The sequence below is a fragment of the Nesoenas mayeri genome (assembly GCF_963082525.1).
Source record: "Nesoenas mayeri genome assembly, chromosome: 5".
NCBI lineage: Eukaryota > Metazoa > Chordata > Aves > Columbiformes > Columbidae > Nesoenas > Nesoenas mayeri.
Genome location: NC_137548.1, coordinates 38,939,707 through 39,167,026, shown reverse-complemented (window position 1 = coordinate 39,167,026; position 227,320 = coordinate 38,939,707). Strand labels below are relative to the sequence as shown.

At 42.8% G+C, this 227,320-nt stretch overlaps 1 protein-coding gene across 4 annotated transcripts; it reads left to right on the top strand.

Annotated features, from left to right (window-relative positions):
- Positions 1-24,026: 24,026 nt before the first annotated feature.
- Positions 24,027-187,500, top strand: DPF3 (double PHD fingers 3; the record flags this gene model as incomplete). 4 transcript variants are annotated; one of them, XM_080345514.1, is made up of 12 exons in its annotated part: positions 24,027-24,075; positions 95,202-95,362; positions 100,480-100,587; positions 123,914-124,041; positions 127,911-128,006; positions 129,047-129,085; positions 132,707-132,785; positions 144,177-144,314; positions 157,406-157,534; positions 184,853-184,965; positions 186,297-186,378; positions 187,430-187,500. In XM_080345514.1, the coding sequence occupies 12 exons, from the start codon at positions 24,044-24,046 to the stop codon at positions 187,498-187,500; spliced, it is 1,176 nt and encodes a 391-aa protein (XP_080201640.1). The 4 variants fall into 4 exon arrangements, 2 of the variants coding, with proteins under 2 accessions (XP_080201640.1, XP_080201641.1); XR_013922195.1 differs by lacking the exons at positions 184,853-184,965; positions 186,297-186,378; positions 187,430-187,500 and adding exons at positions 160,330-161,757; positions 167,392-167,586 and having other exon boundaries at positions 24,028-24,075; XM_080345515.1 differs by lacking the exon at positions 129,047-129,085 and having other exon boundaries at positions 24,044-24,075.
- Between the last annotated feature and the right edge of the window lie 39,820 nt (positions 187,501-227,320).

Here is a 227,320-nt window from a genome sequence, read left to right as displayed (position 1 = left end):
AGACTTAAAAATAGCCCAGGAAAGTATGCCTTTAGGGATATGAACAGCTGGATAATTCACCTGCAGTTTGTATAGTTTGTGAGCTTTATTTCTGTTTCTTTACGAGGCAGACAACAAGCACAATCTTATTCTAAGCCATTTTTCATTGATTAGGTCTGTTTCTCTCTGTGATTTAGTGATACAGATCTTTAGCTTCCACAAGATAATTTTGAATTTTAATATGGTAACAGAAGAACAGTAGAACAGCCTATAGTAAACTGCATCAGCAGCCCTTTCTGTGAACTGTTTAAATTGTTGATACCGTCACTGTTGTAGACTGGATTCAAAATGATGAGATATATGATACTGGTACTTGATAATCTATGTAAATTTGATGCGGATGTATATATGGACAGGATTCTAGGCAATGTTTTTTTCCTGTTGTTTGCTGGCTCATGGTTAGTAATTCAGAATGTCTAATATTTTACAAGTAATATTATACTCTGATTCTTTCATTGGCTTTGCTTCATCATTTTAATTTCTGATGCCAGTGAGCAATATTTCAGGTTCGGTGACCAATATGCTGTTTGTAAGCGGTGGATTTGACTCCACAGAAATAGAATTACCATTGGGGAAGTAGTGTGTTAAATGGTTTGTTTTCTCAGTTGTATTGCATATACTCATTACGGAAATTCATAGACTAGAATAGACTGGAAGATATTTCAGAATTTGATGTTTTTCCATGTATATATGCATGTATTTAAATAAAATATACAAATGTGTACATAAAATACACACTCCACCCCTACTGTGTTCCATAGCAATTGTTTGTCTAAACTCTTCTTAAAGCCTTTTGGTTTGGTTTATTCTGAATATTTTATTCTATCTCTCGCTGAAAGATTTTCTGATGTGTTACCTGAAAGCATATTGCTGCAATTTAAAACCATTACTGCTATTGCTTCTGCCTTCTGTGGATACAGAAAACAATTGATTATTGTTTACCTTACTTTTACTTATCTACCTTACCTTATTTATTATTGTATTGCCTTACTTTCTACAATCATATTACATATTTGAAAATTGTTAATGCTGTCCCACTTCAGTCTTTTTCTCTAGATTAAAGAGTGGCTAAAGAATGCCAATTTACTCAAATACTGCAGATGACAACTTCCAGCTTTAGTCATTCTTGCTTCCTTTGTGAACGCTTTCCATGGGGAATGCACGTAGGTCTTTTCCAACCTAAACAATTCTATGATTCCATGAGCAATGTTAACTTCTATTAAGCTTGCGGTTGGTTGGGATGGGGGAGTTTCAGTTTGAGGACTGCGATGCCATCAGTTGTTTTCAGTCTGGTTCGTGGAGCTGGCTGTGTGCCTGGGCTGGTCACAATTGAATGCTGCTCTTTTCAGGCCGGTTCTTGGACTGGTGAAGGCCATGCTGACCTGCAGAATGCACTCTGCTATCAAGTCATGTCCTTTATTTGCTCTGTTTTTCTACTTATTTAACTTTAGGGACTGGATTTATACCTGTGTAGTCCATTAAATGCATATGTTCAGGCTATATTTACTTTGTTAGTTCAATTTAAAATATAACTGTAAATTTCATTAAAACATTCTGTAAAGACCAGACTTAGTGAATAACATTAGAGTTTATTATTTGTACATAGGCTTAGGATTGTTGCAGTTTAGTGAGTTGCTTTTCAGCTGAATTGCAGTACCTGAACCTGTGTTCATTCTTAGCGGTCACATCCAAAACCTAAAATTAGTTTGCTTAAACTCTTTTTGTGCTGAGGCTTAATCTGTGTATTTTACCTCATGCTTGTTGAGGACTAAAATTCTGCATTCTGCCAGCTGAAGTGTAGCTGACACAAGGCAACTCATTAAGCTTGGGTAAATGGAAAGTGTACCCGGGCCTGTGAATTACCCTGGGCTTGTCCAGGGTGGTCAGACTCAGGATTTTCATAGGAGGATTTTTCACAGTAAAATTTGTCCTTGTTCTAATGCCACTGAAATCAAAGCAATTGCATTAAAAGCCTATTTAACTTTGCATGCTTACTCCTTGCATGATGAGCTGCAGTTGTCCTGCAATAATAGTGTCAAAGCTTTTAGGTGGTTTTGAATGTGAAAGTTGCTCTTTGACTTTCTGTCTTAGTTCTCAGAATATTCTGCTGTCCCAAAGGCCAGCTCTGCTGTTGATGCCAAAAATTGCTTCTGGGTTCGCCTGCACCAGGTTACAGAGGAAGGAATAAGCTGCTGCAGCATTTAAGGAGTTAGAGTGATGAGTTATTGCAGTTCGTATAATGATCAGTAACTTGATGCGTTTATTCTGTATGTGTGTGGGTTTGCTTTTTCTGGGTTGGTTTGTTTGTTTGTTGGGGTTTTTTTTGTTTGTTTTAAATCTCGAGCTTCCAAAGCAGTTATGGTGGTCTTGGAGATGCAGCTGCCTTTGGGATCTGCTGGGTGGCGTAAATAGGGGAACAGACCTGATCCGCCCCAGGAGAGGGCAGTACTGCACTGGCACAAACCTGCCGTCTCTTGGCTCTGTAGGGTATTTCTTTTGGATCTCTTTTGTTCCAAGTATCGAATTCCTATAAAAATCAATTTAAAAAGCAGAAGTACATCAACGAATCCCTTTGCAACACTACTTGAAGTGTATTTATTTGTATTTATAGCTCTAAGGTCCAGGGGCACTGATGTTAAACTTCTCCAAATAAGAAATTGAAGCCTTTTTCTCCTGATGTATCAGCTTTGTCTGCGCTGCAGGTTGGATGTCATGAAAAAGCCTGAAAAGTCTGCAAATGAAACTGAAATTTCATAATTTATATCATTGCATTGGTTAAGAGCTTTTTAAAAATCTAGTACTTCTGACTGTTGATATGGCAAGGAATGCTTGTATGCTAATAAGCAACTCCTGGAAATTTTGTATTAGGTTCTGCATAAATCAGGTCTTAGTATTTTAGTGTAAGGTTTTTTTTGTTTGTTTGTTGTTTAAGTTATCAGTTGATATAAATCCAAATTGTGCTCTGAGACTATGTCTCTGAGACTCTTCCTTTCAAGTATCCTTAGCAATAAGAAGTATTCTGGTCAAAACTTGTCTTCTCTTCAGTACTGCTGTTCTTAATGGAAGTGTTCAGATATAATTTACTGAATAGTCTGCTGATTAATGAATTGCTCTTTTTTTTTTTTTCTATGGGATCAAAAGGAATAAAATGTCTCAACAATTTGCATGTAAAACTTATCAGAATTAAGTCCCATTTTAAAATTATTGTGGTGCTTAGGACGTTTTCACTAACAGGCAATAATGAAGATGTTTAGGTTACACTTTTGGTGGCATTGGTGGAGGGACTCTGTGGCTCCCGATTATAGTCAGAGAACTGAGGGCAGAATATGCAGGTGTAAGTGGATGCCAACAATTTACCTGGTTTGTGTATTGGTAGAAATGGAGCTGTGGTGTTATGAGTGTGTCCTAGTTTCATCTGGGATAGAGTTACTTTTCTTTCTAGTAGTTCTGTTTTGGATTTTGTAGGAGAAGAATGTTGATAATACACTGATGTCTTAGTTGTTACTGGGTTGTCAAGGACTTTTTTGGTTTCCTGTGCTCTACCAGGTGCACAAGAAGCTGGGAGGGGGCACAGCCAGGACAGCTGACCCAAGCTGATCAAAGGGGTGTTCCATACCGTGTGACATCACGCTCTATATAAACTGGAGTTGGCTGGGGGGCAAATACCCTTTCTCAGGAACAAACAGGTTATTTGTGCCATGGGTGGTGAGGAATTGCATGTGTATCACTTGTTTTGTATATTCTATTCTATTATTTTATCTTCCTTTGCTGTCCTATTCAACTGTCTTTTTCTCAGCCCACAAATTTTACTTATTTTTATTCTCTCCATCCCACTTTGGGCATGGCTGGTATGGCTGATGGTGAGCAAATGTTTGCATGGTCCTAGTTGCTAGCTGAGGTTAAACCATGGCAAGGCCTCATTAGGTAGGCTGGTGCATTCCAGGAGATAGTCTGTTAAAAATCCATCTCTGAGACCTTCCACTTGTCATCGTCTGCTCTCCCCCATGGGAGGCACAGATGAGTGGGCTGCATTTGCTGCCTTAATGTCTGCACACCACTGCATTGCTGCTGACCACTTGGAACTGACTGGAGGAAACAAAACAAACAACATCACAGAATATTAGGGATTGGAAGGGACCTCAAAAGATCATCTAGTCCAATCCCCCTGCCAGAGCAGGAACACCTAGATGAGGTTACACAGGAAGGCGTCCAGGCAAGTTTTGAATGTCTTCAGAGAAGGAGACTCCACAACCTCCCTAGGCAGCCTGTTCCAATGTTCTGTCACCCTCACTGTGAAGAAGTTTCTTCTCATATTTAAGTGGAACCTCTTGAGTTCCAGTTTATACCCATTACCCCTTGTCCTATCATTGGTTGTCACCAAGAAGAGCCTGGCTCCATCCTTGTGACACTCACCCTTTACATATTTATAAACATTAATGAGGTCACCCCCCAGTCTACTCTTCTCCAAGCTAAAGAGCCCCAGCTCCCTCAGCCTTTCCTCATAAGGGAGATGCTCCACTCCCTTCAGCATCTTTGTTGCCCTGCGCTGGACTCTCTCCAGCAGTTCCCTGTCCTTCTGGAACTGAGGGGCCCAGAACTGGATGCAATATTCCAGATGTGGTCTCACCGGGGCAGAGTAGAGGGGAAGGAGAACCTCTCTCGACCTACTAACCACCCCCCTTCTAATACACCCCAGGACGCCATTGGCCTTCCTGACCACAAGGGCACAGCGCTGGCTCACGGTCATCCTGCTGTCCACCAGGACCCCCAGGTCCCTTTCCCCTACACTGCTCTCTAATAGGTCATTCCCCAACCTATACTGGAACCTGGGGTTGTTCCTGCCCAGATGCAAGACTCTACACTTGCCCTTGTTATATTTCATTAAATTTTTCCCCACCCAACTCTCCAGCCTGTCCAGGTCTCGCTGAATGGCAGGACAGCCTTCTGGCCTGTCAGCCACTCCTCCCAGCTTGGTGTCATCAGCAAACTTACTGCCAGTACACTCTAGTTCCTCATCCAAGTAGCTGATGAATATATTGAATAGTACTGGTTCCAATACTGACGCTTGAGGCACTCCACTAGATACAGGCCTCCAACTAGACTCTGCCCCATTGACCACAACTCTCTGGGTTCTTTCCTTCAGCCAGTTCACAGTCAACCTCACTATGTGATCATCCAGTCCACACTTCCTCAGTTTAGCAGCAAAACAAAAAAAACCCAAATCCTATTAGACTTCAATGGAGCAGTTGCAGGGAGACTCCTGATCCATGTTGCAGCAGCCCCTTTGTTGATAATTTTAGTACTTTTGTGAAATCCTTTTTGCTAAAAAATCGTGTCTACAGATGGTAAAATGATCTGTCGGACAGGTAGGGATGGTAACGAGACTTTACACTGCCAGAACATGGAACTGGACCTTATATTCCTTGCAGAGCTGTTGTAGAGTAGAATATCCTGGTGGTGTGGTCTTTGAAGAAGCCTGTGTTGAATAATGCTGCCCTGCCTCTTCACAGGGGGAAATCTTAGGATCTGCATTGGAAGGTTAACTTCACGATATAGATAATGTTGTCTTTAGAGCAGTGACAGTTGGCAGCTTTTTCATTTTTCCTTCACGCTCATTTGTTTGGCTTATGGGTCTCTAATACAGAAAGTGCTTGCTGTTACAAGACTGATTTCTAGGTTCATATTTTTAAATTGCCAGTGAAAGGAACTGTTCAGTGTCTCCAAGGAAGTATTTTCTTTGGGGATCTAAATCTCATGTGCTACTTCATATTGTCTCTTGTCTGCTTTGAGTGCAAGGTTGTACTTTTATACAGAGAGAGGTGAGCTGTTTTGCTTTTACGCATCAATTGCAGATGTCAAGGCTCTGACAGTTGATTTCCCAGTGGAAGAAAAATTGGTGACATAGACCACAGGAATCATGTTTTTAGGAGATTTTTTTTAAAATATACATTAAATACACAAGGCTTTGAATGGATGTAGAGACCAATGATAATGCAGGAAAAAACACTTCTCCAGAAATGTCAATCTGGAAATCAGTGTTTTGCTTTCAGAAAGCAACACTTTATCTTTGAAGTTTATAGGAACTTAGCTAAAGACAGTGTCACAGGGCTACTAACACCTCATTTATCAAAGTCTATAACCTGCTCACATCCAAAGGAAAGTAATCAGTGAGTCTTCTGTGCAGGAAGCATTATAATGGTGTGAGTGTGGTTCTCAGAAATGCACAATGAATGAATACAGTCCTGTCTTGAAGCATGAGCTTCCTCGATGATCTTGTATGCATTTTGTGCTGTAGATGTACCCTTTGTGAAAGTACTGTTTGAATGATGCAAGAGTGACTTGCTTAGTTTCCCTTCCCCCACTCCATCAGCTTTGAAGATGTGTGGTAGAATTTCTTGTTTCAAGTGTTGAGACTTTTTTTTGGTTGTTGTTGTTTTTTTAAGAAAAGGGACAGAAAGTTTTATGAGATAAGAATTCTTCCTTCTAAATCCTCTCTCGGGAGAATGTGGCAGGAGGAGGAGGTAGCTCAGCCCAGTGTATGCAAACCTCCCTCTCAAGTGGGAGGTTTCCTATTATTGAGGTGTGAAGTGTAAGATTCTTTTGAGGTCTTTCAGGAGCACATCCTGAAGGGAGAAGAGTGGGAGGAGGGAAGGTTACCATGGGAAAGCAGTTTCCACATATCAGTAACATATCAGTACATTTTGTAGAGGGTATGTGTGGGTTCTTTAGTGGCGGGGGGAAGGGTTTGAAGGGAAGCTAAGGATATCAATCTACAGATACCTAGTCTCATAATGATACTTTGTATTGTCTACTCATGTCTTGATTACTATTTATATGCTGGATGCTTCCAGATGCCTCATTGTGGCCTCAGTCTTAAATTTTGTTCCTAGGCTGCTGACCCTTTGGTCATTCTAATTGCATGTGTATACTGATATTTATGATTGACCTTGATATTGCCTTCAATTCACTGGAATGCCTGTTCACATTGCACAGACAGCTCCGTAGATGCTCTGCTTCATGGAGCCCTTCTAGGAGCTGGTTTTCATACTGTTTCTGTTCTGGGCACTGAATAGAAGTCACGAACAATGAACTCTGATCAGTCGTAATTGTCAGGATAGACATCAGCCTGAAGACTTCAGTACATGTGCCTAGTGCAGAAGTCTGCCCATGGGAATAACACTGCAGCACCTGTCCCCTATCTACAAACTAATAAAACTAACCTTCTACACAGTTTATGATCTGTCATTTCTGTATACCTGTGGAAAAAAAAGAAATTAAAAGGTAGTTTAGACCAAGACATACAACACTTACATGGAAACAATGAGCTGTTTCTGAAAAGACATGTTAGATAAATCACTAAAATAAAACTGCAGATAGGGCAGTGTTAGCAGTGTTTTGTAAGAAGATCTTCAAGAGTCTTAAGACAACTGAAACTGCATGTGTGCTTTGTGGAATTGGAACAGTAATTGTTTCACATAGAAGATGTAATATATCAGTTTGCAGTTAAAAAAAAAAAACAAACCCAACCAACAAAACTCTGGCTCTCAGCTTAATTGGATGGAAATCAAAAGAGGAAGAAGGATACAGAAGGTGGTTTATGGGCTTGGTTGAGCTATCGTTTTCCTGAGCAAAGCACTTTCTAATTGGGAGTTGGAAAGCTCTGCAGGTCCCAAAGAAAGAAGAATAGCTAAAGTAACTGGCTGTAGGATAATACAAATTCTGTACTATAACCTTGTGGGAAATCAGGAAGGGTGGCAGAACTCTGTATGAAATGGTTAAGAGCTTCCAGAGGCTTTAAGAGGCTAGCAGACCATGGGGTTTAAGCTGTATTAATTACCCAGCAAGGTGTAATTGTGTGTGGTGTGAAATGTTTGGTTTGTGTTTTTTCTCTTTTCCCTACCTTGGTGACAGTTCAGTGTAAGTTGCCTAATAGCATTTACTTGTTTCCTTTATAAAACATGCCTGCTTTCCTAAAGCTAACAGACAGTGCAATTGTGTCAGCTGGTAGCACATCCTCACCTTGAATACTGAACATAGTTTCTCACCTCTGTTCAGAATGCCAAGTCTGAAAGAAAAGGAAAATACAGATGATCACCAAGTGTGCGTAAGGTCAAGGCCTAGGAGAACATCTGTAAGAGAAGTAACATAAAGAGTGAGAGTTGTATGGTGATAAGTAAGTGAAGTAAAATTGTTCCCACAGGTTCTGGATAAAATTAAAATCGCAGATGAATGTCTTTATACTGTGTAGCTCTGCATTTATACTGTGTCCAAAAGAGAAGTGCTTCTGACTTCAGAAGATTGTCCTCTAAAAATTTCTTCTAGGAGGAATACAAGTATTCAGTCAACTTTCCCACAGGCAGTTGCATCCATTCATGCAGTTGTCAGTCACAGCCCTGTGGAAAGAAGGAGGATCCTACCTTTTTGGTAGAAATTTTATGAAGAACTGTTTTGACAAGTTTCTTTCTCAAAACCAAACCAAAACAACAGCAACAAAGAGGTGAAAGAAATAGGGAAAAACATTTTAAGGGTCATCTATATTTTGTTTTGGAATTCTTTTTGACCTACATAGAAATCAAACCAAAGAGATTGTGCTGTGGGGCAGACTCACCAAGGTATGGAAGAATCTGCTTATTGACAGTTGTATGTGGGAAATGCCTGCCGTGCAGGGGTATACCATGACAGAAGGCTAAAAAAGCTTATATTGGGTAAATAACTGAAAGCAGGACTTAAGAGATAAAATAAACATTACAATCACGTGTAGATCTGTTACTGATTCTGTTGGTTTTTTTTTTTTTTCTTGGGGGAAGCATATGTACTGTATGTGCTTGGAAATCCATAGGTATAGACTGAGTAATGTAAACAGTGACTATACTGAAGGGTAGTGCCGATGTCATTTAAGAAAATCAGAGGGCCTTAGAAACTTTACCAAATAATCAAATCCCCAGTTGCCTGGCCACAGAGAAAAACAAAACAAACAAAACCACCCCAAGCCACAAACAAAAACCCAACAAACAAACAACAAAAGCCCCCACATATCAATCCAAACACCAAACTCCTCAAACCTGTGTCTATGGACCTTTCAATTTGAAATAGCAGGAGCTGACTAAATCAGTAGGTGGTAGGTTGCAAAGTAGACATTTGTCTCTGAAAAACAGTTAGATTCCAGAAATGAAATTAAAATTTTAAATTAATCAAAATTATGTCCCTTGCCTTCACAGCATAGGATATAATGGTTCTTAAGTGCACAGCTGTATCTAGACCAGTATGTTTTTTCCACCCGTTACCGGTAACAGGAAAGACAGTGATGTTCTTGCATGTAAACTGGTAGCTTCTGTCTTATGCATCTAGTGGCCCAGGGTCTCATATGGAAAGATTTAAATTTTTTTCATCCAGGAAGACTTAAAGAGTCATTGATGTATTTTTACTGTGTGAAACTATTTTTTTTTTTAGCACATGCACATTTTTTGCAGACACAGCACCTTTTGACAAGGAATTCCAGAACTTAAATGTAAACTATATGGATAAGTACTGCCTGTGTTAATTTTGAAGCTGCCTTTTAGTAATTTAAGCACAAAAAAATCCATGTTTTAGGACAGATTGCAAATGCTTTTCCCCTCTGGCAGTCATGGCAGTATAGACTTCTAATATAACTCACCTCAGCTATCTCTTCCAGCCTGAGGAGTCAATATCTTCTTCATTTTTTAACTTTTGTTTATACAAATTGACTGTACAGAAATTGTTCTATATTTTTGACAATCCTTGTCATCCTTCTCCATGCCTTTTCTGGCTGTAACACTTTATATAGTATTGAGGAATTAGGCTCACCAGAGATTCTGATGTTGTGGCACAGAGCTCAGAGTGTGCTGTCTTTGACTTGTGGCTCAACAGTGAGCTGTTCTCAAGTGATTCTTGGTTATAGCCCATGATCTTGTTTTTGACTGATAATAAGTGGTTCAGAGACTGAATCTGTACATGCAAAGGTGGGATTTTTTAACATATTTCACTTTCTCACACATTCTCCCTGCCACTTAATGTGTTATGACTTTCCCTCTTGTCCCCCCAACCTCTCTTCCCCTCACCTTTCGAAGGCCTTGAAAACCAAAGATGCTACAATTTATTCCTACTGAGTTCAGTTGTGTGGGAAGAATAAAGTTCAGTTCCCAGGCTTCTCTGCAAGTCAGTTGGAAATTGTCACTGGCACCTTCTTGAAAATTCACCACCTCACAATGCCCTTTCAGTAGGTAGACTAGGGGGAGGTTGCTTCAGGGCAGACCTTGGGAAAAATCTGTTACTTCCAGATTCCCAATTCTAGTACTGATGAAATGACTTGGAATGCACCAGAAATGTAATGCGACTGATAGTAAATGGTTACAGGCTTTCTGAATTAGTGCAAAATATTTTGATGGAAAGAAAAAGTTTCACAGGGAGGAGGTTACTAAGTGGTCCTGACTTCTTTCTGACTGTTGCTGGTAGTGGCAAGCAAAGCTACAAGAACTGGAAAATACGTTATTAAAAGTTTTGTATGCAGCACATCCACAAAGAATGTGCCTGTCCCTAAAGAGGATAAGAGTCTGGTACCTGCAGTTAAAAATAATGTATTCAGGCTTAGCTAATGCTGCAGAATCTGGTGATCTGTTGTGCTGCTGGCCTGTGGTGAGCTGCAGAACGCAAGGTGTGGTGTAGCAGAAATGTGTAGCTTTCCGATTGCTTGCTGAATGTGTGCCATGAATACATGCTATCAGTTGTGTTATAGTAGATATAATCTAAAGATATAAGCAATGCCATAAAGGTATTGTTTTAGCTGAACTCTGCTAGTCTTAACATGTTAGGTGTATACTACACCTGAGGAGGAGCAAACTCATAAATGTTACCATTTAAAGTCACCTCTGTAGTATTTCTTAAAACATGATTAACAGGTGATGCTGGCTTGTGAAACCATTTTTCATTTTCTAGGTTCAGAGGTATGAATAGCATTTATTTATGTTGTCTTTACATGAAAGCTTTGTGATAATGGCACCAGTGGAAGGGTAGCTACATCAGCCTCTGGCTTCGTAACTAGCACTGCTATACCTGCATGGAACAGTGCCTGAGACAATAAATCCTATTTGATGGCCCAGCAGCTCCTTTCTTGTGCCAAGGTATGTGCAGCTTTGTTCACCTGTAAAGCTTAGAGTAGGCATGACACCTGGCTGGTATAGTTTGTTGTGCTGACTTGGCCCAGCTTGCTCAGCTGGCCAACCAAACAAGGTGCAGACAGCGCCAGATTTGCTGCATGTCACGGTGTAGCCAGCAAGTAGGCAAGACTGGCCATGGAATAGGAAGACACGCCCTGGTAGATGCAAAGCCTATTTTAATTCTCTAGAATTATTTCAATGGAATGTGGATTAGGTGCTAAATCTTGGAATGGCATTTAAAGGTTTCTTATCTAGGAACATTCAGATCCCCTGAGAGACACAAAACGCACCTCTTCAGCTCATTTTGCTGAGCCAAAACAAACCCGTTGACTTAAAGTATCAAAATAATATGCATGTTACAAATTTTGATAATTTATAAGTATTCTGGGTCAGACCTGTGGTGTGACTGCCTAAATTAATCTGAGGCATGAATCAGGCACTGTCTTGTTATTTTTTGGGCATTGTAACTTGACTGTATCCTTTAATATTCCTGATATTAGTGGACGAAGATTAATTTATTTGGCTTTTCCATTGCATTTTGTTTCAACCTGCCACACACATGCTTTCCTGTAGGACACTCTTTGCATGCACCTCCCTTTCCATGGACAGTGGCCTGGGTTGGTTACTGCCACTGGCTTGTTGTCAGGCTGGATGACAGGTCAGATGTTATCCTAGGCTGCCACCCATCTGTGGCTGGCTGTGGTGAGAAGGGCTGGGAGGGTTGAGTGGAAAAGCAGGAATTTGCTCTGTGTTAATGTGGCAGCAGGAGTGTCCTGCTCAGCTTCCAGAATGCTCCAGAGTAGTGCCAGGTATGTTAATGCCAAGGCCAGTGACAAACTGTTTCACCATGATATCCTTCTCACAGGGCTGTCCTTCAAGCCATGCCCAATTCAGTAGCAGCTGGAGTAAGCAGGAGTAGTTGAGATGTTTATAGTGCTTAAGGTTCCGCCTTATGTGTCGTTTGTGTGTGTTTGTTTGTTTTCCTCTTTAAGAAAGATCTGTCCATAAGAAGCTTGAAACTACTTGGATGGCTGGCCATAATGTACGGACTCTTAAAATAAGAAATATCTGATTTTGAAATCATAACTTTGCATTTGTCAAGGGTTTCCACTGAGACTTTTGGCTTTTGCTTTTAGGGGAGTGTTATAAACTGAGTGGTACTTTCTCATATTTATGAAGGAAATCAGTAAATGGCTTCTTCATGATAAAAGACTTCAACTAAATAAATGTCTTGTACGCTTCTTTGGCTCTATAGCCTGTGACTAACAAGTCCCATGTTATTTGAGAGACATACATAGTAAATCCTTAGTGATCCTGACTGCAGGTTGTTAATCTTTCTTTAAAAATCATTGTATGGTGAAAAAAAATTTAAACTTTATAGAGACATGTCTTTTATGTTTTTCATTCTTCTCTTACCTGATCTTTTCTGACTAAAAGTTTTGGCATGAAAATGCTGCTTTCTGTGTAGGTGTTTCTCTGATCCTTCTGTTTTGTTCTTCACCTGAAGCATCATCATCATCCCTATAAAATCAGAGTTGGCTGTTGTATGAATAATTAAAGCATTACAAACAGAACTGTGATTTCAAGTGAACAGAGCAAAAGCAGATAAAACACTTCAAAAATTGGCTTTCAAGGAATATCTCTATACTAGCGAAGCAAAGTGAAAAGAAAAACAAATAATGCTGTGTATATGACTGATTAATTTTTTTTAAATTGTTTTCAGATGTAGTTTTGAGGTTGTCCCAAGGCTTCCAGCCTGACTTCAAAGGTTAAATGAGACTCTGTAAGGCTGTGTTCATGCTTGCATGTGCATGCCCAAGTGCTACAGAGGGACTCTGTGTGTACGTACAAAGAATGGTCAAAATAGAAATCCTGAGGCGTAACCTCTTTGTCCTAGTGCTAGTCCATGTATTCAGCATTCTGGGGAAAAGCAGAATGGTACACAATAGTCCATCACAGCTGTATATAGGTATAATACCACATGTATGATATATTAAAAAAGAGAAGTAGCATTAAGGTTGCAAAATCAAGACCTCAAAAAATTTAGGAGGTGCCAGAACAAAGGTTTTCTTGAAGAGTTTTAATTCAGCTCCTTTATGTGGATGCCATTATAATACAGTTTTGGTTGCAGGGCTGAGTCCTTTCTCCCACTCTGCTCTACTGCCCTCATACATTAGCAAAGAAGCTTCAGTGAGGAGAGGTGCTGCTCTTCCCTCCCTGCCGCCTGACTGACTTCTGGGTGAGCAACCAATACTGCAAAAATACAGATGGAATCCTTGGGAATTTAGTTGCCACATCCTAACAGGTTTCTGATGGTATTTTTTCATGGGTTAGGCAGTTGTGGGTGTTTTTATTCCATGGCAGATTTGTAAAGCCTACATACCTGACACCAAATTCACTGAGTCATCTGAATTTCAAAGCCAGGAAGACGTACAGTCACTCAACTTTATTAGTGTTGAATTTAAGGTACCTTGTTTACCCTTGCTGTTGGAAATGCTTAAAATTGATCAAATGACAAAACTTTAAAAAACTTATTTTACCTAGTTTCTTCTCCTCATCCCTATTAAAAACAAACAAACAAACAAACAAACAACACAAGCAGAAAAACCACAACAGTCAAACAATTTACTGATTTCCTTGGCTCCGATAAGGAGCGCGCTGCCGCGGTTCGCCGCCAGGGGGCGCTGCAGGCGGGACGGGAGCGCTGAGGCGGGAGTTGCGGGGGAGGGGGGAGGAATTTGCCGTGGAGGATTTCCCGTGACCTTAAAGGATTCACGCCCATAGGTACTCACTGTACGCAGTATACATCGAGTTTTATTTCTGCCACACCCACTCGTGTCATCTATTTGGGGAGTCAGCAGATAAATTAAGTAATTGCTGTGTAGTTGGACAGAAGAGCTACATGCATGTTGCTGTTAGCAGATTTTCTTCAGAGTATTTTTTTTTTTCAGCAAGACCATGCTTTCATAATGAAATACCACGTATAGGCCAAATTCTGCACTTACAGGTATAAATAAATGCTAATTCTTTGCAAGTCGGGACTTTTAACACTTAGTCCTGACTTTAGGCAGTACCAATTTCTCAGCTGGGTTGCCTTTATGAAAACAGTATATGAAAATTTGCACAGAAGATTTCAATGGCAGCATGCATATGTTTTAAAACTTCTGTATAAACATAGATGATGATCTGCTTTAGTTTACACCAGTATAAAAGCAGAATAAATCTTACTGGCAGTATAAACTGGATTTGATTGTGACAGTATTGGACAACTCTTCTTCCTGTTGAAGCCAGCTTTGGCAGAACCAAGCCTTTAGGTTAGAATTGCATGTTACAAATGGGAACAGAATCTGACTGGCAGGGATTTTTCTGTTTGTTTGTTTGTTTTTAACGTCTGTAGCCAACATTCAGCCTTAAGGAGACTAAAGCTCAGCCCCTGAATCCAATAACTCCCAGAGTTACTGAATAGGAAACACTAGGCATAGAGACCCATATGGAATATAGGCTGCCTGAATCTTGGCTTACACATCTGTATTGCAGCACTCAAAAATACTTGTCTGATTTTTCAAGGTGTCCTATAGTTGTTGGCCCTTAGCCCTTAGTGACTCTGCATTAGCTATATAATCATGCTCTGATTCTGGATCCTTTCTTTAAGATATCCAGGTCTCATCAGCCATTGCTTCCTAAATTATTTTCTCGTCCTGTTCAATACCTGTGTTATTTCTCTTCTCGGTCTTATTTCCACAGGGTATTTAATAGTACAGCTCACCTTTAGCAAATGAATGGTATCAATGATTATGCATGGACAACTGTTTTAGTGTCTTGCCGAACTAGGGCCTAATTTTCTTGATAAGACTTTTGAAAACAGCACAGAGCTTCCATAAGCCTTTCAGTAGGGGTATAAGGATATTTGCCTAAGAATATGGCCTGGGAATAAAGTATTGCTGGTGGGTTAGAGTACATATTTTGGGGAAAAATAATTAAATACACAGTAACCACAAAATGAATGGCTATTGTCCCGGCATTCTTGATGCTATGCTAACAAGTAGGCCAGACTTGGATGTCCCCAGAACTCCAGCTTGGAATAGCGCCCAGCTTTGGAATATAACATGCTTACGTTTGTATCTGGAATACAAGTGGGATTCTCATGTTCGATAATCAGGAGGGAGTGTGAGTGAGGGAAACAGCTGCACGTCTCTGGCACTGGGCTTTGCATACTGACCCTTGTTGTATAACCTCCGCGCTCCAAAAGTTTGAATCCATTTCAGGAGATGGGCATTTATTTAGCTGGGAAGAAGTGTTAGCTAGTGAATTATTCTACATATTTGAATCGAGTAAGGGAGTCCATCACTTCTCTGATATGAGAGTGATCTTAAGCAATAAGTACCTCTCACCCACAGCAAATGCAAGTACATTTCAGACTGTTCTGTGCTGTCTTTTCCCTTCCCCCTCAGTGGATTGGGCCAATGTCTGTGTCTACAAGAACTATGAGAGTAGGTGGTTGTGACTGCTGGGAGAAATTATTACTATGTGGAGAGAGAAAAGGTTTTCCTAAAAAAAAAAAAAGTTGGAGAAGAACTAGCCAATGGCTAGGAAAGAGTAAGAATATGTTGCAGGGCCAAAGGGGAGCGGAAGGGAACACGGGTCTGTTGTGCTTGCTAATACCATTTCTGAAGAGTTGTAAACTGGGTAAGGATCAATTCTGAGGCTTTATTTTCTGGCCATTGGTTGCACAGGGTTCCTGAAAGCTGGATTCCCACGGCTTGCATTGTCTAGTGAGCTACTGATGCTTGCAGGAGCCAGGCTGGGAGAATCTCTCCTAAGAAAATAATTTGGTAAGCTATTCTACTTTGTGCAAGCTGGAGCATTGCAGTAGCAGTTGCAATATTGCTCTTTGTAGATGTTTTTATTCTATCAAAGCTGTTCTAATGCCTTTCAATCATATTTCATAAGGGCACCAGATGTGAGAGAACATTCTTCTGTGTGTGAGATGGGCAAACCTTTTGGGTTTTGCAAGTGAGTGCAGAATTCAGTGTGTATAAGACACTGTCCTCAGAAAATGACTGTTCTTCCACCTAGTTTTACAAAGTTTTGCTCAGTTTAAAAACTGTAGTGCTTGATCACTCCTGAGCATGACAGGTACCAAAATATCCTATTAATAAATGTTATGATGTTTCCTTGCATATGTTTGGTGGGAATTTTTCTGATGTTGCAGATGCCTATGCTTTCTTTCAAATATACAGGCTGGCATGCTTTCAGCTGGCTGCTGACCTTTAAAACAAACAAACCTCACAAGCAAGCACTGGAAAGAATAGTGAAGTGAGGAACTTGGTTTTTCTGCATGTGGCACAGTTGGCATGATGGAGAGAGCATAAGCTTTATGAGACAATGTTGTATTTAGACTTGTATTCTGCTCTCAGTTCTTCGGTACCAATTCTTTCTGTGCTGCTGGCCTGAGATCTGAAGATGGGTAAAATATGTAGTATATATGAGTGCTACTTGTAGCAATGTCGGGGAAAGAGTGTGTGGTTCATGGGCACATGGGTTAGGAAGCTTGAGCCTACTTGAGCTCCCCAGTAACAGCTGTTAACTGTGGCTTTTGGAACAATGCCTATCTAAACCTACTCTTGTGGATATTGGGGAAAATAGCAGCAGTGGTGCTGCTCAAGTCAGTAGGCCCATATTAGTAATGCATCTGAAAGATGAGAATCTGGCAAATATATACCTGAGTATATGCCTGGTAAATTCTGCACTAGGCAATCTGTCTTGGAGTGGCACAAGGGCTCTACAGGATAGTCCTAGAAATAACCTAATAAGCAGCATTAGTGGTAGCACAAATGTGGGCCTTGCATCAAGCAGTATCCCATCAGCTTTTTTCTTTGCTTGTACTTTAAACTTTGACAAGTTCTTCTCAGCTGCTTTCTGTGAGGCTGCACAGAGCAACAGTGTCAGCAAAGGCCTGTCAGCTCAAGCAAAAGCCTGAGCTTTTGTAGAAGACTTGACACAAGGGCTTTAGATGTGTGAGAAGAATGGCTGGAGCAAGAGTTGCATGGCAGAGCTGCCTGCTAGAGAGGTGGCCCCTGCAATGGAAAGAGGTGTCCTGACAGCAAAGCTGCTCCACCCTTGCTTAAAAACAAGCAAAAACCCCCAGACAAACAAACAAACCCAACAAATAACTCACCACCCTTGGCAATGCTGTTTCTCTGCAAGGGATTTTACCAATGTGGTTATCTATGATAAAAAACTATTAGATAAATTATTCTGAAGGGGAGAATTCTGGCCTGAGAGCCTGTTTGGGCTGGGGAAATATATATCAGATTAGCTACACAAGTGTAAGTTGTTGGGGAGATTTGGGGGAAAGAAGAGTGGGACTGGCTCCACTGTGACATTGACTGCAATAACATATTCTAATAGATTCCCAGGAACAATTTTGTGTTATACCAATATTGCATGTGTCCACTCAAGTCTGCAGTCATCAACTTCTAAAGTTAGGCTTGACCTAAACTGGTATTTTAGGTAGGTCAGTCTGTACCTTTCTGTTGTTTCCCTTCTCTACCAAAGTAAGGTTGGATGGAAAATGGAAAAACAATTTCGTGAAGCTTTTAAAGCTGGTTCTATTTAGCAGGATTTAAAGCACAGCTGAACAAAAGGAGTCTTATTTCCCCCTTACTTGCATTTTCCTCTGTTGTTTGGCCAATCAATGCCATCAAATGAGCTAGTGTCTTCTTGTCCCCTCACTAATTCCAAACTGCTGTTTATGGGGATGTTTTCCTGCCCACCTTCAACCACCCCATCACGTTTTATTTTTCTAACTCTGAACTTTTTACAAAGTAGAAGATATTTAAGTTATAGATTGTTTTGAAAATAATGGAACAAAACAGAAAGAAAGAAAAAAAAGCTGCAATACTGAAATTATTTTGTATTTATATAGAAGAGGGGGTGAAACCATTGAAGATATTATTTAAATAGTTTAAAAATACTGAAAATAAAACCTATTTCACAAATAATATTTAAAAACTAAAGAGAGTTGGCAAGTGAGACATTTTCTGGCTAAATGTAATTTTCAGTGTAGTTAAAAAAAAAGACTGATTTTGTTGTGAGCTGTATAACTCCCGTATGTGGTTCAAAAGTAGCCTACTTATTATAGTGTTTGTTCCTTTGGCCTTATAAAGACCAAAATGCACTTTATAAACAAGGAAGCTTGAATACTGAAAGAAGACAAGTTGTTATTCTCAAGCTGTGTCTGGACAGTTCACTTCTGTCCCATCTTGAAAAAAAAAATCTCCATAGTGGAGTCAGCAAATAGTCACAGTGAAATATTAATTCCTTTCTTTGAGGTGTTCTCATCAGTAATGAAAGAAAGGAGACGCTATTCAAATCAACAGCAAAATTCAGAGTTAACACTCTCTTTGGATGAACATGGCAGTTTATGTTTTTCTCAGAGTTGTTAATTTTCTCAGGTAGAATGCTATTTGTTATGTTCAATGCAAATGTTAAACCTGTCTTAGAATCATAATTGCAGTATGTTCTATGTGCTTATTAGAGGTAAAATTGATTAGCAAGGTATTACACTCTGGTTTCTACTGATGGGCAAAAAGGAGTCACGTTGCAGCACTCTTTGACCACATTTGGAATCTGTTTTTAAAGGTGGTTAAAACCGTAGGTAGTCAATCCCCTGACTCCACCCACAGTGGTGATGAGGAGCTTTTTGGAGGGTCAAATCTGTCCATATAATTATGCCCTAATCTATACAGTCTGCTCCTTCTGAGACTCAAGGCACCTTTGGAACTCCCTTTCAGCCCCACACTAGGAACAGATGGCGACAGGAGACACACCATTATCTTGCATGAATCAAGGAACCGCCTCTCTATCCCATCGTTGGGTATGGATGTAGAAATACTTTTCCCTACCTTTAATGCAGCATAGAGTGAAAATGAGACTTAAAACATTCACTTTTTTTTTTTCTTTTTCCCCAGCTAGTTACTCACTTAAGAAGTAAGGCAGGCAGACCTGTGACTCTGGATGTGTAAATCTTGTGCTTCATGATGGGAACTTGGTTTTGTTCCATCTAAATTGTGACAATGACTCCCCTCATGGAGAGGACAAACCATAGTTACTGTATGCATGTTCTCCAGAGCATGCATGTGTCTGTCTGTATTACTAGATTCTTTTTCCTGCTGTTACCACGGTACTGCAGTGGCTACCATGCAGATTTGTATTATCCTTTTAAGGCAGATTGTTCATAATGTTATTTTTTGGTTTGGGGAAAAATTAAGGACAGTCTATGATAACATAAAGAATTTTCTGGCAACCACACTGAATAGATTTTCAGCAGTTTGGTAAATTTGAAATCAAGATGGCCTAAAGGCATCCAGAAATTGTTGCCATAACTATAGAGGGGAAATTTGCTTGGAAATAAAAAATTTTTAAAATCAAAAATTGGGGTTACCTTTTAAGAATGCAATTTCCAAATTTGCAATGAATGAATCATTGGTGCCAATTTTTACGCTGTGTAGCTCCATAGTTATCTTTGTTATGCTGACTGCATAACATTTTTAGTGATGTGTCTGCAGAGGGCTGGTGTTGAGTCTGTAACGTTGATATTCTGATACCTTTCCCTCCTCTTTCGGCTAACCAACTATTGGAAAAGATTAAAGAAAGTGAGGAGGAGGGCTGACAAGAAACAGTGTATAAGAGATGCCTGCATAGCTTTAAATAAATAAAAAGGGGTTAAGACTTGAATTCCGTTGCAGAATATCCGTGCATGTGGGGCCCTGTTTTGCCGTAACAAGGTACGTTAACAGCACACAGAGCATGCTGTCATATTTAGACCTATATGAATCTGGTCCTTTGAGTATTAATGTATTTGAAGAAAATAAAGTTGTATATCGCTGGAAATATCTGGGAATATTAAAGCTGAAAAAAAACCACGTGGCTTCTGGTAGACTAACAACTCTTTGTCTTTTATGTTTCCCTTTATAGCAAAATTAGATTTGTGGCTTTCAATGTCAGCGTCTAGTTTGTTTCACTTTCCAATTCACAAGAGTTGAGGAATGTGTAAGTAAGAACCTAACTTTCCCTCCCTCCCTCCAGAAAAGAACAACCCTGCATTTAAACTTAACAATATGAAAAGGAAAGCAGGAGACAATAAATATAGAGTAACAACTGCTCCACAGTGAAGGATCATCAGTCAAAATAAGGCTTTGCAGGCTGAATATTTTTGACACCTCACAGAAAGTATCAATGCACTTGCGTTATGTTAATAGTAAAAATGTTTGAAATAGAGGTGGATCCGGAGGGTAGTGATAGGATCTATGAGACATGACACTTGAAAATAAATTACACCGGTTTTCTTCTCACTGGGCAGAGACCAGCTGCAGTTTTGTAGAGGGGACCAGACATGAGACCATGGATTCTGCCTTTTAAAGCCCTGCTCACTCTATCCTTATAAAGGCAGTATGCTTAGGCCTTGTATTAACGCTATAAATTTTATGCCAATAGTTTTATGTCAAAACTTACCTTCCTTTTTTAAATTTAAGTTTTGGCTGTCCAAACACTTGGCAACCTCTTATTAAAAATATGCCCACATAGAGTTTTTATGCAAAATATTTTATGCAACCTCCTTGTTATGTTTCAGGTGAGTCTGAATAAAGTTAACAGAAGCTAAATAGGAATGTAAAAATCCTGAAGCTGGAACAGTGTATGTGTAACTGAGTGTGTCTCAGATATGTTGGTCTTGTGTTGAAGCATAAAACAACAGTAATACTATTGATAAGTGACTTATGGTAGCCTAAAACCAGAAGAAAAACTAATCTAAAAATTTAGTTCATAAATGGTCAATTGATGATGGACTGGTGTGTCTTTGAAAATGGAAGTAACTATGGTGTGGCATAAAAGTTTTATTAACATAGGTTTGTGATGGTCCCCTTGCAAATAGTTAATACATGAATAAGTTATGTACCTCGTTACAAGTTAAATGCCCCTCAATGCTCCCTGCCTTTTTTCCAGCTAAAATGGTAATTTAACTGTTGTGGGTTTCTACATGAAACACAGTGTAGGAAAGCTGTATGGACATATGAGCAAAGCCTGATGTCTTTGTTACCACGGGTGAGACTTTCCACTGTTCTGATAAGGGAGCTCTGTCCTTGGGCAGATTCCTCCGAGCGAGGCATTGCTGTTGACTGGTTCTCCTGGCCAGTATCATGGGCTCTGACTGGGAAAAGCGCTATCAACCATCCAAGGTCATCTGTGGTTGTTCTCACTGTTTGCTGCTGTTGCTGGTAGCTGATAAAGGTCCAACGTCTGAATAACAAGAGCAGCAAGGGAAGCACATGTGCAGCTTAATCCCATTTTTGCAGTATGTACCCTGCCAGGCCGTGCCAAGAGCTCTTTGCCTGCAGAGCAGGAATGGGCCTATGTATCCAACCCAACAGGACCAGAGAGATTCATTGAACTCCTAAAAATGACCTCAAACAGTTTGGGTTTTTTTTTTTTTTTTAAATTCTCTGAGAATGTCAACAGTTTGCATTAGAATATCTCAGGGCTTTCTAGAGCTTGGCTGAATTTTGGTGCCTTTTTGCAATAGCACAAATCTGCCTCCAGTCCTGCAGTGTGATACAGTCCTAGGCTATTTTTCCCTTCATGTGAAGCGAAGTTTTTGTTACCCCACAAGTGGATATTGGCCATCCTAGGGTAAATGCTAAAATTTGGTTGATGTTTGCCATTAAGTGAATATCATGGCAATAAGAAAAGTCAAACCAGAAATCCTGATAGTAGCAAGATGTGATGTATGTCGCTAGTTCAGGGTCACCAGTTCAGGTGCATGCAAAGCTGTTTATTTCTTTGCAGCGTGTACATCAACTGTGTGCTCATGAAAACTCGGCAGTTTGTGGTTAGCTTTTCCTGTGAACAGTGAGAGTACTGCACAGGGGGTCTGAAGTCACACTCAGTGTCACCTGGGCTACCACTATATTAAATAATATAATGTGATACGATAATGGAAACATTCTTAAAGATGGCTTCCCAGAACTGTTTGGGGATAGATCTCAGCATCTTGGCAACTCTCCAGCTGACAGAAAGCTTATTTCTCCTAAGCTGTGCCTGTAACCAAATGGCTTAGATTGCTTTGATGGAAGAGATGATTCCCCCCAGAGAAGGATGCCTGGCACAGCACCTAGGTTGACCTAGTGGCTGGAGTAGGCAATGTTTTGGAAAGAAGGACCCTAGACAGATCTCAGAAGGTTTAATTTTTTGCAAACTTCTGATGAATCCTTAATGAACAGGAAACTGCTGCACTGCTCTCTTCTCCCCTCTTCTCTGTATGTAATCATTTCTCTGTCTTTCTGTTCTCCATCCCCTTTTCTGCCTCGGTGTTAGAAAGTTTTAAGTTCTCAAACAGTTAAAAGAGAGATATTGGTTGTCTTACGCTTTTGAAGTTCAGCTAATTAACTCAGAAAGTTTGTTATTTCTGCTTCTGTTAACACCTGAATATCTCACAAACATCATTACTTCCATTGTTTTATTCGTGAAGTTGTGAGTCAAGTTGGTTCTGTAGTCTCCTCTCTTTAACTGTTTTTACAGCAGCGTATTTTAGCTGTCTTTAGTTGAGTTTCTTCTGGTTATATAAATGCAAACACTGGAGAAGCAGGCTTGTTTTTGGTGGAGTTTTTTTTGTTGTTGTTTGTTTTGTTTGTTTGTTTGATTGTTTTAAAGGGATGGAGGATGCCTGAAGGGAAGCAAGACCTTAGAGAGGCAGAGAGAAGTATTAGGTGACGAATATCAGACAAGAAGAAAACTTCTTGTTTGGATTCTGCTCTTGGTAACACCTAATTTACACTGGTGTAATTTCGTGAACTTCGGTGGACTTACTTCTGGGAGTGACATCAGGATTGGCACCTCTTAAATCACTTAGGTCATGCTCCATAATTCATTTGCAAGCTCCTTTAATTAGTTGCAGGTAAGCCCAGACTTCTGGAGTTTGCTGCCTCCTCAAAAACGGGCTCAGCCCGCACCCCGCCGCGCTCGGGGGTCCCGCCTCCCGCCCGCTTTCGCACCGCAGGGCTACATGTGCGGAGAAACGCGGGTCGGGTCCCCCTGCTCCCCTTGTGCCGAAAGCGGGGCCCGGCTCCCGGCAGGGCAGAAGTTGCTCTGTGGGAGACCCGGGCCGGACGGGCTGTCGGTCGGTCCGGCGGTCGGTCCGGCCGCCGCGCGTTATGTAAGGGCGCAGGGGCTGCGGGCCGGGGTGACTGACGGGGAGGGGGAAATTCCTGGGGGAGGGGGAGCGAGAGCGGCGCTGCCCTGGAGCCACTGCCAGCGCCGGCGGCTCCCGGAGACCCGGCGGGGAGAGCGGCTTTGGAGAAAGGGAAACAGCCCGGGAAGTACGGTGCCGGGGAGCGGGAGGAGCGAGCGGAGCGGCGCGGGCTCCTGTCCCCGGTGGGGCACGCCGCCTGGGAAACAGGCGGCAGCGACGGCGGTGCGAAGGGACAAGGGGCCAGCCCGGCTTTCCCTCTCCCGGCGCCGGTGCGTTCGAGCGGGAGCCGGACAGCTGCGGGAAAGCCTCTCCCTGCCCGCCCTCGCCCCCTCCATCCCCCCCTGGTGCGGCGGCGGCCCCGCCGACGGGCGCTGCCCCTTTAAGACCTGCTCGCCGCCTGTTCCAGGGAGAGGGAGTGACCTCTGGGCTTTGACAGCTCCCCTAATAACTAGCAGAGCCCCGGCTCCGCCCGCGCCGCCCGATTGGCCGGCGGGCCGGTATGCCGCGCTCTGATTGGCTGGTCGCTTCCCCTGAGCGAACCTTTAGAACTCCGAGACACAATATTCTGTTACATTGTAGCAAAATGGCGACTGTCATTCACAACCCCCTGAAAGCGTAAGTAGGAATCAAAAATGTACATATTCCGCGTGGTTTAAATATGAAAAAAGGCGCCTTTCCGGCGCCGGCTGCCAGCCTGAGCCGGGCGCCGGCAGCCTCCCGGCGGGTCCCTCCTCCCGCCCTCCTTTCTGCCCCAGCGCCTCGCTCGTTTTTTGTGCAACACATCCCCGCGGCTCGCGCCGAAATTAACGAGGAAAAATTGTTCGGCTCGCGCGCCGGTTAATTGGCGGCCGGGCGCGGAGGGGGCGGCGGGGCGGGAGGCGGCGGCGGGCCGTGCCGTGCCGTGCCGTGCCGTGCCGTGCCGTGCCGTGCCCGCTCGCTGTGCCCGCTCGCTGCTCCCGGAGCGCAGCGCGGGGACGGCAGCGGCGACGTCCCGCGGGGCTGCGCGCACTTGACAGCCGGCGGCCGCCGCTGTCCGGGCGGGCTCGCCCCGCCGCGGCTCCGGGGTCCGGCGGCGGCAAGGACCGGCCCAGGGCAGCGGCGGGGGGGCGCGGTGCGCGCTCCTTCCGCGCTCCGGCCGCAGCTCCGAGTTACCTCCGCCGGTCTTGGCGGAGTTGGGATGACTTGGCGAGGGGGAGCGAAGCGGCCCCCGGGCTGCTCGGCTGAGTGGCGGGGGGCGGCACGGGCGGTCGGAAAGCGGGGCAGCAGGGGCACTGCCGGCGCACCCCGGCGCCTGTGCGGGAGGGAGGGCAGCAGACTTGCGTGAAATGAATGACTCGGGACTGCCGGTCGTTGATTTGGGGCAGGAAGTCCGGAGATCTGTTTTGCATATGACAGGCTTTCGCTTTTCAAAGTGGCAAAGAGAGTTGATTGTGTTTCCATCTTAAGAGTGGGCACAGGCAGCCAAGGGCTGCTCGAACGGGATCTGACCCACTGCTGGCGGGGGAAACGGGGAGGGAGAGAGCGAGTGCGCCGAGGAGGCAGGTGCTTCTGCTGCAGGGATATTCCGGGGTTCCCGATCTGGAAATGGGGCCGGTTTCAGAGGGGGACCGCGAGAGCCGGTCGTCGTCTTGTGGATCGCGTCCTTTATTTTCCCTGTGGTCTGCAGCGCACGCCGTTAATCCCTGAAGGCATTAGCGAGAGTGGGATTTGGCACCGTGTGTAGGGAGAGGAGCTGTCTTAACCTTTTTGAAACGACTTCTTTGCTAACGGGGGCAGCGCTCTGGCTAATAAAGCAAGGAAGGAGAGTACCTGGCGGTGACGCTTCGTTTGCACTTTCTGGCGGCGCTGAGTGGGTGTTTTTATACGTTTGAGTTTTCAGAGATGAAATTAGGGCTGCGAGAGTTTTTTGTTGTTGTTGTGTTTGGGTTTTTTTTTTCTTCTTTTTTTCTTTTCTTTTCTTTCCCTCCGACTCAAGTCTCTCCAGCTGGAGTTGGAAAAACACTTGAAGGTTTTTCCAGGGACTCCTGCCGCTGTCTCTCGGCTATCGGGAGGGAAAGGAAAGCTTCGAGCAGGGACGGGGTGCTGACATGCTTATCAGCTTTCCTGCGCCGTCCTGGCAGGAAGCCTTTGCTTTCATTTACCGGTCCTCTCGGTAGCACCTTACGAAAATCCGCGGGGAGAGGGGAGCGCAGTTGTCAGAGGGTTAATCAAAGAAGTCCGAATATCCCCAAGGGGGGTGGTGGGCTTGAACATGCTCTGAAAACCGTGGAGAGGAGACGCCGTGCCCCTCGTTTGGCGGCAGGTCTAATACTCGTGCAGGCGAGAGCAACTTCTCCCTGTGCCTCTCCCGGCCGCCGGGCGTTGCTCAGGCGCAGGCAGCGCACCTCGGGGACCGAGAAGAGCAGCAAAGGGGGGGCCGCACCGCCCGGCTCCTCACCTGGGCTGGGAACAGTCGCGGTCGTGTGTTGCCATTCCCGAGTATTGCCGGTAGAGAGGAAGCCCGGGCCGGGTGGCCTCGGGAGAGCGGCGGGGAGCGCCCCGGGACCGGCGAGGGGCCCCGGGAGCGCGCCGGGGGACGGGACCTCGCCCCCTCGCCTCGCACTTCGCGACACTGTGGGGCTCCCAAGAGTCGCGGCAGGTCCCTGGAGAGCGGGGGAGGTCCTGCCGAAGGGCCCCTTGTGCCGAAATGAATCGAGGGCCTGATCCCGCTGCTGCTAAAGTCGGGGAGGGCAGGATTAGGCTCTCTTATAATTAGCTCCCTTCTCCTCCCCTCGCCCCTGGGGGGTGTGAGAGGAAACAATAGACATCAAGTGCTGGGTTCGCTTTTCTCCGTGTGCCTTTTAAAGTACTAATGTTATGTGGAGGAAACAGAATTGTTACTGGCTGTCTGACACCATCTGCATTTTTTATTAACAACTTGTTTAATAAAACATTTTATAATTTTCACTTATTCTTTAAAGTTGCTGATCGGGAAACAATACACATATAAGTAAATTATGCATGGGAAAAATTAGGACAAAAGCAGTAGGACACATAATAGGGGAAGGGATGCAGTGCACAGTATTTTATCCTCATGTGTCCTTCCTGACAATGAAAGGGAGCTGAATGACATTTGCATTTCCTCTGTCTGCGTTTTGATTGTATCTCAAAACCCACAAACGCCCCCTACAGAAACTGGCCACACAAAGGTTTTGCTCTGAGATGGGGGACAATGTAGAGTCTGAGAAATCCTGGCTCAGGTATCAAGCAGCTCCCTGAGTGTGCTTGTGCATTTAAGTGTGTCCAAAATTCAGTTTATCTCTGGCACTTGGACATGTATGTGGCCTTGGTCATACTAGACTAATCTCTCAGGATAATGTATTCCAGTGTACCTTACATTACACAGAATAGCTCAGTGTATGGAGTCCCTTATTAATGATTGGCACCTCCTTACACTCAACCTGCCTCTTTCTCCATCTAGAACTCTTTTCTCACTTTCTGGTTCTTTTTTTGGTGCTTTCATCTCTTTGCTCTTCTCTGCTTCCTCTGGTGATCAAATCAACCTGACACAACTGCCTGTTATTTTTACCATTTAATACCTTGTTGTTTACCAGCGTGGTGCTACAGGCAAAAATATCAGAAATCCAAGTTTAACAGATCTGCAAGGGAAAGGCAGCAGGTGTCTGGATAAATACATTCTTCTTCATCTGTAAAAGAGGCAACATTCAGATAGTTTTGATGAGACAGTAGTGGACTTGAAGTGTTGGATTTGTTGGGTTGTTTTTGTGTTGTTTGTTTTTTTTTTTATCTCCACTAGCCTGTGTACGTATCTCCAAAGTTTTTCATTCCATCTTCTTCTCTTTTGGCTATCTTAATAAGAAGACATTTGAGCGGTGCAGTAGAAGAAACAAATGCAGTTTAAAAGTATCCTGAATTATTTCAAATGTCAGTCAGAAATGTCAACCAACTTCGTAAACATTAATTAATTAAACCTTTCAACACCCTCGTGAAGAAAGGATTACTGCCTTTGTTTTATGGATGGCTAAACTAGGACAAAGTGGTTCAAAAACTTTCTAATTCAAAGATCAAGTCTAGAATGCAGCTGTTCAACTTCCACTCTTAGCATCTAGTCCCATTTCCTGTGTCTCTGCCTTATTAGCAATGTGCATATGGTACCATAATGCATTTAATGTAATTAAGACCTTGTAATTTACCAAGTCTTATCTAGGAGCAGAGCTGGTTCCCCCTCTACCCCTTCTCTGTCATTATTCCCACAGCTGACTTTTATTTCAGGTTGTCAATTAAACATTCTCACTGGAGCACAGATTAGGCTACTGCCTTTTTGGCATATGAGATTCCCGCACACCATGTAGCTCTGCCTTGGTGCTCACCAGAGGAGCTGTTGCCTTCCAGTAGTGTGGCTGGTGCTGGTGCTCTCCCTTTCTTCTGCTCAAGACTCTGGTACAAAAGAGGCTAACTCAGGCACAAATGCTAGGCTAGGTCACTTGCATGCTGACTATCGCTGAATAACTTTGATGTGCTTGGGGACATTTATTCCCTGCCAGGTGTTTGCGGACTGGATCATTGCAGACTTGTGTGCACAGTGCTAGAGCTGACCTTATAAACCCTACCAGGCCTGGTCTGTCCCTGTGTTCCCACTGCAATCACATAGCAATGGTCAGTTGTCCAATTCCTGTACCTTCTCAGATAAAATTGCCTTGACAGCCAGCTCCAACCCCTGAGCTGCCAGTTGGCCATTCTTGTGATGATGAATACTGTAGCATTAGACACCTCTGAAGAAATGGTCTGTTCATGTCGGCAACAGGCCAACACGGGTCTTGAGATCTTGTACGGCAAGAGTATTTCAATAGTGATAACTCTGGCTTGAATTCAAGCTGGGAACTCTTAACTGGAAGGTCCCATATGCCATTACCCATCTCCAAAACAGCCTTACGTCCTGATTAAGTGCTGATGAAGACTGATTTTTTTTTTTTTTAATTTATTTATTTATTTTAGGAGGGGGTATCCTGTTGCATAAGCATCTTATTGCTGATTTTTAATATTAAATTGAAATTATAGTGTGCAGCGCTGCTTTCAGCTGGTGGAAGCAATAAAATAGACAGACAGTTAGGTTGCCAGTTCGGTGTTTACAAGTGATGTGGAGGTGATTTTAATGTGGCTTTGCAGAAGGGAATTTTCTTCTGCTTGACAGAACAGTGTTGTTGGGCACATTAAATCACATACCAAAATCTCTACAGCATTTCCAGTGTGAGTCTGAAGTCACTTAAAAACATAAATGAGCCCTAGTGTGACACATTTCAAACCCAAACTGTTGTCCTCATGAAAATGGTATCTTCTGTATCAGCACCAGCTTCCAGAGAAAATGAGGGACAAATGTTATTGTATTTATGCAGAGAAACATGAGCATAAAACTACAGTCACCAGAGGCAGAGAAGCCAAGTTAAGAAGACATGTTGATACACTGGTTTGTATATGAGAGTCTGATAAATGGTACGTTACTAGAATTACAGTGTTATGTCTGGTTCCATGAGTTGCTTGTGCATGATTGTGCAGTGCTTTTGTAATTTTGTTTTGTTGGTGTTGTAGCCTTTTGTAGTCTGTCCAGTTGTGTGGCTGGATGGAGGTCGCATCATAAAACTGTTGCTAAAGAAAAAGTTTTAAAAACATATGATTTGTGACATGTGGAAGCAATATTGACCTGTGTGGGTTGGGCTACAGAAGCCTAAAGGTATTATTTTTTTAAGAGTGCAATAATTTCAAGGTAAGCATATGCCAGTGGGCTGGGTGCATAATGCCTGTGAGATTGGATCCACAGTGTCTGACTGGAAACAGTTCATTTAGACCACTCAGAAGTCTGGTACAGAAATCAAAATGGGACTCTGTCTTCAGTCTGAGTCGCAGTGAAGGTAATGTGGCTCATCCTTTGTGTAGCCTAATGAAAATTGATTTCTTCCTCTGCCTTCCTAAAACTGCAAGTGTGGTGTTTGGAGTTTGCTCTCAAGAGAAGACATTGTCCATCTTGTGTATCTGTCTTCTGCAATTTATGACCATTGGCTGTACCTCTGGTGTCCCGAAATGAGGCATTCCAACACCCCCATTGGCTGCGAATAAACCATCTTTTAGGATTGTCATTTGCCTAGTCTGGTGTTTTCTCACTCTGGTTTGTCTTTCATATCAGAGCTGAATTTCTTTGCTTGGTAGATCAATTTTACAATCTTGGTATTTATTCTGGGCTCATCACTGTGTTGTCTGTATGTGATGTTGCCTTGAGCAAGAACCATCCCTGTGTTGTTTATCCCCGAGGACTTGTACAAGTGGAATGAATCTGTTTCGGGAGCTGACGTTTTTCTCCCTTGGACAGACCGACCTCTGATCTGAGGCTCCCCTGGCTGGGGTGACATACTCCCATGTGCAGAGAGGCAGCACCAAGGCAGCGTTGCTGAAGGCCTGTTCTGAGGGCTTCGTTAGGACTGTGCTGCTCTGCCGGCTTTCCAGACAGCTCAGCCCAGGATGCAGAGGCTGAGGTGTGTTCATTGCCTCTTTAGTGCAGGTCCCAGCTGTAGCACTGGTGTGTTTCTCTTAAGGAAGGTTGTCTCATCAACACAATCTAAAATAAAGCATAGTTTTAAAATACCCCCTTTTAAAAAAACAAAAACAAACAAACAAAACATGAACCAAATTTTTTCAGATGGAAGTGTTTCTTTCTTATCTTTAAAAACTTCTCTACAGCTTATGGAAAAACCCAAATACACTTGACTAGTGTGTGAGCAGCAGAAAGTGGTTTTAATTTCTACTTTCTTATTTCAAAAGAAAGAGCGGAACTGCCCAGTGTATTTTCACTGTCTAAACTGAGTGACACATGACACAAATATCACGCGTGCTTGAATACTGAATGTTTAAAATTCTTATTTATCTTTAATAGCCTAAATTATCAGAAGTATGACACCTTTTTTTTTTTTTTTAAATTGTTATATATGGTTTATTTCCCAGCAGAGCGTATTTTGACCACAGATTCCCAGCAGATGTCTCAGAGAAGAATAATGCAGTGTCTCTCCGGCTGCTGGCAAATATCCTTCTCACACCTCCAACCCCTCCAGTATGGCACTAGCAGGAGTATGTCAGCGTGTGTCTCAGTTTTCAGGTTACCTGCCTGAGCCAGGTGCGATCAGAGAGCTGCAATTCCAGCGGCATGGAAGGCTGTACTGGCATCCAGCTCCATCTGAGGGAGGCTTTACTGGGAGGCAGTGGAGCAGAGAGAGCTGGGCAGGGACAGGCACTGGTGCACGAGGTGGCTGTGACCGGCAGCCTGTGCTCGCCAAATCCCGAGGCATTAATTTCACGTTCTGCTGAGCTGTAGCTGGGAAAGAGTCCCCTGCCCAGGTGTTGGTGGGGACACTGACTGCATCAATGTTATTCTTCTGGTGAGAAAGGCTGGAAGTGATGTTTAATATTGCAGTCCCTTGTGACAGAACTGATCCAACCTAAATGAGGATCATCTCTCCATTCATACAACTCCATGATTTGTGTCAGTCTTTGATAATGCTGTCCTTACTTGCTGAAAATTTTTGTAAATTAATACAAAAAGCCAGCTGTAACGTGTATGAAATCTTAGTATGCAAAAGAAAGGAACCCCACACAACTTATGGTTTCTTCCCATTGTTTCTTCTCAGATTCCCCCTTGTGATACAAGGTGCAAGGCCTTGGTTAAGAAGTTGAGCTAAATTCTCTACAAACACATGGCTCACTTCTGGCATTTTAGGTCTTGAAAATCTGAATAGGTTGGATAGTGCAAAGAGAATGAGGTGCAGCACAGTGAAATAAGGCTGTGCCCCGAGCTGGTTAATTCCAGTCTGCCCTACCGCATCAGCTGGCAGGGCTGATGTGATCTGATCAGATGCGGGCATGCTACTCCTGCCAAAACGCAAAGTACAGTGCTTATGCTGCTTTTATGCTTTGAGTTGGCTTTGTGCTAGCCACAGGAAGACAGATTATGCCTGTTGGAACAAAATTTCCTCTTGAAAATGTTTTGGGTGCTTTTCACGTTTTGGAAGAGTAAGTGAACACCAGTTCAGTGCTTTGTGTGGCATGGCTGTGAAATTTTTGGTCTGGCTGTAGGAACTTTGCAGTTTCTAGTGTTCCTCTGGATCCACAGCCTGACGTGGTTAGTCACAGAGTTGGGAGAAAAGTTGAAATGGCTGGAGTTATAGCCCAGACAGTTCACTATCCAGTGAACAGTGATATAGGGAAACTTATAATGGGGGCACAAAGTTACTATTATTTCTTCAAGGGAAAGTAATGTCCATTTCCTTCAAGAACAGTTCTGAAGAAAGTCATCCATGGATTTGTGACTGTTCAAGTATTTTGGTCCAAATATTGTTTCCTGAGAAGACTGTGTTTAGTCAATGTTGGGGACAAATATATTTTATGTTTATGATTACTTTAAAACCAATGCAATCTGAATAAGGAATAATGGAATAGCTCCAGAAAGCTGTTTTACTGCTGAACTCCGTTAGTCTTGACCATGAATAAAAACTGCATCATGTTTGAGGTTGCTATCCTACTGATTGTTCAGAGAAATCACTCACCGATATCCAACACCAGAAATTTTAACATCAACCCACGCTACAAACTCACCCTGATTGCCTTTTAAAACAAACAAACAAAACACACACACAAAAACCAAACAAAAACCCCGAAACTACTAAAGGCTATTTTGAAGACTGTAGGTTTTTGTGTTTTCTATGGATTCTTTATACTTTAAAGTTTCAGTTCAGTAGCATATACCTGTTGATGTGGAATAACGAATAAATCAGGAGCACAATTTTAATTCAGAGATTAGTACCTTTTATAGTTGGGGCAGTGCAGGGTAAGAGGCCTGTGAGATGTGGTGGGTGAGGGTTGATGGTGGGAAGACTCTGCAGTGAGCTCTTTCTCCACAAGTGTGGAGAAACCCTCTTAATTGCAGCATGAAGATACCTCTCCTACTGCATCATTGTATCTGACTGACCCTTTAATATTTAGGAGCTGCTTCTCCAAAAGAATGTGTCCCTCTGTTAATTTTGGTGATGTTAGTCCTCCCTGATCAAATGGCTTAGGAATGGAGGTGATGTTAGTACCTTCCCAAGTAGAATGGGGCCCTGAAGACTTCTCGCTTCTCTCCTCCTGTGCTGATACAAATGAATGAGAACTTGGTTGGGTTAGTTGTTGGTATGTTGATGTCAAACAAGCATTCCTGAGGTTGAAATCTAACAAAAAAAATGTTGATGGGGAGAATATGTGGAAAATCCTTCTCAATTTCTGGTTACCAGATCTGATTTTTGATTTTTATTTATTTATTTATTTTGGTGGGTAGTCTCAGTGAAATATTTTATGTTCTCTGAGCTTTCCTCTCCCCTGCCTCCCAACCTCTTTCCCCCATTGACCTCTACAAGCTCAGTCCTAGCTGCTGATTTATCAGGGCAGGCTAGCTCAGCACTGTGTGGAGATTGCTTTTAATTAACTCTCTTCATTTTTTCCAACCTTCAGGGAGCAGCAACCCTTTAATGATTTTAATATTTTATCTGGATTTACATCCACCTTATGTATTGTTTGTTGTTCTGCTTCCTTACCTGTTCTTCTTGAGTCATTTCCCAAAATGGAATGTTTGTTTCAGGCCTCTCATTCAGCTTGAGGAGGAGGTTTTTAATGACTTCTGGACTGGGAGGATGGACTCTCTACGGTCTATCCTGGTGTTTTGGAGGAGGATGGAGAGTATGAGGCGATGCATTTTGGTGTTGTCTTGGAACAACATTGGCATCAGTGTTCTGCCTCCATGCACAGGGAGAGGCAGCTTTTTTTCCTGGTTGCAGCATGGCAGGTCAGAGCCCACTGAATTAAATCTCACCCCTGACTTTTTGTATGGCATAGGCAAGTCATGAGTTTATTTTTACAGTCAGATCTGACTCTCATGCTAGTCAGGCTGAGCAGAGGAGCAGTAATGTAAATTACCCGTCGCTCATATGTAGTTGACTTCTTGTGCGTGAATACAGGTCTAAAGGAGAGTTCCTCTTTACCTGCAAAAGACTACCTCTGCCTACTGTGAGTAACTCTACCACATGAGATTTCTTCAGACTGAGCACAAACCAGCTCTACAAAATTTCTCCCACCTGGAGTTTTCTCACTATGTATCCTACAATGAGGATTTCAGAAGGTACCGGCATGAAAAAATTAGGAAAAATATACGTTATTTGTAATGTAAAGTATGTGGCACTTACATGCCAGAGCAGGAAAATGCTTTATAATCCTGCTTAAAATAAGCATCACAGTTCCTTTTGTGGGATTATTTTCTCCATTCTTCTGATGGGAGGAATGGCGTGCACTGACTTGGTGATGGCCACACTAGTCACACCGTCAACCATTGACAAAATTGGAGGTTAAGAATCCATGTTGCTTTGCTTTTGGTGTTGAGTGTCAGCATAAGAGTGGTATGTTGAAAGTGAATCCTTTCTTGGTAGCACTTCCATGGCTGAGATGAAATTAGAGGCATGGAAAAATGGTGGGAAAGTGAGTTAAGACTGTCTGTCCAGTTCTGATGGAAGAAGTTCACCAATAGATATTGCTAAATCATCCTTAGTGGCAGTGGATTATGCCTAGAGCTGATAAAGGCACTGTTGGGGTGCAAAGATTTTACCACGGAAATAAACCAAGTGGCAAGTAGTTTTGCATTTCAAAATATACATCCTGCACACCAGACAGTCTGTTAAGTACAGTTCATGCATTGTATTCAAAGTCATCAGTGTGAGAACGGTTTGACTCAATTTATTTTACAAGGCTACTTGTAAGCATCTGTAAGTGTATTAAAAGCCCCCGTGTTAAAATGGCAGAAGAAATAAAGAAGTTCCCAGATCTCTAGTCCTCCCTGACTGAGGAAAGTGACTCTCAGACACCAGCTGAAAGGAACACAGTCATGGGTGCTACTTACCAAAATATTGGCAGTGCATGACCATGTAAGATCACCTGTGTCATCTGGTCTGTGGTTTGTGTTTTTGTCTTTCCTATCTTCCTCTGCAGTCTACCTTACTTTAAAGAAATAATTGTTTGGGTGTATTTTTTCCATGTTGTTGCTGCAATTCCACAGTAACTAACTCCTGGCATTCTCATCTGACCAGATTGCAAATATATCTGGTTCAGGTATTCATTCTGCTGAGTAGATCTGAAAGTAAATTCCCTCCTCCCCTATTATTAACTTTCTAGTTTTGTTTCCACAACTAACTTAGCCGCAAAGTCCTAGGATTAGGGGAGGCTGTCTCTCCTGACACGTCTTCCGAATTCCTCACTGCTAAACACACGCCATGCACAGTCGAAACCTGTGGCCCTCAGAAGGCAGTCTATTTCCCAGGCTGCTGTTTCCAGCTACCTTCTCCTCCATGCACCCCTTGGAGGGGAAGAGGAGGAACAGGTGAGCGCTGAGCACTCTGCCTTTGGGAAAGGCTCTGACCTGAAAATGGATTGCAATTCCAGCCAAATGGTTCCTCCCCTTGGTAACAGAATTGCACGCCTGGGCTCTGAGCTCTTTGCATTAATTCCAACTCTGCTAAACTTTCCCAGTCAATTAACCATGTCCATCTCCTGCTTTAGCAGCCACATGTGCATTTTCTGCCGCAGCAGGGTTTTGGAACAGTAAGTCCCTGCAGCCCTTGCTGCAGCAGTTTTCCTCCAGCAGCTTCTCTCAAGCATGGTTATCAATCAGGACCTGCCAGGTTTTTCCCTCCGACACATTTGTTTTCAGGGCTATGGGACTCTGACCCTTTGCTTTTGTCTTTTAAGTACTATTTTTTCCTATAGGGGCCAACTCAAATGCTGAGTGTTAGGTCTTTATACTGGTACAAAAGCTGCATGAAAATGTCAGGCTTAGAGTGAGGAGATTCTGCTGAAGCTGGGTATTTTGGTTTCTGTCATTTTGCCTTCCCTCAGTTTTAATTTTACTTGTCAAAAAGCCTCATTAAGCTTCTTGTGTGGTGCTCCAGGCAGCACCTGCAGTGCAGAGGTGTCCTCAGAGTAGGTGGCTAACAGGACTGGATGAAAGATGAGGGAGTTCTTGGAGTCTGAAGAGTCTGGGAGATGCTCACCCATGGGGTTTGATATTGACTGCCTTTGAAGGAAATTCTGCACACGCTTTTGGGAGAACAGTTTGGATGCTGGCATTAGTGGTCTCTTGGCAAAGCACTTAAGGGGTCATGACAGTGGCTTGAACATTATTTTCTTGCATGTTGAACTACCATCAAGGGTCTGGTTGGATTAGAGTGCTTATTAAAGCAAGAGGCTGTGCTTAATATCTTGTCTTGATCATGTGGGTGAGCCTGGTCCTGTTTCTAGTGGGTAAGTACCTGTATCGTAAAGGCTGCCATCCCAGTTGGAACTAATTGGTTCCTGTGTGGGTACTTTCAGCTGAGAAGACAAAGACTGAATTGGCCACAGAGGCTCAATTAATAGAAGTGTAGATTTAAAAGAGGTTCCTAGGTCTTATGTCCAGTGCCCTGGTACCATGTCAGATAATCCCTTTCATAAACTGAAAAGTCCTTGTCTTAAATCCCCACTTGGACTGTTTGTTCCCATTACTCCTCTTGGGAGGGTTCCAGAACCCACTGCTCTGGTGGCTGGAAATAGCATTTTAATCCCTAGCTTGGCCCTACTTGTGACCAGTTTATACCCATTTGTTCTGGTTCCAGCATGGAGTTGTTAGTTTAAATACTATTGCCCCCTCCATGTCTTCTTCTCCACTGTCATGCATTTGTACAACACTATTATAAGCCCTCTCAGCCTTTGTTTTGATATACTAAACTGCCTGTGCTATCTTTTCCTTTCCTTTGATCGCTGGAGTATTTATTGTCTTGGCCTTCTCTACTCCAGCTTGGATTACTCACATTCAACTTTCCTGAGTGGGAGTAGACAGAATTGTGCTCTACTCCAGGTGAGGTTTTGCCCTCTACAATAACGTTATTTTTTTACCTCTTCTGGGACCCCCTTGCTTCTCCATTTGTTTGTGGTCGTGTTGTGCTGGTGGTTTGTACTCATCCTGTGGTAGACAGATACTGTTACGTTTCTTCTTTTGTCCTTTCAGCTGTTGTTGTTGAGATGGTGATCTCCAGGGTACTAAGTGAATGTTACACTGAATTAATCTAATTCTTCTTGCCTGATATTCTTAATTTCCTTTATGTCCTTCAACTTGTCTAAGTGGCTAACTTTTATCAGCGCACATACTTTTTTGTACCAAGGCCATTAGTGGAAATACTGAATAAGATCAGTCCCCAGACCAATCCTTTCTAGAACTCCAGAAGTAACCTCTTGCCAGCCAATTACTGTATCTGGTAGGACTTTACCTGTGTCCAACCCACTTTCAGTATTCTTTCAGTCCTATCACCATTCTTGTACTAATCCTCATCATCTCCATTTACAGTAACTTTTCATGTAGCACTGTGTGAAACATTTTCTGAAAGTTCAAATAGCTAAGAAGAAGATGTCTAGAATATCAGTATCTTGTGAAAGCAAGAAACCAAGTTATTCTGGTACAAGGTATGGATCTTGCATCTTAGTTGTATCCTTGTTCAAGAGTGTCCTTTATCATTTTGCACTTAAAAAACTGCATGTGAGTAAACTCTGGCTCAGCCTTACTGCAATAATTTGCAAGGTTTGTGATCTAAAAGAATTAACAAAGAGTATTTTAATTTGCTTGCTATACTTCAGTAATATAGTAGTAACCATGCTTTGCAGTATCTGTTTAAAGAACTTGCTAGTAGATGTATGGTTCCATGTTGCAGTTCTTGGGCAGAGATTATTCAGAATTTATGCCTTGACTGCACAAATGCCTTTGTGGCTTCCACCTCAGTCATCTCACTGAAGCACAGCATTCCTTTAGTTCTTGGCCTGTACCTACATTATATTTAATCTATATACCATTCTAACTGCAAAACAGCTGAACTTTCTTCAACTGCTTTTATTTTGATGTCTGAAGAATAGTACTATTTTTTAATAGCTTTTGTAAGTTCTAACTCTTGATTTTGGCAATTCTCTCTATGCTTCCTGACCTTTAAGATGCAGGTTTTTATTCTATTACTACTGTTTTCTGCTCCTGAAGGGTGTCTGTTTAATTTTGGTAGCCTTTTCAAGGTAATTATTCAGCCAATAACTTCTCCAGTCTTTCCATATGAGCTTCAAACAAAAGAAATTCCCCAAGTTCTGCTGTATTCCACTCCTCCCCTGATTAAGAAGCAGGTTTAAAGCACTCAGGAACAGGTTTAAAGCACTTGGTGATGGGAATTATACGATTTTATACGTATTCTTGCACTGCGGAAGACTTAGGCCATGTTGATCTAGGGCAAGCAGGGGCAGTTCTGCTTAATATTAAGTTGTTTTACTTAATTAGATCATGCCTTAATGTGGCTTTTAAAAAGCTCATCAATGTAAAACAATGTTGCGTCTTTCACTGGAGTTGCAACCATTAAGTAAAAATCCAGATGAGCAACATAAAGTTGATACTTTTTTAAATGGCCTTGTTCAATTTTTATGTGATGTTATCAGTCTTACTTAGAAAAAAAAAAAGTGTGTATGCATAATATATATATTTGTGTGCATCTATACTTTAGGAAAGAAAGAACATGTTTACAGATGGTGTTTAGAAAAACATAGTGTTGTTCCTTAATCAATGTCTTTGCATTTAAATATTTCCATATACTTCTTACTGATTTACAGCAGTATGTGGTTCAACTCCTTCCTACCAGTCAGTTTCAAAAAAATCATATAAATAGGAAAAAATGATACATGTATACTCTTTTTTTTTTTTTTTAACCTTACTAGGAGAAACTTCAAAAAATATTACAGCACTCTTTGGATCAATGCATATCCCAGCAATCCCTTGCATAAGTGACCTAAAATTGTGTGATCAAACCTCTTCTCCCCTCCCCATCCCTAGAGAGATATTTGTAATTAGATAAAATGAGGACAGAATATGCATAAGTATCTGTTATGCTGGGATTCCTGCCCAGAAAGGAAACTAATGGCCTGAGCTGGCCATAATCTTTTGCACCCTGTGTACTATTGACAAGCCTACAGCTTGAGACTTCGAGAGTTCAGGAGCAGATTTTTGCTCCTGTCTTGTGGTAACCTTTCTAAATTGACTGTTTTCCAAAACAAGTGGAATTACATAGCCTACATTTTACTCGTCATTCATTGTTGGGGATATTTGCTTGTAAGAGAGGGCCTGATTCTTTAGTCTCATGCCTAGTGCAGTGAAAGCGAGTTTAGATTACTGCTTCTGTGGTCTGGAAGCGTTTCACGTTCACTTTGCCTAGATGTGAGTGACCACATGAGGTGCAAGACAGTGGAGAGCTGTGACTGGAGTTGCTGGTTATGTTTTTTCCATCTCCTCTAGCAATTACTGCTTGTGTCTGCTTCTTCAGAGGAAAGGACAGTGGGGTTCTGTGGGCAAATTCAGCTCTCTCTGCTCAAAATAAGTCGTCTCATTGAAGTCTGTGTGACAGGTTTTCTGATGTTGTGGTGCTACACGATGCAAGAGGATCAGGTAGGTGGCATTTCAGAAATCCGGAGACTGCTTTATGTACTATTAGAGTACGCATACTCCCAGAATTCTAGCTTTTTAGTCCTCTGCTATATTTGTGTTTTTTGTCTTGTGACTTGGCAATGGTGGATCTGTCAGTCTTCCTTAGATATCCCAGTTGTCAGTAAGTCGACTGATGAAAAGCTTTTCTTGGAGCAGGCGGGCAGTCTGTGTGCTAGTCTTCCTCTCTTGCTTTGCTTCGATGTCCTTGGGGTAAATGTCAGTGAAAGTAAGAGAAGTATTTTGATAAAAGGAGGAGCAAGGTCACGTAAAAAGCATGCCCTCCTGCACATTCCCAAGGAATGGATGCAAAGGAATTGATACAAAGGTGTCAATCCAGCATTTCCACTGCTCTGCCTGGTGTAGCTGAATCAGAAAGTAAGAGGACTGAGGCCATGCTGAAATGTGATTTGTTTTTCTAAATTATGTCCAGTTTGGCATCTTTTTGAGCTAAGGAAGTTTGGCTTACTCTCTGTCTCCATACATAATAATTTGCAGAGTGGGAGATTTGGGGTGAATCTCTGTTTTCTGTGCTTACGAGGCGGCAGGAGCCTCTATGGCTGGGCTGGAATGTGTTGTTTCAACACACTGAATGTGAAAAAAAAGCCCCTCTAGCTTCATACAGGCTGTGTTTTTTGTTTGTAGTCAGTCAGTGTGATTTCACTGGAGTCCAAAAAGTTATGCCAGTGTGAGAGACAGACCAAGTCTATGTTATTTCAGGACAACTGTACTACCAGAGAAAATTCCTTTTAGTCCCCCTCCTTTGATTTGCAGAATCTCCTCCCACCTCAGATATTCAGAAGTGCCCAATGCTTAATTGGACAGCAAACATTGACATCAGCAGCCACCTATGAGATCCTGAGCAGAAGTCTATAGCTGGACGTGCAGGACAGGCAGCAGATGACTTCTTAGTAAGAGGGATGGTCAGAACAAAATTCTGGATCTCAGCACTTCTTGCGAGCTTTGAAGATTGAACCTGGATCTGAAGTTAAATGTCTTTAATGGAAAGGATCCAAACACCCACATGCTTTGGCAAAGCTCAGATCCAAATTTTGTCTACCTAAAGAATCAAAGTTCTGTTTCCATGTAGATTCTTTTACTAGTGAGAAGCAAGGGAAGGGATAAGACAGAAAATATGACACATTGGCAAAATTGTTTTTCAATACTATGTTTTTCAAAGTTTTTTCCATGAGGCGTCAGCAGCTCTTAAAAATCACAGGGAGAGCGTGCTGTTGTCAATGAGCCAGAACAGTTAAATGCTTTTAAATATTTGAGTTGGGTTATTCCTTCACCTTTCTTTCTCACAAACATGTCTGGTAATACTCCAGTAATGAAAACACTTGCTTGGGGGGGGGAGGGGGGTGTGGAAATAAAATCCTTTTCAGCAAGTAATGATGGTGACATTTTAATCACATCATAATAACACTGTTAGCAACGGTTTAGGTTTGGCATTGAACATATACACAACATTTGTGCTTTTATATAGTATTGGTAATACATAGTAAAAATAGCACAATTGCAAAACTCATTTGTTACACTTGTGCCAACTTTGTTCAGCTGACAGTTGCTGTTGGAACTTTTAAAGGATTGTTTCATCCATATGTTAATACCAACTGCACAATTAATTCTCTCTGCTTTCAAATGATCCTCTCGTACCCTACATCCCTACACGGTAGCCACTTCCCAGTTTGAGATACCTGCAAAACCATTTCTGTTAGATAAGCTATGCTCACCCTGGGTGGTTCCGTACTTTGAGACAGTATAGAGAAGCCTCAAGATAGTAGCTGAAGAAAGATACCCAGAGCTTTTAAATTTCCTGGTACATTCCTACCCAGAAGTTTGTTTTAGGCACTTGACTGAGCCATTTCAGGATCGTGCTATTCAGAAATTTTCATCTTTCTAGTAAGAAATGTTTTGGATGCCATATATTCTTTCTGATTATTTGCTGTCTGTGAAGGATGCTTGTTATGTAATTTCTCAGTTTAGTTTAATAGTAGGCTTTTGATTTTGGAAAAGAAAGAAACAAAACCAAGTGGGGGAAAAAACAAGATAAAGAGCATCCATAAATGAACTCTGCAGGTGGTGTTACATAGTAACAGGTGCTATGCAGCTGGCATGGAAGTCTCCGCTGGATCACACTAAACTAATTTCAGATTAACAAAGTGAAATAAAAAACCAAAAAACCCCCCAAACGAACAAATGGGAACTGAGAAGAGCTCTCTCCAGTTGAAATGGTGCTCCCTTGGGTAGATACTAGCTGGGAACAGGCTGACATGCAGATAGACCTGCTGCTGCATCCTCCTGGAAGGTTAGAATTTATTTGGAGAAGGCACAAATAGATTTTAATTTAAAACCTTTTGAATTCTTCCTTTTCCCTACTGTTACAATTAAATGACACTTTATTTTAGAAAGGTTGTTATTGTTTTCTGTTTTTACTTCTTAAGAGATTCTTGGGTGGAGAACTTAAAATGGTATGAAAGAATCAATATACAAGAGTTTGTGTGTAGACTAGAACCTGATCCCAGGGCGGGAATCAATGGGTTTTCACATTGGGGAGGGCATCAGAGGGGATATACTTGGAGAGACCAGAGAGGAGCCAAAAGTGCCATCGATTCCTAAGAAATCCCACTTACCTAGGAGTTATATGGAGTGATTTTGTTTTCTGACAGGCCTGCTCAGAGTTTCACTCAATGTTTGCTTTTATATATATGGCAGTGAACTTGGTTGTTGTGACTGATATTAGACCCAACCCTTATTTGTTCCAAGGTACCACTAAAAAGAGTCGTGGGGTTGGTAGACCTTTTCTTAGCTGGAGAGTGTTTGAAGGGTAATGAAAGTTACTTCATAGTAAAATTGTAGCTACACAGTAGGGGACAGTGCTTCTGCGAGACATTTGTTTTCCTGATTTAAGTTGCCAGCACACTTCTATAGCAATAATTCTTACCAAATAATTCCTCAGCTTATGCAGGGTATCACCTGCTCTAGTCATACCGGTGCTCCGTGGGCTGCAGATGCCTTTTCTCCAAAGAGACTTGGGGCTTCCTGGCAGTTTGCCTCTCCAAGGATGAGGTGCCAAGGCTAGTGCTATTCCAGCTATGAAGAAGGGAGAAATAGGAAGAGCTGGAATGGAGAAGTGGGGGAGGACAAGGCCTGCTTCCCCTTTTCCTGCTGGGAGGGCAGGAGGGATGGGGGTGGCACCCGTGGCTGGGGAGCGGAGCTTTCCTCCAGTGGCAGCCACCCCCATGCAGCAGCCAGCATGACACTCAGCCTGGCTGCCAAATGGCTTTGGTAATGTTCTTCTCTAGAAGCTTTTAAAGAAACCAAGCTGCCTTGGGAAGTCCTCTGGAGGCACAGTTAGTTAAAACCTGAAAAGACAGGAACAACTGGTCAGGTCACCCGTGGAGACCCATCTGGATCAGTAACTGAGCCTGTGCTGCCTGATATTTGCAAATGATCTGGAAAAGAAAGTGAAGAGGAAGGTGACAAACTTAGCTGGTAATACTAAGTATATTCCAGGTGAGAAAAACACAAGGTTGCTGCAAAGTGTTGAAGAAGGACCTCATGAAACTGAATGATTTGGCTGATTAAAATGTCTGATTATGTTCAGGTTAGATAAATGTAAATTAATGCATGTGGGGGGAAACAATCCCAAATTAATATATACAGCAATGAGGGCAGGACTAGTTACTGCCACTGAAGAGAAGGGTTTCGGAGTTATAATAGCTAGTTCTACCAAAATATGAGCTTTGTGCTTAGTAACTGGGGAGGGTAATAATAAGGCAATAACACAAAGAAGGAAAGCGAGAAAGAGGGGGAGGCAGGCTGAATATTAGAAGTTACAGGGAAAGGAAAGGAAAGGAAAGGAAAGGAAAGGAAAGGAAAGGAAAGGAAAGGAAAGGAAAGGAAAGGAAAGGAAACATATGTAATTACTATGACACTATGTAAATCCAAAGTTTGCTGTATGTTGAATACCTCGAGAAGTTCGGTCTTCTTGTCTTGAAAAGGATAAAATAAGCTCAAAGATGTACTGAGAAGGAAAGAAGGATGATCAAAAGGAACAAATTCCATATGAGGAATTACTAAATTGATTTGGGTTTTCCAGCCTGTAGAAAAATTTCTGAGGGATACATGGGCGAGGTCCATGAGATTATCACAGAAGGGGCAAATAGGGGATGGATATTCATTCTCTTTCTTGAAGCCAGAAGTTAGGACATCAAATGAGATTATCAATAGACTGGTTCAAACTGGACAAAAGAGGATACTTTTTCACAAACTGGTAAATAAAGTTGTGGAACTCTCTACAATGGGATGTACAGGGTATTAAAGTTTACCCGAGTTCAAAAAGTGTCAGCTTCACAGAATGAAAATCCTTCAACAGTTGTTGAATGCCAAGATACCTGAATCACAGTTTGCCAGAGGTTGAGAGACTATACCAGTATATTTCCTGCAGAATATCACTATATGATTCTGTGAAATCCTGTCCATATTTTGTGCGCCTCCTTAGGGATTCCTTATTGGCTGAAGTTTGAGACAGAGCCCTGGGTTAGATGGACCTTTGGTCTGACCTGGTATGGCCGTTTTTATGTTTCAAGGGCTCTGGCAGTCACATAGTACTTAGCAGTGTTGCAAGAAAGGCTTTGAGAAGTTTCAAAATAAGAGACCCAGAAATGCAAGATGGAATTATGATTACTGGCTAAATAAGCAGAGCTTTATTTTGTTCTTTGCAACGTTTGCTCCTTTATGTCAACCCTAGGGGGAAATCTGTGTGCCAGTTCACCCAGGTCTTGCAACAACCTGAGACAACCTGTTTATTAAACATATGCTTTGGCTGCTACACAGAGGAAATGGCATGATCCAGACTGGTGATGCAGAGACTTGCATTCAGTTTCTGCCTACACCGTCGACTTTCTGTATATTTCCAGCCAAGCCCTGTACCTTATTGTCCCCCTGTTTCCCTATGCAAAGAATACATAAAATCCTTTAAATCTCTCCTTGAAGAGGAGTTTGACATTAATTGTTGTAAAATGCTGAAAAAGTGCTAGAAGTTGTGAGTGTTGTTTGATGCTGATTTCTTTAATGGGCATTACAGTTAAGAAATTTGCTGTCTTCAATGTCTGTTCATAGGCCTCTCATTCAGACTGGATAAGAAGGAAAACCTATATTCAGATTCATTCTAGAGGGAAAAAAATCTGAATTAGTTGTTTCTATACTTATTAGTCATTCATTGGTTTGGGGTGTGTATGTCAGAACTGGCAGGGTGAACCCCTGGGAAATCAGCAGTGGTCTGATCTGACTAGAGGAAGCATTATTTTTTGTCCTTTCTGTCTTATTGCACAGTTTCTTTTTGTTTTTTGTGCTCTCACTAGGTCACTGTTTATGGGATGAATTTTCTAGTCATGTCTCAGATTCACGATCACAGGTGACCTTTGCTCTTCCATGTGGCTCTCTTTCTGCTCCTGTGGCCGTTTGCAGACGTGTCTTATAAGTTATTATTTATAATGAAAGGCAGCTGATGGCACTTGCGCATAAGGTGGTTGTCCTCTCCTCATGCTGTGCAGTAGCATATCTGAATCCTGATGAGAAGACAAAGAGATGCTTTTGTTCAAAATTAAATGTATCAGAGGCGCCAGAACTTGCCTTAGCATTTGCTGCTGAGCTAGGTAGTATCAGATTTCAGGGAGATGTGGAAAAAGTCCTCATATCCAGCTGTTGTGTCCCAGGTAGCTGCTGCTTGCTTAAATCAAGTTTCAGTAAGGAAGTATTTAGCCATGAACATAACAAATTCTGTTCCTAACCTTCTCTACACATATTGTAGAAAACAGAGTGGATTATTTAAGGCTTTCCCTCCTTTGGACTGACTAAAATCTGGTAGGAGAGGTGACAATGTGCTTGATTTCTGGATTTCTGGGAAGTGGTTTGATTCCTGGCTCTCACTGCTATTATATCTGATTGCTGTGGTCCTTAGGCTGCTTTGGTATAGTTGAGGTACATGAGTATTTCAACTCCACCTTCTGTCTTTCCCCGCTCTCAAGCCCCGTTTCACTCCATTTTCTATGGGAGGAGGCTGCTGATTTGCTGCATTCCCACACAGGAGCTCCTCCATGGGAGACCTGTCTTTACACAGGAGTAGCTGCTGCCGTGGGTCGGCGGAATGATTAACAGTTGCATATTAGGTGCTTGATCAGGCATCTGTAGATGCTTCCAGGATAATGCACACATTGGGTAAACAACATTAAAAAGTCCATCTTTTTCAGTGCACTAGATAAGTATTAACACGCCTTTCTACCATCAGGAGGAAGCTCTGAGGTGCTGCATTTATATATCAGCATTTCAGTTCTTGATATCTATATCATGTTTTTGAGAAATCTTTGAAGATGAAGTACAAGCTTTGGAAGCATGACCAAGAAGACCTACATGATTGCCTTTACACTGGAGTTTAAGTGCTGGGATTGCATCAGTCCTCTGCCTCAAAGCTGTCATGGGTCAGGAAGTGTGGGAGAGGACCCAGGTGGTTGTGCAAACCTCTTCTAAGTTTCACTAATAAACTTCCAGACACTTTTCAAATGAAACATCTGGGACTGTGAGGTTCCTATAGAGAACCTTGCTGCAACAAAAGAAATTAGCAGCTCCTGTTAATGTGTCTGCTTGGTGCTCATACATGGAGTAGTCCTATTGGGTGTGGAGGCAGTCACAATGTGAGTGCTCCATTGCAAATGTGAAGGCAAAAGATGTGCAATTGCTTCTTTATATCATGGCATGTTTCCAACACTTGCTGATGGGTTCACAGGGCCACTACAAGTGGCTGCTAGGAAGATGTCTGTGGATTGTCAAAGAGAGGCTTACAGTAAAAGAAGAAATGGCGTCTACCTGTTAGAATCACAGAATGTTTCAAGTCGGAAGTGACCCACCAGGATGGAGTCCAGCTCCTCTCCCTGCATATGACAACCCCACAGGTCACACCATGTGTCTGAGGGCTTTGTCCAGTCTCTTCTTGAACACTGTCAGGCTTGGGGCCGTGACACCTCCCTGGGGAGCCTGTTCCAGCGCTCCACCACCCTCTGGGTGAAGAACCTTTTCCTAATGTCCAATCTAAACCTCCCCTGGCACATCTTCCCGCCAGTCCCTTGGGTTCTGTCATTGATCACTAAAGAGAAGAGTTTGGTGCCTGCCCCTCCTCCTCCCTTTGTGAGGAAGCTACAGACCACCATGAGGTCTCTCCTCAGTCTTCTTTTCCCCAGGCTAAACAAACCCAGTGACTTTGGATGCTCTTTATATGGGTTCCCCTCCAAACCCTTCACCAACTTTGTACCTCTCCTCTGGACACTCTCCAATAGCTTAATATCTTTTTTATCCTGTGTTGCCCAGAACTGCACACAGTGCTCCAGGTGAGGCTGCACCAGTGCAGAGCAGAGCAGGACAATCACCACCCTCGCCCAGCTGGCCATGCTGTGCTTGATGCACCCCAGGACCCGGTTGGCCCTCTTGGCTGACAGGACACACTGTTGCTCATGTTCAACTTGCCATTGACCAGAACCCCCAGATCCTTCTCCATGGAGCTGCTCTCCAGCATCTCATCCCCCAGTCTATATGTACAGCCAGGGTTGCCATGTCCCATGTGGAAAATCCTGCACTTGTTCTTGTTGAACTTCATGCGGTTGGCAATTGCCCAGTTCTCCAGTTTGTCCAGATTCCCCTGCAGGGCCTCTCTGCCCTTGAGAACGTTGGCAGCTCCACCCAGTTTTGTGTCATCAGCAAACTTCCTTAGTATTCCATAAAGTCCTGCATCTGAGTTATTTATAAAGACATTGAAGAGCACTGGCCCTAACTTGGATCCCTGCGGAACCCCGCTAGTAACTGGTCACCAGCCCGACATAACCCCGTTTACTAGAACCCTTCGAGCACAGCCCGTCAGCCAATTGCTCACCCACTGCATCATGTGTTAATCGAGCTGTATGCTGGACATCTTGTCCAGGAGAATACTGTGAGAGATAGTATCAAAGGCTTTACTGAAATTCAAAAAGATCACATCCACTGGCTTCCTTTGGTCAGCTACTTGGATAACCTTATGATAGAACAAAATTAAGTTTGTTAAGCAGGACTTTCCCCTCATGAACCTGTGCTGTCTGGGACAAATGACTGCATTGTCTTTAAGATGTTTTTCAATAATTTCCCGAATAATATTCTCCACTTTTTTTGCCAGGCACAAAAGTGAGACTGACAGGCCTGTAGTTACTTGAGTCATCCCTGTTGCCCTTGAAGATCGTTAGGACAGGACTGTCTGCAGGCATGGCCTGTGGAGCCATCCTGAGTCATGGGAAGGAGCACAGACACCACGCCGAGTGCAGCCCCTAAATACCATTCTTTTCCCCCAGTAAACTCTGCCCATCTCAATGGAATGCTTAAATGAATTCTGCCACTGCCCTGCACTAAAGATTGCAATAGTAAGCTGCCTGGATTTCATACAACACCTACCCCCGTATGTTTTATTTAATTCATGCGATTCACCCTGGAATTTGTTTTCACTTATACTCTAAGCCACTTGTGTGTCAGTTACAGCTACCTTTTGACTTGGAAAAAAACGTTTATTTTAAGGACAACTGCCTCTCTCTCAATTTGATATAGTTTTTCCCTCCCCACACATAAATTCTGCATGAAGGCCATCATGTCCTCTTGCTCTTTGCATAAGTGTAGAGAGATACCTAAAACTAACTTGGTAAACAGTTATCCTATGCAATGCAAACAATAACTGTGCAAAGGGCATTCACTCCAGCCTATGCTGCCAGTGACGATGCTGAGAGAGTGGTCCTGTCTCAGGTGTCTCTTGTTAACTTTGTCTGGGTACATTGTACTGCTTTACTGTCTGCCCAGTGACCAAAGACATCCAGGTATTTAGCAGAATAACTGACAGAAAAAAACCAAAAACCACACACACAAGAAAACACCCAGTCTGTTTTTAGGTATACCATCTTTTGAGCCAAGACTGAGGCATGTATCCAACACCTGAAGTGCCCGTGAAAGTGGAGCAAAAGGTGTTAAACTAAAAGATAAAAATGAATGCTAAGTCAGTATTAATGTTTCAGTTTATGGGAGTATTGTACCTTAATTTCACTTTCTACCTTTTTCTGTGTGTAATCCCTTTCTGGTTATAGTTAAAGATTTTTCTCTACCTTCTGCACATCCAAAAACTTTTTCTGGCAGTTTTAAGGTAGTTGATAACACTATGAAAGTGTTAAAGAGTCCCATCCTACAGTTTAACTCTTCTTTTTAAGGGGCCCAGGGACACTCTACCAGAGTGACTTGCCAGTCTTCCAGGCTCAGTCCCAGTTTTGCTCACCTGGTGTTATTTTCAGTGGAAGAAAACAGAAATATTTCTAGTTGTTAGGATATTCTATTCCTAGAAAGGCCAAAGTGAGATGGGGGAAGCTAAATAAACCCCCCAAAAACGGCAGTGATGAGTTACCATTGTTGAAGCAGGGCAAGAGGTCAGGACTGAGAGAAGGATTGGAAAGAAAATGTGTGTGTGTGGGTATGTGCATACCTGTGTGTGCTGCTTTGCTTTGAGAACAAGTCAGGAAAGGACTGCAGCTATGGAGGCACCCAGTCCTTTAAAAGGTTTGCAGCATCTTCATTCAAAGAAACTGATATTCCCATGGGACAGGGGACCTGTATTCAGGTTTTTTTCCTCACTAAACTCTTTGGTAATTGTAATAGATACTCTTCCAAAATGTAAGCTCATGTGTCAGGGCTCTCCTCATACACTAACGATGAGTAAGGTAGTGGTGGTGGGGGCAGTTTTTCAGGTCCTGAGGATGGCGTGAAAGCAGATATAAAGACTGGCTACAAGGTCTGGTGACACAAGGAGGCTCAGAAAAGACCACTGCCTGGATTCTAAGGCAGGTGTGTTATTGGAGAGGAAGGGCTGAGAGGGAAGGCTCTGCATGGGGAAGTGTCTGGCAAAAGGACATTGGAGAATGAATAGGAAGCACAGTAGAGACATGGTAAGGTAAGAAAAGAGGTTTTGTAGGCCAGAATGGAAACGAAGACACAAAAAGATAGATTGTAATATGAATTAAAGACATTTCCTTTAATTAATTCCTTTAAAAAATTACTATTAACTAGAAATCAGTATTTTAAGTAGCTCCCACTAGGCTGTGATTTCATTGCACTAATTGAGCCATTTCTGACCCACAGAACTTACAGCTGGCAGTTGCCACTGGTCCTGGGCCCCGCTCATAACAGAATGGGCATGTGTTAGCAAATGAAGAACATGAGTGCAATTAGATATCCATAGTGTTCCTTGGGGCCTGGTGTGATACCCTTGGCTGTGAAGTCAGGATTTTGTGTGAGAAGACTCACATCTGGAAGAGCTGCAGCAAGACCTCTTTTCCAGGCCCGATGTGAAAAAGTGGCAAGGAAGAGTTTGGGAAGGGTTGTGGTGGGAGCAGTGGGAGGGCACTCATGGCAAGGAGGGGTGAAACACAGATTTGGCAGTGGGTGCCAAAGCTGGTGATAATTGTGTTGCTGTTCCTGAGGGGGAGTGTGAGGTAGAGACCCCTCTGTGGATTTGGGTATTTAGAGAATAAATGGGTACCTGAGCTCAGGGGATCTGATAACTTTTCTTCTCACTGGTAGTGGAAGGAAATCCCTTTTCCTCGTGCTCCTCCCACTGAAGAGCGGTGGCAGGAAATGTGGTGGCAGCCTCGCTGGACAGGGCAAGAGACAGTGTCAGGAACACCTCTGCACCCGAGGCAGTGTCAGGGATACCTCTGCACCACTGCATTGCAACATGGAAAAAAATTGCACAGCTCTCATGTTGAAGCTTGTGGGTTGCTGCTCTGCAAGGAAGCAGAAGCAAAGATCCTTTTGCTCCGGCTCATAGACTTAACCCTTGGGTTGCTAAGGAGGATTTGCCATGCCAGATCAGACCTGTAATCTGCCTCATCCAGAATCCTCTTCTGGCAACAGTTTTTGAGGCTGTGTTTTTAGTGTCTTCTCGGGGTCTTCAGTGAAAGCTTTATCACGAGAGCCCAACTGCTTAGACTAAACAGACAGTGTATGCTGTCCTCAGAGGTGGTTTGCTTCAACAGATTCCCACTCCAGTGCCATTCCCATTCTCATCCCCGCTTACTTCTCTTGGGAATCTGTAGGGACCAAGAAATGTAATCCCATTATTTATTAATATTTTGCTCATTGGTACAGAATGGATTCTGTGTTCACTGAATTTGGCAAGAAGGTCCCAAGGGGAAGCCTGTGATGGTCGTTCCCTCTGGGCCTGCCTGCATGCGAGCAGTTAAACTGCTCCGACCACCTGTTCTCCCTCGCTGCTCCTCATGGACAGACTATCTAAAACTTCTTGCAGCTTTTGCATGACCTGAAAGCATTTAGTCATAACTGTCCAACTACAGATCTCAATGTCCAGCATCACCCAATATAAGAAAGGCAGTTTCCCACCCTTACTGTCAATCTATCTGTGCTAGAGTAATTTGAGTAGGTTTTTTTGTTTGTTTGTTTGTTTTTGGGTTTTTAATTTTTTTTAAAAAATTCTATTTTTCTGAAGTGATCAGTAGAAATGAGGACTTGGTAAGTGATCTTCAGCCTTTGTTGTTTTCCTGATATGATGGTTTGCTCACCAAGAGAGCATGTAAAATACTTCAGTTTGGAATTTGTCACATTTTAGCCAGGTGTTAACGACAGCACAAGGTGTGCCAGGAGAGGTAAGATGGGCCTTGAGCTCTGTTGGTATATAAAATATTGGCTTAAGAATTAACACCTTCGTTTTGTCCTAAATGACTATTTCACCCTTTTGTTCTCATTTTTGTGGCAGTGAGTAGCATATACAAGGCAAACATAGTATTTTCTTTCACACCATAGATACAAGACAAAAGGATACAAAAGCCCAGCCCCATTACTCACAAGTGCATAAAAACGGAATGTAGACATCATACTATTCATCTTCAGGGGGAAAGAATAAAAGCTCTTCAGGGTCAGGAAAGGTTTTCTAGAAGGTCAGCATTTGCAATTAGCGTTGCAGTGGTCCTAAGGACACTCCCTTCCCGTTATGGAGTGCTGCTCATCTATCGTGTGCAACAAACCATATAAGAAGATGCTATATGGTTTCTTGTAGGAATTTGGTGGGTGACTTTACTGCCCTGCTTCGTTCTGTCCCCTGTCCAGGTCAGGGCCTCAACACTGGCACAGGGCATTGTGCTGAAGGCCAGGGCAGTTCTGCAGCAGGAGACCTCTGTGTCCTGCCAATGTGCCTCAGAGGGTCCTTCCTGTGCTGCCACTATCCTCATCTACCTCCTTAAGAAAGGAGCCACAGCCTGCCCTATATTTGCTTCTGATTATTACAGACTTGGTGGTGAAGAAACACACCTCCTTACAGTCACTGCGTAAATACTGCCCAGAGTTTCACTACGTGCACTGGAACTATGGGTGGGAGAGTAGTTTCATGGAAGCAGTTTTATTTCCAAGAACTGCGCTGAGGAATTTTGTGCAGCCAGTGAAGAGACTTACCACGCTTTGTACTGAATCCAGTGCGTGTTGAACAGGATTTTGCATGTTTAATCACTGCTGTGTGGCTGTGTGTGTAGTGCAGAAACAGTCAATAAAGTGTGTAATTATGATACACCTCGTTGTCCACTCTTCATGCCTCGAATTAAGGTGCTCAGAGTAGCAGTTCACATCTTCAAAGCACTGCACCAGTTCTAATACTGGAAATTCCTGTGATCGGACCAAGGGAAGTTATTCCAATTTTTAAAATTAGGGAAATGAAAGAGAGGAGACAGAAGGACAGAGAGAGACATGAAGTCACAGACCTGGGACTTTAGAAAGATTTAAGTAATATTTAGGAGTTGCTGGCCCCTGTTCTTGTGTTAAGCACAACAAAACATGTTTCTGTCTGATATTATTTATGTGCTCTTATATGTAAGATTATTGAGTCCAACCATAAACCTAACACTGCCAAGGCCGCCATGCTAAACCATGTCCTCAAATGCCACATCTACACATCTTTTAAACAACTCCAGGGATGGTGACTCAACCACTTCCCTGGGCAGCCTGTTCCAATGCCTGACAATCCTTTCAGTGAAGAAATTTTTCCTAATATCCAATCTAAACCTCCCCGGTGCAACTTAAAGCCGTTTCCTCTCATCCTATTGCTTTTACCTGGGAAAAGAGACCAACACCCTCCATGCTACAACCTCCTTTCAGGTAGTTTGAGCCATAAGGTCTCCCCTGAGCCTCCTTTTCTCCAGGCTAAACAGCCCCAGTTGTTTAGCCAAAAGATTATGCAATATTTTGCCTCATGTGCTGCAAAACAGTGTTCATATTGAATTTCCAGAAGGCTATGTATGCTGTGGAAAGGAGGCGGAATGGAATGAACGTGACAGCAGGGATGGTAGAGTAAAATGTTCCCCATTTCTGAAAAGTTTCTGGGTCTTTTCTGTTGTATTGGAGGTACACACTTAAAAACCTCAAGAACTTGATGGAAAGGCTTGGTGGCAGTCTTGTGCTCTGGAATTAGCAGTATGAAGAGCTCCTTTCAGCTTTCCACAACTGTAAAAAAGTAATCTCTTTCAGATGACACACATAATTCCTGCTAACATTAAAGGGATGTAGCTCATTCTTTTCCCCTTCTCTCTCCTTCCCACCAGAAGCATTGCCTTGGGGTGACTCTCTTTTACAGTTTATGGATGTGAGAAGAGGTGGAGGAAGGTCCCCACAGCTCCTTTCTCTAGGTGGGGCATGACAGTGTTTACTTACAACCCATGCTACCTCCAGTGACCATTGTTTGTGGTGTATGACATACACATTTTCAAGAAGTAATTTATTTCCTAGACTCTGTTTTTGACTAGGGTAAATGAAGACTGTCTAGGCCACAAGTGTTTGGTTTGGGGAATTTATAATACACTCTGGAGAGAGATTTAATGGGAAAAATAATGGAGCTTTTGCAAATCTTACATTTTGGGAACAGACTAATATTAATCACTGAATACCCTTTCTGTAGAATGAAGAACACATGCAGCATGTCTATCTTTGTTAGATTTTCTTTGCTTAAAACTGTAGGCTCCACTTTTGTTGATGTATTGGCAGTATACTGTGTCAATAGAGCTATTTTAAGTGAGTGCTGGAAGCAGTAGGTTTTGTGTGGGATAGGATGCTGTATTTTTCATTTTTGATCATGTATTCTGAAGTACCAAGACTTGAGTTTGAAACAGTTGTCCTTGGAAAAACTGCCTTGTATGGAGAAATAAAAGATCATAATCTAAGAAAAACATAATGCCAGAAAAAAAGGGGTACAGCTACAGAGTAATAATAGTTGAGCTGGGTACACTGTAGGTAGCAATGCAATGATAATGGTTTCTGCCTGGAGCTCCTCATTGGAAAATAACTTTATGAAGTCCTTACCACACTTCTCTTCACCCTTCTCCACCCTGCTTGGTGTCACTTTTTGAACATGTTGCCTAACTGTTCTCATTTTCTGTGAAAGCAAAGCTTTTAAACTGAAACAGAACCTCTGACCCTCTCACCTGACACCTGGTAAGGGTAGATAGCATGAGACTCTCACTGCTCATCGAACACCTGAAGCTGTAAGAGGACACCTCGCCTTTGCTAGGCTGAGGCTCCAAAAAGCTTAGCAACCTGTCTCCTTTTCCTTGAACTCAGAGAATACCATTAGAACAGGAAAACTGAGGCAGAGATATACGGATAAAAAAGATAAGAGCGTCTTTCCTCTTCTCTGTCTAGTCAAGTTGGGCAGGAAAATCCTTTTGACAATTCAGATTATGTGTTTCCTGAAAATGGTAACGAACTCTGCAAACTGCCTGGAGAAACCAGCATGGGAAGCATGCCTAGCAGTTAGATTTCAGGCATAATGAGTCAGAACCCCGAACTTGTGTTTGTTGCATCCTTAGTGTCCTTGGACAGGTTGTTTAACTACTCAGCAACTCAGTTTCATTTCCTGTATAAGGAGAACAATAAGCCTCACGTGCACTAAAGGAGTATTTAAGGGTTAGTTGGTGCATACCTGTAAAAGGCCTTAAAAGGGCCGGTTGGGAGACAAGATGTAATTATGATGTGCATTGTGATTATCTGAGATTGCTTCTACGTGTGTACATGAACCTCTGCACACAACTGGTTCAGGTCTGCTGAGGGCTCCTGACCAGCAGTGGATTCAGAAAGAAGTTTGTAGATTTGGAAGGTGGAAGGGAAGTCTTCTGCTAACGTTAAACGACTTGCTTCGGTGGGAGCTGACATTTACTGAGGTATTAAATTGAGGCAAGGAGGGGGTGATGAAGGAGGAAAATAAGTACTCCTCATATTTTGCTGGTTGCAGGTTCTTTCCTATCTACAGCATGCTTACAGATAAAATCTTACAAGACTCCCTCATCTTCCCTTAAAAAGATCAAGGGATCCTTCTTTCAAAGGAATGAGAATATATTTTATGCTTCACAAGCCTTTTAAGCCTATGGCTTCTCTCCAAGGGAGATAATTCTAATGGTGTTTCTAATGATGCATCTGCTTGTCCACAGGAAACTAAATTGAAACACCTCTTTACCCCCTCCATTCACAGATGCCATGTGCACCTAACATGTAAGAGTAAAAGTCACTGTCATGGAGAGCTGTGTGGAAAAGGCGAAGACAAATTTGGTGACTGCAGTTTTATAATAGATGTTTAATAGTCAAGTGTGGGCTTTGCTTCATTTCAGTGGTGTTATGGATCTTGGATGGGAAGACAAGAAGTACAAAGCAATGAAGGGTGTGGTTAAAGGTGGAGTCTTTTAGTAGGGCAGCTTCTTCCTTCTCTGGATTTCCCAAGTATTTTCAGTTTTCTTACTTCTGAGACCTTGAAAAGAAATGCAAGCCCTCAAAGAAATACTGCTTTATTTTTAAACTGAAATTTTTAGATATTCACATGTCTATAATTAGAGAATGTTTAAGAGCCATAAAAATGCAGGGCTGAGCCTTCTAATCGAAGAGTTATCTGAACTCTCTTGAAGTTGTTGTTCAAGAGCACAATACTGTGTGCTCAACTTGTGAGGCGGGTAGAGGGAGCAGGGAGTTCCTGGGGCAATTATTTGAAAACCAGAGAAGACTGAGCATTTTTTCACTGACTATTTTGGAGTAAAGTATGCTGATTTACCAAAACCAATCCCGTTCACAGAACACAGTTGATTTTTTGATTAATTTCCTAAATCAAATAATTAAAATTGTTTTTTGGAAAAGTTTTAGAACATGTAGGAACATTCCATTTTGATATATTTTCTGATTTATTCCTTTTAAATGGAAATTACTTAGTAATTTGAAAGGCCCCAAAGGGTTTTGAGCCTTTAGAGTACAAGTCCAAGGCGTTCTCTGCAAATCCAAGAGTTAGAAACACTTTTATACCTTGGAAAGCTGTAACTGTGTAATTCAAATGGCTCTGGAGCTGAACTTTGAGGGAGAGCACCACGTTGCACAAAATGTGAAATCGAACCATGGGAAATGGTAAGAGCTGCCTTACATTTTTTGCGGTATTGCAAGTGAGCTGAGAACTAGTGGCACCATTTCTGATTCCTGTTTATGGACTGACTGACTACACAGCAGGCATGTGAAAATGAATATAAACCTCCCTGAATTATAAAGCTCCCTGAAGTTGCAAAGAGAATGTGATTTGTACAGATTTTATTAGCTGGCCCCTTTTTTCCTGTGATGACAGCCTATCTCAAACTGGAACAAAATGAGGCTCTTTCTTGTTTGCCAGAATATATTTAACTTTCCATAACTTATTCACCTGGTGTGGAAGCTAGCTTGTTTATTTTTTTCAGGAAAGGTGCCTGCTTTTGCCCCACTTTATGATTGGTAAACGAAATTGCAAGGAAGATGAGTGGCTGATAAAAGGTCACCCACTGAATTATCTGCTTAGCTGAATTTAGCACAATGACCCATGGTCAGGTGAGTGAGGACCAGCAATATTTGTTCTCTTCTTCCTCCCTTTCCCCATTCCTCACAGGTGAATCAGTCCTCTCCATAGTCAGAAATGTATTGCCTAGATTCTGATGTTTTGTTCAAAAGGCACCAGAATGGAGACATTAATGCATGGTGTGTTTCCTGACACTTGTAGCAGGCCTGCTTCCAAACCCAAAAGTGTGAATGAACAAAAACTAGGTTGAAGACTGTATGAGGGACAGTCAGTTGTAGGGAGATCATGACTGGGCAGAGAATGACTGTCTTCAGCTGAATCATTCATGAACCAACAAATGAGTTACATCTTCATCACAGGGGCTGGGCTTATTGAAGCTTTTCAATAGTCATGGAAGTAAAGCCTTTAGATATGCTTGGCAGGACAGAGCCTGTGGGTGCTCTGAAGACAGTCCTTTCTCTTCTTTACAGTTGTATCTAAATGCAAATGATTAACATCCTTTTCCTGCTGACAAGGTTCTCTTAAAACTTATATACTCTGTTGTGTGCAACTTAGTTTACAGAGTGGTTGTTAATGATTAGGTTCCCTGTGGAGACTGCTGTGGGGAACTGCTATTGATGTGGAGTGAATAATGCCCCTGGGCCCTTTGGAGGGGCAATTTGGGCTTCCTCACATGGTGCTTTTGCAGTGTGTTGTTGGAATGGCACCTGCCAGGCTGCTGTTCTCCTGGCCTGGTCCCTGCTCCTTCAGCTGGGTCACCATTTCAGCTGGTGTTTTCTGTTGGGCAGATCAAACAGTATCCTGTTGTGTCTGCTGTGCTTTATCTCCTGTCATGAAAATCAATTCTCCCCTCCCTGTCTGAGGATAGACTATTCCCTTGTGAAATGTCTCATGCCTTTCTCTCTCATACTCTGACTTTAACTTGTTTATGGTTCGACCAGGTAGTTTGTTTTATTACCACATGTGGTTTATACAGCTAAGCCTCTGAGCGGGAAAGAACCCCCCCTAAGCCTGCAGTTTATGTACCTTTTTCACCACCTCATCTTCCTTCTCTCCTCCCTGCCCCCGACACCGGAAGAAAAATTCAACTAATCAACCGTTGCATCTATTAAAATATTAGTCTGTGGGATACTACATGCAAGAGCAAATCCTACAGAAGCTTCTTGCACCTGCAGGGGAAATGTTCCATATACGGTATGGAGGCTGGCAGAATCTTGATTCAGAATAAAATTTAAATGATTCTGGTCGTTTTGCCACATCCTGTTTCTCTCATTTATGCATGCACTATTTTGATAGCCAGCAAATAGTTCTCAGTTTGTGGAGCTAAAGATAGCCTTGAATCGCAGCACTAGTAGCCGGGTCCTTTAGTAGTGCTTGGCTTCTCTCCCCTGCACAGATTGGGGACAGCCTTGAAAATTGGGGACAGCCTTAAGTTTCTTTCTGGTGTTTCTTTCTTTATTTATTTCTTTATTCATTTTATTTATTTATTTATTTATTCTTTCTTTCTTTCTTTATTTCATAGCTGCTTTTGAAGTCTTTCAGAGTAACCCAAACACGACAAGCTGCAAAGTTTCATTCTCTGGTTAGTCAAATGACCAGCATAATCTCTCTCTCTCTTTTTTTTTTTTTTCCTTAAGTTACAATCCTTTGTTTCGTGTGATATATGAAGTCGCAGGAGAAAAGCAGTTGGTATACTTCAATTTCCTGACTCTGCCCCAGGGCCTTCCCTTGTTAACTCTGGTTCTAGCATTAGGGCTTTTTTGGCACATGAACCATTCTGCAGATTGGCTGATTTTGGCACATCTTGTGTTTACATTCTGTTTCAACCCCCTCAGAGCATGGGTATTTTGATACCAGAGAGAAAACTTCATCTGAAGAACCCTGTCAGTGGCCACGGGGGCAATCCCCATGTGGACACCTGGACTATCATGGCAGCTACACCACGTCCAGCAGTCCTCCTGCTGCTGCCCCTGGCTGGCTACTGTGGCTCGCTCAGTAGCAACCCATGGTGGTTCAGGGTGTTCTTTTAACCTTTGGCCATGTTTGAATGGCCATGTTGTCTCCTCCACCTCTTCTGCAGCCTCCAGTGGTGGTTGGATTTAGAATTCAAAAAGCCAAGCCACGTATGTAGGATTGGATAGATCCACCTACATCTCTCAAATTTGTAATGAAGAAGAGACATGTAGAGGAGACACATCAAAGCCCATTACTTGTATGTACTTTTATTTATTTGACTTCCAAAACTGTTTGGGCTAAGTATATTTTGTAATGAAAGACAGCACGCAGTCTGCTTTTGAAAAGCAGTGGTACTATCTGCATTGGAAAGAGTGATGCAGTTTTACCTTCAGGTACTAAACCCATGCAGAGCTCAAATATGAGTAAAAATGTTCATGAAAACTTGTGGTTTTCTAGCCCATTAGCTGTTCAAGTGAAGTGGTGAGTGGAACTTCGAGTTTACCTTGATCTGACAACGTGTTAATACTGCAAAGGCTTTGTATAGAGCTTTGCCTTGGAATAGTGTTTTCTTAATGAAGAAAAGAGGTAGAAGGTTACAAATCCAGTTGAATAGCTGGCAGGGATGAAAGTGGGAAACTGGTGACTTAATGGAGCTCCCCTGCTGGAAAATCCCAGTCGTTGCTCCATGGGCCATGCAGTTGGCTCCTCATGCTCAGGAGCTCACGTGGGCCATCAGATCCAGCCTTTGTGGAACTGGCCTTCTCTTGAAACTGAGATCTGCTTAAAGTTAATGCTTGATTGCTCTCAAATTTAAAGAATGACCAGGCTGATATTTTGTGCAGTTCCATCAAGCTTTTGAAAACAAAGTTCTTCCTAACATTTGACATCTTCTGGGCCTCTCACATGACATATGTTAAGCTGAATCAGACTTTGGTCTATGCAGGCTGGTGTGCTTCCCGAGACAGATGGAAAAGATGTATGTTCTAACAAGATACTTACAGAAAGAGTTTTAGAGGATGAAAGTGATAAGCAGCTCCTTCTACAGACTTATAACTTCTTCATGCTTCTTTTCCTTGGTCTAGCTGGAGATGCTAACCATCCACTGGTTAGCACTGCAGCCATTTGAATGGCATTGCAGCCATTTAAAATTGCACACAGAAATACTTGGCTGTCCAATGCCTGACAGAGTAGAATGTCCCAGCTCCCAGGGGTGGCTGGGAGCCCAGCACCAGGCACACTAGCCCTTATCATCACTTTTTTGTGATTTGTAGATAAGTAGCATCCGGAATAAGGATGAACTTGGTGAGACTGCTCAGGTGAACAAGACTGGTATTTTGGGGTGCCTCCCTCTCATCAGCAATCCTGGAACTCTTCAGCTACGCGAGGCTAATAACATTTGGCTGTGTGTGCAGAGAGTTATGTTCTTTCCATTAAACAAAAAGTGACCTCTACAGGTTCTCCTTTTCTGGTGTAAACATGATGTCTTCACCGACCAGGGAACCTCTGTACTAGTGCTGCTGATTCCAAATAAAGTAATGGTGACAGGACCCTTCCTGGGAACTTACTCTGCCAAATTCATAATGCAGTAATGCAAGAAAACGAACTCATTGGACCAGATCCTCACAAGTGTCGTAAATCTTGGTCACCTTATGGACGTTGCTGGAAGTGTGCCAGTGTACACCAAGAAACAAATGGAAGTGTTTGCCTTCTTTACTCCTTACCATTACCATGTGTATTTTCTTTCACTTTTAGTATTTTTATGCAACTGATGCTCTTTCTTGAAGGAAATCCTTTGCTTGCCTGTTTTTTTTTTTTCCCTCAGTGGTGCTGCTGACCTTGTGTGAGCCGTTCTGCTGCGTAGAGATGTGGTTCGTTACCGAGTTTCGGCATGCGTTGCCTGTCCCTTCCCCTTCCCCCTCCTTCTCCGCTTTGTGGAGCAGATGGTGTGAATTCCCATGGTGGCTCTTGATGCAGCTGAGGTCTCTTCCCTGATGCCTCAACTGTATCATGCAAACTCCCTGTGGTCTTTTTGGAGAAGAGAACACACAGTTGATTATTGTTCTTTGTTTATGACTTTTGAGATCCTATTAGGATTGTATTTCTTTTTGCTGTTCTCTTCCACTTCCCTTCCCAACCTGTCCCAAAGATCTTTGGCTTTTTTCATTACTGTTGTTAGTTATATTTTTTTGCATTCCTACAGACATTTGTCCCCCATATGTTTATCTTCGTAAACGTTCTCCCATTTTGATTGTATTTACTTTTTTTTTTTCTCAAGCAGAAATACCGATTCTTTATATATAACAAAGGTTATTCTGTTGTTTTATGTTTCAATGTAGAGGCTGAAGCACCACTAATTGCCATTTTTAATTAGCCCCTTCTTTAGTGTCCCTTTTCTCATCCTTTGGGCCTCCCTCTGTCTTATATTATACAACAGGATGATCACTAAAACAATTCCCTCTCCGGTGGCCACCAATGTATCCTGCCCACACCCTGTGATGGTTTTTTGGTCTCCTTATCTGTTTGTAGCACCACATCGCTGTCTTAAATGCATTGCATTGCCCTCTTCAGACCTTTTTGATTCTTTTTGACCATATTCTTTCCTCTTTACAATTAAGTCAGTGTTTGTACATTGGTGAGATCAGGAACAGAATTTCAATGCATGTATCCCGTTGCTTATTTCTTGTGCCAGCTTCTGTCCTAGTTCAGCTTCCTGTGTTGCTCCAGCATTCTCCTGCCATAGGTGTCTCTGTGCATTTTCGTGTATCATGTAATGATGCCTCCCTGACCAGGTGGATTGTGCTGCTCAGCTTTCCTCCAAACCACTCACAAAATCCACTCCTTTTAGGCTAGCCTTCCTTTGCTGTTCTCCACCCTTGCCTTTTATGCCAGATTTGAAGCCAAATCCTGACGCTACTGATGTCATTTGAAATGTTGCCATTTGGTTCACTGAGATGAAGACTGAGTTCACTGTCTACAGATTTAAATATTATGAATGGGGGGGAAGTGGGGAATGAAGTGACACAAGAAAAAGAATCATTAAGTTAATTTCACCCACTGAACAGATCCTGTGAGCTCTCACTGTTGTGGTATGTGTCCTCCTGTGCCGCTGTTTTTTGTCACCCTTGCTGTGCTATACATAATTTAGATTGTAAATTCCTCACATTAGACTCTTCCTGTTTCATTGTTCCTTAATGTGGCATGTCCACCTATGGCATTGTGTGAATGTAGTAACTCAAGGAGATGTAGTCTTCTGAAAATTTTACCCAATTAAAAAAAACCAAACAAACAAACAAACCACCTTTTCATAGTACCAAACAGGAAATCTGTGAGCAGGGGTCAGGATCTCAGTGGAAAGTCTGGCTTCACTGTGTGACGGGACATGCAGTGACCGCAGTACAAGGCAGGACAGAAGCCTGTGGAGGAACATTTTGTTCATCAGTTTTGTATCTGTGCCATGCTGAGAGGTATAAATCCTTAAAATTCTTTGTATGGGAAGATGTAGTTTTCTTTTGAAAATATGCACAAAGAAAAAACCTCCGTAGGGTCTTCAGCAAGTGCTTGCCCTGGTTCTGTATTATGAGGCAGGCAGTGATCCTGTGTTTTTTCGTACATTCTCCTACATCCCATCAGCCTCTCAGGTGAATCCTTAAAGGCCTGAGCTGTCTCAGTGACATAATGTTTTAGAGTAGCTTTTGTTTTGTAGAGAGCATTGGGTTTGGTCCAAGCAGTCCTAATGATGTGCTGAGTGGTGGTTGTGTCCAAGCCCAGGCAGCCAGGAGCGCTCTGCACAGCTGGAGCTGGGGCTGGAGCTGGGGCAGTGGAGCAGGGGAGGACCTGTGCGACTCCGCTCTTCACCCTCCTGCTCAGTAGAAAGTGGTACAGAGCAATGTATTCCAGTTACATAAGCTCTGATGCTGCCTGATAGCAATGGCACAATGGATTCAACTTCATTTTGCAGATATCACAAGTTAATTTCATTCTTACTGAAGTCACTGGCTAAACAAAGCCAACATTCCTCTCTGAAACATGTGAGATTACTGCCCCCCGCTTTTTCTTTCTCTGCTTAGAATTAATTTTAAACCACCGAATACCTGACTCTCCTCTTGCTCCTTGATTTCTTTGGTTTAATTCCTACAACTTGCACAGTTCTCTCCGTTTAGAGAGGTGATAAAAGAAAAAGAGAGTCTCTTTCATGTCATGTGACAAGCCAGTGGTGGCCCCGTGCAGAGGGAAAGAGCTGCTTGCTCTGAGCATCAGCTAGCAGTGAAGGTCTGTCTGTCTTGCTGCATTTGTTCCTTTGATATTTGAAGAGGGCTCTTCTGAGGCAGTCTCTGTCACTCCTTAATTAGCCTGTCACTCCAGGGAGTGAAAAAGAAAAAAATCAACAAAAAACCCCTGGGATGGGAATCTAATCTGGCTTTCCTGGATGACACGGCACAACACAAGGTTGGCCAAGAAATATGTATTTAAACAAAATGTTTCATGTTTATACATTAACCCTTGAGAGCGTGTCTTCCATTCCTTAAATAATGTGCTTTGTAATTGACTAATTTCCCATCTTTTGCTAAGACCAATGAAGGAGCATATCAGGGAGAGTCCAATCAATCATCTGTTTCTACAGCTATTCCTCTTATCACAGTATCACAGTATCACAGTATCACAGTATATTTGGGATTGGAAGGGACCTCAAAAGATCATCTAGTCCAATCCCCCTGCTGGAGCAGGAATGCCTCTTATCCTGTCTTTCTGATGCTAGAAAATCCTCCTCTATCCCACTCCCAGACAAGACTCTCAGAGTAGAAACCTTCTCTTAATCAATTCTTAGACCATTCTTAGTGTCCCGTACTCCAAGAACTGATGATGGTGGGAAGTGGTTTCAGACAGGAGTCTCCAAACAACTCTCGTAGGTGTAAAGATGCTCATGAGAATAGTGGGGAAGGGAGACAGCGATCGGGGATCTGCAGCAGGAAAACCCTGTGCCACATGCTGTCCTCTGAGGATACCAGTGAAAGCATTGCGGGGCTGATGTGGAATTTGTGCCTCTCCACATGATAGGCTCACGTGTATCTGAGAAGCAGCTTCACTCGCTGTCCTTAGGATCTCCGGTGGAACAAAAGGTATCACAGGAGTAAGCAAAAATATTGAACCAGGCTGGGATGTCCTGCTGTGTGAGAGACAAGAGTTTTAGCAGGAACCACTCACAAGCGCCAGAACACGTTTAAGCCAGGGATAAGAATGGCCATTGTGGGAATTACAGCAAATGCAAAACACAGGTTTGGTTATTGTGTCGCTCACTTCTGAGCAGTCAGTAGTCCATTCATTTAACTCTTATGAACAGGTATCTCTTTGTTTGCAAGAGACCAGAATTCACATTCTCAAGTACATAGGTCTGTAACAGTGCTTTCACCTAGTATTTTTAGCTGATACGACTCTGATACTCTGCAAAACAATTGCTGAAGTCTTAGCATGTACCTTGGTTTTATTCCTAAGCTCACTTGCCACTTTAATTTCTCTACAACCTTGTTTTTCCTGCTAGAAAAGATACCCAACAGTTGCACTGTGAAATCTCTTTGTTTTGTTCCTATAACATCGTGTTTTCTCCAAACAATTTTTAATTAAAGAGTTAATCTCTGGTATAACTCCATCTTCACCGGAGTTACAGCAGAAAAAAATCTTTGTCTCTAGTAATGGATCAAAGATTTATAACTAGAATCTCTTGTACCCTGTGGTCCTGTAAACATTTTCCACATCAGAGGCAAGGTTTTCATTAGGATAAATGAGATAACACACTTCACTTCAGGCTTGTAGTAGCCGTGTAGGCTTTTCTTCTCTCCCCTTTTAAACAGATTTAGCTGAAGTTAGTTCTTATTGCTGGATTTCCAGATCCGTTGACTTTAAATCACCTTCCTGATGAGCCTGTCCAATATTGTCAGCAGGAATGGAAACTGTCCTGCCCATCTACACCAATACTAGGCCTTGACTAAGTGAGATAACTGGATCTTTCTTATTCTTTCAGCTAGAAAAGAAATTGGTAAGCAGTTAATTTAAGGTAAATCAATATATTACTTATCTAAAGCAAAATAAAGACACTGAGTTAAACATATACATGTTTTAAGCAATGTAGTTGGTCCAGAAATAGACATCTTTTGATGAGAAATGTTGCAATTATAAGCTGCTTGTGACTTCCTTGCTTCCAGAAATTACTGTTGCCCCAGTCTCCTAGCAGAGCAGTTTGTCTGCAACTGCTTTAATTTCAGGTGAAATCAGTTGGCTTAGTTCTGATCACCAATTTAAACTATTTAAGCTAGCCCAGTTTGTTTTGCTTGCTGCAAATTAGGAATCTTCTTCAATGACACTGGGGCAATAACCTCTAATATAGTGGTGCTGTAACCATTCCAGCTGAAGCCAGTTGAGGATGTCTGTGCGCAGCAGAAATTGGTACAATTTCCTTAGGTAACTTGCTCTTCAGGAAAGTTCTGGGCACACATGGTTCTAAAGAAACATGCTCACTGTGGTACAGGTGCTCATGTTATCATCATCTGTCCACTATTGACTGAATTTTGTCTTCCAAGACACTATGTGAGGATGCAAGTTCCAATTTTGTCAAAGTTTTTCCCTCAGTCCCCTTTATTTCAAGGTGCAGCTGAAAACTACAAATTTTGTTGGTCTTCACTGCAGGTCTAAATGCCTCAGACCTGGGCCTGTTTGTACTTCACAAAGATGGTGTTCCTTGCCAGTAACTGATCTTATTGATGGATCTTCATACTTATTTACGAACCTTGTAGAGAAAATATGACGGTCAAGGTATAGACTGACCTGCACCATTTGATGGTACTCCAGAATCTAACAGATGAAGTATAACTCCACATTCACTTCTCACTTGTCACATCAGTATACAGAACAAAAATTACATCCAGAGGCAGTTGTAGCAATTATCATTATTCTACATCCGGAGAACCCTTAGTAAGAACAATACAAACCAGCCCAGATTTAATAAGAAGCAACTTGAGCCTTTACTAGAATTTAACTATCTTGGATGACAAATTTCTGAAAAGTAAAGATTTCCTCCTCTATCACTTTCACATTCCAGCTTACAAAAAGGAGTAGAAAAGCCAAAACAGAGTGAAAGTGCTCTTGCCGGATGGTGAGCCTGCCGGGGAGGCAGACGTTTCTGCTGTCCTGGAGGAGGGCTGTGCTCAAATGGAATCTTAGCTCCGTTGTGCCAGACCAGGCAGTTTGTGTCCAAATCACGTATGAGCCAATTTGCTAGTGAGGTTCCAAAGCGGCCGGTGAGAGAGATGTGATGAAACTTCCCAAAACAGGGAACTAGTCCTGAAACAATTAGCCAGCTTTGTGGGCCTGCCCCACATGCAGGTGTTTGAAAGGCTGTTTATTTCAGTTCGCGGAGGTGTCTATAGACTAAAATTTAATTATGGATTTCCTCTATACGGCTTATTTAAGCATGAGTATATGTACATTGTGAAATCTTTGTAAGGATGATTACAACATGGAAACATTGTCTGTTTCTGGCTGTACAAGTTGGAGGAAGAAGATGGAAAAGTACTCTAAATTGGAGGAATTAGAGGGACTACCAGCATGAAACTCAAATTCAGTAGAAGACTCAGATGTTAGCTTTGCCTTATACTAATTTTTAATTATTTTTGTATTTTTCATGTACTATTTTCTCATTTATTCTGTATGAAAGGCATGAAAAACAGCAAGATCCAAATATAAGGAAGGAATAGTCAAAACTGCAGTGCAGGCAAAGAGGAGCATCGGCTTTTCCTTTTTTTCCGTAGTGTCTTCCTTACAATGACCTTCAGTATGACTTATGTTAACAGGAGATTAAAAACCTTCTGATAGGAATGTGACTTTGAAGTTGGTCTTGTTCCTTTTACCGAAAGCTTTGTTGCAAGAGACCCATGGCCTTCCCATCCCGCTGCAGAGAAGCCTGGCACTGCTGTGAGGTTTTTCTTGTGGATGGAACAGAAGGTGAGTGTTTTTCCCAGGAGAGTTACAACCTAACATCAGCATTACAAAACTGCCCCAGAACTCTTCTTCCTTCTCCCCCTAGGAGTAAGTTTCTCTTTTGTTTTCATGAGGTCAAATTCACTGCTGAGTTTTAGTGGATTGTGGTCTGCCTGCAGTGTGCATTGTACTTGTGTGATAGGTTATATAGGATTGCCAGAAATTATGGTGTGTTGAGACCTCCATCTCAGAGCTGATTTGGGCATCTGCAGAATGTTCCATTAACATCAAGTTTGGGCTTTGATTCAACAGTGACTCACTGAGGGCAGCGCGTTGCTTCATGAAGTACCAGCTGTGCACTCCGTACGGCCTGGGGTTTCAAACTAACTCACAGAAACACAGCCCCCGCTTCGAAATAAGTTCCCAAGTAGCTCGTAATGCAGCAGTGTGAGGAGGGCAAATACTGGGGACCAGTAACTACACTGGCGACAAATCTTTTGTAATTGCAGAGCATCCCAGGACAATCTGATTTATTTCTGGAGGCAACAGGGCTTTGGCAGTCAGAGGCTTGTTCTGAAATCCCCTTCCTACCAGTGACATACCTGACATCACCAACAGGACTGGGTGGTTTTGTGGGAGGCAGTGAAGGCTGATCCAGAAGAAGCTAAGGTTCTGTCTGTTTGTTTGTTTTAATGTATCACAGAAGATTGTTGAGGCTACCAAGAGCACTGGAGAAGAATATTTATTTATTTATAGACACGCTGTTTACATATCATAGCTTTATGAAAGGCTGAACTCATTACACTAGAACCGAACATGTGACTGTGTAGTTATCTGCATCACGCTGGATGGCTGTAGGCCAGGGCAATATCCATACGTACTCTGAGCTACAGTTGTGCAGCTAAAGCGGTTGTTGTCTTTCAGCTTGTCTTTGCCTCTCTGCTGAAACTTAATGACCCCTTGATGTGCCAGCTAAGCTCCTCCTTTTAGATATCTCTTTAAAAAATAATTTACATCAGCATAAACAAATAATTTAGATTAGCATATACAAATAGTTGTAGCACTAGGTCCCTTTACTTGAGTTTATCTCAGCTGGTGAAGGTTAGGGAATGCTTGTACAAGCCCCCTGACTAACAGCAAGGGTGGTAACTTCTGGCTGAGGTCTTGAGGATTAAGTGGGAAGTAGCAGACTCTCTGTGTACCATGGTGGCACTTAGAGATCATGTGACAAAGGCATTTCCCTTTATAGTTATTTATTTAAGTCGTGTTTTGCTTAAGTAGTCTCCACTGGCAGCAACATTAATTGAAATGGAATACACTGTTCATAAAGGTTTCTTTCTGAATCACCATTGTGATTTAGTGTAATGGGTTTCTGTAGTATGTGAAGGAGGAGAGAGGGGGTAAAAAGTCAAAGCAGATGCATTTCTGCTTCTAAGCAGAGTTAAGCTCCATCATATTCTGCCATAGTGCATCCAGTGTGAATAATATTGCAAGGGTTATGCCTGCTGCTTATGAACAGTTCTTTTTGAAGGAGTCACTTTTTTGCTGATATGTTATGTTGACAAATGCACAAGAGTAACTGCTCCCTGTTGACAGGGTGGCTTATGAGTAGCATGCAGACTATCCATTTGGAAAGAATTTCTCTGCTGTCTCTCAGGCGGTGCTGTCTCACTGAACACTGCCTCTTTCTTCTTTGGAGGCTTTTCTATTGGTGTGCCTTCGCAATGTCATCTAGGTGAACAGGGAGCCATATTTGAACTTGTGTCAAGGGTAATCTCTTTATGAGAGATCTAGCCATATTTTTAATTATCTTTGAGTTTGAAAGTATGTTAACTGACTTGCTTGCATACCAAGCAGAGAAACTGGACAGAGTGGATAGAAAGATGTATGGTTGGTAGCACAAGATGAGAGAAGAAAGTGGTAGAGTAACAGTGCTGCAAGAGGAAATAGCAGGAAAGCTGGACTTTGTGGTCTTGTAGAAAGCCTGAGGTGGCAAAACTGTTTCATTGCAGCACGGATGGCAGAAACTTTGAAGGTGCCAACAGAGTAAAATGAGACTGAAACAAGTTCATGACTTCTAAAATGAGACTGAAACAAGTTCATGACTTCTAAGGGTGAGGGTGAAGATCCTTCAGAGAAGTTGAAACAACAGAGAGAATTCCTACAACCTCCTTGCTTCCATTTCTTTCAACATATGAAAAAAATTACTGGATCAGTGAGGGATGTGTAGGGCTTGCTGACTGATGGTGCAGGTCCATAATTGGTTTAAGCCAGTGCTGTACTCTTGTCCTCCTGTTGCCCCTGACTATATGTCCCAAACCCAACATTACCCTTTCTTTTACGAGCCATGGGGTAGTTTAGGCCGGAGAACCAACTGCACTTAAACCATTTTGGGTTATTTTACATCATTATTTTACATCTAGTGATTATGTGAGGGAAAAGCAGTATAAGGGTGGGAACTGTAGCAAGAGAAGGGTAGAGGACATTTATTTTAAGGTCAGTGGTAGATATTGCTGGCTTAAATTGATTGTGGGGCTGTGGCACAGTGGCTGTGTATTAGGCAGGAAGGAGATAAAGCATGTCTGCTTGATTAAAATAGTTCAGGTGTTGAAGCCAATGTAGCAGGTCCTGGGCTTGGAGACAGTTCATGTCTTCCCTGTGCCTTTAGCTCCTCTATCAGCAAGAGTGCTGATAACTTCCACAGGGGGCTCCTGTGGGGTTTAATTCAGTAAAGCCCTCAGGAGGGGAGGTTTATAGAGGCAGACAGTGTTTGTAGATTGTAACCAGGTGTCTGTGCTGACCAAGAAAGATTGCGTTATTGACACTTGGCTGGGAGTGTGCAAATTTCTCTGGCCTGATACAGGCCTTCCTTCAGCAGTGGGGTCCTGGCTTTGTAATGCTGGGTTTGTGCTGCACAGTCTGGCCTGCAGCCTTCAGTGATGAAAAACAGGGCTAAGGCAATATCCATTTAGAGGGACAATACTTGCAGAAGTGCCACCTTGTCAGCAGTGGTATTTGCTGGTTGCAAAGTTGTCCCTGTGTAAGCGGTGAAGTGTCAACTTTCACTGAGAACCTACCCTTAAGTAGATTATATCAGGTAGAAGACGCACCTGCATGGTAGGGGAGATGGTACAGAGCAACTGATCGAGCAGCCTCTCAGCTGAGAGAACAAGAGCAAGATGTTGTTTGAAAGGTCTTTAGCAGTGAAATTTTCTACTGGTTGCCTCCTTTTGGTATATACACATAGGACATGTCTAGTCTCCCTGCCCTCCAGAAGGGCAAGAATAAGCCACAATGACAGCAATGAATATTTGTTGATGATGCTGAGGGGTATGAGGGTGGTGTTTAATTTTATTTTGAATGGGGACAACTGTAACATTAATGAAAATGCACTGAAGTCTGGAGAAGGAATCTACTTGCTTCTCACTTGCTTCCTTGTAGCTCTGCTAAACACACCTTTCTGATTACTCTTGACTTTTCCCACAAAAGTTCACACATGCAATAATTTTGTTTAAATCTGTTTCTGCTAAAGAGGGCAAAGAAAGAGAGATCATTAGGTCCCCTAGAATGTGCTAGGTTTAGAGCAAAAGCTGAGCTCTTGGTTTTACAATAACATTGATTCTTCAGTTTGCTTCTGTGTACTTCCAATGCTACTGATCAGTTATGTGTCTTAAGTCGTGTCATTTTGCTATTTTTACATATTCTCAGGTCAAAAACTGCTATTGAATATAGTGTTGACTGCCATAGGTTCATATAATCATTTAGGTTGGAAAAGACCCTCAAAATCAACTGTAAACTTAACACTGCTGAGTCCACCACACTAAACCATGTCCTTAAGCACCACATCTACACGTCTTTTAAACACCTTCAGGGATGGTGACTTCACCACTTCCCTGAGCAGCCTGTTCCAGTGCTTGTCAACCCTTTTAGTGAAGAAACTTTTCCTAATATCCAATCTAAACCTCCCCTAACACAACTTGAGCCTATTTTCTCTTGTTCTGTCACTTTTTACTTGGGAAAAGAGACTGACACCATAAACTAGCTTCCTCATGGAAGATTCCTTTTGTCTCCTTTTATCTACCAGTCATATAACAAATGCACTTTTACCTTCCTTTGGTCAAGTAGACAGGCCTTACCAATATCGTAAGCATGAAATTGTGTTACTTTGCAGAAATGTCCTGCTCAGTAGTGTAACTTGAGTGAGATCTGGCTTTGTGTCTATATCTCTTTTGTTCTGGAGATGTTTCTGTCTTCTGGCACTACAGATATGTGAGTAGAGGGGATGTCAGATACCATAGTATTTGATGTACTTTTATTTCTAGCTGTTCCTTGACTCTACATTCTAGTACTTTTTCTTTAATGCTGTGCTTCTTATAAGAACATCAACTCAAGTCATAGTTCTGTTGCAGAACAGCTTGTTACCACTATTTTAAAATGGTTCCCAAGATGGCCTTACCTCAAATATTTTAGTATTTCCCCCAAACACAACCCCACAGGTTGTTAACCCAACAGCACATGACCGCATTTACTCTAACGGAATTATCTGAGCAAATTTCGAATGTATGCAGGAACAGTGGGTGAGAAGCAAGTGTACAGAAGTTCTTGCAAGAGGAGATGGGATGGACAGTGTGGAGCACACTGCACGTGCCTGGGGCTCTGCTGGGCTCTCTGGGCCACACTGTTCTGCTCAGCCAAACCTGGTCAGGCCCCGGGTCAGTAAGAATGATGAGAAGTTGGTCAACACTTTCAGTTTCAAAGCCTGTGGTGCTTCTGGGTCAGCTTCCTCTGTGGTTTTCATCTGATTTAAATCAAAAAAAGGATATATGGACAGAGTGATTTCTGATTAAAAAAAATAAAAATGGAAAGAATGAGAGTAAACCTACCAGGCATTGCTTCAACCCAAGCCAGAATAGGAGCAAGAGGAAGGGAAACTATTACTTCTTCTCAAAAGACGTTCACCAAAAGGCAGTCCTGCACATCCACCTGGCAAGAACACACAAGTTTATTTTTGTCCTGGGAAACTGTTTTTGGATCTTTGAAATGCAAGCCTTGTTATGGCAAGTTTGAGGAGTTTGCTGAGTATCAGACTGCTGAGGAATTTCCTTTGTTACATTTTTCTCTCCTTCCTTCTGCTCTTCCCCAAGGAAGACATCTTTTAAAAATCCTGCCGCCTCCCAAAATACCATAGTAACCCACCAACTTTGCCAGAAAATGCTTAGCACATTAGCGGGCTTAAGTGTCATAGTTGTAAACCCTCAGAAGGCTGCAGAGCTGCATAGATTTCATTCCAGTATCCTTTCCAGCTGGTGGCTTTTTGACAACCCTCAGTGGGCAGAGTTACAAACTCATGAAGCTCGTGGTACAGATGAAATACACGTTGCTGTAGTGCACAGAGGGAATGGTCATATATGTGTGGATGTGGCAGAGAGAGGAGGGTTATGAGATCAGCTGTGTGTCTGTAGGGAGAGAGGTATGAAATGGTAAGGGTAAGTTTTCCGTTACATAGTGTCCAAATAAAAATGGTTGTTATTATTGAGGTTATCTGTTCTAGAATGAGGAAAAAAAAAAAAAAGAAAAAAGGTCAGCACTGCCCTATCCAGCATCCTCTGTAAATTAGCTGTATTTATGCCCTGTTGTTTTGGCTGTCTTGGATAATTTCTGTCTCCTAACTTACTTCTGTAATTGCTGAGTGACAGATTTTACACACAGCTTCAGGAGCATGACATCAGAAAACATTCTTCCTGAGTTAATGGAATTATGCTGATTTTTTTCTTTTTAACCTGATGCAACTGAGAGCACTTCTTGGTCACTGTCTGGATTAACACCTGTTAGCAAGAACAGGGAGGTCCCTGTGCTGCTGAAGCTGCTTATCTCTCTTGTAGATGTTCCTGTCTTTTTGTCTGCTCAGTGGGAGGAGGCATGAGGAGCACAGGAATGTGTCATAGCCTTTGCCTTCCCCTCCCTGCTGGTTTGGGGCAGCCCAGAATGAGAGAAGACTAGGGACCCAGTAGCAAAGTGAGTGGGGGAATGCTTAGTAACCTCCTATATTCTTGAGTGTGGAATTTGACCTTTTGGCTGTGGCTGCTGGCAGGGCTGTGAATGGGCATATAGGCAGAGAGAATGCATAACTCCACTTTCTTTTCCCAAAATTACCATCCTGCAGGCTTTTGGTGTGCAAAGCTGCTTTCAGACTGCCTGCCTGTTTTAGGCAGAGCCTCGCTGTCACCTTCCCCTCGCAGGACCTTGCAGCAGGCTGCAAGGAGCTGCTCTGTGATTGCGGAGGCTGAATGTTGATGGTCACACAGCTGATGGGCAGCACCTCGCTGCTTCAGAGCCAGTGGCCCTGTCCCAAGTTGCTTCCAGCCTGGGAGCTCCTCCCTCCAACAGGGCCAGTTGAACTTTTGCCTCCATGCAAAACAGTCCCTTCCAGTTCCCTTTGCCTTTTGAGCTCCACAGGAATGTGAATTCCTTCTCTCTCAAAGGTGAGGTGGTGCCCATAATTTCGAGCACTCAGTAGTGCCACATGTTTCCTGGTAAGTTCAGTGATTGCCGCAGCCTGTACCAACCGTTTCTGGGTCTACATGAACTTTGCAACAGCTCTGAGCTCTCCCACAGAGGTCTAGTGCTACAGGCTGAGTGATGAGAGCTATCCTGCTTTGTGTAAAGCAGGGGCTCCTGGATTCCCTTTCCAACTTTGAACACTAGAAGTGGTCTGAATCCCATCAGGGCACAGCGCTCCAAGTGCTGGCCTGCAACATAGCCTATACTGGACTGTAAATACCTTTAATGACTCTTCACACTGGCATTTCCTAGCTACAGAGCACAACCAGCTTGCAGCTCAGAGGATGCATGTCTGACCATGCTGCCAGCAGGGAAGCTTCACTAGGAACACTCGAGCTTGAACACAGCTGTACGCTAGTGATGTGGCAAGATCCTGCAAGGCCTGATCTGTGTTTTGTTAGGAGTTTTGGTTTAGTCTTTGCTTATCATTGGAGATGCAATGTGTTGGAGTGGTTGGACATTCTCTCTGGAGGGAAAAAGGCTCAATCAGTCCTGTCTACAGGGAGGAGCAAAGTCCACCTAGAACGAGAAAAGGAAGAGATGCTGATGTTAGCCTGCTTTTTTCATACTCCTACACGGTCCACTCTGTGGATGAAGTGATATAGTTGCTTATCCTAGGTTGTCATAGTTACCTACTCTATGTGAAAAAAAAAATCAAGGACGGACATTCAGATTTTGCAGAATTGATAGGGTACTCCACTCTTTTTTATTACTTTGGGACAAGACTGAAGTGTCTAATGTAACATACCGTCTTTTAGAAAAAAACAGAAGCAGCAAAAAAACCACAACTCCAAGTCTTTATTCCAGTATTTCCCCAACATTGCATAACACTATGAATGCAAGCGGCGTGTTTTGAACAGGTGTCAAGTTGTGCCTCACTGCTTCCTGTATTTCAGTGCCTGCTATCTGATTGGAACCGGAGTGCAGGTATTGAGTGCCTGTGTGCCCTGTGTCTTGGTAACACTTGATTATGCATGCACCGAATCACCAGCCCTTCGCTTTTCTTTGTCCGGAGCTGAAGCGCTTCTCCTTCCACCTTTCTCGTCTCCCACTGCTTATACACGTTGTGCAGTCACACACTGGGCTGAGCTCCTCTTGCACCAAATCCACCGTGCTGTTGAAGGAGGATGTTACAGTGCTGGAACAAATTGCAGCATGAAGAAGCCAAGAAATGCGTGAAAAAAGGAATTGTGTTTAAATCATCACATCAAATAAAAGAAAAACCCAAATAAATGCAGAGACAACATGAAATCTCCTCTTTGATGTTTTGTGCTGGGAAGGTTTCAATCTCTTTTTAAAGCTCCTCCTCCACCCCCTTGCTTCTTATGGGATTGTATCCAATATTCCAATGTTCATGTAATGCCTTGACTTTGCTATCATTCTTCTTGGGATAATTATGGGTTAGTATAATGTACCTATTGTTCTGTTCCACAAAGCAGCACTGTCATACGGATGGCAGGGGCAGGGTGGGGGGTTCTCTGTGTGTTCTCCTGCATCCACACTGTGCCTTCAATTAGTGTTCTTCCTTGTCATTTCTTTTTTTAATTAAATTTATTTTACTTCCCGTAGTGAATGTTGAGCACTTCCCTTTCTCAGACTGTTGGTCTCGTTTTCCAGTTACACTTGTGCCCTATTCTTCAGTTTTGGCTGAATTCATTCCCATCGGAGCAGCTTTGCCTTTTAGATGAAAATAACATGCAAGCAAGGTAGTGAGCTATTGGTATCTACAGAGAAACAAGATACCTTATCCCAAACCTTATCAGTTGAGTCCCTTATGTTGTCTTGCATTGTTTTTTCCTGAATTCAGAAAGAAGAAAAAACCCTGCCCTGTGCCCACGGGCTCCACTCTGCGTTTGGGCCCTGCTGCACGAGGCACTGCACAGACATGTACTGACACAGTCCCTGACTCTCAGTACTCACACGTTTTTCTGTAACAGCATTTGTCTTTGCCCTCCAGGTGCAGGTGTGGGAGACTGCTCTTTAGAGTTGTAAAGTGTTTTTGGTGCTGAGGCTTCAGTCACGTTTGCTAGACAAGGTGCTGAGTGTGTTATGGGTGCTTGAGAAACATTATGGAGAGCCTGAAGAGCCCAGTTAAATCTCTGTTGTTCTGCACAGGAGATAAATGTTGGTTCATAACTGGTGGAGAAACTGTGTAATCAGTTGCTCACTTTCTATTGTTGCCACCTCCAAGATAAATAATATTCAGGGTTGGTGCTATATTTTAGCCAGTAAGACTGTATAAGCAAATAGGTTCATCTTGATTAGCTGCTGTTTATTTTGCTGTAAACTGCTTTTTGCCTTTGAGTCAAACGAGTGGTCTGGAGAGATGGTTCCTGACTAGCCCATCAAAGGAAAACAGTAGTGCGGTGTTTTTTTATTTTTCAGGACTTCACACAACTTCCTCCTCTTTGAATGTGGGTTTACCAGAATGATGAAGTGAGAACCTCCACACTATTGCATTTTTAAACCCTGTTGCTATAAAGGAGGCAATTACAGATTTTAGAAGAATCTGGATTAAAACCTCTCTGCTAGCAATGAGTGTGCCTCAAATGTATTTACCCTCCCTGCTATGAAAGTGGACAAAAGCTTGCTCAGAGGTCAGAACTCTGTCTCTTCTTCTGCATTCCCTGGGCTTCCTCTTGCTCCTGTTGCACAGAGCTAAACCACACAGTTTTCACTTGAATGTGTCATTCAAGATACCTTACATGAATCTTGGAAAGATAGGAAGGTTCATCCAGGCATAGCAACCATCCATCGCTATGTCATTCCACCACAGGAAGTGACTCCTAGTGTGAAGCCTTTAAAATTGTCAGTGTCTCTGTACATCTTCGCAGATTTGCAAAGGTGAAGAAATGTAATGTCCACCCGTGGGTGTGTGGAGTGGAGGAAAAGGGACTTAGTAGATGGACTTCTTACTGTGCCCTGAGAATGCAATCTTTTTAAAACAAAAAGTAATCTCTTTCATAATGATAATGTGTAGAACTGTGTCTCCAAAACAGAAGAACCAACACAGATGCACAATTTGACAAGACGCAAACATTAAACAGCCAACCTCTTTCTCCCTGGTGTAATTCCATGGACTTCAAGGGAGTTACACCAGTGGCAGTGAATCTGGCCTAAAATGCCTTTGACTGTCATCTGTTGTTTTATATCTGGTGTCCTGAATAATGCTGAATGAGATTTGGTGTTTCAGAAATAGAAGAAATCTTGTGTGTTCGGTGCAGCACGCTGAGGAACACACCCCCGTGTGAGCACACCCGCATCCCCGCGTGTGTGCACGTGCCCCGATCGCTCTCTGGGGACATTCCCAGCACCGAGATGCGCCTGCGAGGTGTGTGCGCAAGCCAGCTCTGGCTGCATGGTGTGTTTTGGAGAAGCACAAGGATGCTCCTCACAACTGCTGCTTGCCTTGTGCTTGCTTTTTGTATTTCTCCTTTGTATCCTGAAGTAGAAACCACAGGTTAATCCCCATCAAAGCCTGTAAACAATTGCCCCTGTTGGACTAGACCCAGAAAAATTCCTCCCGCTGGCTTAAGCATATTTACATACCACAGGTCATTACAAGTTGGCACTCACCTTTGTATTCATTCCCACGTGTCAAAGCAGAGATATTGGTTCATTTTTTTTTTTTCTCTCCAATATTTTTTCTATTTTCCAGGTTACCTTTTTTTTGAAGAAACAAGAAAGCCAAAGGAGTGATCCCCATGGGTCCTGACATCTGCTGCAGTCATTCTTACTGACTCAAAGGAGACCTAGGGAAGGAGAGGGAACAGTCTGGCTGCAGTCTCTTGTTTTTTCTCTTTCGTGGGCTCCCACCCTGCACCCTCCTGGGTCTGCAATCCGCTAACTAGCTCCTCCTGACTCCAGCTGTCATTTTTCCTTTTTAACTACTCCGCTCTCAAAGCACCAAATGTCATCTCTTGTTGTTCCCTTAGCTGGGGTCAAAGACTCCTTTATGTGCCTTGCACTGATCAAGGATTTTTAACTGGGAATGAGAGTGGTAATCAACTGCATGGTCGCGGAAGGGAAGAGATTAAATCCAAGAATTGCCAGTGATTGCCCCACGTGAAGAACAGCAGCTAGGAAAACACATGCTATCATTATGCTCTTATGATTATTTTATTCCCTTAAGGACAGTAAAATGCTATCTGTACCAGAAAGGTAGAACAAAGTCCATCCTTGTCTAGCCCTGTGGTATTCAATGGATTTTCAGTGTGGTAGAATTGGGAAAATTTAGATTTACAGTGAGGAGTGACTCATATTTTCAGACCCCCTCCCTTGGAGATTTCAAGAAATGGAGAAGGCAAATCAAACATATGTTTGTGTTCTAAATTGAGGACCATTTTTATTTCCAATCTTGACTCTATAGCTATGGGGAAGTCATTGGAGGGTGCAGTGGCATGTGACTTCTGCTGTGGCTTGCCACTTCCACTTCATCAGCCATTTTTGGGACATGATGGCTGAATAAAAGGGGAGAAAGGCAGGGTACCTGATGCTATTTCAGTCTCTGCCCATGATTTATTTTTCTGGTTTATTCAAGACAGAAACAAGCTCCAGAGACTGCAGCAGGTTGCAAACTGTTAAGTTTCACAGACAAACCTAGGAAGGCAAAACAGTTAACAAACAGGCTAGATGATGAGAATTACCTTTGGATTGATTAATTACTTTAATTTTAATAGCCTAAACTGTCTCCTTCAATACGCTCTTTTTAAAGACTTGTCAGTCGCTTTAAAGCATCTTCTGTTGTTACAGAGCTATAGGGAGAACGGTACAAATTGTCCTGATTCTCCTTTTGCACTGATGGAAGTCAGGGTACTCTGAAGTATCCAGGAACTGAGTCAGCCCTTTTCCAGAAAAGCATTTTCTTCACAAGAGAAAACTAGACTGTATTTAGAGTTTGTTTAATTAAGGGAGACCTGGCTGGTGGAGGAAGAGTCTTCAATGAACTCAAATTGCCAACTTTTGCTAAGATATGTGTTAGAGAATAACACGCTAGTATCATTCTGTGCCTATTCTCTAGGCATTTGACAGTGTTTTGGTAATGCTTTTGTTACTTTCTTAGCAGCTCCAGGTTCTAGAAGCCAGGGACTGCGTGAAAATTTCAGCTTTATAGCAGAAATTTGTGTCTGTTTGCAGTAGGAATATCTAGTTCTGAAATAATCTACCAATTCAGAAACAGGACCCAACTCATGATTTTTTGAGTGGTTTGATTTGGAAATACTGTAAGTACCAGATGCAGGTGGCATCTGGAATACAGGAAGAAAGATGGGAATATCAAGATAAAAAAAGACTTTTGTACCATATGTCTGGGGTTAAGCTTCTTGAACTTGTGCTTCATCCTCTTTCTGCCTATTTTTCCATTTAAAATAGGAGAAGTGCCTGAATCTCAAGTTTAAATTGGAACCTACTGGGAAAGTTTCATCCAAATATTACCTTGTGAAGCCCCTGAATGTGGGGACATGTGGAGTTGTGCCTGACCTGACTTTTCCTGCTTCCCTCTGCCATGATGTTTCAGCTCTAGCATGGAGCCTTTAGATAGAGTTTTCAGGTCTATCATCCCTTGTATGCATTGTTATATGAAAATAAGGATGGATAGGAGGAGTCCACAGTCCTAGAGATGCTTGTCAACTGTCTTTTTGGTCTCCCACTTTGCCTTTCTCTGTAGCACGGGATACGGGTCACCTCCTGGGACCATCTGAGCACATTCATCCCACTAATCCCTTGGAATTGTGCATGCCCTAGAACACTGGTGATAGCCTTTTTCTGAGGCAGATTAGTACTTGAGAGGCCTGGTCTTTTTTGCTATATAACTTAAGATTTTTTTAGAATACTGGAAATTTGTACCCAGTTTTGTGTGGACGTCTATGTGCTAAATACTCCGTCTTTCAGTTTGTAATTTCCAGTCCTTTGTTCAAAGATACACAGTCTCTGCTGTGTGCTGCTCCATTTACCGCTCCTTTTTCACTCTTTCCTTGCCATCTTTCCTTCCTTATTTAAATTTGTCATTCCCAGTGGTATTGCTGTTTTGTTCAGTGGGACCCACGATTAAGTTTCGCCATTGGACTGATTTGGCTTGACACCTGTCTTTTCAACCCAGTGGTCTTTGAACAAACCCCTCAGTACCACATGCAAATAGCAACACTGAAGGTGTGGCCTCATTCTTCTTCTGTCTTGTGCAGTCTTTTTACTTTAGCAAAGGGGGTGTAAAATACTACGAGAAATCAGAATGGAGTGCTCAGTCTATGCAAGCTTTAATGGCAACCAAGTGTACAATCGCATGGGGAAATGATGTTTTTGAAGTTCAGATTCAGGCCCTAAATCCAGACTGAAGTTAAAATGACATTTGTCATAATTTACCTGCCACTGCAATATTAAATATTTTAGAAAATAAATCGTAATTTTCTGGTTCCACCTTTTTTTCTCTGCTGTTGCTCTACTCAAATACATTGACAGTTGCAATCACATGGAGAGATACTACTACAGCAGCCAGTTTGATCCTTCAGGACATAACATAAACATGTTCCTTAAGTGACTATACAACGTAGAATACTGAATGAAGCAGCTAATTGCGGAAACCAAGTACTATATTTTCAGTGCGATTTTTGGAACACTAACAACTCTCTAAAAAGTAGATGTTGCTAGAACTTGTTTTTCTTTCTGCAGAACCACATGTTCTGGGATTCTTATCCAATATTTTATCAAGATTTTGTCTTTTATGTAGGTAGAATTAGCAGAAAACAGATAAACAAACCAACCTAAGCAAAAGCATGTAACATAAAGATTCTGAAAAGTCTCAGGTTTTAGATATTAAAAACTATCTCAAAACCAGGTCTGCCTATAGTAAATTATAACCATACTTGCTATCACCTCAAATCCTCTTGGAATTTTTGCCACAGATGCTTGCCAGATGCTGCAGCAGTTTCCAGCTGTTTCTCTACTCTTGGATGCACCAGGCAAAACTGAGAAACCTCATCAGCTGATGGACAAACTTGTGAAGGGTAAAAAGGAGTAGGAACTGCTAAGTGGGAACAGAGGGAATTTAGTCTAAGATGATGCTGACTGAAGATGCAAATGTGAGCTGTTTATCAGCTGGCTTCATACTGAAGGCTCATTTTCCTTTGGCATGTTCTGTACTTGTACTCCCTCTCCTTCAGGCTTCCTTCAGTCTTTTGGCTTGCTAGACCAAAAAAAAAAAAGAGTAAGAAAGAGAACCATGAACTTATAATTCATATAAGTGTATAATTTTCTTATAATTGAACTTCTTTTTGGCAAGAAGCCACAGGGAAAGCAAGAGAAGAGATCTCCCCCAGCTCTTAATTGCCTCCACAATCCCCAAGGGATTGTATATAAATGCATAAAATGCCAGATAGACACCAGGCATTCTCTGCATTCAAAAACCAAATGTGAGTTCCTATAGCTCCTCCCAAGTCATTCAGGGCAGCCTTATAAACAATCTCCATGTGGCAGTGATTAATTTGTAAGTATATGCAATTTGTCTATGTATAGACATGACTATAGACCAGTGATGGCCAAACCTGAGAAGTTTGATTCTTGAATAGACTGAGAGGGAGTGACATAATCACCAGGGTGTGGTAACCTGACTCTGTGCTGTGCTGTCTTTGATGCTTTGTCATCATTGTTGTGCACTGGTGGTAAGCTGTGAGCAGATGCCTTAGTGCAGTGTCAGATCCTCACACCACGATTAGCTTGTAGAACTCTGCAATCGTGTTTTCTTCCTGAGTGCTGGTGAAGAGTTGCTTCCCATCTCTCCATCTTTCTGCCTCTCTCTTTGACTACATCAAAGAGTGAACAACAATCTCAAGTGCTTTGAAATATTGGCTAAGCCTTCCTGTTTGTTGAGCAAAGAGAGGCTCTGATTAAGCCTACACATTTCTCCAGAACCCACATGTGATGTTTTAAGGAACTCAGGTTGAGCATCATTGAGCTACGTAATACATAAGATTATTTTCTGACTCTGCGAAAATGTCCTGTGCTGCACTGAGTGACATGGTTCTATCTCCTGGTCTTTCTTTTTATGCTGAGAAGGATTCAGTGTGTAACTGTTCAGTGCATGTTATGCAAAAACACCTAAGAAAGAATCTCTGAAGGATTTTTCTCTCCTAAGTCTCAACAAAGACGATGGGATTTTTTTAGTATACAGTGCATATCGTTTGCAGTTTTCTTTGGGGAAAGACAGGAGAGTGTATGTTTGGAAAGGGGCTAATCATTCTATTGTGCATGTGACAGTGCAAACAAGGTTGCTGTCAAATAGCAGCAGTTCCTAAACTAAACACAATGGAGAACCCCCAGTTGAGGGCAGAGGAGACATTTTACTTGCCTGCTTTGTGCTCAGTAGCAACTACACCAAGATGATTCATCTGTGTGTGATGGTCCTCAGGAGCAGAAGACTTGGTAAACAATGATAGGACAAGGGGTAATGAGATCAAGCTGGAACACAAGAGGTTCCACTGAAATTTGAGAAAAAACTTCTAAGTAAGGGTGACAGAGCACTGGAACAGGCTGCCCAGGGAGGTTGTGGAGTCTCCTTCTCTGGAGACATTCAAAACCTGCCTGGACATGTTCCTGTGCGACCTCACCTAGGTGTTCCTGCTCCAGCAGGGGGATTGGACTAGATGATCTTTTGAGGTCCCTTCCAATCCCAAACATACTGTGATACTGTGATACTTCCATACCCTCCTTATGCTGTGACCATTTTGCAGATCCTTCCATTTTCTTTCCTCCTCAACTCCTGTCCCTTTCATTGCCTTGGAGCTGTTTGGCTTTTCCTGATGAATGTCAAGTGCTTTGGACCTTCAGGCCTAATGGGTGGGGGCTAAGACTTGGATCTACCCCTGAGACAGACTGGAGCCAGAAAGGATGGGTTGTTTTAAATTGTGTGGTGACGAGCCTTTTTTTCCCTCCCTGCTGGGGAAGTCTGTTGTGCCAAATGCCTGGAATGTGGTTTTTCTCCTCTTCCTCCCGCTTCAAAACAGAAAGAGAAAAGTTTACACCATGAATTGTGTTAAATGGAGAACATAAATCCAAGCTGTATTGCAGCATTGCTGGGCCTGGGCTCCTATTGAAGCTGAATGAGGCAAGAGCAGCTTTCTCTTGCCCTGCTCTCTTATGGTCTCCCCACATCAAACTCTTTCTTGTGGTACAGTCCTGTTCAGATGGGAGTGTGGAAATGCCAGGAGAGAGTGTGCGTTGCTCCAAAGTTCTCACAGGTCTGAAAGCAATATGTGACTCCTTTACAATAATTCAGCCAGAATGACGCAGCCTCCCAGGCCAAAATTAGTTGTGTTGCCGGTGCAGGAGAAAGAGAGACAGATTCCTCTGGGTACCTGTCGGAAGTGGCTGCAAGCCCTTCTGAGGCAAATCCACTCTGCAATAGAGATTTGATGGTCCCTGTGCCCTGGCCATGCATGTCTGGACCGATGTCAGGGTCCAGTGCAGCATGTTATATGACTTCTTACTCCTTGCATCAGGCCTGGTACTTTCTCAGAACTTCAGGATGAAGTATTTCCTTATGATTACTGACTGGCTGAAGAGATGTCTTATTACATCCAGAACTGAAAATTAGAGTCCTTCTCCCTGTCCCAGCCATGGAACTGGGAATAAATCGGTGCCTGTCAGCTTTTACAGGAGATAATGGAGTACCTTACACAGAAAGCCAACCTAGGAGGGCCTTGATCAGAGCATGAATGGGAGTATAATAATCCACTGAGTGCGATAACGTAAACTTTAGCAGAGATGGATGAGTTCATCTGAAATGGCTCTGGAGTGAATGCCAAAAGCAAAAGCTTCTCTTTGGCACTGGTATTTCAAGAAGAAAAGCAATTCACACAGTGGAAGAAAGGTAGATTGGGAGGGTAACAAGAAGAGAGCTTAAATAGAGGGCCCTGCTGATCCCAAAATTTATTAAAACCAATACTGACTGGCTCTGAAGTCTGCTGCAATAAAATAATAAAACTTACTCTCAGATAAAAATTCTTCTCACGGTGGTGCAAGACCTGCATTCGTCCTTCAGTTCTAGATAATACAACATGACTACCGGAGGTATTTTAACCTGCTGGTAGTATTTTAGTGCTTTTGCCCGCAAGCTCATCAATGTTTGTGTAGCATTAAAACTCTTATTTTTATCAACTTCACCAGCCCTTGCTGATGCAGCACTGGAAGTCTGGGAAGAACCGTTTGCTTTTGCTGTGAGAGATGGGATGAAAGGTTAGAGGGGGTGGATGGCGATCGCATGAGCAATGCAGGTCAGGTTACTGGTGGATTCCTCTTGCAAGATAAGTGAGAGCCCTCTGAAAGGTAATTATTGGAAAGCATAAATTCCTGAGATAACCTGTCCAAGAAGAAATACTGACAGGAGCAGAGGCCATGTGTTAAAGGCTAGCCATTACTCCGGGGCAATGGGCTAACCTCTTTCTCTGTTTTTTTCTGTAACCTCTCCTTGTTCTGACAGCTTACTCCCTCAGTTCTTTTCCTTCAGTTACCTGTCAATTTTTTCTGGTCCTGTTTATAGACCACTGTGATACTCATCTCCATTCTGTACTAATTGAGGTCCAGACAAGTGGAAACTCAGCATGCAGTTTAGTTCTGTGTCCAAATTCTTGTTTAGTCCTTGTCTTTGCTTGTCATTGTCACTGCAGTGTTCAGGTAGCTTTTACAGCATAGAAAGGTTGCTCTTGTATTTCTTTAACTGTTTTTTTTTATAGAAGAACTTCAGCTAGCTTTCAGGGATGACACTGAGTCAGCTTTGCTTCTGAATTAAGAGAATTGTGGGATTGCAGTTTGGGAAGAATGTCTTGAAGATTGGGAAACATTTCAGAAGAAAGGATGGAGTAAAACTGGGAAATAAGAAAAGGGCCTTCTCTTTCTCTGTGGCTTTGTTATGCAAACTCTGTGTCTCATCTGTGATGTAGAGATAATGATATCTACCCAGCTCCTATTTCCACTGGTTGATTGATTAATGACTCTTTCATGATCCCTAGATTACACTTTTGGGACCTACTTCTTTAACTACTGCAGTGTGTTACATCCCAGAAAGAAAATGGAAGTAATGTGTTAGCTCTGGCTAGTTCCAGCTAGAAAAACATGATAAACTGACCTGAGCAGGCTTGCCCATGTGTACCTGCTTCTAAGACCTCATTCTAAAAGTGCACAGAAGCACGTGCTGTCTGTTTAGCTGCCATTTCTGTCCAGCAAAACATTCAAGTGTCTGCCTAACTTTGAATTGAAGAGGACCTGCACACTCAATGAGGTGCTCTGCTGAACTGGGAACTGATGCTTGGTCACAGGCAGGCTTTCATCGTGAAGACCTCAGTGAACACACAGGACCAAGAAGGATCTGAGGTCTGCCCTAGAATAATTTGGATATGTGTTAAACAACTGGAGTCTTTAAGAATAGTGAAACTTGCCAAAAGAATAAGTTATTTGAGCAGAAGAGAGGATCTTTATTGTGTGGTGATAATTGCAGCCACATACTTCTGCAAGCTTTGCTAATTGGTAGGTGAATTACAAGGCTTTTCTGTTTGCTTTTGCTGTCCTACAGTAATAACAACCTCAATCTGATACTTGAGTTAAGGTGGTGCTGAGAACAGGAGGCAAGCCAGAAGAAAAACACATGCAGGAAAAGTTGGAGTATAGCAGAACCACCATCAGACATATGAGTTTCTGACAGCTAGTTGTGGCAAGTGCTTTTTCGTGACTTTTTCAAACAATTCCTCTTATATGCTGCATAAGTATCTATAGAAACAACAGCACAGGTGTTTGAAACATCACTCCTCAGAGTTAAAGAAATGTGTGTATTTGCAATGATGTTTTTCTCTGCTCCCATGAGATGCGCTCCTGTGTGTAGACCTTTGAGATAGTTCGAGTGTGCTCTCAATACAGGGCACTCTTTATGCTGAGGGAACTGTGAGATGATGTATTGGAAGACACAGTGCATCTGTTTCACCTCTTACTTCTAACTTCTACTGTTCCTTTTTGAGGTGTAATAACAATACTTCAGCAGAGGAATGCCCGTAATCTGCCCTACTTCCATTTGCGGGTAGAACTGGGGGAAGGAGGTGAAGAAAGGAAATCTAATTCATAGTCCTCTTGGGAATTCCCCTATGTAGCATGAGTCAAGTATATCCCTGCTGTATGCCTGCTGAGGTCTGTAGATTTATACAAGTATCAGAATGATTGTTCCTGTGTGTTGAAGAGAAATAATAAGTCAAAGAAACATAACCTTGATTATCCAGGTTTAAGATGCTTTTGTAGAGAACAGAAAATATGATTTCCCATTGTAAGTGTTTTGTGTGGCTAATAATTATTGACTAGGTAGAGTAGATTTTTGTGTTTTCTTACATGTGTATTCTATTCGTCATACATATCGTGACTGGGGAACTGAAAGGGCTACCCATTCAAGATTAGTAACTTTATCTTTAAAGTATTGGCTATAGCTGATATTTTTTTTTTTCCAAGGCTGACCTTGGAGGCAAAGTGAACTCTGATAATTATGTGGTTTTATTCTAGATCTATATAAATCTCTGCTTTGCTACTTGTGTGATTATTTCATCTGAGCAAAATGGATTGTTTCCTGTAGTGGGATTTCCTTTGCAGCAGGAGATACATGGTTCCTACAAAAGAGGAAAGTCAGCAGAAAAATGTGAGCTCACTAACTCTTCCTAGTAAAAGGAAGTACCTAAAATATTAATGTAATTACAATGTGATGGGGAAGCTTGCCTGCCATTTAGGCACATTTCTACTACTCTTCTATTTGCATTTTTATTTCAATCTCTTCTAAATTCTGCCATTTGGATTGAATGGAACTGTCCATTTGTCTACTAAATAACTGCAGGAGGTACAGGGGAAATCCCAGCCTGGGAACTTCCAGGAGGGCTAAGAGAGGTCATTCAGAGCAGGACGGTGCTGTAGGGCTTGGATGGTTTGGACTCTGCAAAACCCACATGCTCTTTCCTGGCATCTCCCTGCCTGTTGAGATCTGATGCAGATACATGACTTCATGAAAGATGACATACATAGAGACACACCAAAAGGAATGCTCTTGTCAGCTTAACTGATGTCATTTGAGCCAACAATTTAACTGTGGTGGTAGGGAAAAACTCCTCCTATTTGTATTTGCTGTGTCTGCCAGGTGGGCTGTGCTGACTGAGTGACAGAGATGTCACCACTGATGGTGTGGACAGGCAAACAAACAAAGAAGCGTGCTGCTTGACTGATGCAGGCTGGCTGTAGTGCTGGAGACTACCTCTGGAGGTAAAAGGGGTGTGTGATCTGCACCTCAGCTCCTCCAGGCAATGACAGACCAAGTGGCCTCGGCTGAGGTGGCTCAGGGAGTGCTCAGGGAGACAAACAGCAAAGAGCAGGAGAGTAGAAAGGGACGGGTGATACTTTTAGCCAGCACAGCTAGAGATGGGAGACAATATCCAGTTATGATCTTAGCATCTCTTAGTATAGACAGTGCCTAAAGTAGTGCACACAATTCATTAGTGAGGTGTGCGGTGTTACTCGTGTCCTGCAGAGGAACTGTGAAAACTACAAAGGAAGTCATGGGAGAGTCATTTGTAGAGCGCTGGTTTGCTGGCTTCCCAGTGCCAGCTCAGGCGGTAGAGTATATTTTTTTACTAACCTACCTTTCTCCTGGTTGTAGGAATGCAAAAGATGAGTCCACTGTGGGAAATCAAGACTGAGGGAGTTGAATGTGCAGATTTTGTCTTTGACTATGTCTGACCCCTAAGGCTATGACTGCACTAAGCTAAACAGACTTCTGGTGACCCCAAGCCCCAGCAGCTTCAGATGCTTTTTAAAAAATATATATTAAAAAATAGATTGGATGTTGTCATGTCCAATCTAATATTGTTGCTGAAGTTTTCATTAGTTCATTTCTTTAGTAATTGGAGAGAATTTTTGACCTTTTGGGGGAGGTTAGGACCAAGCTGAATTCTGGCAGCTGTCCTCAGATACAAAAGAGGTCTAGGTTATTACCTTTTGTACCTGTTGTTCATTTAATTGGCTGATGCTGCATCTCTTTAAAACAGAAACCCTGGCCTGAGAAAGAATAGATGCTCTGAGATATCTCCAAGGAGTCTGCCTCTGAGATTAACCTAATTGGTCACTGTGCTGAGTCTAATAGAGATTGTATGCAATGTCTGTCTATGGAAACACCTTAGGCAGCCTGGTGTGTGGCATGGAAACTACTGCTGTTATCTTTTCATGGATATGGAGAAAAAGAGTAGTGGACAAGTTACCACAATCACCATGGTTGTTAACAGTCCAGGATACTTGAATGGGGATGAGAAATTAATCTTCTGAAATACCTCATCTAAGCAAACATCATCTTCTACCATACACAAATACCTGTTGTATCTAACCAACAACTCTGCATGTTAACTGCTGAGTAAGATGGACATTGTGATCCCAGCTTTTTGGCTTTGAGAGCTGGGAACGTTGCTGCCGGCCTTGTGCGGGGCCATGCACAGCTGCAGGAGGAGGAACTTATCCAGCTCTGGTCCTTCCTGCTCAAAGATGGCAGCAGCTCTTGACCCTGAAAGCCAGATCTGGCCTGTCAGCAGAACACCCTGGTGTACCACTCTCTTCTTGGCAGTATTAACTTGTGCTGCTGTTTCTTTTCTTTAAATGGAAATGTTGGCAGAGCTCTCATACTTCCACAAGACTTGTGAGGATGGGGCTAATCAGATCAGTTTTCCCAAAATTGTAAGCTATGCCTACCTTTTGTCATTTTTCTTCAGAGACAGATTTTTTGCATGAGATGATACCTGTAGTTTCACATAGGATTAAATTACAGTTTAAGACTGTTTCCAGAGTAATGAATTTAGCTCACTCTATGAGGCTGGGTTCTCTGTTATGATTCAGCACCATACCATGATTCAAGCAGTGAGAAGCCTGTCGATTCTGGCCACAAATAGCCAGTAGGGATTTCCAACCCACCAGGGGAATTCTTGCTGATAAATACCTGGCAAAAGGGGATTCCTTTGCCCTTCTGCACACAGGGGATGTGCTTGTGCTAGGTGCTCATGGAAGGAAGCTGGAAAATCTCACATTGCTTTTTCACTGATCTAGGATTCAGCCTGGACTCGTAGCTCAGGACATCTCCTTGACTGCTGTTAATGTCTGGACTGTGCCAGTGCTGACTGAGGAACTTGTCATCAGCTCTCTCATGGTTCCTAATCTCTCAAACCACATACAGTTTATGCACCTGACACAGGGCTTCTGAGCAAGTGCTTGAAATCTTGTCTGTTTTGACCTGGCTGTATAGGGTCTTCCAATGAAAGGCTTTAACTCACTTTGCAAGCCTTTCCTTTCAGTTACCCGTCAATCATTGCTGCTCCAGCAACACTGTCTCTGCTTGCAGCTGTATACTGCTTTGTGGTCTGATCTGGCTAATACTGAAACAGTTCTGCTGGCCATTTTTTTTCTCTGGTTCCCATGCTGGGGAAAGTTATCCAGGCCTCTTTTTGTCCATCAGGTGAAATTATCCAATGTGTGTGGAAATGAAATAGATGTCTCAAGGACTCTGGCTCTTGGAGAGTCTATGACAGACATGTGTTTGTAGTTCTTTACACAGCTGCCAAGCTTATGTTAAAAAACTGAAAGCCCAGAAAGTTTGAGTCATTCTGTAGCCCATCTGGAAATCCTGTTTTGCTCACGTTCACACCCTTTACATCACTGGAAGATGTTGGGCAGGGACAGACGCAACTGACCCTTATAAGAAAACTGATTCTGCACATTCCTGCACTTTCTGGCTTGCCCTTGGAGTTTGTGGCTCGATTTTGAGCAATCTGTTAAGCTTCACCTAATGTCAGGAAAGCCGTTCTGTCTTTCTGTTGAGTCTCAGTATCCTACTTCTCTGCAGTTGCAAAAGGTGCATGATTTAGCATTTAGGAGCTGCCTATAGACTGGAAGTTCCAGAGAGTACAGCCAAAGGAGGGGCCCAGCCAGTCCTTCGTTGTTTAGGGCTTAATAGTGGTCTGATACTCTTGAATATGTCATATTTCCTTTTGCTTCAATCTTTGATGAATGTTGTGTTAGCATCCTGCAATGTAGCCTGAGGAGGAGCAGAGCAGAATACTTTATCCCTTCTGGGAAGATGCTCTGTGGCTGGGGGTCTGCTGTCTGAAGGGGCTGCAGGAGTCTGGTGATGCTGGGCTCTGTTAAGCACAGGCTTCCAGTTGCATCTGCTGTTCTGAGTCTAGAAAGGAGAAGCAGCTGTTCAAGCAGCTTGAACTTAGCCCACTGTGCCCTTTTTGAAAACCAATGGTGCTTCAGAGTACATGAAGAAAAGAGATGAGGACAAGCTGGGGATCACTGATCTCTTTGGCTTGCTTTGTGATAGGGTAGGTACCACACTTTGCAAGTGTCTCTGTCTTGGTTGTTTATCTAGTCTAAGGTAGAGAGTCATAGTAGGCCAGCCCAGATGTTAAAAACACACATGAGCATGGCCAGAGCACTGCGTGAAAAGAGAATTATGCTGACTGGAGGGAGAGGGGCAGGGGAAGGCCCTTTTGATGATTGTCTATTAGATTGCCCACATTAGTGTCTATCCTTGAATCATAAACCATGTTAGCTCGTAGATTGTAATGTTTCCCACTTCCAGCCAGCCTCACTACTATCTCTGCCTTCAGCCTCTGCCAGCCATGCTACCCTTGCTTTCAACACTCAGAGATTTGGGAGAGTGCCATCTGTATGCGGGGGGAAAGATACATAAAGCTGCATATCATCAGCCTAATAGCTGGCATTGCTGCCCATATACTTCATCATATTCCCTGGAGGTTTTGCATAGATATTAAATAGAAGTGGTGGAAGAATTGAGCCCTGTGGCATTCTTCATGTCAAGGCTCATGGAGAGGAGGAGCAGCCGCCTGTCAGGGGCCCCTGGTATTTGCTGGAAAGGAACAAGTGTAGCCAGCTCAGTGCAGTTCTCTCAGCACTTGCCAAGACGCACTGTGGATCAAGCTGTACCTCTTGGTCTGCAGTGGCACAGGCAGCTGATGCTCAGGTACCATCTGCATGATTTTTTAGTCTCTGTCCATCTTTGTGAGAAGGCCTGAGACCCCACTGGTGCTCATTTTCCAGACTCATTCATGAGCGTCTCCAAAAGGAGACTGCGGAATATCTTCTGAAGCCATGTTGCATCATTTATTTCCCACCACTTCTTAGATCTTATCCAGTTTGAAACTGGATGACAGTGCTGCTGAAGAACAATTTCTGATTTTAAATATCTTTTTCAGTCGCCCTCAGTGTTCCTCAGAGTACCAAATCATCTAAAATATAAGACTAGAGGTTAAAAGTGTAGTAAATGAAAACTCCATGGTCTTGAGGAGAGCAAGACCCACATTTTTGATCATGGCTGGGGACCATTGCGAACTTCAGAAGGAAAAGTCTGTTACTTTCTGTTACATGATTAGTAATTTCTTTCTGTGCTATCAGCTTTTTACTTGTCTAGTCATGCAGTGAGCATGGTTTTAGAGGGAAATGACTAGAAAGGGGACTGGCCTCAGGAACTGAAGATAATCTGGATTCATAGTCAGAGGATCTGGTAGAAATTTCAGAGCAGCACTTAAGGAGGACTGGTTCTTCATTATACCAGTTTTCCAGGGGCAATGTGGGCCTGTAATCATGGTTGAGCTTGGCTGGTTATATGTTTTCAGTGAGTGCTCTCCTTCTCTGGATCCTAACCTAAAATGTGGTGGGCACTGCAGGAGGGGTGAGCTAGATTCTGCTCATTTTGTAGCTTTTGTAAAAGGTGTAGTGCACTTGAATCTCTGAGACTTTGCAGGATGGGCTGTAAAGTCGTGATGGAGAGCCGCTCTGCTGCTTTCAGGACCCCTCAGGACCCTTTGTCAGCAGAGAAACAAGCATCCTGAAGCAGCTGGAGTGAAGAACCAGGCTCTTGGTCCTTGTTGCTAACTTACGGGCTTATAAGTCAGGCCAGTTCTTGGTTTTTGTTGTTGTTGTTTGGTTTGGGTTGGGCTTTTGTTTGTTTGTTTTGTTTATTGTTTGTTTATTTGTTTTGTTTAAGGTGTGCCTAGACAGAGGAGTCATGGCACTAGGTACTGTACCCAAAAGTAGTAAGTCAGAGTCTGCTCAGAAATCCTATGGTGTAGCTAGAGCAGGCATGCAAAGGCTGAGAAAAGGGAAGAGTTGTTCTTCACTGACTTTATTGTTTAGCTGACATGATTCCAGGACAGAAAACCTCAGTTTCTTAACACTTAAAAGGACAGTGACCTAATGAAAATCACAGGGCCTGTTCCTCCATTGTGGAGCACACTCCCATGCCTGTGACTCCTTGCAAGGCTGGGCAGGATGACACTGGCCTCACGTCCCTGTCCAAGGACCTGCGGGGCTGGTGGTGCCTGGGGCATCTTTCAGAGTGCTCACTCCTCATTCGTGCTGTCCTTCCGTGGCTCTGAGCCGGCTGCTTAGTGTCAGTCCCCCTCTTTTTCACCAAAAAAGAGCCCCTAACTCCTACTGGACATATACCTCTCCTATGCAGACTTGCAGAAGATTGTAAAAGCATAGGTTGCTCTTTACCAAGCCAGGGAGCTTTTGTTAATCAGAACTTGGTTATTTTAGCATCCTTGCACTGGAATGTAAATGCAAAGCCTGCGTGTGTGCCAGCAGTGTCACCGGTGTGCCTGTCCCGAGCAGATGAGATTTCACCTGTGGCCCTGCACTGAGGGGCTGTGTGCTTTTTGCAGTGTGCTGACCACTTCATTCTGTATTTCCAGTTGTGCTGCTTTCAGTATGATTTGCCTTCCTTGGCCAGCAATTGTTCATGTCTGCCCCTTCATTTTTTTTTTCCACAGAGTCTTTGTAATCTACATATATGCTGATGATTCTGTGTCATTAATATCAATCTAGACAAGTCTGTGCAACCTTTCACTCCCCTCTCCAAAGGGAAGGATTGACCCTTACAGTCAGGCACAGCACAGCACTGACTCATACATACTTCTCACAAAAATAATGCAGAAATTCCCCATAGTTTCTACAGATATTTTTTCAGGAGATAAAGTGTAAGTCTTCCATAGCAACACAGCTTGGGAAAACTATGAAGCATGTAACATCAGATAGTTAATCTTTGTGACACATGATGTACTTTTTACTATTAATGTTGTCTGCCTTTTTTTTTTTTTCCCTCTTCATGTATCTCACTTGCTCAAACTCACCCGATCCATTTGAGTTTCATTTGAGCTCATGTGCTCTCCAGTCTTACTCCAGCTCCATTGTGAAGCTCCTGGGAGAGGGCTGGGCTTTGTCCAGCCTCTGTGACTCCACAGCGATGAGCACAACAGGACCATACTTTCCTTTTTTTTTCTCCCATTACAGTAATACTTTCTGGTTTTCCTGTGTAAGATGCAATATGCTGTGTTTGGATATGTAGCACTGAAAACAAACAAACAAACAAAATCTATGTTTAAAGTTCCTTTATTAAAAACCCCTGAAATGTGGAACAAGTCAGAGACACTCCAGTAAAGACTAATGGTAAAACAAAACAACCAACCATCCAAAAGTAATTGTGGGGAAGCAGTTTTCCACTGAGATATGACCGTCGTAAGGAAATACTGTTTCTTTACTTTCCTATATTTTATTATTTGCCACTTTTAAAAAATTCCATTCCAAATGTAAGTCAGGGAAAGAAACCCTCAAGGTCCCAATATCTCAATACCAGCCTTTCCAGTGAATACTTAGGGGCTGGTGTTTTTGACCGTGTTTACTGTAGTGGAGCCAAGGCAAGCTTTCTTAAACTATGGAGGCAGCTAAGTTCTTCTCCAGAATTATTTTTCTTTAAGGCAAAAGATTTAAAGCCTTTAAAATAAATGTAATGAAAAAACAAGATGAAAAGGTTGTGTCAAGAGTGAATGTGACCCATTAACTTGGTAGCTTCTCTGCCATTAGGATCTCAAAAACCCTTTTCTCTCTCAGAAAAATCTGAAATTTAATCTTGTAACCTACTTAACAGTGTGATTTAAAGCCAAATATTTAGCATTCTAAGATTTAGTTATTTTCAGTCTTAGAAGAAAGGGGAAACAGAGATCATGTCCAGCCAGATCCTATGTCTGGGTTGCTAAGACCCGTTGGTTTTGTTAACACGAATGCTTTGTGGTATGCATATTCTTAATGACTGGAGTAATTTTTAGCACAGAGACAACCTATGCAGTGGTGGCAGTTTGTTGTCACACAGCTGTGCTCTTCCTTCCAGTAAACTCCCTGGAGTTAGCGAGCATCCCTGGCTTAATATAGGGGAAATCTGACATAGCTCTGTGGAAGCTCAAGTGTTTGTGGAAAGAGCTGTTAATCTTTGATCAACTGGAGTCTCCTTGTTACTGACTTTGATTACACAAGTGTACAACTTTAATTACAGCTTTTAATAAGCTTTCATTTCTTCCTAGTCACATTCTTTGTATGGTAGTGCAGATTATCTTTTTCCTTTCTCCTCTGCTCCCCTTCCCTCCCCACCAGCCTATCTCTGGAAAAAGGGGTTTGAGGTCATTGCGGGGGATTCGGTGTCCAGAGGGATCCTGCTGTATGGGCTCTGCCCTCAGCTCTGCCCTCCACTCGCTGGTACAGCCCAGAGAGCTCTCTGCTTCAGCTGCCCTGCAGACACCATCCCTGCAAACAAACATCCCTGCAAACAAACATTCCTGCAAACATCCATTCCTGCAAACATCCCTGCAAACATCCATCCCCACACTGGCTGCTGCCCCAGAGCTGGGGCTCATCAAGTAGGGGACAGGGCTGTGAGATGGGAATGTTCACACAGGTGCTGGCTGCTGCATGAAACCTCTGAACAACCCTTAGAAAGTCTCTGCAGCCAAAGGATGTACTGACTCCTGTGTGCAACTCCTGCTTGTGTAGAACTGTCCCTTTCTCTCTTTCCCTTGGGGACATTCTGAAATGCAGCAGCTGGGTGGCAGAGGGCAGCAGGAAGCTGGTTGGGCTCCAGTATCCAGCCACTGTTCTCGTTCCACATCCAGGGGCTTGTCATGCTGGATACCCTCTGCTCGTTAGAGAAACGACCTAGTGGAAGCTTTGTGAGAGACTTACAGACTTGTAATTGCAACTAATTGATATATGGCTTAAAACAAGTGTAAAGAAATGCTTTTTCACAGGTATCATGTTTCAGCTATGGAACTCATCACACTGCAATGTTTTAGGTATGAAAAAGATAAGTGGGTTGAAGAGTTGGTTGGATAAATTCACGGAAGAAAAATTCATCAAGGTCTGTTAAACCATTGGGTAACCTGAGACTTGGGGAAGTTAAGTTCTGATCATCAGAAATGACAAGGGGGAACTAGAGGCACCTCCCTCTGTATTTGTCCTGCTCTTATGTTCTTCCTTGAGCCTCTGCTGTTGGCCCCTCTCAGTGAGAGGATATTGGGCAAGTACAGCCTGAGGGAATAGAGTATGGATCCCATGGAAGCCCTAAGGTGCAACTGAGGAGTGACTTAAAAGTTGTGAGTCAGAAAAAAGACACAGGTGGTAAAACAGAGCAATTTGCACTCATTTGATATTCAGAGGTGTGCAAAAAAGACTATACATTTAAAACGCCAATTGTGCCTACAAAAAAAGTAGCAGGGAAAACAATTAATAGAACAGGAAAGGGAGCCTCTTTTATCTCTGTGCATGTATCCCTTCGGCTCCCTTGCTGTGCATGCTCTACTCTTTTTGCACACTAATGAATATCCAAGTCAGAGCAAGTTATGCTATGTATCACTCTACTCCTATTTTCTAATGAACTTCCTGCTAATGGGTAGCTTTCCTAGCTATTCATGTCACGACTGAACTTCACCTTGACGATAGATCAAGAATGAGGTTCAGCAGTGTGGCCCACCTAGTTTGCAATGCTCCAGCATGACAGCTGCTTTGTGTCCTCAGGGTTGCTCTACTTTGATGCTTTTAGAAAAATTTGGAGAGAGGATTCTGGTAAGCTCCAGCAGGCAGAGTTTTTAAACCTTTCTCAAGGGAAGCTGAAGATTCTACACAATTTTTCAACAAATATTTATTTATGATATAAGTGACATTGTCTTTAGAACTGTTCCTCTCACTGGGCTCCAGAGGAAAGCAGCATTTGGCATGCTGGATCTTACTGGTTGCTGTTGTAGCCTGTTGCTGTTGGTGCCTCAGGCTTGACTGTGGAATTCTCTGGAAAGGTTATAACAAAATGTCTAGTCTGACCATTGCAGACATGGCCCTAGTTGTTAAAGGATGTGTTTTCATGCTGCAGAAGCACACAATATGAGGACTACATCCTGTGCTCTCATGGGCTCTCTGACACCAGAAATGCTGGAGTGAGGTTGTTCTAAAATTGGCTGGTTTTCTGGTTGCTCAAAATGTGCTGGAGGAGTTGCTGTAACATAGAAGTGAAATGACTAGTTTGCTGAATTGGCTGGACAAACTATAGGGGAAAAGAAACAATAGAATGAGGTTGCTGTGGTGTATATGTTGTCTGACCCAGGATCATGGGCCAGGGTGGTTGCATCATTTGCTCATTCAGTAGCTATGCCACCACTGTAAAGATCTGTGTCCAGTTCCTGAGAGTGGGATCTTTTAGTGGCACTTTCTGCATCATCTGCTTTGGCAGTGTCTCATGTCAGCAAGCTTGGCATAGGTTCAGGGAAAGTTTTTCTGCTTGTCCATTTTTAAACCAACCTTATGTCCCCTTTTTCCTAGTCTTGTTTGAGGGGGCGGTGTGATCTTTCTTACTCTCTGCCCTGTCTCTTTTGGCAGACTCGGGGACCAGTTCTACAAAGAAGCAATTGAGCACTGTCGCAGCTACAACTCTCGTCTGTGCGCTGAGCGAAGCGTCCGCCTTCCCTTCCTGGATTCACAAACTGGAGTAGCTCAGAACAACTGCTACATCTGGATGGAGAAGAGGCACAGGGGACCAGGTCGGTGGTGTTGTGTCTGTGTATGCATGTGCATGTATGGGGGGCTGGCCACTGAGCCCTCATGGGGTTTAATTAATAGGAGCTCAAACCTGCTACAGGCCACACAGAAGAGAAGCTGCCTAAACCTCTGTGCCTGCGGAGGATTTCCTTTGGTAACTGCAGAGAGCTCATCCTAATTATTCTCTCTCTATCCAAAGAGGTGCCTGACATGGTAGTTTCTAAGGCTGCATCACTGTAGCTCTTTAATGCTATTGATCCCAGTCTGTAGCAGAAGACACAATGCCCTAGCCTAAGCAGGACTGGTATTATCTTCAGGGTGGAGAGGTGGAGGTGAGAGTTTCTCAGATGAATGCTGAACATAAGGTATTACATTGGGAAGGATATAAAGCCACAGTAAAGAATAGGAGAGTCCGGTTATTGGAATGCACGTTGTTCTGATGGTTAGAAAAATACCTATAACTCCTGGTTCTGCTTTGGACAAGTTACTTGGATACCAGTTCTGGAGCTGCAAGTTTCCTCAGGTGCAGAAAGAAGTTGGTATATGTCCTTAAAGAGCTTTGGCTGATGCCTATTCCAAAGCTCAGTGAAGCTGAGGGGAAAAGAGCACTGTTACCTTTGTAGACTTTGGTCAGTCTTTCTTTTGTTAGAGAAAATCCATCTGAAATCCTTGTCTGAAAGGCAAAGGACAGATACCAGTCTGAAGACTGGAGATGCCACTCAGATGAAAGTCTTCCTGAACCTCAGGGGGAATTTTGCTAGAGAATGGCTCAGTATCCATCCCACCATAGCTCAGTGAATGGATTTTTTGACAGCACCAAACTGGGTTTCTATCGTTTGTTTTGTTTTGTTTTGTCAGTGTAGACCAGAGAATCCAGGTAGGGAGTGGACTAGGGTGCATGGGCACCAAAAACACGACATGCACACACGCAGTTCCTGTGGACCATACCGAAATAAACTCCAGAACTCTAGATCTGGAATTATGGGAAGCTGCAGCCTGCTCTTACCTACTCCACTGGCCAGTTTGCAAGAGGTGGAGTGGGAGTAACACATAGAATATTTCCCTCCACTCCTGGGGGCAGACTAAGAAAGCAATTGCTGCCTCTGAAGATTTCTTAGCTGAAACTTTCCCTCTCCCTTTCACAGGATCCTTGAGAGAGAAGGATCATGCACAGCTCCTGTTCCTAAAATATCCAAAGTAGATTTAGTATTGTCTTGCAGTACTATCAGAGAAATCTTTCTATAGTAAAATACAGCCACTTCTGGTGCAGGAGGCAACAGGTGTTTTACCAGTGTTAAAAATACCCTGAGAATGTTTCAGCTGCCAGAACTACTGGGGTAATCTGGGACCGCTGAATGTGGTTTACAAGCTGGGAGTTGTCTGAGGTTCTGGGCTAACCCTTCTTTTGTAGGTTGCTTCATGACCACAGCTGGGTTTTTGTTTCAGCTGAAAATTCCCCATTCCTACGAGATTATGCTTAGGCAAAGATAGCATTCCTTTTTTTTTGTTTGTTTGTTAATCCATTTACCCAAGGAATTTATGTTCTTGTAACATCTGGTTATGAATAAGGTGCTGCTATTTTTATCCTTTTGAATGCAGTCATAAGCAGGTATACATCCACTGTATCCACAGGTAATGTTTTGGCAAAAGCATCTGCTATAAAGAGAGACATAGATAGTCTTGTGTGGGTCTCATTGGTGCCTCTGCACTTACAGAAGAAATCATCATAAAACTGTTATGTTATCACACCAGGAACCAAGAGGTCTTAATGCTTTGCCTTTCTCAGCCATGAGCTCTCTGGACTACCCTGAGCAAATTCAGTGTGCAAATCTTTCTTTCCTTACTTCTGATAGTGAACTGTTTGGCAGCTTATCCTGCAAAAGGGGATCAGTGGCATTTCTCCTGCAGGGCTGCAGTGGGGACTAGTGGTGGAACATTCTTCACAGAAAGGCTTAAGTGAAACAAGCTTCCTGCATCTGCATTGGCCACCAAATCTGATGCCTTTGTTAGTTTGAATCAAAATAATCAATACAAAGCAGCCTTCCTCCCTCATTTTTACTCTTCTCTTTCTTCATTTTTATTAGCCCATTTAGTGCTCCCTTGGGTGTCTTTGCGTCATCTATTTCTAGTAGTATTAGGGTGGGTCAAAACATCCCTCTACCCTTCTAGCATGCCTGCTTCAGGCTTCGCACAATGCGTTTATGCCCATACCGAAGGGCTCTGAAAATTCTCTGCCAGCCACCCTGATGTCTGCCTTGTGTTCTGTGTTCACTGCCATTTACTATCCCTAACCTGAAAAACCGTATAAACACAAATTGCAAAGTTCCAGGACCTCTTTTCACATACAAAGGGCTTGAAAAACAGAGAGGAGAGTCAGGATCTCAGCATATTAACCTGTTTTTTTGCTGTCCTCTTTGTTAAAGGAGTCAGAAAACAGCATCTCATGATAAAGAGTTCAGGGTTAATTTCACACAATACTGCACATAACTCCCTCCTTCTTTTTTCCACCCCCCTTCCCTGGCCTTTCACACCAGCTTTGAGTTATGACTCTCCTACACTAATGAGATAAACAACATAACTAACTGCAGGTTCTGCTATTTCCTCTGTAAGCAAATGGCTGGAACCTTCTCTGGTTGCCCTATAAGGCACCAGAGGGAGAGACAACTGAGGCATGACTGAAGGCAGTAAGATCTGTATTTGCATTATTTCCATATGCACTGGAAGATCAACTGTGGAGGGGCTAGAGTCAAAGTCCAGAACTGACCCTCTCCTTGTTGCCCCTCCTTTGTGTAAGCAATCAAAGATCCACACTTAATGTGAGCCAGCAGAGTGACAGATGGGGGTCAGGGTGGAGAACTCATGGTAGCATTTGGTGGGTTTGGATCAAGTGAAGGTCTGGTGTATGTTTTAAGTTCACTGGATAGCTATGTATTAATGAGCCAGGGTATTGTGTATAGGAACAGAGAGCTTCCCTCAAGGAGTGCAGAGATGGATGTTGGATCATCCATCTCTTATTGATCTATCTGACACCTGGAGTGGGCTGTAGGCCCTCTAGGCAAGATACTTTCCCACCTCTTTCTTTTCAAGGATACCTGCTTTGTTTCTTGTCGGGCTTTCAGCATTTTTGGTCAGCTTTTGCTGTCCTGGCTGAATCCAAGACTGCTATTTCATATAAGAGTGCTCCATAATTGAACCCACATTAACAGATACTCCCTCAAAACTGCAGTAGATCATTGTTCCTCTCTGTCTGGGACAAATGCTCAAAGCTGTGGTGCTTATTTCATTCAAATGACTGTTCTGTGGGGGCCTGTGCAATGGGGGGCCGCTTTCTGTCCTATTGCTTTGCTCTAGCAACGGTCATTTCAATGTTGTGAGCTCAGGACCTGCTATGAAAGGGTGAGGCTTCTTGCCTTCACCTCTTTAATGACTCACATCAGAGTCAGGCACAATCCACCTCATCATAACAGCAATTGTTTGCAGTGGTTAATGTTTGCAAAGTGCCATGAAGAAGTGTGTCCAAACACTGCAGAAGCGCTGGTTATTATCATTTTTCTTCCCAAACCAGTCCTGAGCACCCCACTCTGAAATGTATCTTTCTTGGAGTGGGCATAATGCCCAGCAAGCTGTGCAGCAATGAGAGAAGGGTGTGAAAAGCCTCGGTCCAGTAGCACTTTGTGCCCTGGTATAACCAGGACCTCTGTGAATACTCCATCACTTGGCCGTACCCAGGCAGTGTGCTGTATATGCTCTGTTTATGCCCCAAGGCCCTGGAAGTAGGTGAAAAGTGCTGGGATCTGAAACGGCATTCCCAACAGTTGAAATTTTTCAAATCAGGAGCTTAGGCTTTTCTTGTGGAATTTGATGAGCCCACTCCCTTGAGGTTAATAATTTTGTTGTGTCTTTCCCGACCTCCCCACGCGCCCCAGATATCAGAATATTGCTTTTTATCATTATCTCATTTGGTGAGTCAGTTTTGTTCCCAAGCTGGTACACCTTCCTGGCTGCTCCAGAAGGGATGGCTGAGAACTCTTGTGCCACCCTGCTGCCCTTGAGCTGTTCTGCTTTCCTGGCACGGCCTTGACTGTTGTCCAACTGTTGGCACAGTTTCACACATGGTAACACCACTCCTGTCCTCTGTCTTGTGCGGTCTTACCTGTTTTCTAAGGGCAATGAGTCTGGAATTGCAATTGTGCTCTATAGCCCCTTCAAGACTAACAGCAACTGCAGGAGGACAGAAGAGCCAAAGCAGAATTGGTGGATGGAGAGGGCAGGGGAAGCAGGGGAGAGGATGACATTCTTCTAAATTTTCTGTGTCTTGTGGAGTATTTCTGTGTGTCATGAATATCTGGGGCAGCTGGGGATACTTGGAAGTGCTTGGCAGTGTGCTTCTGTGCTGGTACTAGTGATGCACTCATGAAGCCCAGCTGTGTTCTGAATACAGGAGAGCAAAGCATAGGTTGAGTGTTGGCTAAGGGATGTCTGTCAGGAGAACCAGGGCAACTCAGAAGCCAGTAATGCCAAATGTGATTCAGTGAAGCATGCAGTAATATAAACAATACTGCTGTATCTCCTTCATTTGGGATGTTGGCATGAGGAGGTAGTAACAAGAAAGAAGAATCTGTCTTCAAACCAAAGTCCAGAATTTAAATGAAAAATACAGAGTCCAAATAGCCAGACCTCATGGATCTTGGTTTGTTCCTACTTGGAAGACACAAATGTCCTGAGCTGCTTTGTGCATCAGGGCCTTATGATCTGCATGTTGAAGCTTCATATCTTTTCTCCCAAGGGTCTTTCTCTGCCCGTGGAGGAGGCATCACCCCTGTGACTCAGGAGAGTCTGAAATTCTATTTACCCTGAAGAAATCACAATTTATTTATGTGCAGCTCTGGTTTCAGTGAGCTGAGTACATAAGTGAGACCTAGATTCTCTGTAGGCCCGATCCCAAGAGGTGCTGAGGAGTCTCAGGAGCACTCAAGTGCATAGTTCTGCCTCACAATTTGCAGGATTGAACTTTCCAAGAAGGAGACACCAGAAGGGCAAGAACAAAGATGCTACAGACAGTGCTTGTGGTTTACAAACTGAAATGTGATTATATTTATTTTTTGTCTTTAATCTTCAGGCCTGGCCCCAGGTCAGCTGTACACGTACCCAGCACGTTGCTGGCGCAAAAAGAGGCGTTTGCATCCCCCTGAGGATTCCAGGCTGAAGCTGCTGGAAATTAAACCTGGTAAGTATTTGTTTGCCACTCTCTCTCCTGTCTGTGTTGTGGATCAGCTGGCATACCTGCAAACCTGGCAGTTAGTCTTTGGGCTTCATCTTTGCCCCTCTCCAACCATTTCTCTTTCTATCTGTTGCATCTTATTTGATTTGCTGTAACAATAACCACCAAACCCTGTGGACTCAACTCATCCCTTAAATTAATGTGTACAACTTGTATTCAATACAATGGGAGCTGAATTTACCTTCCACAGGGGTGAATGTTAGCCTCTATTATCAAATTTATAAGGATGTAAAGAATCAGTAGGTTACTGATCATTTGCCTTAGTGTGTTATTAACACAAAATCTCACTCTGGCATCTGTTACCTTGTGTTTGTGAAAAAGACCACTGTGAGTGTGGAACAGTATGCTGATAAGATTTTTTTATAATGGGGCTGGAGAGACCAGGGGTGTGACCAGATTATAAACAACAACAAAAAAATTTAGAGCATATGCCATATTTTTGTATGTGTGTTTATGCCTGTATGTGTACTTTAGTCTATTCTTCTTTCATTCTTATTGTCCTTGATACTCTTCTCTCACAATTAAACTAAGTGAAGTGATGAATCTGGATGCCGAATAAGTGACTATAAAGCAGAGCGGAGCACCTACAGCTGTGTCAGGTAGAGCATAGTGTTGTGAATTCTTCCCTGCAGTTAGTAATAAAAGCTTGCTGTCTTTGGGGTCAGCTATTATGCGAAAGGGGGAACACACATACTCACAGCTGTATGTGGTTTTTAAGAGGCAAGACAGTGCCAATATAAAAAGTACAGGAGAAAAAACCAAAATGTAAATTAAAAATATTTTAAAAACCTATTTGACAGAAGAAGGTGTCTGGGAACTGAGCTATGCTCAGCAGTACTGATGACTTTGCTTCTATGCAGTAGTTGCTGAAGACAGAGGAAAGGGTGATAGAGGCAAGTTCCAAGCCCAGTAAAATCAGAGGCAAAATTGTTGATGCTGATCCAAATGTTGATTTTGGTAGAAACAGTTTCTGAAGGCTCCCTACCTTCAATATAGGAGATGTCAGCAGACAGTTGGAAGGGGGAAGAAATGCCTGTAACCACTCAGCTGGGGTTCAAACCAAGGGCAAAATCTCAGCCAGCAAAGACCTCAGCCAGACCTCACAGCAGAGCTGCTCAGAAAGAACTGGTGAGGTCAGTCAGGTACACTGATGGGAATGATACTGAACTTTAGGAAGAGAATGACAGTGACCCATACAAATATCTACCTCAGACTTTGTGATGATGTGAACACTGCTGTGCCTCGGTAATTTAGTCAGGTAAAGCAGTAGTGTGGAGTTTCTGTCTTCTTTGCATTGTGTTTCTTTGCTGTGCTCACTGAATGCCAAATTAGCACATCTTACATGCCGGAGGGCGTGAAAGGCAATTACCACAAAGTTATCAGATAAAGAGACCTCAGCATGTCTGTCTCTGTGTTGTTTTCCCTGCTGTAAACATCTCTTCTACATCTCAAGAGTGCTGCTTTTGTTGCATTGCCAGTGGCAGCCAAGTAAGGCAAGTTATATTGCTCTGCCATTTAAATCTATTTTCCAGCCAATTTCTATCTGGTGATTAACTTTCCTTATCAGTTACACCACAACATAATTTGACTCCATCTGTGCATAACCAGAATGGATTGACTAGCCCAAAATGGGACTTCTCTCTTCTCTGATTTGAAAGTATAATCCAGTGGAAAACATTGGGTTGCCATTTAAAGGTGGCTCTATGTTTTGAAGGGGCACACCTTGGTAAAGCTTGATGCTGAACTAGGAAGCTGCTGTCCTCTTTATTCCTCAGTTAAACATTAGGTGACTGTGAGGCAAATACATGGCAATTTCAAATCCCTTAAAAAGCACATAGATGGCAACTGTAGGACACCTAAAATAAATTTGGAAGAAAACTGATCTAAATGTTCCATAGTTTCACTCTGCCTGGGTCCTGGACATCCTAATCATGGATTAGAGCTGTTCTCAGCAGCCCGAGAGTGCTTCTGCAACGTGCAATCGCATGTGTGATCACCTGATATTTACATGGGAGGCTGTTGAATTGGTTATATGTTACATAACATAGGCAAGCAATGCAATTCTACATCACCGAATTAGGACCTAACCTTAGCTTTAGTATGTTTTACATTTGTTAGCTATTCAGAACTACTTCTTGTAAGACTGCCACTGTAACAAACACAGAAAGGGAGGTATCTTAGCTCCAGGCAGTGTGGATATCTGCTTGGGTTGCATCTGGGCCTTTGGAGTGGCTTATAATAGCCATAAGTTGTATCCAGAAGTTCAAGACTTCCCCATAATTCAGGAGATGCACAAACCTAGGTTTTTTGTTTCAGTATGTTGTAGCTAGTCATCAGCTGGTCAGTAAGCAGAATCAAAATATTTTCATGCTAGCTGTTCAAGGATATCATAAATAATTTAGTAATAATATAGTATTTACAGTCACAAGCTACTTTTGCAGAGTTGGTACCTTGCAGGTTTAGGTAGTGCGTGACACAGCTCAGTGAGTGAGAGTTTCATATTTGGTAATACCAAAACCTAATGAAGAAAATAATCATGCTCCAACGATCTATAACGGTGCACTATAATGTTTTTCTTGAGGTCAGTTGCTGCTTGCTTCTTAAGAGAACATGGTACTTTTTATTGCCCTGGTCTGTTGCTTTTATTTAGTTTCAAGTTGAAACATTTGGTTTTAAGAACAGTTACAGCCAAAGTTGTAGACATCAAAATGCTGGAGTAGGTGTTGCTGATGCATCCTTTAGATGTCTATTTTCCTGTGCCACTGTACTCAGAGTTACGTGTATGGATTACCCTAGTAACGTTGTTTGATCAAGGCTCTAGAAATGTTCATGTTAATACTGTTTCTAAGCATTTTCCATCCCATCCCGTAGGCTATCCAATACATATGCGGTGGAAGTAAAGTGTTGCCAAAACTTACTTACGATAACTGCTTCAGTGACAATACAGTCAATATTATTATCAGACCTTTAGGAATTACACTAAGGATTCCTGAGATTTACTTTTGCATGGGCTGATCTTCATCTTTCAGTGGTACGTTCGTATCATGAGAACCAAGCCTTATGGCTCAAGTATATTGATGTGTTGCTAATGCTGTGATTTTCTAGGTACAGAGTGCTAAAGTTATTAGGTGTTGATACTCTCATAGTACTCATGAAATTAGACTTCTGTTTAGCCAAGTGTGGGCAAACTTCATTCTCTGCAGAACTGGGCAATGGTATTAGCGTGGCACTTCAGTGTGGACCAGCAGGAGGACTGGAAGCAGCTTACACTTCCATACTCAGTCCTCAGCTGGTTGTTCTCCTTGCCAGTAAAAGAGCAAGAGCAGAGCAGAGCTGCTGTGCATGGGAGGTCTGTGGGTCAGGGAGAGGGTGAGGGAGAGGTGGGACTGGGCTGGACAGCCTGTTCTTCCAGAAGAACAGGAGAAGAAGGAGAATTGCCAACTCTCTGATCACCGCCTTGAGCTGCAGGTGTGTGAAGGCAAGCAGTAGGCTTCTGGCCCTCAGTAATTTCAGAGAAGCAGGAAAGATGAGGGTTAGAAATGGAAGAGAGATCACTGATTACACCTGAGGCTCCTGGAAACCTTAATTGCTCCTTATCCTATGTACTTAGTGGTTTTGTGGTATTGGGTGGTATCATGATTTTCTGTTGGGTCAGGTATCAGTATTGTGGAAGTGGTATTACCTACAGTAAACCCTGCTGACAGTCAGGTATTACCCAAGCTTTGCAGCTCTGCAGATGAGAACAAATAGGGTGTGTACGGCTAAAAACTCTGGTGGAGTTTAAATTGGTAGTGTCCTGCTTCAGTTTTGCAAGATAGCTAAATATAGGTACGCACATACAGACACACAGAGCTTTTATTTCACGTGCTGTGTAAGTGTAAAGCATATGACTGGAACACTTTTGTCTCAGTACATGGCTGTCCTCTGGGTTTGAACTGAAAGCCGACAGTGGCGTCTCGCAGCCTTGCCACCCACTTGGAGGGCGTGGAGTAGTTTGTGCGTGCTGTGCTGATACTCTGGTGAGAATGAGCTGGTGTCCTGTGCTGGTGTCTGTCCTGTGCTAGTGTCTGTCCTGTTGCTTACTTCTGGGCAGTCTACTGTTCAGCTGAATTACAGAAGTGGCTTTTCTTTTAAAAACAAAACAAAACAGCTATTGAAGAGGTAAAAGTAAACAAAAGTATTTTTCATTTGCTATGGTGAACTGTGGTAGAATTTTTTGAGGAAACTACTGGAAACAGATTTTTAGATGCCACTTAAACCTGATCTGTTTTTAATCTGACATATGGGATATACTTATGTAAGTGTGCTTGTAGATCAATGGATGGGATCCCTGCAGATAAACTATTACTCCTTGAACCATCTCATTTCACCTTGTACAGACTGCATCTGATTGTACAAGGTACTGTGTTTCTTCTGGGAAGCAATGAGTGCCCCCACCTCTTGTGGAAGATGCTCAGCATGTCTGTGGAGGTCACTGCTCTTTAAGATGGGGCACTTCACCAAGATAAAGTTAAGGTGAAATTAAGAAAGAAGGACAGAATTCACATTAGTATCACTGATATGATAGCAGCTAGAGTCTCAAGCAGCATGTTAGATCATCATCCTGGGGGTCATGGTGAAGGCTTCTTATACTGTAGTCATGCACTATAGCAGATCTTACAGTCCAAATATACAAAATATAGTAAAAAAGTACTTTGATTCCAAAATGGAGAAGATAGTAACAAAGATAATAAACTGCTCCTATGCAAGTTTAACTGGAGGTTTGTGGTAGAGCTGGGAATTGAACCGAAGAATGCAGAAAGAGCTCAGTTCTCCTGAGTTCCATATTATTTTTTCTTTCCCTGGTTGCTATTCCATTGTCACCCAAAGATACTAGAGCCTAAAATAATTCAAACCATTAATTTCATGAGAATTTATTTTATAATTTTTCCCAGACAGGCCAATTAATATTGACTAGTTTCACTTCTGACTTCAGCAATTTCTACACAATCACACGTTCGTTCTTGTTCAGTACTATGAGACAGCAGTGTTGTTTTGCTATGAGCACTGTAAAGAAAGGTATATCTTTTCTTAACAAAAGGTATTACTGCTATACAGTATATGTGGAAACTTCTCTGTGAGTAAAGGTTAGGTTCCTGTATATTATCAAACCTACTAGCTATAGCTCCTCTTTAATATCCAGTAACACTGTCTTAGGATCAAAACTGGGAGAATAATTCTGGTGTGATATAAGCATATTTCTGCAGAATTCAAATTCCTGAAGGGGGCTATAAGATCAAGGTCTTGGTTGTTCAGATTCTGCAGATGTGAATTTGGTACCAAAGATACATTTTTGTAGAGCTGAATTAATTTTACTTAATTGTTCACGGTTTTTATAAACATTTGCTGTCAAGAAACATAAATTTGGGGCAGATGTGACATTACAACCAGCAGACAGGACCAACTTTTGTTCTCTGATGACTTAGTCTAGATTCCTCATGTAAGATAGAGTTTAATAGCTGTTTATCAACTCCTGTGACTTTTGCTGTCTTCCCTCCAAAATCTTGAAATTAAAATGTTGGTTTAAATCTGCTTTTTAGTCAAGTACTTCTGCATTAGGAAGTACTTGGCTTTTAAAATAATGCTCGTCTTTTTAAATATATTCTACAGTACTATAAAATATCACTGATTTTACAATTATTATTTATTTGTTTGTTTGTTTATTTAATCCCACGTGCCTGATTCTCCCTGCCAGGCGTTTAGTTGGCAATGGGCTCCGCACATCTGCTGTGCTCCTCAGGCAGGGGCAGCCAGCAACAGTGGGTTACCAGCCAGGCTGGGACCTGACTCCGGTGCTCCTGAACCATCGTCTGTCAGGAGGTACCTCTCCAGGAATGGTGGGGCTCTGTGGGTGCAAAACGAGGGTAGTAGAGGGTCTGAGCCTGCTCCACAAGTCTACTTTTTAACAGATATTTTTCTGCGGCAGGAAGAGCCTGTTTTTAAATTATTATTTGTTAGAAACAGGATTTGGTTTTAGTAGGTGGTGCCAAAGCAACAGTCCTACACTGTATTTAGGTCAACTGTTAGGCAAATATCAGGTCAAATGTCAAATAACTCAACATCACAAAGTGTGGATAATGATGAGCTTCAAATCTGACCCATGTCAAAGAACTTTACTGAGTGATTCCACATGGGTCCTGTAGTTTCTGGTTGAGCTAGAACAGATCTCATTTTCACCCACTTCCATAATCTTTATTTTTGGCACCTCATGTAGAAGATGACAATAAAGTACTTAACTGTTTGTGACAGGGAGGGTGGATAATTTTCAGTTCTCATTTGATGTGTTACAGTGCACATCTGCACACTGGCCATGCTGAATCCTGGTCTATCATGTACATGTCACATTTCTGTAGCACTTTGCAATGAAATGGAGCTTTACATTGTGAATCCAAATCTGTGAGCAGAGATGCTGCAAGGTTTTTTATTTGTTTGTTTCAATCCAATCCCTAACATTCTGTGATTCTGTGTAAGAAAAAGGTAACATTAATCATGGCTGTAGGAATCCCTAAACACCCCAACTGTTTTTTTCCTATAATTTCTTTAGCAAATTGGGAACTTCTCATGAGAATAGGCGGAAAATTCATTTTTTAACAGCTCTAGCTTTTATTTATGCCAAAATAAATACTGATTTCTGCTGAGTCTTCTCTTTTGGGCTTCTTATCCAGCAAAGTACCTAAATATTGGCCTAAATTTAAGTAGGTGTTTGTTCATCAGCTAAGCCTGCATCTTACAGATGAATCCATCAGTGCTACTGAATCAAAACAGTAGGCTCCAATTCTCCACTTTTCTTGCCTTCAGATTGTTCACAGCAGGACGTGGCACCAGAGGCGAGAGCTGCTGCTCTGTGGCACTTACACATCCAGCTATGATTGGGTTATAAAAAGAGACTTTCTATTCTCAACAGAAAACTCATCAATGTGGGACCTCCTTGTGAATCAGCTTCTTCCTTTTACACACATATCTAACCAGATTCTGTTCCATCTCATCCACTACCTTTACATTCTTCCTACAATGGTGACCTTTGCTGGTCCAAATCTCTGGCCAGATGAAGTTTGCTTCCCTTTTCTTATATGGCACTAAGAATGTCAGAGAACCTGTCCCTTTCTGCATGTATTCACTGACACTGAATCATGGTGTAGAATTCCTGCAATCTTTGTCCCATTTCCAGTCTGCAGTAGAGGTGCCAACCTCCATATTTAATGTCCTGCCCCACTATTGTGTACTTGCATCACCTGTACCCCGTGCAGGTCCACACAGCACCAGGGACAATGCAATACATCTTTTTCTCTCAGCTTCTCAGTATGTAAAATGGAGGTGCTAAAACATTGATATCATTTGTCTGTCTCAGAGAAGTGCCTAAGAGATAGTTGATCAATCTTTCTAGAGAATTTGGGAAGGGTAGAAAACACCTTTTTATTTAAAGGAATGTATGATTAAAGAGTGTCACTTGCCAAACCTTTCAAGTGCCAGTATTAAATACTTTGGCCATCAGCAAGAAGCCTTGCAAAACTGGTATGAAAGTGTAGCAGCTCTGGTGCAAAACCTGGGCTTATGTGTACCGGGATGGTGATGAAAAACAAGTAATTTGTTACACACCCATATATACAAATAAGGAGACTCACCGTAGGTGAATTGCTGGGCTAGTTTCTGCAAGGCTGGCTGTCCAGTGTGTTAGAAAGATATCTCAAGTTTTTCACAGTGTAACTCTTCTTGCTTCATTTTGGCCACTGATGAGCTCGCCTTCTGCACATCATGGCTACCAGGGTTGTGATAACTTCTTCAAATCATGCACTGTTCTTGCTGGGTATTGTTATATGTGATAAGCCCCAAACTTTTAGACTAATTCAGCTCAGAAAGTTCAAAGATGTGAGTGAATATGTATTTTCCCCCAAATGGGATTTCATGATTTTGCAGGTGTGGAAATAAAACACACTCATTTCTAGGAAAGCAAATAATATTCTATAAATAGTCCAGTCAAGAAAACAAAAACATTTTTTCTGCTTCTTAACTCCACAGTCATGCTGCTAGAATTTACAGGATTAACTTTGTGTAAATAGTTTCTCTTTCATTTGTGGGATCTGGAACAGGTCACTACAAGTATTTAATGTGCATAGTTTTAGCAGGAGAACTGTGTTGGTTAGTGAAGATTGCTTGTATGAATCACCTGGGATTACTCCTGGTTCTTGTGTGGCTGAGCCAGTTTGAATAATTAGGAGAAAGCTGCGTGACGAAGCCACTGGGCTTTGGAACCTCTCTGGGTTTTGATCAAAAGCCCATTGAAGCCAGACCACTCTGGCTCTAGTCGTCAGGCTAAGGCAGAAGTAGCAACTGAACAAGATAAGGCAATTTTGGAAGCTGTTAAATCTCTCCCTGAGTTCTCTGTGTCTCATCCCTAAGAGTGGGAATGTAGGCTGCACATGCAGTGACCCACACACATAAGGCTGTTTTGATTTCAGAAGCAATGCAGCCACTTAGAGGTGATTTTTCCATTGGTGTGTAGTCTCAGCTGCATTTAGGATATTTGTGAAAATAGAGTTATGATGACTTTGGAGCCAGGCCATTTTGAAAAATGTTTTGGTCACTAGAGTAGGCCATTAAATGGAAGGAATGAGTTGTGCTGATGAACTCCTCAGAGCCTCTACAGCATGACTGCAGGTCATCTCTTGGGGCTAACCCTGCAAGACATGAGGAAAGCTTGGAGGGCTCAGGTGCCTGGGGTGGCCTTGACTTGAAATACCCGGGCTGTTGAGAGGGAGCTTGCTTGTGGTGCTGCCACCCTTTCTGTGTTATCCAGCCTGTTGTTTTGTTCTTTCACTTTTCTTGGCTACTGTGTGTTTGACCTACATCTGGCTGCTAGGACGCGTCTTTGAGAAGAGGTTTTTCAGCATGTGCCTCTTAAGCTGCCAAGGCCTGGCTGTGAAAGCCATGTCTCTAGGAGACATATTGTTCCTAGTGAAGAGGTAAAATGCTGTGGGATTTATCACCTTACTATGAAGTTAACATCTCTGTTTGTAGGAAACCATCAGGATTACGTATTTCTGAAATAGACAGATTTAACCTTAAAAAGAGAGGAGTGCAGGTGAGCCACAGATGGGAGAACAGGTGGGTTTGAAAGAGTGATTCAGTGCTCCCCAAGTCGGTGTGGGGGGCCCGAGGAGTGGGTTGCTCCAGCAGTTCCCTCAAGGCTTGTCAGGAGGAAGGGGTATGGGAACCCCTGGGGAAGCGCCAGGAGATGGTACATGGGGAAATGATGGAACCCGGCAGACTGGTTTCCCCCAGGGTGCAAATCATCAGCTCCCAGTCAAGGGGAGAGGTGGCTGGGAAGTTGTAGTTGAACTTGAACATATTTGCTAGCAAACCTCCTCACACTTTTCTCCGTATGGCCCGTACTCCCACCTGAAAAAGAATAGGCTGCATCTGCGAAAGGATTTTTGTGAAGCACAAGAATAGTTTAGGTGCAAGTACTGGACACAAGGTCATAGGAAATGAGTATATTTTATCTAATTCACTGCACCTATTTTGTATGTTGATGTGAGCAATCCTGGGAGTTCTGTGGTAATCATGTGAAAAAGGGTTTATAGGATCAAGTCCTCAGGGCTTAGTCTTGTAAGATGCCAAGCTGTCTAACCCGGACAAGGAAAGAACCTGAGCTTGGTCTTTAAGAACATGAGCGATCTTTTTGTCATTAATGGGACTTGTCATATGCTTAAAATTGAATCCACATGTAAAGTACTGGGTTGGACCAGACTTGCAGGTTTGGTACTCAGCATCCTGCAGGATAGAGCCCAATAAAGTCATTGGGCTACTAAATCAACCGTGTAGTAGAACTTGCACACTCTTTTATAGAAGAAAAAGTTAACAAAAAATAGGAGAGATATTATGGAATATCATTATATTCAAAATATGATTTTAAAAAAACTTCTATTCAATTTTATTGTTCTCCTGACACACAGCAAATGAAATTGTTTTGTAGTCTGAAATATTATAAAACTTATACCAGGTGATATTTTTCTGCTGTGTAATATAAATGAATGAGTAATAAATGTTAATATGAAGTCTAGTTTGAAATCTTACAAGCCAAGCTTTACAGATTTACTGAGAGTAGAATGGAGACCATGATGGCTTCTCCTCCCACATCCCCATACCTCCCACCACTGTCCTTGGTGGAAGTCCTCAGTCTGTCATTCCCGTTCTCTGGAGGAAATGTTTTACAGCCTGATAGATGTCTTGTACCTGCGAGATATTATGTAAGTTTTTACTAGATTACAATATATTTAAATATTCCTTGCATTTTGCATTTGATTACCTAATAGTTTATCACAGGTATTTTATGCTTTAGGATTGTGGCACCATTGATGTTTGCCATGGTGTCCATTCCCAATAGTAAACTCTCTGGGGGAAAGAGGGTCAATGTAATGTGCATTTTGAGGGGAACTAAGAATGGAATTTGTGGATGTGGTTTTTCTGTGCAATGGCTTCCCGACTGGAGATCTCACTTAGGATGCACTTAGAGCATGGTTCCCCTCAAACAAACAAGGTAGTTTAGGGTTGGTACCTTAGTTGTGGTAGCTAGGTACAGTTCTGTTAAAGCCTACAGTGAGTAGCAATTTCCATCAGCTAAAACTATGGTTCCTGATGTAGAAGAAAAGATGAGAACTTTACTCCTTTTGATGGAAATGATGCGCTTCTAAATGCATGTTATTGCCTTGGGAAGTGTGGTGTTGATGTCTTAGCAACACATATGTTCATGATTAATATCATATACGTATCACAGAGCTGTAGTGAAAATCCCTTTGTTATTGACCTAAAATAAACAGCACTGCATGATGGGAATAAAAGGAACATTTTCAAAGCTGGCTCAGACAGCGTGCTAAAATTACATTTAAACACTTCCAGCAAGTAACTTATTTCTTTGTGTTTTTGAGAGATGGTGAATGCTTTTATCTTCTCGTGATTTATTTGGTGCAATGTCTATGACACAGTTACAGATATGTGCTACTCTGACAAAGTGAGGTTCATACTTACAGGAATTTCTGGAGTGATGCTGTATTTGTAAATGATGCTGTGGCTACATCTGCCATGTAATGCTCATTGCCTGGGCGACGTAGCAGCACGGCAGGAGAACTGGAAACACAGAGGCTGCATCTGTGAGCAGTGCTGTAGACCAGGACAGTATCTGCAAACAAAGGCACTATTAACTAAATAGAAAGGAGTCAAGATTAAGTGCTTTGTGTCTCTGAAGCTGCTGCACCAGGATTTGCACTATAAATATACTTACAGTATATTCTTCCAGGGAGCTTTCTGTTAATATCTGAACGGGCAAAGTAAAAAAATTAACCTCTGTCTCCTGAAGATGATGCCCTAGATACATCTGAACTCTCAGCAAGTGCTGCAGATGGAACCAGAGTGCATCCAACTTTTTTGTTTTGCCTTTCAATCCTGAATCTTAATTAGTTCCCTACTGCTTTAGTACATGCACAACATCTTAATAGTCATAAGGACTTACTCCAATCCACGTTGCCATTTCCACAATTCACTCTTTCATACCAGTAGCAATTCTCTTCCTCCCCCTAACCCCGATTTAGGAATAGCATAAAGAAAACTAAATAGCCAAGCATGTAGCTGTAGATTGATGAGGTTGTCACACCATTGTCTTCACCATTTTCTTCCGACCTGCACTGTGCTCTAATAGATGGATGATTGCTGGGGAAGGGAGAGAGTTACCAAATCCCACAGCCAGATGTTCAGGGGTGGACAGAACGACCTTCTCAAGGAGTCCAGAGGAGTATAACTGTGTCCTTCTGAGGGAGAAGGACACTCAGGTGCCTCCGGCTGCCCGTGTTTATCTCTCTTTTCAAAATGAGCACAAATGGGCTCAGCATGGCTGCAAGGATGGATGTTTCTCAGTGCATCGGGGGAGATGACCAGTCATCCGTCTCTTCACTGTGGAGTCTGCCTGCAGCCATCAATCTTGTAGCCCAGCACGGCAGCTTCTTTGGCTTAGTTTGGCTCGATGTTAGATGAACAAAGGGAAATGAAAGCTGATCGGGGGAAAGGAGAGAAGAACAACTATTCTCTATTTTACTTTGTTTTCTCCTTGCATGGCTCTCTCTCCCTCTTCCCCGTTATCATCCATCTTCACTGTGTTTTGTAAGGTGTTGAAAGGGCCCAGAATGTACATTTTCAGGATCTAGGATTTTACAATGTTTCTCTGTTAGCAGAGAAGAGAAAACAGGCAGAAATTGAAAAGGCAAAATTCAAGGCCCAGGGCTTCCATTTTTCAGACTTTTCTGTGGCAGTTTTCAGAACAAGCCTGACAGTGCTAGGTTAATGGTTGGACTTGATGAACTTGAAGGTCTTTTCCAACCAAAATGATTCTATGATTCCGTGATTCTATGATAGTTTAGCTGCAGCAGGTGAGGAGAGGGAACATGATGGCTTTCCTCCATCTTGCTGTTTTTCTCCCTTGTTCTTCCTGATTCCTTCCTCAATGCCACTTCAGTGTTTTTAAGTGTCTACTTCATCCCTCTGTTCCTGTTCTATTCAAAAAGCAATCAACAGAGCCACATGATGGGGCTTTCTGGAGAAAGGTATGTACTGATGTCCAGAGCTGTGACGGCAGCTCCGATCAGCAATCGCAAGGTCATTTGAGCCAAGCGTGTGGGACATGGCATCACTGGGGCTGCGCAGGCTTTGCACCAGCTGCCAGAGCTCATCCAGCATCTGTGGGTCCTGCTGCAAAACTGGAGGTCATGCCAGTACCTTTTTTGCAGTTGGTATGCAGCCCATCAGAATAAAAACCATTCAGATATGTCTGCTTGTACGCTTAGCACTGAATTAACTGATTTTAGCACTGAACTCAGATAGGCCAGTTTTGCCTGATGAAATACTCAGGTTTGATGTACTTTGAGCCAGGCTGAAAGGAAAAGAGGTGTGTGAATTTACTACCTGCTGGACTCCCACAGCTAGGGTCTGCTTTCTTCCACGGTGAGTTGTAATGTGGTTGCTTATTCTGTTTTCCCCTGAAATCTTGCCAGTGGATATCACAGCAGAACACGTTTGGTTTATTTTGTAGAAGGCTTATTTAGAGATAGCATTGCTCCCCTTAGCACTGCCTCACTGAAGTGTTTGACTGACATTTAAAACCCATGTGATTGCATTTACTTTTTAATTTTCCTGGTTGACCTCAGTGATCTAAGCGTCAGGTCTGAAAGAGACAGGCTTCCCTGCAGAACTGTGGTAGGAGATTTCTCTCTCCCACTCTACCGTGAACAAAGAACTGAGATCTCGGCATACACGAAGCATATTAGGAGATTCAAGGCCCAAATAAGCACTGAGACAGAGCGAGGGAACTCTGCAAAACCAGATATTGGACAGAGAGATGTGTCTGAGGAATCTTTACCTGCTTTCAACCCAAATGTGCCATCTGGAGTGAACAGACATGCCAAGATGGGGAAAATTTATACCATCATGGTTTAAAGGGCTGCTTTGCAATTTGGGCTGAGGTTTGGTGGTGGTTTTGTCTTTTTTTTTTCCCCACCCCCCCTCCCCCAAACTTAAAGCATAAGGAAAGCATTTCCTCAAGGAAAACATTTGTTTAGTGAAAACCAGTTTTTTCTTCCCCCCACCTCGCATGCTGAGTGGGGATATTCAGGGAATACTTTTGTATTTTCTCTACAAAATAAATAGCATCCTTTTCCAACCTGTGCATTTAATTGTGCCCATTTTTAAAGAAGGGCCGTATTTACTGCTGCTACCCATTTTCCCTCCCTACAAATTTTGAAAAAGACAAATCTTGTCCATGTTGTCATGAGATAGCCTACCCCAGATGGCACATCTGTGTCTCGGGATGCCCTCTGGCCGGCCTGTTGGCAGGCATTCCCGTGGCTTTGAAGGTCACCTTGTTTACACCTTGCCTTTTTCCCCCTCCCTATTCAGAGTCTTGCTGAGCCTGCAGGCTGGGGCTTCACCATCTGCATTTTCTCTGGTGCCATTAATCTTCCTGTTTACCATTCTGTTATTAATTCTAGAGTTCACCTTTTTCTCTAAATGCTTTATAGGCCTCTTGGAATTTCTTGCCTTTTTGTGGCAAGAGATCTGAGCATCTCAATAGATGATTTGCTTTGTTCTTTCCTGTTTCTGAAAGGATACCTACTAGCATCTCATGCCATTTTTCTATTACAAGCCTTCCTTCTTATAACATTTTTCAATGATATAGGTTCATCTGTCAGATGCATCTTACAGTATGAGTAAATATTGTCCTCATCACTTGGAATTTGTGAATTGGCCACTGAAATCTGGTATCTGTGGAAATAGTCTTGCTTTTTCAGTTTTTTCCTTGGTGAAAAAAAATATGTTTAAACCTGTTTTTGTGAGAATGTGTAAGAACATCTTGTGTTTTTGGTGCATTTCATTTGAACGCCTCAATGCCTATGAATATTAAACAAGTCCTACCATACCCCAGAGGATAGATGAAGACTATCTCCATTTGACAGATGATGGAAAAGCAGAGGGTACCTTTGTTAGAGTTTGGCCCAAGATCACATGGTGAGACAGTAGTGATGCCAAGCGCAGCATCTAGGATGTTTTAGGTGTCTCATCCTAAAATCATTGCCACTTTGTTGTGGCCTTCCTGTTCTTCAGTGGTTTATGCAGGTTTGGTATTTACTGAGCCAGGGATGCTGAACCAGCTCTGCGTGGCATGGCTGACTTCGTCAGACATCGTACCACGCGAATGTGGCCATCCTGCTTTTCAGGCCTGCAGAGCACTGTCTTCCTGCACATGAGAGCTTTGCAGACCAGAGATACAGGATCAGAATCGGAACACCTGTTAATCTGGCTGGGCAGTGCTAATAAGTATGCTGCACCCATGCTAATGCCTCCAGAGCTGACTGGGTGTCTCTGATGCTCCCCTGCACTTTGGGTTTTAGAAGAGCATCTTTAGTGGAGTTGCAGCATCATGTGGGTGTGTAGAGCCAGGCAGAGCTGAGCGCTGCACTCAACCAAACAACCCCCCTCAGTCCAGGGCATGAGAAAGTGCAGAGTGGGCTTCCAAGAATCATTGCAGGACTCAGATTGGCTTTGGCAGGTTTATCAGCTCTGGCTTAGTGCCGGCTCTGCTAGGCCTGGACTGAATTAATTGGGATGCTTGCGCACTGCAGTTGAGAGATAACTGCATTACAGAGATTTATCTGTTACTAAAGGTATCCCCTCCACCGTCCTCGATAAGGAAGAGGAGAAGCTATGCAGAATCTCACAGAATTTGCAGCAAGGTTATGGCATGGCTGGTTTTGTGCATGGTTTATCTGAGAGTTTGCATTCAGTATGAGCGGTTTTATTCAGTACTGTCACGTATAGAAGTAGTATGTTTGATTGCAGAGGAGGTCCGCTCCCTGTTACCATTTGCAGAGGGTGCAGTGTGGTGGTGACTGGCACAGCTGTGTGGTATGGGGGTGACTGGTGGCTGATACCTGCCCGCTTACTGGGCAATAATCACATTCTTTTTCTTCTGATGGGTCAAAGGGCCCATCCATCTCTGTGCATGTATCTATATGACCACTTGCAGATAGGTAGGCTAAGTTATTACCTTCCTCCAAATGGGCCAGAAGCTCTGTTAGAGTGATGCAAAGCCCGAAGGAATAGACTTTGTACTCAGAAATTTTCTCCAAATTGTAGCAGTTACCCAGCCTCTGTCCCTTGATACTGCCTACAATGTTGGCTGATGCTGCAAAAGTCTCAATGCAGTGTGAGCTCATCTAGAACTCAAATGCAAGAGTGACCAGAACACAAATGAGTGCTAGAATAATGTTATTGAATTGAGATGTTCCTTTATGATTTGAGCCCTGAGGATAGTTACCTGGCCCAACATTTAGCCTGATATTGTAATTTGGCAGTCTTTGAGAAGCAGGTAGAGTATATTATATGTGACAATGATTTATATCTGTGCTGAGAAATAAATCCGTAAAGAACTTCCAGGAGACAACTGACAGGAGGGCTGTTTTCTTTATTGAGAGATTTTATAGAGACATTTTAGTGTGCCAAAGAAATACAGCTGCTTGTAAAGTCCACATTTTGATGACGGGTTAAACTAAACAATGCTTAACCTTATGTTTGAGGGCCTCTGCTCTTTTCTGCAGCCTTATTTCTCCCTCCTGTTGTGTTGTAGCCTCCAGGGATGTATTTTAGCTAGGGACTTATAAAAGCTTTCCATTGGATCATGGTCTCCAAAGCTGTCCTCTCGTTTTTCTGCTGTTTACACCCAGGCTGAAGAGTGAAACTGTGCAGCCCCCCACCTCATAGCTTCCTCTACCTTCTTCCCTCTCTTCACTTTCCCTGCCCGCCCCGTCTCCAACCCCACCATGAGACTCGCAGCTTTGCAGGGATTTTTTGCTAGGGATTTTTCAGTCTCCCACCGCTCCCTGGAGCAGACCTCACTCGTGCCTAAAATCTGTAACAAGTGTTTACCGTGATTCATTTGGGAGCTTTACAGGATCCCATGGCTGCAGCCTGAAGAGAAGTTTCCACTTAATGGCAGATAGTCCTCTGGACTATGCTTTCCATACAAAACAGTGTGTTTCTGAGGAAACACTCTCCTCTTTTCAAGTACTCTTGCTTCTAAAGCTGGTTTATCATTCGCCTTCACTGGATTCTTGTTCTCACCGCCACCCTGTTTACCCTGAGAGTGCAATAATATACATGAGGTTTGAGGGTGGAATTGGCAGGGGAAACAAAGAGTTATTGGAGTAGTCTTACAATCTCCAGTATAGCCATGACTTTATTGTGTCTGGCTTGGATTAAAAATAAAGTGAATTTGATCTTTACTAGTCCCCAGGGCCATTTGTTTGGCTTTATGGACTCGTTGTGAGAGTCTGTGTTATCAGTAGCCCAGTCCTCAAGGAGGCCCAGGACTGGGCTGACAGGAGCTCCCATGAGTCAGAATTGGAGAGCATGGGAAGTGTAGAACTGGCACTGACAAGTTTGCTGCAGATGGGTGCTGAATTGCAGTAGTGTTGGGAGGACAGGCTGGGATAGCAGAGACCGTGGAAGGTCAAGATTAAAGCATAACAGCAATAACGTGATCATCTGCCCTAGGATAGCAGTAGATGGTGCAGGGAAAGAAGGGTTTTGAAGATCCAGATCTGCAGGAGGAGTGAAGATCCGTGCTGCACTGTGCTGGTGGAGGTGTGCTTGTGAATAAAGCTTGCAGAGCCCTGCCTTTAGTATACCTGATGCTGGTGCTGGTCACTGCTGTGAATGCATATATTCCAAGGATGGTAAGAAATCACTGTACGGGCCATGAACATAACAAGCAAGCAAGTAAACAAGCTAAGGAGAGTGGGTGTATGCGCAAAGAAAGGCTACAAAATCCAGCTATTCACGTAAGGCATTGTCTCCTCTTTCTTTCTTAAGGGATTGCACCCCCCTGCCCCCACCCTTTGCACTCTAACGCTATATTTGTGCCTTGGAGATGGGGAGATGAGCGTATGATGGATGGATGGATGCTGCTTGTCTGGGTTTTTCACCACCATTTCCCCTGGGGCACTCTGTCTGCTGGCAGAGAGCACCATCCCAAAAGATGGTATCTTTTGCAAACTCGACAGCTAACAGACAGCTTCTCTCTCTGCATATTTCCCCAAAGAAGAGCAGGCTTAATCTGGTTTTTATATGGCATATTTCATTATAATCTTTTTGACTTCCCATGTTCCCAATACGCCATAATAAATAAAACGCTGGGGGTGGGAACAGCAGAGATGCTGAGGCTTCACACTCTTGTGACACTGATAGATTCTCATTTTAAACTGTCATGGGATTTAATTGCTTGCTGAGCCACTGCACTGCACTTTCAGACACATCCTGCCACATCCTCTTAATGAGCTTAGTGGCTGCATTTGCTCAGCAGTAGTTCTGTTTGCTGTGAATTAGGTGGCTTTTTTAGACCACCTATATGATTTTAAAGAGGTAGTGGTTATTAAGATAACATCCACGGATTTATCCATCTTAAACAGCACTTCATGGACTCTTAATATATAGTTTCCTCTGGCACTTATTATGTTCCAAGGAACCAGCACCAAGAAACAGAAATGCAAGAATCTGTGTGCAAAGTCAGTGTTTGTCTAAGAGGGTTTTTGGAAGCCGGATTGCTTTGGTTTGCATAGTAGCTGTCTCTGGCGTGATAGATCATGCTGGAACTCACCCAATAAGTATCTCTGTTCCCAATTAGAACTGGAAATGGAGCTGCTTACGAGTGCACAGAGATGATGGCTTGGGTGGCAGCTGCTACTGTGGAGATGGAAATGATCCATTGTAAAACAAATACATTGCACTGTATAGAAAAAGGGATGGTTGTTTTTAATTTATGTCTCAAAGAGACACAGAAACGTTGCTTAGCTCCCAATGCATTGTAAACCAAATGTAGCATGTTTAAGGACAGGAATTTGCAGCTATTTTGGTGAATTGAAATTTGAAAAACCCCACCATTTGGTAGGATTTGTGAAAATGTGCTTCCTTGGAAGGCAGTAGTTCAATAGAAAACAGATACAGGAATGATGCTGGTGTGGTTGCTCGTTCAGATTCTACTACTGTGGTCTTAGGACCTTAAAAAATAGAGAGGTTGCTGCACTGAGCTGGTAAGCGGAAGTAACCACGTTAATGTAATCACTATGAAAGGGACCTTGCCAAGTTAAGAAACATAAATTTTAATTATATGCATACACACATCACGTATTTGAATTATAACACATGCACAATATTTAGCTGTGACACCAATAACACTGTGGTTTATTAAAACCGGAAGAATTCTCAAAAAATATTTTATTTGTCATTGATGATTTTTGTTGATTTGACAAGTCCGTTTTGTCCGGTTCTGACTATTTTGTGTATCTCCTACACTAACCAGGTGCTGTTGCATTTGCAATACTAATCAAAAGGAAATTTATCTTCACACCTTCTTAAAATTTTTATATAAAAGAGTAAGCTTTTAGTTATAGTGCTATTACTTTTAATGAAGATTATGTTCTCTGAAATTGCAATGTCTGAAGAAGAGCTTGTGATACAAACTAGGAGTTACAACAGAAAGAATTTAGAACAATTAGTGGGTAGCACATGTTATTACCTATATTTAAAAAGGATTTGGATGTGATTCAAGGATTTAAAGACTCATAAATTCTACATGAACATTTGAGAAATTGATTGAAACGGTAATTAGGTATAAGCAGTAAAGCATCTGGGAAATGATATAGGAGGTTCTAACTGACTAGTTTGTTGGGTTTTTTTTCCCTACTGAGGAAAAGCACATCTTGCTACTTTCTCAAAATTCTTTGCGTGATGTGTAAAGGACTAATAGATAAGGGGCTGACAATTTACTTAGACTTTCTGAAGACCTTTGGTATGGCATAGGCCTCCAAACAGAACCAAAGCATTGTCTTAGATGAAAACTTTTAGAATGAAAGATGAAACAAAGAAAAAAATGAAAGAAAGAACTTTCGTTACAGGAAAAGGCTAATGGCTGGTTCACCAAAGTTTGCTGTTTGGTCTAGAGTTGTGTAATACAGTAATGAACAAGCTGGAGAGCGGGAGTACCTTGTAAACTACAAAGATCTGCATGTGGTACAAAGTTATTGAGAGCCCTCATGGCCAGGGAGGTCTGTGTGTGCCTCCTCGGGGAAATCTGGATGTGCTTGGTGAACGGGTGGTGGGATGGATGTTTTAATTTGTCACATATGTGTTAGAAGTATTACTTACGGGAAGTTCTTGTTCCTGTTACAAGGTTCCTAATTCTGCTTAGTATGCAGCTTGGACGCTGCAGGACACTGCCTGAGGGGCAATATAAAGAATACTGTAATACTTTTGTTTAAATGGGGGATGTGGCCTCATCTGGAAATATCAGGTGCAGTGTTGGTCTGTTTTGGTAAGCTTATTGAAGAATCAGAGGAAGTTTAGAGCAGTCTGACAGGAAAAAGCCATATGGAAAACTTCCCACAGCAGAGTAACAAAAAATATTGTGACTGTTTATCTTCGAAATGAGAGGAATAAAAAGAAATGACAAAAAAAGTTTGGTCAGGAACTTTTGTTTTCCCTGTCTCATAGCAAGAATGAGTGGGGAAGCAATAAAGCAAAGTGCTCCTTTTCAAACCACAGTTCAACGTTGAACTCACTCAATTGTGAAAACATTGAGGGCAAAAATGTATCAAAATTCAGAAGAGGCTGGGCTATTCTGTGCATTTCCAGAAGAGCCAGATTTAGGATAACTGCAAGTGATACTGCGTGTATCCCTCAGGACTGACCTGTTAGAGATCAGGATGACATGTAGGATTAGGGTAGATGATTTTCCTTGCATTTCTTTCCCGATAGACACTCATACCTTCTTCTGCAGCACCTGATGTGACTGCATAGTATAGCACAACAAATGTCAAAGCAAACAGAAGCAGCTGCGGGGTCACAACTTAATTTCTCAAGCCTAGAAGACTCTCTCTGGCCTTGGAAGCTTCTGACATTGGCTGGTGCCTTCATCAGCAGGACAGTGGGTGGAATGGATCCCGCTTTGCTTCCGTACAGCAGTACCCGTGGTCCGGGGGAGGCCTTGATTTTTCACCAGAAAACTACATTTCGGGCATTGAGTTGGCTTCACATTTTTTTTTAGTGCAGAGGCATAAGAGAAAAAATGTACCTTTCTAGTTTTTGTGGGAAAATCCTGGAGAGTTAAATAGGAAAGAGTGAATTACAGGTTTAGTGAAATGAATGTAATGATCTCTGGTAGCATTTAACTATTTCTCTAGGTTAACTGAACCATTGCTTAGATTTTTGGAGACTTTTTTTCTCTGAGGATTCAAAAAATAGTTTGGAAACTTAATTTCCTGTCTTCTTTACTGTATCTTTTACAGACTAGCCATCTTCCAGGAAGGACTGAATTTGTTACAAAGAATTAATTAATTACTAAGAAGTTGTCTTTGGACCTTTGTAGATTTTTAAATTGTAAATTTTACATTCCAGATAAGATAGCATGTGCCGTTTCTCACTTTCTAGAGCTACTTTGGAACAAAAATGGACTCCTAGAAGCTACTGGTAGAGAAGAAAATGAAGGAGTTGACTAGCAGTAAGCTTAGTGGGCAGATAGGGGACAGCTGCCCTGAGTTTCTTTTTGATGGATTTCCTGCTCACTAACTTAACTTTTTGGTGACTCAACCTCCCCATCGGTAAACTGGGAATAAAAGTATTATCTCACGCCACCTTGTCAGTGGGATGCTAAATTAAAAAATTAAAAAATGCTCTGAGAGTTTTGGCTGAAAAGTCTCTCTGAGTGTTGCTGGTGAGAAGTAGCAGCACCACAAAAAACAAACATGCCTATCAAAGACAGCTGCTAGTTTTTGACCTTAGAGCCTACCTTTCCCTCTGACTTAATGCTCAATATCTCTGAACAAACAGGAAGCAGTTCTACTTTAATATGCATTCTACTTATCCCTCACCCCTTCCTTGCTCATTCTTTTTCTCTAATGCATTCGTTTGCTGAGTGTGCCGGTATCCAGAGACAGGCACAGCTTGTCACAGTGAAGACATGTTTGTTTCCGATGCCCTTGAGCTTCCTTGAAGCATCTTCTCTTGCTGAATGTATGATGACCCCTTGGGTTTTGCAGTCCCACAAGGTTCCAAATACAAAGCAAATGCCCTTTTGCACCTAAGCACAGGACTTTGAAACCAAGCCAAGCCCACAGCCAGAGATGATTATGGAGGTTCCTTAGTGACTTTAGATTCAAGCATCGGGATTTGCACATAAATCAAGTCTAAAATGCCTTATTTCTATTGAAATGTCTAGGTTTAGCATCCAGAGGGAGGAACTAGGAGTTCATACAGGGAAATTAAATCTGTATGATTCTCTTTTGACTTCTCGGTCTTTTCTAAAGGTCAAGTAAGGGAGAAGTTGGGGAAGGCGGCATAAAGTGGTGGGTGTGCAGAGCTTAATGCTGGAAACAGGGGATTGATTCGATAGACCTCCTTGTGGTGGGAAGGAGGATCAATTCACAGTTGACCCCATCCCATTGTGTGGGTTGTCCTGGGGGGTTTTCCTTTGAAAATCCCAGTGGTTTGGGTTTTCTGCATGGTTTGTACTCAGCCTTTCCCTCCATGAATAGAATAGATTTTGCTGGAATCTTTGCTGGATTTTCTGTGGTTATTGGCTGAGCAATGCTCTCTCACTTCAGAAGACTTGAGCAAGCATGTTGTGGAAGCACTGATCAGGGACCCTGAATCATTTGCTGGCTTAGAGTTTTTCATATATGGAACAAACATATTCCTGGGGCGCAATTGCCCCCAAGAAACAGATTATACTTTACTGTCCCAGGTGGAAATGTTCATTCATTATTTGGATTGCAGGAGTGATTTGGGGCTTTATAAACGCATGAATTTCTGTCCTGCAGAGTTTATAACTCTGATAGAAAAGGCCGGGAGCTTCAGGCAGTCTGGGAAACACAACACAGTCCTAAAGGATGAGAAGCGGACAGAGCTATGACATAAGAACACCAGATGCTGATTTGTGAGCGTTGGTCCTGTACATTATTACTTTATAAATCTGTTAGCCTAGAGGAAGGAATTCATTTTAGAAGGGAAGGAGTACTTGAGAAATCCACACCTGGCATTGTCAGGTAAAGAGGTGTTCAGGATGCCTCCTACCGTAGGGCTGCTCTGAATGAACTGCTGCACAAGTGGGGCAGAGGCCAGGATCTACAGGGAAAACAAAATTCTTAGGTGTATTTTAACTTCTTGCTAAAATTAACATGCTGTGTTTGCCTGCATGCTGCACAGCCCTGTAATCTAGTGGCAGCTTTTGGAAAGGGAGTAAGGCTTTGCTTCTTCTGGTGCACGGCAAGTTGCATCGAGCTTCTCTTACCCCCCGCCCCATCTCTGGAGCCCTGTGCCCTAGGCCTGGCGCCCCCCAGCCTTTGGCTCTTCCCACAGTGACTGGAGGTTGTCCTCTTCCGTGGGCTGGGTTCTGTACTCACGGCTGTGCTGGCTGGTGATTCTTCATTGGTGTACGCCATGCACAAAAGTATTGAAAAGATACCAGGTTTTCAGTACGATAGACATGAATCCTAGGTGGAGATCCTTAGCAGTTAAAAGAAGAACTTGAAGAACTCTGAGAGACAAGCTTGAAAGTCTGTCAGTCTTCTGCTTGTTGTCTTTGTCCTTCTGCTTATTAGCTGTCTGGGGGAGACACCTGCAGTCACCTTGTTTTGTTTTTCAGAAGTTGATCTGCCTCTTAAAAAAGATGGGTTCACATCAGAAAGTACAACTCTGGAAGCTTTGCTGCGTGGAGAGGGAATAGAGAAAAAAATGGACACTAAAGAGGAAGACACTATACAAGAAATCCAGGTAAAGGAGAGATCCATGCCCTCACAGCAGGGCTGGATTTTACAACTTGTCTCTAAGCCTAGCAGATTTTGTCCTGTGGTAGAACAGTGCATCTGTTGATAGGTGTGTCATTCTACTGTCAAAATGTTATCAAACCATTGTGCTACACTGTGATGCTCAAAATGAACCTGGGATCTCACACACTTCTCCTGTCACAAGAATCTCAGTCTTTTGGCTGTGTTCTGCATGGCTCCTGTGCTGGAATTTGTTTTGCAGCACTGTGAAATGATTACGCATAAAACTGACAAGCAGACATGGGTTCCAACCATAAACTGAATTTCAGTGTCTCATATTTAAAGTGAATTTGGACATGGATTTGAATTTGGATCCACAGCTTCTGCCTGTAAACAAAAATGTATTGTTGCCTTGCATGCTTTTGTTTGTTTGGCCTTTTTTTTTTTTTTTTTTTTTTTTGGCCAAGAAGGCTTCAGGAAGCAAACAAGCAAAATAAATAATTAAAATTATTCTAATCTTAAGTATCTCAGTTATTATTCGTGATGCATGTAGGAAAAATATTGCCTCCTCAAACTATTTATTGCTTGAAAGTTATTTGTCAAGTTTCCATTTCATCCCTTAACAATTAAAAGTAGAAACATATTTCTGGGTCTGTTATAGAAGGAATTCAGCTAACATAAAAAGTGCTTATACAAGGGCACATCGCTTTATAAAGACATTTCCCATTGCTAGGAAAGTGGGCCTCTCCTGAGGAGCAGCACCAAATCTTTGGTGATGCTAAACCACTATTGTGCTATGAGTCTATTAGTGATTTTTAGTGAAAGCCATTGGCAGTGTGTCAAACTTGGTAATTTTGGCTGAGAAATAACACGTTGTATCTATTCCTAAAATTAGTAAAGATCTGAGTGGGCAGCCCCCTGTCAAATGAAATAAGAGTGTGGGCATCAAGTCTATAGTACTTGGAGCTCAGTCCTACTGGTCTATTTGCTAGAAATTTCATCCTTCTAAGGGCAGCAAAATTAGCTCTCCAGTTCCCACTTACTCAGGTAAAGGAGCACCGACAAAGAGGAAGCTTCCCCTGCTCATGGAGGAAAAGCTTGGCATGAGGTCCCCTCTGTCCCTTCAGTGCTATATCTGGGTCTATTAAGCTGAGAGCCCTAAAGCTCTGTTGATGCCCCCTTCTGACGTCCCAAGCAGTCACGGTGCAGCATCCTTATGAGATCCACAAGTACCTTTGGATGTTGCTGTGTGATCTGATGTCCCAAATTATCCCCAGCAGCAGTTCAAGGAGAGAGACTTCAGAGATGGTGGAACCAACAGAACTCTGGGCATTGCAGAGCAGGGAGGATGTGTAAAAATACACAAAAAGTTTTTGGCTAAACTGCTGGAGCTGTAATTGGTCACCTGGGTGATAGTTTCATCAGAACAGGTGCAAAAAGCATGTCTTGCTGTTGTTTCTCATTCAGTCACAGCTTATCTTGATTCAGTCTATACTACACTTCTTGAAGCCTTTATTAGTAGCCAGCATTCGGTGTGTGCTGCAGCACCCGGCAGCTAGACTGGTCCAGATCAAAATCATGACCGGTGCCTTTTATTCAGATGACAAATGAGACAATGCAAATCTCTCTTTTGTTCCTTTGCATGTTCTTTTCTGCTGTAACTTGAAAAGGTGGGATAGACATAATTGTAATTCCCACCTCAGTCCCAGCCTCTTACCACCCTCTCAAACTCAAAGTATCCATCAGGAGAAGAAGACTCAGTGCTTAGCTGCACTGAAGTACATTGGGCCGAGAAAATCTTTTAGAAAGACAGAATAGGAAAAGAAAAATTACTTCGCTAAAAAGGGTAAGGGTACCTCCTGCTAAATAGATGCAGTCATTGGGACCTGCATTACAGTTGGTATTTAACACGGTTGAGGATTTTGCCCTGCAGTAAATTGATGTTGAATGTGTGTCCCCATTGTTTGCTGGAGAAGGCTTAGAATAGCCTTTCCACTGTGCATTGGAAAGACTATGCCCCTTCTGTCAAGAATTAAAGTCATTATCCTGGCAGCCCCACCAAATTCACACTTGGTTACTTATTATCTCTTTCTTAAATTGATGCTGCAATTTTAAATGAAGAAAGTAGTTTGCAATATTTCTCTTACTTGCTCTTGGGTACTATTATTGTTGTAAACTGGCTCCTTCCCCTCCCATATACGGTATGGTTGCAGCCTTCTCTTTTTTTTGGAGACACTGTAAGATATGAAGCCCTGTGAAAATACAAGCTCATGTCAGTAAGGTTGCATGTTTTCTTACATAACACTAGTCTCCTCATGTAAAACATTTTCTGAGTGCTTCAGTTTTCTAAGGTGAAGTCAATGAATATATGTAATTGCATGAATTTTGAAGAAACATTTTATGTGCATAGGACTGGAACTTGCTTAACTTTTCCACCCTCTAGTAGTTAGTACTCTAGTATTACGTGAAATTATCTCTCATGATGGTGTGACCTCATTAATAGATCTTGAGATTTAAAAATAAAAAGAGCAAAAACCAGATGAAGACTTGATCCTCTACCATGTTCTAAAAGTTGTTTGTACTTTTAAAAAGGGGCACTGTCCAATATTAGTCTTAAAAATTTAGCTGGTAAATTAAGAATGAATTTGCATAGTGAGTCCTCCAAATATAAGTTTTTTTAAAATTTCTGTTGTACTCTTTCCCACAAATTAAGAGTTCAGTGCTTGAGGTATGCAGGAAGGGGAGAAAGCCACTGTGATTTGCTCCTGTTCTCCCTCTGCTGGCTCTCAAATAGCTGTTGAGTAGAAATTATATGGAAGTGACCAATATAGTAAGAGACTGAAACACCTCCCCATCAGTTTAAAATCACTGATTTGAATTTGCACCGTGGCTGCATGTTGCAATTTAGATGAATGGTGGCGTGGCAAAGCTAAGTTAGTGATTCCAGATGAGTCCCTTATGAAATGGCACTGCAGCATGAATGGCAAGAGTGGCTGGGGCCCATTTCTGTATTTCAAGCAGACATGCCAAAGATTGAGGGGATTTCAATTTTCCATATCAGTGTTGTGATGGTTTGTCTTGCCTTTGTCCATGTGATGTCCGAGTTGTGCATGTTTTCAGGGCAGCCAGCCTGTGTTTGATTCTGTTGAGGTTATATTTCAAAAGATTGAGATAAAAGGATCAAAATTTTCTGGCCTGGGCATCTCACAGTTATGCGAGGTGATTAATTTTTGTTCGTATTAAATAATTAATTGAAGGAACTATTGCTGTTGTTCCTATTAACTTCTGCAAGACCTGTACTTCTTCAGCATTCCCACGCAGCAAGACCCCTGTTTCCAGATTACAGGGCTGTACCTGTACTGTAAGCCCTAGATTCACTAAACATGCTGGAATATATGGAGGATTTTTCTCTATTTTTGCTAAACAAAGAAAACTGTGAGCTGCCAAGGAGAAAACCACTGATTTGTGTCTTCTTAGAGTGCGTTCTCAATGTTAGAGGAAAACAAAACAATTTAAGGTACAAAAAACAAAATTAAAAAAATCATGCAAACAATTTCCCAGACAGGGCCTGCAGTTATACATACTAATACTTGGGTTGTCTTGGGATATCAGTGCTCAGTAATACCACTATTATTTCTTAGGAACCTTTTTTTCATAGGTGACTGATATCAGTGGTATTTCTAAATATGAATTCCTCAGAGAACTGAGGGTGGAAGGGAAAGCAAATTTTGCTTTAGTGGAAAGAAGTAAGGGTTCTGGGATCTGATTTGGCATTATATCATTAATCAACTGCAGTCTCTGTGGTAAAGAGCAGCAGTTGGTTGTATGTGTCATCTTCTTTTCTTCTAACCATTCCTGTTTACTGTTCAACCACAGAGGGTTTTAGAAAATGATGAAAATGCAGATGAAGTGAATGAGGAAGAGGATTTGGAAGAAGATATTCCAAAACGAAAGAACAGGCCTAGAGGACGGGTAGGTGGAGAGTTTATTGGAATGGGAAGGAAGGAAGCAAACCTCTGCTTTCTAGTGTATATTTGTCATGTGTACTGTATATAAGAAGTGTATATCCCTGGATATATGATAATCATAACACTGTAGGTAATTTTCGGTCATATGGTCAAAGATTTGTAATATTTTTTCAGTTTGTTTTTGTTAATTACCAGGAAAAAATACTATTTTGAGAGTAAAAAGTTGGGGTAAATTTACTATAGAGTTGTATTTACAATTGTAATATAAACCGTAATAGTTATGATGTCATCCTACTATTACAATGCTCTTATTTTAAAACAACGCTTACTAGTTACAGAAAAGCAACAAATTCAGTTATGACAGCCCCCAAAATATTAACAAAAGTAACTTGAACCGTGTTAATGCATTTTGCAGCTTTCTCCAAGGCAGCACTTTGTGGCTGACACTGGCCCTCTTGAGCCCATGGCAAATCTTCCGTTTGCTTAAAATGGGCAATATTTTATCCTTACGGGAGTGTGTGTCCCTTCTCTTACCTAAGATGTCTTTTCACAATTTCAGCAGGGCACCAGCTGAGTAATGAGGCCAACATTTTAAAACTTGGAATCAACATTTTCAATTGTGGCCCCGTAAGCTAGGCATCTAAATAAACATGAACACAATTCTCAGACGTTTCAAGCATTTTCATCTGTCTTTGGCTCCAGCAGATGCTGCAGGGGCACAGGAGCTCTAGAAGTACCTTTTGATGTGTTTGTAGGAGTCAAGCAAGAAGGGCCACATTTTAGGCCAAATGAGCAGGATATAATAGCTTTTGAATAAGAGACACGAAACCACACTGAATACTTGCAATGTACTTCTTATGCATCAGACCCTCTCTTTTGGTTTCTTCTGTTGTTGTGTTGTTTCAGTTTTCTGCTCCTCTTTATTTTGGAGCTTAAGTCCTTTAATATAAGATCAAAGCACTTTAATAATTGGATAAGTATATATTTCACCTTCCTTATTCTCAAAATCACCTGAACCAGTTTCTTTCTTTCTTTCTTTCTTAGCCAAAGACCCCCACCTGGAAAAAAATTTTCCAGAAAAATGTAAGTTTCAGAAAATTTGTATGAACCAGTAACCAAACCCAGCAGTTAGAATCAATACATGCACACAAGCTTGACTGTAGCAATCAACTAATATTCCAGGCTAATGACTCTTTTCTAATAAGTTGCTCTCACATGAATTGCGCATGCTGGTTAGGGCGAGTGAAAGGGAGTGAATAGCTAAAAGAGATGTACTGCTCAGGAGAAGGGAATTTGCTGTATTCATGTATTCCAGACCTACACAAAGTCCTGAAGTTGCTGTTACATACAAAGTTTTACTCCTCTGTTCAGGAAGCTGTTTCAGAATGGCTCTGGTACTTTTTCTTTGCTATTGTAGGGAAAGGAGTTGGAGGGCACTAGATGTCCTATTCATTTTGAAACATGAATTTATGTCTTATTTTTTGCCCTAGAAGCGGGCCCCTATTAAGTACAGGAGCAGCAGGATCTCTTGCCTTTTTCTTGCAACTAACTCCTGCTCTGCTAGTGCCCTGGCTTCATTCAGTACAAAAAAGAGAAGTCTGAAGAGTGCCAAATACTTTGAGCAATTTTCATTTTTATTTGATGGCATGAATAACCAAAGCAAAATGTGGTCTAAATTAGGATTTTAAAATTAGGTCCAGATTCTCTAGCTGTTGAAAACTGGTAAGCCTGAATTGCATCTGGTTTTGCCACTCTTCAAGCAGCCCTTTTCTGATGTGAGCCTGACCCAGTGTAGGGACTTGAGGCAAAGGATTTGAAATAGGGGACATTAAACCTGGACAGCACTTTGTTTCTGGGAAGGAGGTGGTTAGGGTATTTTTAGAGAGCAGAAGAGGGGAAGGACACACATAGGAAACTAGATCCTGCAGAGTGTGGCCTTTGGGGACTCAGAGAAGGAGTGAGAAGGGCTGACAGCATCATTGCAGGATTAATGCGACAGAATTACTGCTCTGGACTTTCCAAATCGCACATGCCCTTTCCTTTCCCTACAGCATGATTTTATTTTTAATCCTGGACTCTCCATCTGTCCCTCTGGCTACTCTCTCTGGCTGCTTCAGGGCTGCTTCAAGGCTGCCATGCCATGGCTTCTAGGCCTCACACGTTAAGTCTCGTGGCCTTTGCTGCATCCTGTCAGGAGGATGAAGGCAGTCGTGGGTGACTGGATTGGACAGACTGGAGTGCTGACAACAAGCATGGAGCGCTTGGTTTAGTGTCTCTGGGGCAGCTGCTCGGTTTACAATCTCCTCAAGGCCAGGCCTAAAATGGTGGGAGCGTTAGGAAGGACACTGAAGGCTGGAGAGATGGATTCACAGAAGGAGGTTTTTAGTGTCTTTGCTGCACAGGGAGAATGGAGTAGGAGCTGGGAAGAACAGTTTGCAAGGAGACAGGAGAGGAATGCAGCTGCACCTGTACAGATTGTCTGCTCATCAGCTGGATATCCCATGGGACAATTTCAAAGGCACTGAAGACATTTAGGAACCCAAGTCCCATTGAAAGTCATTGACTGGAAAAATCTCCCTGTGTGTTCGGTGCATGGAGAAGTATGTCTGACGTGCAGCCATGACACGAATGCTGTACCCTTGCCTTTCTGTAGAGAGTGGTTTGAAGGGAAACAGCTGGCTGTAAGACTAGCGAAACTCTGAGCAACAGACCTTAAATTACCATCCTATTCTGAAAGGTGTCTATGTAAAAATAGTGCATTCTTACTAAACAGATCCATTCTCAGTGTGTAAACAGAGTCAGATCTACTGACTAGTGACAAAATTAAGACTTTAGAGCTTTTTCACAGCCCTGAAAAGCCAATGCAGCTGGTAGAATAGGGAAATTAGATCCTAATCTGGATACCAGCAGAAATATTTATTGAGGGCCAATCACTTGTTTCTGTGAAGACTTTCTGATGAGCTGAGGGTTGTGTAGGAGCTGCCACAGACTGAAATTCAGCTTGCAGCACATTTGGCAGTACTGAGGGAAGAAAGGAACTAGCCTGGGATTGATTTCATAGCCTAGGGGGGGTTTACAGAGCTGGCAGTTAGAGAGAAAATATTGCAGACTAGTAAGATGATTTTATGTGATATGGTCAGTAAAGTAGCTTGTTTCCACCAAACAGTTGTTGCTGGGGCCTTTTCCAGGGTGAAACTGCTTTTCAGTTCACCCTTACAAATCTCACTCTGCACATGTGTGCTGATCTGCACAGAGGTCTTTGCAGAAGGCAGAGCTATACTTATCGTACCTAACAGTATTTACCCCATCCAGACAGCTGCAAATCCATGTCTTTCCCTCAGGACTTTGTTAAGAGTTAGACCTGAGCCATTCCAGGGAAATAATGTGTGAAGTTTTTATAAATCCCTGTTTTGACAGACTTTGGCAGGCCCATGTAAAACTGTTCCTTGTTCCTTCTCTTTAGATGTCCAACAGAATGCAGCTCAAATAGTGCTAGTTCAGTCCCAAATCCACAGAAGAGGGACAGAGCTCCTATCACCCCTTTGTGTCTGTGGTACTAATATTCTCAGAATTTCTACATCTTCTCCAACTTTACTTGACGAAGCTCTGTCCCTTTCTTATTTTCACATGCAAAACCTTGAAGGATTTGAGTCAGGTGGCTTGTCTAGGGTGAGAATCATCAACAGTTTAATAAAAGGAGCACAAGAAACAATTTTTTTTGCTTTTACTCAGGAACAGAATATCTGGCAGAATTAATAAAGGGCTATCTAACCATCCACCTGCAGATCACTTCCTCAAATAAAGTTCAAGTATAAAATTATTGTCATCTACACACTGTACATTAGTGAACATGAAAGAATTGAAGGCCTCGTCTCAGTTCCCAGTTCCACAGCCTCCACCACTGGACGGATATGTCCCCTTGTTGGCATCCCAGCTGAGAAGGGTCAGGACCCAGTAGCTTTGATGCTGAATTCCACTCTTACCCCTGGAGCTCAGGACAGAGCAGTCTGTGCTGTGGAGAAACAGAGCTTTTCAGTTTCCAAGGCGGCTGGCTTGGTATGTTGTAGGAACACAGAACTGCAGAGAGACCTTTATGGATAATTCCTGTCCTCTGTTATTGCAGGTAGCCATGTTACCTAAACCTTTCAACTAACTGACCCAAGCTCCATTTTATAATTAGCCATGGTATCTTTGTCCCAGAAAGCCATTTCAAAGCATTGCTTTTCAGGTAGAAAATAAAACAAAACAAAACAAAACAAACATCCCCTCCACCCCCCAGAAAATATTAAAGGAAATAACTTTACCTGTCTTTTATTTGATGCCTGTTTTCTGGCTGATTTAATGGTTATATTTATCCTCTAACGCCTGTTCATCTATTCATTCATTCATATTCAGTTAAGCAAGGTATTTGGACATCTTCAGAAATGAATGTGTGAAGATACTCAACTGAATATGTGCTGGCAGTGACCTACTGCTATGGATGAACAGTTTGGGTTATCTGTGGAGGGGATCTCCACTGTGTTACAAGGTCCATTAACATAGTGCATATCTTAGGGGATGAAAGGTCAAGCCCACCCTTGACAAGCCTCTGTGGAAGCTGAGGATTTGTTTAGTTTATGTTGCACATTTTACATAGGTGGGTGAGGGGCATGAGGAGACCTGAGGGATGATGGAATAATGTTAACATTCCTCTTGTCCTTGCAGGCTCGGGGATCTGGAGGTGGCAGGAGACGGAATGATGCTGCCTCCCAGGATGATCACGACAAACCCTATGTTTGTGACAGTAAGTAGCACCCACACAGCTGATTCTGCTTCCAGCCTGGTCTTACCAGCTCAGTGCACTCAGGGCTTCATCTTTTCCCTTCCAGCAAGATATTCTGCTGCTCTCTGACTTGCATGTTTGCCATCTGCTGCTGCTGCTCTTTGTGTCTCTGCATGAAGGAAATAAAATTAAGTCCTCGGCAAGACTCCACTTCTCTTTGCCTTATAATAAATCATTTCTTATATTTTCTTCTTCTCTTTTCCTGGCTTCTCTTCCTTTTGTCCTCCTTTCCCCCATGTAAGATTCACCCTCTATTTCTTTCTCTGTTTCAGATAGTTACAAACAAAAGCATAACTCAAAAATCTCCGACAAAGGTACTTCACCCTCATTGTATCTCTTCATATATTTGGTGATTCTCTTTCCTTCAGTCCTTTTAAAATCTCACTGGGCTAAATTTTGAAGGTCTTATTCTCATCCCTCACTTAAAGAACTCTTGTGGCATCATCAGGAGTAGAGGTCTGCTAAGAAACAAACACAACTGGAATGCTTTTGTTTTGATACATATTCCCTTTGAATAAGGCCATGCTGTTTCACATCTCACAGTGGGACTCCAGGTGAAATAAGGCACTGCCTCAACTGAGAAATGATACCAGAGCCCAATGCCCAAACTGAAGAAGCATACAAGAGTCCTAGCCTGAGGAAGGAGTCCAGTATTTGATACACAATGTGGGTGTTTTTACAGTCTAATCCTTGGTGCTTTCCTTCTTCTTTAGATACTCTTTTTTTGCTTCACTATGTCATTTCTCTGAAGGGCATTTATCTTACACGCTTTTGAGGTCTCTCATCTTAGGACTTACTGTAGAGTGTACATGCAACAAGAATTTGTGCTACCAGGTGCCTTATATCCTATAAGACAATAACCTAGCAGAAGTTAATAGAAGTAGGAGAATAGCAGGAGGTCTTCACTTCTGTGATCCAAAAATGTTGGGTGGTTTTGAGGACAATTAGAATCAAACTTTCTTCACTATTTACCTGTCTTGCAGTGTTCCTGATCTTAAAAGACCAACTGTTATTATGTCAATCTATGGGGGTATTTCCTGCATGTTTTTAAAAACATGACGAAATAAGAAATATGCACAGTAAATAAGAACTACATTCCATGTGATCAAATAATATTATTTTATGGTGAGACCAGGTGACTCTGCACAGCACAGTGATGAAGATGTTGGGTATTTTGCTTCAGCAAGGTGAACATTTTAAGGGCAATGAGTAGACATGGAGAGACTTGCACAAGAATGGGAGTGTCTGAACACATGATCAAGGAGGAAGAGCTCTTTAGGATATGAAGAGTCAGGAGATTTCTACTGTGGTTAAATAGTTGCCCTTGTGTGCTGGAAGAACTAAAATGTGTCTTTTAAGACTTCTCTAGGAGCCCAGTATGGATCTTGCTGAAATCCACAGCTTTCCTCTCCTGGTATTTGCATTACTGTCTTTATCTCTTTTCTGGAACATCCTTCTTAATCCAAGAACACTTGTCAATGGTAGCCATTTGGAACATAGTAATTCTTTATTGTCTGATCTTGCTTTGCTTTTGGATCTTACAGAGAACCCACAATATGCATAGTAGTGATTTGCACAGAGTAGATAAAACTTCTAAGATATCAAAGCAGGCTGCAGAAATCTGGGCTGCAGTCAAGGCTCTGGTGCATTGTTGTACTGATGGAATTTTGCCTTGAATTACGTTTTGGAGCATAAATTTCCTCTTTGGTTTTGGAAATATAAACTTTCCTATTTCGTTTGGCCGATATCCTTCATTTTTAGGAAACTTATAGTTAGAGGTGAGTCATAAGGAGTTTTGGAATCCAGACTTCACACAGTGACTCCTCCTTTCCCATTGTAGATAGCTGAGAAAAGGGTTATGCGGTAGCAGAACTCTTTTACCTGACTGTAGAGCAGAAGGAAAGAACTCTACCAATTGTAGTGCCATCATCCTGAAGTAACACCATACGCTTGTGAACTTTCTGTAGAAATATTAATTGTGAATAATTGGCTTAAATTGAGGCCTCTTTCCTGCTTGGGTGGATTTCTTGAATCAGTAATTTCTTCAACATTAGTTGCTGAGCATCTTTCTATGTAAATCTCAGTCTAGTTGTGGTAGGTTAGAAAGTGGTTTGCAGTACTCCATGTGCAGATGCTTTGGGCAGACAGGGTTTTTTTACATCGAAGTGTGCAGGTCAAAAATAGTGAATGTTTCCTGTTCAGAAAAACATGATTCCTCTAGTCACATTATTGGTATAAATAATTACTTTAACAGGTTGACACTTTTTTCCCCTGTATATTATTTAATTTACCTCCAGGTTGCTTTTTCTGCAAGTGTTCTGATATTTGAGTTTGGAAGGTGAACACAAAGAAGAAAGCATAAGCGTATCTAAACCACATTAAATTTCTTATTTTAACTGCATGGGCACAAAAATGATTTGTGGTGCAAAACTACTGTTCTCTTTTTTCAAAGTTACACATTTGTATTTGTGGGAAACAAGAATATATCATCAGGTTTCGTCAGTAATAAAAAGGTTATGGGAAAAAAACCCCTAGTCTGTGTGTCAGTAAGATGCTGCAAGAGCAGTACCCAGCTGACACTGCCCCTTGTGTTGGAAGATAGCAATGTTATTTCTGAAAAGGGCTGCCTTTTTTGGAAGAGGCATTCAGCTGTACATCGATACTAAACCTGATATCAGTATTAAAAATGATTGGAAATAGGGAATTTGTATATGGAGGAAGGTTCTCGAAACTCAAAAGATTTTGTCATCCTGTGTTTTTACAAAGAAGTGGTTGATTGCTTGTTTTGTGGAATGAAATATTCTGAAATACTTAATTGATTTTATTGAGCAAATACTGTATGAGAAATTCAAAATAAAATGTTTGACTATTTAAAACATCGATAAAATTGCTAACATAATCGTGAAATACCTAATTTCCTCAAATCACCGAGTGGAAAACTAGTTGATCAGATTTTCAACCAGTTGTGCTGGATAGTGTCGTGCCTTGAGCTCCCTTGGGAGAAAGGCTTAGCAGGGCAGCCTGGTGTGAGGTAGGGATAGGCTGGAAATGGTAACGTAGCCAAATGGGTCAGCTGCCATATGAGACCACATCCAAACATCGCCTGAATACCTGGGCAGGAAGTAGAACAGGCGCCTTAAAGTATAGGGAAAAGTAGGGCTTGAGAAGCAAAGCAAAGCCTCTGATGTCAAGCAAGAAAAGTGGAAGATAACCCACCACAGCTGTTGACAATAAACTGGGCATGTGATTTTTAAAGGAGCGACAGAGTGAACAAATGTGTGAATACCTACATGTGTAATAAGAATTGATGTCATATCATTGTCAAATGATCGGCTGGGGAACTGTCAGTTCTACCACAATAGTCTTCTTAAAAATCTTCCTACCATTTTAATATTTTTTATCATATATTAATTACTATAAAAATAATAATAATTTTAAAAAGCTTCTCTGAAGTTTTATCTAGAATCTTCTACTCTGGTTTAACAATGGCAATCAGTTGTAGCACCTGAGTTTCATGACTCTTTCCTTCAGCCAGAGAGGTTTGTTTGAGCTGAATCGCTACTTTCCTGCTGTCCATCCTGATTTGTCTGCTTTCATTCTGCTCATGTTCCCACGGAGACTTAACTATGTACATGCTTCCACCTTTGTTATCTGACCCTCTCTCTATGGAAGATTCCCCTTGCCCATATCTAAAAGGAGTTGTTTCTTTCTTTTCCTTTTACCAATATGTCCTTGTCTCCTTTTAGTTTTGTTCCTGTATAAACTGCTATTTTAGCATAAAAACTTATGTTGGTATCGTATCCTTTATTCATAGTCCCTCTGAGGCTGAGATATGCGTTCAGATCCATTCCTTGTGTGAAATGAGAATCGACAAACCTTTCTATGATCTCTGCTGGATCAGTGACTAATGCAACCTTGTGTGTACCCAGAGATGCTGATCCTGTAGTGTTTTGTAGAAGCTGATTCTTTTGTCAAAAACTTCATTTTCAGGTTTCTCTAGTTATTTAACCTGAATTTTCTCTGCTGCAGTCTAAGACCAGCAGTTCTTGCTCTGTTTTTAGTGGATAACAACATCTTCCTTCTATGTTTGTAAACAGCTACTGCGGCTTCTTTCAGCTGTGTTTTCTTCAGCTCTTTTACTAAGCTTGTTTCTTTTATCCGAAAAGCCTCCAAAAGGTCTTATTTAAGTATAATAGCAGTGACCAGAAGTAAGTAAAATGTGCTGTTCTGAGAACAGAAGAAGTTCAGAAGAGGAATGGTTGATACATTTACATGTAATTTACATTTACTTATAGAACTTGGATTTGTGCAATATGTTCTATAATGTATCTGTGAGAGGTGCAGCCTAATAGGCTGTTTAGTAAACCCCTTTCCATGGAAGATGCTCCTCTCCAGTGCTGTGTCATGTTTCACCGGCAAAGCAGTTTTCATTCTTGTCCAACATGTGAGTTCATATTTAAGATACCGTTTGCTATAGCTTCTTGTTCCTTCCCTCTTCAACCTGTTTTTACTCAGGCAGATCATCTACCATCTTAATTTCCTCATTATTGTCCTGTTTATACTGTATTTCGTCTATTTATACTAGATGTCATTAATATTTACCAATTATGCTACTGTTCAAAAGACTTCTTTGATTAACGAAGCTCATTTTTATATATATAATATAATATAATATAATATAATATAATATAATATAATATAATATAATATAATATAATATAATATAATATAATATAATATAATATAAATATTTATTTATTATTATTCCAATATTTTCGCAATCATTTCTCTGCATGTTTGGTGCTTTCACTCTCTGTTTTACCCTCCAAATTAATGATAAAAGTTGAGGCAACCATTGGGACGAAAATGGACTCTTTCAGGTGCTTGAATGTGGAGAAAGTGCCTTGTGAAGTTTTCAAAAAATTAGGCTCCTCATTCTCACTGATTTCAACTGGAAATAGGCTCCTAAACTGTTTTCCCTGAGTATCCCACTAAGTGCTTACCTGCTTGTATTATGCCAACAGGTCATATAAGGCTGGGCCCTAAGTGGACGCTTCGAACTTGACTTTGAACTACTAATAATTATCCAGAAATATTGTTTTGTTTTAAAAAATGCTTGACTCTACATCCAAACCATTGTAGCTTGAAACATGCTCCTGCTTTTTATGTAAGTTCATCATTCAATAGGGCATTGAAATTTGATTATTTTGAGGTTAATTTTTTTCTTCCCCACTCCCTTTCTCCACTAAATGTATTGTAGGTTCTGCCAACAAAAGGCTGGAGTCTTCAGGTAGTTTAAGTGATTTTAAGTGATTTAAGTGATTTAAGATTAACAGATTCCAGTGAGTTTCAGTGGGTACTGGGGATTTCTGTCTTTTAGTTTCTTTAGAAAATACCACTTAAATATTATATTGTTCTAACCATGACTTGCCAAATGCAGTTCCTTGAGGCCTATTCTTTAGGAACTCTTTTATTGTATATGTTCATAAAGTGATGGCTCTAGTAGCTACCTTGCTAACTTCACCTGCATTCTTTCTCATCTCCTTGAAGTGGATCTGATCCTGTCATACTCATTTTAACAAGCATCTCATTGATTGTCTGGAAGGTTTGATGCAATACAAAAGGCTTACATGATAAATAATGTTTTATCTTTATTTTTACCAGTTGTCTGAGACTTAATCTGTTGCTTAATTGTTACAGATGCTATGAATGAGTCCAACACTACTAACTGCTGCTTCTTAGCACAGACCTTTAGTTAAATATCACAATGACAAACTGATTTGAAAATGCTTTGATTATAGCATTGTGTTTTTACATGCTTCTCATGAACCTCCATCATGACTTCAGCTTGCCTTTAAACTATTAGCAGTTTAAGCCCTAAATCATCTCCCAGTATTATCCTTTCTAGTGAATCCCTAAGTAGTTAATAAGCAGTAAGATCTAGAATAAGATGATTGTGCAGATGAACCCAACAAACAACTCTTCCACCACAGCTGCTGTACCTGGCATTCATTGACTATATCATTGTTAGGAAAGCCAAGATTAGAGAAGCAAGGACACTTTTTTGTTGTTGTTTAAATATTGAATGACACAGGTCTGGAGTAGAGAACATGGTAAGAGGAGAACAGAGTTGACTCTAATAGTTGAATGTCTTCTCATGTAGGCAACCTGTTTTCTCCTTTGCTTCTGCTAGCAATTAATTTATTGAAATGTGGACATATATATTATTGACCTGAGCATGTTTTCTGCTGGAGATCAGTGTTGCTGTGAGCTTAATGCAGCAGGTATATTCTGGGACTTGTCCTTTGGGGGCACTGAATCAAGGACTATTTACTACCTACAGAAAAACCCCTCTGAAATGGGTTGCTAACCAGCTGCTCCAGTACTAGAGGTGTATAGCAGGACAGTACTGATCCAAGAGGGACAAACGTAATGTCTTTCCATCAGTGGAGGTGAAAATACACTGTTAGCATTTGAGATCTCTAGATGTGCCAGTGTGCGGACGTAGCTGAAATAGGGGAGGTTATATTACCAAACCAGTGCAAACCAAGGAATGCCTTTTTTGGAGTGGTACGAATGGTGGGACAGGAAGATAACTTTGAGGAATGACTTGCCTGCCAGCAGTTGACTTACAATTTAGCATTTGGCACAGCCCAGCTGAGAAGAGCGAACAGGAGGCAGAGGAAAAAGTGAAGAAAGACAATGAGGTGGGCAAGATGCAGTGACAAAAAAGTCCCAAACAACATGTACTCCCCCAATTTCCTGTTTCCAGTAAAAACATGGATTATTTCCTTCTGTCTCATACTGGTGACAGATTGTGCAAAATGTATGTGGAGCGCTGGCTGGAACACAGCTCATACAGCCTGCCAAGGACCAAATGTGTAACGATTTCAAAATGACAGCAACACAGCCATTAAATATTTGATGAGGAACTCTTTTAAGTCATAGATTTCAAATCCGCCTTTAAAGCAGAGGAAGAATTTTATATTAATTTTACTCATTGAGAAACGTAAACAGAGTGAAAATTTGCTTATCCAAAGAGTTGCAGGCTGTTACAGGTCAGAATTTAGAACAGACCTCTCTTTTATGAAACAGTCCATGCTTATGATTAAACTGTCTGCAATTTATGTTTTCCCCCCATAACACAGTTGTGTAACGTCTTCATTTCAGTCTTCAAATTGGAAGGAAAGTAAGGTTCATCATAGGAAAGTGAATGGTGGCCTAAGAAAATCTCTCCGTCCTCATTTGCGGTGCTTGATCTGCACCACTGTATTACTGCTTCCTTACCCAGCTCATTCCTAAGTTGGCATTCACATCAGGTTAGAGCAAAAATATATCTTTTGCATGCAGGAAGAACTGGAGTGGGTTACATTCTACAAACTCCCACTGCTTTCATTGGCCTCAGCCACCTAATTAAAGATCAAGCCAACTTCCCAGTGTTGGGATTCAAGATGAAATCTACCACATGCAAGGATGATGAGCCTATCCAGCAAGGAAAATTAAAGATTTAAAAAAGTCAAAGCTGCTGAAAGAAAGGCAAGGCCACCTGGCAAAGTTTATGAAAGGCACACTCTCATTTGTTATGTGTGAGCTGCATAGCGTTACGAACTAATCACCAGCATACATTTTAGACGGGGAGAACCAGTTCTCATTATGCTTTTGTCAGCTTGGAGAATGAGAAAGATGCAGTGTGAGCACTGGTCTGGATGCTGGAACTCATGAATTCTAGTCCTGAAAATAGCAAAGATCACTCTGTGGACAAGTCACTTAACCCCTCTGTGGTTCTTTTTTTTCAGAAGTGAAATGAGAGTAGTATTTTCCACTCAGGAATGTGGAAGAAGATTAATTAATGTTTGAAAAGCCAGTCTTGCAGAAGGAAGAGTTATATAAGTGCTAAGTGTTTATTAATGATCACCATTTTATCCAAACTACTTCTTAGCACAGTGATATGGTAGATTAATAAAATGTGCTCCATCTGGAAAATAAGAGATTAGGGTGAATTCAGGAAGATTCAGTCTGTTGGAGAAACCATGAAGTTCTGACTTAGCTTTTATTCTAGCAGCATCTTACTGAAGCCAGTGGTTCTTTTGCCTGACTGATATCATAATACCCTTTTTTGCCGGCAAAAGTCTAATTTGCTTGGGGAATAGGAAATCTCTGCAGTTTCAACGCGTGGCGTAGCTTTGGGCTTTTTCCATGGCAGAACATGAATTTGAAAGGCAGAGAAGTATAGACACTAGGAAAAAAAGCTACTGGAAACTGCAAATCTTTGGTCCTACAAAGGATCTACTTGGACTATGTCAACAGAACTCCTTTGCCTCAGCTCTGCTTATAAAGTCCTTCAAACTCCTTTTTAGTGAGGCATGTCTCAGCTTGCTGCCACCCTTGAAGGCCCTCTGAAAGAGTTTTGGTAGTGGCAAGGGCTTAGCTGTAGAATTACTACTGCCTTAACTTATATCAATACTTGGTATTTGTTCCTGGTGAGCTGATACATTTTTTTTGGCTGGAGAAGGGCAAGTGGGCTGGCTCATCTGTTTTTCTATGCCATCCTAAACTCCTTAGCTAAAATCTCTGCAGGATCTTGTAGGGAATGGAGACAAGGATGCAGCCTTGGGACTTCCCACAGAGAATGCGAGTTTCCTTTTGTGTATTGAGGGAGAAAGATGCATTAGGCCTCTATTCAAGGACATGATGCTTTTGTAAGGTAACAACAGTAGAGCTAGAATTGTGGATATGTTTTCAGGTAGAGTTGAATGAAATAAAGTCTGGTAGAATTTATTGAAATATTTTGTTTTGAAATTTAAAACTCCCCCTATTTGGTAAATAGGATTGGGTTTTAGAGCTTATTTGATTTTGCAGCTGGGTGAGCATAATTGCAGGATCAAGCTGTATAAGAGCAAGATAGAGTTGGATAGTTTGTATCATGGAGCTGATAAGTCCAAGTACCTCCTCCTGTGTCAGTACAGCACTGATCACCTTATAGTCCTCTGAAAATAATTTAAGTAGACAAAAGTTTTGGGGCAGTATCAGTGATTCATAGCAGAATTATTATTTTTTAACTTCCATCTTCAAACGCACACAAATAAGAATAGAGAAGGATACTTAGTATGACACTCAATCTGCTAGAAATGTAAATCTCTCTCTTCATTCTAAGAAGTGCTGTAATGTTGGTGTAATTAGAGGAAGTTATCTTTCTGAAATAATTTAAACATTGAGCATTTTGTAGCTCTCTCCATTTTGATGATTACTTTTGCGTTACACTTTTTCTGCTGTTCAAAGAGTAGAGACAAAGTCACATGGATATCTTCTTATTTGACTCTGTCAGCATCTTTTCCACTGCTTATCCTTTGCTCTGTAGGACTGCAGAGGAGGAGGCGGAGGAGGAGTTTCCCTCTCCAAAATGCATTAGAAGAATGCATGGCTGGTACTAGAAGATGGGAAATGCAACTGATGTTTAGTGGAGAACAAGCATCTAACAGCAGACTAGTTGTTCAAAATACTGGGTGATAGAATCAGGTTTACATATGAAATGAGGGCAGATATTTCAAAGAATGGATGTGCATATATATCTGGGCATTTCATTTCTCCCCAACTTTCCCCTTCCCTCATGCAGGAGTTCTTATTTCTAAATCAAGGGCATTCAAAGACTTAAAAAATCTGTGTCTAAGGACTTATTACCTTTGGAAAAAGCTTTTGTCCTGTTGTGATGACTGTGTGATCATCACCTTGCAGAATGGAGAAAGCTGGGATAAAAGTATCTAATATTCCAGATCACTCATCTTATTCATATCATGAGTTGGTTTCACACATTTCTAATAAGGCAAAATATTTTCCTTGAGGGGGTTTGCAAATCAGCTACAAGAGATGGAGAATGAAATATGTTATCGTGCTAGGCTTTGATTTACAATTTTCTATCATCTCTTCCAGAATGTGGACCATTAATTGGCTTTTTGTGAGTAGTAGCAGGAAAGTATAATAATGGAAGTTTTACTTATATGTAAATGAGTAATTGGGGTGAGTCTTTTTAATTTATGGAGCAGTATGACATTCCCAGACTCAGGTGTCTGGAGAATGGAAGTAAGTATCTATTAATATATACATTGCAGGATACATTTTCAGTATCAGGCTGAGTGAAGTTTTTAGGAGTGGATGGTCACTTCCCCCTTGGAGGATTTTTCAAGGGGTCTAAAAACAAAACAGAGAACTAGAGACTTCTGGGTTCTTTTCTCTCTTCTGGCACCACTTCCTTTGCTTCCCTAAGCAAACTATGCAGGGCAGACCTCTGGGCATGGCATCTATTCCTGTGTGAAATCTTTGAGGTTAATGAAGCTAATGAAGTGACTGAAAATGGGGCTGGGAGTAAAAATTTGCAGGAAGGTCACTAAGCTTCTTTGCCTTTGTTTCCTAATCTTTTTAAATGACAATAATTGTATTTGGTAGACAAAATAGCTGTATAAAAGAAAATGAACATTCAGAGACTGCTTTGAAGATGAAACAAAATAACTTTTAGAGACAATAACATGAATTAAAAACTTTATTGAAGCTGAATTTGTATGTAATGGATCTTATGATGAAGCTTGCCCTTGTTGTGAGCTCTCTGTGAAAATGTAGACCTTTCATCACCCTGAATTGTTTGTTCCTGTTCTTAATATCTGTTGACTTAGTCCTAAAATAAAGTTTAGAAGGAGGATTCTCTGTCATGTGTCCTATTATTTATTGGGATGCTGAATATGAAATTTACCTGGGCAAATAAGTGTCACTACTACATGTCCTTGTAGCAAGAAACCATGGATGATTTTCACCTCCTTGTCTTGACTAGGAATCTGCAAATAGACTTATTTACTATCCTTTTACAGCAATCCTTTTTAAAGCAAAAAAACCCAAGCCAACCCAATTAGCCAAACACATCCTGCTCTCTTTTCTCAGAGATAAGTAGTGAAGAAAATAATGTCCTTTCTTCTCAGTCCAGTTCCCATTGGTGTGCATTCTGCAGCACAAATATCGTAACTGGCATTTCATTTAATTTTATGTGCAATCTTGTTAGTAATCTTAGTAGAGAGGATTAGGGCTGTATGAGCTGCAGAGACCCAACATGCCTTTGTCCAGACCCATAGGAAGGGCTGCTGGCAGCACAGCGGGAAGGACGCTTGTCTGGGGACCTGTGGCTGTGGGGCTGCCCTTCTGTCACCCTTCACCGATGTCGGCTTGAAGAATTTCGGGCAGACGCATGGAGTGTGTGGTGCTGCTCTAAGGGGAGAAGGGAGAGTTATTTGAGAGGACGCTGCCATTGTTGCGGATCACACTGATGTTTCCATTCTCTCTTCCCCTCCCTCATATCTCCTTTCTTCCCAGTCTGTGGCAAGCGTTACAAGAACAGGCCTGGTCTGAGCTACCACTATGCTCACACCCACCTCGCCAGCGAAGAGGGTGACGAAGCCCGCGAGCAGGAGACCCGCTCTTCCCCTGTCCACAGAAACGAGAACCATAAACGTGAGTAGTATTTTGCTTTTGAGATCCTTTTCAGGGATGTTGCCTCCACCCTGTCTTTGCCTTGCGGAGGCTGGCGTGATTGCCTGGCTCCGTTGTGAGTGATTGGGACCTGGATGCCTGGAGCTAATCAGCCGCAGCTCACACGGGTGCTGGCTCAGCTAGTCAGAAATTCATTTCAAACCCAGCATTATCTCTGCAGCAAGTCACTTTTCCATTACTGCTCCTGTGGGGAGGAGGTGGCAAGGAGAGGGGGGAAAAGAAGAGATGCCCAACCTGTCCATCATCAAGCAGCCTCCCAGTGGCAGTTAGCAGGGATGTCAAGGAAACACACATGCCATATTTTGAGGGGACTGCCTTTATTCTGCCTTTGAATAAGAGACATTTGTCCACGTCTTAGTCTTTTAGGCATGAAATTCACAGCTTCTCTCCCCCTTATCCCTGCATCTCCTCCTCATATGTCTTACCCTCAACTTTACCAAAAGCCACTTTTTAGTTGCAGTTTGGGAAAATCTATGAAAAAGCATCAGTACAGATCTGCAAGGAAGAGAGACGGAACATGAGAGAGGAGTTATGGACCTGGATTCTCATGCTGGTATAGGGCTGCAAGACATCTTAGTGGTCCAGGTGGCCCTGTTTGACTGTCCTTCCTCTGCTTCTTTGGCACAGAACTGGGAGTCAAGGAGACTGTCTTTTATTACTGATTTTTGCAAGTCTTTAAGCCCCTGTTTCTCAGTTTTCCAGCGTGCAATACTATGTGATGTTTGCTTTCACCCTGGGATTTGTGCAGATAGCTTTGTTCACTTTCAAAAAGTCCTTTCAGATCACCATGTGAACTGTGTCATTTTAGTTCAAAGTAATGAACAATGTGGACAAAGCAATAAAATGCTTGTGCGGAAAATATCCAGGCAAACACTTTCTAATACATTAAGAAGAACTGGAAGAAATATGGAAGTAGGAAAACATTTTCTTTCTAAGCAGGATAATTGATAATTGTCCCCAGGGAGGTGTGGGAGGGGGTTTCCTTCCTCCAAAGCATCTGCTACTAGCCACTGTCTGAGCTTGAAGAGCCGTTTAGTGTTATCCCATTTGGCAGTCACTATGTTTCTGTCACTTTTATGCTCTACCTTTTAGTTATTTACATGTTTTGTAGGTTCACAGCAAAAGTAATTTTGACTCCTCCAGCTGTTGATAAACTGGAACTGTCAATGCACCTAAGAGCAACTGCTTGGGCAGGATGGAGAATGGCAGTGTTCAGCCAGTAGCTTTTGTTTACTTAACATTTGTATCATTTTTTCCCCATGCCTGCAGTATTCAGTAATAGTTGCATATATGAGAGGCATATTGCAAATCTGTATTGAATTAATATTTATAATAGCCTTGCAGAGATGCCGAAAAAGAAGGGTAGTGTCACCCACTCTTCATATTGTCAGAGCGGCTAAGGACGATCTCCGTCTTTATGTTTCTGGTGCTTAGGAAATTATAGAAATTAACAAGAAGAAGAGCTAGAAAAGGTGTGGTAAGGTTAGGAGCAGCCAGCCTTGACCCATGGAAAGAAAGGTGGGAAAGGCTAAAGGAGGAGCTGCTTGGGGTTGTGCTTCCCCAGAGCTCCTGTGTGATGCATGTGGCAGGGGGAAGCTATTGATGCACAGATCCCCAAACAGGCAGAAGTGTAGAGCCAGTGGGGTAAACCCCTCTCAGGTCCAGATTCCTGAGCAGAAAGAATTGGCTTAACAACCAGCCAGGAGCTGGTGAGCTACAGGCAACAGCCATATGAATGTGAAGATCACCTCTGGGAAAAGTCCCAGATGCCGGAAGGTACCTCTCCCAAATGGCTTAGCTGCCGCAGTGGCTGTTTGTTCCTTTTTGCCTGTTTGTTTGTTTATTAACAGCCTTGAGCTCAGATCTTGCATCTTTGCTCTTTCACTTGGCGTTATTTAATTTATGCTGCCATTTATCTTCCATGTGAATGCTAATTGTCTACATTGCTAATGTGCAGTCATTAAATGGTCCCTTTGTACAGGGGGATGGTGGGGAGCCAGGGCATCAGATCCTTCGTCTCCCCTAAGAACTGCTAGGCATGTGTTATGAATTAGATTTGACAGGTCTGCAGTGTCGCAGGGCTCAGGCTTCAAGAATCCTCTCTGCATGGGCTTGTGGGGCGGGGGGGAGGGAGAGAAGGCGGGAGGGGGATGTTAATCCAAACAGCTAATCTGCAACCTACTGAACAGCAGGACCAGAGATACAGTATAGAGCAGGGTCTGGTTATTTGCTTAGCAGCGTGTCAGAGAGATACAAGCAGCTTGATTTAGAAAAGGCAAGGCAAATCCAAACCAGCCATTTGGAATTTGCCATGCTGTGGGAGGTGAGCACTGGGTCAGCAAAGTTCAGGTGGGCAGCTGCAGTATGAACTTCCTTCCTTCCTACCCATATCTCCTTTGCAGCCTCCGCTCAGTGCGATGCCTGCAGTAACAGCAGCTGTGCTGATGCAGGAGGGAGCTTTCTGGAGCAGGGCTTCTGCAGCATCCAGCTATTCATGCCCTGGCTGGTGCCAGCTCAAGAACTGATGGCCTCTTATATTCATGCACACTCAGTCTCCTTTTTCTTTACTCTTCTCCTCATGCACAGACCAATTGGGGTGGCTCAGTAAATTATCCAGGGACTGGAAAAGAGATGTAGATAGGAGAAATATATCTGAAACTGAGAACCACTGAATAGATGTGTATCAAAGAACAGAAACTGGCCAAAGCCCCAAGTCTCAGCTTCTTGGCACATCTTGCTGTCATTCTTCCTCATCTATAGATTAGCTTTTGCAACACAATATAGTTCAACAGCCTTCTCCAGCCTTTGCCTTTCCTAAAACATCTTATCCTGTGCTTTGTTTGAGCTTTAGTTGCTTTGTGTGTCTTATTTGACATACAAACCCTTTGACACAAGTGAATAGCCCTTCACCAGTGCCTAGTCTTGCCTCTGCCTACACACACATTTATTTTTGACATATTCTCTGATTTTTTACCTGACTATGTAAGTGTGAAAAGGAAGTTACAGAAAACCCTTAAAAAGTCAACTCCCCACTTCCTCGGCTCCATTGATAGGAAGAAATGATCCCATACCCTTCTCAGCCTTTTTTTCTGCTGCCTTTTCTTCCACATGTTGGCACTGACAGCATGAGATTTGTGAGCCCAAGGTGCATCCAAGCCTACCACAAAACACCTGCTGTTTTATTCCAGCTCACTCCATGGGCACAGGCCAGCTCTGAGGGCAGCTGGTGCTCATAAATTTGGAGGCACTTCTGATACAGGAATTACATTAGACTTCTATCTATTGAAACGTGCATGTGAATGAGTGTACTGGTATAAATGTTCTTCCTTAATTCCTGTTAGAATAGGATAGTGTGTCTACATGGAGAGAAACTTCCTCTCCTTTAAAGGAAAAGAGTTTTCAGTGGCATTTTGCTGTATGAAACGTTGGTTACAGGCAGCTGTGCAGTAAACAGCAATTGAACAGATCTTATGCCCACAAGCACTTCGGCCAATGACAGTCTTAAAGCACGTTGTGTGGGCTGCTGCTGACCTCGCTGCCCTGTGCAGGTTGGTCCATCCTACAACACAGGTAGTTAATGAGGATGCAGCCCTGTCCCTCCTGTCACTCTGCTAGCTCATGCATCTGACTTGCAAAACCACCTGTGCACATTATTTCATGGCATCAGCTTGTTGTGCCCAGTTCCATTGCAGATTTTATGATGTGGATAAATCTCTACTGGCGAGACCAGCCAAAGTTGTTTGTGTACTCTAAGCATAATTGGATACCCAGTCTCCAGAGATAAAAAATTAATGTGCTAACCTCAGTGTGCCTCCAAGCTGTCCTCCAGCTCCCCCACACAGTCATCTCTGAAACATTTTTATTTCCATCCAGGCAGGGGGCTGGCCATGAATAAATGACGAGAGTCAGCCCCTCAGTTGGAGATGAGCTGTTTGTTCCTCTCCACAAGCAGCATCAATTTGAAAAGCTACATCAGGCCTACTTTTTCCCTGCCTCAGTGCTGATCCTCGCTGGGGCCATGATGGGAGCTACTTCTGAATGCAAGGATCCATCAGTGCCAACCTTGCGACAAGACACCCTGCAGCAGGTGCCTTTTCAGTGAAAATATGTACATTACCTTCAGTTGACTTCTCATTAGTTTAATCTGTTTGGGTTTTTTTATTTTCTAGAGCTTGTTTTCATAAGGAAAAAGAGTCAGAATACTGAAAGGAACAGTAGTGATCGCAGAGTTTGGAACTTCATAAAGATTTCCACTCAAGCCCTGTTTGCAGCTTTAAATTTCTCAGAATTTTGTGCCTGTGTTTGTGGATGCTGAGAAAAATAATAGATCAGTTGTTTAGAGTTTTCACAGAATCACTGAATCACAGAATGTTAGGGCTTGGAAGGGACCTCAAAAGATCATATAGTTCAACCCCCCTGCCGGAGCAGGAACACCTAGATGAGGTTACACAGGAAGGCGTCCAGGTGCGTTTTGAATGTCTCCAGAGAAGTAGGCTCCACAACCTCCCTGGGCAGCCTGTTCCAGTGTTCTGTCACCCTCACTGTGGAGAAGTTTCTTCTCACATTCAAGTGGAACCTCTTGTGTTCCAGTTTGTATCCATTGCCTGTTGTCCTATCATTGGTTGTCATGAAGAAGCGCCTGGCTTCATCCTCACGACACTGACCCTTTACATATTTATAAACATGAATGAGGTCATCCCTCAGTCTCCTCCAAGCTAAACCCTCTAAACCCATCTCCCTCAGCCTTTCCTCATAAGGGAGATGCTCCCCTCCCTTAGTCATCTTCATTGTTCTGCGCTGGACTCTCTCCAGCAGTTCCCTGTCCTTCTTGAACTGAGGGGCTCAGAACTGGACACAATATTCCAAATGTAGTCTCACCAGGGCAGAGTAGAGGGGAAGGAGAACCTCTCTTGACCTACTAACCACCCCCCTTCTAATACACCCACAGGATGCCATTGGCCTTCCTGGCCACAAGGGCACAGTGCTGGCTCATGGTCATCCTGCTGTCCACCAGGACCCCCAGGTCCCTTTCTCCTACGCTGCTCTCTAACAGCTCGTTCCCCAACTTATACTGGAACCTGAGCTTGTTCCTGCCCAGATGCAAGACTCTACACTTGCCCTTATTATATTAAATTAAATTTTTCCCTACCCAACTCTCCAGCCTGTCCAGGTCTCGCTGGGTGGCAGCACATTTGGAATAGTGGAAAATCCCAAACTTGTCACCTGTGTACAAGGACCCATAAAGGACTTTTTGTTGTTTTGTTTGAAGTTGTGTGGTTTTTCTTTGGTAGTTTGGGCATGTTTTCTTTGTTTGGTTCAGGTTTTTTTGTTTGTTTGGATTTTGTTCTGGTTTTGATATATACTGTCTGGGCAGGACCTGAAATGTTGTCAATGTGCAACTCCTCTCATTGAAGAGAACCACCTCATGCTTCTCCGTAGTTTATGGGAAAACATTTCCATTTTGACTAATTAGTTTTTGAAAACCATATGTTGCTTCAGTAACATGTCAGCTCTTCAGACAGAATGGTATCATTTATGTATTTATATATTCTTTTTCTTTCTTGCAACCTCCTTGCTTTTTTTCTCCTCTGTGTGGAATTTGAACCAAGTAAAATCCAAAAGTTTTGACTGAATTTGAACTTAGGTGCTCTGCATTCTCACACGCCTCCAGTGAGTAATTCCCAAATCCAAAGCCTACAACATGTTGCCAGGATGGATTTCATGACACTGGCCATTCTTACCTGAATACTGAGGGATGCTGCTGGATGAGGCTGTGTGTTCAGCACTATATCTTTCCTTGAGTACCCTAAGCTGATGGGAATGATGCATTTTTGTGACCAGAGGCCAATTCTCAGGAGAGGTACCCCTCAAAATCAAGATATCTGTGTGTTCACATGTCAGGCTCTAGTCTGCCTTGCTGTTCTGTGTTTCCCACTGTTTATTGTCATGAGGCACTAGACAGTTACAATGATTTACTGTGAGCAGTGGGATTTTGGCCCAAGCTTTAGGTGTTCCTGCAGAAGACTCTATAAGATCAGTGCACAGACATTTCTGTGAAGTGCTGCCTTATGGTGCAGGAATGCTGACTCTCCAAATCTGCAAGATCTAATCAGTTGATGCTGTTATTTTCCTAGCTGTACCTTCCACTGCCCACCTCACAGCTAATTCATTAGCTGTTCAACTTAAGAGACATATTGATTCCTGTAAAATACATGATCTAATGCTCTTCGTTTCCCCACATTCAGAGGCTTCCTCTGACTCCTACAGATGTACCTCCTTCTCATAGCACTTCTTCTGGCTTGTGGTCCTGCTTGACCGTGCCTCTCCATGAGCAGGGCTGTTGGAAAGGCAAATCTGTCAGAATTGATAAAAACTGCACAAAGGCGATATCTTCTTCTATTCCCACAGCACCAACTAACTCAAAGAGGAGATAAGATCCAGTTACTAGGGAGAACTGGCACTACTTCGGGTGGGTGGCTTGCAGCACCTCTCTGAGTTGCATAGCCTGCCTCTCTGGCTGCCAGCAAAGGGCATGCCCATGCTGTGCAGGAGATCATGGCGTGGGGAGCCCAAGCTAGCGGAGGCCATTGGGCCATACAGACTGATTAGATTGACTCTGGGAACAGAACAGCAGCCATTTCCCAGTGCTACACCCAAGTTCAGAGCTTATTTGGTTAAATACTGTGCTACATGGACACAGACGTGAGGCTACCAACCTAAGCTGTGCTTACAGCCTGCTGGAGGGTCTCTGTATCAAGTGCCCCAGCACTTCCCTGTTTGGTGTTAGCCAACAAGCTTATCTCTGGTGTTAACGACAGAGTAAACATGCCCAGAGAGGCTGGCCATTTCCTCTCATTCAGTTCACTTTACATTTTTTCCTGGAAAAATGCAATGAAAAAACCCTGCAGTTAATTCACCGGTGAGGAGGCCACAGAAATGACTGTTCACATCTCTGCCTGGCTGTGTACCTGTGAGAGAACAAGATCCTTCGATTCATCTCAGCTGTACTTGGCCTGTTTCTCGCCATACCAGGGGTTAAATGCATGTTTTTCTTTTATTGTTCCTTTCCAGGGCAGGGTCTAGCCCTGAGCACAGAAGCACCTCCACAACCGCCTCTCTGCTCCCCCGCATTGCTCATTACGCCCCAGCAATGATGGGGGCAGAACTGGGTGCATGCCCAGCCAGGCATCTCCCTCCTCTTCCTTCAAAAAAAGCCACAGTCCAAATGCTGATTTTCTTTTTCCTTCTCCTTAAAGCCATTTTTGTGTTTAATTATGATCTTATTTCTTGCACGAGCCTGCCTATCCTTCACTGATGCATTTTGAGCAGCAAATGAAGGGGCCATGCTGCAATTCCTTACACTTGAGAGATGAAGCAGTAGCAGGTGGCAAGGCCAGAGGCAGCACCGGCTGGGCACTCCGGTCACCATGGAGACGGCCCAGGCCTGCCAGTGATGCGCGCTGGCAGCAGGGGCAGCACTTAGGCTATAGGTTGGGATTATATGTCATCAGGTCCTCCAAGGGGCTGCACAACCACAGGCTCAGGCTCCTGGCTGGCGTTTCAGTGCACAGGCAGCCAAATGTTGGACTTGAGCTCCGACAGCAAGAAACAGGGAGGTGTCAGAAAGGAAAACCGGGCCCCTGTCTCCAACAAAGAGTCTTGTAGATTGAAAAAAAAAAAAAAGCACATCCACCCTCCCTCTCTGACTTGATTTAGGCCTACAGGCAGGTTCCTGTGGTCTCTATTGTGCTCTGCAAATTTTTGTTGCAAACAGAGTAAATGGCCTGATTCAAAGCCTTTCAAATTGAATTGAAAGCCTCCAGTGGACTTTATTGGTTTTGGATCAAGCCCAGAAGAAACAGGTAGGAGCCGGACAAAATGTGCTAGGAAAAATCCCTTTGGGAGTGCATATATGCCTGACTGTAGCCAATTCAACGTAATCATTTAAATAACTGATGCAAAGCCCCCCACCCTGACAAGGCACGGACTCTACTCATTCTCTACTGCCTTGCCAGTCATGTGGATATGAGAAAAAATAGGGATAAAATTCTACCAACCCTAGATGCACAGCCTAAACCATGGTTAAGTATTATGCTGTATTCCTGACAGACAGAGAAATATATGACTGTGATTTGGTACCACAGAACAGAGAAAAGAGTTTTGCTTTTAGCACTGGCTCTAGCTCAAAGTGTTTAAAGATTGTGATCCAAATCATCAAAATAACTTCACTTAGAAATCAGAAAACTGAAAAACTATAACATTCTAGAGTGGTTTTGTTTTGGTTTTTTTTCTGTGTGTATTTAAGGGCCACATTTTGAAGGAAAGCTATTTAAAATACCTGTACTCTGAGTTTTCTGATTAAAAGATGAACAAATATTCCTTCTTCTGAACTTGCCTTCCATTCAAGATATTCTCTGCAGCCATGAGAGCTAGGAAATGGAGATTCATATTGAGTCATGTGGTTCCAGGAGATGATGCAGAAAAGAAAAAAATTTAATTTCTTGATGTTTTTTCTCTAGAAGCAGCTTTCTTTTATTATTAAATTGAAACCATGAGGAAGATAACTTCCAAGTTTTTAATTACTTGGGAAGGGGGAGAAGGGAAGCTAGTACTCTGTTCAGAGCCCCTGCCTTCAAAATCAAGAAGGCACAGAAGTTATTTTAAATATATAAACTCAGTCAGTTCATTTAGCTGTTTAGATTTTGTCTACGGAGCAACATTACTGTGTGATATGCTACAGAATTTATTTAATTTACAGTACTTATTTTGCAAGAAGACTCCTGTGAATGATGGTACAATATTTTGAGTAGGTCTTTATTCTACTTAGCTTGATATAATTTGAAATTAACTTGATTAGGCTAAGAAGAAAAAATATATTTCAGAATAAGCACATACCAAAGTTATTTGGAAATATTGACTTCATTCTCAGTCTGCATCCTGTCTTCACAGGAATAACCTTTCAGGTCTAGAGAAACTATCATTTGAACTGTGCAGAGATGTCTGTGTCTCCCCTTAATCCATTTTTTAGGGTATTTAAAAAAAAAAAAAAAAATTGGGGGCAGATGAAGATGAAGGCAGGGCCTTTGATGAAACTAGAAAGTGACACCGAGTTGAAATGGCAAGAAGCACTGATTTAAATACACCCCCTACCAGCACACCTCAGCTCAGGCAGTGCTCCTCAAAGCTCCTCAGAGCTTTTGATCTGTTGTTGCAGTTTGCAATGTAAAAGAAAATCAGAGGAGTTTTGAGTAAGTTAGGACAAGACCGTCGTTGGTTTTCAAGGCTTTGCTTTAAACCAGTTTCTGATTCTAGGTGAAAAATTTTTAGACAAAACCTCAGTTGTAGTCAGCCAATCCAAATCACTGAGCTAGCAGTGAATTACTTCTCATTAGCTGAGCAATGGTCTGGCTTAAGCTAGCACCTTATACTTTGTGATTAATGTGTGCAAAAAGTGGATACCTAGTTAATTACTGTGTCTCAGATGAAAAGCAGTAGCACATTAGTCCCTAGTAATTTAATTGCTTTCACTTGTGAATCCATTCCCATTCTTACTTTTCTAAGTAATTTTATTGATTAAGGGGTGGGATTAGGGTTGGGTTTTTGGTGCATGATACCCTTCTCATGAATACTGCACATTTTATCTCGCTGTCTTTGCTTTCTTTCTTAATTCCCTCATCATTCGTGAACTACAGTAGAATAGAACTAAAAACTCCAAGGACGTACACAAAAAAATAATTTGAAAGTAAGAACTGTGCTTACTGTCATCTGGAAGTCTCTTTATTCTCAGACCTTCTGTGATTTAGCCTGAGGCTTAATTCACTGTATAATACTGATCAAGAAAATAAGCTTGAGTCAGGTTTGATTCTAGGTTTTGCACCTGTTAGAACAAAAAACATTGAAGAGAATAACATTGCCTGGCTTATTTGACTCTAGAGATGCATCATTTAAGACATCATTGATGTAACTGCAGGAACTTCTTATCTATGTACAGCTTTTCAAACGTGACACCTCTATCACACTGAGCGGAGCCAGGTCCAGATTTATGAGTGCCGAGCAATAGATGAGCACATAGGCACTCACATTAAAAATTAGATTGGAAGAAAAAAGAAGAAAAGAAAAAGGAGATGAGTAGAATCCATTTGCTTGCCAATAGTCTAGAAGAATATTTCAGCTTCCTCGCAGTCAGTGAGTATCCTCTACCTGTCCCATACACAGCTGATGGAATGATCAGTATATGTATTTTCACAAGGTCCTCTGTCCCATTTCCAGTCTGACAGTCAGTGGATCTTAGGGTCATAAGCTGCATTGGAAAAATTTAAGTCAGTATATGCAGAGTATTAAATCAATTGTACCATTCTGAGTGGTGGTAGAAGCGAAGCTCACTCTTAGGTCCGCTGGCCAACACCTTGAATGCTTGTTTGTATTTGTGGCCTCACCACAGAACTGTTTTGTGTTCATGAGCAGGGCAGCTCCTGACTCTACCTCCAGATCTTTCAGCTATAAAATGCAATGCATCCTCCTCACCATGAGACTTAATTAGGGCCCAGCAATGCTTTGGTTAGAGTCAATGGCAAAAGAGGCTTTGGACCTCACTGAAAGATCACAGAATCACAAAATCACAGAATGTTAAGGATTGGAAGGGACCTCAAAAGATTATCTAGTCCAATCCCCCTGCTGGAGGAGGAACACCTAGATGAGGTTACACAGGAAGGTGTCCAGGCGAGTTTTGAATGTCTCCAGAGAAGGAGACTCCACAACCTCCCTGGGCAGCCTGTTCCAGTGTTCTGTCACCCTCACTGTGAAGGAGTTTCTTCTCAAATTTAAGTGGAACCTCTTGTGTTCCATTACCCCTTGTCCTATCATTGGTTGTCACTGAGAAGAGCCTGGCTCCATCCTCGTGACACTCACCCTTTATATATTTGTAAACATTAATGTGGTCACCCCTCAGTCTCCTTTTCTCCAAGCTAAAGAGCCCCAGCTCCCTCAGCCTTGCCTCATTCGGGAGATGCTCCCCTCCCTTAATCATCTTTGTTGCCCTACGCTGGACTCTCTCCAGCAGTTCCCTGTCCTTCTTGAACTGAGGGGCCCAGAACTGGACTGGATCATATTAAGATCTTCATATCTGTAAGGCACTTTAAGAAATTCAGATGAAATGTGAAGTAGCGTAATAAGGAATGAAAAAAAATATCACCGAATGCTGAGCATGCTGAGTGTGCATTGTACATGGCCTGTCTGTAGATGCAGCACAATATAAAGAAGTAATTACTTAATTTTTTCAGAATGGGGCTGTAGTGGGAAAAATAAATGCTAGGGAGATCTACTTTTTATACGCAAAGTATGTACAGGTAGCAACTTTATGATCATTTTGTTACAGCTCTTAAAATGAGCCAGTGCACTAGGCTCCCACCTGGTTCCTGTTCTTTTTTTGCTTATCTTGCACGCACAAATTAAATGCCTTTCTGCGCACAGGCAAAAAACTAACCTAACAGTGGGAACTTCCCTTTGGTTTTGGGAGAACTGGGGATCTGCTAACCAGGACCATTTCAGAGCCAAGTCCATTGTTTAGTGAATACTGTCAGGGACTCAGATATTGATGTATTTGCAGCCTTACGGATTTGAACTTTTTCTTAATTTCACCTTACCTGCAGTCTTTCAGTTACCAATGTCCTAAAAGCTCAGCTAATCAACAGCTGAAAGCAAATGAATAACTAGATGCACCCAAACCAGAAAAGCAGATTGAGCTTGGAGGATATTTAATTTTAAGTGTATGGCTTGGACTGCTACCAGAAGCCCTTTAGAATGTCATTGTTCTTTTGGGGGAAATTTGGCTGTGGACAAAAAGACCATTAATAAATCTGTCAAAACATCTGTTAAAAATCTCCAAGTTACAAAATATGCATTAAAAAGATAATTAAATATAGATGGTAGAGTTTAAAGGTCTTTATTTTCTAGTTTGTAGAAATCTTCATGGGGTAGGCTTAGACCACATATACCACTGGATTTTTTAAGTTAAAAAAGGAGAAACAAAGATGAAGACCAACCATTCCCTCCACTCCCCTCTTCCTTCCCCAGTTCCTAGTCAGAGTGTACAGGAATGAAAAGTTCTCCCTCTCTGGAGAGCAGAGGAGGAAAATGGCAGTTGTGAGCAAGAAAAAAAGCACATTGCTGTTCTGCTCAGCTCAGAGAAATGCAGAAGACCTCTGCCCTTCTCTTGTTTCTAGGGGAACTGCCTCCTCCTCTACTTAGGACCCAGTGTGTGTCTGTTCCTTTCCAGCTATTCCTAGCTGGAAAATAAGAATGCAATTTTCCTCCTCTTTTTTCTTGGCTGAAAGAGTTTCTAACTCTCCCGGCTGGGACACCTACCCCGGGCCGACTCTGCCTCTGTGCTGGGTGCTGGGGTAGCGCTGGACCCGCTGCCCTCCCCGTGCCTCGCAGGGGACATGCACTCTGCTGCCAGGAGCTTAACTCTTGGGTGAACCACCTGTAAATGGCTTTGCCTGTGAATATTGATAGGTGTTTGAACCAACTTCTTGACTAAGGCCACCCTGTCACTTTGAGATGTAATGCCCCCAAACGCTACTTGAAATAAAACCATTTGGGGTACCTGTCCCCCCATCTCCCTGCTGTTGGTTTTTGAGTTTTGGGGAATGTATTTTTCATGTTTGAATTTGTATTTTGTGGGTTTCTGATTATGACTGCTGTCTGAAAAAACAGACTTGTCTTACTGACAGAATGGCTCCCATACTGCATCAGGGATTGTTTCTATGCCTGCACATACTATGAAGTCCCTGAACTGGCAGCAGCTCCTTGTGAGGGAGAGCCTGGCTGGCATTAGAAAGGAAACAGTGAGGTGCATTTCAGGCAAAATAAATACAATGCAGGGTGTACTTAAAATGGAGGTGGGCTGTACAGTTCACTTTGTGCTCTGATTGACAATATTTTGGGAAGACTGTGGTCTGCAAACTCACCCAGCTAACATCATAGCAAGGAGAAGGGAGAAATGTCCAAACTGAATGCTCTTTAAGTAAATCTCCTTTCTAACCCGACTGCAGCCCAGAAAGGACCAGACGGGGTCATCATTCCCAATAACTACTGTGACTTCTGCCTTGGAGGCTCGAATATGAACAAAAAAAGTGGCCGGCCTGAGGAACTTGTATCATGCTCAGACTGTGGGCGCTCTGGTAGGTGACTCCTTCTTGCATCTTTCGTGTACAAAGGCATTTGTGTGGTTCGTTTTTTGCTCCTTCTGAAGATTTTGAAGAAAGGCAGTACATTTGGGAGGGGATAAAAGAAGAAGTCTTACCTCTTGTCTGTGTTTGTGGGAAAGGATGACTGGGAAATTTTATGTCATAAAACCCATTGTTGGATTCACATTTTTAAGATAATGGGATCTTCTGAAATAATAAATTTTTAATGTATTTATTGGTTTCTGTGAACATTGGTACATGTACTAGTTGTTCTTCAAATGGAAGGAGAAAATCCTATGACAATGTTAAAGCATGGGCTCTGTCTTCAAATGCTGAAATTACAACTATAAATTACTTACAAGATTTATGAAAGTTGCATGACAAGCATTTTCATTGATTACACATTTCATGCATTTCTTCATCCAAAAAAGAAATAGGGAGGAAATTACAGGGTAGGGATGGGGGTAGCTGTCAAGAATTATCCTCTTACAAGATGACTATCATTAATTTTGTTTAAAGAGGTTTTTGTTTCTCCATTTTCTTCTCTTCTCTGTTTTTAAATGTAGGCAATTGTGTCTTGTTTTCTTCCTTCTTTCTTTCTTGTTCTTATTTTTTTTTTCCTTTCTTCTCTCTTTTTTTTTTTTTTTTTTTTTTTTCCAAAATTTTATCCCAGCTGAGCAGTTATTTATAGCTCATATGGGAGGTGGTGGCAGTGTTAGAGTGAATGGGAGACCTTTAACAACTGCATATTCCAGCTTGGGTCCAAGTTTCTAGTTGTGGTATTTCTGGGCAGTGGTGATTCTAGTGGTGGTAAGACCATCATATGGAACTCTGAGACCTTGAAATTCAGTATTGCTGCTGCTCCTTCTGTACTGTAGTCACTGAAAGATGTCTGTTGTGTGATGGTTGAAATGCGATGTGGAGTGTTGTCATGCCAAGGGAATGGCCTCTTTATATGCTCCTGCTGAAGTTCATAGTGAGCCTCTTACCACATTCAGTGGGAGCAGGACTAGACTCTCACTGGCAAATTGCCTTCCTGGAGTTGTTGTGACCTCTGATGATATTCTGAAGTGATACTGACTGGTCACCAGAGAACCGCTGGCAACTCCTTTGGTTTTCTCCGGGGGCATCCTTACAAATGCTGTGCAGTCAGGGGCATGGACCTTTTAGCGTAAACGTGTTTGCTTCTTAATATCTGAAAGGGGAAGCTCATGCGGTCTGTGGTGCCATCTTGGAAGATCATTGCCCTTCCCCTGGATTGTTGGTAATTCAATGCAACTCATTTCAGAATTATCCTGATATAGCACAGTGAGACGGGTCCATATTTTTTTGCTATTTAAACATTGCTATGGTGATTATATCAGAATGTAACACATTAATTTCCTTCATTCCTTAGTTCAATAGAACAAGTAGATCAGCATGTAACCTAAATTGTGCAAAATCAGTTCCATTAAATGCCATCCTTGTACAAATCCTGACCCACCTGGGTCATTTGTAGAGGTCTGCAATGCTGTGACTGATGTGTGATGAAAGTGATTAAGGTACAACCACACACTAAACTCTAAACTAAAACACTGAAACCTCTTCGGTGGCTGCCATCTTTCTCTTTCTGGATAATGGAGAACATTTTCATTATACTGAAAGAGAGGTCGTGGAAGTGATATTATTTCTTCTATTCACAAATTCAGTAAAATCACATCTCTACAAGGTGGTTCTTTTGCCAACTGTTTTGTTATATCCATTTTCTTTTTGTGAACAGGACTTAATTCTTCATGTCTCAAGCAATGCAGTGTACTTGTTATATGGCTGATTACTGTAGCTGGAGTGGGGACCAAACAGTTGGTTACTTAATACCATGCTACTGTTTCTGAATAATAAAATACCTACTCTCTAAAATCTCACACTTTCATTTTGCTGGGGTACAAGAGATACCTTTTCCTCTGCATTTCCAGAAGAGGGAATTTGAAAGCTATACTGTTAATCACATAACATGTTTGATTGAGGGAGAAAGTAAACCTCGGTTTCACAGATTTCGCTATTTGACTATATATCTTTTTAAGAGTCTGCTTTTCCTGTTGTTCTTGTTGCTGCTGCTATTGATGTCCTGTGTGGAGAATTTCTCGTTCCATATTGAAAGCTGGATTGACTCACACACATCTGAACTCTTCAGTGCTCCCCAAGAACACAAACCAAGGGGTTTTTAATTTTTGAAGGAGATGCCCTGAAATTGGAATAAAAGCATTTATTTAGGTTACTTTTGCTTAGTCTTCAAAAGGTATTTCATTTTGTCTGCAGAGAAGGGTCTAGAGGATCAGGGAAGGAGAGGGATTAAAAATAGTCCTGAGGCTGATGAACTGTCTAGCGGGTTACATTTCTATAGCAGTAAATTTGTGACAGTTGATGCCAGTCTGGCCAGTCATTGTCTTAGAGTTATCGGTGTCTAATTACTTATACGGTCTAAAAATCTTCTTAAATTGATCTAAGTGATGATGAGAAAATATTTCAATGTCTTTTGAAGAGAGGAAAACATGATTAACCCTTTCGCTGCCGTAGCTATGGGCACCTGTGTTGTTTGTAGATTTTTTTTTCTTTGAAAGAGAAACTGATCCTTTATTATTTTTCTTACTGCAGTTCTACTGAGCTATGTTGTTGAGGTGTGTGGGCATATACAAGCATACACCTATGAGCTCAATAGTCTGAGTTGTTTAATAATAATGATGATTAAAAAAATTATGATGATGATGCCTGTTGCTTAACCCATGTGCTGATATATTCATCATACATGTCAGCTCATTTGGGAAGAGAAGGCAGGAGGGACGAAGCAGCGCCAGCACGCACTACGGAGGACTTGTTCGGTTCCACGTCAGAAAGCGACACCTCGACCTTTCATGGCTTTGACGAGGACGATGCAGAAGAGCCTCTCTTGAGCCGAGGAGGTGGCTGTGGTGGCAGCTCTCCCTCTGCAGACAAAAAGGGCGGCTGCTAAAATAACTTAAAGACATAAAAACTCTGAGCAATTTGCTGTCCTTTTTACTGCTAGGATTATTATTACCTTTTTCTTTTTTTAATATTAGGTCCTTGGGGTTGGGTTTTTTGGGTTTTTTTTTGGTTGTTATTTTTGTTGCTGTTTTTCCTATGGGGTGTACACTGAAAGCACAAGTGTTTAAAGCTCTTGACAACTACTTTGAAGAGACAGAAGGTTTTGATTTTCCTGTTATTTTTTTCTTTTTTTTTCTTTTTTTAAAATTTTCTTTTCTTTCTTTTTTTTTTTTTTTCCTCACTTCCCCCCCTTCTCTTTCTTGCTGGAAACATAAAAGGTGGATTTAATATTTTTTTTAATAGTGAGCAGAGTTGATTTTCTTGTCTTTTAATATATATCGGCAAACCACGAAAAATACAGATGGGTTGGAGAGCAGAAAGAAAACCCAAATAGTTTTTTTTAATTATTATTATTATTTATATATTCTATATATTATTAGAAAATTTACTTTTTAAATAAAAATAGAAAAAAAAATACACAAAAAAAAGCAATGGATGTCTACTTGATAATAGAACTGTTTCTAGAGAACCACTGTGGGCGGACTCTATCGGAGGACAAGGAAACCCTGATGTGATGGCTTCTGCATTTTGAGATTTTGCACTTACTGTAGCATGTGGAGTTTGGCTCTTCTTGTACACCTGCTACGGTTGTCTTTAACAGCCTGAAAATACAAGCAGCACCACTGAAGACCATGACCTAGGGGAACACATTGCCATCCCTCCTTTGGACACCCTTATGCTCAATAGATCTCTTCCTCCCTGCACTCCTTCATGTCTTCCTCGCTCCGTTCTACTTTTTTATTTTTTTCTTTTCCTTCGCTTTCCCTTCATGGACAGCAATTTCCAAGCACAGGGTTGGAATATGAATGGCAAGTCATAGACATCAAAGACAAAACAGATGGAGGAGCAGAATAATGGAAGAAATTATATGGAAAAATACCTCACCTGTACTTTTCCTTCCATTTTAAAAATTCTAATTCACAGCATTTTTTCCTGTGTTGCCCAGTTTTTTTTTTTCTCCATAGTGTCTTGTGAGACACTTTGTTTCCTTTTCAATAGCTTCTCTTGAGATAAACCAAAGCAATACTCATTAAAGTTCCAAGGGCAATGGAGAAGAGAGTGACTCCCTTCCCAGCGACTTTCCCAGAAAGGAGGAAACATGCTACAGGATTTGAAAGGTATGTCTGAGCTGAAATGTCTTTCACTCAGTTGTGAAATTGCTGTGCCCCAAATTTTCAGCACACCCTTGACCGAGCTTTGTTGCAGGAATAAGTCTCATGGATTGTATTATGAGTATGCACTACATTGACACCCGTGGTGAAGCTAATGGAATTCTTTGGGAGCAGGATGCAGCCTCATGTTCAGTCAGAAGTGATTCAGAAGGAGTCAGTGTGTAGGTTACATGTTGCAGTCCTAATGCAGGCAAAAAACCTCCTTGGAGTCGGGGCAAGATTAGGTTCTAAGGATATATTTTTACTGATGTGTATGTGTAATGCCAAACAGAGAGAAATCATAACCTCATTTAAATCAGAGGCAAAATAGACATTTATCTGGACAGTGCCTAATCCTTAAACTGGAAATGTGTGGTTTTGATACCAGACTATAAATCTCAGCCTCACAATGAAGACTTTGGATATATATTGTTCTAATGCATGAATGAAGCCTATCCAAATGGATTCCCTTCCTCCTGTTTCTTTTGCTGGGGTAGCACAATACTGACTGTGAGAGCTCATTCAACTTTTTCCCCTGCTCCAAAAAAGAGAGAGGATCCATGAAGTAGAGGAAATAGCCATGAGATAAGCAGTGGCCAGATTCTGCTTTTAGGTACAAGGCTCTAAATCCAGAATATATGCTAATTGATGTCTAGATTACACTAATAATCTGCCTTCAGGATACTGTTACAACACGTTACAAAATACTCCTGTATTTTTATAGTGCAGGACTAGAGCCACGCACACCTGCCAGGAGAAAGCCTTGTTTCAGTTTTCCCCGTATTGATAATCCTTTTCTGTTGCTATTCTGTTCCTGGTGGTGTATTAAAATTGATCAAGTGTCAAATCAATGATATTTTGACATAACGCTGTCAAAGAGAAGTGTGCTTTAACTAATAAAAACATTCATTCCTTCATTCCTTCCACAACCAGTCCTTTCTTCTCTAAAATAACGCAAGATAAATTCATAATATTTTGCTGCTCTTCTGTATTGACTAAAAGTTCAAAGTTCAGATGGTTTTCAGGGATGAGGAAACAGGCATACAGGCATCTGCTTTTCCAAAATCCCTGAAAGAGATAAGACTTAGTCTGTATATCTGTATCACTATATATGTGTGTGTATAGGTAAACATATATCAGAAATGTATATACATGGACATATGCAAACATAGAGGTAATGCAGACATTTAAAATACAGAGCAACAGAAGTCAAGATGGAAGACATTTCCCAACCAAGAATGGGTGGAAGCAGCCCTGTGTGAGCCCCTGTGGGCTCACTTGTTCCATACTGACCGTACTGCAAGCAAAGAGTAATATCAATAAAGTCCAGTGGCTTTTGTCTAAATTTAAGCTAATGTAACTGAGAGCAGAATCTGGTCCAGGAGTAGAGTTGTTCCCAGTTCTGAAAGAAATATCGCAAACCTGAAATGTTACAGATTTTTAAAAAATAAGTTCAAGTTCATTTCTTCTGCCACTCCTGCCCTTCAATTCCTGCACTTACATTGGTAGCGTTAGTATTATATTATTTCCCTATACATTTATTTTTCTTTCTCTCACTACTCTGTGATGAGCCCATGTAAACAACAAGGAAAACAGAAAGGGAGCAAGTACCTAGAACTGTGCCGAATCCACAGTAAACAGTATTATTTCTTGCATCCATCTTGCATCTACTTCTATCCATGTAGCAGTCACGTCACACAGATTAGAAGGTTAAGAAAAGAGCTTAAATTTTACTCAGTGTTCCTTAAAATATGGTCAGACTATGTTTTGACAGAGAAAGGCTCACAGGAGTAGTGAAGACTTGAATTACCAAGGACTTGAAGAAAGCTCAGCTTTCGTTTTTCTGCTTTTTACTGGATGCCAGCACAGAGGCCAGCCTTGCTAAGCACAGTATTTATCCAGCTTCTTGGACACTGTTGCAGCTCGTCCTTAGCTCTGTGCTGCTGCAATGACTATAGTCCTCACAGCACCTGCAATAGCTGGCTGAAACCTGCCCACTCCATCTTTCTGAAGAACACTCATGGCATTAACTGCAGAACAGGCATACTCTAAATATAATTTTTTCCAAGTGGAGTCCTTACCATTGTCTTTTGTGAACCATGCCTAACACATTCTGGGCTCTTTTGGAATACAAACAATAATCAGATGCCTATAATTCATTAAGTCTTGATTTAGTTTCACAAATGCAGTTACTGTAACAATGCATACGGTCTTAATCCTTACGCAACCCAACCACCCATCTTTGTGACAACCGGGTAGCGCAGTACCCTCCGAAAGAAACCACAACAGCTCACAGAGTGCATAAAAATTGCTGGCTGACATTTATTATAGATAGCATAGAAGAATATCCACCACTGTTATTTATACCATTCATGTGTGTATGGACAGCCACTGGTTCAATCTAGTCTTGAGAGAGGAAGGAAGGTAAAATAAATTCATCATTATGGAGAGCGGAGTAGTCCTTGGATTCCTCAAGATGTCGTATTAGACTGAGATTATAACCTGCACGAGTTTAGTCCAGCAGGCTGAGCAGTGTGGCACCAGCCATAGGAAGGCATTGATCACAGTGAGGAAATTAAGACGTAAAGATGGCAGCTAAAAGAGTACTTATTTAAAGGCAGTTGTAAAGTAGTGTTAATGGTGAATATTGAATGGAGTGTTGATATGGAAATTAAATATTCTCAGGGCAGATACTGCCTGAGTGAAGGCTGGGAACAGGGAAAGAAGGTTGGTAGCTCATAAGTTAAAGCAAATGGTGGCTACATGAGACCCTCTCAGATGGATGAGGGGAAAATGACAATGTTAATGAGACAGCAAATATATAGGAGGAGATTTCATAAGTCCAATGAAAAAAAAAAAAAAGAAGGAAAGAGGAGCCTGACACTAGCGTAGCCAGGTCAGAAATGAGGGAACTGCACAATGTCAATTGTATCTTCAAAGACACGTAAGTCCCAAAGCAAACTAGGAAGGCACAAAGAAAGTTTTCAATGTGAATTCTGGGTTGTACCTAAAGGATAGAGTCATGCTTGAAATCAGACAGGAATGTGATGCTCTGTATTCCCCAGTGCTTTCAGCAGTTCAATGAGACCTGCTGTCCTGAACTTCATAAGAAGATCTTTGAAGGTGCAGTCCTTCAACTAATCGTGAGCCTTGCTATTCCAGTCCCCCTCCAAAGATGTTCTTCTTATTAGAGAAAGGTTAGCACAAGGCTCTCCAAAGATTCTTCTGAAACATATGCTCCCACACAAACCACGTACCAAAATAAGACAGCTCAGATGTGAAAGGTGACTAAAGGGATGTTTCATGTCAGGCCCTAAATTCAGGCTTCTCTGTTTTTAATCATGTGAGCTGTCTCCTCAGGCACCTTTTTACTGCTCCATACTAAAGGATGTTAGAAAAGACAACTAATTTCCTGAGCCATCCTCTTCAAGCTCTGATTCACAGATGGGAGCAGGAGAAGTAAGGAAGTGATGTGCTGCTTGAGCAGCTGATTAGGGGGAAGAAAAGCTGCACAGAATGGGTGCTCATCCTTAGCATGTTCCTTTTTGTGGCTCTTAATTAGCTGACATTTTAGCAGGGACAGGCCTCAGCTCTTGCATGAAAACAGTATAAAATTTTAAGAGTGATCATATATATTGAGAAAATTTTAATAAAATATAGCATTCTGGCATGACAGTTAAAAAGTAAAAAGAGACCATGAGGCACGTGGCCAAACAGGGATGGAACTGAAATCTGTTTTGCTTCACTTTGCATCTCTTCCCTCTACCTGGGTGCCCCCCAGTTTTGTGGGTTGGATATTTGTTTCTTGTATATGTAGTGGTGCTTGGAATAACATTGTACATGTGTGGTAGGGTCATAAATGACTCAGGCTGATGAAACAAGGTCCAGAGAGAACTTTGCCACTGGCTTCAGAAGGATTAGCACTGAGCTTTCTTAGTTATTGCTTTTATTGGATGAGATCTCACTGTTAATGTGCTCGCTAGTATGGTGTAGACAAGCTCTGGGATGGCCATTTGTTTCAGCAGAATGTGTTATTAGAATCCCCTCCCCGCATTGTGTTGCCTTTCAGCTTTTACATTAGTTATTCATTTTGAGTTCCAGTTTGCCATTTCTAGTTTGCCTCAGCTTAGGTTCTTGATTGAAGACAGAGGCTTGGTTTGCTGCCTGCTGATGCACAGAGCAAATGAGAGCTGCACCCAGAGAGTCATCGAGTCCGGGCTCTGCTGTGGCACCACTGTGTTCTTTCCCGCCTGCTTTGCCTTCCTTTGGTTAATTCTTGCAATGATATTTTGAGATGGGCCCTAACATTTTCAAATACCATCAAACTATGGAGCTCCCAAAGCCTGGCTCCTCATGCAATTTGCCCCTTCCCTGTGGCAAGCAGTTTTAATGGATCAGCTCCTCAAGCAAACATTGTATTGACCCCACTGGGAGTCATCTTATTATAAAAACTGCAAAATCTGCCCAGTGTGTTTTGTGCTGCAACATATGTAGATGTTTCCAATAAACACCCATTTCTTATTTTCCATGATTTTTTCTTATTTCTATAAAATTTGTAGCTATGAGTATATGTAAAGTATGAGACACATGCATGTGTTCATGCTGGCATGGGGTTGTTTTGACAAACCCTCACAGTGCAGGAATGCAGCCAGGCTGAATTTTTGCTGACTGAGCCATTGCAATAAATTCTACCAACCTTTGTTCTCTTTGCCAGATATGTACCAGGGCTGAAAAAAACTCAACCTGTATAAATACCATAGAATACTGAAACTGGGTCAGAACTGTTTTCGTGTCTCAGTCTGTATTTCCATGAGTGTTAAGTTGCCAATTTTGGAGAAGACAAGTTGTAGTAACATTTACAAAAAAACCCCAACTGTTGCAATTTCAAGTTCTGATAGCCCAGAACCAGTTCATATCACTGAGTTTTTATTTTGGTCACTGGAAACTCCTAAGATTTTGGACCTTGGTGTCATCCAAAACTGATGTGAGAGGTGTGGGAGGGATATAAGGGGAGGCACTTGCATTTTGTATGAGGAAACAAATTATTTTATTTGCTGTCTAATGATGCTCAGGTGTTTAGCAGTGTGCAACTTAGCCAATTCATGGATTAAATTCAGTGCAAAATGCAGTCTTTCACTTATTTCCAGAAGTTATCACATTGCTGCCACCCTATGTATATTGTTCAGACTTTTAAAAATGTCTTTTGTACAGTGCTGCAGGCACTTGTGGCTCTGTATATATAATTAGTAATATAGCGAGGTAATCCAAGCAGGATTTCATAAGCAAAGGTCTTAACCTGTAGTGAAGAGACAGCTATCTAAGCTGGATGATGAAGGTTATTTAATGATGTTCACACAGCATTCGGTGCCTTTCTTTTGAACGTGTTCCTTCATACCCTATCTGTTTGCTTTGTATTCACTTATGGCTCCCATGGTCAGTTGAAACTGAGTCTGTCAAGCTATATTTTCAAAGAACTAGAATGCAAGCAGTGTTGGAAGGCTGGTTTGTGCTGCTTCTGCTTTTTTTTTTTTTCTGAGCACTTGCTTTTGTTGTTTATTTGAGTTTGTTTAGTTTTACTTTGTATTGCCTTTCCCTCTACAGTCAGCCCTGCCCTCATGGACTCCAGCGTGCTTCAAGCAAGATGTTTCAGAAGAAGGCCAAGAGAAGCCAGGATGCTTTGATGCTTCTCCTCTCCTTGCCCTGACCCTTCTGTATCCGTGTTTCATCTGGCACAGGAGCCTGGACTGTGGGAAGTCATCTGCCAAGTGTTGAGAGAAGTTCTGGGGATGCCCTAAGCTGGTGCAATACAAAGAAGTTTTTTAAAGTCTTGATTTCACTTTCTTTTAAGTGTGTGTATAAACCCAGGTCAAACTGGAATTGATCTACAGTAGAACTGACTGAGAAACAAACAAACAAACAAACTGAAAAAAGACTTAACTATTTTATTTATTTCGATATTTAAGAGAGAAAAGAAGTGCTGAACTTGCACAGTATTTTTGTTTGAAATACATTTTACTTCAAATTTTAAATGCAATTTTGTGAAGACATGAAATTTTAAAAAGCACTTAATGTAAAATAAAGACTGAATATTTACTTTAAGGAAAAAACTTTTTTAAATAATGAAAATAAAGATCAACTCTGCTCTCTCTCTTACTTTAAAGAAGCCATTCATACATGTGCTGGGTATCTTTGTTTTTTGCAATTTGGATGTGGTAAGTGAAGATTGCTCTGGTTTACTTTCTCCTTAACAATATTATCCTGTTAGATGCTGAAACTTACTTTGCTGTACTGAATTAGCCACAAATCCAAACAAAACTGTTGAAATAGCAAAGACCAGGCTCAGTGGCTGGATTTTTTTCTTACTAGATTTTGTGTCCCATTCAAAGGACTGTCTTCTCCCAGTAGGACTGATGTGTCTCTTCTGCACAGTAAAAAAGGTTTGCTCTTGAGCAACTCTGTGAAATACTTCTGCTGAAAGAGAGGTTTAAAAAAGGAAAACAACTCTGTTAATGTTAGTATTATTTTTTGCTTTGGTAATTCCACAGCTGATCGTGAATGGGATGTAAGGGAAGTATCTAAATGTCTAAGTGCTTTTGGCATGGAGCTTCCTGTTGGAGTCAGGGGCAATGCCACATGTAGAAACCTTACATTCTTCAGCCCTTTATTAAATGGTAGTGGACTTGGAAAAGCGTACAGGTGCACCTGCGTGTCAGCAGTAAGCAGCAGGGGTTACTCAGCAGGGAAAGAATGTGAGTTCTCACAGCTACAATCCTAAATTGCCCTGTGAGGCAGCAGTGAGGATCAGTTCTGAGTTGGTAGGCATCTTCTCAGTGAAATAAGGTGGTGTGCTTCATCTAAGCACTGGAGGATTTTGTTGGCTGCCAAATCTGGTCACAGTGGATGGCACGGGGCTGTTGACTGTCGTGTGTGATGCAGTCTAGTAAGGATGCAGGATGGCCCTGTGTCCTAGGGAAGGAATTAGACTTGGCTCTGAGATTAGCTTCTCTTCTGTAACGGGGGTGCCAGAGATACCTATTGGTATAGACCCAGGGTATAGACAGAAAGAGTGGTTCTGTTAATGTGGCTTATGTCAGCTTTTGGAGTGAAAAGAGCTGTGCCTACAAAAAATGCATCCTGAGTAGGTGAAGCTTCCAGAGAGCCAGATCCTGCATCATGTTTCTCACGCACCTAAAACTCAAACTCACCTCATTGAGAGGTTTCCATGATTTTGTCCTCCCTTCCCCTTCTCCTGCTCCTTCGAGATTAACACACAGGACCAAAAATAACCATGTAAGATGTCTGGTAGACCTCAGTCCTGCTCCCACTAAGTTAAATAACAAAATGTATGTCCTAATTGGGCTCTTTAGCAGGATGGTGGGTTTTTCTGTTCATTCTGTTGATTTCTAAACTTGCAGTGGTGAACTGCATCTAGAGAAAAAAAATAACATTTTATTACATCAAAATATAACAAGAGACACAAGTGTGATGAAGATTTGCAAACTGTAGGGTCTGTGTTCAGTTTGTGTAATTCCTTCCAAATAAAAGTTCTGCTTCCAGCGCCCCTACTGTTTATTCCTCTGTAAGTATTACTTTATCAAACCAACTCCACAAGGTCTTTTTTAGTGCAAATAATCTTCTTTTAAAAATATGTTGTTGAATAACATACTTGTACATATACTTTTCTAAGCTCTCCATTGTTTATAATACTCTCTTTGAAGCTTAAAATAAAACTTCCTCCTCTGTTGATTTTGTTTCCCTTTTCCGTTTTGTAAATTACAACTTTTGTCCCTGGATTTTGGTTTGTATCATTAACCAAGAACTTTCTTCCTTTTTCTCTTTTACTTTCTCTTCTCCATTCACTGGACTACAGAAACTGATTCTGTTGCTTGCTATAGTGAAGGTAGGCAGGAAATAAAATGCTTCTTTTGTGTAGGACTCACTCTAAGAGCACTTCTTATCATTTGGTAATAATAAAGGAGATTCCTAAATGTTTTTATATTTTAATAACCTTCTCCGTGTGATTAATAGAGATGCATTAAGTTAAGTTCTAGGTTGGAATCTAAATTGTATGAGAGCTTTTTGTATAGATTTTAGTGATATTGCTCTACGGAGTCCTGACCCTACCTATGCCATGTCTAATCTGGTCACTGGAGTAACTGGAAACTGCGGTTCCTTCTGCTGTATTTCACAGTGCAGGCATGAACCCTCTCTTTTTCTTTACACATATTACATCAATAGTATTGCTGTATAGGATGGAAAGAGAAAGAGGAAATACTGTTTCAGATTACATGCCATCTTTTTAGGAAACTCCCTAGTAGGCCTGCTGTCATTTTTGTGAAGCTCTGTTGCCTTTTCTTTGCCTTCCAATCAATTTCTCTGCTACCAGTAGAGGCTACAGGTGGCCCTTTTTACTTTGCCAGCTGCTTGCAAAAATAGCAGCTGAGGTGTAGCTAAGAGATCTTCCAATGTGGGTGCAGATCCTTTAGAGTAGTGAACTGTCCCCCAAAGAAGATTAAATGGCAAATAAGTCCTAAAGAACACGTCAGGCAATATAGGAATTGTACAGAATTGTACAGGTGGGCTCCTACCTGCCTAATTTTTAACAGTTGTGTGTGACAGACTGTGTATCTTTGCAGCAGAGAATTAACTGTTCTTGGTCATCTTTTATAGCTTTTCCCCATGGAGTTTTATTTTTGACATGTGTAATCTTAATTTCTTCACTCTTGTTTCTTCACTCTTTCTTCAGGTCAATATGACTTGAAAACATCCCTACTTGCGTTTAGACCTTGTCTTTACCTGTGCGAGGCCTTTGCTGATTCATTGGAGGAAGGAGGAAACCAGAAGGCAGTTTCAGCTGCCTTTGCTGTCCTCAGTCACTGTGGCTCTTGGGAACCTGTTTGGGATCTGATAGAGCAGCCTTTGGACTCCTGACTGGGTTGTCCTCAGCTGTTCTGTGTCTAAAGAGGTCTTCCCTTCCATTTCACCTGTTGGGCACTGGGTCCAGAGGCAGCTGAGGAGGTGGGTAAGATGCTAACTGTGCTCCTGAGCCATGCTGAGAAGGTAGCGCTGATGGTCTCCTTAGAGCACAGACTGGGTGATAGGATTGTGGGTTTTGAAGCTCCTCCTAGAAGCCTCTCATTGCCCTTCTGCCATTTGCTCTCAATAATCTGAGTTATAGGCCTACAAAACTACTTCTCTGTAGGGATTTCATGGGGGACAAGTAACTTTCTTTTCCTGCCCCAAAGCTCAGAGGGGAGGGAAGGTGTGTGATGACAGATCCTGAGCCCCAGGCCATTGTTGTTGTTCTTCTTTGAGCTCCTCTTGAGCTTTCTGCTCTGCTGCATGGAACAGAGAGACCCAGGCAGAGGTTGGACTGAGGGCAAAACTGAATGCTGACAAATCAAAGAAAGGAAAGTTGAAGAAAGGAAGGAAGGAAGCTGCTTGTGGCATCAGTGCACTTTTCTTGTTCAATAGGTCATCTCCCGTTCTAGCTCAGCTGTCATTTTCATTGTCCCCTGTGTGATAGGGAGAGCAGAGAGCAGAGCCAGTCGTGTCTGCTAAGGTAACCAGGAGTGAAAGTGTACATTGAAATTGGCCTTTATGGATGTCTGTCAACACCCTGTTCAGATGAATGGGATCCTCTCCACCGCAGCAGAGCTATTGTTACAGGCTGTCAGACTCCAGAGAACAACTCTGCATTAGTCTTATTACTTTGAACATTTTTGTGTCTTTTTTTTTTTTTTTTTAAAGACAAGGGCCTGGGAATAGAAATTATTTAAAGGAGAGTTTTAATTTTGCACAAATTATCTGAATAGAAAAAAATGCTACTGTTTCCTAAGCCCCAGAGCAGATCTACATTGGCACGCTGGCTAAGAAGGTATCCTATTTTCCTGTCTGGAGAAGGGTTCTTGATGGTGAGAGTCAGGTGTGGCAGGAGGAGGGACTAAAAACATCTCCCAGCATTGCAGGAGCTAATGGGTGACCCCAAAGCCAGATTTCTGTAGGCTGAGACTGAGCTGAAGGCTGGCAAAGCTGAGGGCTGGAATCCTGAGTTCTCTGAGTGGACTAAAAATGGCATCAGCTTCTTTGCTGTGACCTGAATTAGAATGTTGCACTGGTTTAAACTTTTGCCTGGAATCAGGAAAAAAGTCTGGTTCAATTTGCATCCTGGAGCTGTGAGCCCTCCTTGTAATCAGTTCCATTAGCCCACAGATGATTTAAAACCTCAAAATCCTTCCTCTCTAAACCCAAGCTTTTAACGCTCATTAGCAATGACATGAACTTCTCTATACCCCATCCCGTCCCCAGCATTGAAGATGGCTCAGTAGGACCTCAACTACATAAAGCATACGTAGCAGAGCACATAGGCAGCGACTGCTCCCCTTAGCTTTGGCTGGGCTTGTCCAAGTTGTGGTTCGATGTGTTTAAGGTCTCCATTGTCTCTTGGAAATTATTGTAAAATTTTATTCTCTTTGCTGCGCCAAAGCTGGACATTTGCCACAATTTAGACCCATCTTTGATTTTAATGACTTAAGATGAGAGCCACCCATCTGTGGCATCTTAATTTCACCAGTATGTTTTTTGAGACTTGACTGCATTTTTTGCTGTTTGAACAAATGCTCTTGCTGTGTGTGTTTGAAACTTTTACCATATCATCTGTTATTTGATGAAGTTTTGTCCTTGCAGCCTGTAATTCTTCACAATTCCATGGTGTCTGTTCCCCATGATAGGAGAAGTGTACCATTTACCTTTGAAAAAGTACATATTTCTGGAGTGCAGTGTTGTGGCTAATATTGCCAGCTGGGATATAATTAGAAACAGTTTTGTTTAAGGTTATCTAAGATAGATGTGGTAGCTCGGAATAGCCAACAAACCAATGATGGCACTGCTATGGAACAGGCAATGCCCTCTGAACATTGAAACCGGGTGGTGGGCTGAAGCTCTTGGAACTACTGCTGGAAGAGGCAGCTGCTCTGGGGAACTTCTTTGGTTCCCAGATGATGGATGGTACCTCTTGAGCAGGAACAGACGTAGCCTCTGCATAGACGTAGTCTTATGCTGAATGTTTTTTTTTTTAAGTGGTTTCATTTCTTGGTGCTGTTCATCTTCCATAACCAATGCTCAGTAGGAACTTCTAGTTTATCTCTAGGTTTGCAAAGGTGTTAGGAGTCCTTTTGGCTTGGACTGAAGCCCCTTCTCATTATGTTTCTTCAGTCTTTGCTGTTATTGTCCTGGTGCTGGTGGCTTCATTGTGGACTGCAGAAAGAGAATGAACATGACCAGATCTTTCAGATATAGCCTTCTTTTTTTGAAACAGATTAGAGGTTTTAAGTAATGCTGGAGAGTTGTCAAGCATTGCTGAAGACTTAGCTTACTAATTTGGATTGCTTTAATTAGACAACAGCTATTAAATTCTTCATATAATCATTTCAGAAGCCAATATTGAGGCCAGCTCTCCAACGTGAGAGAAACAGCCGAAAGCTGTGCTGTCACTAAAGGGGTACCTTTATTTTAGTGTCAGATAGCTAGTGAGACATAGCTTTCAAGTTCACGTAGCACTTTGTACAGTGGAATTTACATGGGGTGGTTTTAAGCCTATGTTTGAGAAATTAATTTTCTCCTGTTGGTACAAGTCATAGTTGTTTCCCATCCGTGCTCTGCTGGGAGTGACTTAAATGTGTTAAACAACACTAAAGTCTTTTCCAGCCCTTTCCTCAGGTTCAACAACTTGTTTCACAGTGCAGTGGATTCTGCAGCTGGATCTTGGCTCAAAAGCCTCATCTATTGCTGGGATATCTGGGCTTGGGCTTCTTAAAGAACAGGTCCCAACTCTTCTCAGGTCTTTCCACACCAGCTATATCTCTGAATGTGTCCATCAGCCTGGAGGCTTAGGAGAGTTTTTAACTATCCATAAACTCTCTCTGGGTTGAATTCAGATCACTATTGTACTCTTCAGACATCCAGATGGTCCAGAGCCATGTATTCCTTCACCTGGAGAGGAGGACCTTCCCTGGGTTAGGGAGCTTTATTTCCCTTGCAAGGCCAGGTCAGCCTCTTCATTAGCTAGCTCCTCAAGATCCCTTCCTCACTTCCATTAAGGACAAGATTTTACTAGCACTTAGCAATCTGAAAACAACAAAAAAAGAGGAGATAAATTTCCTAAGGACATCTGAACCCATTAGATTCCTGTGTGACTGTTCACATATTTATGGGTCTGGCATTTACGTGAAGAAGAACTAGTCCCCATTAGGCTCAGTAGAGCTGTCATTGAGAATTGCCAAACATCTCTCGGGCTTTGGAATGCCATCTAACAGTGAATGTCAGAGGTGATGAATACCTTCAGCAGCTGTTAAAGGTGTGAGGAGTGGAGGTGTCCAGAACCTGGTCAGACCAGCCTGTAGGAGAGGACTTCCCAATCTCTTTGCCATTAACAGAACCACCGGGCAATAGTCCTGCTAGCCAATGTATCAGCCAGCTAAAAGCAGGGTCAGAAGACCCACAGATCCCTCTCGTACTGTGGAAGATCATTTTCTAGCATTAAATACGATAATCTTCTACTTTTGATTAGTCTCTGTTAAACAATTCCTCTGGTGCTGAAAAGGAGCAGTACTAGTGAACTGTTTAATGAGGGACACTTGTATCCACTGACATGGAACTAGCAAATTTCTTGTTTAATCTGATGTGATATTTAGCTGCTATGAAGTATCCGTTGTGTAGGTTAAAGCAACACTACTCACTTATTTCAGGTTAAAGCATGGCCTGTGCTTCGACTTAGCTACCTTGGAGTGGAAGATCTGGTGAGCTCTGAGAAAAGAAATAATGGATTTTAATCTGGTGTTTTCCCAGTGGTGGAAAAAAAGTATCCTACTGTTTTGGTGTCTTTAGCAGCATTTTGTTGGACTCACAAAGGCTGTTCAAATAACTGAACTGAAAAATAGCCTTGTGAGGAGGAAAGATTTTAGTTTGATTTGAAATGAAACGTGTTCTCTTTTTCTCAATGAAATGGCCCTTTCCCTTCCTTTCCCACAGCCAAGTGTGTGCAGGCTTGAATGAAACATTTCACTTGTGAGTATTTTTCCCTCTCTTAGAAACAATTCCATCCAGCTCAGTTTTGAAGCAAGATACCGTTCCAAAATGAAAGTCCAACTTCTTGTTTATGAAACACTGGCACAAAATGTCTCACCCTTTCTGAAAAATCAGTTTCTCCCTCTGCTGCCCCTTTAACCCTTTCTCCCTTCCGGCTTGCTTTTGACTGAAATGACTTCATTCAGATTCCCTCCTTCACTCAGATGTTTAGATTATCCTAAAATGGCATTTTTTTGACAGTAAACTGAATCATTTCACACACCTCTCCCCCTCCACCTCCCTCAAACACATACTGATGCTGTGGAGGGTGCAGTTATAGCTCTTACTTCCCTCTAGATATTGATGTTGCTGGGACTTGGGTGAAAACTGGCTGCCATATCAATGAAATCTCTATTGACACTGAGAAATTCCCAACCAAACAGGGTGTTTAACTAACACAGAAGGAAAAATACCAGTAGATGATGTGATTTTTCCAGCTTCTGGCACTGCATGACAAGCACTGGAAGGTGTGTGCGGAGAGCACTGCCCATTCATCAGCCAAAAGGGTTTCTTTAAATCAATGAGACACTGAAGTAACTTACTCCAAATTGGTTTTGTTTGTGTTGAGTGAGGTGATTCTACTTACATCTGAATACACAGTCACATTAGCAGCAGTGCATGTTAGCTTGTGTGGGAAAGTCAGAACTCTTGCATTTACAGTGTGTTTGCATCAGTTATCAACCATTTACCCAGAATGTGTTGCATTTCTTTATCTGGATGATACGTGGTCACCTCATGTGACAGCAATGAGGTCACTGCCTATGCAATGGCATGGTGTCTTCTGTGTGGTTAAGTTTATTTAATATTAAAATGATGATATTTAAATAATTTCTCTGGAGTTTGCCATTTGATTTGAAATTTCTGGAACTGTGCTGGCAGAGAATTAGTCTAGAGTTGTTCCTTAATCTTCTAGAAAGAAAGTTTGTCCAGAGGTTAGTAATATTCTCTCCTTGTTCCCTTTCCTGTCCCCTAATTCATCAACATAAACCCAGCCTACCCCTTTTTCAATTGACACTGACTTTTCTGGCTTGGCTGTTTCCTGACCTGTGGCTGAAGTCACCTCTGAACTTCTCCCTAAAGCCCTCGATGCTTGAGGAGGAGCAGAGTGGTGCAGAGGGCTTGTTTTGATGCTCTCCCAGCTGACTGTCTGACCATGGCCTGGTTTTAGCAAGGAGGTGCCTGTGCCATGAAGCATTACGTCCATTGCACTCTCCCACGTCATCCCAGTGGAGAAGCCCCTGTTGGAAAGCCCCAGGGAATGACATGTCCTATTCACTGCCACCACTGATGCTTTGTTGGGTCAGTGGGAAAATGCTGGAGCCAGCCTTTTTGAGCACTGCCCTGATAACACAGGTTCGCTGGGCTGCACTGGGCGTTCCTGCAGACGTGCTGTCTGTCTGTCTGTGCTAGTGGGGCAGTTTAACACCGGGAATATTGGGGAAGAAGCAGGTGTTTGGACAGCAGACATAGGTTCAAGTAGGTAACAGAGTCCTTGTTCAGGTTAAAGGGAGGGGACGAGGGGCAGAGCAGATATCTTGTTTTAGGGAAGGTTTTAACAAAGGTAATGCTCTCATGGAAGGCTATTCAGGCAGCCATTTCCCTGGTGTTTTCAATACCACCCCACTCCTCTCATTATAGCTGGGGATTTTGGCTCTCCCAGTGGGGAGGAGATGTTCTAAATGGACTGCCAGGGAGGTGGATTTAATGCACTAGGAAGAACTGGCTTCACCAAGTTAAAAAGCAAAACAAAACCCAATCCTCCATTCCTATTTTTAGTGTTTATGACCAAGTATTTTTGCTTGGTTGCTCATTTTGAAAGGGTTTAGTGAGCCTGCCAGTTGATTGAAAGCTCTGTGGTGTGTGAGCTGGCCTGGCTGGGGAGCCTGCAGTGCATAGTGACGAGGTCGGAGCCGCGCCGGAGGTTTTTTTCCACTGCAGTTTGTTGAAGGGTAACAAAACTGTCCCCCGGGCAAAGGGGATGTTGGCTTTCCAGGTTGTGGTGATTCATCTTGTCTGGATAAGCAGCCTTCCTCCTACTCCCACATTTTCATCTCCATCTACCTCACCCTGACTTCACTGTGCAACATAATGCAAAACCTGCCCTGCATTGGGCAGATGGTGTTGCTGGGGGGGTCTCAGGCAGCCGACCCCCCCGAGGTGTACCTGCTGGGCAGCATTAGCATGCCATGCCCGTCCTCCTGGCCACTTCACCCCCTGTAAATGGGTTTATTCTCATTATTAGGAGCTATGTCCCTGGCATATGGAGTCCGTGCGGTGCCTGCAGGCAGGTTTCCTTCCTGTTGGTGTTGGTAAGCAGCCCAAGTGCCTCCTGGCAATTAGCAGATCGTTACCCATAATGCGATGCGCAGCGATGCAGCCTGGTGGATTTTCTGGAGGTCACTCTGACCTAATTCACCCCCAGGAATTGTACAGTGCTGGCATGACTTACCAGTGCATTAACAAGCTGATGCTTCAGTATGAGGTTATTTGAGTGCTTCCACATTATTCTTCTTAGGCAAGAAATAGCCATTTTGTCTAGTAGCCAACAGTGGCTAATAAGGCTGGTCTGGGAGAGGAGGGAGCAGAGTGATGGCTGGTTTTAAGCTGGGACATCACGGATGTGCAGCATTTCCTTTGGCTTTAATGTCAGGGGCCATTTCTGATGCCCTGGGTTGCAAACACGCAGAGCCCGTTTTGCTTCCTCACTTGTGCATTACCACAGTCTTTGCAGTGAATGGAGCAGCATGTGTCAGTGTGTGTGCGAGTCCCCACTGCTCTGAGGCAGAGGGGATGACAGAGGAGCAAGACTCTGCCCCAGATCTGCCCCACATCTGCTGCAACCCAGTCCCCAGAAGACACGAAATGAAGGTGCAGATGTCAGTCCATCACAGGGAGTTTTGGAGGGACAGGCATGGCTGGCCAGAGTGGGACCCCCACACAGCAGCAGGCACCCCCGCAGGGCTCATCCTTCCTCTGGCAAACTGGAGCCCAGAGCAGAGAGCTTGGCTGCAGCATCGCCAGCCCAAATTAGGGTCTTCTCCCAGGGCGGTGATTTGTATACGTCCAAGTTAATTGTCGATGGTTTTGAGAGGCTTTTCAAATCTGTAACTTCTGTTTTTCATTTCTCCCTGCTAAGATAGGTATGGCTGGACTGTGCGTGCCGAGGAAGCGGGGCTATGCAGGGAAAGGCACACAGAAACCTATTGCAGTAAAACTATTTCAAAACATTTCTCAAGTAGTTTTCCTGTAAGACTTGGGGCATCTGCTAATGAGGGGATGGTGTGTGTGGGGAGAGCGATTTGACTGACATACCATTAGGATGCTCGACATAACTTCGTCCTGGCTTCTCTCTTTGTGTGCTCTGGAGGTCACCCCCAAATCCCACCCAGCTCCTCCCACCACCCCGTGCCGGTTACTCTGCCTTGTCTGTGTCTAATCTCTCTGGGTGCACGTGAGTCTGTGTAGGCACAGTTCCTTCATTTTGTTTGTGCACGCAGGCAGCCTTTGAGCACAGCTCTGCTCCCAATGAACGCTCTGTAGCCCAGGCTCTTTGTCCTGGCTGATCCTCTCGATGCTTAAAAACATTTCAGAGGAAATTATGCAGCATTGTAGAGTCAAATCTGGGAGTGAGTTGAGCTTGTGGATGGATTTTCCTTAAGCAACAAAATTTTCTGGGGATTGCCTCAAGATGAGGGGTGTTCTTGTAGGCCTCACTCCCCCTGTGCAGTTTGGTGTTTACATGGCTAAAGTAAGAGCAGGGTAGTGCAGGAAAGCGAGCTGCAGGTGCCACGTTCCACTCACCACCATTTTATAATTTCTGTGAGATACCCAGTGTTACTTGTTTTCAAACAGAGGTCTGTCCTGCTTTCAGTTCCCATAGACTCCGATTACACCTGCCTAACTGCAACTGGGACTGAAGCATTATCTTCTGCACAGGGGCTTTATTTGTCCCCTGGGTGAGCAATTAAAGCGGGCTTTCTTCTACTGGTGCTGAATATTCGAGCAATGGCTTGTAATTTATGTTTCTTTTGCCACTGGAACTGGCAGTACCGAAAAAGAAACCACCACCTCCAGAGCGCGGCAGGCTGCCAGTGCGGGTGCTAATGCAGCAGTGTGCCCCTTCCCTTTCTGCAGGCACGGTTTAAACTCTGTCCATGCTGGCCAGAAAGAATATAGGGCCAGGAAATGAAATAATAGGAACTATAAGCTCTGCTACAGCTGGATAGTTTCAGAGCTCCATCAATTATTAAAGGCGTTAATTCTTCCACAATTGCTGGCATATTGCAGCATATTAGATTAGAGGCAAGCTGGTCTCTGACCAAATCAGACTGACCAGCCTGTTCACTGAGGCCTCCGAGTCCTTTTGGCCTCAGTTTTGCAGCAGAGTTGGTGGTGCGGGAACACAGTGCCTCGGACAGCAGGAGCAACAGCCAGGTTTTCTCATTTCCATCAAGATGCAGAAATTCAGAGTGGTAATATTTCCTCTCCTTCTCTTCTGTCTGATGTTAATAAAACCCAACGGAGCTTCTGCGTGAGGCATCCTTGTTTGTTTGTTTGTCTGTTTTTCTGAAGAAGCTGGATTCAGCAGGGCTCTGTGCCGAAGGGGGTGACACAAGAGCTCTTCACCTGCAGCCTCTGACCCCCACCCCTGCCCTGGCTGCTGGGAAATCTGTTGTATTTTTCTTTAATGAAATACTCCTACTTGCCTGTATCACAGAGGTACTGCGGCAGGTGGTGCCTCGAATCCTCATCCCACAAAGACTTTTGAAGGCTGTTGTTTACGAGTAGCTCCATCTGAGCAGGCAGGAATATGTCACTGGTCTGTAATGCCTTGACTTTGTGAGGTGGGAAGGGCCAGGAAAATGCCAAGAGCTCCGCGTCCTCAGCCCTTAGACATGTTTGTTCTTCTTCTGAGAGCTGCAGCTCCTGGAGCCCTGGGATTCTGGCAAAGCCAAGTCTTCCGCTGTGGGTGGGTGGTCTGGGTTTTTAAAGGCCCTTTCTGATGCATCTGTTGTTGACACCATATATCTGTAAGCATGCCTTCTTAGACAAATGAGGCCTAATTTTTTATACCATAACCATAAAATCATACTCTTTATTAGAATTACAAGTTATTTTTCCCTTCTTTTGTAAGAATATTGGTAATAATTCTGTCTAATGATGGCAGCAGTCACAGCAGTCCTTATTCAATCTTAGCAGGAGGAAATGTTGCCATTTCTTTGCATGTAAAACTTCCATTATTTGGATGGTGTTCCTGTGACACAGGTCATTATATCTGTAATATGTATTTATAGTTGTTTAAAGACCTGTATAGTTTATGGGATAAATTCTGATGTGATATAGCCAGGAGCCCTGTGGGTTTTCATTATGCTATTGATTAAAAAGTTCACCACTACACAGTGAAGATCGGGGAAAGAATTGAAAACTGGGTGAAAATTCCTTTTACAGTATATAAATACTTTCACATTTGTTTTAAAAAAGGAGTCTTTGCTTATTTTTTTTCTCTCTAGATAATCTCTGCCTTTGTTTGAAAAAGGTTATTGATTGGATTGTTAACTTAAACAGTCTGTGGCGGGTGTGACAGAGCACATGGCTGCAATTAATCTTGCGATGCAGAATCCATTATTGAAGAAGCACTAATGAGGCGTTCTAAGGCCTTCACTGGTCACAGAGCGCCTGGGAGCAGCAGATTGCTCCTGCCCTTTAACATCAGTTTTGGTCTTTGGTGTTATATAGCCAGTGTAAGCAGGAGAGACTTTTATATTTCTTTGGGGGGAGGGGGGGATGTGGGGGTATGGAATGGGGCTGATATTTATGTTGAAATTCTCCTTACCGCCTGTCTGCACTTGCACTGGGTGTGGGAGACAAGAAATGGTCTCTCAATGTGCTCACCCCCGACTCCTCTGACCAGATGTCTGGTGGACACAGTGCACAATTAAATCCAGTGGCATGTGAAACATGGGTGTCACTATAAAATATAGTCTCAGTCACAGGGTTCAGATCCAGAGGAGAGTTTTGACAAAGATGAGGGAGCTTTCAGACCTGATCTATACTCTAAAATATTGCTTTAAGACAAAGGGATGAGCTGCTGGAAATCTCCTCACTGCAAGTTTTATTGTTGACGTTGTTTATAGCTATTGCGGCATAGCAAAAGTTTTGGTAGAGAATACTTATGGTAGATTAGAAACTGTCGATGTTAACATATCACATTCTCCTTCAACAGAGCTGCTCCCACGGTGTGTTTTAGAGATCTGTCTATTGACTCTGGGGACACCATAAATATGTGTTACTTCTTCCCCCTGTTAGATCTGCGAAGCTGATACAACACGTGAAAGTGATCCAGGGTTTGCCAGGGCTGAGCCTGAATTATTAACCTGAATTATTAATTGATTTCCAGCTGCAGACTCTGTGCTGCACACCTTCACCATAGCAAATGCTGTTTATTGCAAGATTAGCAAAATAAGACTATTTCTTCATCTTGACCACATAAGTGACAAAATTAAGCAAGAAAGACTTACAGCTCTCTGGCTTGTGTGCTACAACAGTGTCTGTAACTTGAACCACATTTTGTGCTGCTCTTTGTGTAAAACAAATTGTTTGTGGGCAGAACTAGCTTTTTAATTTTTTTTTTAAAGATAATTTGAATCTACCTATTGTAGCTTGCCATATGCAGCTACAGAGCTTTGTCTTCTGCCACAGAGGGAATGCCAAGAAGTGCTGTGATATGGAGTAGGGATGGTCTATACTAACACCACTCCAGGAAGTCCTGGATGTGTGAATTTTCTCATAGGTCAGGAAAAACATTGGTTTTGAACCAAAGTAGCAAGAAAATAGAGAGATGGGGAAGAAGGAGAGTAGGGAGGTCAGGAAAAAGAATTTTATTGCTTTGAGTATCTACTGACATACTTGCTGTACGCTACAGTGCCTCATCACGCTGCTGGCATAAGTAAAAATAGTCTTTCCAATGACATTAGGTTGGGATCATGGTACCACAAGGCACATTGTTTAATGCAAAAGAGGATCTGACTTAGAGGCTGAAGCAAGACATGTCCATGAGGAGTTATTTTTCCCTTAGACATGTTACAAGCCCTGGGCTAACAGAGAGCAATCTGCAGCAATGCAGACAAGGCTGTGGGCATTTGTTGGTCTCTTTTGTAGTCACAGCATTTGTAGAGAGAGCCCAATGGAGTGAATAAATTGCTTGTTTTTGGTGGTTTGGGTTTGTTTGTTTGTTTGTTTCGTTTTGTGGGGGTTTTGTTTGTTTGTTTTGGTGCTTTTTGTTGTTGTTTTCCAAAAGATTCTTGTATTGCTACTAAAAGAAGCCACCATGGCCCTCATGCCACTATTGATGTTTTCTAAGAGATCCTCATCCTACAAGAGCCTATTTCTTTTAGGCTTATGGTGGGTGTGGCTCTTAAGAAGGGCTCTGCAAAATAGGATGGATCACTTCAGGGATGAGGCACCCTCGATGCGAGATGCAGCACAGGAAACCTGCAGAGGGTTTTTTTTGAGGCAAATGAGGAACAAGACAGTCAAGACTGATAGCTGGAAGAGAGCAGGAATGGCTGCAAAGGGACAGAGATAAAGTGGTGAACAGAACCTGACCTTCGTGTCGTTTGAGAGTCTCTAGCTGGAGTCTCTGCGATGAGCAATGTGTATACGCAGGCAAGTGAGCACGTGAATGTGTGTATGCATTTAGCTGTGATTTATTTCTCTAAGTTTGATTCCATTCTTTCTGTTTCTTTTCAAATGTGACGGAAGCTATTTAACTCTCTGATTAACTCACCTCCCTGTGTGAGTTGTTTTCTGTGATGTATTCCAGCGCTGTACAACCTTTCTGGAAGCTGCCTTGCTGCTGTTGGGATGAATTCCTCCCTGATGTGTAGTGTGGCACATTTGTTCTGTTTGCTGGTTTTGGAATGAGATTCCGTGTTTGCTGTAAATCAGATCTGGAGGAACATTTCAGTGTCATGTCAGATTCTGCTAGTTTGGTAGTATCAGAAATTATATGAGGTCCTTTCAGCAAAAAGCTATCATGTCACAAAATCTCCTTTTGGTCAGTTGTGGTTTCAAGGTCCCCAGAACTTTAGTTTCAACTTGGTCCACTGTAAATCTCAGTAAAATCTGACTCTTGTTTTGTGCTGACATTTCAAGGGCTCCAAAACCCAGTGATCTTCTTAGCCTATCTCAGCTCATCAGTACTGTCAAAACATGTATTTATTCAGAGGCTTAAGAGTGTTATGGACAATGTGATTGATCCCTCCTTCCTTAAATATCTCCTTCATTTTCTGTTCCATTTCCTTAATTACTTATGTACACACATTTCTTCGCTGGACAGGCTTAGTTTTCTTATCACTACCATGCAAATACAACTGGAGAACAAAAATTTTCATTATACCATTTGGTGGTATCGGTCGTGCATAAAAGTATATTCCCTGCAGTATTATTGCCTTACCCAGCAATTCTGAGCCACTGTTTGCTTCACTGGCTAGAAAACACAGAGGCTTCTTGTAAGGTGGTGATGGGTGATGCTACAACACAGCAAAATACTGCCAGTAGGTCTGGTAATGAAAATGATGCATCTATGCCCACATCTGCCTACCACAGCCATGCACTTTTTTCTTATTGGAGAAGCAGCCTTTCTTTTCTCCTTTTTTAAAAAGACTTTTAGGCTGGTGGAGGTGGAAAAGATATTTTTCTACCCATTGGCTGTAGTATAAGAACAACAGACCAGCTAGAGGTGAAAACCCCTGCACACCTGATGGTGTGTGGTTCTAGCAGTAGCATGTGGTAGTGCTGGATGTGCGCACCTGTATTTCCAATTTTCCTATAGATTTGCAATTGGCTACCTCTGCCTCATGCCCCCCACCCCCAACTATGCCCAGTGTTATGCTTGCGTGTGTTGGAGGGGGATACTAGATATGGGGCTTCCCAAGAACACAAGCAGTAGCTTATGGCAGGTGACGGCCTCAGCCTGATAGGGGTGGTTTGGGAGTACAGTACTTTATTTCAGCGGTATATTTTTCTTGTTTTGTTTTGCAGAAGGAACACTGATCCTACCTTTGGTTTGTTTGTTTGTTTGCATTTTCCCCTCCAGAAAGCCCATTGCTGACCCTGCTACTGTGATACTGCTGTTTTGCAAAGCTGGAGTCAACACGCATGTAGGGGTGGGGGTTGTAACTCTGGCAATTTGTCCTTCCCGATTAGATGTGAACTGTTCTGCTAGCTTTCCCTCTTTATTCCTTTCATTTAGATTGTTGTGGGAGCTGGCTTGGGGTTTTTTCCTTTCGGTTTCTTGTTTTAATCCTGGAAGGTTAGCTGTGCAATTTGGTTTCTTCTATGCCAGCCGACATTATTGGCAGAGCTCTTAAAAAAAATAGAAGTTGTATCCCTCCATCTTGTCTTGCTTCTTCCCTGTATGCTGCTGCTTCCATTTAAGCAAAGTTTACAGAATTGCTCCACCCATTCGGATACCACAAAAGAAAGCTCTGAAATGGAGAATAACCTCATTTCTACCAGGTCCTTCAGTCCGGTTGAAACGATGCTAATTGAAACTGTAGTCCAATTTCTATTAAGACAGATGGGGTCTCTCTGAAATTCGGTTTGTTTCTGATTTCATCCTTTCTCTTGTTTCCTTTCAAAAATAAAAAAAATAAACAAAAAGAGTCCCACAAAAACCAAACCCAAAGCCAAACCATTTTTAAGAGCTCTGAGTAAAACTGCTTTGCCAATGGGGAATGGGTGGGGATGACTCTGATTTTCTCTTGTGCCCGGCAGCGAAAGGGTTAATGCCTGCTTTCCTCTTTGGTACTGTTAGTTGCAGCCCATGTTGTGGTCAGTCCATGTCCATGTGCGTTTTGTTCCCAAATTTAATACCAGTTAATTAACAAGCAAAGAGTGAACCTTAACAATGACAGTTGTTTCCGATCTTCCTCAGGACACCCGACCTGCCTGCAGTTCACCACAAACATGACTGAGGCTGTTAAAACCTATCAGTGGCAGTGCATTGAGTGCAAATCCTGCAGCCTTTGTGGGACCTCTGAGAATGATGTGAGTTCATTTACCTTTTCATGCAAATGAGTGTCACTGCAAGCTACTGTCATGCCCTCCCTTGAGGAGCATGGGGCAATGGTGTGGGTCACGGCTTTACTGCTGCTTCCATACATCACCAAGGATGAGCCACTCCTGAAAGCAGAGATGGGCTTCTCCCCAGTTCCCCCGTTCAGCCACTGGTCTCTGCTTCGATTACCAGAGGGATCATCATATAGGGACACTTAATATGGTGATACTGGTGGTTTGTATGCATATTCAATAGAAATAAGCTGAAGGTCGTAAAGTCATGTTGCAAGAGAGTAGTGTTTTCAGCATGGTAGTCAGGAGTAGCTGTGAATGGGTGATAACCTGAAAGATGGCAGATATGTTTCTTCTGTCTCTGATTTTGCTTACTTTCTTGGCGTGATTTTTAAATCTTAATTACAAGACTTGGGAAACCTGAAAGCATTTGAACTGGGATGGCTAGTCAAATCTCTAGTCACCTAATCACCTCTCCCAGTGATTTCCAAACCTGCAGCTGAACAGGGTCCTCTCTGTGGGGTTTTCAGTTTGAACTGGATGCTAAGGGCCCTTGGTAGTCTGTGAGAAACTTGGAGAATTGACAGTGAGTGGAGAACTTTGGAGATGATTAGCTAATGCTTACATTACCTATAGTAGAATAAATTTGAAGCCTGAGTTTTTTGGTTTTTTTTTTGCTCTAGCAGTAAATAAGGAAATCTGAAAACAGGGAGCTGTTCTGTGTTAGGAATCATGGGATAATTCAGAGCAGCTTTTTCCCTCCAAATACAGAAGCGAGCTGCAGACCACATGGTGGGATCACGTCATTTCCATCTGTTTCACAGAGTATTTACTCAGCTGAGTTTTGGAGAACTGGCTAAGTTCGGGCATTTGTCAGGAAAGGTTTCCCCTGAAGGGATGAGATCCAGCATGTGGTCACATTGGAGCCCAGCAAAGCTGTCCTCCGAGTACAGCATATCCTCGGCCTCACAGCTTTTGCTTCTGCAACATGAGGCCACCTTGGAGAGGAAAGCCTCCACCTCTCAGAGAGATTTTCCCGTTAGAAACTGAACTGCCTTTGTGATGAGAAGTTCTCTCTGCAGAAATATGGTGGTTGATCATGGACTCATGAATGCGATGCCTGTAGCCTTTTACATTCCAAATAGTCTCTTAGTCTCTATGTTGCAGCTCTGCCTTCGTAGCTGAGCACTACTGCTTACCATGCTTGTGTTTTCATATTGGAAATAGACTAATTTACATCATTTTCTCTCTCTCTTCTCCTCTCCTTCTCCTCCTGTTTCCTTACTGCCGCCTCAACAACCTTATCTCAGGACCAGCTGCTCTTCTGTGATGACTGTGACCGTGGCTATCACATGTATTGCTTGAATCCACCAGTCTTTGAGCCCCCAGAAGGTAACACATATTGGAAGCCTGCTTTGAAAATGACAATAACATCCTTGTGGAGAAGGGAAGAATTTCAGAAAGGTGGCCTGGGCTGTGCAGGGTTAAGGAAGCAGTAGCAAAGCAGAGACAGGTAGCACTGCAAAGAAATAAAAGTAATAGACGTGAAGGTCTAGTGTGATCTGAGGTGTCCTATTCAGTCTTGCTGATCTCTACCTCCTCTTTCAGACATGGCTCTTTTGTGGCTCATGGGTACCTTTGGATATTCCAAATGGCATTGGACACCTCAATTTAGTCAACTGAATTGAGCTCCTATGAACTGTGACTTTGGACTTGCTAAGAAGTCAAAGTCCCAGAGACAAAGTCCCAGACAGGGAAATCCTCCCTGGAATAGCTGAGAGTTTGTTGTCAGGAGACTGGATTAGGAGGAATGACCTTCCTTGTTCTCTGGTCTGTCTATGCCCCAGAAGGGTGGGAGTTCTACAGTCTGTATTACATTTAGTATGTAGTTAGGTCATCTGCAGGGCATTCAATCTGAATGCAACTAGTTGTAGTTTGTAATTTGGTTCTGGAGCAGAGGAACTAGTGCCTTACCATTATTGATTCTCTGACTAAAATCTGCAGAGAGCAGTAGAATTGGAGAAGGAGACAAGCAAAGTACAAATGACTGTGGTTTACATGAGGGATGAGACAAGAGTAATTACGAATCAATCATGCATTCAGGAATTAAATATTTGTAACTTTTATAAAGAGGGAACTAAATCAGGAGGGAAAAATTTTTAAATGAAACTAATAATTAGCTAAGGGTTTCTGTTTGACTGAGAAGTGGTGTACTGAATGTATGAAAATATAAAACACCTAGTGGGAGTGCACCCCCCAGCTGTGTTGTAGCTTGTGTAGAGGGCCTACTCACACAACACCAGGGGCAGCAGAGCCTGCTTCAGAAAATACAAGGAATTCCAATGTTAGCAGTATTTGATATCTTATTCAAGCCCATCTTGACATAAACTCCGAGTGCCTGGATTTTATGTCATTGCTATAAGAAGGCTTTCTTCATTTGCAGGGAGCTGGAGTTGTCATTTGTGCCGGGAGCTGCTCAGAGAAAGAGCATCAGCTTTTGGCTTCCAGGCCTGAGGAGCTCCAGCAGTCAAGACACACTTTTCTCCTGGTGTTGCCATACCAGCATACAATTCCCATCCAGAACGCAAAGACACAACCCACATCAGAACGAATGGACACTCAAATACAGGAAGAGGTATCTATGGTATTCACTGTCACTAAGGCCGTACCTCCTGAGCTCTACTACAAGGATCGTGTACTTGCCCAGTGCTCCGGATGAAATCTCTTCACTGCTACACATGGTTGCTGCTTGCCTTTACAGGCTCACATGCATTATAGAAGTGGGAGGGTTGTTATGTCAACATGGAGAAGTCAATTTTGTGTGGCCTTGTGCTTTCTGTTTAGTCTTCTTTTTAAAGAAGAAATAATAAGATATCTCCTAAGGAACTATTGGTGAGTACTTTGGCTGGGAGCAGCACCAGTTGTTTCTCTTCACAGGCTCAACTGGAAATCTCTTTAATGCAACCACTCTCTGTTCATAGGAAGCTCCGAGGGTTGCATTAGTCTGATACTTCCCGGTGGCCATGAACAACATGTCATTGAGAGAAGCACTGAGCAAAAATTTTTGGGTTGCTGTTTTCTCCCTTGCATCAAATGCTCTGGTTTGGCAGATCTCTAGAAATTGGATTTTAGTATCTCTGAAGGAAGAACAGTACCAGTGTGTACACATATAGATGCTTAGAAAAGTCCACTGTCTTCGGTATTTCAGGATATTCAGGCACACTGTACCACTGCAGTGCCAGCATACAGTCCAGACACATCTTCTTTTTGTTGTTGTTCAAAAAATTATGAATGGTTATGTATGGAACTGACTTGCCGTTTTGCTCAGAAAAGTGAACAAAAGAAAAATGTCATCTTAAGTTCATCATAGAAAGTAAAGTTGTCAGTTTTCTGAGCAATCTAAAATAAGCTGCAAAAAGGAACAACTTTGGCTTAGGGTCAAATGAAGCACTTTTGATTAGTTTTTTGAAATTTCAAGACTAAAATGTTCTGCAACTGAAAGTTGCATTTTATTCTGCGAACTGCCTAATCAGGACTTCCAGTATTTCCTAAGTGTTACTGTTTTTTATCAAAGTAATTATAAAGATCTAGCTGAATTTTGGCATAATTTTGCCCCCCAAATTCTCTACAACCACATTTTTGGCAACCATGGTAATTTGGCAAAAATCTTCCCCAGCTCTAAAGAAGGGAATAAGAAAGATTTTCATAAGTATTTTTAAATTTAGATAAAATACTTGTGCTTTATTGAAACACACCTCTACATGTGAAATCAAGAAACATTAAGCAAGAGTATCAATTGAAAAGATATTATTACAGCTGAGTCTTTTTGAATGATTTATGACATCACTATGAGGACAAGTGAGTACATTAAAGAAATTCTACCAGATACATCTTTAAGGTTAAAAACATGCAACTCCCTGAACTGCTGAGAAGTCCAAAATGACCATTTTGTTGGGTATGATGTATATTACTTTCTATGCATAGATTTAAGTGGGGTTATAATATAAATTTATGAGATTCCTTAGCAGCGTGTGACTCGGGTTGCTTGTACATGTAGGTAAGGACATTGAAGATTATATTTGGCATATTTATATTGGTTGAAACTTTCTGCAAAATTTAATGTTCCCAGACACTTGAAAGGACATTGTGAAAGAATATCAGTGAGCTAATTTTTCTTCCTTCTCCTGCTAATTACATTTAGTTAGAATGAGCTATACTGACCTAATGCACTTTCCCTCATTATTTAGATAGTTTCTTCACCTTTTGTGTTTTGTTCAGTGTGCACACTGAAAGTAGCTGTGTTAGCTGCTGGATTCTCCCACGTACTGTTGCAGCCTTTTCTCAGGCTGCAGCAGAAGTATTTTAACCTGTTACAAAAAAGACTTAGAAAGTACTTATGCTAGTCATACTGGACCACATCTCTCCTGGAACAGCTGCACTGGCTACCTGTGTAATTTATTCAATACCTAAGGCTTTCCATGTGATGGCCCTTCAGACAAGCTAAGAGTACAAAGAACTTGGAGCATCAGGTGCAGGGAGGGTAAAGCAGGAGTCCGTGGAACTGTATGAGGTGTCTGGTACCTGTTGGAACAAAGCTCTGGAAAAAATGTAATATGAAGTGTCTTCTTCCCAGTCTGGAACTGCCCTGGCCCTCAGGATCACTTGGTGTCCACAGCATGAACATTTGCACCCCTCTGCTGGTGTGGTTGAACCCTGCTGACCTGGCACTTTGGGACCATTGCCACAGTTCAGACTGATACAAAGTCCTGTTGCTGCTGTGGCCAGGAGTGCAGGTATGTGTTCACCAGGACACTGCTGTGCTCTGTCATAGGAAATAAGTGTTTTGGCAAGAGGAACAGGAGCTGAGAAGTGTGTGTGCTGGAGGAAAGTTTTGTGGTGGTGCTGGTGGTGGGTGCAGCAGAGGTGGGTTAGTGTTTGGGCTGGTGCTTGGCTACCAGGTGCACTGGGCTTAGGGAGCTTCATCATAAAAATGACCATTGCCTTCCAGTTTCCTGGTATTTGCATTGACCTTGCGAGAGGAGTAGGACAATGTCTGCATTATCATATGGAGTGGAAAATGCATAAGGTTTTAGCCAGTGTGTTAGGGAGACAGCAGTGGCTCATCGTACAGGTCTCAGGTAGATCTGCTGGTGAGACCAGCTGGTGCAGAAATTCAGTTCTCTCCATTCCTGTGACGGAGACATTGCTAAATGAGCTGTGCTCTGCACACACACCTGCTTTCCTATTTTGAGCTTTTGATCCATCACACTAACTGTTTTCTCCTCCCACAACCACTCTGCACTGAACAGTGTCTTTCATGTTTGGAAATATTCCTCAGTGGCCTTGCTGAAGTTTATCACTAGTGAGATATTATGGAAGGAGAGATTACTAGATCTTCAACTGCAAAATATTGTTTGCCATTTGAGATTGGCATAATCAGGCACTTACCCCTGGTGGTCCAGCTGTGTTTCATCTCTCCAGCTTTGCGCTGTGTTGCTGTGAATCCAGGCAGCTTGGCAGCAGATGAGATGCAAGCTCTTCCATTCTGAGAACTTCCTCCAGCTACAGTCTTCCTTCTTCACTAGCTTGGTCTAAGTTAAGGGGCTGGAATGGACCTCTCAGTGACATTTTTAACATGCATGCAGAAACACGTCTTGGCACACTTTAGAAATAATCATCAATCCACCAAGCGAACAGTCCTGTGCCTTCTTTGCCAAGAGGTGGAAAGGTTGTGGCACAGCCATCAGGGTGAGGAAGAGTTTAGAAACTCTGAGAACCAATTCTCTGTCACCTGCTAACCCCCTGGGGACATCCTTCCTGCATGATTGTTGGTGTGAACTATTTGGGCGAGTCCATCTGCTGTCAGGCACATCTTGAAACAACTTGGAGTAGTGATCTGGTCCAGGCATCAAGCAATGTGAAGACTCCAACTGTGTATGCTCCTCCCTCTTTCTTTGACAGGACGTGCAAATTTGTTGGCAGCCCTTGAAGTGATCAAATTCCGGCATATTCCAAAACTCTTCTGTGTAGTGGAGGCAATATTTTAGCACAAATCAGGACAAACTACCACAGGAGATGGTAGCCCCTGCATCCCTTGAAAGTCTTCAAATCAAGAACGGGCAGCTTCCCAGAAGATGTTTTTTCATTAAATGCAATCTTAGTTAATCATACAAATGTCTGACTGAAAAAGGCTTGTGTTATAGAGGAAGTCAGGCTGGATGATATAATTGTTCTTCCCGTCCTTATTATAAAAACAGACGTTTACTCTGGGAGAGGATGTATTTAAACACAAGCTGTGTCTGCATAATGGCCTTAAAGTATGTTAGTTAAACATATTCATGTGATCCTTCCCATTTTTAACCCATTTTGGATAACCTAAAAAGGCCAGTTATAGAAAATCATCTTTACTGATGCAGTAAATTGCGCATTACCTCCTTCATGCCCACAATGGCAACTACATTGGTGTCAGCTACCTCAGGCTGTTGCAGAGACTGAACAAGTCAGACTCTATTGCATGAAACCACAGCTTGGCTCTGGCTTTCCCTCCATCACATTTGTGTGCTGTGCTGCCCAGTTTTCTACCCTGTGGTGGGAAGACTGGCAAGGGAGGGGAGCTGCTGCAGGGGCAGCCTTGGAAACCAGAGAGGTGGAGAAATGGTCACAAAAAGGGGGTGCATCCAAGCCGGACCACTGAGGAGGTGAGCTCATGTTGCTGTGACAGAGCTTCCCCTGCAGCCCGGAAAAGGCAATACCTTTAAGAAACATGAGATGCGTCCCAGCCATTCTGCCTCCAAACTGTACTTCCATAGATGTGTCTTTGGACTGAGTTTACAGCATTTCTGTAAATGCACCTCGGGCCAGTTCTTGAGCTAGGAAAGCCACGGTCAAGTGTGTTCTTTTGAAGCAAATGTTGCTGTAAATAGCATTGAGATCATTATTTCTCAGATTTCTCTAAAAGGAGCTTAGGAAATTCTGCCCCAAAGGAAGACACTCCTGCACCGTGCAGTGTTATGGGACTGTTGCATGTTCTTTACACCCACAGCATGTGTTTTGACAGGGGTCATTTGGGAGGTGAGGAGTGGATGGGGGTAGAAAGGAATAATAATTAAGCTTGTCACTGCTGGAGGGATAGTGTGCATTGTGCACAAGGAAATTTCAGGTAGAGGTGGGCATGATATTTCTGCATGAAAAAAGATTATTTTTAAAAAATGTGCTTTTGAGAGAACAGCCATTATTTACATATCCAAGTTCAATCTGGCAAATTATTTAGTACAAAAAAAAAAGTGGAGAATATTGGAAGTGTTGAAAATGCTTGTTTCAGTCCTTTTAGGATGAATCATTTCAATATTTGAATTTCAAAGTTCATTTAATTTCAAAATAAAATAATGAAATAGCCTTCATTTGACATTAAAAAATAACCTGGGCCCCAAAAGTATTTCAGGTCTATGTTAATTGAAATTTTCCAAATTTTGCTATTTAGTGTCATATCCACCATTGTGTATCTGGTTAATTCAGTTCCAGCATGTCAGGAAATTGCATTAGAGAAAACTTTACAGTATCTACTTAAAAGAAAGTTAGCAGCTATGGAGGAATAGGAATCTTTAACATAATGCTACTGGTTCATCTAAAAGTATAAGAAGATAAATAAAATGGAGAAATAAGTAATCTTGAATGCTAGGAGCACTCTTAGAGTGAGACATCTTGGTTGATCTAACTTGTCGGTCTATCTAATCAGTTGGCAATGCCAACTGTTAGTCTATAAAACTGTCGTTCAGAGCAGAAGGAAGATATGCTCTATGTTTTCTCAATATAGAAAAAAAAATGGACAAAGCAACAGAGACTATATTAAGAACAATTTGGCACCAGTCTGGGTGGGCAGAACATGCAAATCTCATGGAGGAGATGACTAGAAGGTGGATTGTCTTGTCAATTTTGTTATAGGAGGCTGTGGGTTAGAGGAGAGCCTCACTTGAAATTTTAACAGTCAACCAGATCTTTATTTTTAGAGAAACAGGTTCTGTGGAGGGAAGCAGGCTGATAGGAAAGTCCTGTTGTCTAGCCAGGTCTGGCCTTGCTATGCTTAGCATCTCATACTTATGCATGATATGCTACATGGCGGGACAAGGAAAGCATGTGTTAATTTTCTTTAGGCAGCTGAGCAGGGTGAGCACCACTGCTGGGGCCATCCCTGTCCTGCCCCAGCCCCCACAACAAGACGTGTCTGCAGAAACAACCCGCAGTGGAACAGGCAGAGATGCTCATGTACTCCTTGCTGTCTTTGGCCCTCAGCTGACCACAGCTGACCCAAATGGGAAGTAGCCCGTTCAGCAGAGCGGCTGGTTGTATCGGGCTGCCTGCCAATGTGGGGAGCCAGAGCTGCTCAGAGGTCACCTGGAAGCGTGACGTGTCACTGCACCTAAGCAGAGTTACAAAGGACGGGGTTTATTTCCACTTAGAACAGGGACTGCAGCACCGCTGTGGGCAAGTACCCAAACTCTCTGTGCCTCACTTCCGGAGAAAAGGCAGGATGGCAATTCTTAGCTGTTTCTGCCTTGGAGTCCGCTAACAGCATGCAAGCTCTGGGTGCTGCCATTTACCGCAGTGCTGCAGAGCCAGGCGGTAGCAGAGCCAGCAGAGCCAGCTCTTCCATGCTGCTCCCTACACTGCTTATTTGTGCCAGCTGTGGGCCTGTGACAGGTGATGGGAGCAGGTGACAAGACAGGAGCTGGATGCCAAAGGCCCAAGACCCTGCAGAAGAAATGAAATGGTTTAGTTACCATGGCTGTGCATCTCCACTGGTTAAAGAGTTCAGGACCTGGGACTGGCAGGCAACCAAATCCATCTTCAATGGTGATATAATTACTAACAATGACCTCCAGCCCCAGCAGTAGTTAAATGGCTTTCCAGGGCAGGCACCAAACCCAGTCTGGTATACGTAAGATAAACTCAGTTTTGCTGGAGGGGAAAGGACAGGAGGGGCGTCTCTGGTCTGAAGGGGACTGATTTATGAGTGCAGCTTCCCACCCCCTGCTCCCCATCTCATCCCATGGCAGTGCAGGCTCTGGCTGCCTCCTTTCTACCAATGCTGGTGTCACCAACCAGGGCCAGAGCATCAAGTCCCTGCTCCTGGGGAGCAGTTTTGAAGCAAGGGTGCTGGCACTGTCCCAGCTCTGTCCCCTGCAGTGCCGGTGGGGGCACAGGATCTCACTGCACTGCAGACAAGGGCAAGAGTGACCAGCGCTACCAGACAGTGTCCCTGGCCCATAGGGGATGGTGAGTCTCTGGAAGGAGCCAGGCTGCAAGGTATGTGAGCACAGTTTGGCCAGTTCTTAGCAGGAGGCAGAGGAGAGGTGCATTACCGCACCTCTTTAGCTGCACTGCTGGGGTGTTTGGCAAGTCCCACCACCCCTATGCATTGAGGCACTTGACTAGGGGGAGGGCGAGGGGGGAAGGTAAACAATAGCAATTACTTTGGGGGAACAGAAGAGCTTTTAGGGTTTACCCTCTTATTGCATAAATGTCAGTAAGAATGCCAGGCATTTTGCAGCTGGGGAATCAAGCTAATAGCTTATTAATGTTTGGTGTGTGTTTCTGCCACATTGGATGAAAATGTGAAGTGCTATTACAGTATTCACCCGTGCATTTAGAATATACGTTGTTACTGATGTTTTGAAATCAGGAAATTACTATTTCCAGATCAGCTTACCTCCCTTTGAATGCATGAAGTGAACAATAAAACACTTCATACCTGAAAATTGCTGATTTTTCAGGTATTGATATTTTCTTTCAGACTCCTGTCAGTCTAGTCATCCATCTGATTCAGTTCATTGTAACAAACTGTAGGTTTCACCTCCACAGTGAATCAGGAAACGCTTCCTCTCTCCCCACTTTTCAGAAGCCAAGGAGAGAGAAGGGCAGGTTTTATTCTTTGTATACTGAAAGACTGATAAAGATGACAAGTCCATTTCATGTTCATCTCCTTTCTGTGTCTTGGATGATTGAACTGGTTGGCTGGCAGAGGGCCCCTTTTTGTAGCAGTCTGAAGGGTCTTTGTTAGCATGTCTCACTGGTGCATGAGATACCCCAGTCTGGAGTTTTGTCTCCTTGGATAGCACTCTTCTTGCTGTTGCCATATAAGACTTTGAAACTGCGAATTCACATCGAGGAACCATGTGCCTTCAGCCCTGAAAATCAAGATAAGGATTTGCCTTAGATTCCTCAGGATTTTCTGCCAGAAAGGCAGAAATCCCTCTGCCCATGATCTCTGCTGGAGCACAGATCTGTTTCCAACCCAGACACCTGCTGCTGCTGGACTCAGGACTGCATTTTGATGGCCACTACACACTGCCAGGGCAAACTTTGCCAGAAACAGTAAAAGGGAAGTATCTGCTAGAAATCAAAGGACAAGACATGAATGTTACAGCTGATGGACTCTTCCTTCGTAGCTCTCCTAGGAGTATTAACATGTGAGATGTGCCCCTGAATCCTTTTGGAAAGGCAATAGCAAGTGCATGAGGAGTTTCCAAGTGTCATCTTCTTTGAGCTTCATTACAGAATATCCTTCATTGTTCATTCTCAATTTTCTTCTCTTACAATATATTTCTGGACTTTGGAGACAGTGTGTACCAAAGCTGATTTGATGGGTCTAGAGCAATTTGGAAATAGAGAGAGGTCCAAATCAAACCATCAGCTTCCCCCCCAAGTGTTCAACAAACCCTTTTGATCGTTGCAGGGAATAAAACTTCTGTGCTGACTTAATCCCAACTCATCATTAAGATCACACAATAATTCATAAAGACTCTTTCGTAGTCATAAAATGTTCTTCAAAATTGCAGAGAGAAATGTTTCTTCTTTACCTTGATGGCTTTCCATTTTTGGGGCTGCAGCAGAGATCAGCAGCCCTCCTGTTTACTCTGGTTTTCTTCCAGCACCACAGCCTAGGTCACCAATGATGGGGACTGACCTGAGAATAATTTATTTAATTGAATTGCAGAAGAGAGGCTCAAGAGCATTGAAGTAAATTGTCATCTGTGCTAGACAGTCAGGTCTTCTAGGAACCAGAAATTTGTGTACATGATAAGTTATTGCTTCAGCTTTTCTTCATCTGCCACTTCAGAGTGAGTGTGCCATTGGTATATACATGATTTTTCACTAGAAGTGGTTGCAAAGGAAAACATCAACAACTAAAATTGGGAGTGAGGAAGACTGAGTGTTGATCCTATATTTGACTTCAGGACAACATTGTCCCCATTATTCAAAAGAGAAAGAGAAAGATAAATGTGTGATATCATAGTGGATCTCTCAGATAAAAACTGTGATGCCATCAATTTTTAAATACACTTTTTAAATGCTCAAATAATTATCCCAAAATAGTGGCATTCCCATTAACACATTGGTAGAATGTTACTATGTGATACTGAATTTTAATTAGTCCAGCGCAGAGCCACGAAGATGATTAAGGGAGTGGAGCATCTCCCTTATGAGGAAAGGCTGAGCGAGCTGGGTCTCTTGGAGGAGACTGAGGGGTGACCTCATTCATGTTCATAAATATGTAAAGGGTGAGTGTCACAAGGATGGAGCCAGGCTCTTCTGGGTGACAACCAATGACAGGACAAGAAGCAATGGGTACAAACTGGAACACAAGAGGTTCCATTTAAATTTGAGAAGAAACGTCTTCTCAGTGAGGGTGACAGAACACTGGAACAGGCTGCCCAGGGGGTTTATGGAGTCTCCTTCTCTGGAGTCATTCAAAACCTGCCTGGACACATATCTGTGTAACCTCATCTAGGTGTTCCTGCTCCGGCAGGGTGATTGGACTAGATGATCTTTTGAGGTCCCTTCCAATCCCTAACATTCTGTGATTCTGTGAATTAGGAGACTTTGTTATATATACAAATAGATATGTATTTGTGTATCATAATAATGATTAAATATGGCTCACCTATCAGGAATAGATCCGCAGTCCTATAATAAGTGTTACTCACATTGAAGGAAAAGAAGGAAGAGGGAGAAAAGCTTAATTGTTTTGCAAAGGTGTGTCAGCATTCTAACAAACCAAGGCAAAACATTATCCTTTACAACTTAAGCCCATTTGGAGCATGATTTTTCGACACATGAAATACTACCAGTACTCTAAAAGATAGGACAGATTCTCAGCTGCTCTCAATCAGCACTCCTCAGTTGACTTTAAGCCAAGAGGTTGGACTGGTGTCTTAAAGAGGCCTAGTCTAAGTAGTCTTAGAGTTTAGTCTCTATCAAAAGATGTGTGCTGCTTAATAGTTGAGCATATCTAACATATGTAAGAAAATAGGTGTTTCTTCTATCCCAGATGATATCCAGGTCTGTTTACACTTGGTTCTGGTGATGTCACAGGCTCCAAAGGAAAGTGAAAATCTCAGCAAAAGGTCATGATGGAGCAGTCAGCAACCAGGGCAAATTTCTTTCTCACTCCATGGAGCTTGGACTTGATTCCTCAGTTTTTAGTGTATTGGCTTTTGATTTTCTGTAAACAATCCCTTACTGCTATATCAGGAAACAGTGAACAGCAGGGCATGATTTTCCTCTTCTCCCTCTCTCACCCATTTCTAATCTGTTCCACTCCTTTTGATCTCTCTGTCTCCTCACGTGGAAATATTTTCCAGCCCCTATCATTTTTAGCACTTGGCCCTAGAGTCAGTCCTCTTCAGCATCATTTGCTCTGAGACAGGCTGTAGTGAAAGTTTGCACAGCCAGGATATGCCATAGATTTACCAAGTGGTGCTTAAACCTTCTAACTTTACTTCTCCCCTAACATTACGTCGTGACAGTATCCTTGCCTTTTAGCCATCCTGTGAGCAGGCCTGTTGTCACCTCTGGGATATTTTTTCCTGTGGTTATAGCTCATCTCCAAGGAACCTGTTTTACAGCCAGTGAAGCCACGCAGCCTCGCTGCCTGCACACACACTCGCCCTCCTTCCCCCAGTGCTCCAGCTGGGGACATGGTCAGGCTGCTGGCACATGAGATCACATCCAGCACAGCTACTCCCTGGAAGCCAAAGTGTTGCTTAGTAACCCACTCATGGAAGTACCAGAAGCATTTTTCAATCTGTCACGTTGGCAAAAACACTGGCTTCTTGATTTAGAGGCATTCTGCTGTGCGTAGCGGGGCTGTGCTCCATTACCTTGCATCCAGTGCTGTCTGCAAGTGAGGAAACCAACCTCCCGTTGAATGGACAGGCTGAGGGGGGATGAGGACAGAAGAGATTTGCCCAGGATTGCATGTGACGCCATTAGTTGGTTCTTCTGGCATCTAGTCCTCATCTTAATTCCCTTCCCATGGGAGATATTCCCTCCTTTTGAAAGTACACTCCGGGGTCCTATAACAATTGGCCAAACAGGACCCTGCAGCACCTTCATCTATTATGAGACATTACTGCAATAAAACATGGTGTGTCATACGGAAACTGGATGAGGTATTGCAATATTTATGTTGTAAGCCTCAGTGTCATGGACAATTGCTACAGAATAATGTATGTCTTTTTTTAATGCAGTGGAATCACAGCAGCTTCACAAGAGCACACAGAACACAGACCATCTGGGATTACATGGTGTCCTCAGTTATTTTCAAATTATTCTGTTACAGAGAGTTAAATGAAAAACATCCTCTCATTTAAAAATAGACTGTAAAGGCTTTTAGGTTACTTCCCTTCCCCTTTTAGGAATAACTCAATTTGTGAGCAAAACGTCCAAGAACTGTGTTCTGACTTCAGAGGCTTCATCCTTTATCTGGCACTGGTTTGTCTGTAAAAATGGCTTCAAAAAGTAACTTGAGGGCTTTTATTTGAGGTACCTTATTGATTTTGCTATAAAATCTCTTCAGTTTAGAAGTGAAAAGGTATTTTAAACAATGCCCATCTTTCATCTCTGGGGTCCAGCCGGGCTTTTCCCATTCTGCTTCTTGTCATCAGAGAGGATAGAGCCATAGTCTTTGTCCAGTCACGGTATCACCCATTTCTGTGGCGCACCTCTTGTTATCAGATTGTGTCCTGGAAGCCCTCTGCAAAAAGCTGAAGAGGTTTCATAAGAGTCAGGGAAGGTCTGGAGTGGTCTGAAAACAAAGTTGTTAAGACAAGTGTTCCCCAGAGGCTCTTCTGGTCTTCAGAGAGTTTCTTAGCTGGGAGGATGCTCAAAACTGCAGTGAGGAAATCAGCAATGGTCGTTTCTTGTGCAAAGCCCTTTCAGTGCGGGGTCAGTGACACACACAATGGTTGTGCGCTACTGCTTGACTCAGCCTAAAGATGAAAAAACATCCCACAGCACGAGAAGCTCCTGACTTGATTTCTGAGGACTTCTGAGAAAGTGAGTATATTCCTGTGGTCCTTCCTGGTTTAACAGATAAATTTGGTTAAGTCTTTCAATTTTATTGAATATAGTTGCATTTTCATTGCATGTAGTTTAAGAAATACAGCAAGTGATCAAAAAATGTTCCTGACGACTGGTGTGTGGCCAGTGTAAGTGCAATTCAAGACCCACTGTGGGTCCAAGTGCAGAAGTGTCTACATCACACAACTATTCGAAATGAACTGGCTTCTCTAGGGAGCAGGGAGTGGTTTTGACAGGGGAGCCAGAGACTATGAAGGCTCGATAAACATTTTAATTCTTAGAACTGGCTGTGCCAGCTCAGAACTGATGGAAATCTTGCCCTTGTAATGCTTTGCTCTGTGGAAAGAGGATTCAGAGAAGCACTAAGTGTACAATGCATTGTTTGTTTTAAAAGTAGAAGGATATCTATTTTCAGTCTTCTAATACCTTGACGTTGATGTGTGTTCATAATTAAATAGTCTTGTCTTACCAGCAAGACATTGAAGCAAAAGAACTGTTGTTATAAAGAGAGTGGGCTAGGGAAGAGCAGGTGGACGGGGTAACTTCTAGGCAATACCGAGAAAGCACAACTGTTCCCTGTAGTCACATGGGAAGAACACCTCTTCTGCACGTTCTGCACATTCTGGAAGATAAAATTTGCTGAGATTTTAGAGGTACTGAGTTAGTCAGCTGCAAAGAAGGGGATATTCTACTAATTTTTGTTCATGCTGTTCAGTTTTTGTGGTTTCTATCTGCTCGTATACTCGCAGTCTTCTTTTCATTATTAGGCATTATCTAGGTTATCTCTGTCTCACCTAACAGGGATCTGCCTGTCCTTATGGAAAGAATAAAATGTGGGTTGGAACCTGCCCCACTTCCTCTGCCTATACACGACAGCTGTGTATGTTGAGTGACTGCAGCATAGTGGCTTTTGTAATGCAATAACTGTGGTGTCAAGATAATGTGATTGGAGAAAACTAGGAATACTTTAAACAACATGAATAGAAAAATGAAAGTACATGAAATGGTCATAGAACTGAAGACATTTTCTTACTCTTAGCCACCACCGTGTTTTCTACAATATGCCAACCTCTGCCTCCTAAATAACCTTTTATCTTCTTTCCAGAAAAACTTGACTTCTGTTTCTTTACTCTGAGCTGGAGCCATTGGTGTTTAGTCTTTTCATAACGTGCTGATGAATTGAAAAGCCAGCCTTGACATAGGTTTGCCAGCTTCCATAGATTCCCAGCAAAATAGTTTAATGCCAGTCAGTGAAGAGCCTGGAGGAGTTTTGGATGCTGCTGACTGAAGTGTGCAGTTGAAATTTTGGTCCTTGGGACAATAGTGATTAGGAGGTTTTTCTATCAATGCTTGTGAGAAAAACCCAGGAGTCTCAGATGAAACTGATTGTCCTGTTAGTCACATGGCAAGCATGGAGGCAAGCCAGAACAAGCAAGTGAGAGGAAAAACAAGGCCTCTTCCCTGAATAATACCCCAGACATCACTCCTACTTCATAGAAAAAACCCTTCTGTGGCCAGTCCTGGGGTGGCAAGTAGGTGTGCTCACAAGGCTGGAGAGACACGTCACTGTAGCATCTTTGTCACTGTGTCTTTGATTATGTAAATGTACCAGAATAGGAGAAAAATGCCAGTAATTTCTTTAAAAAAATTTCCTTTTCAGCTATGTAGACTACCTCCAGGTTGCCTATTGCTATCCCCTGTGAGGCCTCATTGGAGTTTACACTATGTTGCTTGATATTCATTTACCTTTTGGCGGCCACAGAATAAGGTTACAGGTTTGGGAACCAGTACATAATTGCAAGGACAGCTTCTTGTGTTATTTTTTTCCCCTTTCCCTCCTTTGTAAAGTGTGAACCTTTCTTTTGAACTTTGAAGTGACCGTATCGTTACAATGTGTGTATGTAGAGATTTGTTTTGACATGGCTTGTGTGGAGGACCTTTGCTCCTCTTATCTCACGCTTGGTTTTATTAAGTGCTTGGTAACTTTACCAGCCTTTTGTGGGGGAGGAGAGGTGATGGAGTGGGTTCTTCCACTTCAAAACTTGGTGTTTTTTTCAAGGGAAATTTGCCCAGCTTTACGTAGAGTGGTATGAGGACCCAGGGTGCTCCTGACTGCTCTTCAGTCGTCCTGATCTGATTTCTTCCAGGAGAAAGAGATCAGTCTTGAAACCCTCAGAAAAAAATATGTTGCTTAGTGCTATAAACCAGCACTGACCAAGAAGGCCCATCAGTTTGTCATGTATGGAAACTTGCATGATGTTTCTCCCCCATCTGAAGGTGTCTATCTGAGCACAGAGTGAATCACACCCTTTGCTCATGACAACAGACATTGCTCCATGGATGCTAATGGAGCTACCACAGCTTGCACCAGCCAAGGACCAGCCCTTCTGTGTTTTGGTGGTTAGGAAACTCGTGTGTGAAACTCTCAGTGAGAGAAGAGGGCAATGAGTGTTGGAAATCCCTCAACTTTGCAGGGTTTCTTTGGTATTCATACACATTTGCAAGAATGTATTCCAAGCATCTTGTACTGTTATTAGTAACTTGTACTGTAGTTTGTTAGCAGTGTTGACTACCTACGTAGCTAATATTCTGTTGCAACTTAGAAAAAGTGTAAATGATTGCAAAAACCAGGAGTTTAGAACTTGTATGTACCTTTTTTTTTTTTATATTAAAGCACTTCAATTAAAAGTACAAGGAAAAAATGTTCCCGCAGGTTTTGTTGTATGTCCAAACAGATGTGTGGAAAGAGAGGGGAGAGCTCTCTTCTTGAGATCTTCCCTATTTGCTTTGGTACTAACAAAAAGAGATGGTCAAACTCTGGGGAAGGACTCTGGATGTTAAAGTTTATTCAGCGAACAGAAGATGTCAGCAACCTAGTTCAGTATATACTATAAACTAATGGAGTCCCTGTGGCCGAAGGAGAAGGACCAGAGGGCTCACCGAGCCGTTTCTAAGTGATGATTCACACAGAGGTGGGTAGCTACAAATGGGGTGGTAACTGGGGAGGAGTTAATGAGTGAGTCCACTGTTTGATACATTGATACATTTCCTTTATTTTTATCACAAAGTACCTCAAAGGTGACCAGGAGTCTGTTGATGTAAAAGTGGAGGAAAAGCGTCCACAGTGCAGGATTATCTGAGGACTACTGGAAAGTTGTGGGTCTGGGTACTGGCAAATGGCTGCACACATGGGCAACAAATGGTCCTCCCCACACACCTCAGAAATTGTTTTTCTCCTTCCCTACCCCCCTGAAATGTGCGTATCCAAATACTTTTCTGGATCACATCACTGTGGGATCGGTGTGCGTAAACAGACATCTCTGAAGCGGCTTGTGATTTGGTGATCTCAGCCCAGCTCTTAGTAGCCAGATGCCCATAATATGAAAACAACCATCAAAACTGTCTCTTTTGCTGGCACTGTTTAATCAAAGGGACAATGGGAGAGAATGGCAGTCTTATTTCTACAAAGAGCCCTTCAATGTCAAATTTGCCATACAGTAAAGTGGCATTCACCTCTATGGCACAGACCACAGCCACTCCAGAGAGGAACAAAAGCTCTCAGACAGCACGCAATTAATCCAGCATCTATTAAACCAAGCATGGGTAATTTTGAAGGAACGTAACAGATTTCTGCTTTAAATTATTCTAAGCACTATTTTTTTAACTCTACACGGTACACACAGTTCAAAGTACAAACCAGAAGGCTGCGTTTCTGGCAGCTGTTATCTTCCTGGTAGCTGTTTTACATCCACGGTATCTCATAATCCTGAGACAAAAATCAAGTAAAGCAGAGCAGGGGAACAACATTAAAATGCTGCTGGCTTTCCTGCTGCCCACAGCCATGATCAGGTGCCCAACACAGGAGCAAACCATTAGTTCCATGACCAAGGGAACTAATGAAATCTGGTTTCCTATGGCTTTATGACAATATATTGCCTTGGTGCCAGAGACTTGAGGAGTTAGTCTTTCTGCTAATATTTTGTATCCAGATGAGCATTTTATCAGCTATAGTCTCTGGAATGGCTTAATGAACTTCGAACTAGTGATACATTTAGAAAAAAAAAAAAAGATATATTGTACGCTACATACAGTGAGAGATGAAATTTAGTGGTAGGAATTTACAAGATAATTTAGAGACACAGAACAAAACAAATATAGCTTGTCCGCAATGTCCTAAAACTGGGACTGCTGCTGGTTTTATTTCTGTAATATCTGTCTATACTTCTGGAGTACAGAGTGCAACTCTGTTGAATAATAGTGTGTTTGCCAACGGAGTGGTTCCAATAAAGACACGGAGTAGTTGGAGCAGTAGAGTATAAAGGCATAAATGAACAATATGTTTTCACAGAGAAGGAAAATACCCAGAGATCTAAGCTGGATGTGTATTTTTTTAATCTATTTACAAGCGATTTGGAAAAGCAGATGAAAAGTGAGGTGAGAAGTTTACTGAGAATGAAAAACTGTTCTGGGCAGTCAAAACAATAGTTGACTGTGAAGAGTCTTGGAAGTTTTTTGTGATAACAAGGGACTGGATTGTAAAATGACAGATGAAGTCTACTGTGGATAAATGCTCAGTAATGCTCCTGGGGAAAAAAACCCCACCCTAATTATACATGCATAATGAGGGCTCTAAATCAGCAATCACTGCACAGGAAAACGATCACGGCATCGTCACCGCTAATTCTGAGAAAATGACAGGTCAAGTCTGAGCAGGTGTCAAAAAAGCAAGTAAAATGTTAGGAATTACTAGAAGCAGAGAAAGAAAAAAAAATTAAGGAGAAAACAGAAAACATCATGATGTCCTTGCATAAATCTGTGGTGTGTATTTTGCAACTTCTCCATGCCACCACCTTCCCATCCCTGCAGCCCAGCACACATCCCAAAAGCCTGTAGGAGGGCCAGAAAAGGCACAGGGGAGAGCCAGAAAGCATCTGCGCTATGAGGCAGCTTCCATGCAAGGAGAGAACAAATGTGCTGGCACTTGTTGGCAGTCAAGAGAGCTGGGAAACAAGAGACAGGTCTGCCTGCAGGTTTGCCAGGAATCAGCTGCCGCAGTGAATGAGCTGCACCTCCAGCCCCAGATGTCCCGAAACATCTGGCTCCCTGCAGCTGAGCTGTGGGGTGCATGCTCCATATGCACCTTGCTTCTCATATTTTTGGGCCCCAAGCTTCCTTTAGAGGGGAAGGTTATTTCCTCAGCCAGGCTGGTCCTTTGGTTCTTACATCTTGTACTAGCAGAGTTTATTTCTTTTCCTGAATATGTTGTTCTACTACTTTAATATATGCCCATACTGGAAGAGGAAAATCTATTTGACACTTTAACCATAGTCCTTCTCGAGCAAGTGGTGCTGTGCCTGTTTATTTCATTCAGTACAGCTGACAAAAGGTTATTAAACAGCTTGTGGTTGAAGCTTTCAGCATTTTTCTGGCACAAAAGCTGTATGAAATGTTGAGTCCAAACTCAGCAAACCACAGCTAAACTCGGGGTGGGGGGGCCGCAAACCTAGCACCACTTAGGCAGAGGATGAACCTCCCTTTCACTTCTGTGGCACCAGGATTTCATCTGCAGATACAGAAGCTTCCTAAGAAGTTACAACAGTGATCGCAAAGACTGAAGGTAGCCTTTTGCAACAGCACAAATTGATTTACCAGCTTCTTACTATGTGCTCCCAAAAGGCCTTTGTGCAACTATGTTTCGATACCACAACAGCTTACTGCTGTGCAGCCTCTTCTTTAGTGATTTTTTTACATGTCCACCTTATGCCCAGGAAATAAGAATCCACAGGAATTGAAAAAGCCTCTTCCTCAAGGCTGCCTGCCTGTGCTGAATGGAAGAAAGACCCATTAGTCTCAAGGAGAAGCTACGGAGAGCAAAAGTACCTCCCCAGCAGCCTGACCTTGGCAAGGAGACGGGACTCAAGATTCGCGACAGGCAGCAGCTCCCTTTAATAAATATTTCACGGCAGAGAATGGCAGACTTGGGGAGAAAATGGAGGGCAGGGTTCAGACTGTGACGCAAGGTGATGTGACCGGACCTTGTCTAGCGGGACTGGAGGCCACCTAATTGGCATTCCCCCGCCATGCTTATGAAAAGCATTCTGTAGTCCTCTGGGAATGCAAAAATAATTAAAAGGCCCCTCAGCACGCAGTGTTGCTAATGGGCTATTGCCTGCCATGTGATGTTTTTGTGCTCAATTAGAGCTGAGCAACGCAGACTGCTAAAAATTCACGTCTCCCTCTGAGAGACACCTGGGTGGACCAAGCCTCCTCTTCTGCTGCATGAGGCCCGTTGCCCTGCAGCATTTGTGATAAGGAGCTGAAGGTAGAGGTGACAGCTAAGCTTCGTGCAGCAGAGCACACATCTCTCTGTTTACTGTGCAGCAGACTGCGCTCTGGCACTGGCAGCCCCAGAGAGCGAAGCCGTTCGGTTCAGCGCAGTTGTCCTTGCACACACGGGTACCTCTGCGGTGACCTTGAGCTGCAGAATGACTGTGCATATGGTGTGAAGCAAAGGCCCTGGATGTCTTCCAGGCAAGGGCTTGCTCGCACATTGCACGTCTGCGTGGACTTCTGGCTTCTCCCAGCACTGGCTTAGCCAGTGCCAGCTGCGGCTGCCTGGCAGCAGAATTCCTCCAATAACCCCCCTTTTCTCTGCACAGAGCCTGTAAGAGACGATGCTGAGAGACCTATCAACACCTTTTGCATTTTCTCAGGAGGGATTTGGCCACCTCAAGGCAATTTCTCTCTGCAATTTCAGATTTGCCTTCTGTCCAGGCACCTCTTTTTATTTATCCGTTCTGCTGTGGAGGCTGCCTTGCCAGGTCTGTGTGCCTAATGCCTTGTATCTGATGCTTTCACAAGCCTTGATTTGCTTTGCAAGCCATCAGTGCTTCGTTTGGGCCAGAACAACAACTCGTCTCCAAGGTATGGTCCGTTGAGTATTCATGGGCAAAACTTTAGGTAATTAGCATTGTTAATGTTCTCTGTGTGATATTACAGCTGTGGGCCTCATTAAAATGTTCTCCTGGGAGAAGCCAGGCGAAGAGTCAGGTGTCAGCTTTGCTTCATGTGGAAAAGCCTGCCTGTTATTCTGTGAGAATTATTTGTTTAAACACAGGATTTACACATGATGGTGTATTTAATTCCTGGTGCTTCTGACAGTCTGAGAGGTGTGCTGAGCTGCTGGGCAGCCTCTGGCGTGGCTCAGATGGCTAGCCCCTGGCAGCCACATGGCCAGCAGAGTACCTGGCCAGAGGGAGGAACTCAGCAGTGAGGGTTTCCATCTCCTCTGCCAGGAAAGCCTCAGGACGTGGGTGCCTCCCCAAAACATGGGCAGCAGGCAGGAGCCTGCAGGCTGGTGTCCCTGAGTGCCCACTGTCTCATCCTATCAGACCCTGTCAGGTCCTACACACTGCCTTCCCAGTCCCAGCCTCAGCAGCTGCCCTGAGCAGCAGGAGACTAATAAGCACTTTTAAAAGAAACGAGAAAAGACAAAAGGCTGCAGAGATCAAGCTGGTCTGAACTGATGGAAGTTCAGATGGTGAGAAGCAGAGGTAGCATTTCTTTCTCTGAGGGAGATTTCCCATTCTTGTTACTAGGGAGGTCCTGACAGGGAGGCAGGAGAAGGTGGCAGCTCTTCCCACCATGGACTAACCTCCCTCAGCATAGATGGCAATATGAACCACTCTTGCAGCAAGTCTCATGCTGTCCTTTGGCATCTTCCTGGGGCAGCACTAGCCCCCCACACCTCAGGCAGGGGATGACATGGTCCTTCCTGTGGCACCACCAGGAGCAGCACTGATCATCCCAGCCTGCCTCTGTCTGATACACAAGGAGTGGGAGAGTTGGGCACGTTACCACCCTGGGCAGGCGGTTATGCCCCTGTAAGAGGCTTGGGGGAGTCCATGTACATCAGGTACTGGGCACAACACAGTTGTGAACTGCAGGCAGCTCTGCATTTGCTCTGTGACCTTCCTGAGTCCTTTTCCCCAGGCCTGCCAGCAGCTGGTCGGCCATTTATTTATGAACAAGAGCTGAGCTTCTTCAATGGAAGGTGGTAGCCTTGGACAGATGTCAGCACAACACATGGGCACGTACTAGCTGTTTGCAGGCTCTGAGCACAGGCAGGCAGAGATGCCCATTAACAGAGACAGAGATGTATGGCAATGTGTGCTGGCTCCAGACCTGGCCTGACAGTAACTGCACAGAATTTAAAAATGTAAAGCATAAATGCTGGTGCTGTTGTTATTTTTTAGGGACTTGTGGTTTTTGTTTGTTTTAGTTTAGTTTTTTAATTTTCCCCCAGTATACCCCCCCAGTATTGCTTACTGGGGTGCTTTCAGGGGAGCACAGAGAGCTGTGCTTGAGCCTGGGGAGAAGAGCCACCCTATGTGTCTAGCTTGGGCATTCAGTCCTAGACAAAGCCTTGTGTTTTGAGATGCTCCATGTGACTGTCACCTTGCCACCATCTGAAACCAATGCCTTCAGCTTTGAGGTATGTTTCTCCAGCAACCGATTTTGTTGCTCTTTCCCTTGGGGCGTTTGGCACGCTGCTCAGATGGGTAATGACCATGTTTGAAATTCTCTCCCTTTCCATTTTAGCTAGTTAAATGTCCTTGCTTCCCACGGATCTTCTTTCTGCTGGTGGGAGTGGTAGGTAGGTGGCTGAAGAGCAGAGAGATAGAGAAACACAACGGAGGTATCTGGTTCCTGGTGTGAAAAGAAGCTGAGGGCCCGGGTGGGAAGATGGGATGGTGACGGGTGAGTAGGAGGGAGCCTAACAGGATGGAAAGTGGGAGAGAAGACAGTGCAGGATGAGGATGGGGATGAAAGATTACCTGACTGCAGGGAGAGGATTTGTACAGTGGGATGCTGCTTTGCATCAATTATGCAAATCACCTGGACACATTGTGCAATGTTTTCTTGGTTTTGCTGTTTTGGTAGGGGAAGGCTGGCTGCTCCCCAGGCTGCTGCTGCAGGCACTGTCAGAGGAACCAATGTCCTTCCCAGAGCTCTGCTGGCACCATCAGCTGCCAGCACTCAAACTCAGATGCAAATGAACAGAGCCGCCTTGATGCCTCCCGAGTCAAAACAAAACAAAACACACACAAAAAACCCTTAAAAGGGAAGGGGAAATTTGGCTTTGTCTGAATACCTGTGGTTCCAAATCTTTCCCCAACACCCTAGACAGTCCAAAGACTCACCCTCTAACACATCATTTTCAGTTGCTGTGGCAGGGCAGAGTAAAAGCGATGATCCCCATCCCTCTGGAAGCAAATGTGGTGAGGGGGGTGTTAAAGGCCATCTGTCTGTCTTATCAGTGTTATTTAATAACTTCTGTTGCATTTCCTGCCTGGTTTTAGCCCAACTTCTGAAGGAAAGAAGACAAGTACCATCAAAAAATCGTCTACTTCCAGCTAATGCTATCTAAACTCCTTCGTCATTTCAGTGAAGCATGATACAGACCTGTTGAATATCTGACCCATCAAATTTTGTGCTGAGGGAAGTGTTTAGTTCTTATTTCACTAATAAATGTGTTATACATCAGCAAATTACCTGTTATACCAGGCGCTACCTACTCTTTCAGGCACATTTCACTAGAGCTACATCCAGTCAGGATCCCTGTTGGTCTGGACCTTCTTGGACCTGGGATGAGCCTAGGGCAGAGGAATGACACAATGTAAAGCTCAGGAGGATCCCATTTTCTCCTGGGCTTGTCCAAATATTCATAGTCCATCCACACCCAAGCCTTCAGTGTTTCCAGAGGTGGCCTGCGATTCAGCAATAGGATTTGTGAAAAGAGGTGTCCTTCCCCAGGAAAAGAGTTGTGCACAGCACTCTGTCCCCTTGCCTGCCCTGAATGGCTCTTAGAAAAATTTGACCCTTCCTGTAGCTGGGGTGTGCAGACAAGTCAAACTGGAAACCTTTGGTCCACATTTTGGCTGGTGCTTTACTTTTTGCTGGGGTGTGCAGACAAATCAAACTGAAAACCTTAGGTCCACATTTTGGCTGGTGCCTTACTTTTTGCCTAATGAGTTGGAGGTAAATAGCAGAATTCAGAGGCAACAGTGCTTGCTGCAAAGCCTGTGCCATACCCAGGCCTTTGTACACGTAGAGCAGAAGCCATGGACAGAAACTCAGTGTAAGAATGAGAATCAGGTAAGAAAACCAATTCTGAGTCAGAAGAATTCAGAGCAGGTTTTTGTAAGATGGTAGAGGCCAGAACAGTGCCATATCGACTACTAACATCTTTACTAATAACACTAACTTTGGAGAATTGCTGGGCATAGGGTTTTCATCCAATTTAAATTTAGCTCTCCTGTGTTTCCTTTGCTGTGAACTTGTGCAGATGAAAGGAAGAATAATAACTACCTCACAGACAAGCAGTTCCACGTACTGGAGATTAGCAGAGGCACTGAGCTCCTGCCGGGTGCTGACACTCTCGTGGCACTGAGCAGAGCCTGCATTTAAATTATTCTGAGGAGAGCTGGGTGTTCTGCAGGGGCAGAACAGCGAATGCATCAGAGTCCAGGCAGAGGGGTGCTCATAAGTCACAGCTCACTGAGTATAGGAGTGTCCACTCGTTATCTGCCCGATGGACTTGTGTGTGTGTGTCCTTTCCCGATGCTTTGGTGCATGTGTGTGTTTCCATGTACCTGTTTCAAGGCTGACATGTTCATCTGATGATACATATTTAAATAATGTAAATAATTGACATGCAATAAGAAAACGAGCTTTATCAAATGAAGTGAGACCAGGCACGGCCCAGCATCAATTCATATTCATATGCTGTGCATTTCCTCCCTGTTTAATCTGTGTTTTAAAGGAACCTGTCCCTACTGGGAATTCCACTGCCAGCCCTCACCGGCCTTGTTTTGTGCATAGTATGCCTTCAAAACTAATCCAGCCTTAAAGCCAGAGGCTCACATCAGCTTCATTTTGAGAGTGAGCATTTAATTTCTTCTTGCTCCTGTCCTTTAGTAAAATCCCCAACATTTAAGCTAATAAAGGGGAAAGAGCAGGGAGGGAGTACAGAAACAGCAACCTGGCTCTCCATCCATCACAGCTAAAGCCAGCATTTTATTATGGAGCTGGATTTCTCCTTGCCCTCTCTACTGTGCATTGACATTAGGACTCTATGTAAAGCTCCTGAGGCCCATTTCTCCTGGGTTTAAATTCAATCCTCTTGCACTTCTTCTTCCAACTTTTAGAAGTTTCTTCAGTCCTCTGCTTGTTTTATAGTGGTAGCATACAGTTTTGAATGACAGAGCAAGGACTTAAATCAGTAGTGCCTGGTGATCCTGATGGCAAGCACCAGCTGAACAGTACAATCTTCCCTAAATCCAGTTTGCCTTTGATCCAGCCGTGTGTGTACCCTTTTCAGGCTCTGTCCCTCTGAACGTTTGTGGCATTCCTTCTTTGTTTTTGGCCATGTGTGGAGCGGTGCTTTTATTAATTGTGTGCTGCAGCCTGCGAACAAATTAGCATGTGTGCACAAAGGTGCTTTCCTGGCCACCCCATCCGTGCAGCTACGCTTAATTGGTGTGAGTGTGGCAAGGGAGAAGCCGTCAGGCAGGCAGCACGTTTAGCTTCTCTCTTTCTTTCCCTCTCTCTCAGGAATTCAGCAATGTTATTTTTGAATTGGAGTCTCCAGGCATCTTGTTTAATTTATGCTGCAACTTTCTTATTGTCCCCGGAAATGCAATTGGAAAGAAAAAATCCATGCAAAGGATCTTTAGGAGAGGGCGAGGGAAGCTGCCGATGGTGATTATGCAGTGAGACAATCAGCATGAAGAGTGGCTAGTGCTGCTGAATAAACAGGGTATTGGTAAAAAATGGCAGCTTTGATCAATTTGTGTTTTCATTTGCCTCTGGGTGAGGCTGTAACCCTTTAACTTCAAGCCTAGGCATTAAACTCAGGCTACTCTTCCTTGAAAAAGGAGTATGTGGAAAAACCCCTCTCTTCCCCTCCACCTCCCATCTTCAGACATTTAGGAGTAGCACAGCATCTCCGAGCTTATGCCTGGTGTTTCTTCACCTCCTCCTGAGCCTGAGGCTTTTGTCTTCGCCCTGTAGTGCTTTCCTGGGCTTTGTCCTGTTTTCATTCACATACAGACCATGAAGAACCTGCATCTCTTCAGTGTTTTTGGAGAGGCTGATGAAGGCACTGCTGGTCATGGAATATGCCCCAAGGAAAATAGCTGGAGCATGACCAGAGCTCTTTGAAACAGTGCGAGGGAGTGGTTTTGTGCACTTTGCCTTGGGTATTTGCAAAGCTGCAATCCAGGGGGAGAGCTTCTGCTGCAGGGCAGGGAATGTCCCTCTGGCGTTTGTCACCAGGATTTGTGTCTCCTGCAGGGGCAAGGGGAGAAAAGTCTGCAGCCATCCTAGCTCGCAGCACGGCCCCAGCTGGAAATCCTGCCACAGGAGGTGGCCCTGTCACCCCACCCCTCACGGGGGGGCAGCTGGCAGTAGCACAGCACCATCCTCTCCCAGCAACACTGCTTTTAGGGAGTCAATGGCCCAGCAGCACTCAGAGGTCTGTAGGGCTGCAGGAGAAAGGAGAAATTAGCATGCGTGTCCCTGTGCCTCTTGGGCCCTCAGCATCCAGGTCTCATAACTCTCCCTTTCTCTGTGCTGTCCTGATGCCTCTATTGTTTCTCATCAGCTCTCATTATGTTGATTTAACGTTTTCTGCCTTCCCGGGGCAGAAATAGCACTCGTCCTTCCCCTGCATCTTCCAGACAACGCTGTGCAGCTGTGGAGAGTCCTTGAGAGTGCATTAGTGGCAGATCTGACCCACAACTATCTCTTACTTACCTGTGCCAGACAAGAGATTGAATTCCCCAGCCCTACAGACCATAATGAAAAGATGAATGGGTGACCAGGGTGGTTACCTGGGTAAAGCAGAGCTGTCACGCTCTCTGCAGAGGCACTGATCTCAGCTCCCCCTCAGTGCTCCCACTCAAGTATGTTGATGACAATTAGAAAAGTTGGGTTTGGGTCACAGAATGGTGCTGGTTGAGTATTTGGACCATGTATAAATGAGCACGACCTGCACAGGGCACAAAACCCCTGGGAGGTGCAAGACTTGGCTTCTCCATTCTGCCCGCTTTTCCACTGTGTATGCAAGGTGAGGCATATTGCCCAAACACTCAGTGGAGAGGGAAACCGAGACACGCTATGGTGTGCCTCAAGACATGGTGCAAGAATAACAGGTTTAGTTTATGCTCCAGTGATGTAAACATGTGACTATCCCAAGGTCATACCCTGTAATAGAGGATTCATTGAACACAAATCTTTGGTTCAATTGCAGTGAAGGATTTATCTTGCTGGAAAACACTGTCCTCAAAGTCACTCAGAATATTGCTGGACTCAACAGCTCAACACCTCCTGTGAAATTGCTTGAAAGGTAGCAAGCAGCTCATTTGAAATGTGGCCTGAGGCTTGCTTGGAAGGTAGCTCCAGGCTGAGAAGTCTGCTTGGCCCACCAGCACCCTGGCCTAGTGCCTGCTGCAGCCCGCCTCTGCCTGAGCTGCCTTGCTTGTCGGGCAGCCCCAGGCTCCCTGCAAATCCAGCACCTCTCTGAAACATTCATCAGTCCTAGAGAGCCTGCAGCTGAGCCCAAGCTTAGCTTTGTGTCTTGCACCAACTGAAAAGCCAAACACATTTTCCTTGGTTTCACTGCACCTCCTGTTCTTAGGCTTTGCCTCCCATATGCAATGTCACTGCTATTCATATTTCTCTTTGGGGCATGTCAGACAGGCAGTGGCATTTTGTCCTGCTGTTTTTTGAACCCATCAAAGCCTTCAGCAGTTTTTTTACAGAGGTGGTTTCAGCTCCTCTGGTTTGCAGTTTTGTGCACCAACCCCACATTTCCTCTCCCACCTGTCCCAGCTGCAGCAAGTGAATTTGCCCAGGTTTCCATTCCCACCATGGCTGAGTGATGCTCTGTGCACATCACTGTAGAAAAAGCTGGGGCTGAGCCTTGTTTCCTGAGCGGGGCTGTACAGCTGGGGGAGGCTGCTGCAGTAAGGGGGGGTACTGTGCACCCATTCAGGGCAGCTTGCACCAAGAGGGACCATTCTGTGTTGGTATCTGGAAGCTGTTGGGAAACCCAGTATAGGAGCTGGAAGCTGGCTGCTCCTGGGCTTGCCAGAAACAGGCACCACCGGGAATCTTGTGAGCACAGAAAGTTGGGCAGCTGAGGGCTCTGGTCTCAGACAAGAGCCACCCTGGTTCCCTGCTTTTCCTCATCCCTCCCCTTTGGGCTTCTGCCTGCTGGAGGAGGCAGGTGTGTCATGATCTTGAGGAACCAGCACAGGCACAGAGCCAGGGGAGACGAAGGGCAAACAGACAGTGACGGAAGGTGTCATAGGAGTAGGTCAAAGACAGGAGGAGGGCGAGTTTCCAGGGAAGACAACCTTATTCTCAGCAATGAAAAGGTTAATTCCCTTGACAGCCTCTCCTCTTCCATCCCAAAGTCTATCTCAGAAATAATCAAAGTATTTAATTAATATTGTACTAGTTCAAATAAGTACAATCATCTTCCAGAAGTATTTACATGTCGGGCTATAATTAGCAGCCTCCTTGGCACCAGCCCACATGAGTTAACAGGTCATGGTTTCCATTACATACTACATTTTTCCATATCATTGAGCGACTATGAAATAATCAACCAGACTCAGCAGAGACAGGGGATTGATGGAGCTATGGTGGGGACCAGAAGAGTATCAAGTGATTTTTGTTATCAGGAACTTGCTGAGAATCATCAACACCCCAGTTAAATTACTATTTCATAAACTGTATTTTTTTAAAGTATGGTTTTCAAGTAAACTGAGAAGTGGAATACCAAAATTTCTGTATTTCCTAATGCTGATAAATCATTTCTTCCCTGACTGAACTTCTTTCTCCTACCGAGGTGGAGGCTTCCAGTGTGCAGCCTACTGGAAGGTGTCTCTTGTTTCAACACAGGCAGATGGATGGAGAGATGGCACTTGAAAACTCAAAAATGTTCTCGAACACTTTTTCCTCCTAGACCTTGCTGTTAGCTGCTCAGACATGACAGGACACATAAGGAAGCACAGAAGCTTCAGGCCAGAAAGGAACTTCTGGCTGTGGAGAAAAGTTATTGCTTGTGATCAGAGACTTTGGGATGCTGAGACCTTGAGCACTGGTGTCCCCACACTGCACTTGCTGGGATATTCCAGCTTGCTGTGTCCCATGCATTCCAGTTGTGTTCCATACATTGCGGCCATGTCCCACACATTCCAGTCAGACAATGGCTGGGGTATGCTATCGCTGCAGCTGAGAAACAAAGGTAGAAACGAACCCTTACACAACTTAAATACCAACACTCCCCTTGGCCTGACCCCATAAAATAAGGCTTAATTAACTTAAATAAATTACTTAAATTCACTTCAATAAATTAACTTACTTAAATTATGCAACTATAATCAAGGCTAGTTTCACAACATTGGGGTTTTTTCCCCTCAGGAAAGACACCACCAGCATTACAGTGAAACCAGCTTAGGATTTTATTTATCTTTTCAATAACCTATTGCCTGGGGGTTTTTTTTGGTAATATTTCTGTGGTTTGTTTTTGTTTCCCCCCTTACTTCAAGGAAGTGTTGCTATAGATAATCTGCATAGATTCAAGGAGTAACAGCTTTTTATGGAAATGCCTCACTGTAAATTGAAAAGCAGTACAGGTCATTAGAATAAATAAAGTTAAAAATTTCAGTGAGCAAGTGAGATAAATGGACATTTTCCTGTGGAAAGAGATTTTTTTCTGTCAAAAAAATGTTAATTAATCTAAACTGAAATTTTCCACAAAAATATGACAATACACTTGATACAAAACTCTTGTGAAACAAACTAGCAAACAAACAAATGAACAAAACTGATTAAAAAGCCATTTAACTTGAAATGGTCCATTTTGATAATCTTTAACATCACACTTTAAATGGCTTTCTCTTAATTATGTTAATGTCGAATTGAATTATATAACAAAAAGTAAAAGTACATTGAAATAATTTCCTTTGACCTAAGTCTACCACTTGCATCAAAATGAAAGTATTTTTTTCCCCTAACTTCATTCAGAATTACTAGGCATCTTTCATTTTATTGCATTCTGCAGCAGACAAACGCTGAAACCATGAAAGTCCCACCCTCAAGTGCAAAAAAAATCATTTGCTGCGTAACTCTTGGGAGCGATGACAGCACCTAAAAGATTCCTTGTGCAAGCACGAGATCTTTGCCTTGTCCCTGGAGGCACCCAATTGGCATTTGACAGATTTGTGCTGCTGCAGTAAAAGGTACATGAAATCTGCTGAGAACTGCAAGGTTTGATACAGCAAAAACCCTAAAGAAAAGTTGTGTCCGCAGCACTGCTTACACAAGTGTGCAACTGTGCCAGATCTCGCCACCTTTCACCCCCGCCTCCCCACACCCCAACCCAAAAACACAAGCTGGCGAATCAAGTGAGAAGTTGTGCAGGAAGAAATTACATTCAGGTGGTGGTCCAGATGGTGCCAATTTCGAGGGAGACATGTGAGTGTCTAATAGAGCCCCGTGCTCTCTGAGGTGTGAAGGGCAGTCTGCTGTCACCAGCATGAGACACCAGTGGCAACCACACATGAGGAATGGGGGAAGGCCCAGGCAAGAGGTTCAGCAGGAAAACTTCACGGTAAAAGCATCTAATTTATGTTGCCTCATGCATTGCAGCAGCTAGTTCTTCATTACCTTTCTCTTGCCAAAGGAGGCACTTCTCCCTGTTAGCATCTTTGTCCAGCTGCAGCTGCAAGAGAGCCGGTAGGTGGGGGTCAGCATTAATGTTCCTCACAGCAGGGCAGGGCACCAGCTTGAAATCTGCATGCACCCTGAATGCTTCATCCTTCCTTTCCCTTCTCCCCTGTCAAGCATACTGCTGCTGCATTCCCACCAAACTGCAGCCTGGGTCTTCTTCTGAGCGAGCCAGTGAGGAGCAGTGCACAAACAGCATCTTCAGAGCTGAACATCCAAGGAGAAACCCAGTTAAATGAGGAGTAAACATGGTAGCAAAGAGCCATCATTTCTACATGACTCTTGTACATTATGTAGAGTTGAATTTCCAGCAAGAAAGTCAGAAATCAGCCAGGGAGACCGGAGGACTCCCTTTGGTGTGGGTGCCAACCTCACTGGGCCTCTGCCCACCCAACTGCTCTTGCAAATATGCAACACGCATACCCGAGGGGCAAAATAAGGATGCTAACATTTTTGGAAAAGGTGAGAATTTGTTCATTAATATTTTTTCTAGATTTATTAATGTATCTTTTTTGGACATTCATGAATAACATTTGGGGTGGGGGGAGGCGGGGGTGAAAGGTGGCGAGATCTGGCACAGTTGCACACTTGCGTAAGCAGTGCTGCGGACACAACTTTTCTTTAGGGTTTAATTGATCTCTGCACCTCTTTGGAAACCTGTGTCACTTATTCAAAGGAGCTCTGTAAATCTGTGTCCCTCAGCCTCCAACCAGGAGTAAGCAGTGTGCTGTGATCCCTCTAAAAGAATAAACACATTGACCAGCCTAAGGACAACCTCAGAAACAATAAGCAGCTCCATGTTTGCAATGCTTCTACAGGGAAGGGAGAACATGCCGGGACAGGACTTGGAGAGGCCAGTATCTGCTAGGTGTCTGGTGGTCCAGGTAGCACAGGCACCCACCCAGCATCCTATGGATCAGCCCTCACTGACAACTTGCTCTGGATGCTCAGGTGAAACCAATATTTCTCCATCACCTACAGTGCAGTTAAAGCTCTGTTTGCACAAAAGTAACCATGATCACAATCTTGTTTTTAGGAGTTTTCTGTATTCCAGGATATAGACTCCTAAACCACATTTTGATTTCATAAATCTGATAAATCCAGGCTGTTGGCCTGTTACTGCAGAGTACACTCCTGTACCAGTGCTGCCTCTGCTACCAGCCAGTTGCTGTATGAATGGCACAGGAACATTATGCAAAGGCCACCATTCATATGGGCTGTACTTGGATGGTACCTACACACACCGTCCAGCTGTACTGGATCCAGTTATAACCTGTTTCTCTTTCTGAGATGAACAATAACAAGTATATTAGAAGACAGGGAGTGAAATTATTTGCATACATCAGTAAAACACAAACAAGGCACACCACAGAACATTTAATAATGAAACTTTTTAAATACTGAAGTTTTAGTAATATTAAATATACAACTGCTTAGAGGGAAGCTTGGAAAGGAAAGGAAAGGAAAGGAAAGGAAAGGAAAGGAAAGGAAAGGAAAGGAAAGGAAAGGAAAGGAAAGGAAAGGAAAGGAAAGAAGAAAGGAAAGGGAAAGGGAAAGGAGAGGGAAAGGGAAGGAAAGGGAAAGGAAAGGAAAGGAAAAGGAAAGGGAAGGAAAGGGAAGGCAAGGCAAGGCAAGGCAAAGCAAGGCAAGGCAAGGCAAGGCAAGGCAAGGCAAGGCAAGGCAAGGCAAGGCAAGGCAAGGCAAGGCAAGGCAAGGCAAGGAAAGGAAAGGAAAGGAAAGGAAAGGAAAGGAAAGGAAAGGAAAGGAAAGGAAAGGAAAGGAAAGGAAAGGAAAGGAAAGGAAAGGAAAGGCCTGCTGCCTTCACAGAGACCTTGAGGAAAATGGTTGCATACTGCAACCTATAAATTACAAAATTTCTAGTTAAAAATCTCTTTGAAATCATGCTGCATCACATTGTATGTCAACCAAACAAGGATTTTAAATGTTTTAGCATACATAGACACAGAGTCTTGTCACTATATGTGCCACACTAGTGAGCTAACCTGAGAGTCACACACCTCTGCCTTTCCTCGTATAAAAGACCGCACAGTTATCATCATTGTGGAAGGTCTGCAAACACATATTTTCTACATCTCTGTGAGCACTGATTGACAAGGACTAGGAGGTCTAGCTACTGCCTCCACAGTGAAGCCGATGGAGAGCCAGGAGCCATGGAGAGCAGCGTTATATCCAGGCAGGGACTAGTCACGGGGAGACTGGGTGACACCTTCACTGGTATTAAAAAGAGGATTTGACATTTTGGTTCTACCTAATGGTCAATACATTAAAAAGCAGGAGTGGCCAGTGTTGGCTCCCACTCAAGGAATGAGAAAGCAGGTGCCTTGCTGGGGAGGGCTTCTATAGAGGCTATATGCATACTCTACAGAGATACTGCTCATTCATATTCTCACTGCAACATGCAGCTGTGGCAAGCTCTCCAGCAAGCCCAGGATAAGGGAGATTCAGGAAGACATGTTGCCTTCACTGCTGAGGAAATTCTTCACCATTCTTCATTCACCATCAATTCTGTAATTTTTTCTGCTGCCTAACTTCTTTTTTCTGTGTGAGGGTATCACACTACTGCCTCCTCACCTGCCCTGGTCCAACCAGGGATCTGCTTACACAATTTTTGGTTTAGGGGAACCGGTTGCTCTTTATGTTCTGGCTCTGCTCCTCTCATGTTTCCAGCCAGTGAGGCTGTATCATCAGCTGTATCACCTGCATCCTCCACATTCGCAAACAAGCCAGCTCCACCATGGGACAGCCGTGTAGCCTGGTGGTCTTCTGGTGGAGTCTCTGTGAAAGCTCTCCTCGTTTAAAGCCAGAATATATATTCTAGAGACCAAGACAAAGAACATATCCATTCATAATTACAGGGAGGAGAAAGGGGTATGCTGGGCCATTCACAGCTCACTTACAGGTAAGTGGGGTAGGGCTGTAGGTCTGTACTAACCAAAGCATTTGCCATGTCTTTCTGGGAACCGAGCAGGTTTAGGTCAGCCAGCAGAAGCTGTGCCAGGGAAGGGCCATGGGTCTCAGCCTTTTATTTGAAACTTTACTTCATCACAATGTCAAAAGCTCAGCTGCTTGTTCAGCACAACCCTAATTAAAACTGTATTTTATGTCCCTTTAATGAATGGTTTAACAAATGGGAGTAGGCATTGATCACATATCAAAAGTCAGTTCATTTTGACTGCTCCAGTAAAACACAATCAGTACTTGCCCATAGCTTCAAAATAGCTCTTAGCCTGACATACAAATGGATTAAGACACAAACGAGTTAACACCAAAGAAACTTAAGGAAAAAAAATGTTTTTGACAAAGATGCTGGGAGAAGAGGTCCTGTTCCTCCCAAAGCATCTATCCAAAGATTGAGTAGAGGATGGAAGCATGGATGAATGGATGGATGGTTAAATACTAGCACAGGTTACCCAAAGAGGTGGTAGGTGTCCCATACCTGGACACATTCCAGGCCAGGCTGGACGGGACTCTGAGCAACCTGATCTGGTTCAAGGTGTCTCTGCTCATTGCAGGGGGTTGGACTAGGTGACCTTTGAAGGTCCCTTCCAACCCAAACTATTCTATAATTCTATGGTTCTGAATGATTGAAATCACAAACGTTGCTTGTTCTTAATGGAAGAAACCGTGGGTTGTGGTGTGTTTTTTGTTTTGTTTTGTTTTGTTTTGTTTTCCCTGGAAATAATCAACCACATATTCCATGAAGTTCAGGGTGCCAGCAATTGCTCTTTGCCTACTAAAAATTGAGTCCTGGAGTGGTGTCAAATCTCAGAGAAATAAAGTGCTAGCCAGCGGCAAGAAAATGCCATTTGATTTATTGTATATCTTTAAAGTGAGTGTTAGGCCTTTTCAATGTACATTAAAACCAGCAGCCTTTTAATTATGGATTGGTTGTTTCTAATAGCCTTAAGATACAATTATTATCTGTCCAAATGAAAAACCACCTGGGTGGCAAGGCTGGAATACAGGCTTGTTGGTTTTGCACAAACAAGGAGACCTTAATGACTTTCATGGAAGTTTTAGCTGCATAAAGACTGTAGGCACCTACCCTGCAGGTGGATACAACCCCATACATCTGCTGTGTCCAGAGCACAGCAAATGACACCAACTACTGTTTTTCAGCAAACAAATAAACAATTATTTAGGTTTGGTTGTCTTCACACCCCTTTTCTTTCATGGAATGGTCTGAGTTAGAACTTGACTTAAAGAAATGTTTCTGGAAACAGTCAAATTAAAATAAATATCGGAGAAATGTTGAGCAAACGCAGCTATAACAGTTTTGTCCAAATTTTGGGGTTGCAGAGACAATACCAGGTGACCTACATGTCCAAGCAAAACTAAACAAATTTCCCAGAATTTCAACTATCCAATGCCAGTAGCAACTGCTTTGCAAATGAGCTGCAGATCAAGAATTTCTTCAGGAATAACTCTTTGGCAAGTAAATATTTGGCAAGTATATTCAATAGTGAATAAATCTTGGAGATACTGCAATCTACTTGCGGGCAATTTGTTAACACAAGAAGAGATGGAATTTGTCAAAGACATCTTTACCCAGGAATGACAGGCTCATAGGCTAATAGAAATTAATTTTCCATCTCTAATATTGGGCACTACTTCTGCCTGGTGTCACAGGCCCTGACACTTCTTTGGCATGTGATGTTGAAAACAGCCAGCTGCAATTTGTGTTTGCTTTTAAATTTACAGTTTAGCCAAGGGGGTAGAGAAATGTTTTGTATTGGAAGGGAATTCACTCCTGCGCTGGGCCCACACAGAGTCTGCACGGTGCTTTGAAGCTCCCTGTAAAACCTCAAAGCAGCCTGGTTGTGAGATGCAGGCAGTGCATGGCCCCACCTGGCCCTGAAGAAAGATGTGTCACCCCACAGTGACCTCTCAGGATGTGGCTGGGGCAGTGACAGGTTGCCTCCAGCGTGTTTGAGGTTAACACCTTGTGTTCTGCCTGCATTTTCAAGTCTCCCATCATCACTGCTGGATGGTGGTAATTAGCTTCGTATGGGTGATGATATCCCCCTCCATGACAATCATAAATTACATCCCTGATGCAAGTGCTATCTTAAAGAAATGATCCTGTATTTCAGGACATTATCCAAGCACTCTGGAGAGGCAGGAGGTGATGGCCAAGATTTACACACACAGGAGCTCAGCAGCCTCAGGGGAGATGAGATGGTGGGAGGGCAGCAGGCCAGGAAGATCAAAGGACTTTCTGAGTCACCAGCTCATCAACTGGGTCCTTGCCTCCAAGGACAGGGAGAGGGAGGGTAGGAAGGGGGCTCACCGGGACCTTTTTCTTAATCTCCTCTCCCATGGGGATCTTCCATTAGTCTACGTGAAGCAACTACTTCTGCCCTGTTGAGAAGAATCCCACTGAACCAGGTCAAACTCTGCTCCCTCCACCATACATCTTGCCAGCAAAGACCCCACTGCAGCAGGTGCTCTTATGGTCTTTCAGGGGAATGAGTAAACTGGGTCATTTCAAGTGCATTCCCGCACAACTGCTCAGCTGGGATGAGTCACCAGGAGCAGGCTGCTAATGTCAGCAATGTCTCCTGCCTGGCTTTAGGGTTAGTGCAGCACTGAGGGGAGCACATATTATCTCCAAATAAGAACACCTGCAGGATATACTATAGGAAAAAACACATTTATCTTATTTTATGGGGAACTTGTGCATAGAAAGCCCTACTTTACTCTGGAAATCTCTGTTTGGACACATATATATGCATTGACCAAGTATGATGGTACAGCGTTGTATAAAGCAGTGCTGGTTTGACTGAAAATGAATTAATTTTCTTCATGCAATTAGAAACCTTTCTTTTTCATAGCTAGCATGGTCATTATTTGGACTTAGTTTGAGAACAAGAGATAACACTTAGGGACAGTGTTAATGTTTTTAATTGCCCTGGTCTGAGAGCCAAGGAGATTCTGAGTGCTCTGCCCACATGTGTGAGGCATTGAGGAAGGGGGGCATAGATGGGGCAGAGCTTGACTGACATCCAGATGGATAAATAAGAGTATTCCATCCCACTAGCATCATGCTTCAGATTTAAGGAGAATCGGGATCTTCCCATCTCTCTTTCTTGCTTCTTTGATCTTGGAGCCCCGTTTGGGGGAGTTTTGTTCATGGCATTTAGATCGGCCTTTGCCATTCTGCCATTTTGCAGAGGCCTCTGGGCCTTTTCTGCCTTTTTCCCTCTTTTCTCTCAGCAGGATTGGCTATTCAGGACCAGCTGCTGCTTCCTGGGACTGGCTGCTCAGTGTGGGCAGAGTTCACGAGGAATTGCATTGAGTATCTTTTATTTTATATTTTATTTCTATTTTATATATAGTTACTAGTAGTGCATTAGTATTTTGTTATTTTATTAAACTGTGTTTCTTTGAACCCAAGTTTCTCCTTTCCCTTTCAATTTGCTTCCCTATTTGAGGAGAGTGGGGAAGGGGGCGAGTGAGTGGCTATTGTGGTTGAATTGCTAGGTCAGGTTAAACCACGACAAAAGCTTCCTCTAATATGACTGCAGGATGGTTTTATTGCACGAAGCAAAAAATCCCTGTCGAAATTATGCAAGTCCATTCTGTGAAAAAACAATTCCAGGAGTGATCTAGGCGGTTTTAACACATTTTATTGGAACTGTTTTCAAAAAGATCTTCACTCACTGCAGCCAGGTGCATTAGTTTCTGTGAGGACAAATGTACAGGTTTTGAGAATGTCATGCATGTCAATAATAGAATTATTTTTTGATCCTACAGATATTACAGTTTTAAATTCTTTGATGATCTGCTCTTCCTGGACTGGGCATAACTGCTGATTCTTCTTGCAGTGCTGGGCACAATCCCTTTCTGGTGGGGAAGCTCCCCTTTTCAGCTACGGTGACAGGATTGAAAATGTGCCCAACAGCAAAGCTGGAGCGGGTTTGGCATGGACTCTGTCTCTCCTTGGCACTCTTGCTTGGGTAAATTTGCAACTGAAATTCCAAATTTGGCAAGAAAAGGAGGAACCATTTTCCTGGCAGCCCTCCATAGGTACTCAGGAGAGTGGATTGGGGGTGGTAGCCACAGAACAGATGGCAGTGTGGGATGAAGGCAGGTAAAGTGGTCAAAGATGTGCAATAAATAGATTTACTAAATATGTTACAACACAACATGTGTGATACATGCATGTACTTTGCCATGAAGAGCACGATGCCAGGGCAATACCTCACACAATGAATGAGTAATTGTGCCGTATGGACGAGCACAGCCCTTCTGTCTTCACATCATTATGTTTTTCCTGAGTGATCTTTTAAGGAAAGAGAAAGGCAGCCAAGTTGATAGCAATCTTTGACAAAATGGTGTATGAGAAGAGCCTCAGCCATTATAGTCTGAGGTGAGGATAAGGCTTAAAAGAGACACGATAGTCAACAAATATCTACATGGTGTCACAGTGGAGAGTGGAGGTTGATGCAAAGTGCAATAAACTCAATGCAAAAAATCCATCAAGGGAAATAGTCAGGGGAAAAAATCTACAGTGCTGAACACCTTTGCTGTTTGTGGCCTACAGATGGCTCTCACTGTTTTTAAACTTACTCAGAGATGGCCTTTTATGTTTTATATCAAGCTTTTTTTTTTTCTTTTTTCTTTTTTCTTGCAGTAAGAATGCTTCAAGTATGGAAAAATGTGTTCTTGAGGGCATCTGCTAAGGTCCCAACCCTGGATATTTCAGAGTCATTCTAGAAAAAGCAATCTTGGTGAATATTCAGTAGGGAAAATCCTGCTGATTACAGGGAGCAAAGCAAGATGAGCTGCCAGGTCTTTTATTATCTACAATTCCATGACTATTGGTAGTGAAGGCAGTTCTTGCACAAAAGCCTTTACTGTCTTTATTTATGCCAGGGCTGCTTCCAGGAAGGAGGAATCCATCATGTCAGAGACGAATGCAAACACAGAGCTTTCTCTCTTGCCCTCTCTCTCTCCTTTTGGACCGTCCTTTCATCTGACACAGAGACTGTGGTGCTCTGCATATATTCTGAACTCGATTTGCTTAAGACTCCTCAGAAACAAAGAGACACTGAGGGCAGGGTCACCTCAATATAATAACTTGACTGTTTTCTGGGAACTGATTGCTTGGTTAGAAGAGAAAGTCTGGGACGGAAGGCCAAGTCCCACAAGAGTGGGCTGCAGCCATGCCCCAGTGGCCAGGCAAAGAGCCAAGAGAAGGATGCTGATCCGGCCTCCCTTTACCTGGAGCCAGGGCACACCATTCCTGTGAGTCATGAGACCTCAAAGCCCGGCAGATGAGTTGAGAGGTCACTCCCAAACCAGTGTTAGTGATGGAAAACTGCCACCATATTAATTGTGTCAAGAACACCCAGGGTGAGAAAGAGAAAACTCCCATAATCGATTTCATTTCCTGTTTGGTTCAATAGCCCTAGCACAGCTCATGCCATCGCTTCCACAGGCAGAAACCTATGGTTTGCTGTGCAGTTTTCCACAAGGCTCTGACAACTCTCTAATTAAAGGATGGCAGAAGGCAGCTAAGCTCTGCCCAACTTTGGCTGTGAGGGCTGTTTTGCAGAGGGGGAGGCAGGGTGCAGCAGAGGAGTTCGGCATCACAGCAGAGGGACTCTGTGTCCGGAGGCAGGTCGTCACAGGAGGACACACATTTTGGGTAGGGTCGAGCAGATGCTGCAGGGGAAGGGACATGGAAGGTCAGGAGCTGGGCCAGAGTAGGGCTTGCAGATAGCCCATGGCAGTGGATCCAGCACAATGAGCATAGAATGATGGGGTTTTTCCCATGTGTTGGATGCTTGTGTATATGAGCAGGACTGGCTGAGGGTTCTTCCTGGTGCTGGCAAGACAAGATTTTTCTGGACTGCAGAAAGTGCTAGCTAGCTTGAATTGGACAGACCATGCCCAAAATCTGTCTGTGGCCCAGCATGGAGGATCTGACACCTGGTACCAGCCATCAACTGAGAGGAAGACTTGAGGCCTTCCCTGCTGCTGTCTCTATAAACAAATACGCAGCTGCACTGACAGAAACACTTATAGAAAATGGTGTCAGAGACTTCTGCTGTCCCAGAGGTGACAGAACAGCCAAGAAGTCCTGAACACAGTGTGAAGGCAAATGGAGCAAACTTGCTTTCGCCAAGGTGCTGCCACCACCTGAGGTCAGGATGTGCAAGTCCTGCCCGCATGCCGAATTGCGCTGTGGGGCTGGGATTCAGAGGGTTGAGTCCAAACCCACATATGCATCCCGCCTCTCCTCCCCCTCCCCCCACCCCGTTTTTGTAATTGCGGAGCAGATATAGAGCTCAGTAGCCTTGCATGTGGCAGCACTTGAGGAGTATTTCTTTCAGTGAAAAGACTGATTCTTCAGTCAGCTTAAGCGAGGAAATGTCAGTTTGACAATGCCTTCATGAGCTGTACAGATCAGCCTCTATAAGAGGGAGTCAGAGAAAACAAGAGTGAAGAGTGACAAAGGGGAAAGGCAGCTGAGATCCACAGGTGCTGAAGCAAGGGGATGCAGGGGAGATCCAGTGCAACAGCGATGCAGTGTGCTGGCAACATGACACACAGAGAAGCACTGATGCTCTGAATGAGCAGAGCTGCAGGATGGCTTGAAGGTAAATAAATAGAGCAATTAAGCCTGTCCTGCAGGCTGAAGGACTGCACATGGCAACTCTCAGTCTGATTCCCAAGATATTAAAGATAGACTCCCATGTGTGCTAAGCAGGGGATCTGGTTGATGAAGGTATCCATTTCCCTGGCCAATACTGGTCCCTTGCTTCAAAAGCAGCAATGGTTGCAAGTCCTGCAGTGACAAATGGCACACAGAAAACAGAGATGCTTTGAAGGATGAAAATGTGTGACTCCCTTTAGCCCAGTGCTCCCAAGGTGCTGCAGCTGGGCACAGTGGGGGCTTGCAAGCAGGTCTGGGACGTGGCACAGCCCCTGGAACAGGGTCACTGGTTGTCGCTCCTCGTAGCTCAACAGCTTCACTTGCACAGGTGTGCATGGGCTGATATCACCAAAGCTGAGAGCCTGGGCTGCAAAAACCTCTCAGCTCTGGGACTTTTCAAACCTGAGAGCTGTGGTCAACCAACTGGTCTTGCTCTCCAGTGAGGCAGCTCACCCAGCTTGCTGATGGGCTCCTGCCCAGCTTGTTTAGGGGGATCAGAGCCTTTCACAGGGTGCTGGTGCCAGTGGAAGGGATTTGGATCACAGAGGAGAGCATAGCTGCCAGCAGCACGGACATGGGCTGAGGGGAGCCAGGTGGCTTCAACGTTCCCTCGCTATTTGACAGAGCGTTCAAGCTGGAAGCGAAGCCTTTGCTTTCCGTGTTTGCAAAAGCTGGACGGTGCCTCAGGAAGGGTTAAACCCTCGCAGGGGTGGCAGGCTGCGTCAGCCGGGCTCCGCTCCGCAGCCCCAGCAGCAGCGGCCCCGGCGCTCCCCGCAGCGGGCGCAGCTGCGCCCCGGCCCCGGCCAGCTGGCTGCCGGCCCTGCCCGCCCGTGTCCCCCACCGAAATCCTGAGCAGCCTCTGTGCCTGCGTGAGGACAAAAATACTCGGCGGCAGTGACACGTTCCCGCTGTCCTGAGAAGGCGGGCGACAGAGGGTTCGTGTGAGGGGATGCTTCTTCCCACCTCCCCTGCCCCATCTGCTTTACAGCGTGCTGCAGGGCAGCACTAGAAGATGGTGCTCCCATCCCCTGAAGCAGGGATTCGTAGTCCAATTTAACCTCTAGGAGCTCACCTCCACGCACCTTTATGCTCCTCTTTCAATGTCCACCACAGTCCCCCAACCCTCTCCACAGGACTTCCCCCCACCTGTCCCCAGGCCTTGCCCTCTGCCAGCACGGGGACACGGCCCTGGAGAGAAGCGGTGAGCTTCCTGTGGTGGGCAAGTCCCTGTGGAAAGAACTTGCTGGCCTGGTCTGGGTGCCTTCAATCACAGCACAGGGCTAGGAGGCCCTTCAGATTGTTTTCTTTGTAGAGGAAAACCCCACAGTGCCTCATTTTTCCATGTTTGGATCCAAAGGACCTCCAAAGAGCAGAGTGTGGCATTTCAGAATCTCAGATGCTTTTAGGAGAAATGGTGTGTTGTATAAAGCATTGCTTGAATTTTTTATCTGGTGTGCCTTAATCCATGTGGCATCAGGGTCATGT